At 36.7% G+C, this 288,358-nt stretch overlaps 13 protein-coding genes and 1 long non-coding RNA gene across 21 annotated transcripts in view; 3 read left to right on the top strand and 11 right to left on the bottom strand.

Annotated features, from left to right (window-relative positions):
* The first annotated feature begins 8,425 nt into the window (after positions 1-8,425).
* On the top strand, positions 8,426-20,739 carry oxtra (oxytocin receptor a). Its single transcript, XM_082137364.1, has 3 exons — positions 8,426-8,507; positions 8,802-9,904; positions 18,174-20,739. Exons 2-3 carry the CDS (start codon positions 8,998-9,000, stop codon positions 18,422-18,424), a joined length of 1,158 nt encoding a protein of 385 aa, XP_081993490.1. The 5' UTR covers positions 8,426-8,507; positions 8,802-8,997; the 3' UTR covers positions 18,425-20,739.
* A 126-nt stretch (positions 20,740-20,865) lies between these two features.
* On the bottom strand, positions 20,866-23,406 carry cav3 (caveolin 3). Its single transcript, XM_082137373.1, has 2 exons — positions 23,070-23,406; positions 20,866-21,582 (listed from the first exon to the last, which is right to left on the bottom strand). Exons 1-2 carry the CDS (start codon positions 23,178-23,180, stop codon positions 21,241-21,243), a joined length of 453 nt encoding a protein of 150 aa, XP_081993499.1. The 5' UTR covers positions 23,181-23,406; the 3' UTR covers positions 20,866-21,240.
* A 19,822-nt stretch (positions 23,407-43,228) lies between these two features.
* On the bottom strand, positions 43,229-47,835 carry gpr61l (G protein-coupled receptor 61-like). Its single transcript, XM_082137363.1, has 3 exons — positions 47,758-47,835; positions 47,474-47,681; positions 43,229-46,084 (listed from the first exon to the last, which is right to left on the bottom strand). Exon 3 carries the CDS (start codon positions 45,993-45,995, stop codon positions 44,709-44,711), a length of 1,287 nt encoding a protein of 428 aa, XP_081993489.1. The 5' UTR covers positions 45,996-46,084; positions 47,474-47,681; positions 47,758-47,835; the 3' UTR covers positions 43,229-44,708.
* Positions 47,836-50,026: 2,191 nt separating this feature from the next.
* On the bottom strand, positions 50,027-57,396 carry parp3 (poly (ADP-ribose) polymerase family, member 3). Of its 3 annotated transcripts, XM_082137356.1 has the most exons (12): positions 57,305-57,381; positions 56,788-56,830; positions 56,407-56,596; positions 56,136-56,261; positions 55,861-56,040; positions 55,585-55,729; positions 53,838-54,058; positions 53,444-53,599; positions 52,903-52,983; positions 52,444-52,621; positions 51,234-51,377; positions 50,027-51,110 (listed from the first exon to the last, which is right to left on the bottom strand). In XM_082137356.1, exons 3-12 carry the CDS (start codon positions 56,584-56,586, stop codon positions 50,932-50,934), a joined length of 1,590 nt encoding a protein of 529 aa, XP_081993482.1. In that variant the 5' UTR covers positions 56,587-56,596; positions 56,788-56,830; positions 57,305-57,381; the 3' UTR covers positions 50,027-50,931. The 3 variants fall into 3 exon arrangements, with proteins under 3 accessions (XP_081993482.1, XP_081993481.1, XP_081993480.1); XM_082137355.1 differs by lacking the exon at positions 56,788-56,830 and having other exon boundaries at positions 57,305-57,396; XM_082137354.1 differs by lacking the exons at positions 56,788-56,830; positions 57,305-57,381 and having other exon boundaries at positions 56,407-56,778.
* A 1,342-nt stretch (positions 57,397-58,738) lies between these two features.
* On the bottom strand, positions 58,739-110,413 carry grm2a (glutamate receptor, metabotropic 2a). The gene is made up of 6 exons (XM_082137353.1): positions 109,679-110,413; positions 91,980-92,664; positions 70,226-71,063; positions 67,508-68,571; positions 61,667-61,844; positions 58,739-59,146 (listed from the first exon to the last, which is right to left on the bottom strand). The coding sequence occupies exons 2-6, from the start codon at positions 92,487-92,489 to the stop codon at positions 59,073-59,075; spliced, it is 2,664 nt and encodes an 887-aa protein (XP_081993479.1). The 5' UTR covers positions 92,490-92,664; positions 109,679-110,413; the 3' UTR covers positions 58,739-59,072.
* A 5,077-nt stretch (positions 110,414-115,490) lies between these two features.
* Positions 115,491-176,365, bottom strand: tex264a (testis expressed 264, ER-phagy receptor a). The gene is made up of 4 exons (XM_082137365.1): positions 175,844-176,365; positions 161,893-162,114; positions 122,403-122,583; positions 115,491-116,350 (listed from the first exon to the last, which is right to left on the bottom strand). Exons 1-4 carry the CDS (start codon positions 176,099-176,101, stop codon positions 116,046-116,048), a joined length of 966 nt encoding a protein of 321 aa, XP_081993491.1. The 5' UTR covers positions 176,102-176,365; the 3' UTR covers positions 115,491-116,045.
* A 163-nt stretch (positions 176,366-176,528) lies between these two features.
* Positions 176,529-196,321, bottom strand: fancd2 (FA complementation group D2). Of its 5 annotated transcripts, none has more exons than XM_082137348.1 (44): positions 196,195-196,321; positions 195,847-195,962; positions 195,594-195,728; positions 195,427-195,494; positions 195,235-195,338; positions 195,056-195,113; positions 194,625-194,677; positions 194,455-194,533; positions 194,180-194,304; positions 193,903-193,990; positions 193,238-193,348; positions 193,036-193,136; positions 192,478-192,589; positions 192,347-192,382; positions 192,091-192,237; positions 191,854-191,988; positions 191,626-191,757; positions 190,612-190,719; positions 190,291-190,400; positions 190,143-190,197; positions 189,878-189,997; positions 189,684-189,757; positions 189,392-189,538; positions 188,422-188,522; positions 188,116-188,231; positions 187,687-187,795; positions 185,787-185,885; positions 185,607-185,698; positions 185,194-185,361; positions 184,991-185,107; positions 184,150-184,278; positions 183,934-184,052; positions 183,732-183,842; positions 183,510-183,643; positions 183,327-183,426; positions 182,928-183,050; positions 182,650-182,743; positions 180,175-180,246; positions 180,022-180,060; positions 179,858-179,932; positions 179,652-179,726; positions 179,363-179,509; positions 178,052-178,135; positions 176,529-177,000 (listed from the first exon to the last, which is right to left on the bottom strand). In XM_082137348.1, exons 2-44 carry the CDS (start codon positions 195,911-195,913, stop codon positions 176,935-176,937), a joined length of 4,335 nt encoding a protein of 1,444 aa, XP_081993474.1. In that variant the 5' UTR covers positions 195,914-195,962; positions 196,195-196,321; the 3' UTR covers positions 176,529-176,934. The 5 variants fall into 5 exon arrangements, with proteins under 5 accessions (XP_081993474.1, XP_081993473.1, XP_081993475.1 ...); XM_082137347.1 differs by having other exon boundaries at positions 196,160-196,315; XM_082137349.1 differs by having other exon boundaries at positions 195,847-195,931; positions 196,160-196,315.
* Positions 196,322-196,660: 339 nt separating this feature from the next.
* On the top strand, positions 196,661-198,492 carry gpx1b (glutathione peroxidase 1b). The gene is made up of 2 exons (XM_082137367.1): positions 196,661-196,944; positions 197,862-198,492. The coding sequence occupies exons 1-2, from the start codon at positions 196,723-196,725 to the stop codon at positions 198,210-198,212; spliced, it is 573 nt and encodes a 190-aa protein (XP_081993493.1). The 5' UTR covers positions 196,661-196,722; the 3' UTR covers positions 198,213-198,492.
* A 2,359-nt stretch (positions 198,493-200,851) lies between these two features.
* On the bottom strand, positions 200,852-216,221 carry usp4 (ubiquitin specific peptidase 4 (proto-oncogene)). Its single transcript, XM_082137352.1, has 22 exons — positions 216,042-216,221; positions 214,367-214,494; positions 212,035-212,165; positions 211,548-211,674; positions 211,196-211,341; positions 211,028-211,089; positions 210,717-210,860; positions 210,375-210,492; positions 209,998-210,171; positions 209,742-209,900; positions 209,087-209,311; positions 208,920-209,003; positions 208,429-208,523; positions 206,524-206,706; positions 206,214-206,434; positions 205,849-206,073; positions 205,624-205,694; positions 203,680-203,795; positions 203,432-203,581; positions 201,820-201,923; positions 201,380-201,468; positions 200,852-201,197 (listed from the first exon to the last, which is right to left on the bottom strand). The coding sequence occupies exons 1-22, from the start codon at positions 216,188-216,190 to the stop codon at positions 201,075-201,077; spliced, it is 3,024 nt and encodes a 1,007-aa protein (XP_081993478.1). The 5' UTR covers positions 216,191-216,221; the 3' UTR covers positions 200,852-201,074.
* A 1,285-nt stretch (positions 216,222-217,506) lies between these two features.
* On the bottom strand, positions 217,507-220,844 carry emc3 (ER membrane protein complex subunit 3). The gene is made up of 9 exons (XM_082137366.1): positions 220,736-220,844; positions 220,070-220,260; positions 219,911-219,968; positions 219,733-219,826; positions 219,526-219,630; positions 219,349-219,430; positions 219,177-219,256; positions 218,637-218,719; positions 217,507-218,496 (listed from the first exon to the last, which is right to left on the bottom strand). The coding sequence occupies exons 2-9, from the start codon at positions 220,222-220,224 to the stop codon at positions 218,368-218,370; spliced, it is 786 nt and encodes a 261-aa protein (XP_081993492.1). The 5' UTR covers positions 220,225-220,260; positions 220,736-220,844; the 3' UTR covers positions 217,507-218,367.
* A 587-nt stretch (positions 220,845-221,431) lies between these two features.
* sec61a1b (SEC61 translocon subunit alpha 1b) lies at positions 221,432-227,140 on the bottom strand. Its single transcript, XM_082137358.1, has 12 exons — positions 227,017-227,140; positions 226,215-226,282; positions 226,060-226,125; positions 225,831-225,909; positions 225,368-225,499; positions 224,910-225,019; positions 224,109-224,262; positions 223,861-224,021; positions 223,527-223,724; positions 222,909-223,100; positions 222,736-222,812; positions 221,432-222,649 (listed from the first exon to the last, which is right to left on the bottom strand). Exons 1-12 carry the CDS (start codon positions 227,021-227,023, stop codon positions 222,463-222,465), a joined length of 1,431 nt encoding a protein of 476 aa, XP_081993484.1. The 5' UTR covers positions 227,024-227,140; the 3' UTR covers positions 221,432-222,462.
* A 9,341-nt stretch (positions 227,141-236,481) lies between these two features.
* ip6k2a (inositol hexakisphosphate kinase 2a) lies at positions 236,482-245,534 on the bottom strand. The gene is made up of 5 exons (XM_082137359.1): positions 244,913-245,534; positions 242,524-242,737; positions 239,776-239,942; positions 237,905-238,080; positions 236,482-237,813 (listed from the first exon to the last, which is right to left on the bottom strand). The coding sequence occupies exons 1-5, from the start codon at positions 245,121-245,123 to the stop codon at positions 237,193-237,195; spliced, it is 1,389 nt and encodes a 462-aa protein (XP_081993485.1). The 5' UTR covers positions 245,124-245,534; the 3' UTR covers positions 236,482-237,192.
* On the bottom strand, positions 238,342-239,769 carry LOC309474762. The gene is made up of 2 exons (XR_014197415.1): positions 239,310-239,769; positions 238,342-239,007 (listed from the first exon to the last, which is right to left on the bottom strand). It is a non-coding gene; the product is annotated as an uncharacterized lncRNA (long non-coding RNA).
* Positions 245,535-277,689: 32,155 nt separating the features above from the next.
* The window catches only part of mst1ra (macrophage stimulating 1 receptor a), a 13,794-nt gene continuing 3,125 nt past the window's right edge, over positions 277,690-288,358 (top strand). Inside the window, exons 1-13 of one of the 2 annotated variants that reach the window (XM_082190061.1) lie at positions 277,690-278,079; positions 279,123-280,387; positions 283,450-283,623; positions 284,044-284,181; positions 284,344-284,508; positions 285,505-285,665; positions 286,191-286,326; positions 286,433-286,569; positions 286,701-286,871; positions 286,992-287,085; positions 287,167-287,370; positions 287,927-288,073; positions 288,168-288,321. In XM_082190061.1, coding sequence (XP_082046187.1) covers positions 279,197-280,387; positions 283,450-283,623; positions 284,044-284,181; positions 284,344-284,508; positions 285,505-285,665; positions 286,191-286,326; positions 286,433-286,569; positions 286,701-286,871; positions 286,992-287,085; positions 287,167-287,370; positions 287,927-288,073; positions 288,168-288,321 — 2,872 coding nt within the window. In that variant the 5' untranslated portion in view covers positions 277,690-278,079; positions 279,123-279,196. Of the gene's footprint in view, positions 278,080-279,122; positions 280,388-283,449; positions 283,624-284,043; positions 284,182-284,343; positions 284,509-285,504; positions 285,666-286,190; positions 286,327-286,432; positions 286,570-286,700; positions 286,872-286,991; positions 287,086-287,166; positions 287,371-287,926; positions 288,074-288,167; positions 288,322-288,358 lie in introns of those variants that run through there. The other variant, XM_082190062.1, reaches the window with a different exon arrangement.

The following is a 288,358-nucleotide window of genomic DNA, read 5'->3' as shown; positions in this document are numbered from 1 at the left end:
AAAGTTAGACCCCGGGCTTTCTCTGTATCAATATATTTCTTTGGTCTCTTAGCCTTTCTCTCTCTTTCTCTGAAAGGCTAATAAGGTAGTTTTGTTTACTAAGAAGATTAAATTTGTTTCAAGTAAATGAGGAGTTGTAGGCTGGGATTTGCTCTTCTTTGAATGTGGTTGGTACGTTAATTCCCACACATCCAACGTACACTTCATTACACATTCTGGACTTTTTAAGTATATTACCAATTCTGTGGGTGTATATCATCGCTAATCTCTTGTTTTTTCTTCATAATTGAATTATATTGTTGTTGAAACATCCCTTTTATATCACAAATTGAAGTCTATATGAATAATAGAATGTGTATGAAAATGTTGTATGCTCTATTTCCTTGGAATTTTTTTTCTTTCATTTTGTTTATAATGAAATCTGATGCAGAGGTATTTTACATCTCATACAAAATGTACAGATGTTTTCTTATACCTCATCTAGCGCTTGCGAGAAAATGCTCTGTATTGCAATTCCGAATTCAATGGCTTTGGCAATTTCCAAGTCCCGTTTCCAGAGAGTCCGGATTGATCTGAAGATCTCTCTGGATGAGACGTCTTCATTCACTTTATGCCTTTTCTTTTATAAATAATAAAATATGACCATATCCAATTTCATTTGAGAATAAGCCCTCACATCTTCTATTTATGAACCACCTCCGTGTTATTTTCATCTTATCTAGGTGCTGTCAGAACAAAAAGAAAAATAACCCTTGAGAGCAGTGAGATTCTGGAAAGTGATGCTATCTCACTCCATAAACAGCTATAGTGCTGCACGGTTTAGAAATACTTAGCGGAGCCTGAACTGTGCCGTGTTCATTTCATTTACTGGTGATTTAAAAGGAATCTCAACACTGGCCTCCAAATATTTCATTTTGATGTTTCAGGCCTGTCTTGGATTTATATCTAAACATCTGATCCAGTGATATCTTGTCATGCTTGTCTATGTTAATTCTCTGTCAGCCTTGAAGTGTAAAACACCGCTGCCAAAACCCCCAGAATGCATCACTTCACGCATGCCAAGATTTAGGTGTTCTTATCATGACTGTTTTCATTAGCATTTGCATGTACGCTATCGTTTAGCAAACATGCCCCACAGGATAAAAAAATATATTTTTCTTTTAACCCTCTGCACAACACTATTCAAGAGCCCTAATTATGTTTAATACATTATTTTAATCTGTAAACGTAACATAAAGGTACATAATGTAACTCAATACATCAGTCAATACATCATCATTCCTTCTTCCAAAATGAGTTTTTGTCTTGTTATCCCACCCTGATTTACTATGGTAAGCCTACGTACATATGCACACACACACTCGCCCGTGCGTGTTTTGTCATATCTGTAAATTGAGAAAAAAGTTGCTCCGGCTACTTTGACGTGTGTGTGGAAAAAGGTTGACATGGAGCACTAAATCTCCAACCTCCAGGGAATCACACATTTTTAAAAAACAGAAGAGAGTCTGCTGGCAAAAAGAGAACGTGACGGAGATCGTAATAAAATAAGAATAAACATTGGCTTAGCTTTTCGGAGATGGCGAGAACCGAGGGATTAGAAAAGTCGTAAAAGCGACACGGAAATGGCGTTTTTATTACTTTATAGGTGAGTAAGGTATTTTATTGAACAATTAAATTGCCATATGTAGCTCTCTATCTGAGGCCATTGTAAAGCATTATCTATTGTGAAGGGTTATATTTATCCGCACAGTCACACAGAGCCAAAGAACAACCAAAACTATCTTCTGCAAAATGCATGCAGTTTTGTTTTTTAACCGCTTGAAACGGCCAAAAGTTACCTATAAGAGCTTTAAGATCTGATAAGTCCTCAATGAATATCATTATTATTAGAAATATTATTTTATATATATATATATATATATATATATATATATATATCCCTTTCATTTTACATGACTATAATTACTGAACGTATATTGTGCATGTGTATATAATATTTGAGCACAAACAGTAAAAAAAAAAAAAATCCCATTCTGAACCTCATTGAAAAAAAAAAAGAAAATAAAAAGTGTTCTTTTTGGAAGTCTTGGAGATATTTTTTAGTGAGCTAGTCCTCATCAAAAAATCTTATCACAATTCCTAGAAAGGTTTTGCATTTTATAATGGGCAAGTTTGCCAAATCTGAATCACTGCATATTTTCACTTAGTTATCACCAATGATAGTATGTTTAATGCCTGGTTTGTTATTTTCTTTCTTCATTTTTTGTCAACACTACAGAATATCCTAGAACATATGTGAATCATTTACCATTCAAATATGGATCTGCACTGGTCAAATGTGTCTGCCAAGAAACCTTTCTGGCTAGTGGAAATGGAAACGTTTCCTCTATTGTTATGATTCTACAACCACATTGTTCATCTTCTTTTTCAAGCATACTGCCCATGCATGTGTTTTTGTGTGTGTTTAGCATTATTAATCCCACTCTGTAAGTCTAAATATAGAATCAACACAAAGACAATTTGAGGCACTTTTTTTCCATTAGAAAAATGGAAATCCCATCTATATCCTTAATCTACATTAGCTTTGACTTCAAGGAAACTGCTGCATTTCGATAGCGTGAGCAGCAACGTGTTCTCTCTTCCCTGTTTTGTGTCTTTGTCCTATCTCTCTTACTGTGTGTACACATCTGTCTGTGTGAAGGTAAATACAAAGTCAGACTACCCCTCAGTGACTTGATTTAATTTAATTCTCTGCATTCAGTTTATTATCAGATAAGCATAAAAGATTTACATAATCTATCAATGTACAATGTAACATCATAGACGTAAATACAATTATTCTCTTTTTTTTTCTTTTAACAGTGTAATGATACACTTAGTGGCCCTTGATACATGCTCTGTATATTATAATGATTATGTAGAACAGACACACTCACATGGCTATCGAATAGGTAGCAATGATCCATGAAAGGCCAACCACTCATCGGCAGTAACTTAGTTTCCTATGGCTGCAAGGTTGACTTTGGACCAACCTTATGTAAAACAATATTTACCTTTCTTTGACGTCTCTACATCTTTTAGTGTTGATTACCAAAACAGCATTAGTCCTTTAGGGGATTATTCTATATATATTAAACAGATGGATGGATGGATGGATGAATGGGTGTGTGGGTGGATGGATGGATGGATAGATGGATAGATATTGACATATTATATATGAGACATATATATAATGAGCACAAACTTTTGAACAGATGTGTTCACTCTTGAATTAACAGTGATTCTGACTAATTTTGTGCATAACTCTGAATCAACGCATAAGTCAAGTCAAGTCTATTTGTATAGCGCTTTTCACAATACAGATTGTATCAAAGCAGCTTCACAGTATTAAATTAAAATAATACAACAAAGTTTGTTTCAAGAGGAATTTATTGATTGATCAAATTAAATTAAATATCCCCAAAATATCCCCATAACTGACACATTTTCTGAATATTGTATTCATTATGATCACAACTTGTAATAATTGCTTTAATTAGCTCATTGTTTCTGCCTTAAAGGAATGCATAATTTTAGCTAACTGCATGATTTGTATTACCTTAGATCTGTACATTTCTGACACATGGACATTATTTTGTCACCTCTGATAACTCTAAATTGCATTTTCTGTAAAGCTGATTTGAAATGATACGTATTATGAAAAGCGCTTGTGGTAGATTTTCCCTAAAAGCTAACTATCTGGGGCATCTCCAAATCAACACCCAATTGATCTTATTACCTGGGGCGTCTCCAAATCCACACCCAACACCTTTATCTGGGGCGTCTACAATTCGACACCTAATACATTTATACTAGCTCTTGTGTCTTCAGTCGACAACTGGCCGAGTTTTATACTCTAACTTATTTGCTTCCCTAACTTACTTGCTTTCTTGCTGCGCTGCATAAATGCAGACAAACTCCAGCAAATGTCCTTTAAATGCTTTAATCACGGCCGGGAGATTTCTCGAGCAATCTCAGCCATATAGAATAATTCATCAGGTTTAATAGGATAAAGACATGACACATAAAAACCAAATCATCGTGCCTAACTCATGACTTTAATATTGCCACCTTCTATTAATATGAAGCATTATATTAATAATGCTTCATATTATTGCCCATTCATATTATCTTAAGAGTTCTGTTGATTACTCAATATGTCATGGGACAAGAGAGACAGTATATTTTTGATTTTGTTATGGTCAGCATAGACAATTTTCCATAACGCAAATAGACAAGAACAGAACGTTTTAGTACAATGTGATTCAAAATGTTAGGATCTTAGCCCTAAAAAGGGGAAGTGAAGTTTGTGTTATTACTGTTAGAATCATGGTTAGTTTTAAAGACAGTTTACTATTTTATTCATTAAAGGTATAGCGGAGGATCTTTCCAAATTTTAGATAAGACCCGCCCTTCTCCACTTTTTGAAAAGTTTGATTGATTCACCTGAATGATTGACAATTAGGAGGACCAATAGTATAGGTTACCCACCAGGAAGTAAAACATCCTCCGCTATACCTTTAATATTCCACCACACGCTACAAATAAATGTGAATTGAATTGAATTTCTATTTCTTCTATATTAGCCAAGCCCAAAATGGCCACATACAAGCTTTTAATTGTCTTAACCTCAAATTATTTGTCAGGAAATTGCAAAATGTAAGCAAATGCACTAGGTTACTTAAAAATCCATTGCTGTCTGACAGACATTCTTTTGGCAGAATATGGGAAGTTTGATTCTGAGTAGCTCAGGCAGAGCTGTGTGGAGTGATACATCACAGTGAAACATGAGTTGCATGGTGATGCCCCAGAATGGTCTCTTCAAAATTCTGATGATAAATATAATATTAAATGCATCTCTACCACAGTGAAGCATAGAGGATAAGGTGGCACTGTGTGGGGAGTCTTTTAGGCTGCTGGTATTGGTGAGCTACTTCCCTGGAAAAAGTCATTTAATGCTTTGGATTACAGGAGAATATTGCAGAATGGCTTTATTTCTGCTAATGAAAAGTTGTTATCTAAAGACAAATGGTCGGATGTAATTTGTCAACAAGAAAATGCTCCTGCTCAAATTGCATAGACAACCAAGAAGTGGCTTGAGAACAAGTCCATCAGGCTCATGTTATGGCCTGGTCAGAGTCCAGATTTAAACCTTATAGTGAATATTTGGTCTCACATAAAACTCAAACTAACTTGGAGACATTTTTCTAATACTTGTGAACTGTTTGAAGCCATTAACATTGAGTGGATGGAACAACATTGACTCTTCTTAATGTAAAAAGCTGTCTGCAAGTTAACACAGCTTTAACATTTAAAGAAAACAAAAGGAAAAGGCTATTCCTTGCCAAGTTACTTTATCTACAGTATTTGTGAAATTCTTGCTAATTTTCTGTTGGTTAAGACCATTAAAAGACCACTAAATATTGTGCCATTTTTGGCTTGGCTTTTTTTCTTCTTTTTCGTGTACATTACAGAATATCTCTTTCTCACTTCATTATTTCATCTGCTTTGTATTTTTTACAGCACAAACCACACATTTTACAAATAAATAAACCCTCTGGCCTGTCTATCTTCAATTATTTTTTAATTGTATTCATTTTCCCATGTATTTGTTTATTATGGGACGGCTGACCATTTCCAGATACTTTCTTAGCATCGTTTTTGTTTTAACCAATTATACCTGCCAAAGGGAATAAAATTTGAAAATTAAATTATGGTGGAGTTGTGCCAGGGATGATAATGAAAACCAGGCGCTGATAGAGGAGACACGCAGTAAAAAATAAGGATCTGGATCTTTAGGAAGGAAAACAGCTTTAAGAACATTTCGACAAGCAAAAAGTATGCTTTTTACCGACTCTTATGCAACCGATTGTTGTTTGAAAACCAAACGAGTTGTTTAAAATTTCTAGAAGAAGACCAGGCCTGTTCCCTTCCGCCACTGCAACCACTGAGAATAATGAGTGAGCTTTGCTGTAAATAAACAGTGCAGTCAGAAGAATACATCTCCTATAGGGTCAGCCAGGTCCCGCTATTTTCTGTTGAAGAAGCCAGACTGTTTTTGAAGCTCAAAACAGTGATTATCTAAGGTGACTGCAGTCATATTCTGAACCCCTCTTTGCTGGCCAAATGAGATTTTAGGATGCTGCTGTGGTAGTGATGGCGTTATTATCCCAATAATGAGTCTTACTGCGTGCTACATTTAGCTTTGATTCTCCACGAGTATCATATAGATTTGTTCGATACATTTTGTTAAGCTGGGCAAACTCTGCATGTCATTCCACACGAGCTGTTTGGGTAAATTTGTTTAAAATTGAAGTTGACATGCGAACTCCATTCAGGGACTTCTTCGCCACTGTATGAAGCGTTTTGAGATTTGACTAGAGATTCCACTGACAGGTGTAATTTACTGCTCTTTGTGGTCTCAGCAAGATTTCTCAGCAATGCGACAGGGATTCTTTGAACCTACTTGCTATATGAGGCAGCTGACTTATGCATATTATCATCAAAGGTCCTGGAGGCAGAAATTTTGTTTGGAACATAACATGCAAAGTGATTTAATGCAAATGAACTTGCCATGCAATAAAACACCATTCACTTTGCACAACATCCTTTCCTTTCAATGACTTATCTTTAGGTCTGGTGGCCATTGTTTAATAGGTAAGATGTTAGATTATCGGAGTCGAACAAACCATTTTCTTGCAATGGCCACATGGGATATTTGAGGTTCTGTGACGTCCAAACAAATGAGTGATGGTGAGATACCAGTGCAGCACCAGTGGGGGACGGAAAACATGAAGGTTGCTGTAGCATGGAGGGATTTATTCCTCTTGAAGCTGACCTGTTTGACACATTGAAGACATTCCACTGATGGGTGTTATGAGTGACAGCAAAGTGGGCGATTTAGCACAGTCGATTGATTGCACAGTGTCAGTCTATAATGATAATTTGGTCATCTTAACACACAGAATTTTTCTTTGTTATAGCAACCATTACTTAACTTTGAACTGTTACATTTCAATGACTTGACATATTCTAATCCTCTCCATATCACAGACAGACATATTTTGAGAGCAAAACACATGGTCTTTGTTTGTTCATAATAAAAAAACATACCTAAATTTAAAAGTATAACAAATTTTGCCAATGCATTACTTCAAATTCTACACTGTAAAAAAATTCTAGTGACTGATAACATCTACATTTTTCAATTAGTCTGACGTATTATTTCTCATTGAGCCAATGTTAACAGACTTTGCAAAAAGAATTGCACTTGGGCCAATTTAAAAATTTAGATGTGACCAGTCACTAGAAAATTTGGACTTGGAGAGGTTAGAAATGTTTTACAGTGTAAGTTATGAAAACATGTTATCGTCTGACATAAGTTATGTAATTTCCGTAACTGACTGTTGATGTCCTTCCTTGGTCAACACTATTTTATAAGCATGTTGACTTTCAGAAATCCTCCTGACCCTGGTATGCAGCGCGTCCACTGAGAGATGCTGACGCAGATCAGGACTCGGACATTCAATTGATGGAGTGTGATAAGGCCTGTTTGGGGCATACTAATAAGTCATCTTGAAGTAGATATTCAAAACATGAGCTGCAACCTCTCACATGCCACCAAAGATAAATGTTATTCAATGAGAACAGTTCTGGCTGATATTTTGTATGAATGAGTCTAATATTTTTTGTTAATATACTTGAGAAAGATGTCTTATTCATATTTATCTATAACCTCATTTAGTTTAAGGATATTTTGGTAACACTTTAGGTCTACAATAAGGTTCATTAGTTAATGTATAACTAACATGAACTAACAATGAGCAATACAGTAACAGTATTTATTAATCTTTGTTAATGTTAGTTAATACAAATACAGCTGTTCATGTTAGTTCACAGTGCATTAACTAATGTTAACAAATACAACCTTTGATTTTAATAACGTCTTAGTAAATGTTGAAATTAATATTAACTAAGATTAATAAATGATGAAAAAGTATTGTTCATTCTTAGTTCATGTTAACTAAGGTAGTTAACTAATGAACCTTATTGTATTATGTAGTGTTATCCAAAAAGGGAATTTCTCCTCCTGATTCTGCTCTATTCCCATCATAAATCATTTTATTTGTTTGCTCTAAAAATAGCTTAATTTTCATATAAAATAAAAGGAAAGATTATTAAGGCAGTAAACATGCAAACAAAAAGCACACTGAAAAATAAAATGTTGCCATTCATGCTTAGGACTGTTTCAGAGGAGCTTACTGATTTGCAATAGAGCACACGGACCCCTAGTGGAAGTCATGGGTATGTTTGGGTAAGGAGAACCATTGAGAAGATGTATAAGTGGTGATATCGTGACGCGCTCCATTCAGTGCGAGCCGAGTGAGAGCAAAGGAGGTTCTCCACATCTAGGACTCTGCTTTACACCAACTCTGCCAGCTGGAAAACTAATAAAATGGACAATAATTGTAAGTACTTGCACAATTAAAAATTATATTTACAATGTTAAAATATATTTTCAATGTTAAAATACTATTAAGTTATATTTTTATAATATTTAAGTGGAAAATTACTGGATAGATGCATCTATTTAATTTATAAATCATTAAAAACATGCTTATAAGGCTACTATTTGTACTATATATATATATATATATATATTTAAATAAAGGCTAAATGTGCTGGATTACAATATATGCATATATATATATATATATATATATATATATATATATATATATAAATGCTTATTGTGTGTATAGTTCACAGCAGTAAAGGTTGAGAACAACTGAGGGATCATCACCGAGCAGCAAAGGGCTTTCCCTGTTCCTGGAGATCCTCATAGTGCCACCAGTCCTGTAAAGCTAAAAGGCTGCCTATGTTCTGCCTGATTATGCGCAAGGAAAAATAATCAGTTCTCTGACATTTGTGGAGAAGCAGGTGTGCGCTTTTGGCACCATGGAGGACATCCTTTGGTCTTTCAATGAGTCAACTAGAAACTCCAGCGTCACCAATGAAACTTACGGCGTGAACCAGACGGTGAACCCCCTGAAACGGAATGAAGAGGTGGCAAAAGTGGAAGTTACTGTACTGTCCTTGGTGCTCTTCCTGGCACTCGCCGGTAACCTTTGCGTCCTTATTGCAATCCACACAGCCAAGCACAGTCAATCTCGCATGTATTACTTCATGAAGCACCTCAGCATCGCAGACCTGGTCGTGGCTGTCTTCCAGGTTCTTCCTCAACTCATCTGGGACATCACATTTCGCTTTTATGGACCAGACATACTGTGCAGGTTGGTGAAATATCTTCAGACCGTTGGGATGTTCGCCTCAACGTACATGCTGGTCTTGATGTCCATAGACAGATGTATGGCAATCTGTCAGCCACTCCGTTCTTTACACAAGCGAAAGGACCGTTGTTACGTGATTTGTTCGTGGGCACTAAGCTTACTTTTAAGCATCCCACAGGTTTATATATTCTCCTTACGGGAGGTGGGTTCAGGAGTGTTCGATTGCTGGGGAGATTTCGTTCAGCCTTGGGGAGCGAAAGCCTACATTACATGGATTAGTCTGACAATATACATCATACCAGTGACCATTCTGAGCGTCTGCTACGGACTTATAAGCTTTAAAATATGGCAAAACTTTAAAAGGAAGACGAATAAGGACCCGTGTATCACTCTCACAACCAAAGCATCGAAAAGCAGCGCGCTCACGCGGGTCAGCAGCGTCAAACTTATTTCCAAGGCCAAAATCACCACTGTTAAAATGACCTTTGTCATCGTACTGGCTTATATAGTGTGCTGGACTCCGTTTTTCTCCGTTCAGATGTGGTCAGCATGGGATCCTGAAGCACCAAGAGAAGGTAAGTTTCTTGAACAGTTTGATAAGCTTTTATCTGTTATGCCTATGCGAAACTGATTACATGGAGACGAGGGCTCATTGTTAACTGGGTTTATGGCATCGGTGAGGGAAGTTCGATTAACAATTTTATTGCTATTTTGGTGAAGTTACAAAAAGTTTTCCCACCCCAATTTTGCTTCTACATTTCTTGAACTTATACAGTAGGTCTATTACAAAAAATATATATATATATACTTTTTTTTATATATTTCTATCTATCTATCTATCTATCTATCTATCTATCTATCTATCTATCTATCTATCCATCAAAAATAAATAATCTTTTAGGTTATCTAAGTTAAACAACTGCTAACAAAACCAATAATCTGAATATTGGTGATATGTAGGCCTATTAGAGTTTTTTATTTTATAATATGCTACTTTTTAATGGTAAGAGCATTAATAATAATAATAATAATCACAAGTGGTTTTTTTTTCATAAACTTAATAGTTAATAGGCCTAAATCATGACAACATAAAATTAAATAAAAAAAAATTAGGTAGATATTTGCAAAATATCAGTGAACAAATTAAAAATAGATCAAATAAAGAAAACTTTAATATATGTTTTTAAAGTAGCCAGCAATCTCGATGGCAAAAAGTGACCCAATCAACCTGAATTCACCCTACCTCACTAATTAAACAAGGGATTCTAGCTTATACAGGACAGATTGCTCGGTCAGTTTGTTGGCCAATTAAGGCTGTTTGCTATTGGAAGTTCCCTCAATAAGCTCTGTAACTTTACTTAAAGAAACTTTCCCCATCTCACTTTCTTCTAGACTGATTTATTTTCATCTACCATACTTGAACATGCTAGGCCATTCTCACTTTCAAATGGTTTAAAGTTTAATATATACAATTATCAGTCTGGCACTCCACAGTTAAGATATAGCTGACCAAATTAAAATGGTAGCCTAATGCGTTCATGTGAGATGGTTCCCGACCATTACTATTTTGTTCTTTCAAGTGTTCTTTTCAAGGCACAAGAAAAAAAGCTGGTTTTAATGTATTGCAATTCATTGAATAAGATGAATAAGGTTCTATCAGTCCAGATCTAGCATTGCTTTGGTGGGCATCTTACTTTTAAATCACTACAGATGTACTCCGCTATAAACGCCAGAGCTATAAAGACCGGCCTCGGGGAAACATTAATATTCAGAAGAGCTTCACCGCTTAAATCATGACCGTCTGCAGTATGAGAAATCACCCACCCAAACAAATCCAGGGAGAACTGGTGATAAATAACAGTTGTTTTGAATAATAGAATGATGCAGCTATGGCATTAATGCTGTATTACATATGATGAAATCATGTGCTCGATCGATAAATTGTTTGCATATAGTCATTTTGTTTTTACATGCACACAAAAGTCCAAGTTTTCAGTACGAAGGAGACATTTAGGAACCCTAAAACTTTTGAGCTTAATAAACAATACATTATTTAAAAATACCTATTGATGGATTTTTAACTCATATTTTTGTAAGCTCAAAAGTTGGATTCATCAGAGTTACAAGAGCTTCACTTGTGTGTTTGAAATAAAATGTCAGTGAACAATGTTCTTGCCATGAGATTTACCATGTTTGTCCTGCAATAAAGAGAGGAAGGTCAGGTCACAAGTCGCACACTTCAGAGAGAAAAATGTAAGATTATCAGACTCAGAGGAAAGAGAGTGTGAGATACTGACTTGCATCATGACCTCCACCATACAAAATATATAACCATGATGATTATTCACACATCATCATGGCAAGTTCAGGACAACATTCACAAAGTATAAATATTAAGACAACTCTGAACAGATTTATACATAAACAGTGACTGACACAGCCATAGTGGAATGCAGTTACTAATGACATTTCCCCAAATGTGTGAAACAATATGCTTCTTTTGGCCAAGACCAATTGATTAGATTTACTGATGATCTGATGTGTTCAAACCTCAGCTGCGGCTATAATAAGATTAAATGAAAGCCGAAAACAGCCACTTCTTGTTGAACTTGCATATGTTTGCTTTATTTTGAGACCGTTTAGTTTGGCAATGTCATTACAGGTTTGGCCACTAGATTTGTTCTCATCTCCATGATTCTTACTTTAATTACAAGAGAAAAACAGCTTTCCACTAAGTCTTTCACCTTTTTTTTTAACAGTAAAACATTAGGACAAATTACATTCACTGGCCTGTATATAGGGCTTCTAAAATGAAGTTGCATGGACCTTTTATCTTCATTTTGTAAATATACACAACTGTTCAAATATTTGGGGTATGAAAGATTTTTTAATTATTATCCAGCAAGGACACTGATCAAATGTGAAAGTAAATACTTTTACTGCGTCACAAAAAAAAACAAACAAAAAAAACAATAAATGCTGTTCTTTTGAACTATTCATCTAATAATCCCTTCAAAAAATGTATTACAGGTTCGCAACATTGATAATAATAAGAAATGTTTCTTAAGCACCAAATCGGCATATTATTTCTGACAGATAATGTAAGACTGAGGACTGTAGTAATGGCTGCTGAAAATTCAGTTTTGCCATCACAGGAATAAATTATATTTTAAATATATAAAAACAAAACAAAAAAACCCCAGTGATGTTAAATAATAATATTTCACAATATTACTTTTTCACTGTATTTTTGATCAAATAAATGCAGCCTATAGATTCAACGTTCAAAATGACTTGCCGATCCCAAACTTTTAAACAGTAGTGTTTTAAAGATCAAGTACCTTAATACTAATAGTTTTTAGCCTGATGAAAAAAAAGTACTTAAGTAGATCATCTTCTAGCTTTGCATCCTGTTCAAATGTTCTGTAAATCTTACTTGAAGTGTGCAGAACAAAGCACTTTTGCAGGCTGGAAACTCTTTTTCATTGCTTTATATTAAAGGATTTCATTCTCTCTCTCTGTTCATTGATCTAACTGCCGATAGTCCAGAGATGTGCTTGCCCAGTTTTCTCTGACTCCTGTGAGCTCAGCACAAATAGGAGGTTGAAACTAGCAAACAGAAAAGCAATACTCATGACTGGAGCCCTATCTGGGTTTGTTGCTTACTCCTTATTTTCTAAATTCAATTCCCTTTACTCTGAGAGACTGAAGGATCAAACGGAGAAACTTTGTGTCTGGATGTTTGATGCGAATGACCACACAAGTGGACAAAAACGTACACTGAAAAACAAGTTCTTGTCAACCTTATTTAATCAGTGTGTACAGAAATTTTTTTCCCCACCGTAAATTGTTTATAATTGCCAAATTTTATTTTCTACTGGTTTGGTCTTCTTGAAAATCTGTGATGGTCATGGTTGTTTGTTGAATATTGGGAATTATGCTGCTTTTGCATGCTGATGGAAAATTCCTACTTCCCACTTCTGAAGTCGTGATTATGAGGTCTTCACATTAAGTGCTATGTTGTCGGAAAGAATAGGAATCATGGAGGACACCAAGTTTATTCTTGCCTATTTCTCGTGGAAATCTTATTGTAAGCCAGAATGTCCCATTCGTTGACAACCCTATAAAATACCAGCGCTATTGAATACATTCACAGCTATCTAGATCTAGAGTTTGTGTCAAATACATGCCATTTTCGCTGTGTACAGTATAAATCATAAAATGTGCTTCAAATGGTTATGTAAATAAGCACTACATTGATGACAAGACAAGGCGAGGAATCTGTTGTGGAAAAAACAAAAAAAGAATACCAGTCAACAGCAGCAATCGTTCTCTCCTCCACCATGTTTAAAGTTTTTATATAAAACTCGGTTATCAAAATTATCTCAAAGTTTTCCAGTAGTAAATACGACTTGACGGCATTTATGTCCAATTTTTAACTAGGAACCGCTTATTTACTGATAGCACGTGAAGGCAGCATTAGTTGTTCTCCGTTTCTCCATTTTCAGACCTTTTTTTTCACGTGAATGCACATAAATGTGTGGTTTCATAGTTTATACACTATGTTTTGAGATGTTCTCAGCTTCTCAGATTCCCTTTTGCTCTTCTGTAGAGTCTGTGGTGTACTGTCAAGACCGGCATAACTGATTTTCAAGATATTACTTCCTTTGGATGCTTTTCCCTTTATGTTTTTTTTCCCCCTACATAGCCTAACCAGTGCAACATCTTTGGTTGTTTCTCTATTCCTGACACAGACATGTCTTTTTAAAATGCACCACAGTATTTTCTGAAAGACTTTTTGGGAAAAGGGCTCATGTATCAGATTCTTCTTTTTTACCCTCATGCGTCATCCTTTTCTCAGGAGAATGTATTTCACAGCCCATGTACATAGACCTCAATAGGCATGTCACGTTTAATCGCAGTACACAGTCAGTCAGACTTTTGATTACTATCACCTGCTTCTCATTTCCTCTTTGCATACTAACAATAGTATTTGAGGACTACCCAAGTATGGCAAAGTCATATCAGTATTCTAATGGTGATTCAGACCACGTTAGTGGTCAGATTTTTGACCTGATTTTCTGCATATTATTTGCAGGTTTTGGATATTTTTTTTCCCTCAAGTAAAAATATCTGAACATTGATTGTCAAATTTTTGTCTTAAGATACGATCACATTGGCAAAATGAATGCAAAATCGTGCAGACTAAAAAGATTCATTGCCAACAGTGTGTAGATGTATGAAGCACGGCTCACACAGAAGTCGTTTTGAAACCAAGCAGCTTTCTTTTGGTCAACTCTTGACAAACTTGAACCCGTTGCAAAATTTCTATTTCTATGGACTGCACATTCTGTACTTCTATTTCCAGTGTTGGGTTCAATTTAAATTTATGGAAACAGTGATCCTTTTTTTTCTCTAAGATACTTTGATGAATAGAAAGTTCAGAAGAACAGCATTTATTTGAACGTTATAAATGGCTTTACTCTCTCTTTTGATAAATGTAAAGCTTCCTTGCTGAATAAAAGTATTAATTTCTTTAAAAAACATAATGACTCCAAACTTTTGAATAGTAGTGTATGTCATATTTTGCCATCGTTTTAAAGAAGCTATAAGTGACTACAAACCATGGTTTTCACTTCTACTCATGGCTGAGAACACCTCTTTCCCACGATGATAATACCCCAGTAATGAATGACCTTGACTGACTCATTGCTTTAATGTAAATAGGAGCAAAATGAGTTTACGTCAGTCAGTCATCTCCTGCTTTCTAGCTTAGCAGATCTTTCAGCATTGTTATGAGCTAGCAAACAATCTGTTGTTTATTCTGTCTATATTTGTCTGCTTGTATAAGATCTTTAGGACACCTCAGTGACAGATTGCATGATTAAACCACAGTCAACCAACATTGTTTTTTATTTTTTTTAAAGAAGTCATCTGACATCATACTTCTCACACCAAATATTTTTCAATGTCACATAGGTTATTCTTATCCCTACAAGATTGGAGATAGTGATAAAGCATGTCTAAGCTTGGGAAACTGTGCTGAATGACACTGAAGCTTTCCTTGTTTTCCTTTTTCCTTTCTGGACTTCTAAAGATAAACAGTACAGTGGCACAGGCCCTCATTAAGATACTTTAGCCAAAATAAATCGCTTCATTTGCAAATGGCTGTTGAATTAGTGTCTAATGTCTTCCCAGTGATTTGTTTTCATCTTCCCCAGATTGCTGTTGTTCATTTAGATTTGATCTGTGCTAATATTAGATCTGAGGTATTGCTCTGTATGAGGTTAAAAACAGGACACTATACCCTATATACTCTCAAATTGCTCTCAAATATCAGTTCGGCAGGAAATATCACTCTTATACTGAAAAAAATAACCCCAATAGTGTAGGATTTCCTTTGAAACAATTTTCACTCTGATTTTACAATTACCGATTAAAATTTTCTGAATTACAAAGAAACGGCAAGTAACATTGAATTAAACGGGAATTTTTGAAGTAGAAAGATTGAAATTGTATTTAATCTTTGTTTTATTTACAACTTTGAGATATCATTGGTAACACTTTACACTGTAAAAAATTATCGTGATTTTAACGGTCAAAGACTGTAAAAATGCTACAGTGAAAAACTGTTAAATGGTTAAGAGAAAGTGTCCTTACTTTATACGGTAAATAACTGTGATAGATCTAACGGTACATTTAATGTAATTTTACTGTAAAATACTGTTAAATTTACAGTTTTTGGAAGTGAAAAAGAACAAGTCATTGTATAATTTACAGTGAAAAAGCTTAAATTGACATTCCCACAATTCCCTGCGTGACACTTCACATTTGATGTATTTTTGTTGAAATAACTATGTTTCTTCATAGTTTTTTCTAATCAGTTATGTACATTAGGGTTTTATGTTACATTTAATGTTGTTAAATTAATGCTTATTGCATTTCTAAAATTTCAGGTGTGTTACCATGATGGTGTTTAGTGTTTGTATGAATGACACTGTGCAGCTTCTATAAATTATTATTAGCTTTCTAGTGGAAGCGCTGCTTGTGATGATCTTTAATTCATCATGTGACTTTCATCTCCACTGTGGTTGGTGGTTGTCAGTGTGTTACTATGGTACAAAACAGATATAAATACATCAATAGGTCAATAATTTAACATTATATCATATAATTAAATACGGTTTATTACTGTAAATTTAAGGTAAGTCTGTAAAATCTAAAATGTTGCTACCGTATTTTTAACGGTAAGTTCTGGCAACCGCAGCTGCCGGTATTTTACCGTAAATTTAACAGATTTATTTTTACAGTGTACTTACACACTTTAGTTTAGGTTCCAATTCTCACTATTAACTAACTATTAACTATGACCTTTGCCTCAATAAACTCCAAATACTGCTTATTAATAGTGAGGTAGATGTTAAGTTTAGGTATGGGGTACACTGTAAAAATAAATCTGTTAAATTTACGGTAAAATACCGGCAGCTGCGGTTGCCAGAACTTACCGTTAAAAATACGGTAGCAACATTTTAGATTTTACAGACTTACCTTAAATTTACGTAACATAAAACCCTAATGTACATAACTGATTAGAAAAAACTATGAAGAAACATAGTTATTTCAACAAAAATACATCAAATGTGAAGTGTCACGCAGGGAATTGTGGGAATGTCAATTTAAGCTTTTTCACTGTAAATTATACAATGACTTGTTCTTTTTCACTTCCAAAAACTGTAAATTTAACAGTATTTTACAGTAAAATTACATTAAATGTACCGTTAGATCTATCACAGTTATTTACCGTATAAAGTAAGGACACTTTCTCTTAACCATTTAACAGTTTTTCACTGTAGCATTTTTACAGTCTTTGACCGTTAAAATCACGATAATTTTTTACAGTGTAGGATTAAGGGATGTAGAATTTGGTCATGCAGAATAAAGCATTAATATGTGCTTTATAAGTAATAAACAGACAATATCCTAGTGATATGCATGCTAGCAACTAGTTAAAAGTGAGAATTGGACCTTAAACTAAAGTGTTACCAAGTATCTTTAATAAATTAATTATGCCTTGTAATTAACCTTATAATGCATTGTTAAACCACACTTACAATAATACTTATCTATTCATTGACCACACCTTTAGAAAGTATAATGCACCAAAACACATAACGAACAACCAATTTCAGATGTAACAAGGAGTCTGCATATATTATAATGCATTTTAACTTTGGTTACAATTATTTATGATATGAAATTGAGGTCATGTGCAATTATTGAACTTATTAATTTTCCCTCTGTGCTTATATCAAATTAAGAAAATAATTTTAACATCAATGATCCTTATTCATATAATTTTATGTTCTCACTGTATGTTTAATTAATATCCATACAAGGAGACAGCAGAGGCGTATGTAATGTGTAAGTGTGCAATTTCAACAAATAACTATCAGCATCTCCCAAAACATGGACATGGATTTTCGCAGTGATGCCATAGAAGAACCATTTTGGTTCCTCAAAGAACCTTTCAGTGCACAGTTTTTCTTAATGTGAAGAACATAAAAATAAAAAATAAATCTCAAAAACATGTTTCCACTATATATGTATACATTTTGTGGAATGGAAATGTGATGGATGTTAAAGGTTCTTTATGGAACCATCAATGCCAATAAAGAACCTTTATTTATAGTCAATATATAATAAAATACATTAGACACAATATTATGAAAGCACTGACAGCGCAGAATATTTATCCTAAGGTTAAAACAAGACCACACAGTTGGAATACAATGTGTGTTCTGCTCTTTACATTGTTTAGTTAAAGCTGTTTCTTTTCCTCTACAGCAATGCCCTTTATCATCTCCATGCTGCTGGCCAGTCTGAACAGCTGCTGTAACCCCTGGATCTACATGTTTTTTGCTGGCCATCTCTTCCATGACCTTAAGCAGAACCTGCTTTGCTGTTCCACTCTCTATCTGAAGTCCTCTCAATGCCGCTATGATCCGGAGCAAGATTCCCGTAAGAGCAACTCCTCCACCTACGTCATCAAAAGTACCAGCAGCCAGCGGAGTATCACCCAGACCTCCGTCACATAAACCAGATGCACCTCAAAACCTTTTGTTTGCTTCACAATTTGAAAGTCAGATGAAGGACAAGAAAGCTAAAATGTAAAGCCACACAAGACTGCAATGCAAGCTAAATGTCACGCTCGGTTTCTTTCGGCTGTGTTTTCGTTTGGGAATCATTCAGAATGTCATTTTAATTACTCCGCTTCTTTTCACTCGTATTCTTATCTCTGAGGACATTGAGCATGCAGCAGTCTTCTGTTCCTTACCTTCATGTATTGTGTTTCTAAACATTACAGAGGAATCATTGTTCGATTCTGACCATGTTTATGGTCTAGTCACCCGTCTTCATCGTTTGAATGGCTATCTAGTTTTGCATATACATTCTATTTGACCACATAAATGTGTCTTGGTGCTGGGCACCAAAATTTGCTGTGCTTGATGTAGCTCATGAAAGCAGGATGTGTGGGAATTAGCTCTGATGATAGTGGTACAAAACACAACAGCTGTTATGTGCCGCATAAAAGCTTCTTTCACTGACATAGATCTGTTTAGGAGGAGCAAAGTTTGCATATGGCCTGAACAGCTAGATGGATTTACACTTGGCCGATTTTCAAGCCACCAGATCGGATTTCTGTCGGTCTTAAATGTGTCTTAGAGTGTCCAAGTGTAAATACCCCCGATGTGATGTAAACATGCACAACCACTGAACCTTAAAGGAATAGTTCACCCAAAAATGAAAATTTTGTCATCCATTACTCAACCTTATGCTTATTCAGAAAAAAAAGGAAAGAAAAGCAGTGAAAAGTAATACAAATTTCACTACTTATTGTCAAAGATGAAGTTGACATACTTTGTACTGAAGACGACAGTTGGACTGTATCATTTCATGAGTTGTTTCACGACACCGTTTTCAACAAAATATTTCAAACTTTTTATGTGTTTTGGCCGGTCATTTACAACGGCGTTTTGGGGGCCTGAAAATGCAAACTTTTGAAAACGGGATTCAAAGTGCAAGTCTTTGAAAATGATACCGTTATCGTCTCCATGTAAACAACAAAAACGCTACTTTGTGAAAACGGTGACATCATGCGCATGCGTGTTACGTGTTCAGTCTGTAGGCGTTTACAAAGTGACATCGCCATCTACTGGCCTGGCATGAATAAGACAACGTTTTTAGTCGTTTTCGCGGATCCGTGTAATCGGGGATCATTTTGACATGTTGTTGCCTGTACACAAAAATGCAATGACATTTTTTTTTTTTTTTTATACATCGTTGTCGTGGAAACACCCCTTATGCATTAAAAGGAGGCAAATGTCACTCGCTACACTAAACAGCTTACAGTACATGCAGATTTGAATACAAGATGGGCTACTGAGAAATATGGCCAGTTGCTCATTTTTAATTATCTTGATTTGTCAAAATATATTTGTTTGTTTGTTTGTTTGTTTGTTTGTTTTAAGAACACAAGCACTTTTCATTCTTGGCACATACATGTTCTTATCACTGTTCTTCATTATTTTACATGTAAACTTTACTGTCCAGTTTAGAGGACCACATCTCTTTGCAAAATGTTTCTGCAATGCATCATGGTAATCAAATATGACAAACACCTGATTTTTTTTTTAAAAGTGAAGGACTGGTTGTTTACTCTTTTATGGTTGTTTGTCTTGTGTGAAAGAGTATTGTAATCAGTAAGATTAAAGTGTTTATTCCACTTACATATTTTGCTTAATATTGCTCTAAATACTTATGATTATGTTTGTTGCTTCATCTTTATAAAATAGTCTGAAGAAAACATGTTTAAGAGGACAAGGACATTTTACATAATTGGTTACGAGTGCTGCAAGATGAGAAGGAAAAGAGAAAATGATAAAGGCAGTATTATCAGCAAAATATATTTATTTTATTAGGTTTAAATACTCTATTCACTGAAACTATTGTTACTTTACCATTTAAAAAGCTACTGATTTTTCCTCCTGAAAAATATAATGCCTATTTACGTTTAATGTGTAGCTGTAGATTTTATTTATTGAAATAAATTGTATGTGTTGATGTCTAACTGTGAGTAAATGTGTTGACAAGTGGAATATAAAAAAAAAGCCATCTAAAGTGAAGAGTTGAAAGCAAATGTATCACACTGTATAATCATTATATATTTGTGACAGCTGTACACTTTCATATTTATTAGTGGAAAGGGAAAAGCGTCTTATAAAAATGTGAAATTACAAAAAGAATGAAACATTACATCATGAATTCATTGCATCAGTTTAAATGAATCATATCTAATGTCCTATTCGGTGACAACAATTATTTGTTGAATGAATTAGTTGTAGTGCGGTAAACTGTAAATTTGCTTTACACAAATTAAGCTAGATAAATGTTTTATTCTCATCCAAAAAAACAACAAAAAAACATACACTCATTAATTTTTTTTTTACCTAGTATATATAAAGCACAATTCAAACCATTATTGTTTAAAATGAAATGTTTAATTAGTAGTTGTACAGAATACACCTGACATTATCATGATAAAAATACCACACTCAGCAACATACCAATTTTAATGTCAAACTTAGAAACCCCATGATATCAGATAAGACTTATTCTCCATTGTCAGTCAGAGAGTCATCATACATACAGTGTGTCTCTCTGAACAAGCAGGTTGCCTAATTCTGAATTGCTCCCAAAGCCTCTTACATACACTGAGAACATAAAACAATGCATAGGGCAGCATATGCATTTCTTTCATTTTTAGGAAACTTTTACCCAAAATCAGCTATTTGTAAAATAAAACATTTTCCTCCAAGGACCGAACATGTAAACCTTGACTTGTGTAGGAAATCTAAACCTCTTTGCGTAATGCCACCCGCACACTGCTGAAAACTTTCCCCAGAGCTTCGAAAAAGGGGTCACAGAAGGTGTGGATGCAGAGAGAGTAGATTCGACTCAGGCACTGGGTCTCGATCAGATAGCTCTTAATGCAGGGCATAACTGCCCAAATGTGACAGAAGGAGATGCAGGCAAAACAGAAGCCCCAGAGCAGCGCCACTGGGATGCCAAAGATGGCGGACAGCACTCGGTAGCACCAGTACTTGGAGACGGTGAAGGTGGTGTAGCTGGCCTTCCACACTCCATCCATACTGTGGGTGCCATCGGGCTCGGCAATCACATCCTCAAAATCCACCTGGGATTTTTGGGAGGGGGAAAAGATATGGTAACATTACTGGCTAGCACATATTCTCAAGAACCAGAGATTTGCTGCCAAAGATTAGCCTGTTGAGCAAACAACAGTCAATGTGATTTGGCAGGCATGCGGCATGGGTTTGCTTCTGGTTGTGCTCCTAAAATGGGTGATGATTAATTCTCCAAACAGCGACATTTGATACCAAAATCCCCCCCATCAGTAGAAGGCAGCTTGTTTATTTTAGCTTCAATCTCGTAACAACTATAGAGAGTAGAGGAACTATTTCAGTATGGTATTTAAAATCTTTATGTAACCTCTATTTAAGAGCTGATATAGAAATATCTAATATGCAGTAAATATACTAAATGCAGTTTGGACTCTTTAACACGCAGTACTGACAACATTTGGAATTAAACTGAAATGAGAGGGAAATTATTGGAAATCTAAATCTAGAAAAAAGAAAGAGAAAAGAAAGAAATTTGTACTTTTATTCATCAAAGATACATTAAATTGATCAAAGGTTTCAGATAAATTGTGAAAATATACAAGAAAATGTATCAGTTTCCGAAACAATATATATAACATTTAGCAGCACAAAATTTCAATATTGATTATAATATCAAATGTTTTACCAAATCAGCATATTAGAATGAAGGATCTGAAGGATCATGTGACACTAAGATAGATAGATAGATAGATAGATAGATAGATAGATAGATAGATAGATAGATAGATAGATAGATAGATAGATAGATAGAACTATGAGGGTGAGATCACTATTGTCATTAACAACACTTTGTGTATTTCTCACTGTTAATAAACTGTTTATTACATATCTATATATAGTAAGAAGTACACAAAGTGTTGCTAATGACAACAGTGATCTTACACTCACAGTCAACAGTGAAAGAACACCATAGTGTAATTGTTACCACCCTGTATACATTTATATACACAGATCAATAAATAGCACAATTTCCCCAACTAATCTAGTGAATTATTTAAACACATGGGAGCTACTGAAGAAGTCATACAGTTTACTGTCTGACACACCCTTTTACCTCCTTCTATAAATACTGATAGTATGGCCTGTCCTGGCAGAAGTAGGTTTGGTGCTATTTTTGGGTCATGCCGTGTAGCTGCATCATAAAGTGTAGTGCAGCTCACACACAAGCAGTTCTGTCTCTACGGACCAGATCAATCCACTCATATCAATTCCACCATTTAGGAAGTTCGTGAATAGTTTGCATGCTTGATCAGTTTCTCAAAATGTATTTATAGCTATTTGTCAAATATATGCTTATAGCGCTATTTTGACTGATTTTTTTTTTTTTTTTTTTTTTGCAAGCTATTTATTTCTGCAAATACTTCCCAAAACCAACAAGTTTCTTTTCTTTTTATTTAAATGGCATTTCAAATGAAATAGCAAAGTTTGAGTGTCAAATTTGTTAACACAAAATATTCTGTCAAACCAAAAACACACATACCTTCACAACGTCTTCATTGATCTGCTTTGGGTCCCTGTTGATCAAGTCAATCTCCTTGGTGTGACTATCCCTCAGGATTTTCTCCTCGTTGGTATTATACTGGTCCGCCATATTGGGGGCCTCTGGCCCAACACTGATCAGAGCAGGATTTACGTATTGCAGAAGTGTCCAAAAGGAAGGAGAGTAAAGCAAACTAAGTTATCGTCTGAAGGAAAAGTGTCGGAATGGCCCCACAGTCCTCTAGTCCCAGTTAATTCTCCAATCTGTGGACTGACGACACGCCTGGAATGCGAGGGACAGCTGCACCGGCCCTGTCTCTCTCTCTTGCTCACGCTGACTGTCTCACTCAGTACGTTACCCTCCTCTACCCCCACCCATAACCTATTCTGCCCCACACAGCCCATACTGCCCAGTCCATAACTCATGGTAAAAGCACCTCTTGAAGGGGAAACCAGGGACCATGTCACATTTCACACACGGCTGCGGGGTCAGCCAGGCAGGAGTTGCACTGTGGCATGAATTTCCACTGTGAAGTGTTGCATCGAAAACTGACGCCCAAAGACTTTTTACAATACATATTGCCATTTTCAAAGCATTAATATGAGGTGTGTTAAACTATTTCAGTGTTATTTCAGTATTGTTGAGAATGAGATGCTGTTTGTATTATTATTTAAAATAAGCTTTTATTTTGGCATATTCCGTTTTCATTTTAAATTCAGTTGAAGTATTTTTTTATTTTTATTTTTTTTTATTTATGTGATTTAAAAAAAAGAAGTTAATTAAGTCTATATAGTTTTTATTCATTTTTAGTTTTAGATTTTTATCAAGAACTTTAGTCAAATAAATTCCAAAAAATTTGAAATGTTGTCTTGGCCACTAGCTGAAATAATTTCTTTATATATTTTCATTTTTTTCAGTATTTCTTTTAATTTCAATGAAATGTAATAACCATGTTCTGTTAAAATAATTTTTAACACATAATAACATGTAAAATAATATTAATGTTAAAATTTGAAAGCTTATATTCCCCCCCCAAAAAATAAAATAAAATAAATAAATAAATAAAATAAAACGAAGATGGTATTTTGTACTGCTAAAAGACAGAAAGATGTTTTATTACGTTCTGGGATTGAGATAAAAAGGTCTCTATAAGGTATTTGCATGTCTGTGCATCACTTTGCTTTACAAAATTAGCTGCTACCTTGTTTTTATTATTATTATTTAATAACCACTAATTATGTAACAGTTTCAGCTTTTGCGTAATCCTGCAGTTGCTGTACATCACTTTTCATTATTATGTCTATCTTTATAATGAGTTACACTACTAGAAGGTTAAAAAAAGGATTTTTGAACATTCTTTGCTCAGATGCACCAAAAATAGGAACAGGGATCTTTAAATGTGCCGGAGGTGTGTGTGGAATGTCTTTCTGCTAATTAGAGAAATATTATCAGTGTTCTGTGAGCTGGGATGGGGTTCAGGTCCTCAGGGAGAGAAGAACAAAAATACCCCACCCAGACATGCCTGTGTCTACCGTTTATATCTGTGGGACTGTTTATAACAGTGGGGAGTGAACCAACCTCGTCTTTACTTATAGCAAAGATCCACACACAGGCCGCTCTACTCTTTACTACATAAACAAGCAGAAGAATATTCAAATGTGCGAGTTAAAATTAGAAGCTGGCTGCATATGCAAACCTAATGTTTGAAGTTTTCGTTTTCAGCAGCCAAAGCTTAGTAATCAGTACTGTTTTTAAACAAGTGATTTTCTAAGCAGATGAAACGTAGTATGAGGAAGGAAGAGGATAAGATTATTCGCAAACTCTCCCATGAGCAGCTTTTGCCTCAAGACATGTATTGTTTTTATTTTATTCATTCTTAAATGCTTGAAAAATATATTGTTGATGCTCATCTATCAGCTCTTCCAGCAATTTTGGTGTCCCAAGTGTGAACCAGGGATTTGCATCAGGTCAGCTCATAAAATATCTTAAATGATGATGACTTCTATTAAAAACCTGTCAAAGAAAGATGTGATCAATGCAAGCATCATTGGTATGCTTTTAGTCATGTAACTGTCAATTCTCACATTCTCACACATTCTCACAATAACTTTCATCCCATTTTCACCCCATACAGCACTGTAAGAAAAATTTGATTATTTTAATGGTGTGTAAATGCTATGTAAATGCTATTGTAAAAGTGTTATGCTAAAACCTGTTCATTGGTTAACAGTAAGTTTAACCAATGTGTACGGTGAATAACTGTAATTGATTTAGCATTACATAAAATGAACATGAAATTAAATTGACAGTTTTTGGAAGTCAATTTTAAATATGCTGCAATTGCATGTCCAACATTATATGAAACTAAAGAGACATACATGTATGTCATGTATACTTTATGTATTTATGTCATTTTCAGGAAACCTTTGCATTTAAAAGCTGATCCTGCTGTGTTCTGTAATGCAATTCATATTTTTCCAAACTAATTCTGATGAATCCCCAGCACTTCCCAAAGCTTCTGAAGAAGGGGGAGATCGCAGTGTCCAGACCAGCACATTATGCCAGACCACCTTTATCCAGTGCAGGTTTATGACCAAGAGCTGCACACTGGGAACTATCAGCCTAAAAAGGAGAGAAGGCAGATAAGTCATTATTAGCTTTCTGGACTTCTTTCAGACTTCAGTCCAGATTTTTGACACAGCTGACTTCATTTTCTTGGCTGTACTTTGGAGTCAGATAAGCCTTTATGGCAAATAAATTGATTTACCTGACAAACCATGCAATTTTATGTGCACTTGGCTATTATTTTTTTCTGGAAAAAAATGGTATAATATGTGATGTTCCACAAAACTCTAATCCTGGACCCACATGTTTCAAATTTTCATTAACGGGGAATGCGTTGTCTATGTTAAAGGACAGATGGAGGAATAGCAGTCACCTCATATGATCTAAGCCTCTGTCACAGATGTAAGTGTGTTATTGGTCTTGAACTTGAGCAAAACAGTGATTCTATTGTAATTAGAACACATTTAAAGTAAAAAAAAGAATAATAATAATAATTAAAGCTGCAAGCAGCATTTAGCGGGGTTCAAGCATTTAGGGTCTTTAAGCACATAAGGCAGTTTAGTGAGTTGTCTGAGTTTTTGTTTAGGATTTACAGGCTTTTGAGTGTTTTTTGCCATACCCATTTTCTAAATGATCCTGTTATGGCTACCCAATGGGTAAAGTTAAAGTTTTTTATATAATTAATAATCTAGAGCTTCCAGAGAATTGTACTGCACTGGTATATTTCCGATCGGGCGAAAAACCTAGGACTAGTTCGCAAAAGTAGGTTTTTAACATAATCGCAAGTATTTAATGAACAAATTGATTGACAGCAGTAGTTCTTGAGGCAAAGTTGTTCTGTATGAGGAGATCTATCAAATGATATGCATCACGTGATTACATAGCCGTAAAACCTGTTAGCGTCAACTAGTGGCTGATTTTTCAAAATTCTTACAGACCTCTAGGGCCACGAGTCGAACATGCCCACCGAGTTTCGTTCTGATCGGCCTCCGTTAAGAGCAAACTAACAGCTTTGAATTAAAATGGTGAGGTATCCTGTTGTAAACATCAACCATGCCTGTTGACAGTTCTCTTTTGTGGGAAAGGAATGAAAAGTTCTCAAATCCGCAGCACAGCCTCAGACATAACATTTATATCCATGATCTGCCATTTTCACTATTGTCCTTGCTTGCTTCTTCACAATACCTGCAGATCTTCTGCTGATTCGGCTGTGCAGGTCCACATTAACACTGCCTGGCCTAGAACATGGACTGGAAAATGCAAATTTGGGGGGTATAAATACTAGCAATTATGTGAAGTGTCAGTGCAAATGAAGTGATAAACACTGACAAAATATGATTGTGTTATAATAGTTATTGTAATATAAGTGTGTTCCATGTTAACTCAATAATGCATGCTTACACACACACACACACACACACACACACATATACAAATATGTTTTCAATGTCTTTAGGATGTGTTATTGTGAAAAAAATATTTTAATGGTCTAACCATTTCATATATTTCATTGTGATCTATATTATCAGTCAAAAAAAAAAAATAGCTTTAACCATTTGTTTGTTGACCAAAGCTGAAAGCTGATAAAAAGATTAATACTATGTCTAATACTGCTGCTCCCTCTAGTTGACAACAGTGGAATTACAGCCTACATCTTACAGTTGAAGTGTTTGAATGAATGAATGGGAATTTGGTTTTTCACTTATATCTCGGGAACCAGAAGGCGAAAAATTCTGAAATTCAGAGCATAGATAGTTCTTGAGGAGCCCTGTTGAATGAGACCATCGCGGTGTTTTTGGGCGATTGGAGCCCGGAAATATGACCGTTCAAAGGCATATCTATTGGGGCTTTTATCTCTGGAATGCCCAGGGCAAATTACACCACATTTGAATCGAAGCTAGCCAAGAACTGGCCCTTTCCAACGAGCTCTCACACAAGGTTCGGGGTGGTCTGGGTCGGGAGTTTCGGCCGTTCAAAATCGGGGGTCCCACGAATTTGCGATTCGTGGGGGGCGCGCTCCCGAGGCCCGCGATGACACGTTTCGATCAAGAGCCCGGAGAGGACCTTACCATCAAAATTTGAGCGCGCAACGACTTTCCGTTTTCGAGTTATGAATGAATTTGTACTGGGGGGGCGTGGCCTAAATGCCGTTTTACTTTCGTTTTCAATTTCCATATCTCAGACAGACAGTGTGACACAATTGTCAATAATAATACTCCAATAGATGAGTTTTGACAAAATGTGATTGTAAATGTTAAAATAATGATTTTATAAAGTCTAAATATGAATGATATAACAATATTAGGAAGTAGTATGATGAAATGGCAGCAGGGGGCAGTAAAATACCACTTATTGGCTTAATATGCCAATGTTATTCATTTTCTTTTTTAACTGTTATTTTTTATACTTTTTCTGATAATTATTGATCTATAGAGTCCAGAGATTTGTACTGCACTGGTTTTTAACATTATTTTATAAACATTATATGATATATATATAGGTTATAGGAAATATATGGTTTTAAATCTTTTTGACAGTTATAGCGCCACCTATGGTCCGATCTCCATAAAAATTTCCATGCTTCTTTAGCTTGTTATGTCACATATGCTCATCAATTTTTGTGAAGTTCTGAGTTTTCATTTAGGATTTATAGGCTTTTTAGTGTATTCTGCCACGCCCATTTTCTAAATGACCCCATTACAGCCATCCAAATGCAAAATTTCAACTTTTTTTCGATAATTATTGATCTAGAGAGTCCAGGGAATTGTCCTAGACTGGTCTGGTTCTGATTGGGCGAAAAACCAGGGACTAGTTCGCAAAAGTAGGTTTTTAACATGTTTGCGAATATTTAATGAACGGTTTGATTGACAGTAGTGGTTCTTGAGGCAAAGTTGTTCAGCATGAGCAGATCTATCAAATGATAGGCATAATGTGACAATAAGTTTAACACCACGTGATTACAGAGCCATAAAACTCGTTAGCGCCAACTAGTGGCCGATTTCTTTCAAAATTCTTACAGACCTCTAGGGCCATGAGTTGAACATGCCCATCGAGTTTTGTTCCGATCGGCCTCCGTTAACCTTGTCTAATAGGTGCTCAACTTCATTGGCCGATGGCGGCCATGTTTTTTTAGATACGCCAATGTCCTCATAGATATACATGGCACCCTGGACCAAGAGACTGCATGCCAATTTTCAAGTCAATTGGACTAACGGTCAGGTGGTTATAGCCCTTTTCATGTATTTTTCATGTTATAACGCCACCTAGTGTCCAATCGTCGCAATTTTTTTACTGTGACCCCAGATTGAACTCATACACATGTGTTCCGAGTTTGGTGAAAATATCTAATTTCGTTCATGAATTATAACCATTTTAGTAAACTGGCTCCGCCTCCTGCGAACGTTTTGACGCCCCTTAGCAACCGTGGATCGAAATTTCAACTTTTTTTCGATAATTATTGATAATCAGACTCCAGAGAACATTTCTGCACTGGTTTGGTTCCGATTGGCCAAAAAAACCCTCTACTAGTTCGCAAAAGTAGGTTTTGGACAAAATTCAAAATGGCGGAAAAATTTGCATACCGGAAATGAAATTGAAGATATACATTTTGTCCGTCTTGAGACAAGGATTACAGTGATATAAGACACTTGAGTCTGTGACAAAGGGTTAAGGAGATTTAAGCAAAAACGTGATTTTTTTTTTGTTTTTTGCACTATAGCGCCACCTATGGGCCAATCGGGATCATACTCTCTGAACCTCTCCTCGATTTTTGTACTACCTTCTGGCAAAGTTTCAAGTCTCTAGCACTTACGGTTTGGGCTGCACGATGCGTTTTACGGCAGAAGAATAATAATAATAATTAAAGCTGCAAGCAGCATTTAGCGGGGTTCAAGCATTTAGGGTCTTTAAGCACATAAGGCAGTTTAGTGAGTTGTCTGAGTTTTTGTTTAGGATTTACAGGCTTTTGAGTGTTTTTTGCCATACACATTTTCTAAATGATCCTGTTATGGCTACCCAATGGGTAAAGTTAAAGTTTTTTATATAATTAATAATCTAGAGCTTCCAGAGAATTGTACTGCACTGGTATATTTCCGATCGGGCGAAAAACCTAGGACTAGTTCGCAAAAGTAGGTTTTTAACATAATCGCAAGTATTTAATGAACAAATTGATTGACAGCAGTAGTTCTTGAGGCAAAGTTGTTCAGTATGAGGAGATCTATCAAATGATATGCATCACGTGATTACATAGCCGTAAAACCTGTTAGCGTCAACTAGTGGCTGATTTTTCAAAATTCTTACAGACCTCTAGGGCCACGAGTCGAACATGCCCACCGAGTTTCGTTCTGATCGGCCTCCGTTAAGAGCAAACTAACAGCTTTGAATTAAAATGGTGAGGTATCCTGTTGTAAACATCAACCATGCCTGTTGACAGTTCTCTTTTGTGGGAAGGGAATGAAAAGTTCTCAAATCCGCAGCACAGCCTCAGACATAACATTTATATCCATGATCTGCCATTTTCACTATTGTCCTTGCTTGCTTCTTCACAATACCTGCAGATCTCCTGATGATTCGGCTGTGCAGGTCCACATTAATACTGCCTGGCCTAGAACATTGACTGGAAAATCCAAATTTGGGGGGTATAAATATTAATGATCCTGACTCCAACGTCACAGTCGGTGTTATGGTGGGATTCACTCATTTTTCAGCGGTCTTTTGCAAACAGAAGATTTACACATGAAGGAGGAAACAATGGTGTTTGAGGCTCACGGTATGTCAGTTCCATGTCCAGAACTCTTATCATTCAACTATGCCAAGATAAATACAGTTTTCAATTGTATGGCACCTTTAAAATAGATGATTAGTAATATAATGCTTACTTGGAGTCTGAAATGGCTTTAACAAAAGAAGAAAAATAGTCTTAGATTTCTGTTCATTCTAATCATGTACAAATAAAGTAGCACAGTAAGATTACATTTATTTGAATGCATTAGTGAGTGTGTGATTGTGCTGTGTGTGCAGCGTATCAATACTAAAAGTGAAGGTGTAGTTGATATCTTTGGTGATAATATCTGTAGTAATCATAAAAAAACAATTAAGAAATAAAGAATTAAAATTACAAATAATATTCTATTAAGATATGAGTTACAATAACATGATTTGCAATAGTAATAATATCAATAATATATGCACAATACACACAGATTAGACTATCAGGTCTGTGTTTTACAAAAACATTAGTATTGCAGCCAATGTGAGTCTGTGGGATTTATAAACAGACAAAATATGATTTGAAATGTTATTTTAATGATTTTATTAAGTTTAAACAATATTTCAAATGGAAAAAAAAATGAAAAATAATATTTTAGTGAGCAGAATGAACCAATGAGTGTTCTTCTGGTGGTTAAAATGTAAATGAAAACAATAATACTTAAACAATAATACTTAATACACTAACCATGCTTGAACACACACATGCACACACATTTTTTTTGTAGATGTAGATATTTAAAATAAAAGATAGGTAACAAAATGATAATTGCAAATCTCCTCTGTATAACACCATTTTCAGATTTCAAATTAATCACTGAGAGGCAGAATTGTTCAAACTGAGAGCTCAGTAAAAATGAAGTGATAAACTTTGACAAAACATGACTGTGTTATAATAGGTGATTTTCATGCAAGTAATTTTATATAGTCCAAAAACTAATGCAAAAGCACAGATGAAAATATTTTATTAAGTAGAATGTCCTGCAGAGGGCAGTAGAAGACCACTAATTGACTCACTTTCATTTGAAAGACTTTTTTATCCACCAGTAAAACAAAGCAGTTTCTCCATGTTCTTTCCATTAAGCATGCTTACACACACAGACACACACACAAACACAAACACATCCATCCACACACACACACACACACACACACACACACAAAGACAAATATGTTTTCAATGTTTTTATGATGTGATATTGTGAAAATATCTTCATCTCCTCATCTTGAACAACTTTGCCTCAAGAATCACTAATGTCAATCAAACCGTTCATAATCATAATAAAAAAATAAAATATATACAAATATCATAATAAAACAAAAAACATCGTAATAAAAAAGATTGCTTCTTAAAGCATTTGTTTATTTCCCAATACTGAAAGCGAATTAAAAGATCATGCGTAATCCTGCTGCTCCCTCTAGTGGACAACAGTGGTATTATAGCTTTTTTTACAGTTGAAGTGTTTGAATGAATGAATGGGAATTAGTTTTTTTACTTATATCTCAGGAACCAAAAGGCGAAAAATTCTGAAACTCAGAGCATAGATAGTGCTTGAGGAGCCCTGTTGAATGAGACCATCAAGGTGTTTTTGGGCGATTGGGGCTGGGAGTTATGACTGTTATAAGGCATATCTGTTCGGGCTATTATCTCTGGAATGCCCAGGGCAAATAACACCACATTTGAATCGAAGCTAGCCAAGGACGCGCCCTTTCCAACGAGCTCTCACACAAGGTTCGGGGTGGTTTGGGTCGGGAGTTGCGGTCGTTCAAAGTCGGGGGTCCGCGGGCTTGCGATGCGCGGGGGGGGGGCGCGCTCCCGAGGCCCGCGACGACACGTTTCGATCAAGAGCCCCGAGAGGTCCTCACCATCAAAATTTGAGCGCGCAACGACTTTCCGTTTTCGAGTTATGAATGAATTTGTATTTGGGGGCGTGGCTTAAATGCCGTTATACTTTCGTTTCATTTCATTCATTTACTTTCGTCCATTTCCATATCTCAGTGTAACACAATTGTCAATAGTAATACTCAATAGATGAGTTTTGACAAAATGTGATTGTAAATGTTAAAATAATGATTTTATAAAGTCTAAATATGAATTTTATAACAATATTAGGGAGTAGTATGATGAAATGACAGCAGGGGGCAGTAAAATACCACTTATTGGCTTAATATGTCATTATATTCATATAAAATCACCTTTTGAAGAAGTTAAACTTTTTTTCTGATAATTATTGATCTAGAGAGTTCAGAGAATTGTGCTGCACTGGTTTTGAACATTATGATATGAACATTATATGATAGAAGACACCATTTACAGCAAATACAGGCAATTTACCATAGGAAATATATGGTTTTAAAGCGTTTTAACAGTTATAGCGCCAACTATGGTCCGCTCTCCATAAAATTTTCCATGCTTCTTAAGCAGGTTATGACACATATGCTCATCAATTTTCGTGAAGTTCTGAGTTTTCGTTTAGGATTTATAGGCTTTTGAGTGCATTTTACCACGCCCATTTTCTAAATGACCCTGTTAGCCATGCGAAAAATGCAAAAGTTCAACTTTTTTTTGATAATTATTGACCTAGAGAGTCCATAGAATTGTCCTAGACTGGTTTGGTTCCGACCGGGCGAAAAACCTAGGACTAGTTCGCAAAAGTAGGTTTTTAACATAATTACGAATATTTAATGAACGGTTTGATTGACAGCAATGGTTCTTGAGGCAAAGTTGTTCAACAAGAGGAGATCTATCAAATGGTATGCATTTTGTGACAATAAGTGTAACACCACGTGATTACAGAGCCATAAAACTCGTTAGCGCCAACTAGTGGCCGATTTCTTTTAAAATTCTTACAGACCTCTAGGGCCATGAGTAGAACATGCCCACCGAGTTTCGTTCCGATCGGCCTCCGTTAACCTTGTCTAATAGGTGCTCAAACTTCATTGGCCGATGGCGGCCATGTTTTTTTAGATACGCCAATGTCCTCATACACATACATGACACCTTGGACCAAGACACTGCATACCAATTTTCAAGTCAATCGGACTAACGGTCAGGTGGTTAAAGCCTGTTTTATGTTTTTTTCATATTATAGCGCCACCATGTGGCCAATCGCCGCGATTTTTTTACTGTTACCTCATATTGAGCTCATACATATGTGTACCGAGTTTGGTGAAGATACCTCATTTACTTCTGGAGTTATAGCCATTTTAGTAAAATAGGCCCCTCCCACAACGTACGTTTTGGCGCCCCTTAGCGTCCGTGAATCGAAATTTCGACTTTTTTTCGATAATTATTGATCTTCAGTTTCTAGAGAACATTTCTGCACTGGTTTGGTTCCGATCGGGCGAAAAACCAGGGACTAGTTCGCAAAAGTAGGTTTTTGACAAAATTCAAAATGGCGGAAAATCTATCATGGCGGAAATGAAATCGGAGATATACGTTTTGTTCGTCAGGCATCCAGCTTTCCAATGATATAAGACACTTGAGTCTACGACATACGGTCTAGGAGTTATGAGCAGTTTCGCGCTTTTGGTCGCTATAGCGCCACCTATGGGCCATTCGAGGTCATAATTTGATAACCTCTCCTCGATTTTTGTACTACCATATGGCAAAGTTTCAAAGTTCCAGCTCTTACGGTTTGGGCTGCACGATGCGTTTTACGGCAGAAGAAAAATAATAATAAAAATCAGGACAATTACAATAGGGTTTCAGCACTTCGTGCTTGAACCCCTAATAAAAATCAGCACAATTACAATAGGGTTTCAGCATTTCATGCTTGAACCCCTAATAATAAAAATCAGTACAATTACAATAGGGTTTCAGCACTTCGTGCTTGAACCCCTAATAAAAATTGTCCGATCTTCACGAAACTTGGCATGCTTCTTCACCATGTTAGGACACATATGTCCATCGATTTTTGTGAAGTTTGGTGTTTTCCCTTAGGTTGTATAGGCTTTTGAGTGTTTTTTGTCCCTCCACTTTCCTAAATGACCCTGTTACAGCCAGGCAAATGCAAAAGTTCAACTTTTTTTCGATAATTATTTATCTAGAGAGTCCAGAGAATTGTCCTAGACTGGTCTGGTTCCGATTGGACCAAAAACCAGGGACTAGTTTGCCAAAGTAGGCTTTGGACAAAAGTGGCCATATAATTTTTTTTTCAAATTGACAGATCGAGATTTGGAGATAGCCAGGTTGTTCGTCTGGAGCCAGGGATCACAGTGATGCTAAATTTGAGCCTCTAGGACAAACTATGTAGGAGTTATGACCAATTTAGTAAATGTGGTCATTATAGCACCACCTATTGGCCAATCTGGGCCATATTTTGATAGGTTTTCCCCAAATTGAGCACTATCATTTGGCCAAGTTTCAAGGTTCCAGCTCTTATGGTTTGGGCTGCACGATGCGTTTTAGGGCGGAATAATAATAATAATAATAATAATAAAAATCAGTACAATTACAATAGGGTTTCAGCACTTCGTGCTTGAACCCCTAATAATAAAAATAAAATCACCACACACTATAAAAGCTGTTGACTGGCTTAAAAGGCAGGGGTGGACATGTTACTATAGTAACTATTGATTAAAACACTGTGTTTATCAGTTATATTCTGTGAACAGGCAACACTTTTAAGGTTCAACATTAACATTGGTTAATGCATTACAAGGTCATGATCTATAAAAAACTATATTTTTACTGTATTAATAAGTTAATAGTACAGTATCAGTAAGTTATTTTATTTTTTAATAAAAAATGTTGAATGTTAACACTTATTTTTAATAATAATAACAATACAACTAATATAGCCTATTTTAGTGTTAAAAATGTGTACATGGGGAAAATAAGGTTAATAAATGGTGTAAAAGTATTGTTGATTGCTCCATGTTAGTTCATCTGATTACAGTTCTGTTATCAAAACGTTGACATTAATTCATGTTATAATGTAATATAATAGTATAATTTTTATGTACCATATATTTATAACATATTGTCAGATCCTTTCATATATCAAGCTAATATATTAGCCCTTAATTATTATGTAGATAGATGATGTCACATTTTTGCTTAATGGGAATTTATTGTTCACTCACTCGTGACTCACCAAATACATATTTGGTGAGTCACGAGTGAGTGAACAATCAATAATAACAGAGGACAGCAAAGAGAAGACCTGCAGCCAAAGCAGCAGGGAAACGATGCGGTAAAACCCTCTGGTTCTAGACTCTTCTGGACACCTCAAACAGAGCATGAGCTTTTCAAAACTGCTCAGAGACAGGCTCTGCTATCACATCCTCAAAGCTCAACTGAGTGGACAGATACATCATGAGGGAAACTATTTTAGGCTTCCGTAACTTTAGATCTATAACTCGTCCCAAACATCTAACTGATTACTGATTACTATGAGTAAATTAGAATCCGTGTATGTGTATTTGGCTTTGAAAGTCCTGCAATACCAATGTCTAACATACGAGGGCAGTGTAGCATTACAAACGAAGTAGCGCCCACTATTGGTGTTGATGTAAGACAGCATTCAGGTAAGGGTCAGTATATAATTAAGATAGATTTTAATTGGAGGATGAAACTGTGTTTCTAGGACATTTATGAATAATACTAGAATATAGGCCCACAAGTTGTCCCATTTATGTTGACATCGAGCCTTTGTCTCAGTTATAAAATGTTTAGGATTTTAAAATGTTCTTCACTCACACACGCACGCACGCACACGCACACACTTTTTTCATTTTGTCAGTTCATCTGAATATCAACATTTGTGAGATGTAGTCAGTCTAAACAGTTTTGAGGTTGATTGATCTAATTTTGTGTCTCTGGAAAATAGTGATTTATGACAATGTAGGCCCTATTATGTTGACTATCAGAGGTTTTTTAAATATCAAAATTGCATGTTTTTAGAGTTGCAGAGTAAAAGTTGTAGTTTTTATTTTGAAGCAAAAGTGGCATGTTTTTACTAGTTTTGTTATTTTTTTATTTACTAATTGTAATTACTGGGGCTATTTAGTATTTCCATGAATTAGATGTAGGCTACATTTCAGACATCTTTGCTTTTATTAAAACCTATGTTAGTTGAAAGTAAAATCATTAAATTTGCATTCATAGTGTTGCTATTATCAAACATCTTTAATTAAAATATGGGCAATTGAATAAGTTAATATTCATATGCCTGTAAGTCTTTCACCTTTCAGATGAATCTGAAATCTTTTATTCTGCCTTGTCTGTCATCGGTTATTCAATTATTATCAACTAAATTGTCATAATAAAATTTTTAATATAATAGTTTATTTAGTATTTTACATTAATGACACTCTAGAAAATATATAAATATGAATACGATTATATATATATATATATCGGTATCGATTGTTTAAAAACAGCCGATGATCAGTGCCGATTATATCTTGTCAATCAAAAGGGTGCGGTGACTGCAACTCACACTGTGTGAAGAAAATCTCTCGTGACTCGTGTTGAGTTATTTAAAGGGTTAGTTTACCCCAAAATGAAAATTCTGTCAGTAATTATTCACCCTGATGTTGTTCCAACCCTGTAAGACTTTCGTTCATCTTCGAAACACAATTAAAATATTTTTGATGAAATCTGAGAGCTGGCTCGATTTATAGACTGCTATGTAGCATCTGCCGGCCCAGAAAAGTTAGTAAAGACATCGTTAAAATAGTCCAAGTGACTACAGTGGCTCAACCCTAAGTTTATCAAGCAATGAGAATACTTTTTCTTCCGTGTGGGCCTCTGAGGTGACGAAAGCGCCACGACGTTCAAGCAGCAGCGCGGAGCGCGAGTCTATTCTTCCACTTTAATACAAATTATCTAGAAAAACATGCATGAATATCAGAAGGTAAGTTGAAAGTTACAGCACAACTTACCGAAATCCGTATCATGTCTCATGTAATCACAGCTAGTGTTTCAACCGTGGAAAGATGTCAATAAAACTACCTTATATGTAACTGAGTTGTAGCCTACAACATTTCAGCTTTATTTGAGTGTAAATTGTAAAACAGTTTTATACTGTTGTGTTTTTAATTTTAACCTCTAATATGATAGTGTACCAAATGAGAGGGTTCTCTGTATAGTTTGCAGCATTATTTGGGAGAGATTTTTTATTCATACGATAAAACAAACTATCGGTATCAGCATTAGCTGATATTATTCTGAATGATTGGCAAACGGTATCTGCTGAGAAATTTCATATTGGTGCACCTCTAATATATATATACTTACTTTGTCTAAACAGATTTAAAAAAAGGTCTAAATGGGACTGTTGCCACCATTTATATACCATATATTTTGTATATATATAAATGTCTGTTAGCCTGATAAGACCAGCAGGCCATTAGTCTGCACTGTGTGGATTGTATGACTCACCTTAAGACACTTGTTGATTCCCTTTGGGTCCCTGTCCTTGATGAGAGCTATTGTGTTACTGTGAGCAGCCAATGAATCCTGTCCTTCTGTAACACCAGGAGCATCATTTGGATTAATTTCACGCTGATCCAAGAGTGAAGACACCACCTTCTCCTCCTCCTCCTCCTCCTCCTCCTCCTCAGTTATCTCTATGTCTATAGTGTTGTCCTTTAGAGATGCTCCCTGGTCCATTATGTGCAGTATGTGTGTGTGTTTGTGTGTGATTGTCTGAAAGGCTTCCTGTGGACATACTGAGAACAACAAGATCACAAAGTGTCTTCCCAATAAGAGATGGAGTCACTAGCACCAAGATGGGACATAGCGGAAATATTTGTGCAGTCTCATCACAAATAGCTTTCCTATAGAGGACAACTGACATAAAATAGAAAATGACTTATTTTGGCAGAGGTTATAGTTAATTGACATTGGATGAAATGCTGGAATGGGTTAGAAAGGAAAGTTGGATAGGTAAATATTTTTTAAGTTTGGACTTGGGGAAAGTATTTGGGAACTTAAATAACATGTCAAATAAATATGAATTTCATTGCATGCATGCATTGTATTTCTATAAATATGCAATACATTTATAATTAATAACGGTATATTATATAGTACATCTATTATATATCTCTACTAACTTAAACCCTAACAATTCTTTTTTTTTTGTTTTTTTTTTTGCTTGAAAAGTGATTGTAAGTAAATGCTGTCCAATTTGATATTTTTTTTTATCCCATGCAATGAAAGTGTTGATTAAGTGTCTAATTTTTTATTACATTTTTTCAGTCATGTGACTGGAGACAGACACATTGGAATTAACATTGACACCAAAAACAAATGAAGGGAGGTGCACTGAAGAAAAGTGTGAAGGACAGGGGAAGTGAAATGAGGAGTGTTGTAAAGGTCAGGCCACTGGAGGAGGCATGAAGGTCAGCAGTGGTCATGAACCTTGAGGAAAATATATCTATATCTGTATAATGATAGTTTTAAAGTGGAAGTAAAAAAAAGTTAATCACTTAAACACAGATTATTCTATATGTTCACTTTACTGTTATACTCACCCTTAAAACATCATTTTAAATAGCTATATAGCAATGATTTTTATTTAAATTATTATTTAAAAAAGACTCAACACCAGTGAAAATGTAATATATATAATATATATATATATATATATATATATATAATACTACATCCCAGAAAGGCCATGAGTGTCAAGGTAATGTATACTTGCCTGCAATTCTTTGAGATCTTCATTGAGAAAAAAAAAGTTTTAATAAAAACAAAAACTCATGCATATTTTACCTTTTGCCTATGAAATCACAAGGAGAATCCTTGTCCTTGTGGTGAAATAGCCACGCACATCTGCATTCTCCAACCTTTATAGCCATTAAGAGATCATCTTCCAGAGCCTCCTATTAATAACCACTGTCAGCCTTGACTGTCTGTGAGAGGACATGTTTTTCATCTGAGAGTTGGAACATTTTTAATCTCTCCTGACTGTCCTTCCAGAGACTCATATGCGCAAGGATAGAGGATGATGAATTTACTGCCAAAATATCCTGAATTATATGATACTTATCAATATTATGTCCATAAAGGTACCTTGTCTCAGAGATTCATTTTTCTGACAGAGAGAAACTTCAGTTTTCACCTTACTACAGAGAAACTCTTTGGATAATCACACTGATTGTGTAACATGACTAATTCCACACACGGCTCAACCTGAAAACATCTGGCTTCTGGATATGAAGGATTCAAGTCTATTCTGCCATAGGGTTGTGTATGATTCAGAATTTAATTTAGTATTCATTTCATGTGAGTGTATGTGATTCTTTAGAGGTTAAACTTTTTTTTTTTTAAACGTGTAACAAAAAAAAAACAGTGCACTTTTAAAAAGAACACTTAAAGGGATAGTTCATCCTAAAATAAAAATTAAGTGATCATTTACTCACCGTTGTGTTGTTCTAAGGTCGCATGCCCTTCTTTCTTTTATGGAAAACAAAAGTTGATTTTAAATATCCCACTCACTCTCGTCCATAGAATGGCAGCAAATAGCGACCAGCATTAAGCTTTTTAAAAATGATATCACTGAATGATCCCATGTGATCTGGTGGTACAGTATATACAATAGGGTTTAGTGAAAAAACAACAACATTTAATGTATTATTTAACAAAATTCTTGTTCTAGTTAAAATATTTTAAGATGCTTCTTTATGAAGCATATGAATTCACTATTTCAATTCATCTACTCTATCAGCAATTAAAGTTAAATTAAGTTTAGCACTATATGCACTCACAATTTTAATGTTATTTCCATTAAAACAATGAAAAACATAGTACATAACTGCAATCATGTGGATTCAATGCATTGATGTAAAAAAGGCAATCATGACCATGACACGAAAATCCTCTTGTGTCACTAAATTGACATAATAAACTCTAATCCAACTATCTTAAGTGGATTTCAGCAGCAGGATTCAGAGCGCTATGTTCCAACACTCACACCTGCCCCTCCATCTGTTACTGCAATTATGGATCATTCTATCCCAGATTTACCCCACCCAAAATCCTGGTTTGAACCAGCACATTCAAACAAATTTGTATCCGTACTGCTCAGTTGTTACGTGGCACATGCAAACCAACACATTTTAGACCTCTGTCCTCATTTCATAAACAAATTAATTAAATAAAAAAGAATAATTTTGACACCTATTAAGGGAATAAGGAGTTTGATTATTCCTAAACAACACTAACACAACTAATAATAAGTGTTAAATATGTAAAGTTCTGCTTAAACTTCTGCTTTGGCTTTGCGTAGCACCTGCCACCAGAGGTGGACAGTAACAAAGTAGCCTACATTTACTTGAGTACTGGGTAACACTTTATTTCGATATAGTCCACTTTAGACTCTAGATTCTACTTTTAGATTCTACTAACTAACTAAGTAGCAACTACATGAAAATAACACTTTATTTTGATGGTCCATAAACAGATATTCTACTGACTATAAATAACTTGGCAACTACAAGTCAACTTATTCTACTAACCCGAACCCTAACCTGACAGTCTACTACAGTCTACTAATACTCTAATGAGAGTTAGTTGACAACATGTAGTTGCAAAGTTGCTTATAGTAGAATGTCTAAAGTGGACTATCGAAATAAAGTGGAACCGATACCGTACTTAAGTACACTTTTTGAGTATCTGTACTTTACTTGAGTATTCTTTTTTCTGGAAACATTTTACTTTAACCTCACTACATTTGAAAGACAAATATCGTACTATTTACTCCACTACATTTCTGTCAAGGTCATTGAGTAGAAAGTAGTAACGTCAGTCGTCAGTCAGTGGATGATTTTCATTTTCAACGTTGGGTTTGGTCTTCTAAATGCGAATTTTGTCATTCTTTTGGAGCACACTAGCTTATAGATAACAGTAAGGCTAACATATTAAAGCCAAAAAACTTTTCATAGACACTTTAAATAGGGCAATATTTGAGGGAACAGCCAGTTGGGTGTCCGAAACCATTGTGGACGTTATTGAGTGCACTTATTCAATCTCCCATTCAATCCTACTACTGGAACTGTGTTCTAGAAATAAATTTGATATTGATATGAGGTTATAGGGGCGATTTCGGACACAACCAATATCTGATTAACGTTAATATTATTACTAGCCTTCTCGACTAGATAGCATCCTTCTTTTTTTTTTTTTCTTGTAGGATGTTACAACGGGGTCCCAGGCTGCCACTCTGCATATTCTTCCATATTATGATCCCAATGTTAAAAACAAAGCAACTGAAGTTTATTTAAACTTTTATTTTATTTGAGGTACCTGGATGTTTATATAATTGGCTATTTAATTATACGATTATATTAACAATAGAATAATGTTAATGATCATTCATTTGTGTCATTCAAACACCAATAATTTCAAAGATTTGATAGGGCATCAAAGCACTGTTGCTCAATTCATATGCTAATAAGGAAATCTTAAAGACATATGGTCCATTTAATTCTATTCTAACACTGTGTCTACACCGGACGCGAGCGACGTGACGAAAGCAAGCTTGAGGCTGTCTACACTGGACACGACAACAGAAGTATGTCAGAAATAGAACGGGGCATCAGTCAGGAATTTGTCATGATGCGTTTCGCATCCAGTGTAGACAGCATCACTGATTATAATGGGTTCTGTTTGCTTTTATCGCTTTCCCACGTCCTGTGTAGACACAGTGTAAGGGTCATAAAAAGTTTGGAATCAATAGTCATGAAAGACTAAAGCCCCTTTCACACAGAGATTCCGGAAAATATGCGGATAAAGTAACCCAGGATTTGACCCGGGTTCGTTTAATTTTGGTTCATTCACACTGCCAGTGTTTTTCCGGAATCAGAGTTCACACACAAGCCGTAAAAATCCCGTAAAGACGCGTGACATCGACGGTACATGTAATGTCTCAGCAGCCTCTTAAGTTTGCTTATGAGCTGCGATTTCTTTCTCGAGAAACCACGCATGTGCATTTTTTTCTCTGATTCGATCATAAACTAGAGCATTACGTACCATTTCACTAGCTGGCGAACGATCCCGGCTTCAGCGTCATCACTACGACACGGAATTTTTATATAATAAGAATAAAATAAATGATATTTTAATAATCATGATATGACACCTTCACATTTTTGTGCTTCAACTTACGTTTAACAACATATGGCCTATTGTCACCCACACAATGTTTAAGCAGTTCTTCATCACTTTATTATTGTCCATCGTGGAGGGGGGTGAGGTTCTCTAATGATCATCTGACCATGATTCCCCCCTCTTTAATCATTTTCCTTTAATCTTCACTTCAACATGTCTAAATCCTTTCAGGTTCTATTTTTGCCTGGCCTTGTTGTGATCATAACAGGGACACTCAAGTTTATGAATCCCTAATCACGCCACATGTACCTGCCTCTCACTCTCTCTCTCTCTCTCTCTCTCTCTCTCTCTCTCTCTCTCTCTCTCTCTCTCTCTCTCTCTCTCTCTCTCTCTCTATCTGCCCTCCCCCTCTGTTTCTGACTCTCTCGCTCCTCATGCATGGCTCGTGGTTTTATTGTTAGAAGTGACAGATCAGGTCACTCTCTATTGAATCACTGATGAGAAAGGCCTGTTTTGAAGCAGAGACTAATCCGCAGTAAGATGCTAGCTTCTGAGAATATGGTTCCATTCTGTCTTTTCCTTCACATACTGTAGTTAGTGCAGTGTTTATCTTCATAATGACTCCAAAAGGCATAGATCATAAATCTCATCTCATGCCTGAACCTTCCATGTTCATGTCATATTTCACCCTAAAATGACCACTGAGAATAAAGGGGATTACAAAAAAAAAACTCACAAGTAATTCATTCACAACAGTATTTCTTGTTTATTTAGGGGTGAAATGTGACCTGAAACACTTTTATTTGTACATGCAGTTCCTTCACACCACAGCTATTTACACGTGCAGCAAACGGACCTGCCATGTTTACTAACTAAAGAATGGAATATACTGTACAGCTCAAGTTACATAATTAAAACAAATTCAACACCTAAAGTGTGCAATATGAACCGGTAAAGAGGTCATTGTTGCTGTTTGCGGAGGACAAACAAGCTAGCTCCTGATTTTTGCCCTCTGTTTGTTAAAGTTGTACACTAAAAGGCAAAAGACCATAAAATTGCATGTTATCTCATTCTGTGGCATGGTAATGATTTCTTGTATTGCTCTCAAAGGTTACCTTAAAAGCCTACATCTCAAACTATAGGTCATTTCATCCTGCATAAAACGGTTATTATAGTGCAGCTTATAAAAAGAGCTAGCCTGAAACCCTTTATTTCAGCCAATCTGCTAGGATGATACTCAAAGGCGCCCTGTTGCTATGCAAGTCCCTGTCTCATCACATTTCCATGGTTACAGGGCAACAAAGAATTAGCAATGAACATCAGAGCTCCCTCAGATACACGTTTTTTCCTTGAATGAAAACTGAATTAGGCTTGGTGATGAAGTGAGAAACTTCTTAGTATACAATACAGTGGGCTTAGAGTGAGGCATTAAAGCACATTTCAAATGCTATGTAAGAAAAATGTTTTATTTGCACAGAGAGAAAAAAATATACATATTAATATTAATGACTATTTGTGTCATCAATATAGTGGCTGCACACACAATTAACAGCCAAAAATTAAATAATGGTAATTATTGAGTATGAGTGTTGATATTATGAAATGAATGAATAATGACTGAGAGTAATTCTCAATTAACTCAACATTTTAACAGATGGAAATAAATCAATATGTAACAAAAGGAATTTGATATTTAATCTTCTCATGAATACTTACTATTGCCACTTATCAATAGGAACCATAACAACAAATTATGGATAAATAGATCACACTAGTCCAAATATCATTTAGATCTGAATTTGCATGGATTTAAAGGGTTAGTTCACCCAAAAAAGAAAATTCTGTCATCATTAACTCACGTTCATGTATTTCCAAACCTGTAAAACTTTCACTCATCTTCAGAACACAATTGAAGATATTTTGAATAAAATCTGAGCAATTTCTGTCCCTCGTGTGTTACGCATCACATTTAAACTTCAGCAAGAACCAATGAGGTTCATTCTTGTGTGTTAAAGCTCTCAAATTTCATCAAAAAGATCTTCATTCTGAAGATGAATGAAAATCTTATGGGTTTGGAACAACAGTAATTGGTGAGTAATTAATGACAGATTTTTCATTTTTGGGTGAACTAACCCTTTAATACATAATTAGTCATGCACATATATAATGTTCTTCTTAATAAAAACAAAAATTCAAAAGTCATGACCTTTATTCAGACAAGTACTCACACATTTTCCAAGTCATTCCTCAGGGATCTGGCCAGGCAACCTGGCACCCTGATCCACAGTATTCCTCGGACTGGAATTGCCACAACTGGGTCTGGTGGTCTCAGCCGTGCTGCTGGTCCTTTGCAGAAACTGAAGAAAGTTTTCATGGATGGAACCTTCGTGACTGGAGGCTCGAAGTTCAACAGGTCTACTGGCGCAACATTTTCTCAGTTTTATCAGTTCCTCGCGGATCTGTCGGTTCAGAAGGCCGTAAAAGAACGGATTCACAGCAAACGAGGAATACGCTAGCCAAGTGACGGCTTCTTCGATGTCCCCTGGGCTCTGAAGCGGAGTGGTGATGGACATGTAAAGGTGGAAACTGAAGTACGGGAGCCAGCAGATGAGAAACTGGCCCACAATGACAACCAGGGTGATGGCAGCCTTTCCGCCACCAAAAACTCTCTCAGGAGACAATCTCTGGGGCAGGCTGCGGGTGGTGGTGATGATAGTGGTCTGGCTGTTGATGGAATCCGAGCGACGCTTAGCTTGGTTGGCCGTCCAGCTAGGCAGTGGTACGTGCTGACGGGCAGCTGATCGTGCGACTTTGTATACATTGCAATATACTGCAAAAATCACAACAGCGGGGACCAAGAAGCAAAGCACGCTGAAGAGAATAGCAAAAACCTTCCTGAGGCGACTGTGGCTCCAGTGTAAAGAGCAATGGGCCGCTGCGATGGAGCTCTGGTTCCCATACGCTGGCCAACCGAGAAGCGTGACCAAAGCCAGCAGGATGGATTTGACCCAAATGAAGACCATAACTCCAAGCGCAAGGTTTAGAGTCATCTTTACCTCGTATCGCATAGGATGAACAATATAGTAGTAGCGTTCAATACTGATCGCAGTCACGGTAAGAATAGAGGCACAGATGAGGAACACGTTTAAAAAGATGTACACCTGGCACTCCAGAACGGTAAACGCTACAGTGCTAAAGAACGGAGAACTAGACACTATCCCTAGAGGCATCAACAATATAGCACAAAGCAAGTCAACTGCACAAAGATGACAAACAAACACATATTTTTTCATGTGAGGAGCTCGGGCAATGGCCACCATGACTCCGCTGTTGCCCAATAGTGCTGCCAGGTTAAGGGTCACCATGCAAAACAGCCCAACAAGATCCTTAATCTGGGATTCCGAGTGGATGACCTCCTCCATGCTGGGAGGGGTAGGCTTGGTTGTGATCCGCTGGCCGGACGTGTCATTTGGACTTGTGTGATTGGTCAGGAGACCCAGCATCAGACCTGGCACAGCTTTCTCCATACTTCACCGGCTCGAGATAGAACCAGGCTTCTCCATGCGTAAATGTTGTTTTCTCTTCAGTTTGTCAAGCGTTTGTGTTGAAACCATCTCTGAGAAGAAACGAGCAGATCTATTAATACTGTATTTCATGTGATGTCATGTCACAGAGCAAAGTTTATAGATACTTATATAGAGATAGCTTTACATTTACATACATTTAACAGACATGTTTGTCAAAAATGTGACTTACAAATATGTGACCCTGGATCACAAAACCAGTCACAAGTCGCACGGGTAAATTTGTGGCAATAGCCAACAACACACTGTATGGGTCAAAATTTTCTTTTATGCCAAAAATCATTAGGATATTAAGCAAAGATCATGTTCCATAAAGATATTTAGTAAATTTCCTACCGTAAATATATATATGTTTTTTAATTGTGAGCAAATGCAATATTTTATATTTATATTTAATAAGTTATATTTTAATAAAAGCAATTGCTTTTATATTGATAAAAGCAATTGTTGTGGAAACAACTATTGTAAGCTGAAAAGTCAATATCAAAGTGACTCTATGGAGCTTTAAAAAAAATATATATCAAAAAACAGTTTTTTGAAACCCTAAAGTTGTAAAGAAAGTGATGCTGCATATTGCAAACCATATTCTTTAAGAGGATAACAGAATATTATGCCATGATTCAGTGCAAAGGGTCATTAAAAGGATTGGTGACTGTTTCATACCCATAATGATTAATTATGTTAATCTGTAACGCCTCCATCACTCATCATTCAGTGAGAGAGAACAAAATTCCCTTTCATGTCAAACTAAACATGCAATTATTATCAGAACACTAAAGCTGTTATTACATACACACACTAAACACTTGAGTCCAAATGGAAAGGAAATTCCCTCATACAAATCCTGAGTGCATATTGGTAATCATTTCTTCAAGAAAGTACAGATCATTCCCAAAATCACAGTGTCAATGTCCTTTTACTTCAGTCTTCATGGAAAATCTCATCTATTTTTTTTTTTCCAACCCACTCACCAGGTCTCTCTATATGCTAATGAGGGCAGAACAACATCCTGTCCTTTCTTGTTGGCAACTGACAGATTGCTTTCACCCAACGGGAGCATGTTTTTTTGTACAAATGGGTTGTTGACCGTCAGAGATCAATGAAGTTGGAGGAAAACATTACTGTTGTTATTGTTGTTTTTTGTCAGTGGGAGTCACACATGAGTCATACCTGATTGTGTGCCTTGACCTCCCCACAACACCCACCTATACGCGCTGACCCGTCCCCTCCCCCGACCCACAGACACCCAACGGCCCCAGGAGCTTTTACTCACTTTGCTAGAAATTCAAAAACACATTTTCCACTAAATTAAAATGAATGACCTACTGTCATGTCAGGTTGTGTTCCGCTGTTCTGACTTAACCCCATATGTTGCCCTGATACATAATATTAGAGAAAGAAGACAATGTGAGTTTTCTTACCTGTCAACGTCTGGGACTTTGATTTTTCTTTGATTCTCCAATCAGATCTGAACATCTGGACGTATTTTCACATCTGTAGAAACTTCAGCAGACACGTGCAGTGCAAGCCCACAGGAGGCCACTCGACATCTCAGGTGAGTTCAGTGGAGAGCAACCAGAGTGGATCATGATCCATCAAAAAGTATTATCATCCAGGAAAGCCCCGGCTCTAAGAAGCAAAGTTCAAATAGGTTTCCCTTTCCATCTAACAAAACCCAGGTGAAGCAGAAAGGATATGGTCCCACCTGCTCTTCCTGTTTCCAGTAGTGTTGATCAGTATTCACACCACTTAGGCCGGTGTCCGTCAGGATGCTCTTCCACAGTGTCCGGTGCTGTGGAGGGCTGTGACTGTCACACATTGTATCTCTGTGATTTTTTTTCTTCCTCTTTCAAACAGACACATACTCCTCTGTCCTCCAGTGTGGCAGTCATCCCCTGGGTCCTACTGCACACCATTAAACTAAAAGATACTTTAATGGTCCATTGTAGCACGACCAAGTCATTTTTGTATTATAATAAAATAACATTTATTATTATTATTTGTGAATTCTCAGAGACCCTACAGTGTGTATCTTACAGAAGATATCCTGGACCATTCAAAGATACCAGATGTTTGGAAGTTTAGCAATGAAAAGTTGTTTCCCTAGGTTTTTGAAAATGGATAACAACATCATTTATTATATTTTACAGAAAGATGAACATATTGTTTTGAAATTATCATTTGTATTTCAATTGGGTTTCTCATACATAAAGGTCTGAAAAATCTCAAAGCAGAATGATTTTCTTAATATTTCTTCTATTGGTAGCTGCTTGTTATTCCATATGTTGTGGAGACAAGTTGCCCAAAAAAACACATTAATATAAAAAAACGACTATTTAAAACCTCAACACTATGTGATTGGAGATGCATATATTTATAAAATATGAGGTAAACACAATGTAGACAAATTATTACATAAACTTAGTTTAGACAAAAGTTCATGTATGCTTAGAAATTGAGATTTATGTGTTAAAATGCTGAAGAGGCTATTAAATGCAGACATGTCTATAATAGTGTGCATACAAAAAAAAATCTGCATTTGTGTATTTTACAATACAATATAATTGTGTATTACATTTAATTAAAACATTGTTTGACGATGTTTGACAATGAACAGGGGTTGGACAATGAAACTGAAACACTGACCAATATAGTGAGGTTTCACGCCTATATGCGTGGCCTGGTGGCGAATCTTCACTGATTTTACATTCCATCAGTATAAGCAGAGTGTGAAGGTTGAATTAGCAGAGCAATAGCAGCTGTACATGAGATATTGCAATCCACACAACATAATGGGAGACATATCAGACTTCACAAGACTTCCGACAGGACAGGAGTAACTGCCGACGAAAGAGGAAGCTTTCTGAAAGGGATGTCCAGGTACTAACCCCGGGTTGTATCCAAAAAACATAAAACCACAGCTGCCCAACTGCAGAATTTAATGCAGCTCTCCTGTTTCCACCTAAACTGTTCGTCGGGAGATCCACAGAGTCAATATTCATGGTCAGGCTGCTATAGCCAAGCATTCGGTCACTTGTGCCAATGCCAAATTTCAATGGTGCTAACAGTGCAAATCTTGGGCTATGGACAATGCGAAACATGTTTCTTTGAGGAGTCCACCTTCACTGTCTTTCCCACATCCATGGGATTTTCAGTGTGGAGAATCCCCAAAAAAGCCTCAACAGTGATGGTTTGGGCTGCAATATCATGGCATTCACTACTGTGCTTGATGGGTGTCACTGCCAAGGACTACCAGACCATTCTGGAGGACCATGTGCACCTAATGGTTCAAGCATTGTACCCTGAAGTTGCACCAATACACACAAAATGACTTGTGACAGAATGGTTTGATGAATATAAAAGTGAAGTTGAAAATCTCCCATGGCCTAAACAGTCACCAGATCTGAATATTTTTGAGATGCATTAATGCTGTATTGGCCGAAAAAGGAGGCCCTACACCATACTAATATATCACTGTGGTCTAATGCAGGTGTTTCAGTTTTTATTGTCCAACACCTAGAGAGAGAGAGAGAGAGAGAGAGAGAGAGAGAGAGAGAGAGAGAGAGAGAGAGAGAGAGAGAGAGAGAGAGAGAGAGAGAGAGATGTTTTTGCCTTTTTTGCACATTTTGTCATTTATATTCTGTAACATGGGGTCAGATGAAATTACTGTAATATGAAATATTAACTCTGTTGTTAGGTTGTATTAAATATGCATGTATGGTTATTAAAGAATGTAGGCAAAGACTGTCATTGTACTGATGTCTTCACTTCAGCTCAGAACAATATATGTATTGATTATAAATGCACATATAATGTCTAGCAAATTATTCATTTCTATAATGAAAATCTAAATAAAACCTTTGTGAACAGTTTAACATACAGTGCTGTGGATCTAATGGGACATGTTTAATAAAACCTTTGCATTTTGAAAAGTGACATCTACTGGTTAAAAGGAGAACACAACAGTGCAAGTATATAATTATAATGATTTATTATATTCAGTTTTTTTTTTTTTTTTTTGTACTAAGCAGTTACATTAACATAAACTTTACTTCAAAGCTCACCACAACATAAAAAAAGAGAAAAATATATAACAATTGAATAATATCTATTAACTTTGTAGTGCAATATGATTATATAAAGAGCTTCAAACAAATGCTTGATAAAACAAACATCTGACCAAACAAATATAAAGGGCCGTATTAGCATTAGACTTCCTTCATAAAGCCGTGCTTGTCAGCCATGTATGAGCAGCTTGCATGCATATAATTGCATGAACATAAACTTAAAAGAAATTACAATTTTAGAAAAGAAAATATACTCTTAACAAAATTAATTAGGCTTCAATCATACTTTAGAAATATATTTTTTTTAAATACTCTTAGTCTGTGTAAAATAAGAGTATTTAATTCAACGGGAAAAATTCCAAACAAGCTTGAAAAAAGCAATTACAATATTTTATATTCTCTTCATTTTAGCCCTTTTTGAAAATGTTATGCTCTTTAAAATAAAAACGCACATTTATTCAACATTTTTCAAATGTTTAAAGGTGAACATACTAACTTGTTTTTATGACAGTACAGAAACCTGCAGTGACGTTTCTAATATGAATAACAATAAGTAATGATAGGAAGACATGCAAACCTCACTCAGAAAGAGAGAAGGGATTGTGACCAAACATACTGTAAGGCTACTCCAACCAAAGTTTACAGTACATGATAAAGATGTAATGTAATAATCAAATATTTCTTGGACATTCCGACTAATTAACTCAAACATTCAATGCTTTATACAGTATGTGAGCATGAAACCACATAGCAGAAGTGCCATTTATAAGAAGCTATATATGTAGATACAGTTCCATGTTTTCAAATTTGCTCTAATAATAATTGAACTTCAACTCCAGGAGGTATCGGATGCGACACTGGCTTTCCTTATAGATGAGATACTCACTATTGTAGAAGGAACTTCCTTCGTACTGTGACTGTTTTATGGCTTTTCCCTGAGGAACTGCCACCTTTTTACCATCAAACTCAATGAAGACATTTTTCGAGGGATCTGAAGAAGAAGAAGAAAAAAAAAGACTGAAATTGCTAAGAACTAATGTTATGCAGAATTTAACAAAATGTACAAGTCTATAAAGAGAAATGAGTAATGAGTTTTGAATATATTTGGAAAAACCTGGCTCTTGGCTTCCGCGTGCAATTACGCTGTCATAGCCAGCGGGGGCCTTCCTTAAGCTGCAATCATCCTGCGTGATGGTGTACTCTTTTCCCAAAGCAACTTCATTTAGAAACATGATGCCGATGTTGTTGGATGGATGCACTACAAACACAATAAAGAACTTAAGAAAAATTATTTTAGAGATAAAAAAATGCCTAATAATGTCTACGACATTACCAATGTTTCCTGGAAATGGAAGGAATGCAGGGCAATAATTACTACAAGCTAGGGCTGGGTGATATGACCTAAAAAAAAAAATCCCAGATTTTTTCACAAAAAATCTGATTTACGATTTAAATCGATTAGCAAAATACTCCTCTCTATAGCTTTTTTTTTAAGTCCAGCTAACGTGCTATGGTCATTAAATGGCTTTCCTGAGGTAAATGTAACGTTGCGTGACATATTGTTCTCCAGCTGTTTTATGGACCTCTTTCCGCGGTTGAAAAATACTGATCGATCGATTTTATTACATTTCGGTATGTTGAACTGTATCTGTCAAATTACCTATTGATCATTTGTGTTTATTTACTATTAACTAGTAGTAAAGAGTAACAGATGATCGGTTCACATGCCACTTGAACTGAGATCTGTCATGTCACATTTATAAGAGCCAAAACGGTGTTTATTGTTTGAATTTCGTAATTAAATTGACAGAATCTGAGAGCTGAGAATTTGTTTCACATCAAAAGTAACCTTCTCTGTCTTGTCTGTCGGTGTCAGTGTCCTCTTTGCTTCGCAATTTTTCTCTGCGTGAGAAAATGGATGTGTGTCGTGAGAGCGTGTAAAAAGTGACTGCGTGAGTCTCACGGTGAATTCGTGAGCGTTGGTAGCCCTGTGGATTCAGTTTGTAAATGTTTTTGGCGGGTGTGCTCGTGCTGCCACGGTCTTGTTCATTTGCCATGTTGTTTGTGTATCTCTATGGCAAACGCTGAGCCCGTTCGGAACTACGGGAGCCCAGAGGGGAGCGTCGGCGGATGTTAAAGAGAAAACAGATTTTCATTCAAACAAGTCGATGTAAACTAAACATTCGAGTTAATCGATAAAATCTATTTATCGCCCAGCCCTACTACAATCAATCCTTGCCATTGTGTTGCCATGTTGTTTCTAATCAAACTTTATATGTATTTATATTCTTTTATACTGATGCAAAGAAGGTCCTGTTTCTCACCATAGCCAGCAGATTTGATGTTTTCAGATGCAAAATAGATTCCCCTGCCCACACGTCCACCAGAATGGGGCATAATACGAAGTCCGCCCTTCAGAATGGCTGCAACCACAGCCACGCTTGTTCCATGCCAAAGCAGCTTCCGGTTCTCCAATGTATCATTTTCCCTGAAGCGCTCAGCCTACACAAGCAAATGCACACATGCACGCACACACACAGGATTTAATTAGGATAATAAGACTCAGTAATGAACAGAATTCAACACCCACTGAGGCCGAGTGCTCACTGCTGGTTTGAAATGAAATTAGGAATCTAATGGGAACCTAACAGGAGCTCTAATGGAAAAAATTACTGTGCATTTGCACTTTTTTGACATTTACTGTTACGAGTTTACTGTTTACTTTTATCGTTTACTGCTTACTATGCATAAACTTTAAACTTAAATTACGCAATACTATTCACCTCTGTATCTCTGTCAACTTCCCAGACGTCCACTAAAGTGAGTCCTTCGCGTCCAGTGGCATTCAAGTACTTCTCAATTATCTTAAATACAAAAAAGAGAGAGAAAAAGGAACTTCTGAGCATACTGCACTTATTTCAGCCCATTTCTATACATCAATTTATTTGATCAAGCTTGGTAAATGTCCATAATTGAACTCATAACTTAAAGACTTAAAAAAGCAAAGGTTAAATAATATAAAATCATTCATTATGTTTTTAATATATGTTCATGAAAATCTGGGAATTTTCATTTAAATCTGGAAATTCTGTATTTTAAATTTTTTTTTAAAAGTTGACAATCCGTTTCAATATTTACAATTTTGCTATTATAATATTTCTAGGTCATATTCTTAAGTAAGACATTCTGACAAAAAACGTCAGTGTTATGCTGATAATAAACACTGCATCATTTATTCTTTTAAAAGTTTGTTTACCAGATTTAAATTAGATTTTGAATTCCTGATTTCCAATGTGGACTATAAATGTTGCTGTGCATTGAAACCTTATATTCCTTCGATTTCTTATCCAGCAAACTTAGCTTGCATTTCAGAGACTGGTAATTCTGGTCAACTGGATGAGGCACCACGTCCTTCATTTCTTCTGTGGCTTTCTCAGATTCAGCTTTAAGACTCTGGGCAACCTCGATGTCTGCAAGAACCTACAAGACACAAGCAAAAGAAAGTTCGGATTTTGGTCATTCTTATCGAGATGGCAAAGCACTCTATATTGGCCATTAAAAACACACACAAGATCAATGTTTATTTTTGTAGCCAAACATTGAATGATTTAACAAATGAACCTATTCTGAAAAATATTCACATTAAAAAGGGTGACAACTAGGCCCGTATTTCATGAAACCGAAACCTTCTCAGTGCACAGTAACTGCTATATCTCACCAAAAGCATCTCCTTCTTGCCCTGAAGAACAGAATCATCAGAGATGATAGGGGGTCTGTTGCGGCCAAAGTTATGAGGAATAAAGGTGAAGAATTTGTTGGTGAGTTCTTCAAACCTGTTCCGTTCCCCCTTCTTTATTGCGGCTTCAATCTCCTCCAAAGCCTCAAAGCCTTTGGCTATCTGCTGCTTGCTGAGTTTCCCCAAAGGCATCTTCTTAATATCTGACAGAGAAATATGTGACACATGAAACTCCTTCACAAAAAATGGATCGTATACATCTCCATCTTACAGATGGAGCTCAGAAAAGTGGCAGATAGAGCTCAAATAGGCAGCAAAAAGTCCCATCTTCAGTTTACAATCACAATGCCAACCCCCCCTGTGGCTTTCTGAAACACATGTAAAATGGGATATGAATCCCTGAGTGATCTGAAGGCTATTTCATTGAGTTTTTAAAATATGACTTATTTTTCCCAGCTATCAAAAACAAGTTATAAAAGAACCACAGTAACATGGCTAGCTATTGAAAGAAACAGAAGAATTGGGACTTACTATTATGCTTTTTCAGATATGAACTTAAATGTAGTGTGTAATTCAGCTGTTTGTGAATGTAAAAGGTCTGCAAAGCTTCAAAGATTAAAAGTGCACGACAAATTGCGTTATTGTATCCCCCCAAAAAATCTGATTTTGAACTGCCTGAAATGAGTCCTCAGCAATTCCAATATTACTTCCTGCACAAACCTACGTAGTTTTGTATAAAATTTGCATAAAATTTAGAGAGGCCGAATCTTTGATCGAACCGTTTCAGACAGTGAGAAAAGAGTTGATGCTGCAATGAGAAAATTAAAGACCTTGGATGCATGTAAACCTATTGTTGGAGACCTAAAAAACAAAAAGGAACCTTTAAAATAGCATAATAGGGCACTTTCACATAATAGGGCACTTTAAGGTCATGTTCTGTTCAGCTGCACCGCGGCTTTGGAATCAGCTCCCGAGTGAGCTGAGAGAAGTACACAGCTTGGACACTTTCAAGGCAGAACTGAAGACCTTTTTATTTAGAAAGGCTTTTATGTGCTGATTGTTTTATTGTTTTTATGGTTTTTAGTATTCTGTAGTTATTATTGTTGTTCTTTTGTGTAGCACTTTGAGATTCTTCGGAATGAAAAGTGCGTTATAAATAAAATTGATTATTATTATTATTATTATTATGTGTCCACCAAAGCGCTTTTTCCTGCAGCTAGCGTATTTTTCCAATTGTTTTCAATGGGAGCGCCATGTTTTTAAAACGCCAGGAGCGTAGCGAGGCACTGAGCGTCTATTTCACGCTGAATCGCTCTGCATTTTTTACTGGATTGCGAGAGTTGAAGAATGTTCAACTTTGGGTATGCAGCGCTCATCACTGTCACTATTTACCCAGCCGTCCAATCACAGTGGAGGAGGGGCGGGACAAAAACAACACCGACCAATGTCAACAGATGACAACGACAAGCATAATAGAAAAAAAAAATTTAAAACAAGAGCCAAAGCAAATACTTTACATTGTATCAATATTTTTATATAGAAACAATATAGAAAAAAACTCACTGTAAAAATCTAATTCTATAAAATGAGATGTTTCATATCATAGCAGGCAAAGCGTCTAAATGGAAAAAAACACTCTCAAGCGCCCACAGCTAAGTTTTCAGCTGGCTAAAAACGCTTTGGTGGACACACGGCCTAATGATTCAAAGCTGTATCACAATATACTAACCCAGGTTCATGCTGGACATGGCTTCCTTGAACATGTCGTTGTCGAAGATGAATCGGATCAGCCTTTGAGTTTCCTCATCCAACCCACAAGGCAAAACGTGTTGTTCGCCTTTCACCTTCACATCTCCACCGTCTACAGTGTCCACCTGCAGGAAACACAAAACATTAGAAACTGTGTCTCTAGTCTTTGGACAATAACAAGGACCCGGCTTCAATTAAGGGTGTAATAAAGTAAATTCATTAAATGCTGCAAAAACTGATGAAAAAGCTAAATTACCTTCACTTCTGCATCCTGGTCCCCATCTACCTCTATCAGTGTGTACTTCCCAGAATGCGAGACAAAGTTTTCTCGATCGCTCCAGTTATTCTTGGTCTTCTCTTTGAATTTCTTTTCGAAACACTTAACGGCTGCATCAGCGGTAGATGGACCAGCTAAATTGTTCTGGCCTGACTCTCCCTAAAAACGGTGAAAGACAGGAAAAGTACGTCATCCATTAGAAGCTACAAGAGCATTTATGCACATTATGTGAAAAAAAAGAGAAAGCAACGTACCACTCTGCCCCATCTTGTCCAGCAATAGTACATCCCTCCAGACACTAAGACTTGGGTTACATAGAATTTGTTGTTGTTGTTTCCAATGTTAGTTTGGTTTAGCATGCAGTCGTAATCTTCATAAACCTGTTGGTTAGGATCACACAAGATTTTTTCTGTGATTCAGGGCAAGCAATAATTTGCACGAAAAATCACAATTCTCTCTGAACCAAAGACATCAATGGTAGTTTAAACATGATCAATTGTTGTTTAACCGCTTGTTCGGTCTCACCTCAGCATTTGATAGATGACAGAAGCTGTCAGGGTTCCTCGTGGCCCTCACTCGCGATCCTGTTGCCTTCAGGGCCTCTTTGGCAGAGGTGAACTTGTCCTTTGGTGGAGCTTCAGGCTCCTCCTTTACCTTCTTCCCTCCAGCTTTGGTGCTTGATGTTGCCCTTCTCTTAGGTGCCATCCTCTTTCCTCTTTGTTCATAATCATATGATGTTTTAAATATAGTATATAAACATTCAATAAACTGATCAGTTATGGAGTCAGTTAAGTAAGACATAGTGACATACTGCAGCATGCATTACTTAATACATTTAAAAATGATTTTAGTTTACTTTTATTGCAATATCACAATTAATTTAAAATATAGGTGAATTTATTTCACCTTTGAGAAATGTTTTGCCACGTGTAACTTCTAACACGGACACCTGAAAATGTATTAAGAAAATATACCAGATGTTTCTTTATTTATTGTTATATCTAATCAACATTTTTCAAACACACTGTTTGGAAATGATATGACATCAAATTTTTAAATATGGTAAACCATAAACCAACACAGTCCTGCTGAGACATGTCGGGACATGCTGGAGTTTACTGTAAGTGACGTAGATCTTCCTGGCAGCCTATCAGAGGCACTGAAAATGGGTTCATAGAAAGCACGGGGGTGCGTCTAGTCAACAATGAGAACATTTACTAAGTGACAAATGTGTGCAGAAATAAAGATATAATGTGAAATACGTGAAATCGCAGGTGTTCAGAAACGCGGCGAGCAATTATGGCGTGTTTGACGCACACTCCACCTGCAGCGCTATAACTGTAGCAACACATAGTCTACAGAGCAATATAACGGCTAAAAATTATTCGAGATTTTATTATTAGTCAGATAGAATGATACTTACCTGCTAGTGAGGGTGCTGAGAAAGTTTGCAGATTCACTCTCTCACTTCGGGACTGTCTGCAGTCTGACTTCCGTGTTTCTGACACTTTACGCCACACCCCCTTCCCTTACAAATCAATGATTTCAGATATATACATTTTATTTTGAATGACAGCTTATGCCACCAAAGTTGTTGATAATGTTTTAAAACAGACACATTTCACATTTCATAAAATATACCATTTGAGATGCGATGAAAATATTCATAAATGAATAAATAAATAAACTTAGTTCTCATTAGTACAATTGTTTTTAGTGTACTTCTCTGACACAAAGTTTCAGGTTCTTGTGTATCTTCCTGCAAAAACAAAATAGTTAAAATTATTTTTACTAGTATTTTATTCTTATTTTATTTATTTGTAAAAAATTTTGCATCACATGTTGCTTCAAACACTTTAATAGCCCCAATATAACATGAGGTTGCATAAATAATTTTAGTCCAACATCCAACCTTTGTACTTCTCACTTAATGTAAGCTATAATGCTGGCTTTGTGCGTGAATGGAAGCAGTTAAAAAATACTTGTATGTTGTAAAAGAAATGAAAATCCTATGAACTATGGACTATGGACACTAGTAGTCCTAATGTTTATAAATGCTAAAAATATTAAGGCAGAAAATGACTGCAGATATAACCATCACAAAAATAAAAAATCTATATCTTTTCATTTTTTCATTTCATCACCAGTGATTGAGTGTGCAATATATCAATTACCCTTTTTGTAACATGGGTTAGTGATAGCCTATGTGGACATTGTTATTATTAAGGATGAAGTATATAAATATGATGTTTTGTCTATGAGACATGATCCTTCGGTAGACTGATGAATGTGCATTACATTTGTAGTGCAGTAATAGCAGCATATACAGTCTTATTTTTAGGTTTATTTATCTTTTAACATGGTAGCTAATGAAATGACTTTATGCGCAATGAAATTAGGGACATCATTTATTGCACTTGCAAATCACCTGCATTTTAAAATGGTCACTATTTTATACAGCACAACAAATTAGAATTTAACATCTAAAAAACGAATTAATATTAAAGCCCAATTGCCCAACACTTGATCATTTTAGTTTAACCTCGCCCAATTTGATGTGATGAGCACCTACATCCTCTAGATGGAGACAATGTACAAGTTTCAGTATATCATGAACATTGCACATAAATATTAAATTATTTTAAAGCTGATGTGTGTAATTTTCTTAGTTGTACAAATGTATAATATAATATAATATAATATAATATAATATAATATAATATAATATAATATAATATAATATAATATAATATAATATAATATAATATAATATAATATAATATAATATAAAAATGACCAGGAGTGCTTGTATTAATATAAAACACATTTTATTTACATAAATTACAAGAAAGCACAAACCAGAATCACCATAAATCTACATTAAAAACATCTTGTATATAATACTTTAAACAGATTTACTATATCTTAACTCCATATCTCAAACAAGACTTTATTATGGTTTCCATAAAAAGAGTTTAAACTGGCATCCCACTGATATCATCTAACTAGTCAGAGAGAGAAAGAGAGAGAGAAACAAAATGGGATATTGTCACAGCACGTTGAGAACAACATTACAGGCATTCTTTATTCCGAATAGCCTCCTCAACACTAGCAAACACTTGATTTCATGACTAGTGAAGATAAGATTTATCTGTATACTGCATTTGGCAAACAAACAGGAATCCTGTTTCTCAGAGTGACGATGTTGTTGAGTCCACTACCTCTCTGCCATTACATACTGTAGGCACGACGTTGGAGGCCGAGGCTGTAAAGACATTTTCAATAATATAAAGATATCGTAAGTTGCAAATCACAGTGTATCGCCATTGCCATTCAATAGATGTTTTCAAGTATGTGGGTGAATCTCATTAAAACATATTTTTATTTTATATATTATTAAAACATTGCATAAATAGAAAAAAAAATTATAGATTTTTTATTTAATTTTTGTTTTGCATTTTGACATTATTTTCATCATAATTAACCACTTTTTCCACCCAATTGTATATATTTCTTGTTTATATTTTTGCTTTTTTTGTAATTTTCAGTGTTGATTCTCCTTATATTTTTATTACTGTAATACATATTATATATATTTTTGTAATGCAGCAGTATCACAAATACCACCATGATGTAAATTACATTTTTTACAATTTAAAATATATTTATTAATGTCACATAACATAACTGAGAATGAGTATTTGTGCATTACAGTAATGAGAGGAATTGTCTGTCAATATGCAAACAAATATTTACATCATAATGCTAAATATTATTTATTTGTCACTTGATTTTGAGGTGAAATACCCATTTTAAGGGATTCACATATGCACTCTATCCTAAGCTCAGGGATGTTTCAGTGCTACAGTAATATCAATGTAATCCAATAAAGCCAAATATCTGCACTCACAGGGCCAATGATACTTTATGTTCTGCTCCAATATTACTCCGCCATCATACAATACTGAATATTTTGATCAATATCTTTCATTTCTAACGGCAGTTCAGACATTGCCAATCCATATTTTCGAATATGGGTGACACAAATTGATGAATGTGCTTGTTTTAAAGCGTAACTCTCGCCAAAATGCAACCTAGGGTCTTTTTGTTAATCTACCCGAGGCAAACTTTCGTTTAAAAGCATAATTAGAATGAAAGATTGACCATATTTTCGTTTTCGGCCAAATTGCCTTTTGAATGGGAGTGCTAGGGGCACTACTATCATAGCATCAAAATCGCTATTTTTAAAACACTAAGAAGGCTCGACACAACATGAAACTTTGCTCGAAGTATCACCAGGGGCTCTACACATGAACTCAAGCATTGAGAACATTGTTTGTGTACACAGAGTTTACTAAAAAGAAAGATTTTGAACAACTTGCTGTTGTTGTTTCCGGCCGCCGGAATTTTGTCAGTCAAAAATAGTCGATCTCCGAATGCAACGTAACAGGGAGGAGAGTTATGCTGGGTACACACCAAAAGATAATCGGGCCGATTTTGGGCCGATTTCCCCCCTTTCGACAATCCTAACTATGTCCCGATTATCTTGATGGTTCTACAGATTATCTTATCAGATTTTCCCTTGGTGTGAGGTGTGTTAAGAGTGTCCGAACCTGATCGGAAGAACGTCGGAGCCGCCCTGATCGCGAATCGTAAATTTTCAACATGTATTTACGATCAGAAATCCTGATGTGTGGGGGGAACCCCGAGGACAAACGCGCGCACGCTCTGGAGATTATCACGTGAAACGAAACAATATCCAATCAGAAAGCGAGATGATGGAAGACGGAAGCATAACAAACGCAGTCATGGCGCAGGACACAGTGAAATTGATATGGACAGCAGAGATGGAGGATCAGCTTGTTGATTTGTGGCAACAGCACAAATGTGTATACAATGTGTTGTGTAAAACCTTTCCAAACACTATCATCGCAATTTCTTCCTGCATATCGTCCGCCATGCTTATTCTGAGGTCTCGCGAGATTTTGAGAGATTTCCTGTGTTCACAGTCGAGACTCTGGTTGAAAATCTGTTCGTGTGTGGTGTGCTGTCTTTGTCACATCATGGCACACCACACACTATAGGAGTAAAACGGTTAAATCTAGGATTTTTTTGTCCTCATGTTTGGGGTCTATCACATTTTGAAAATCTTATAAGATGTAAAAAATCTTTTGGTGTGTACCCAGCATAAAGATGGAAAGCTCCTAAAGCTTAGCCCCATATAAATTCACGGATAATTTGTTGTTTTGTCGTTAGTGAAAATCAATATTGACCTTGTATTTGAAAAGGATCCTCATATAAGAAACAATAAAAAAATTCAGAGTCAGTTCATTCGCATTCGGAGATCGACTATTTTTGACTGTCAAAATGCCGGCGGACACAGCAACAGTGAGTTGTTCAAAATCTTTCTTTTTAGTAAACTCTGTGTACACAAACAATGTTCTCAATGCTCGAGTTCATGTGTAGAGCCCCTGGTGATACTTCGAGCAAAGTTTCATGTTGTGTCGAGCCTTCTTAGTGTTTTAAAAATAGCGATTTTTAATGCTATCATAGTAGTGCCCCTAGCACTCCCATTCAAAAGGCAATTTGACCGAAAACGAAAATACGGTCAATCTTAAAAGTGGCATTTCCATCCTAATTATGCTTTTAAACTAAAGTTTGCCTCGGGTAGATTCACAAAAAGCCCCTAGGTTGCATTTTGGCGAGAATTACGCTTTGCTGTTGATTGATTATATTTACGATGATGCTAGTATATTAAAGACAGAGATCATAAATGATACTGTACCTTGAGAGAAGCTGGAGCCAGGGCCAGTGGTCACACTGAATCGAGTGGTGGCCACTCTGAGCGTGGTGACGTTCTTCTGGGGCTGGAAGAGGATGATGTGAATCTTGGGAGCGAAGAGGCAGCCCAGCACCACTGAACCACTCAGACTCACAGAGATGCACATGGTAGTGGTCTGTACCTGAGAGAGTAGACACAAAAAAAGCGATTACATTTACACCGTGATACCACCTGACTGGCGTATTCATATTCAACAGGGATGTTAACATGGGATTGAATTTATTTCTCCATTGAACTCAATTCCAAATGTGTTGCCAAAGCCTAGCGGCTAAAGATGTATCTTAAGAGGATGAATCCATGTGCAAAGCAGGTGTGTGTGCCGTGTATAAGCAATCTCATGCATACTAATACAGGTATTAAAGACATGCATCGCCAAATAACATTTTGATGAGAGAGGGGGTGAATAAACAGGAACCGTTTCTAAGATTTTCACTGTTTTGGCTGAGATGTTTGCTTTGTATCAGTGTACATTTCATTTGGCAGATACTTTTATCTAAATCGATGTGCATTCAAGCTATACATTTTTATCAGTATGTGCATTCCCTTGGTTTCAAATCCACGGTCATGCCATTGCTATCCTCTTTCAGTTGGGCAACAGATAAAAGCTGTGGTTAATAATCCTCTCAGGGTCAAGCATGTGAGAAACTTCAATATGACCTTTGTTAAATAATTACAAAACATGGTTCAGCTGCACTGAATTATATTTTTTTCCTCAATACCAAATTAACAAAGAGTAGCTCATTCTTTCTTCAGTACAATAGATTTAAAAGTGTTTATGTGAGTGCGGCAATGCGTCAGAATAAACCAAAATGCTTTAGGCCTTAAATAATGCATCGTTCAGAGAGCTGTGCTTGGAAAGGTCTTGTATGCTTTCCCAGCAAGCCTTGCTCTTGTCTCCATAAACATGCACTTTTTTATAAAGAATATAACACTGAGTGAGACATGTGTTGTAATCTGATTTTCCTCCATAATTGATCATCATTATTCTTTACGACTCAGCTACAGTAAGTACACAAACAAACACGCAGACGAGAACCCAACTGCAAATGGAAATCTGGTTTTCAAAGAGACTCAAAAAATATTACATGGCTCTAGAATAATTCATTTTGACCAATCACGGTATTCTGTTGTTTGTTGTATATAAACTACTGTTCAAAGGTTTAGGGTCAGTACGTTTTTGTAATGTTTTTGAAAGAAGTCTCATCTCTTCACCAAGGCTGCATTTATTTGACCAAACATAACAAACATAATTACGTGAAATATTATTACAATGTAAAATAGCTGTTCCCTAAATTAATATATTTAAAAATATAATTTATTCCTGTGTTGGCAAAGCTGAATGTTCAGCATCATTACTCCAGTCTTCAGTGTCATATGATCCTTCAGAAATATATATTTTTTTAAATATCATGGAAAAGTTTATTTATTTCCATAATTCCATTCAATTCCATAGATTATAGATTCAGGGCCCACAACTTAAACGATTTCAAGTATTTAGTTGTTTATTTGTACATAATTTGGGCTTCCAGCTCATAAAACCCACGAAAACAGGATTTCAAAAAATTTGAATATTACATGAAATCACACAGTAATTACACAGTAATACCATGGTCATTGAACCAGGTTTTGGTTCTTTTGGCAGTGTGGGCAGGTGCAAATCCTGCTGGAAAACGAAGGAAGCACGAAGTGCTCTGAAAATGTCCTGGTAGACGGCTGTGTTGACTCTGGATTTAATAAAGCACAGTGGACCAAAGTCCTCTTTTCTGATGAGAGCAAATTTTGCATCTCATTTGGAAACCAAGGTCCCAGAGTCTGGAGGAAGAATGGGGAGGCACACAATCCAAGATGCTTGAAGTCCAGTGTGAAGTTTCCACAGTCTGTGTTGGTTTGGGGAGCCATGTCATCGGCTGGTGTTGGTCCACTGTGCTGTCCACTCAACGCAGACGTCTACCAGGACATTTTCAGAGCACTTTGTGCTTCCTTCATTTTCCAGCAGGATTTGCACCTGCCCACACTGCCAAAAGAACCAAAACCTGGTTCAATTACCATGGTATTACTGTGTAATTACTGTGTGATTTCATGTAATATTCAAATTTTTTGAAAACCTGTTTTCGTGGGTTTTATGAGCTGGAAGCCCAAATTATGTACAAATAAACAACTAAATACATGAAATCGTTTAAGTTGTGGGCCCTGAATCTATAATCTATGGAAGTTTAACGTTTTGAATGGAATTATGGAAATAAATAAACTTTTCCATGATATTCAAATTTTTTGGAAAGGGTCTGTATATATACTGTATAGTATCAATGTTGATGCTTCATTTTTTTCCTGTGATACATTTAATTCAGGAATCTTTGATAAATAGAAAGAACAGCATTTATTTTTAATAAAAACCTTTTTCAACATTATAAATATGTATACTGTAACTTTTGATTTAATGCGTCCTTACTGAATAAAAATATGAATTTCTTCAAGAAAACTGAAAGCTTTGTTTATTTCCAGGATTTTGAATCCAAAATGACTTAGTATGGTCTCAGATTTTATAGCCGACTATATTTTATTTTGGTTCCGCATTTGTTATTTATGTCTGATTCTGAAGATCAAATATTTATCATATAAATCTTACAAGTAGCATGTGCTTTTTCTTCTGCACATCAATGCAGTTGGTGGGTGAGAAGCAGAAATGATACAACTAAAAATGATATCTGCAGGATGAATGAGGCTGTTGCATTTCCTGTGAGTCTCTGTGTGTGGGATTGTGGCGAGGTCTCGGCCTCTAAGGCACACCTTGCTTTCTCAGCAAAGGCCCCAGCTGGGAATCATTCTCCCATGCTCTAACACATCACCTCACACACACACACACACACACACACACAAACATATAAAACGCGGAAACCCTGAACAGAGAATGACATCCTGTCCAATCAGAACTCAAGGAGATTCCCTTCTCTCTCCTGAGGCCTTCTGACTTGTATCTTTCTGTATCCTTTCGTCTAGTCCTGATGGATGATGTAGAACTGACCCTTACAGAAGCCCCCTACAGCCATAACATCTCCGGATCATGTTTCTGTCCTATTTTTTTGCTCACTGGAGCATCCAAATGCCATGTACAATGGTCGTTTTAACCAGCAGTGCTGGCTATATGCACCAGTTAGACTATTCTGGATGCACATATATAAAAATGATATATGGCAAGTAAGTTTGTGTTGCACTGCAACTCATAGATTGAATTTTGACCTATCAAGGTGTAATGTTACTTCCAAACTATGTGTGAAAATAAATAACAAAACAAAATGTAAAATAAATAAATAAATAACTATTAATAATTAATATTAATAATAATTAAGATTAAGTTTGTGTTGCACTGTGACCATTTAATTCACAACAGTGGAATCAGGGTGTGATGTTACTTCCAAACCACCATGGGTGATTAAATAAATAAATAAATAAATAAATAAGCATTAAAACCTTTGGAAATTATTATATTATTGTTTTTGAAAATAAACATTAGGACTTTTTCTTTCAATTTAATAATGAATGCATCAAAGTGTTAAAACTGTGAGAAAATAAAAATAAATTGTTGTCAAATAAGTGTGTTTAATGGTGTCTGTCCAGAGGCACTTGACTGAAGGATACTCAGACCAGTTGAATAGCATGTTTTCATAGGCTAGTCATTTGCCAGGAAGAAAGATCCCCACTTTCTTTGTTCTACACTGAACAGCTTTTGAGCCACATGAAATGTGAGCTTCTCCTTTCATCAGTGCAAAAGACAGGTGATCAAAGAGATTTTTCTATCTGCCATCTGAATTGGCAGGTATGGTAACAAAAAAAATCAATCAGGCAAACTCTCAGTCTCGCGCTCTCAGGGAAATTGTATATATGCTAAAAATAAAGGATAAAGTCAGTGTCGGGAAGTGATTAAGGGTTATAAGAGAAACTCATTATCTAAATGATGAAAAATATTCCATGCTGTCATTGTGTGTGCAGTTTGATTTGAGACAGCCCCTCTGATATCTTTTCCCAGAGGAGAGCCGGTAATATCCCCCCCGGCACAAGATTTACTTCTCAAAGAATTCACATTGTTATACAGAACACTCAAGCACGGCATTCATTAACAATATGTCAGAAGATAGCATAGCCAAATCTCAACTATGTTGAGCATAAATGACATTTAAAGATATGTTCAGAGAAACTGTAAAATTATATTGTGGTCCTCACATGATAAAAAAACATGTATACCACTATATATGTACTACTCGCTCTTGCAATTAAAAAAGAAAAAATCTAAATGATTTCGCATAATTTAAGGTCAACTAAAAATCATTGATTAATTTGTTCATTCATTCATTCATTCATTCATTTTTGTTTTTGCTGCTGGTCCTGGTCTTATTGTGCACAATTCATCAGAGCACTTTACAAACATATGTACACATTCAAAAGATTGTTAAGATGTTCATATAGCTGTTGAAAATGCGGTTGTTCTGCTTAATTTTTTTTTTTTTTTTTTTTTGGAAACCATGATATTATTTTGATGAATACAATCTATAAAGTAATTCAGGGGAACTGTTACCACAAGTTAAATAAATCCATGTTTGCAAGTTAAAATTTCTTTTTAAGTTGCAAACATTATTGTGTTGAGTTCTGTTGACATAATAATGTTAATTTTTACATTAACTTAATATTTTGTGGAATTTCAACTCATATATTTTTTTATTTTTTTTATTAAGTTGTAGAGATTTAATAAAGTCTTGATGACTTGGGAATTTGGGTAGTGGATTTCTAGTTCCCACCATGCTTTAGGACTGGTATAGGAGAATGAATGTTGAAATTAAGTATTACGGTATTTATTTGTTTTTGTTTTTTCATTTTTAGTAAAGGGTAAGACCTTGTGATTAATGCTAATATATTTGACATTTAAAAGAGTTTCTGTTCCATTGAAGTTTATGTGGTTACAATTATGCTGAAGAGAAGACAACATGAAGGTAAACTACATATGCAAAGATTCCATATGCAAAGATTGTGCTAATGCAAGTGACAAGTAATATCTTACTTGTTTATTAAATTGGCATGTTAAATAACATTTACATTTAGCATGTGCTATGTGAGCTGTGGGTTGAACTGAAATAGATAAGATTAATCCAAGGCTACAAATCAAGTATTTGTATTCAACTTAAAAAATGTGTGTTTTTGTTACAAATTATTAAGTTCCTCTAACTCAATGTAGTTTGTTGGTTGAATATATGGTTAAATTGTCATAACTCAAAAAGATTGATGCAAACTGTTAAAGTACAAAAATAAATACAAATTGTTGAGCCAATACAATATTTTTTATAATGTAGCAAGTTCAACAGAACAGATTTTTTTCAAATAAAAATATTTTGTAACATTATAAATTACTTATAATATAATATAATAATTGGCTCTACCTCTGAAATGACTTTCTGTTTTGGCCTGACGCCACAAATCCATCTTAGTTTCAATGCTTCTCCTACAAACCACCTGGCTCCATTCTGTTCTACAAAACTTTTCACAATACAGTAACTGAATGAAATTCCTTCAACTTTTACACGTTTTCATCCTGCTGAATATCCTGTTGCACTCAGAGATACGTCACATTATGGAAGTAAAAAGGGTTGCAAAAGACATTTCAATTTGACTCGAACGTAAATCTTTTTAAGAGGCTATTATTTCCATAGAAACAAGCTGACAAGCTATTAAATGCCATTAGGGAGGTATTGCTATGTATTGTCACAATCATTCATTGTACAGCTCATATTTACTTACCCTATAGTCACTGGCAGTAACATAGAAGATTGGCTGGAAAGCCAGCCAGATTATGCACGTGGTGTACATGGTGAAGCCGATGAACTTGGCTTCATTGAAGTTCTCTGGGCACTTTCGAGTCTTAAAGGCGTAAAATGTACAGAGGATGATGAGGACACAGTTGTAGGTTAAAGACATCAGCATACTAGAATCCTTGCTGTTGCACTTCAATGTCACCACGTCTCTTCTTTCAGGACTGACCTCCTTTCTCACCCCTGGAGCCTCAACCAGAAGCCAGACCACAACCACCAGGAGCTGACAAGAAATCAGACCAGCACAGATGGCCACCTGTGAAGCTGGACTGATGAACCTCGGCCTTTGAGCTCCATCTTTAACGCCGTTGAAAATCCGAGCGATGCGATTGGTCTTGGTCAGCAACGCAGAGTAGCAAACGGCGAAGGAAGTGCCCAGGCCGAGCCGCCGTAACGTGCATACCACGGCAGAGGGTTTGCTGATGTAGATGAAGGTCATGCAATAGCAAAGGAGGACGCCTAGAAGAAGAATATAGGAAAGTTCACGTCCGCTAGCTTTCACCACCGGTGTCTCATTGTTCTTTATGAAGAGGCCGATGACAAAGAGTGTGCAGAGCATGCCAAGGCAAGAGATGGTGACCGGCCCAATAGCCCATGCGTCCTCCCAATGAATGTACTCTTCTGGTAAGTTGTAGCAGCCCGTGAGATTGTCCAGAGGCCATAGTCCAAAGCCACAATCCGCACAGGTGAATTCATCCAGGAGGTACTGGTAGGGCTGGCAGGGAATGCAAATCCAACAGCAAACGTCACCGGGCTGCATGCTCTTTATTTCGTTTTTCCTACATGGGTCGCTGCATTGGGATGTGGGCACCACTTGGCTTTCCCAAGGAATTAAGCTCGTGTTCAGACTTAAATCCCGAGCCCAATACCCCACTTTCTGATAGACATAGCCATCATTCTCTTTGTGATAATGGAAGATGTTGTAGCGGCCCAGACTGTCTCCATAAGCATCAAAGTGAACATTGTTCTCTGTATCTGCGGGGCGAAATGGAGCTGCGGACACAAAGGGAATATGATAAACATAATTTATTTCCATTCTTGGCAACAGATAAATAGATATTTTACAGCAACAAAGTGTTTTTCTTTGTAAGCAGAACATGTACAACCTAGAGAGACCTTCCTATGTAGGTCCACCCTACTTTCTTCAGCGCTCTACCCTGACCATTTCTCATTAGGATTTAGATGCAGTGGACTCAGGTGCAAATGGTACATTTACATAATGGAAGTCAGGAGGCTGATACATCGCCTGGTTTCTATGATGTACTTTGTCATTCTTGGAAGAACGTTATAATTATATTTAGAAATAGATGAAAAATAGCTATAGGAACCTGGCAGTCTGCCATCAATTCACTAATACAAGCAATTGACCACTCGGCACAGACATTTAATATACATCCCTTGTACTTGTTTAAATCATTTAGAAGTTAGCAAGGGGTTAATGAGGCTAATGCATGTAATAAAACACTTAGACTGTACACAGGTCATTTGTTGGATTCATGCATTAGTGTAATCTATTTTACAGCAGCAGTTTTCCCCTTGGGGAAACTTCCTAGATCCATTTATCTTTTAAATTGATTTCTTTGACTAAACAAAGAACAGACATACATTTATTAAGATATACTGACACAAAAAAAAAATGTGTGTGTGTGTGTGTGTGTGTTCAGATTTAAACTACAAGATGAGTGCAATTTTTTAACTTTATTCCTTGCATGCTATAGTGATAACATGATAATAAGCTAGCTGGAATCCCAGGATTCAAAATGATTGAAAACTGCATAAGGGAGTCATCCATAAATATAACAATAGCCAATCAACTAAAAAGGGTGTTGAAACTGTTGGACTTGTATATTGTTTTATTTTCTATTTACAGGTATTGGCTAATGAGTTTTTTTTTTTTTTTTTTTTTTTTTTTACACTATATATATATATATATATATAAGTTCAGATGCAAAAGCCTCTAAATGCAAAAGCCTCTAAGTGCCATCTGAAAATTTCTTCTAGAATGGTGATTTTTATCAAGCTCATATATTTAAGTTCAGTAATTTCACTTAAATAACAATTAATAGGCAATTTTCATTGCCATTTAAGTGGAATTACTGAACTTAAATATATGAGCTTGATAAAAATGATCATTCTAGAAGAACATTTCAGATGGCACTTAGAGGCTTTTGCATCTGAACTCTTCATATATATATAGTTATATATATACAGTAAATATTTACCAAAATGTTCAATTATAGAGCTTATGCCTTTATCTTAAATCTTTACTCACGCATCACATTCAATAATTGAAGATTTTGGTAAATATTTAGGGATTATATTTTAGTCTGTTCCTTGCACAAATCTTTAATATGATTTTAGATGACTTGAAATATATAGGATACATAGGACCAAGTCATATGAACAATCTTTATTATAGTTTTAGGTGCTGTTTAGTCTTTTCTGCTTTTGAAAACGAACAGTGTGAACATTTCTTGAACCATGGTTCTGCAGCATGAACCATCTTTTGTTTTCATAGAAGAAGAAAAAACCCTATTGAATTGAAATGACATGAAGGTGAGTTAATTACAGGATTTAATTTTTGGGCTCTGATTATAAAGTGAACATAAATTATATAATCTATCACTTAAAAAAACAAAAAACTCACAGTCAAAATTTATCTTCAGGATGTAGTCCTTGTACAGCTTTTTTCCATTCACTGGTTTCAGGGCACTGCAGAGTTTGGTGGTATTTGAGCACAGTGCTTGTCTCATGTTGTGAAGGGCATGGGCCATAGCGTAGACAGCATTGACCACAAACATGATCTTGGACTCCTGCTCGAATTTTCCGTCCCGGAGAGAATATTTCCCACAATTAATGTCGTGCAGGCTACACTGAAAGCGGTTTTCCCAGAACTCTCTGAACCAGGGGTTACGTGTGTTGTTGTAAGGATTGAGGTTTGTGAAGTACGCTGCGAATTCGGGGATCGGATAGGACGCCAGCTCAATGGTGAAAGCTCCATCCGCTACACTCTCGCTCCCTCTCACCACACTTTCCTGCGCCCCCCAGCCATCGCTGGCCACCCAGATGAAGGAGACGTTCATGCGCTTCGCTGCAACCAAGAGCTCTCTTGCGTCTTCACTTCTGGTGAAGAGGATTACTACTTTAGCGTTGGACTTCTGCAACAGAGATCTGATTACTCCATCGTAACTGAAGCGGTCCATGGAACGACTGACCTTGGCGGACGTAGCGATGCAGATTTGCAAGGCTCGGGCCTCTTGCTGAAAGGCGTCGATACCCGTCTCGCCGTAATCGCCCTCTGAGGCAACGGTGGAGACGTAAGTCCAGTTGAAATAGCGTAGGATCTCAGCAATGGCTTTAGCTTGGTAGAAGTCTGGGGGTACAGTCCGGGCAAAGTAATCATAACGGGATTTGTCACTCAGTTTCGCACTGGTGGAGGCATAACTGATCTGAGGAATCTGGAAAAGACGCAGGAGATTGGCCACCTGCAAAAGGACAAATGAAAAACTGTGATGAAAAACTACTGAAGTGTGTAAATGGCCACACTATTTCACTGTGATTCATGAGTGTTGGCTGTCAGTATAATTCTCATAAACGGCGTGATCAAAATGATGTTTACTTACACCCTGCAACCCTGTGGGGTTTTCGTGTTCAGCCCAGTACTCAGAGTTATAAAAGATTTATATTTCAAATAAATGCTGTTCTTTTGAACGTCATATTTATCAAAGGATCCTGAAAAAGTGTATCATGGTTTCAACAGAAATTTTAAGCCACACAACTGTTTTCAGCATAGATCATGAGAAATGTTTCTTGAGCAAAATATCAGCATATTAGAAAAATGTCTGAAGGATCATGTGACACTGACTGAAGACTGGAGTAATAGCTGCTAAAAATGTATCTTTGCCATCACAAGAATAAAATACATTTTAAAATACATTTGAATATAAAACAGTTATTTAAAATTGTATTAATATATCAATACTACAGTTTTTGTTGTGTTTTTGATCAGTATATGAGGCTTCTTTCAAAAACATAAAAAAAATTGTACTTCCCACAAACTTCAAACAATATTGGATACACACATTTATAATATAATACTTAATTGTTCTTATGACTAAAATTGTTCAAATAATGTTATTCAGAGATTAAAAAACATCTACACTCAAATTAAACAATATAAAATAAATACATGCAAATTTCTAACCCTGTGAAGCCATTTTTATCTTTCGGTGTTGTCGTAGTTACTGTTTTGCCATAGTGCATACATCAAAATAATAAATAGCCTACCATCATCTGCATTTACAGAAAATGTAAGGCAGTTAAAAAATATATATATAATAAAAATAAAAAAAACTCTGTAGTTAGGTCTGCCATTTAGGTCTAAGCATGAGAATGTAATTCCTCTGATAACACAAATTATGACCACACTTAGCATATGATTAGTTAGTCTCACCCTTCTCACTTGTCTCATCTCTGAGAACCCTAATGGCAACACTTCACATTTCCATTTTCACTATAAAATAATATCATCCCAAAGGATATCACCCCAGGAAACTTGCCTTCTTAACATCTTACATGGGTGCAGCATCGTCTGCAGCAATTCCTGCAAGAATATAGAGCAACTCTATTCTTGCAGTTATTAAACTTTAAAAAAGAATTAAAAAAAACTCTTTAACCCTTCCACAGTCATAACAGACATTTCTTTATGAAATACGCATGTACGCAAACTGTAGCTCTATGAGAGAGTCCATTCACTGGCTAGGTGTTGATGGACACTGAAGCACTAGATCTATATGATATGCAATAGAGCCTGACTGTCTTTGCCTCAGGCAGTTCCTTAGAAGCCAGAGGGAAAGTCAGCATGAAGACGGCAGCAGCGAATAAGAAAGCTCTTCAGGATTTCTCTGTATTGTGTGTCAACATTGCATAACATGTAATTGTCATCTGACTTACTGTACAGCTTAACTCAAGTATTCAAATGCATATGAATACACATCTCATACGCAAAAAAGAAAAGGGCTCATAAAAAGTGATTCCCAATTCACATGGGACATTTAACAAAAGTCATTTGTAGTTTTCATATGTAATGTAATTATTGTTGAAGCTCAACAAGTAATATCAAAGCAAATCATATCCACACAAATTGTTACATTTCCTTTGTAAAAATCTGACGAAAATAATTATATTCTTTACAATTAGGTATTGTATTAGGCCGTCTGACTAACATGTAAACCAACCAATCACAGTTCGTTTTGTTCCGCATTATGTTTAGGGGCGTCGATGTTCCTACAATAACAGACCGGCGTGTAAAACTCTTGGAAGTAATTTAGAGAGTCTAGGCCACGAACTTTACGTACTTCACATAATTTTGAAAATCCAGCATTTAGTTGATCCTGATAAGCACTCATTGTTGTAAACACAGCGGTTGTTTCCAGGCGGACCGTTTAAGAACGCGACACACACGTCTCCTGGAAATCCTGTAGAATTCAACCAATCAGAAGACGACTTAGAAACTCCTGAAGTGTTTCCAATTTGTGTGCCATATACGTACATCAGACGTTCAGCCAGCGGTCCATGGGAGTGACGTCTAGACTGGGACTAATTTATCCCAAACAAATCTCCTAATAAATATCTTTATAAGTGGAATCTCAAACTAAGTATGTGCACGGTAAAATAAAACAATTACTGACCACTGTTTTGTAAACAAAAATGGAATAAAGATAAATCACCAAGGCCACAACCTCCTCTTCACATCCTCCAGACTCAAGACTAGCTTTCTCCTTCAAACAAAAGGCAATAAATTATTAATGTAACTGCCTTTCCTCGTGTACTTTCACTTAAACGGCCACTTACTACCTAAGAACAAATACTACCTTCCTGCTATGATGTCAGTAAAATTTCTATTGCACACTGCCCTACTTACTGTAAGTGCTGTACCTCAAGAATGCATAAAAGAGCAATTTTCATGTCATTCTGAGGTTACTAATGCATGGCAGTCTGTTTTGCGTCAGTATTAATGTCACTTTTGACTATGTGGCACTGCTGGGGCCAAAACTAATACTATCTATTACAAAGCTCAGGCTGGTCATTAGCGCAATATAAACCACAACAGGGTGATCAAGTGCTTAAACTTAAACGAATGCTCGCCTAATAAATTAAAACGTGGTCATTAAATATTGATTTTAAAATGATTTTAAAATCTTTCATGGACTGTATATTGTAAGCTAGGACAAATATAGTCCATTACCAGCAAACAAAAAAATGTGCCACAAATTTTTTAGAACATTTTGCTAACATACCCATTAAGTTATGAAAACGTAATTTCGGAATGTTCTCTGACCATTAAAAATGTCTTTTAAAAAAAAGAAATCCTGGTTATGCAAACATTAAATTTGATCTTTTTGCAGATATTATGGGAACATTAATTAACTAAAACATTTCCGAAAAAGCACTCCATGAATAAAATATAACATTTTTGTTACAAAATAAATATAATAAATAAATATATATAATAAATATATAATAAAATATATAAATATATAATAAATATATAATAAAATATAACATTTTTGTGATAATTATTAAATTGAATTAACATTCATGACACCAGAATTATGTTATACAGATATTAGACATAACCTTCTATCATAAAACTCTCTCTCTCTCTGTAATGCATAGCATAATGACATATAGATTCAGGCATCTCATATATAGGAATTTTAGGGCATTTTCTTTTTTTTTACGATTCTCAGAGAGACGCAATATGAAAAGTTCAGCATACATTTTTCATATCTGTTGCTATAGAAACAAGTTTGGGTTGCATATGAAATTGTGCCTTTGAAAAGCAGAGGTTAATGTTGTTACCAGAGGTTTCCTACCTCACTTTGAGATCAGCCTCTCTTATGATTCAATGTCATATAACATTAACTTAAACTAAAGCCCTCCTTCTTTGTCAAATCCAGACTATCTGTGTTTAAACATATTAGAAGACAGCAGCCAGGTTTTCCTTCATATCCTCTAGATTGACACACCTTTACTTTGAGGCCAAATTGCAGGATTTCAGGAAAAAACACAAGCAAGGTGAAATCCACAACAGATTTATTTAATATTGTATTATTAATGGTTAAAATGAAGCAATATAACATGTATAAAAGTAAGATATATAACTTCATGGGTGTTGCAGAAATATAACTAGAGAATATCAGTAATTATCTAAATTATAGTCTATGCTCTAATCACCTCTTAATTATAGTTCATTTTCTAATTTGCTTCTAAATTAGATTTAATAGCAGTCTTATTTTAATTAGCTGGCTTTGTACAATAGCCGCCATCAGTCTGAAGTGCATGCAGGTGCTCATATATTTATTTATTACAGTTCTGGATTTTTTATTCAGATGCTTCTGCCTGATGACATTCTAAAAGCTGCCAAACACAATAAGATGATTTTCCCCAAGCCAGTGTTTTAGTATACAGTACAGCTTGATAAATAGCAAGGATCCAGCGTACAAACAAGTTACAAACAACTTATAATAAAGTACCATGTTTTTTTGGGATAGCACGGTGAATCATTCATGTCCGCAGCACAAATGATGTGGGACAAGTTAAACACTGTTTTATACTAAAAGGGTAACTTAAAGTATGATCAATAGTAGCAATATTGCTTGTGTTAGCAAGTACCGTTAATGAATGAATGAGATGAAATATGAAATAATGTGCTTTTTTGTCTTTTTTGTGTATCTTTGGATTATGTTGTGTTGTAAATAAATCCAAACAATCAAAAAGCCTTTTTTTTTTTTTTTATCTCCTCATTCTTTGTGCAAGGTTGCTCAGAATGATAGGGCCTGATAGCACCTAATAGGGCCATTATCGTGGATCTTTGTCTTTCTCAGGTGTGAAATCCATAAATATTAAAGGTCCCATTGCATGGATTATCTGATTCTTTTAGAATGTTTCCTGGGGTGCCCTTATAATGTTAGTATGTTTTTTAGATCAAAAGTTGTTATAATTTAGAAATAAAAGGCATATTTCCTAGCCTGATTTTAGCCTCTGATTTGAACGCTCTGTTTGAAGGGGCGTGTCTGCTGTGAGACTTCAGTGTAAACGCCCACTGCTGTGATTGGCTGACATGCTTGCATATGAAATATCTCGCATTACATGTGGAACTCTCTCGAAAACTTTTACTATTACAGCTATTATACGTTTTTACTATTACAGCTATCGGGATTAACGAAACGTGAGAAGTTTTTTTAAGTATTTAGATCTATTCCCATCACATAAAAGGTTGCAGTGAGAGCATTGAGCAGATGACAGCCTGTTGATCGCGTGAATAAAGATCTTATCATTGCAACGCAGTTTCTGTACTCTCACTAATGATTTCACCAATGCAAACATGAGGTAAGGACAGTAAGAGCTCCGTTGTGCAGTGTAACAGCGTCATTGATTTCATAACGAGTTTTGGCAAGTGTCCAGATAAACTCGCGCTGTGTGATTGACAGCTTGGGCGATTGGAAAGGGATTGTTCTTTGATCGCTTTCTGTATATATGAAGAGTTCAGATGCAAAAGCCTCTAAATGCCATCTGAAATTTTCTTATAGAATGATCATTTTTATCAAGCTCGTATATTTAAATTCAATAATTTCACTTAAATGGCAATGAAGATTACCTATTAATTGTCATTTAAGTGAAATTACTGAACTTAAATATACAAGCTTCATAAAAATGATCATTCTATAAGAAAATTTCAGATGGCACTAGAGGCTTTTGCATCTGAACTCTTCATATATTAATCACAGTTTAAGTACGATTATTTTCATCCTACTAAGAGAAACAACGTGTAGTTGATCGTTTAGTCACTGGCTTGATTTACTGATGCATAAACAATATTGAGCGACTTTGAGAGAAAGATTATCTGTCTGAACTTGAACAATTACACATCAGAAATTCACATAACCCACTGGTTCTTCAGAGGCTCGGATGAAGGAACTAAAAAAATACTTTTGTGTTAATTTGTACATCCAAACACTTTGCTTGTTTGCAAGCCATGAAAAACCAATATCGCGCTCGCGCAGCTCATTTTCTCATGGGCGGGCCAAATTCTTTTTGCGGGCAAAGAAGAGAAAGGGGAGGTAACCTTTCCCCTTATAACGACATAAGGGGAAGATTTCTAGATTTGCCTGTCTGAGCTTTCATTTTCTCAAAAATACCCAGGGCTTGGTTTACACCCATCAAAACGTCTAGCCACTGGGGGACCATAGGCAGGCTAGGGAAACTCAAATTAAGGTTAAAAAAAACTCATAAAGTGAAATTTTCATGAAATGGGACCTTTAATGATGTGTTCACGCCTCCTTGCATAAAGCTTTCTTACACAAAACATGTCTTACAAATTTAAAATCGATATATTGTTTTATCTGAATGAGTTGTCAGGATGATTTTCACATAGTTTTGCAAATTACTCCAATTACTCCAATTTTCAAAAGTCGTGTGAAAAAATAATCAGTATGGGTTTCATGGCCTTATTTCAGTGACAATTGTTTTAGTTTTTTTCACAAACCACGCATAAATGTCATTATCTCAAAACTACAAACTTTTACATACATGCTGCTGATATATTATTGTAGCAGAGTTTGTGCTGAATACAGTGTAATCAGACTTTAGCCAAAGAACAAATGTCAGCGCATGTCAGAACACCTCCAGGGCCCAGAAAACACCTCAGACCCCAGAGGGTTAAAAAACACATGGCAGTGCACAGACACTAAAAGATCATCAAAGGTTTCAAAATTCAAATTGGTCACAGTTACAGTACCAGCTTAATGTTCTCAACAGGAATTTCAATCATATTTTGAGGAGCATTTCAATCCAATTGATTAGCGCTGATTAGCCGTGGGTCGCTTTTCTATTATACCAAATGGCTTTGTGTGACTTAAACACATTAGATATGGAGCTAATGCCCTTTTTCATAATGTCATCATGATGCAGAGAGTCTGCCTTCGAGACACAGCCTCGGATTTAATTAAGAAAATCACCAGCCACATGGATTTGCAGATGGAAGAGTAAAATGGATTAATTATTCTAGAAGAGTATATGGCTTTGAACAGCGGGATTTGTGTTTGACGGAAGAAGTGGACATATTGTATGTTTGTTATTTAACACATCCAGTTGTTCACATTTCCATGTCTCCATATGTCTCAACATATTGGAAAAATATTGAATAAATTATTTAAGATGAAAATCACATTATTTAATTGTATCACAATATCTAAATTATTTTTTATTTTTTTTACTGTAAAATGGTGGACAGTATAAGTACATTTACTTGAGTATTTAAGTACACTTTTTGAGTATCTGTACTTTACTAAAGTATTATTTTTTCTTGAAACTTTAACTTTACTTTAACCACTACATTTGAAAGACAAATATCGTACTTTTTACTTTTTGTCAAGGTCCTTAAGTAGAAAGTAGTAACGTCAGTCAGATGAAGATTTTGGTTGCAGGGGTTGCATTTTGGTTGGAAATGAAAGTCGGGTTGGCGTCAGAACCCGACTGATGTTGGGTTCTGACGTCAACCCGTCTGTCCAGCGTTGGAGATTAACGTCAATATGACGTTGGATACTGACATCAACCTGATTTTCATTTTCAAAGTTGGGTTTGGTCTTCTAAATGCAAATTTTGTCATTGTTTTGGAGCACACTAGCTTATAGATAACAGTAAGGCTAACATATTCATACTAAAAGCCCAAAAACTTTAAATAGGGCAATATTTGAGGGAACAGCCAGTTGAGTGTCCGAAACCATTGTGGACGTTATTGAGTGCATTTATTCAATCTCTCATTCAATCCTACTACTGGAACTGTGTTCTAGAAATAAATTTGATATTGATATGAGGGTAGGTAGGCAGGCATATATTCAGAGGCATAAGGTACTGTAAGTATTACATACAACAATGCAACAATAATAAAACAATGCATTGACGCTTTCTTTTTACTTTTGATACTTAAGTTCTTTTAAAAACGAGTACTTCTGTACTTTTACTTAAGTAAAAATAGGTCTTTACAACTTTTACTTGTAACAGAGTAATATTTGACCAGTAGTATCAGTACTTTCACTCAAGTAAGGAAGTTGTCCACCTTTGCAATTAACTCATTAGTCCCTGTTCAGTTCATTGTCCTGTCTATGTTAATGTTAAAGTGTGTTTATCCCTTTCCCTGTGTTTTTCCTGCCTGTTCTGTGAGTTATATATATTAAAGACTGTTCCTGATCCCTTTGTCTTCGTGAGCTACTTGTAGACAATTATAGTGTTTTGAGTGGATGCTGTGATTTTTTACATGCTACCTGTAACTTCTAACATAAAAAACAGCAATTTATAAAGAAATGTAAAAAAAGAAAAAAATTTAAATGAATTGAAATTGAAATCCTGAAATTTAGGCTAAATGAAATAAATAAATAAATAAATAAATGTAATTCTTTTTAAATGTTTTGCCAAATATATATCTGGAAATCTATCAAACAAAACTTTTTTGAACATGTTCAAACATGTTTTCTTTGGAATATATTTGTTGTAGTTGGTTAATATTTTGCATATAGGTTTTTGTCTTTACCTTCATTAATCAGTTTGTCTCACTCACTTGAGAACATTATACAGGAATCATCAGGATATACATCTTGCATTTACTGATGAGCAAATAAAATCTTTCCCATAAAGACATGTTTCGGTCTGACAAAGCGCTCATGTCTTATTCATTTACACAGCTGCTTAACACTGGCCTGCTGTCAGCCACTCTATCAATATGCCCTCTGCACTGCCTTCATATTGACATTTTAGAAGAGGAACGATCCAGTGGCAAAAAATAGAAAAGAGTGACTGAAAGAGAGATAAAAGGGGGGAGAGATTACGTTGTAGCTACTGTATGGCAAGCATTAACCTTGTTTGCAAGGCTCTGGGAGCTCCTGCTCACACTAGATCCAAGCTGAGCTGGAGATAACATTGCACTATTTCCTTGGTCCAATGACTCACAGTCTCTACTGAAATCCATGTTTTGGGATTCCTTTATAATGCAAGAAACAGAAGCATCTGAGCAGAGAGAGACACACACCCTGCATTATATCTGGAAGGGTTTCAAAAACGAGAAGTAGAGCAAGAAGAGAAATTGAATGTGTATTACGGACATTTTTTCCATTCATATGGAGCCATCTGTTTACAGCTTAAGAATGAATTGATCCGACTGTCCATCTATTCATTTTTGCATAGACTATCCATATTCTCCAACTCACTTCTCACTCACTGATGCTCTTTTAACTCATGTAATGTCACACACAGTGTAGCTGTGTTAGCTTGTGTAGCTTGAAAGTAGCTTGTACTTTCACACATTCCTCTCTATAAAGCTAGTGAACGGCACAGCACTGACTCTGACAATTTGTTCCCAAGTACAGAAAGTGTTACTATGAAATATGTATAAACAGAGTAGAGGGAAAACATTTAAACACACTTTTGCAGAAACTCTTACGGCTCAGAGACAGCTGAGACAGATCGGGACAGATACAAATTCAGAAATGAAGATAACTCTGGGTTGTCTGCTGACAATTTTTTTTTTTTATAATAATAATAATTCTTAGGGCTGTAAAGTTACCGGTCAAATTGCTTTGGAACTACAGGGTGAATTCAGGGTCATTGGGACACTTTTTGCCATTGAGATGATTTGGAAAAAGTGTCCCAATCAACCTGAATTTCTATTTATTGTGAAAAATGCTATACAAATCAATTTGAATTGAATTGAATTTTTTTCCTCTTCAAGTTAATATATCTAAAATGACTCGAATAGGACTCGATCTCGTCTAACCATACAATGGTAAAGTTAAATAGCTTATAAACTTATGAAACTTCTCCTCAGCCAAACCGATTGGCCAGGGAACAAATTATAGATTTACAAGACCAAAAATCGCCCGTTAGATATACACAAGACAAATTATATCTCAGGTTTAAACCTCTTAAAACTACATTTCATGATACAGAAATAGTAGTATTATATGTCAACTGTATTAAAAAATGGCGCTTCTTATGTTGTCATTCTCCGTGGCGCTGCCTTGTCAGCTGTCAATCAAGCTGTCAATCAAAGTTAACCACGCCCTTATTGTCATACATTTTATATCTAAATACGATCTAAACTAACGAGTTAGAAAAAAATTCACAGCCCTCATGGTTGTCAGGCACTCGGAACCTATCGAAAAATACAATAAAAGTCCATGGGACCAACCTGTAAAAACATGAATTTATGCTGTGAAAATTGACATTTTAACATGGGGGCTATGGACATTTGCTCCCTTTTGGGACCTCGCCCTAGCGGATTTTCGATGTATTGCAGTTTTTCGCACTTCCGGGTAGGCTTCATTTTTCAGATCAGAATGTTGCCGCTTGGTCAAAATCAATCAAAACCCACAGCCAATCAGAACAGCGTGTGGGCGGGCTCTCGCGGCGAGTGCACAGCACCAGAGAGTTATCTTGACGGCAATCGCAAGAAAATGGGTAGCCTAGGTAGGCTACATAACCAAATTCACAGATATTACACCATTTAAACTTTAAAAATGCATAGGCTACTGAGTTACTAAAACAATCTTTGTCAAAGAATACACTTGTTTGTTCACAGTTTTAACGTTCTTGTTTCCATTTGTTTAATTTCAAGATCTGAGGTGAATCCATTGTTGCTTTTACAGCTACAAAGCTGGGAGCAATAAATGATATTCAAAGTCACATTACACGCTTTTAACATTAAATAAAGCACATAAACAGTACTTGAGATTATCATTGCCACACTTTGTGTTTGTTGTTCCAGCGCGACGTCGCAGAAAATAGAAACCGTTTCTAAAATAGAATCGTCGCTGGTTAGGATAAAAACTCTGATTAACATGGAAAATATACCTTTTATTGCGCGTCGCGGCGTCGTGTCGCGTGTAGTTAGAACACTGTGTTAGATAGATTGCAGTCACCAAGCACCTTTTACAATTCCTCCTGAACCAAAACAACGAGCTCATGCTGCATTCACAAACCATAATTTGGAAGAGATGGAAACCTGTGATGTTATTTTTTGGAGCGGTTCGTGACTCGAATTCACGGCTTTCAATTGCAACACTATCAACGCCGAAAGGAATCTGTAGCAGTCAGGTGGTACAGGTCAGTGCTCTTTAAGCTGTTTATGTTCATTATCAAATGCTTTATTACATGAGGTAGTTAAACTAGTCTCTCGTGATGCTTTTGTTTGCTCCCTGCTGTATGTGTTTAAAAGGAGGCGTGGCTTTGGAGATGCTCTGAAGGGAGGGTGGGATCTTATGCTTTCAAAGCTAGCTTGCTATTGCTAGCCTCTCAGAAAATTGCCTACCCTACTTTTAAGAGTTGTATTTAAAATCACTTCAAATGTGCCCCCTCAATTTGAATGGGCATGATTCTTCTGCTTTTATAAAGATGTCATGACTTTTTCAACATGAAAAACCCATCAGTTTGTCCCTAGAGATTGTCTCATCCTACTTTACCATGAAAACACATTCCCACTACACATCACAAAGACACGCACATTCAAACCCAAAACTGCATTCATGCTCAATAAATAAAAACACGTTGAAAACTAAAACAATTTATACATGCAGAGCTGCGTGTGAGGAATACAATATGAGGAGGATTATGATAAATATGGTGATAATGATGACAAAAAATTATATTTTTGATAATGCTGCTGACATCAGTGATAATGATAATGAAGAATGACAGCGTCGGCTCTAACAACGCGAATATTAGTGACACGGAGGATGATATGAATGATGAACTAACGCTGCAGTGACATCTTTTGTGCAGCTTTGTTTGCCTCTACATCAGAGGAGGTGGATTCCACATTCGGGATTTTGAAGAGTTCCGTTGCCAGGCAACAGCTGTGAATATGTTTGGTCAGGTGGAAGTGTGACCCGGTTAGAGAGGAGAGGATCGCTCTAATCTAACTCTGATCCTTCACCCCAGCCTGACAGAAGACTCTCTTGCTGCACGCTTGCTTTCTTTCTAACAGGGGTCTTTACTTTCATGTGCCCTTTAGGTGGCATCAAAGTCACTAGCCACCATCCTAGCGCTCAATCTCATAATCTCAACATCTCAACAATCCTTGAGTACATGAGCTACAGATTATTGATTATAATAGTCTAAATATGAACTGATTTAATGCAGCTTGTGAGACGAACAAGCGGTTAAAATCTCATTCTGATCTGTGGTTCACAGTGAGCTGCACATCAAGTGTAGTGTACATGCAAAAATATTTTGCCAAAGCTGAATTTTCAGCATCATTACTCCTCAGTGTCTCGTTATTATTCAGAAATCATTCTGATATGCTGATTTGCTGCTCAAGAAACATTTCACATTATTAAAATGTTAAAAACAGTTGTGCAGTTTTTTTTGTGTGCAAAGGTGATCTTTTTTTTCTGGATTCTTTGATTAATTGAAACTTCAAAAGAACAATTTCAGTCTTTATCTAAACTCAGAATTGTGTGAACAAAATCAGAATTGTGAAATATTAACATGCAATTTGTAGTAAAAAAAAAAAGTTTATATCCCGCAATTCTGACTTTTTTCTCAGAATTGTGTGATATAAACTCACAATTGAAAGTTATAAAGTCTGAACTATGCGATTTTGAGGAAATTAAAAAGTCACAATTACCTCACCATTACCTTACCATTTTTTTATTCAGTGGCACAAACAAGCTTCCATAGATCTCAAACTTTTCAACAGGAGTGTATATTTTTCTTTTTTTTTAAGCATTCACATACACAAAAAACATAATTATGTTTACTACAAGAAGAAAACATAATGGTGTAAAAATATACTTAAAAAAAGTTGTTCATTCAACCATTTTATATAGGGTCTTTTAAAAAACTAAATCACAGATTAATGCATACAATTTCCCAGACAGATGCGTAGAAGCATTTAAAGAGATAAACTGCTGCTCATTATGGTGTCAATAAACAATATCTGTCATGCAGACAGAGGCAATGGTACAGAGAGGGCCCTTACTGTAAATCTAATTGTCGCTAAGAATGGTGAACACAGTCAATTGACTTTCATCTTTCTTTGCCTATCTATACTTGTGAAATGCTCAATTACCCAAGCCATTTTTTTTCTTAATACTGTTGGTTTAAAAAAAAAACTACATTAGACTTTTATATTTCAGAGATTTCATTGCTGCTGAACTGCTTTGCTGATTTATCTGTTGTCAGTCTGTAAGCATTAGTGCAGGATACTGCTTCATTATTAGTCACAGAAAGCTAAGAACTCGACGAGCTGAATAGAGCTGTAGTTACCAGTATGAATTAATCACTAGCTATTCCTGAGGCTAAATGTTCCTCAGTACGATTACAGAACGCAGGCAATCAACAATTAACATGGAGCTCTGAGCATTTTCTCAGAGAGGAAGTCAACTTCTATAAGACTATCATTCAGAGCTTTGCAGGAACATTGACAATTGTTGTTAATTTGGGAGTTTTCCAAGTTAAGGTGGGAGTTTTTCAAGTTAAGCCTTCTGTCCGGCGGTATCAATCCCTGGTAGAAAAAAAGTAGCTAAATCACAGTAAGGTGGTGAGGTCAGCTGTATACATCACCAGAGGTGTTTTGTCCTACCAGCAGGGCTAAAGCCAGAACATTCATTAAGGATTCAAACAAGAGACTTTTCTCACCGCTGCTATCAGAGAAATGCTTTCACAGCCTTGAGATCAACACAAAGAGATTCAGGAAAACTACTCTATGTGGCTGGTTTGCTATGCAGTTGGTGTTCACAAAAAGTGTTTTTTTGTTGCTCTGGCCTTGCTAGGTGGTTTCTAGGGGTTTCTGGGTGGTTGGTAGGTATAGTGGGCCAAAATCAGTTGAGACCAAGTCTCTATGTATGATATTCTAAAAGATGTTTCTGCCTGTTATTTAATCTGCCAGATGAAAAGTCCCCTAATGTTGTTTTTTTAAAATCTTACTCATTGCTTCAGAACATTCAGAGAGTATTCCAAAGTAACATTCCCAAAGTTTGCAAAATGATCAAATCTTCCCTTAACGTTTGCATAACCATTTGCAATGTAAGGATCCACTGAAGGCAAGTATTAGAGAACCCTAGTGCAGTTTATTACAAACAAGATTAAATATGAAGCAAAAACATGGCGTGCCATGAAAAACTCAAAACATGGACATGGACATGGACGTGGACATGGACATGCAGAAAAGTTAGTTCATGCATTCATGACCTCGAGACTGGATTACTGTAATGCTTTATTAGCTGGTTGTCCTGCATCCTCAATAAACAAGCTACAGTTAGTCCAAAATGCCGCCGCTAGAGTTCTTACGAGATCAAGAAAATATGATCATATAACACCGATTTTATCATCACTGCATTGGTTACCTATAAAGTTCCGTATTAATTACAAGGTATTGCTACTGACTTATAAAGCCCTAAACGGCTTAGCTCCAGTCTATTTAACGGATCTTCTATCACCCTATAATCCATCGCGCTCTTTAAGATCACTAAATTCAAGGCTTTTGGTCATACCTAGGATATCCAGAACCACCAAAGGAGGGAGAGCATTTTCACATTTGGCTCCAAAACTCTGGAATAGTCTTCCTGATACTGTTCGTTGCTCAGACTCGCTCTCCCAGTTTAAAACTAGATTAAAGTCGCATCTCTTCAGCCAGGCATTCTTATAATCCTACAGTTCAAACTACAATCCGGCCTCTAGCTCATAAATGCCAGAGGAGAACTGGCCCCCGACTGAGCCTGGGTTCTCCCAAGGTTTTTTTTTTCTCCATTAGGTCACCTGATGGAGTTTTAGGACACCATTAGGTCACTTGATGGAGTTTTTCGGTTCCTTGCCACTGTTGCCTTTGGCTTGCTCAGTTGGGGATATTTTGGGGATATTTAATTTAATTTTATCAATCAATAAATTCCTCTTGAAAAAAACTTTGTTGTATTATTTTAATTTAATACTGTGAAGCTGCTTTGATACAATCTGTATTGTGAAAAGCGCTATACAAATAAACTTGACTTGACTTGACTTGACATGTGGACGTGGACATGGACATGGACATGGACATGGACACAGTAGACTACAGGAAACAATACTTGACAAAGACACACGGCAAACATTAGGGTTTAAATACACAGACTAATGACAAGACAAGGGACACCTGTGAACGATGAACAGACAATTAACCAATGACAAGACACATGGCAGGATCACATGACAAACAGGGAATCACATGACAATGACATGAAACATGACCAAAACAAGACCAAATCATGACACCATTAAAACATTTTTAAAAAACTGGATGCTTTGAACATTCAGAGAACATTCCAAAATAACTCAATGGAATGTTAGCAAAATATTCTAAAAACATGTTTTTGGTAGTTGGGCTAATTCTGTTAAAGTTTATATCAGTTATCTGAAACTGGCGGAAAAGCATTGGGTGAAGAAAAATGGTCTATGTTAAAATGAGTGCCAAGAATATTTCATGCAAACAATTAATAATTCAGTGCAAAGTTTGATGAAAGATACAAAAGATATCTGAGCAAGTTCAACAAGAGAAAGCTCAACAAACAAAGCCACGACTTATGATTCGACTACCACTAAAAGACGACTTCTTTCTTTCGCAAGTAGGAAGAACATGAGGTGGAACAAGACATGAAGGAAATTTGGATAAGTGAGGCATGGGAGAGTCTCATCTCATCATAATATTCACATTAATGAATTGAGTGCATGTTCATGGACCGTAATTAACAGGAGTTACTGCATATTTTTAGCAGCAGACGTCTCAGTTACATGCCATCTTCTGCTTTCTCTGTAGGAATGTAAATTTCAAGAGCGATATCTGTGGAACCACATATTACGTTGTAAACCAGTCGACATCCCTTCAGCTTTGATGTACTGTCAAGCGAATTATATATGTTTCAGATTTAAGGTGTTGGGGCTGTGCTTTGGAGCAGACACTTTAGAACAGCAACTCCATAAATAGCTGCCAGGCAAGGACATGCACTTTTTATGAGAAAGGCCCCAAATACCGACCTCAACCAAAATTACATCTCGTTCATCAGACTCTCTCTCTCTCTTGCTCGCTCTCATGCCCTAAAAGCTTCTTTAGCTTTGCATCTGTGCTGTCAAAGTCCGCCATTCTTATCGCTCCACAGGAGAGAACGCCAATAAAGAAGAGTGAAGTCTTAACATGAGAACCTCTAAAAGCTGTAAGCAACCCCCCGTCTGTTTCAGTCGACTCCACGCTGCTACCAGTGAGTTCACACTGCTGTCAAGCAAGTCTCACCTTAACAAGCCTGCTCTCATTTCACAGCCATAAATTACAGCTTAAAAATGCAGGAACAGATGCAAAGTTATCAGCTCATGGTGTGACATGAGAAAGCACTCAAGAGCATTTTGGGAATGTACAGTATAATGTATATTTATTCCCTCCCATCGTAACCCAAAGTCTAAAGGCAAAAACTCGCAAATGAGCAGAATGAGGGTAATACTGAATAAAAAGAAGGAAAATAGTTAACTAGCGTCGCACAGAATTGACTCCCTTTCAATTAATTTGACAGAGTTTTAATTGAATTGGAATGCACAGGAAATTTGAAATGTCAAGAAGAAGAATTCAATTCAAAGAAATTCAACACAGCATTCTGAAAGAAGTGTTCTTCCATCCTCTCAATCTGTCATTTATTAAACATAATATATATTATAAAATATATATTAACTAAATAGTTTGGGGTTGGTAAGACTTCTTTTGCTCTCCAAGGCTGCATTTATTTAATCAAAAATACAGTAAAACAGTAATATTAAGAAATATTTTAAATATTTCTAATATTTTAAAATGTAATTTATTGCAAAAGCTTCAGCAACATTACTCCAGTCTTCAGTGTCACATGATCCTTAAGAAATCATTCCGATAAGGTGATTTGCTGCTCAAGAAACATTTCTTATTATTATGAATGTTGACATTTTTTTTTTTTTTTTTTTTTTAAACCATGGTCTTTATTCAGGATTCTTTGATGAATAATAAGTTCAAAAGAACAGCATTTATTTGAAATAAATCTTTTGTAACATTATAAATGTCTTTACTATCACTTTTGATCAATTTAAGGCACCCTTGCTGAATAAATATATTCATTTATTTAAAAGAAAAAGAAAATATTACTCCGAAACTTTGAATGGTAGTGTACTTGTTGCTGAGTTTGAAAATGTGCATATTTTCCTCACAAAATTATATTGTATGGCATGAAAACCAATGGACTAAAGCACATCAAATACGGTATATGGCCAAGTGAAAAAAATCTACACCAAAATGCATTTGAAATACATTTATTTCATATAGTACAAAATCCATTAACATATTTACTGACATATCGCTTGAGACTTACTGATATAATTAAACTTTATTTGAAGTACTTCTTTATTTCACTATTAGTAGTAAGATCTCTGTATAATGTCAGTCTTTGAATGCAAGATAATTAAAGTGTACCTAAAATATTCTTGCAATAGTTCCATTTTAGCACAATCAAATATTCTTATTAGTATTTCCTTAGTTGAACCTCAGGACTACTTTCGGATAACTAAAGTGCAGTATGTATACAATTAGTTGTTCTAATTTAGCAGACTTTAAGTATGCCGATTTAGTATGCCAAAAGTACAGGTGCAGGATATTTTTATTAAGTACAAAAATGACTGTTGTGACCCTGGATCACAAAACCAGTCATAAGTCGTACTGGTATATGTGGCAATAGCCAACAAAACATTGTATGGGTCAAAATTATAGATTTTTCTTTTATGCCAAAATGCAGCACAATCGCGAACATAAATGTAGAACTTTAAAGGTGATTTTCTCAATGTTTTGATTTTTTTTTTTCACCCTCAGATTCCAGATTTTCTAGTAATAGTTGTATCTCGGCCAAATATCGTTCTATCCTAACAAACCATACATCAATGGAAAACTTGTTTATTATAATCATACATATGATTATATGAATAATCATATAATCATATTATGATGTAATCATAAAAAATACCCATGTGACTGGTTTTGTGGTCCGGGGTCACATATGTAAATGTATTTGTTGTATACTTAGAATTAAATAAATGTATTTCATGCAATATGCTTTGTTTTTCAGCTCAGAAATTCTGTGTCCCACAGCATAAAGAAAATGACAGAATTTTAATTTTGGGGGGAAATATTTCTTTAAAGGCAATGATGGTTCTAAGTGGTGGAAAATGGCAGAGGAACAGGGATTCCCCAGCGACATGCTTCAGAAGAGAGATGCTAGATGAGTCTCGCTCACACTAGCCCTCCAGAAAACATCTCCCACCACTGCCCAAAGTGTCCCTTTACAGCAGTGGAAAGAAACTGTGCATGTGTGTGTCTGTGTACATATGCGTGAGACACACAACAGATTCCTGACATGCAAAAAACAGGAAGATAAGAAAAATAAATATAAATAAAAAGAGGAAACAACAGTTCGAGAAGAAACGAGAGGGAGAAGATGGGGATTTCTGTACAGTGATCAAATAAAATTTCATACACTCAACTCTCTCTTCCTCCCTGTCTGTTTTTTCTGCATTATTAATGCATTCCATGTCCCTGTGCGGGCACTGCAGTAATTATGCTCGTGAAACCTTAAGAATGAACACATTTCTCTGTCTCTGTTTCCACCTCACAGAGTGACTCATATACGCCAACCGCAGCACGTATCTGACTGCCACTGATTTTAATGTGTTACTTAAAGCCTCCATTCATCAGCCAACATTCTTCTGTTGGGGGGATAAATAATTAACTTGTTATTTCAATTCAGTAAGGCTTAAATTGTCAAATGTACTATTGGTATTTGCAGCAGATAGATCTTAATAAGCACCTCATTACCTGTCACACCAAAAGCTATTTTTTTAAGAATGTTACAATAATAAAGCAAGATTCATTTTTAGAAGAAAATGTGACTTGTTCTTGCCCCTGCAAAAGTCACCTCCACAATACAAGGGTGTTATGGGTAGTTCTGGGTCAAAAGAGGTCACCCCAATATGATATTCTGCTACGTCCTTAAGTGTAACTCTATGCGTTTTTTCCCACCAATTTTTTTTTTTTTACTTAAAATTATTAGTACAATTACTAAGAAAAAGTAACAGAGAAACAATATCATTGAAATTACTTTCAGAATGATTTTATCCAGCTGATGATCTATAAAAACATTGACAAGCACGCGCTTAGAATAAGCAGAAAGATATCGTCTGCTGGTGTGGATGCTAATATAGTTATCATCATTATCTTTATAGTTATCGTTCTTAATGGTTTCAAATTTTATAACATGCAATTGTGAAACTAACAAAAATGTAACCACACTGAAAGGACAAAATGAAAATAGAAATAAAATGAAATTCAAAAGATACAATATCCCTGAGGGTAAGATGAGAGCATTCTGGCAGAAAGTTTGATGGATATGAATGTGTAAGACATATTTTGAGAGCATGTAAAGAGCCTGATTTCCAATAGCGCAGTATTCAGTTTTTTATTCCGTAAATTTCTAATAGCACAACTGCCTTTCTAGTCTGATTCATTCTCAATAGAGTGTAGCTGAACCTTCATCAGTGCAAGAACTTTCATAAAGCAGGAATGTTGATTAAGTCAATCAATTTGTATGCATATTAGACATTTTGTTCTAATTATCTTTCTAACTCTCGTTTTAATATATTTAAATCTTCAGACAGCAGATTTGTGGAGAGTGTAATCAAGCTGTCACTGTCTTGATTCCTTAAAGCTAACATCTGCAGCACGTCTGCTAGTGACATCCCAGGGAGTGTCAGGAAACGCCACATGGTTGGTGGCAAATCGGATGGGTTGAGCATATGGATGACAGGTAGCCAGACACCACCACTATTTTTTCCTCATTAAGAGACTGCTAATTTGTCTTGCTAAATGCAGCAGTATGAACCACAGACGTGAGATTGTTAAATATTGTGTTCACAATGAAAAAAAGATATAGATAAATACTGTCAGTCTGTTCATTAGAGCTAGGGATTTTTCAGTGACTCTTTCCGCAAGTTACATTGTTATGTCAGTAGGTGGCAGCAAGGTACTGTCTATATGAGCGAGTCAGTGAATCTTTCATTTAACTGATTCCTTCAAAACACTGATTCATTCAGGAAGGAAACAAGTGACTGGTTTTATCTGAAATCACATATTTTGAATAGGTACTTACTTTGTGGAATCTACAAAAGTATGTTCTATATAGTATAAATGTGTAGTATAAGTGTAATCTGGACTTACTACATTCACCATTACAGTATGCCATTATCATGTGACCTACCAGCGTCAATTGTGTCGTATCACTGCCATTCATATGCACACTTCAGAATCTTGGCAGAAGTAATTGGTCATCCAGGTACTTTTTGCCTGCTCTTTTATGAGTACTGTGAACTGCGACTTTTTTGTCACATACTGTTTTTGTCGCCTAGGGAAGTATGCCATTTCGGATCCAGCCCTTGTCTTTATGTGTAAATCATTGGATGATTAATTCAGACAATTCGCTCCATAATGCTGATTAATCTGGCAACAATACAACTGACTGTCTCTTTGAATGAGTCATTGAATCAACTAATCTGTTCAAAAATCCTGATTCGTTTAGAAATTATTTGTTCAAAACACTGAACAAGTCATAGGAATTAAACACCACAGTGTGTTGCTCAGAGATATACGCGATAGTTCTTTTTTTTTGGAAATATTTTCAGTGCCATTGCTAAAACTTGCAGACTTAAAATCTGAGTTACCCAATAATATATTTTTGCTTAACCCTGTAAAGATTGGCATAATGAATAACAACGTAAACAGTTTTTTGAGTATCATTATTATAAACGTTCCTCAAAAGCCTGTAATCCTATTTGATGCTTCACATTTTAACATAATATATGGACAATAAAGTAAACTTAAGTTGTTTCAGTGAAGTTCAGTCCTGTATTCATCTTGAAATATAACTAACAATATTACATTAATTCTTATGTTAATTTCATAAAAATCAGTAAAGATTTTACAGCAAAAAGACATATACCACAACCTAAAGGTGGACTTTTTTAGAATTATACTAAACGGCCTTTTACTTTCCAAAAAAGTATCTTAAGCAAAGTTTTGATCGTGTTGATATTCGAGTATGATTTATTTCAAATATGCTACAGTCGACTCTACAGGGTTAACTGAACTATACTGCGGGCTTGTGCATATGGCTGAATGACAGCCACAGTGTGATAAACACAATATACATGCAAATGAATCCTCATGCATATTTATGACATAATCTGATTATCAAGAAATATTTCTGGAAGGAAACACAAACAGATGAACAAACATTTTTAAAATAGGTGACGGGGATCAGTACCTGTATGGATACATCACTGTAGGAGCCTCCAATCACTCCAGAGATTGCGAGCGGAACATCATCATGGATGGCGTAGGATCCATCCGGGCATGTGTACTCACTATCGTCCACTTTCGTTAGCGAAGCGCGCACAAATTCAAGCGACTGCTCCAGTGCGTACGTGTCCTTAGAGCAAGTGTCTAAAATGTGGGCACCTAACGTTACCCCGGGCAAAATCTGATCATCTTTATTGATCTCGTCCAGGGCTAGCAGCATTGCCTCCAGTCTCTGAATCCCTCTCTGTGCATTGATACGGCCACAGTCCTGAGCCCCCTCCCCCTTTTGATGAACAGGAAACAGGCCTCCAATCACCAGATCCCCCTCGATTATGATCTCCTTCTTGGTGATGTCAGTGTTGTAACCTGGGATAGCCAAAGCCTGGGGTGTCCTGGCCAATAGAAGCAGCAGTAGAGTGAGATGAAGCGGCCAGGAGGGACCGTGACCTCCGAAATGAGTGGACCTCTGAGCCATGGTGCGAAAAGATCTGGGCGTTTTGCAGGTCAATCCCTGTTTCTTTGGTCCTCTTATGTGTTGGAAAGGGATGGTGCTCAAGCTGTGCTAAGGGAAGACTTCAGACACTTTAATGTGCATGTAAGCAATCGTTGGCAAACTCAAGCATCATCGCCATCTCCTGCTTGATCAGAATCTGTGGATCAAACAGAGAGAGAGAGAGAGAGAGAGAGAGAGAGAGAGAGAGAGAGAGAGAGAGAGAGAGAGCATTAGATTCTGCACTGTAATACACAACAACTGCTGTGATTTACCATTGCCCTTGGGGTTGTTTTTAACGAGAACAGTTTTCTTAGGGTGAAGAATAAGTGTAGGGGCATGTACATCCCACAATAAAAATCGAATTTGTCCTATGCACTTTTTCATCTGTCATGTTTTTCTTCCTAAAGAAATTGTCCACCCAAAAATGAGAAATATGTCATCATTTACTCACCCTCATGTCATTCCAAACTCATATGACTTTCTTTTTTTCTGCAAAACATTATAAAAATAATAATAATAGAATGGAAGTCAATGGGAACCAAAACTGTTTGGTTACCAACATTCTTATTTTATGTTCCAAAGAAAAAAAGACAGTCATATAGTTTTGGATGGACATGAGGGTGCGTAAATGATGACAGAATTCTCATTTTCAGTGGACTATCCCTTTAATTCAATTGAGCTATGGTAACACAATTCTTGAATATTTTGTCACAATCCAAGAAGTGGTTTACATAATCCATTTGTGTTGGAATCACATGAATAATTTCCATCTGCGTTAAGGCAGCATTGCTGAATCTGGACAGGGGATTTCTAATTTTCAGCGTGCATTGCATAGGACAGAATACGGAGAGTAAATGTTGAAAAAATTAAGTGTTACTTCATGTGTTTTTATGCAAGATGAAAAAAGCATAAACTTATTTGTATGTAATGTTCTGCTGTGTTGGCATTATGCAGCTTTTCTATCATGGTGGAGTTATTATTTAAGTGAAGGGTGAAGCTGGTGAAAATATTTAGCTTTTCGTAAAAATATATTTGCTGTTAAAATGCCAGTGCAGAGGCCAGTTTCCTTATGCTTGTGCTTTCCCACCAGCACCATATATCACATGTGGTTAAAACATTACACTTAACATGCTAGTGTGCACTATTTCTAGCTAGAGATTTAATTGAGCTAATAAGACATGTCTTGTTTTATTGCCATTTACTGAATTCAGTTACAAATAAAAGGCATTTGAGTAATGTTTACAATTAAGTAACTGCAAATCATGTCATGTTGATTTGTTTAAAAAAAAAAATAATCATTATCATCAAAAACATTTCCATAACATCAAGGTCAAGGCAGGGGAATTAGAAGATTATAACAATCATAAATACTGCTGTTTTATTGAATAGTTAAACTGAATTATTTCAAATTCTTTATATCATTAATAAGACTCCAGGACATTTATATCACATAATAGATCACACATACAAATCTGAACAGCTAATTTTAAACAATTCCATGAGCAGCAACAATAAAAAAATGACTAAAACTGAGGAGATATTAGTATATATAGGATATATAGTCGTGAGCCGCACAGATTTCCCCAAATAAGTGACTCCAGTGTTATTTATTGTGTACTTGAAATATCCTCATTTGGCTGCACTGATTTTCTTTGTAACTCTCAGAAATGAATTTCTCAGAATGTGTCTGTTATTCCATCAGGCGGCTGGATTTGTTAGCTTACAGCACTAGGTATGGCTTCCCTAAGGCCCCTTTCCCTTAGGATCCTGGCTAGTCCATTGAGCTTTGTTCACTTGTGTTTTGGTGTGGGTAAAAACTGTGTGTGTGTGTGTGTGTGTGTGTGTGTGTGTGTGTGTGTGTGTGTGTGTGTGTGTGTGTGTGTGTGTGTGTGTGTGTGTGTGTGTGTGTGTGTGTGTGTGTGTGTGTGTGTGGTCCTAGTAAAACTGTACATTATGGAGACAAAATGTCTTCACAAGGATGGCAATATCCGAAATCCTTGTCCTTGTGGGGACATTTTTGGGTCCCAATGGAGAAAACAGCTTATAAATGAAACCAAATTATGTTGTTGTTTTTTTTGTTTTGTTTTTTATGTAAAAATGCAGAAGGTTTTCTGTGAGGTTGTGTTTAAGGGGAAGGGTTAGGGGATGGAATATAGAGTCTGTAGAGAATAAAAATCGTTATGTCTATGGAAAGTCCCCATAAAACATAGAAAGTGTGTGTGTGTGTGTGTGTGTGTGTGTGTGTGTGTGTGTGTGTGTGTGTGTGTGTGTGTGTGTGTGTGTGTGTGTGTGTGTGTGTGTGTGTGTGTGTGTGTGTGTGTGTGTGTGTGTGTGTGTGTGTGTGTGTGTGTGTGTGTGTGTCAGGCTCTGTGCTCAGGGGACAGTGTGACCATTGTAGTGTAAAGCTAGCTCGTCTGAACTCATGTAGAGGATCACTATCAGACAGCTTGTAAGACAACAGCTGCTTCACACACTCACCCACTCACTCACACACACAAGTTGGGTTTTTATGTCTTATGGGGACATTCCACAGACATAAAGACTTTTATACTGTACAAACTTTTTTTTAAAAAGCTGCATTTTCACATTTTCCTCATTGGGACCAAAACATCTCCCCACAAAGACATAGTGTTTTTGGATATTGCCATCTTTCTGGGGACATTTTGTCCCCATGATGTAGGGTTTTACCAGGACCACACACATAAGTACATAAGCTTGCATATATTTGACCTTAAACAATGCAGTTACAGCATGCACATCAAAACAGAATGATTTTGTAAAATATTCCCTCTGTAGTAAGCAAATTGACCAAACAGGCCTATTTTTGTTTCTCTCCCTCTCCTTTTTTTTTTATTTCTCTCTCATACACAGGCATATCAATGGGGAGCATACATGCTAATTTCACACATGCTAAGAGGTGTTGAGTTTAGCTTTCAGATGCTGTGAATGATATAATTATGAGGTTTGCAGCCTCAACTCACAGAGTGTGTGAGAAGAGGGTATGTGCAGAGAGACTGCATGATAAGGTGCTTATTTACTTTTACATTACAATCACTGTACACCACTGGAATTTCAATGAGGGAAATAAAAAATAAACTACACTGATTTAACCCTCATGTTCGGTTAATATAAATACATACATACAACTGAAGTATGTGGTTGGAACTTCAATGGGAGAATTCACTAAGAATGAATTGCACCTGCTGATAGCATCATCTGCAGGTGTGTTCTGAATTGCTTCGGCACCTGATTCACCAAAGGAATTATGCAAAGGTAACCAACATCTTTGAGAAATTGTCCTGAATGTAGTTTGAACAGCACAATTCCCCAGTTTGAAGGTCAGTTGAGAGTGAGAAGTTGTGGAGGATGCTGAATCAGCAGTTTAAAATGTAAAAAGTGTGTACTATATATGTGCAACTGCGATATTTGCTCAGATATAACGCTCTTCTCAATCATTCGATCGTCAGATGAATACTGCTGTCATGATTAATAGAAAATATACTGAAAATAACTTTCTGAAAAGTCTTCGAGAAAAAAAAAAGAGGGTTAAAGCTTTGATCCTATCTGTCAAATACGTTTGGATTAGTTTAGAGGAACATATTAAAAGAATTTAGGAAAAGGAATTTAAGAGGTTCATTTTTTTTTATTACTTTTATTTTACTTTTAAATTATTATTATTATTATTATTTACACATTAATCATTAGAGACACCAGGACTCTTAAAATTAAGACAGTAAACTGAAGTTTGTGTTTTCTGATTTTCAGAAATGTGGTACAGAAAATTTTCATAAACAGCCCTTTTTTAATAAAATGTTATACTTTTTTTACAATATATATATATATATATATATATACTTTTTTTTTTAAACTGGTTTGTCTTAGTGAAACACCACGTTGGAGAAATAAAGTCTATAAATAACCTCAGGGGGGAAATACATTGTAAATTACACTATTTCTTTTCAACTGGACGTGTCATAAACATCAAATGAGAAATCAAGAATGAAGAGCCAAACAACAGTTCAGATATGACCAGCAGGAGCGGCAGTTCTTTGGAATTGTAGTGTGTGTGTATCCATATCTCAACAATATATGTGTTCATCTCAGTGAGACACACACCTACTAATTAGGGTCTTCTCCCTACCCTTTGTTTCCATGGAAACTTGCCAGACAAGAATGAAAGGAGGGGGAAGAGAGAGAGAGGGAGTGAGAGAAGTGAGGCTGAAAGGGCCAATCTAGTCTGCTAGGATGGGAGTGGAGTCCCTATGGGAATTCTTGTAAAGCTGGTGTAAATTGGCTATATCTTTTTACGACATACATTCCCTGAACCGCATCTTTTAAGGATTAATACTCGCATCCCTTCGGAAACATAAAGATAATTTGAGACTGCTGTTCTTCACAACAGAGTTTATTTATTGGATGATAAGCTTAAGTAATATCTGACACTATATAGGTAGAGAGAGGTATTGTGAAAGTGAGATGAGCTTCTATTGATGTCAAACTATAGGATTGGGGTGCGGTATAATGTTAAAGTGCTGAAATGCCCCATATTTGTGAACAGGAATCAGGTCTGGGGCAAATGGCAAAGCACAGTGGACGAAAACAAGGTTGGAGTCAGTATGCAAGCATGTGAGCACTTTTGTTGCTGGAAAGATGTTTGGGTTCACCCAAAAATGAAAATCCTGTCTTTATTTACTCACTTGCATGTCGCTCCAAACTTATCTCAACAACTTATCATTTTGACATTGTCTAAATAGATGCTGATAACATCAATAAAAATAATAGGTTTCCTCAATATTTTACTCATTTGTTTATCAAGATAGCAGTTACAAATGTTCAGTTAAAATATTGAAGAAACTGGCTTTTCTCGTGACCACCCCAGCTAACAGGGAATGTTCTCAGAACTTGCCTAACATTCTGGCAAGGTTCTCTCAAAGTTATGAAAAAAAAAAAACATTCTTCCAGTAACATTAATAGAATGTTTATTGAAAGTTATCTGGTCTTTTATAATGTTCTCACAACGTTAACAAAAAATTATTTTTTATATATTGTTCATGGAATGTGTTTTCTAAAACATTTTTGTTGATTATTCGTCAGAACGTTTCAGAGAACATTCAAAAGTAATGTTCCCATGATATTTGCAAAATGATAAAAATAGAATGTTCTGTTAACGTTTGCGTTACCAAAAATGGACGTTTTGAACGTTTCGAAAAATAATGTTTTCATAACTCAATGGGAACATTAGCAACTAACATTGTTAGCTGAGACAACATCTAAACGCTATAAGTCTTAGTGCAAATAAGTAATAGAATAAGTCAAGGCTTTTACGATTGCTTTCCACTAGGATGAGAGAACTATCTGACTTTGACACATTCTGTCAGACATTCAAGTCAGTTTCTGAACCCTTAAAATCAGGGTGTCAGAATTTACTGAACCTTAAAGGGGTGGTTGATTGTGATTTCACTTTTTTCATTTTAAATGGTGTGTAATGTTGCTGTTGGTGCATGAACAGTATCTGCAAAGTTGCTGCGCTGAAAGTTCAACGTAAGCAGAGATATCGTCTTTTAAAAATCAGGAAGTTTAATGCCTACAAAAACGACTCGAATGGGACTACAACGAGAAACTTCCCGGGTTTTATACGTAACTAACCCATGCAAAAAAGGGGGCATGGCCATATTTCTGCGGCTTTGTAGAAGAGGAAGAGTTATAGTGGAGAGCTGTAGCCATGCCGTCGAAAGTGTGTTATTTTCACCCAGCTGCCAGGTCTTCTGTGTTCGGGCTTCATACGGACGCTGTAGTTCGTCAACAATGGCTAAAATTTATGTTTGATTATGTTCCTGAAAATTTCAATCATAATAGCTCTCTGTGCTGCGCATTTTACGGAAGACAGCTTCCAGAATCTCCACGAATTCAATGCCGGATTCAACAAGAAACTGTTACTAAAACATGAAGCAGTTCCAACTTTAAAACCAGAGGCAGCAGTTGTTGGGCCACAACCTGTAAGTAAGACTTTATAATGTTTGCATGTATAATTTCAGACGTAATGTTTTAGTTTTATCAAGGACGTAAACAAATGCCGGCGCTGGCTTTAGTAGCCACTTACACGTACAAACGCGTACAAACAATTTGGACCTGAATTTGTAATTATGTACTAATTTTTTTTATGTATTTTCCATGTATATTTTATGACGTAATTTTTCGATTTGATCAAGAACGTAAACCAATGCCAACGCTGTTTGTTTATAGCCAGTAGTCGATGCTATTTTGTGTGTATAAGACAAACGTGTATAAAGTTCAAAAAAATTATATGTAATCGCAACAGCCAACTTCAGCTGCTGAAGTTAAAACAATAACTTTAAAAAACGGTATTACTCAGTCATTTATTCAGTTATATTAAATGTTTAATCAGGAGAAAACCGTATCTCAAAAGCTAACAAGCAGCAGTAGCATTTTCAAGTAACAGCGTATCGAAATTCTTATATAATAATAGTAGAATAGAATAGAATAATAATAATAAAAAATGTACCATTCAGAAACGTTTTGTAAGAGCCGTGTTTGCGGAGGTTGCTTGACTCTCTTCATTGCCGCTCTCTGGGTCTGATTCTGGCTCAAACTGATACGGCAGTATCACACCATTATTTACATTTGACCGGAGCACATGCAACTTTCGCCCGTAAAGGTAATGGGCGTGAAGTTTCCGGACAACATGCACTACGCAGTTTAGCCAATTACAACACACCGGCCCAACTAACCAATCTGAGCCCATTGCCTGTTTCTGAGGGAGTGGTTTCATAGAATCAGGAAGTCAACCGGTCGTTCAAATGACAGAGGAGAAAGCAGCTTACAATAAAGGTGAAATTTATGAAAAATAAGACTTAAAAAAAAAAAAAAAAACCGAAGACATGTTATATTGCACCCCATAAACACAATCATGCAAAGAAAAAAAGCAGTAAACCACCCCTTTAAAGGGATGAACTATCCCTTTAAGAAGGTAAATTAGATCGATTTTGATTTAATGTTGACTTTAAGCTGTTTAGTGTATCTCCACTTACTGAGATGTCTGCATATTTACACTAGAGATATGCCACTTCGTTGTAACCGCCGTGTAACTGTGCTGAAGTGGAATAGAACATTTACATTTATTCAAATTATGTAAATACTTGGCAATTAAAGACCCATAAATTTGCCTGAATATCCAGTCCAATTTTCCTCCCGTCCCGCTCTCTCTCTCTTCTCTCCACTCCTTCTCCACTATCGCTTGTATCTTCCGCTTCACCAGATGGCCTCTTCAATTTGATGCCACTGCTTTTGCCACTCTTCAAGACTTCTCCAGCCACGCAGTGTGAAGAAGCAGGGGAACTGAGAGATGCTGTCTGAGCGCGGAGGAAATAAGAGAGAGGAAGGAATGAGCAACTTTAAGGAGGAGGAGGAGGAGTTGTGCAAACCCTCACAAAGTGTTAATCCATTTCAGTATTTTCAATCTCATGCTGGCAAAAAGAGCAGCATGAATATGGTAATAGCACATCTAGGAGAGAGGTCATGTTTATGTAACCGCAGGGCAGACGGAGGAAAAGGTAAGAGAGGGATTCCATACAAGGGCTCTTCTGCATGGAATAGAATGAATTTTCAGATGACTAAAAAGGAAATTTCCAGGGTTTAAATCGATCCAAGAATCATGTTCTGATGCGACCAACCTGTTGCTTTATTTAAAGTAGCCCACATCACTCAACAGTTAAACCGCAATCACAGCAGTCGAATTCTGAACACTCAATTTTAAATTCCATTTTCCACAGTTAGCCATGCGATAAATGCACATTACACACTTGCAAGCAAATGACAGCTTCTCGGTCCCCGCTACATTTGGGCCGTGGCTGTGCCAAGTCCACCCTGGCAGTGATGAAGCTGAAAACAATAAACTGACAGAATTACAACTTCAATTTCTGCTAATCACTGGATTGCAGTACCTTTTTCGACAAGCTGACAAATGTCTTTTTAATTTGGAGCTCCAAACCACAAATCCAATTCGAACAACTCTGAGTGTGAGTAACGCCACAACCCAGCAGGCACGTTATTTGATAATCATCCAAAGAGTCGGTGGCTGCAGTCCAAATGAGGTTTTGAACACCTTACTCAGGGCCCTTTGAGCGGCCACATCATCAACCATTTGAAGGGTTATTGCAATCAAGTGTGTACAACAGCTTACTCCAAGGGGACAAAACGACTGTTAGAGAACACTTTCTGGAAATGAGACCAGGAAACAATCCAATGATTATCTTCACAGATTACTCGATTGCGAAATATGTCTACTTCAAAAGCCCTAAATGAAATCATTCATTTTTATTAAAGTCAGCATGAAACGGAAATTTGCGATAGTCTTTTCTTCTCAATTGTGAGTGACGGAAATCCAAGTGAAACTAGAACATGAAAATAAATGTAGGCCGGGACAATCATTGTTGTTCCAAAACTGTATGAGTTTCTTTGTTCTGCTGAACACAAAAGAAGATATTTTAAAGAATGTTAGTAATCAAACAGTTGACGGCACTCATTTAACTCCATAGTAGGAAAAATAAACACTAGGGAACTCAATGGCTACCATCAACTGTCTAGTTATCAGCATTTTTTTAACAGAAGAAATAAACTCATACAGGTTTGAAACAACTTGAGGGTGAGTAAGTGATTTTTCGGTAAACAGTAAACTAACCCTTTAAGTTCACAAAATGGCCTGAATCGGTCAAGCTGGAATCAATTGTTGGTAACAACTCATTTACCCAGTCCCTTAGTCGGATATTACTTTCAGAGTCCATGGCAACCAAAAGCCTATGAGTGAGGGATAGTTTTAATGGTAAACACTCATTGCGAGTATTTGTTGATAATTTGAGACAAAAAAAGAAGGCTACTTCAGTATTAGTAATAATAAAAGCCAAGCAAGTGCAAGTAGTAACAATTAAAAACACTAAACATATATTACTCTATTACTCTAGTAAATGTTTGTTTGTTTTTTAAGCTGAGTATAAGATGTTTGAAGGGACTGTTCACCCAAAAATTAAAATGGTGCAATTTGCTAGAAAAACTTTTACTCATCCTCATATGTTTCCAAACCTGCGACTTACTTTCTGCTGCTCAACAAAAAAGAAAAAGCACCTTTCTAAATGTCAGTGGAGTCCAACTGTTCAAAATATCTTCTTTTGTGTTCTGCAGAAAAAAAGAAGACTAAGGAACGACACGGGGGTGAGTAAATAATGACAGAACTTTCACTTTTGGGTGAACTATGCTTATAAACTTAACTTTACTGTTAGATTTGGCTGTTTGAATGAGAAGATGTTTTAAAGAAAAACATAGTTTAAAATACTTCCAAATAGGCCCTATATCAGCTTAACTTAATGCCACCGTGAAAAAGGACTTTACAGGGATGCATTGCAACTTGATCTGATTTATGGTATCAGACAATATAACAATAAAACAAAATACTCATTACAGTTCTCCTTTAAAGGTCCCATTGCATGGATTATTTTAATGTTTCCTGGGGTGCCTTTATAATGTTAGTATGTTTTTTTAGAAAGTTGTTATAATTAAGAAATAAAAGGCATATTTCCTAGCCTGATTTTAGCCTCTGATTTGAACGCTCTGTTTGAAGGGGCGTGTCTGCTGTGAGACTTCAGTGTAAACGCCCACTGCTGTGATTGGCTGACATGCTTGCATATGAAATATCTCGCATTACATGTGGAACTCTCTCGAAAACTTTTACTATTACAGCTATTATACGTTTTTACTATTACAGCTATCGGGATTAACAAACCGTGAGAAGTTTTTTTAAGTAATTAGATCTATTCCCATCACATAAAAGGTTGCAGTGAGAGCATTGAGCAGATGACAGCCTGTTGATCGCGTGAATAAAGATCTTATCATTGCAACGCAGTTTCTGTACTCTCACTAATGATTTCACCAATGCAAACATGAGGTAAGTACAGTAAGAGCTTCGTTGTGCAGCGTAACAGCGTCATTGATTTCATAACGAGTTTTGGCAAGTGTCCAGATAAACTCGCGCTGTGTGATTGACAGCTTGGGCGATTGGAAAGGCATTGTTCTTTGATCGCTTTCTGTATATATATTAACCCTTTCACGCATAGTGGTCACTACAGTGGACAGCTATTAAAAAAACATTTTCTTGAATTTGCACGGGTTTTTATGGCAAAGTTGCACATCAATCTCTTCATTGGACCCTGGTGCATCATCCTATAAATTGCAATCAAGTGGCAAGCCTTTGTGTTTCGATTTTTTCCCCCTCCAAACCAAGATGACCAAGGGTCAGTCAGACATGCCAAGTTGCTCCAGAATATCCACCCATTCCTTCTATCCTAGGAGACTCTTGTAGGTAAAAAAAATATTGCAGCATAAAGCAATATCTAATGAGTCATATCACAGTAAAATTTTCCAAGTTTTGATTTTAGATTGAGAGAAAACTCTGATTAATCACATGTCCACTGTAGTGGACGTCATGCATGCAATGGCTATATTTCAGATACAATTCATAATTATAATGTGAATATTGTTTTTGAAATTTAAAACTTAAAAACTTAATATGCATTGACTTTTTCTACTGTAAATAAATGTATTTGTATTATTAGAATGTAATTTTCATTGACATCGAAAAAAGTCATGTGATTACATAATGTATGACACTTGTAATGCATTACTTTACTTGTTAGATCAAAAAGTAATCTGATTTTATAATGCATGTTATTGTAATGCATTTTTTACTCATAACATCAAAAAGTAATCTGATTACATAATGCATGTTACTTGTAATGCGTTTCCTTTCTCATAACATCAAAAAGTAATCTGATTATGTAATGTGCGTTATTGTAATGTGTTTTTTTACTCATAACATCAAAAAGTAATCTGATTACGTAATGCATGTTACTTGTAATGCGTTTCTTTACTCGTTACATCAAAAAGTAATCTGATTAGGTAATGCATATTACTTGTAGTTAATTACTTGTTAGATCAAAAAGTAATCTGATTAGGTAATGCATGTTACTTGTAACACATTACTTTACTTGTAACATCAAAAAAGTAATCTGAATGCGTTATGTTACTTGTAATGCGTTACCCCCAACACTGATCATTTCAGATGAGATTGAAAAAACGTATCGCTAGGTTTTCTCAGAGGAGGGCTATGATAGAAATGTGCATGTCCATCTTGAACATAATCAGAATTATCAGCTAATAAGGGTAAATCTCCATACTCTGGTGCACTGGAGGGAGCATCTGAGTGGTTTCCACAGTTGTACTTTGACAGGCTGTAGAAAATTCTGATGGAATCACGTCCTCATGTTCTGATATCAAAGATACGCAAAGTGCAACTTGTATGAAGTTGTATGAAGCCATTGCAATATTTTGCATTTATATTTTTTGTATATATTTTATAGTTTTCACATTATTTGATATAATTGCATTGATTAGTTTGTTAAATTCACATACTTTATCTGTTTGATTATTGTCTTATATTTAATACAGTATATCTTCAGTTTAAACCAACCGCATGCTGTCCACTCAAGTGGACATCTGAAGATCTCTTTGAAAAATTTGTAAAAAAATAAAATAAAAATCAATTCTTGTTTTTCATGCCCTAAGAGCAATAAAAACACATAGGAAAAAAATCCTGACTGAGGGTATCATAATTCATGCATGAAAGGGTTAATCACAGTTTAAGTACGATTATTTTCATCCTACTAAGAGAAACGACGTGAAGTTGATCGTTTAGTCACTGGCTTGATTTACTGATGCATAAACAGTATTGAACGACTTTGAGAGAAAGATTATCTGTCTGAACTTGAACAATTACACATCAGAAATTCACATAACCCACTGGTTCTTCAGAGGCTCGGATGAAGGAACTAAAAAAATACTTTTGTGTTCATTTGTACATCCAAACACTTCGCTCGTTTGCAAGCCATGATGTCTCTCGAGGAAAAACCAATATCGCGCTCGCGCAGCTCATTTTCTCCTGGGCGGGCCAAATTCTTTTTGCGGGCAAAGAAGAGAAAGGGGAGGTAACCTTTCCCCTTATAACGACATAAGGGGAAGATTTCTAGATTCGCCCGTCTGAGCTTTCATTTTCTCAAAAATACCCAGGGCTTGGTTTACTCCCATCAAAACGTCTAGCCACTGGGGGACCACAGGCAGGCTAGGGAAACTCATATTAGGGTTAAAAAACCTCATAAAGTGAAATTTTCATGCAATGGGACATTTAAAGCTTAAGAAGGTGCATTTTAGATTATAAGAGAATGATCCTGACTTTTTCACATGGGGTACTTATTATCAGATCACAGTAAGAGACAAATAAAATTTAAATAATACCCATGCAGTACAGCATTAAGGAGACAGGAAACAGCAATTAAAATGCTGCCAATCAAATTCCCCACACACACACCGAACTACAGTGAATTCAACTGCAGAAAAGATGAAGAGATTTCTCGGTTGCAAAAAGGGATTTTCACTCAAATGTTCAGCTTGTATATGCAATATATGCTTCATTCTTCATCACTTTCTCTAATTATTGTCTGTAGTGTCTTTTACAAATGCAAGGAGGACTTAAGGAAATCTTCTCCTCTGCATTCTATATGGTCTCTCCTTTCCCTCTCTAAACGTGTACATTATTCATGTCCCAGTCACTGGAGACCTGTGAGATGCTGCATACAGGGTTTCCCTTTTGCCTTTAAATACTATAATGCAACCCTAATACATCACATTATGTATTTATCTGACACATACTCCCGGGAGTGTGAGTGAACTCGCATATGGTTCTTTCTCCCTCTTGGAAAAAGTACACAGCATAGACCCACTGTGATTAAAAACCAATCCATGTCTACATTTAGTTCTAAGCATTTGCATTTGTTTTAGTTTTCCTCCCTTTCTATTAGAAGCACACACAAATATACACACACGTTCCCTATTGCACGGATGCACAAAAGACACACAGATCCTCCTGTCTCTGTGCACGAGTCTCTCCTGGGATCTGCATGGTCACAGAGATTCTCTGGAAGTCTTTTACCAGATGCTTGACAAGAAACACACACCATCTGCTATCAAATGTGTCTGATGCATTCCAGAGGATCTTAGCATTACTTCAGACAGCCATAGTGAAAATTAAGACATTATTCACATTATAACTTATACCGCAAAGTGTTCAGTTGATGTTCACAAAGTGGTGACAAAAAGCTGCGACAGTATAATGCTCTATGGTGTAAATGCCATTGCACAGAGCAAATATCATTGATTCAACATTGAATCAGTGTTGAATCAATGATCTTTGCTATTTGTGGTAAGTTAAACACCATAAGAATGCACAATTTATCATACTGTGAAGAAGAAGTGGGTTATATTCATCATTCAGTTCTCACTTTGTCCATAAAGTTTAGCATAATAAAACCAAACTTTATTATGCTATTAAGAGATAAGAGTGAATTAATTTACCCCATTTCATTCAACAATCATTTAATCTGTTAATCATGTGGTAGATTAATAAAATAATGAGTGATTATCCAAGACATGATAAGATAGATATCTATTTAATGAAAACACTCGCTAAATTGATATGCCCATTGTCTTCTTGAGGAATCAGGACCAAGAGTGTCAATGCAAAATGTATTATCTATAGCTTTACTTAAAAGCAGGGTAGGGGATTTGTTATGCTGGATGAAAGTCTCTTCACATCCTGATAGCAATCACTAAGTTAAGTGGTCTAAATGTATTTATATGTATATATACCGTCTGTGGAACACGTAGGACCATAAAATGTTCGTCCAATCATTGCATTCGGTCTGAATGCAATCATTCGATGTCCTATCTGCCTGTCAACATATGTATTTCCATACCTCTGCGCACCTGCTCACACAGACATCACTCGTCATCAGTGTGTTTCATGCTGTGCAGAGTTAGACAGACGCCAGTCACCGAGCACCGCAAGCGAAACCCGTGGCGTTATACTCGAAGTGGTTTGTCACTCGAATTTATGTGTTTCAATGGCAACACTATCAATGCTGTAATGAATCTGCAGCAGTCAGGTTTAAGTTGTTTATGTTCATAATTATTGTAATGTTATGTGCTTTAAGATATTACCGCCGTCTCTCGTCGTGACGCTTTGCTTCCTGCTGTACGCGTTCATGTGTTTCGGAGGAGGCATGGTTTTGGAGACGCTCTGAATGGAGGGTGGGATCTTATGCTAGCTTTCAAATGTTGTTTATATATTTAAGGCAACTGAGGCATTAGTATACCATTATAGAATGTTTATTAATAAACATTTGAGTGATTCTAAGAACATAAAGTTGAGTTACTGAGTTCAAAAGAAAAAAAAGCTAATTGGCTCTAAACATCCATATACAAAATCTTTTTGCTCTTTGCATCACACTTTCTCTAATTACTATCTGTAGTGTCTTTTACAAACACAGGACATAAGGAAAGCGTATGCTCTGCATTCTAAATGGTCTCTCCCCATCCTCATGTTGTTTCAAATCACTAAAAAACATTACTCATCTTGATTTATGTTCCACAGACGAAAGAAAAGAGGTTCGGAACGACATAAGGAAGAGGGAGACCATACCAACTCCACGCAGAAAGGTCTCTCAACTCAGCTAGATCTCGAACCAGGAAGTTGGGGATATTTTGGGGATATTTAATTTAATTTTATCAATCAATAAATTCCTCTTGAAACAAACTTTGTTGTATTATTTAAATTTAATACTGTGAAGCTGCTTTGATACAATCTGTATTGTGAAAAGCGCTATACAAATAAACTTGACTTGACTTTCTTGGTGTGAGGTGACTGTACTCACACTTAGCCACTGTGACACCCTACTTTACACCTCCATTACTTTTACTATCTTTGTTGATGTAACCTATCAATCACTCCCACAGCAGATTAATCTCACAAGCGGTTAATCTATTTCCAGCCAAAGACACTTGTCAGCATCTGTGACTTATCCCACCACCGTAAATTCTTCTTGTCGTCCAGTCGAAAAAGCCATTATAGATGAACTCTGTGTTAGCAATTCTCACTTTTATTGTGGATCAATTTTCAGTGTGGTTGTGTTACTTGCAGATAAGGAGGCACTTACATGCATTTGTGGTGATAACGCAGCTTTGCCGTGCTCACAGAGGCATCTCCACTTTGCTGGATCACTGAGACCTGAAGAATTGACTTTTATTTATCTCTTTCTCACTCTCTTTTACACTTTGCTGGATCACTGAGACCTGAAGAATTTACCTTTATTTATCTCTTTCTGACTCTCTTTTACACTATTTCTCTTTTATATATATACACATATATACGTGCAGACACGTTAAATACTGTAGTACTGATTAGGCTATAATAACAATTAACATATGCACATAATCGACTGATTCCTAACGGTTATTGATTCACTAAATAGAACCGACTCAAAAGAGTCATTCGATCGAGAATCGGACTATCTCTACAGTACGTATTTCAGTTCACATCGACAAAACAATGCACGTTCGAGAACCGTTAACGAATCGAACGTCATGAAAATCATTCGATTTTGGTGTTAAAAAGGAACCCTTTTCATTCCAACCTTTCTGAGCAGAGACTTGCGTGCTGGCGAGATTCTTGACTCTCGCGCAAGTCTTCACAGCACAGGATAGGCTATAAGAGCATGCCCGGCACGAGCTTGAATTATTTAAACTAACCAGCCTAACGGTTGTTCGCCTCTGTTTCTGTTATTTTTAAACCACAGCTTGTTTTGGGATGCCCTTCCTGCTCGCCAAAAGCCAAACACATATGGTCGTCGTTACATGTATTCATTTCCATCTTGATTGTATTTAGTGCCTTATTTCTTAACACAAAAATGGGCGAAAACATGAATCGATGATCATGTCATTTTAGGAGACAGCAGACGTGGGCAAACCTGCACATTGTAATAGAAGGCTAGCCTATACAACCATGCATTATTTTGAAAGTTTCAGAGAGGCAACAATCAAATCCAAGGGCATGAACAAACACCATTATTACTGTGGTTCGAGAGCAAGGTTAAACTTGAATGGTTAAAAAACACCAGGGACATAGCCACTTTTCTAGCAGTTAGGCACTCACTCCTCACTTGGGTTAAAAACAACAATCACAACACTGTAAAAACTCTAAAGAAACAAAAAATGTTTTACAGTAAAAACCTTTTAATTGGTACCCATACAACAGCAAAACGATATAATATTAATCCGAATAGATATTTTACTTTAAAATGTTATGAAAACTGTTTTTAGAAGAAGTATGAATTAGCCTATATTTACGGACAAAATGTAAGGTAAAACGTATAGCCCATAGCATAGCCTTCTTATAGGCTATTTCTAAAATGATATATCATTTAAATAATAAGAAAATGTTTAAATTTTCAGTGTAAGTAGGCCTACACACTTGTATAGGCTACTTTATTGTGTTGGTCAATTTCTTAATTCTAAATCAAATGTAATTTAGGCTATTTTTATTTATATAAAGCAACATGTTAGACATGTCTAAATATGTAATAGGCCTACTTAATAATAAGTATCTCTACGTTTCAGGGTGGTGTGAATAATCGACAAGCATTGAAATTTAGTCTTTAATAAAATTTGTCACGCAAACAGCGTCAACAAACTTGTGATATGTTAATCTGAATCTATCCACTGTTTTTTTGTTTTTTTTTTTCACTTCGCGAAACTGTTGAACATACCGCAACAAACCACATTTTATACAAATAAAGTTAGAATGGTTACATGCTTTCCATACATCCACAGTCAGAGAAATGCGTTTAGAGACACACCCCGGAGCGGGAGTGTTTTGCTATTCAAAGCAATATGTGATGAGATGTTACCTGTGCGATTGTTTATCTGATCTGACGCTTGCTTTTATTGCCTTCTTGAAAACGTCTGAAACCGAAATCCTTGTGCAAATGCAAAGCCAATGCAACACATTTTAATTTAAAAGGACATTTATTTTTAATATTAGCCTATTATTGGTATTTCTTGATTGTGTCAGGTGTCAAAATGTAATGCATGTTTTTAACCAACTGTTAGCAACGCTAAGTTTATTCCTGTTTGCATTGGTCGTACTATCCGATTTCCTGAAATCACATAAAATACATTGATTTCAACAGATTAGATTCAGATGATAACAGTCTTACCTGACCTGTCCAGTTCAACTCTGATCGACAGATTCCAAGCGGATCTACTTGAAGACATCCGGTTATAAGTCCTTGTATTTTCTTCGTATCCTTGTTGACAGTTTCGTATTGCTCTAATGTTGCATTTAAAATATATGGCTGAATTCCAGCAGTGGAATCCAGATTTTATTCAGCGGGTGAAGTTTGCATTGAGCGCGCGCCTCGGAGACGCTGTGCGCGCGTGGAACTGTCCGTGGTACTGAAAAGGCGTCGCGCGCGTCATTGGATTCCTTGAGAATTTTTGCCCCCCTCGACTGAATTACCCCAAAACGCAAAAGAATACTCGTTTTACTATGCACAAACTCTTTTTAATACTAAATATTACTGAGGCTTAAAGAAATACATTTGAAGAGTCACAGCTTAACCTTTTCATGCGCAAGTTGACTCAGAGAGCGTGTGCTCTGATATAAGAATATATTTCCACTGATTTGATGTCTAACCCTGAAACTATGAATTGAAAATATCGACTGGATTTCTTCAACTGAAAAATATCATGAAGTGGGCATGTAGGCTATGCTACTGTAGATTGCCAGTTTCATTGGCAGAGAAACATCCACAACAGCATTTCTAACCGGTAACAGAAACGATCACTGACCGCATATGATAACAACTATGAAGACAACTATGCTGACAACAACTTCACTCAATCTGCTCTAACTGCTCCGTCCGCGAGACACGGAATATGTAAATGCCCCAAAACACGTCAGCTGGTGTCGATTGTGTTTAATTGGCCAAGCACCAGTCTGTGACGGCGATATATTAAGGTTGGCTTGCCAGAATCACACATCATGGGATCAATGTCCCGTTTCAGGTCGATGGACAAGTTTCAACATGACACGAGTGGGCGCGCGAGGGCACGAGCTCCCGTGAGGATGCTCTCAAACCGAACATTGCGTGTCCACCTCTTACCAATCGAGCCAGTCACATCCCATCCTTGCCAAATGTTTATAACGTGAGAGAGCATGCTTGTAAAATCAGTTGGTTGTTGACCGCCAGCAACGTCCAGAAAATTATATTTAAAAAATGACTTACAGATGGCATATTCCTCGGAGAATCCTAAAACACTGCATTGTAAGTGTTAGTGACAGAGTTAGTAAATAATAAATTGACAAACAAAAGAACATGCTGCGTGCATCCCCTCAGAGAGAAAAGTCAGAGCATTTTAAGAGCTTTTTCGCTTGTAAAAAGATAGTTCACCTAAAAATCTAAATTCAGTCGTGATGATTTACTCACCATCATGTCATTCCGACCACTATACATTACTTTCTTGTGTGGAACTCAAAAGGAGATGTCAGGCAGAAATGACTGACAGCCTCAGTCACCATTTACTTACATCTTTGTTCATACAATGAGAGTGAACAGTGACTGAAACTGTCAATTTACCTGACATAATATTCCATGGAAAACAGACAGGGACTCAGTGAACTTTTGAATTTAAAAACTAGCCAAAATCTCATTTAGCAATATCACACCAGTAACAGTGCTATTGTAATCCTATAAGCACAAATGTGATTCAGCCTCAGGTAATCACAGCTGGGTTATTATTCAGTACAGTAACACATATTGCAAGTGTGTTTCGGTTTATGACACAATATGGCCACCTATTGTTTCTTGTTGGTCCACCAATGAAAATAGTTCAAAAAGATCATAACTCAAATGTTCCTCCTTTTCTGTGCTTCACTAAGGTCACAGAAATCCACAAAGTGTTCGGGAAATGGAGAACTTGCCGGAGCTTTTGGATGCATCACTTGTATTGATCTGTATTGTCGATGGCAAATCCCTCACATCTCATCCAATCAGAAGTTCAAAGGAATTTGATGTATGACAAAAGAGAATACTTAGACAGAAGGGATTCCTGAGGCTTAAAATAGTTAATAAGACAGTATTCTCTTCAGCATGAGGAACACTATAGCAGTTTTAACACTACTTTTTTTTTTTTAAGAAATTGATTCAGCAAGGACACTTTTTTTTATTTTTTATGTGACAGTAAAGACATTTATAGTGTTATAAAAGATTTCTTTTTTAAATAAATGCAGTTCTTTTGAACTTTCTATTCATCAAAGAATATTGAATAAAATAGTCATGCTCGAAAGTTTACATAAACCTTGCAAACTGCAAAATGTTAATTATTTTAACAAAATAAAGAGGGATCATACCAAATGTATGTTATTTTTTATTAAGTACTGTCCTGAATAAGATATTTTACATAAAATATGTTTGTATGTAGTCCACAAGACAAAATAAAAGAGCGGAATTTATAAAAAAGTTTACATACCCTTGATTCTTAATACTGGGTCGTTACCTGGATGATCTACGACTGTTTTTTGTTCTTGAGTCCCTTGTTTGTTCTGAGCAGTTAAACTGCCCAATGTTCTTCAGGTCCTGCAAATTCTTCAGTTTTCCAGCATCTTTTGCACATTTGAACCCTTTCCAGCAGCGACTGCATGATTTTAAGATCAATCTTTTCACACTGAGGACAATTGAGGGACTCAATCACAACTAGTGAAAAAAGGTTGATAAACTATCAAACATTCACTGATGCTCCAGAAAGAAACACGGTGCAATGCATTAAGAGGTGGGGGGTGAAAACTTTTGAACAGGATGAGCAGAACAGAAAAAAAACCTTATCGACCCCAAACTTTTGAATGGTAGTGTGTATATTTCATATCTTTTTTTTTCTTTTTCCTTTTTCTTTACTAAAAAGGTTGCAATAGTTGTTAGAAAAATAAATAAAAAATCCACTTTAGATTACCGTATACTAACTATCTGTCAACTAATCCTCATTAATTTGCAACTACATGACAACTATCTCTCAGAGTATAAGTGGACGGTTAGTTTAGGGTCAGGGTTAGTATAATAAGTTGACATGTACTTGCAAAGTTACTTATAGTCAGTAGAATGTCTGTTGGGGGACCATCAAAATAGAGTGTTAGCAGATAAGCAGACAAGCAGACAGTCAACTAATACTCTGAGAGATAGTTGACATGGCTGGTCAATTCTTTTTTCTTTTCTTTTTTTGTCAGAAACAAAATGTATGACAGTAGTTATCAGATTTCATTGGTGATGTAACATGTTATCCACTGAAGGCGAGCAGAGTTGAACCCATGTGCAGTTTATTTAAATAAGTGTGAACAGATGAAAATAATAAGAACCAGACAGTGACTTGACTTCACATAAACCTGACCATAAACCATTAAAACAAAGACTCACCAACAGTGGGTTACATTTAACAAAGCTAGACAAGGCACATGACAGGTATCACATGAGGGGTACAGGGCTGTGACAAATATCAAAATAAAAGACAGGAAGGCATTAACATAACCAAAACACGTCATGGTGGCGGACTGGGAACCGTGAAGCAAAGGCGAATCTGGACCATGGATCAGAGGACGAGACTATGGATGATCAGGTAGACCTGGACCGTGGAGCAAAGGACCATGGAGCGAAGGACTACATCATGGAGGATCAGTTGGTCGTTCACGGGCAGTGGAGATGGAAACCACCAGAGAAGCGCTGGTGGATCAGAAACCTAGGCAGTCCTTCTGGCCGAGACATGGGACACAGCCAGTTCCTAAGCAGCATTTTGTGGCCGTCTCATGGGGCATAAAGAGCCTTCGTGGCCGTGACGTGAAAGGAAGAGAGTTCACAGGTGGACGTCACAGTCTCTGGAGGAGCTGTAGTAGTCGCCGTCTCGGAGGAAGTGTATGTGGCCCACACACACATGATGACGGTGGCCACTACCGGAAGCACTGCGGATAATGGGATGACTTCCGGGACCACCGGATTTGGACTTGGGACCACCAGACTTGACCTGCTCACCGCTTGCACAGACCTTAGTTGTGGATCCATAACACTGGCGGTTAGTCTCATCCGCCCTGAGATCCGTCATGACCCAAGCTCTGCATCTGCTGGACAAAAAAAAAAAATCTCCAGGGGTGACCTGAGCGACCATGATGTGAGGGGACTCTGGCGTGACGAGACTCTAGTGTGGTCCATGAAGTGACAATACTCTAGTGTGGTGTCCATGACGTGACGAGACTCTAGTGTGGTCCATGAAGTGACAATACTCTAGTGTGGTGTCCATGACGTGACGAGACTCTAGTGTGGTGTCCATGACGTGACGAGACTCTAGTGTGGTGTCCATGACGTGACGAGACTCTAGTGTGGTGTCCATGACGTGACACTACTCTAGTGTGGTGTCCGTGACGTAGTGTGGTGTTCATGAAATGATAAGACTCTAGTGTGGTGTCCATGACGTGACAATACTCTAGTGTGGTGTCCATGACGTGACAATACTCTAGTGTGGTGTCCATAACGTGACAATACTCTAGTGTGGTGTCCATGACGTGACAATACTCTAGTGTGGTGTCCATGACGTGACAATACTCTAGTGTGGTGTCCATAACGTGACGAGACTCTAGTGTGGTGTCCATGACGTGACGAGACTCTAGTGTGGTGTCCATGACGTGACGAGACTCTAGTGTGGTGTCCATGACGTGACGAGACTCTAGTGTGGTGTCCATGACGTGACACTACTCTAGTGTGGTGTCCATGACGTGACGAGACTCTAGTGTGGTGTCCATGACGTGACAATACTCTAGTGTGGTGTCCATATCGTGACGAGACTCTAGTGTGGTGTCCATGACGTGACAATACTCTAGTGTGGTGTCCATAACGTGACGAGACTCTAGTGTGGTGTCCATGACGTGACGAGACTCTAGTGTGGTGTCCATGACGTGACGAGACTCTAGTGTGGTGTCCATGATGTGACGAGACTCTAGTGTGGTGCCCATGATGTGACGAGACTCTAGTGTGGTGCCCATGACGTAACGAGACTCTAGTGTGGTGTCCATGATGTAATGAGACTCTAGTGTGGTGTCCATGACGTGACAATACTCTAGTGTGGTGTCCATGACGTAATGAGACTCTAGTGTGGTGTCCATAATGTAATGAGACTCTAGTGTGGTGTCCATGACGTGACAATACTCTAGTGTGGTGTCCATGACGTAGTGTGGTGTGCATGAAATGATAAGACTCTAGTGTGGTGTCCATGACGCGACTCTAGTGTGGTGTCCGAGACTCTAGTTGCGTGTCCATGACGCGACGCGACTCTAGTGTGGTGTCCGAGACTCTAGTGTGGTCTCCATGACGCGACGAGACTCTAGTGTGGCGTCCATGACGCGACGAGACTCTAGTGTGGCGTCCATGAACTGACAATACTCTAGTGTGGTGTCCATGACGCGACGAGACTCTAGTGTGGTGTCCATGACGCGACGAGACTCTAGTGTGGTGTCCATGACGAGACTCTAGTGTGGTGTCCATGACGAGACTCCAGTGTGGTGTCCATGACGAGACTCCAGTGTGGTGTCCATGACGTGAAATTTCAGGGTTCCTCGCGCACAATTCCAACAGTAAATAAGGAACCACACAGCAACAAGGCAAAGTCAATTTAGTCAGGGAGGGTCCCTGGAATGTCGCTTTCCGATCAGATAGTTAAAAAAGTCAAATTGAATAATGCTGTGCCCTTTAGCACAAAATTATAAAAATTCACCACATTACACCCGAGAGGTGTTTCAAAGATGGCCGCCGAGTGAAATGACTTGCCTGCAAGGGACTTTGATGTAGTTGCAAAGTTACTTTTATAGTTAGAAAGTCTAAAGTGGATTATACTTGCTATATTAATTGGTATGTGAAAATGAAAGGGGGAAAAAATGATATACTGTAGATCAACAGATCAATTACATGCATACCAGTCAAATTAAACACACTCCAATCACTAATAAAAACATGCACTTTATTATTCTCACTCTTTTTCAGTTTTTTCCTACAGCAACAGACAACATTTGGAATGAATTATTCATGTTTTGAAGCAAACGCTACTGAATACATCATCTGTAGAACATGTTAATGAAATAAAATGTCTGATTAAGCTTCATTTAGTTGCGTTAACAATGTCACCTCATTTTCAGAATGTGCCTCATTTACTTGCTGCCTGAATGTAGTTCATGATTACCGTGGGAAGACAATAGAGGAAGCAACATATACAATTTGTTTTCATAGAAATAAATACAAAGCCAAAGAATAATGTGCATTTCATTAAGTCATTAATAAAAGGTTCTGAAAGGGATAACTGCTTGTTTGCTGATAACAAAGAAGGAACTTTTCGGATATTTAAGGATGTTAATTTCAAAGACTTATGAAGAAAAGAAAAAAAAATAGCCTTTGATGATTTCAAAGACACTGACAAACTTTCTTCCTCTCACACATGCACCCACACTCACATATGCGCTCATCATTCACCCACATTCCATCTAATCCGCTTTATCCCTCACTCCTCCCTGTTCCCGATTGTTTCTCCCACCATCACAGGCTTCTGCTGTCCATTATGGTCTTCCTCCTCTGCTTCGTTTTTCTTCTCCTCTTCCATTTCCATGTCCAGCTCTTCAAAGGAAGAGCCACTGCCTACAGACTCGCTGGACCCCTTGGCCCCTTGGTCCCCATCCTCGCTGGGATCCTCTTCCTCACCCAGGCCAGGCTGAGAGCTCTCCAGCAATGGGGCAGAGGCCTCCACCACATCCCTGCTCTCTTCAACCACTTCCTGGAACACTGAGCTTGACTTCTGCTCCAGCTCACCTGGAACATAAAGTATATTTAACAGTTTAATCAATTAACATTAACAGTTAATCATTAACTGTTTTAAATATGTAATGGCTGTGGGCCCACCGGTGGGCCGGCGACACTTAAGAGTCACAAACTACCTTGTAACCAATCACGTCAACAAATCAGCATATCATTAACTATCCTCTGAAGCAGGGGAGTCTCAAGAGAAGCCAGGTTATCCCGGTATATTTTGCTGTTGATATGACAAAAATCGGGTACATTTAGCAATATAGCAGGTGAATTATGTATATTAAGATGTTATGATGAAATATATGCCTTTCTCCACTGACGTTCTATGATGTTCAAAGCGTTTCTAAGGATACTGATTTTTTGAAGGCAGACTGAGATGGCGAACGCGAATATGGTTTGTGTAACATTAGCAACACATTATTAGCTGTTTTATAATGTAGTCAAGCCAAAGGCTAATCATATTAATTACCGTTGTATGTCCGATGTTGTAGAAAGCGATACATAAAACGCATTACTATTCTGATACATCGTCCCTGTATAATTCACTCTTCCACTTCTTCTGAATCATTTTCTGGTTCAAACATATATGGCAGAATTTAACCAGTATTTCCACTTGTCATTGTGAAGCATTTACTACAGTAAAATTGAGCGAGTGGATCTCTGAGCTGGTATGTGTGAGTGGAGCCGGGGCTAATTTGCATATTCATGGCTCCCATATACTAAAGGGAGCAAGGGTGTAGAGTTACATTGAAGCTATATTAAGGCATGAAAAAAACGTTTAAATATGTCATTTTGGTGATCAAAGATGAGCTTTAAGGGATGCAAATATTTATTGACTACAGGGGGACTTTACCATTAGGAACTATTCTGAGTGAATATACTGTACATTATCATTAAAAATAAGCTAAGTTGAAGAACTTGAAAAAAAATGGTAGTTTAAAGTCCTGCTGTTATCACTGATAGCCTTTGGGGATCCTTTAATGGCATTTCAGCATTAGAGGGTTGCAGTCATTTACTAACAGCAGTATAATTGCAAGAAGCTGTGCTGCTATCGTGACACACACCAGGTGAGAGTTATAATTGCCAAAACGCTAAATATGAGCTAAAACAATCCCCAAAGGCTGTGTTTGTGCCAAATAAAAAAATAATACCTCCAAAGAGATTTCAAATATTTAACTCAGAATTAAAGGTTAGAAGTCGGTAAACAGCTGCGATTCTCTTGGCTAAAAAAAGGAATTCCTTAAAGAGGAAATGCAGCTTTATGAATCTAGTGGTTACTATACAAACATGCTAAACACAGCAAAGACTTTTTACTATGGCTGTATATTGATTAGATTAAAAAAATCTAATTAATTACACAAAATGCTAATTTATTGGATTAATCAATAGTTAATTGCTTACCCGCAATTAAGATAATTAAGATAATTCAAATACACTACATTATTGTGGCAGACAAGTAAAGCATTGAAAAGGCATTACAAAGCAGCTTTACAAGTCAATAGATTGATTATTTGCATATAATTTAACATAAGCCTAATCACAGATCGAGATCTTTTTGTAAATCGAGTAAGGGGCTTTTTGTTGAAAACGGGAAGAAGGGTAACTTGAAAAAATGGACAGAAGAATAATTAAATGGCATTGAGTCTGAAAAAAAAATAGTTTGGGCAAGAGGTCGTGATCTCTTTGTAAGGTGCAATTTAAGAGGGTCATGACTGGAATCCCTTGCTGAAACTAAATGCTTAAACTGAACAAATAAAGTGACTGAATAACAATGAGGATGGAGATGGATGAAAGAGAATCCACACTGAGAGTCTTATACCAGCTATTTGAATAAAAACTTCCCATTCTGCCTAATTTCTTTTAATACAGCATGTGAATTTAACCTCTCGTCCCTCCCTGCCAGCATTATTTTAGATGGATAGAAATGATCCCTCTATCATCTCCATCTCAACATATTAGATATGGCATCTCAATTAAGCACCAGCTCTCTGCTAATTGTGGAGATTCACACGGGCAGAAAAGAGGAGCAATGAGGGGAAGACCTTTTCAAACCTCATTAGGTGCCACAACACACCTTATATTTGCCCACCACAGAAACGTCTCCTCCCTAAGCTGCATGAATGGTCTTTTTATAACAGTAATAAACTCTTGGTCAAAGCAAGAGCCTACTCCGCTATGCACACCATTACCACAATATGAATCTATACTGTATGTTGGAACATGGAATATTTTATCTAGGATTATAAAAAATAAAAATAAAAATAAATTATATATATATATATATATATATATGTATACTGTATCATTTTAATTAAAATATAAATTAAATCTATAAATGGAGGAGAGGCTTCACTGCTTCATAACTGATTGGTTATCAAGGCACACGTGATCCAAGTTAGCTGTTACACTTTCTCCACTGGAAGAAAGAAAACCAGGCTTATTACATCAGAGATGGAGAGAGAACTGTGACACGCCGCCAGTTTCAGTGAAATATTCATTCCAGTGTCAGTTTAGCTTTAAAACACGAGCTCTGTCCCATTCTGTCATTGTTTCTGTGTGATACAGACTGAACGGAATGTCAAAACATGCCACCGCTGTACAGCAAGATGATATGCAAACAGTGTTTCTTGGCTGGATTAAAAAAATAAATAAAAATACAGTACTGTCATGACAACTCTCGGAGAGATTGGCATGGTAATGAATACAATGTACTGCCAATACACTCACAGACATGCTGCTGCTGCACATGTAGCATAAATGAATTAACAGTAGCAGATCTATACAGGTGGTGCTGGGGAAGGTGGAGGGTTTCTGCAGACTGCTAACAGCAACACTACCAGTATTTGAAAGTTGAGCCGCAGCTCACTGGCAGCTGATGTAACAGCAACCAATCAGCTATGTAGATAATGATGTGATCGCTACTAAATCGCTACCAGCCTGCGCCATCTAGAGCGTCATGCCAGAACTACGTCATTTTATGACAATCATCCTTCAATCTGATGGTTTACTTATCTGGATATAGCAAATGAAGACAAAATAAACACATTAAACAAGATAAATTAATTTACTGACATATATAAGCCCTAATATACAAGCAATATATAAGTATAAAACCAAATGATGCTTAATCGGGAACTGTTACCCAAACTGTTCATTTAAAACTGACTTGTTCTTGTCCAAATCACCACAGCTAATTATAACCTCTCAGTTGGAGTATGTGAGAAACCTTTTAACAACCCAAAAGGGCACTGCTAAGATTAGACTGGGCTTTCCGGCCCTGGTGAATGTGCCTGTACTTGTCCTTCAAATTGTGCACAGTGTACCCTTGGTGCTCTTGAGCACCGTGACACCGTGAATTAGCTCTGTTCACAGCTTGGATGACACCCTCATTGGCACATCGGAGAATGGTCGCTTGAGAGTACAATGTGATGATCAGAGGGTCCCTAATTCACCAGCTCTATCCATTTTTCCTAATCACTTTCCTGTCCATAATAACTCGCCTTATTGTCATTATCGGGTTCAGTTCTAGACAGATCTCGGCCTGCCTGAGTCGCAGAGTGTCAGACCACAGGAGATAGACACACGAGATTAAATATGGAAAACATATTTGATTTCATGTTTTTATGTATGTATTTAAAGTATTTTATATACTACACACACATAGAAATATAAAATAAAACATATCTTTATTAATTACTTATTCAATGTATATGAAGGGCCTCTCAAATTTCATTCCACCATTGTATATCACTGAAGAAAAGAGAAACAGTTTTGGCACTAACAGGTCAAATATTTGATATGTGAGAAAGACCTTCCAGTTGTAAAAATTGCTTCCAGACTCTCCAAACGGTTTGAAATCTCAACAAAGCTGAAGCATATCTTTCCCCGGAAAGCCTCTTAAATCGCATTTGCCTGAATTAGTTTCTAAATTGGGTCCAGTGGGATTGCTACCGGAGCTTCAGGATTTTTGTTCAGTAAAATGTTTTTAGACAAAAGGGATTTTGAAAGCGGAACGGACTACGTAATTATAGGTACAGCAAAAGAGAGTGTGAGTGAGAATGAGTATAATAAAACCATATACATTAGATTTAATTTACAATAATCAATATATGTGTGTGTGTGTGTGTGTGTGTGTGTGTGTGTGTGTGTGTGTGTGTGTGTGTGTGTGTGTGTGTGCAATTTAACCTACAATTTGAACCTGTTACAGTTACATTGCTGCATGCTTATATACTGCTTATGTGTGTGGTATAAACAAAGGTCACTGCACATTCACATTGAACTCCAATGAGTGTCCAATGGGCTTGATATACCTGCACTGAAATCCAAGCCCTGATGGAGGCATTTCTCAATGCGTAAATCTAAGGTTCAGTGGTTCAAGTTAAAGCAGCTAAGAAATGAAAGAGAGGGTAGAAAAGGAATGGATGGAAAGAAAGACAAAGGGTGAAAGAGAGATGTTCTGAACTGCCCTGAATCCCCCAAATGAAGGAGTTTGATTCACAACCTGCACTTGTCAGATCCAGCTGAGCAGCTGTGATTGAACGGCCTTTAATTAAGAGAGCTGCAGGCACACACACACACACACACACACACACACACACACACACACACACACACACACTGAGCTTAGCTGTTGTCCCGCTGGAGTAATGACTCTGTTTAGCTGTGCAGAGCAGAAAACAGCCCTTGGACTTTAACATCAATCTTCACAGCCATTTGTTTTACTGACCACAGATTGAACTGTGGACAACTACTGCTGTGACTGAGCTGCGCGCCTTCATTTTTCTCAGTTTCACAGAGCTCACAGCAGAGACATAATATGGCAGATAAGGTGCGACTACTGTGCAATTTCTCTGGAATAAATGCTCATGATGAATGAGTCCTTATGAACACATTCATGCAAGCGCTCACATGTCGTTTTAATGTTGCTGGCAGGTTCTGAGAGATTTATAACATCTGAAATGAGGGTAATGGTGTGGGATCCCAAGCAGGGGTAACATGGCAACATCATGACCCATATGTCTGTATCCATGCATGTAACTACATAAAGACACTGCTATTAATTAACTATTAAATGTACTATTTTTCTTTGCTAGATGTGATTTTACTGGACAAGGGATAAGAATCAAGAGACAAGAGTTTATTCATGGCACTTGTTTCCATTAATGGAATGTCTGCATTTTTTCACACTTGTGTGTAATATAGGTATATGCATCAGAGCCTCGATAATAATAATAATAATAAAAATAATATTAATAACAATAATAAGATAAATTAGTACTCTTAATTTATTTTAGTATTAAATCTAATATTTAAATAAATATTTAAACATTTAATATTTGAAATATTTCAATTTTGTATTATTTTGATGATGATGTAGATTTGTTTTATTGTTGTTATTAATCATCATCAACACTAAATATATAAAATACTAATAATCAATCAAGTTGCTCAAATTATGCATTTGGGTAGTTGTGATCCTTCCAAAAAGAGTTAAAAAACTCAATACTAGAAATTCATTCGCTGCGTATCCAAAAAAAAGGATTATACGCTGAGATTCTAGCAATCTTCTTTTTATTACAAGTGCAAAAAAGATATGCACATGATGAATGAGTCCTTATAAACACATTCAAGCAAGAACTCATAATCAATATAGTTACACAACTAAAATAGTTACTCAACTCAGCATGTAATCCTTTTTTGGATATGCAGCAAATTAATTTCAAGTATTGCGGTTTTTTTACTCTTTTTGGAAGGATCTTATTGTATCTTGAAATCATGTTAAATGTGGACTAAAAAAATTTGTAAGATCTTATTCTTTTTTTAATTTATTTAGATTTGTGGCCAAACAGGCAGTGCATTTTAGAATTTATTGTTATTGTTTTGTTCGAAATATAAATTTCATCTCATTTCACAACAAATGTGAATGTTGTTCATGCTTATTAAAAATAGCAGATGAGTAATGAAGGAACCGGATTTGTTAAGTGGAATTGGCTTTGGAGCCAGGACAGTTCAATTCTTTTCATTCTTTTTCAAGTTGATGAGTGTAGTAACATACCCGCCCCTGACTCTGTGACATCAGCGTCTTTATGCTCCACTGTTTCCTCCACGTCATCAGATGTATTCTTCTCAAGAAGTTCAGGCACGCAGAAGTCTGTCGGATTCTCTAGTGGACACATGTAATGGATCAGATCTCCTTTGCATATCTCCAGGAATGGGTACGCATTTAGACTCCTTTCCTACAGGGGAAAAAAAAAGTTGATTTAATAAAGCTGCATACTAACATATAACTCATGCATATATGATTCGGTCCTGTGCAGTGCTAAAACCACCAGGGAACACTGCTTCAAAACAATAATAAAAAGAATATCAATGTTCCATGCAAGAAAGAAAATCACATGGGTTTGAATGACAGGATGAGTGAATAACGAAAGAACTGTCAATTATGTGTGAACTATTCCTTTTAAAGTTCCTTTTAAATCTATTTGGAAAAAAAGGGGGTTCTACTAAACAATTGGGTAACATGTTTTGGCTAGTCTAATGTTTTTTGGCAAGATAATAGCTATAAACAACAAACCATGGGCCGAAAAATTAGTGGTGACACCAAGTTATTTGCTCTTTAATGCATTCAGTACTAATCATTTCTGTTCATTATAGTTAAGAAGGGAATGACACTCTTCTCTGCAAAAGACCTTCAATGATGTCCCACCTCATTAGAATCAAACTTAGGTCAGACCTTTACTGATCAAACATATGACAACTTTGCAGCTGGACTAGGCAGGAGTTTACACCAATTAGTCTGCTTTTAATGAAGCGGCCTAATTAAGGATAAGACCAAATGCCACTGTAATGATCTGAAAGAACAATGCAAAACAGCAAGCTGATCAGGCTGTTGCGCAAATAAAATCGCTAAGCGTGAAATTGTGAACTAACGTTAAGACATTCAGGACTATTATTTAGATATAACAGCTCTAGCATGTTTTAACAAAAGGTCAAAAGCATCTAGACGTAAATAAACCACTGTCACTTATCAAACCGAAGTTCTAAATCTCTATTTATTCATTTAATTCAAAGCAATTGCACAGTAAGCCATGCCTTAGTTTTATTTTTAGATATAATATATCATAAAGCTCACATGTAACCAACAACTAGAAGCTTATTGTTCCAGATTACATTCAAATAAGAACAGATTTAAAATGCATAAAGTAAGAATGTGAGAATATTGAATATGACATGTCATAAAACATCATTAGGGTTTCCCTATATAGAACCAGAATACATGTGCAGAAAATACTTTGCGATGAATGGTAATAAAAATGCAGATGCTAGCAACATCAGACAGGGGCTGCAATATCCTTTTGTACTGTGAATGATTTGATATATATTTATATATGTGGAGGATGTTATGTTCCACCAAGCCCTCAGGAAACAGAACTTCCATAATTGCACAGGCTCTTCATGATAAGAGCTTTGTTTTGATACAGTAACACTGTTTAGAATGGCCCATAGAAATGACAAGTGCCATAATAAAACAAGGTACAGGCCAGACACAAACAAATATATGTACAAATGTGCACAGGCAAACTTAACATACAGATGCCATTCATTACCATAATAACTTGATGGTCGCAATAAATAATTATTATAAAATCTCCACAAAGATATAAAGACAAATTAAGGATTAACTAGCAATTTTAAATTTTAAGGGACTGGAAGCTTGAAGGATCGTTTTGATCAAAAAACGAAATAATATAGATGTTTTTTGCATATCATTTTGCACAAAGAAAGTCAATTAAAGGTGCTGTATGCAATTTCTTTGACATAAAAATACCATAATATGTTTGCAGGGATTTAGGAAACGTGCCTGAAAAACAATGCTAATGCCAGTTATTTAATGTCCGTATCGGAATGCCTGTTTTTGTTTTGGTCTGTGTGATCACTGCCAATCTACTCAATAGTATTTCGGTACCCTGAATTGCCAATTGGCAGAAAACACAGAGTATTGTAGCCATGGAAGCCAGGAAACAAACTTGGTCAGAGATTGCAGATTCTACCCGACCTAAAAAGCTTTGGTAATAAAAACATTGCAATACATTAGCTAATCAACGTACAATGTAAGGCTCGTCGTTTTCCATTGTCGTTACTGTTGCGTGTCTTCAATCTGGCAACCCGCGTTAGCATCAAGTCTGAGGTGGAGGGGGCGGAGGAAACAGCTCTCTCCAATATTTTGAATTTGGACTGCAGTACCCATTTCAACCACTAGTTGTCAATATTACATACTGCACCTTTAAGAATTTGTGCATTGTGACATTTACTTTTATGACAATTAACTCTTTTAAAGTTGCCAGCCACCGCCAGCGTTTTTGACCATTTTCACAAAACTTCATGGCCCCCAGAATATTTTGTTGTATGAATATCTGATATGAAATATATCAAAAGAAAAAACAGACCCTCTGCAATTAAACAACAACAACAACAAAAAGTTTTATTCTAGCTTCATGTATTCTTTTATTATTAACATTTGAATGTGGGTAAGTTTCATAAAAAGTTTGAGCAAAAAGCTGAGAAAATCATGTTTTTGTCAAAGATCGGATTCAGAACGATGATCATCGTTGAACATAGATGGATCAGATTGAGTCCATCAACAAGCTTGCACAGACCTATAGCTCGTAGTATAATATTGCTTGTTTCTGCATCTTCTTCGCATGTGTTTTCATCAGGAGATTCAGTAATCTTTAAGAAGATGTATAATAGCGCCCCCTTTTCCGTATAACAGTGAAAACACGGAAAGCCGGAAAATTCCACAATAGCGGGGAAAGAGTTAAGTATATTTCCCCATTTCTCTGACCCAGGAAGACAGAGAAGTCGAGTTGAAGGTGTTTAGTAGTTTCACTGTTCTCTTTTTCTTGGCTAATTGATTGGTTGTATTCTAATCCTCGGCAAAAGAGTCCTGCTCTAAGCAGTATGAATCACCTGATACACATAAAGACTCCAGCCCTTGGGGGCCCACATGCAAATGAGAGCACATATCCTTGAACCAGGACTGATAATGAGTGAGAAAAAAAAAAAAAAGAAGACAATCCACTCCACACTTTCGCCCCCATGAAAACAATGTCAAAACACCAAAGCGAGAAACAGCAATTTAGGCAAATTGCAAAAATCTGTCTGTAATACTTTAGTTTGTTTACCGACAAGACTGAGCATTAATGTACTGTACATTTAGGTTATACGTTTCTAATCATGTCACTAGGGTCCTTTCAAAGCTTTCAGTCTCTTATAATAGTGTCATTTGAAGGCTGTTCATCAACTGCGTCAACTAGCATTAAAGTAATAACTATCTTCCAGACACCTCATTAGTGTAACAGCTTGTGCTCTCCATCACGGCTCTGAGCGACACTTTCAGTAAGACAACAAGCACTTAGCAGACTAATATAAAAAACAGGAATTCTAAACACCTTTTACACCTTTCATGCATGACATTTAATCTAATAATGAACCTAATTACCCACTATGAGATTTAATAATGATTAATAAAGCAAAGAGTACTGTATATGCCTTGCACTCTATGAAAGAGCCATGTGGTGCACCGAGCAGCAAAGTTTTTGCGAGTCTTTGTAAGTGTTACTGTAGGTGTCATGGGGATCACAGGTAATATTTGCACTTTAAAAGGTAATTAACCCAAGACCTCAATATCCTTTGTGACTGAAATGATCAGTAAATATACTAAATGATCAGTATAACCGTGAACTCTATTTATCTAATCACAGTAGTATTTAGTATTTATCACAGTTAATATCACTGTAGTATTGTAATATAACACAAAGACTCATGGACAACCCTGAAATGTTTACATAACACACACACACACACACACACACACACACACACACACACACACACACACACACACACACACACACATGCTTCTATGGTAAGGCACCTGTATCATTTTGAATGCACAGCTGAGAAATAGTTGAGAAAGCGACATCCGTATATAAATTACACCTGGCGGTTCCAGTGTCACCCATTTCTCAGAGCTACGAATATCTTCATTTACCGTCCATCATAAAAATAATTAAAGAACTAGCCACTAGATTAACCAGGCCTGATTTAATTGAAGGTACGCTTCCGGCATGAACATTTTTAATTATGCGGAGACGATGCTCCATTTTCCTTGTTGCCCTTTTGTATGCGAAACCACACCCTCAGTGGTGGCCGCGGGGCGAGCGTTACCCAGCCCAAAGAGTCGACATGACTCCACTTACCCTGAGCTAGACGGGGTGCAATCAGGAGATAATGAAAGTAAACGTCGCTTCACAGCAGGATGAAAAGTATCCATTTTTTTGTGAGCAAGCAATCATGAAAGCTCGACTGAGGGGCTTTTTCTCTCAAAAGTGAACAGAACAGCTGCACTGTTGTTAATACTCGCCAAGTTCCATAACAACAGCATATTTTAAGCAAGTCCTGCTTAAACCAGCTTAAAAGGTGATTTGTAGGTCTTTTAAGATGGTTTAGCTGGTTTAACTATATAGAGTTCCCACCAAAATAAGGATGCACTGATATAAAAAATTAGGGATGCACAATATATCGGCGGCCATATCGGTATTGGCCGATAAATGTTATTGGTCCGATAAGAAAATTAGGTTGATATATTAATGCTAAATATGTAATGTACCCAAAATGAGGTGATGTGAGCATTATGGAGCATAAAATACGCTCTCATGTAATGGCTATTTAATTAATACTGGAGATACCCTCGTGCAGACAGTCCACAAGTGAGACTAATAAAGTCACACATTTTATGACGTTTCAGGAAATCCCTTATATAGACAAAGACATCCAGATATCACTGTAGCTGAATAAAATGCACAACATAATATACAATATGAAAAATGGATAATTATTCTGAGATTTTCTAAAGATCACATTAAACTGTTATTAAATTATTATTATTTTTAAAGACTACATTCAAATCTACATGCAGAATTAAATATCCCATATAAACCTATACTATAATCTCCACTGAACAATACAGTACTGATGTATCATGCATCCCTAATAATCAAACCAGACCAGCCCAACCATCGTAGGCCAGAACCATTTCAGGCTGTACAGGTCTTAACAAGTTGTATTTTCATACACTAGGAAGCTTTGAGCTCTTTTTGAGACAGATATAGTGGAGACAGGACGATAAATTAGTGAAGAGGGCAGATTCACAACATGAGCACCACTTCTCCAATTTGTTATGTGCCAAGAGTTAAACACAAAGCGTTGGCTCAACTCTATCCATTAAGTTTAATGGAATATCATTAAGATATATCTATACATGCTGAAACAAGCTTCAAACTTTAAACAGGTCATGATGATTTGATACTTGTCCAAGGCCTCGCTGAACAGCCATCGAGATAAAAGAACTATCCATTCTCTCATCGACAAGTGAGATTTGTGCAGAGAAAGTCAATGTGTCCTGATAGATCCTGTATTCCAGCTATGATTCAGCTCAGTCCAGGCCAATTACTGCTTTATAGATCAAGCTGTTTAAAGTGTGTAGCACAGTAGAGCACATGTGATGTCTGAAACAGCTTTCATCTTTAAAGCACTCTCATTAAATCACTTCAGGACATGTTAAACTTGTGAATGACAAAAAAGAAAACACATATAGTGAACTTGTTCACTCAGGGCAATCACTGTCAGAACAGCACTAAGAATAGTTTTGAAACAATTGGAATAAACCTCTCAATGTTTGTGGTTAAACATTACTTTTGACTTGAGAGGTGTGGGTGTCTGGAACAGATGTGTCTCTGGATGAAGTAAACATAAATAATAATAGAATAAATCACACAGAAGACCCATGAATGAAAGAAAAAAACATTAGAATAAAATATAGCCTGCATATAAAAAAAGAAAAGGTCTAAAAGGACACTCATTTTCCCACCCTCCAACTAACCAACTGCCAACCACAAAAACCAAGGTAACAAGAGAGCTGTACAAGATGGAGCTGTCTGTCAATTCTCTTGTGAATATAAATAGCCTGTTTCATTTTTCATTTTCATTCTGCACAGGGGTTTTCAAACAAGGGTTCTAGGGGGCCCATGGAAATATATTATTATTGTTATTATTATACGTTTTTGGAGCTGTAAAAATGATAATGCTATTTATTGGAATGGTATGATATTTATTGGAAAAATCATCTAACATTACTCGTCTAGTGTTAAAAAAATTATATATATATTTTTCGGCTCATATTTTAATAACTTGTTGTGGCTTCTGTACAGTAATAATATAAAACCTTTAAAATATCATTTATGGTAGATGTTAGATCCAGAACAGAGATGTGTGAAATTCTGGATGGCTAGATATGGAAAAATTGGCATTTGCATTAATGCATGTAAATCTTTTGTTCTCAAAGTGTAAAAGCTACTGTCTGTTCATGATATCATGGTTTAAATGCTGATCAAGTGTTTTATTTTTGAAAGCATCCCTTCTTCAGCCACGTTCCCTCAAGACCCTCAAGCTAATGGCCTGTATTAAGACATCAGTGTTGAATCCCTTCCTGTTTGCTGTCAAAGAGTGTTGCGATTGTGAGGCTGGACACAGAGATGGAGAGGGGGGGAGCATGACAGGCTAGTCACGTGGAATGCCAGACGAAGAAACATTTGCACCAGTGGTGACGGATGAAACTCAGCAGGACGCGTAAAGGACTGCACAGCACAGTATAACATTAGAGTTTTACACAACAAGCCACAAAACCATCGATAAAGGCTTGATAAAACAAAGGATCTTTTGGCTCCAAGTCCATGTATGCAAAACCTGACAATAAATAATAAAAAATCAGAGGTAAAACAGAAAGATCAACACAATAACATGAGAGAAAGAGACAAGTGGAACGCTAAATTGATTACACATTTTCAATTTGGATGTGAGGGTGCCTAAAGCTAACTACAAACGTTTTCTTAAGAGTTAATTAATGTGGCTCCAAATGATAGAAAATGCATTAATATTTGTACCAATAGCTCATCTTGGAATATGCAGACAATAAAGTGGTTCTAAATGATAAAAATGCATTAATATTTGTACCAGCAGCAGCTCATTTTGCAACATGTGGATAATAAAGGACTAACATCTATTCATATGTAAAACTAGGAAGAACACACATTTAATTGTTCAGCATGCTCACTGAATCATCAAAAATATTCTAATTTCATTCTTAAGGAGCCTCAAATGAACTAGTTTCTATAAACACACTGTACAATGTAGATACAATATAGAGGAAGTCTGAGAGAGAGAATCCGAGGAAAAGAGTGACAGAAGGGAAATACTCCAGGGAAATGTCGTGACTTTGTTCTTTCAGGCAGCTGCTCCATGGATTTTTCTCCTCCCACAAACAGAATGTGAGCACTCACAGGTGAGCACATCCCCAATCTCCCTCATCTCCCTGGGCTCCCGCTGTTACATAATACACACCTTTCTCAGCGCAATCACAGGCCAGTCATAGAACTGAGAGTTGCTCCTACAGACAGTGTCCATGTGACACAACAAACCAAAAGGTTTCTATCAATTTCAGAGGGCAAATTTGATGCTTAGCTTTTATTAGTGTCGTCACAGTGTTGACTATACTACACGTGTAATTTACAAAACACTGTATGAAGTAAATGTATAGAATGTATAGAATTAAGTAAAAATCTACTTAACTAAGTTATGAGAATAAGTCAATTTAACTTGGTCAGTTAGAGTTCATTGAGTTATTTCTATTTGTTCATTTGAAGTTTACTTTGCAATACTCTGGTTCAAGTATATTTTACTCACTCTTTGTTTGTAAATTTGACTAAAACAATGTAGCAATGAATTAAGTCATTCTTTTAAAGTGTATTAGAAACATTTAAGTACACAAAACAGTAGATCTTCTTGTTCCACTTTCAACCAGCAGAATAATGTACCAATCTGAATATTGTATAATATAAGTCAACATATAGCAACAATAAAAGCAATGATAAAACAGTGTAAATACAACTGGAAAACAGCGCAACCTTATTATTCAAGCTGTAGTGGCACTGCATGATGGGAACACCACTATTTGAAAATTGAGTACTTAATTTTATAACGTTGATATTTACTTGAAGAATTCCAAGTAAAATGTACTTATAAGTTCAAGCTTTAATTGAATACTAATATAAAATGTACTTTTTTTAAATTCTTGCCTGAACTAACTGAATTAATGTAGAAATAATATTCATTACAGACATCATCATTATCAATTTCTCAACTCTCACAACCAAATTTGATAGCACAGCAATTAAATAAGTGTGCTCTCTATACACCCTGATTTCAAATACTATAAGGTATTTTTTACAATGCTTATATTTGCATCATTTATGTTCACTTTGAGGGTATTTCTGTTAGCCATGTAAGTCAGATAACCAGTTCAGGTCAAAGTGGATGTCCTCTAAACAACACCAACCTGCTAGTTTGAGAAGTATGTTGCATTAAAGGTGTTTTAACAGTCATTTTATGTTGTACAGTAATTTTACACAATTCTACCTAACTTTTATGGAGTAAAAAAACGAAACGATTAATCATAAAATTAAGTAAATTATAAATAAATAAAAAATATTAATATATAAAATATTAATAATACATATCAGGATTAGGCAATAATTCATCTTTAATTTATTTAAATTTATTTTAGTTTAATTAACGAATCTTGAACATCTGCATGCTTCGACTGAGGCAGACCGAAATACATTTTTTATTATAATATTAATATATATAAATATATATAAATATATATATTTAATTAATATATATATTAAAAAATATATATATTGTTATAACAGATTATTTGGAGTTTACACAAAATAATGTTAAAAAAAAAATCAGAAATGGAATCGTTAAGTAGATTTTCTTTTAATATTTTTTATTACTATTACATTTTTTTTTCTTAATCTGTATTTTGTCCTGTTTTCCAGTGAAAACTAAATATCTAAACATCCTTAAAAAATAGCTAATAAATATAGTTTTCTGTTAAACCTAAATCTAACAAAATGTTATGCTCCTTTATAGGGATGTTTAGATAAGTTTTTGTTTTATAAAAGTGAACACTTCTGAATAAAAAAGTAAGCAAAATCTGTAATCATGTCCTTCAAAATCATTCATTCATAAGGAAACTGGCTAAGTGCAGCAGGAGGAGATGAGCATCATGAACAGAGCGACTAGACATGCCCATCAAAAGTGAGTGAGAAAAAGGAGGCCTATCAGTCACCTGAGGGCATAATAAGACAAGAGGACAGCAGCTGACAGCACACGCATCTACTTGTGAGACAACAAATGAGGCCGACAGTCCACTGAATAATGAGGCAGAGGTCAGAGAGAGGAGGAGACAGATAGTTCAAGCAAGACGGAGAAAGAGAGAGAGAGGGGCCATTTAAGTCTCATATAAGTAGTGACAGGAAGTAGCTTCAAGAGCATCTCAACAGCATGCCCGCTTCCTTTGCCCACAAGCTTCAAACGCAAGGTCTGATCATCCTTGCTCGCAAACTCTCCAGCTAACGACAGATATCCCTGCCTATTCTTAGACCAGCGATTTCTTACAAGGATCCCTGGGCAACGCGCAGACGCTGGAATTAATACATCCACAAATCACAGTGACAATTGGCGACAGTCCCCGGAGCCCTTCCTCCCCTGCCTATTTACTTTCATACGCTGTCACACACTCATGGACACACGGATCTGTGAGAACAGAAGCAAACTCCATTTCACACCTCCGGTGCTGTTCAATTCCGACCATCCCTTGTGGTCGCACGCTTGAAGAGGGCTGTATTTTTATCTTACATGATAACACCTTTATTCTCCCCCCTCCATCTGCACGGGCATGTCCAAACCGGCGACAGAGTTATGAAAGTTTTCTCAAAATATAACAAATGAACACACTAGGGACGGCGTGTGCCTGTGCGAATGCGCGTCTTTGTGAAGTGTGTGTCTGGGTATGTGTGTACCCTGCCGATCGATGGATTTCCTGATGAACAGTAATTGTGGGGACTTAAGTCAACAGCTGTGCCCGAGTCGACACAGAAGTCCTAAATCGATTGGTTACATTCTCCCTCAGCACAGCCAATCAACACTAACCTAACAGTTACACTTCCTAATTGTTTTTACAATTGTAAATTACGATTCTGTTGTTTAAAAGGGTGGATCTCACAAAGAAATGTCCCAGTCATTTAAGCACAAAATCAAGAGAATCATTTATTGGTAGCTCAGTACTGGGTAATAATAATAATACGTATTATTATTATTAGTGAAAAGAGTTAAAATTGGTTTGTATTTAAATAAATGCTTAAGAGTCTAAGACTGGATCATTATTGTAGTGATTATGTTTCTAGCATGCTATATGTTAATTGCTGGAGTGTGTAGCTTTTCATTTCTTAAACAACCATGTAGCAAAACATATCATGACCATAATTCCAGGCTGACATTGTCAAGATTCATCAGGCTCAAATTGTGAATGAATGGTTGGAGAGAGCATGAAGAATCATTTTCACACATGAATTGGCACCTCTGAGTCCAGACCTTAAACTCATTGAAAGTCTTTGGGATGTGCTGGAGGAGACTTTACAGAGTGCTGGACTCTTGCATTCTCAATACAAGATCTTGACCAAAAATTGATGCACATCTTGATGGAAATAAATGTTGAGATGTTATTTCCATCAAGAGGTGCATCGATTTTTTATCAAGGTTTTGAATTGACAATGCAAACAGCGACCTTTTTTTGGCCGGGCAGTGTATAATACAATAAATAAATGCTCATTACATTACAACATTAAAAACATAACTTTCTATTATAGTGGGTTACTAGTTACTATGAACTGGAATGTTCTGATTTTTTTGATGTCACAATGGGAAAATCTAAATGGTACCAAAATGGGCTTCATTCCCTTTTTGCAAAATATAACTAATTTACTTTTTTTTTCTTTTGATTTTGGGGTGAATTCAGACATTTCTTGACAGTATTCATGAGATTAATCCCAAACCACAAATGATGAGTTTCAGAATCCCTTATTTATAAGGAAAACTTCAACACATGTTCTGTGTAAATGTTTAGTTTCATGGATCCATATTTAGTTCCTGGTGAGTCTGTCCTTATATAAAGATCTCTGCACCAACCTTTTCTTTCCTCTAAACACATACAATACAGCTCAGCATAAACAAATCTGTTTGGCAGAGGCCTATTCTCTCTGCTCCCTAACAGACATACACAATGGTATGTGGAAACAGCTAATTAAAAATCCATTTACGCTTGGCATTGGTAGGACACACACACACACACACACACACACACACACACACACACACACACACACACACACACACACACACACACACACACACACACACACACACACACACACACACACACACACACACACACACACACACACACACACACACACACACACACACACAGAATGAGCAGTATATAGTGAAAGGACAGTTTTATCTCATCTAGTCTCATCATGTCATCAGAAAATGTGCTACTGGTGGTGTCAGGGTCAGCTGTGCATATTGGACATATATCCTCATCCTACAAATCTGACAAGGATAGATAAGTGGACAAACAGGCACTTGACAGCCATGAACATGGACATGTAGATGGAAGCCTGCTTATATTCATGGCTGTCAATTTGATATTTTTCTTTATATCCCAGATGTTAAGGTCAACCACTGAGAGTGTTTGCCTTTACCTTCTTTTATTTATGTAAAAAAAACACATCAACTATATAATACAAAACACACATTATGAATGAATGAATGCACGAACGAACGTATGAAAAAACAAATAAACAATACAAATTTGCCTATATGCTTTAGTGAGTAGTAAAAGAATGCAAATTGACACCCAGCTACATCTGGTATTAAAACACTCGAGACATCAGGACTGATTTTTGTCTGAGCTCTAAGGGCCACATGGCAGTGTGATGATGTCAATGAGTCTGATTGTAGATAGTAATGGTGGTAAATTGCTGCATTTTTAAGCAAAAGATATCTAAGCAAAGAAAAAGGCATGGGGCTTTAAAGGTGCTTGCAGGATTCAGAAAAGAACGTTCAGATATTGCATTAGGAGATTTTATCCTCTTGGAAAGCTTGTGTCTTTAAATTCCCCTATAAAACACTGCTGCTACAGACACCTTCGGCCACTGCGTATCGTTTGTTTTTAAAGTCTCCTGTCTTGAATGTTGTATTTTTAAGATGCTGTCAAGTTGAAAAATACTTTAACTTGTGCATCTCATGACCTTGCATTCTAATGAGCACATCTGATATGAGACATTTGAACCCGAAACCATGTTTTCTTAGGCCCAATTACTTGACTTATCAATCAAGTAACACACAGACTAGTCCATATATATATATATATATATATATATATATATATATATATATACATACAGTGAGGAAAATAAGTATTTGAACACCCTGCTATTTTGCAAGTTCTCCCACTTGGAAATCATGGAGGGGTCTGAAATTGTCATCGTAGGTGCATGTCCACTGTGAGAGACATAATCTAAAAAAAAAAAAAACAGAAATCACAATATATGATTTTTTAACTATTTATTTGTTAGATACAGCTGCAAATAAGTATTTGAACACCTGTCTATCAGCTAGAATTCTGACCCTCAAATACCTGTTAGTCTGCCTTTAAAATGTCCACCTCCACTCCATTTATTATCCTAAATTAGATGCACCTGTTTGAGGTCGTTAGCTGCATAAAGACACCTGTCCACCCCATTCAATCAGTAAGAATCCCACTACTAACATGGCCAAGACCAAAGAGCTGTCCAAAGACGCTAGAGACAAAATTGTACACCTCCACAAGGCTGGAAAGGGCTACGGGGAAATTGCCAAGCAGCTTGGTGAAAAAAGGTCCACTGTTGGAGCAATCATTAGAAAATGGAAGAAGCTAAACATGACTGTCAATCTCCCTCGGACTGGGGCTCCATGCAAGATCTCACCTCATGGGGTCTCAATGATCCTAAGAAAGGTGAGAAATCAGCCCAGAACGACACGGGAGGAGCTGGTCAATGACCTGAAAAGAGCTGGGACCACCGTTTCCAAGGTTACTGTTGGTAATACACTAAGACGTCATGGTTTGAAATCATGCATGGCACGAAAGGTTCCCCTGCTTAAACCAGCACATGTCAAGGCCCGTCTTAAGTTTGCCAATGACCATTTGGATAATCCAGAGGAGTCATGGGAGAAAGTCATGAGGTCAGATGAGACCAAAATAGAACTTTTTGGTCATAATTCCACTAACCGTGTTTGGAGGAAGAAGAATGATGAGTACCATCCCAAGAACACCATCCCTACTGTGAAGCATGGGGGTGGTAGCATCATGCTTTGGGGGTGTTTTTCTGCACATGGGACAGGGCGACTGCACTGTATTAAGGAGAGGATGACCGGGGCCATGTATTGCAAGATTTTGGGGAACAACCTCTTTCCCTCAGTTAAAGCATTGGGTGTGTAAGGAGTGGCTCTGTAAGAAGCATATCAAGGTTCTGCCGTGGCCTAGCCAGTCTCCAGACCTAAACCCAATAGAGAATCTTTGGAGGGAGCTCAAAGTCCGTGTTTCTCAGCGACAGCCCAGAAACCTGACTGATCTAGAGAAGATCTGTGGAGGAGTGGGCCAAAATCCCTCCTGCAGTGTGGGCAAACCTGGTGAAAAACTACAGGAAACGTTTGACCTCTGTAATTGCAAACAAAGGCTACTGTACCAAATATTAACATTGATTTTCTCAGGTGTTCAAATACTTATTTGCAGCTGTATCATACAAATAAATAGTTAAAAAATCATACATTGTGATTTCTGGATTTTTTTTTTTAGATTATGTCTCTCACAGTGGACATGCACCTACGATGACAATTTCAGACCCCTCCATGATTTCTAAGTGGGAGAACTTGCAAAATAGCAGGGTGTTCAAATACTTATTTTCATCACTGTATATCTAGGCTCGGCTGGCATATCTCTAAAAGTCTCCAGCATGAGGATGCATGCCTCTGACCCATTCTGACCCCTGCACCTGGGCCCTCGTTCACCCCTGGCCAGGAACTATTAGTGCAGAAAGAGCACAGCACTAATAGCCTGTATTTACTGTCTTCACTGCTAAGAAGCCTCTTTTCCTGCACTAATGACTGTGATTTTAAGAGAGACAGACAGACAGACAGACAAGAGAGAGAGAGGGGGGGGGGGGGGGGGTCTCTGGAGTTTGTGAGAAATAGAAGACAGTTTTTTTTTTTTTTGTATATGTAAATGTAATAGTTGAGTGTCTCAAATGCCAATATTACAGTGAACAACTGTGGCAGCACTGACAGCAATGTTTTACCATGCAGTTTACCGTGAACTTCTTATATAAAAATGTGAGACTGCAGTTGAATGTGTGTTGAGAAGTACATGGGATTTCTGCAGAAAAAAATAAAGGAGATGAAACAGATGTTACCAGAACACTCGGCTTCCCCTGCTGTCCAAAATGAGCTACAGTACAACTTAGATAACTATAAAATCAGTAAATCAGTATTGAAGATGATGAAACCCCTAGGGCCTGTTCACACCAGTCGTAATTGTTATAGTTGTGGTGTTGACTTTTCTTATTCACATAAAATTAGAATGATTAATAAAACTGTATAGCTATTGTTATAGTTATTGTCTTTGGTGTGAACGGACCTTTAATCCTAGTAAAGTCGCATACAAAAAACACGCTTTATTGGGTTATTGCTTTTATAAAATGGAAGCCAACTGCAACATGATAAAAGAAACCTTGCAATGAGACGTTTTGAACATTTTTATATCATTGATTAATTTACATATTGTTACAATACAAAGCTGGGTTGAAAATCAGTGGTTACACTTTAACTTACTTTTTCCTATTAATAATAGTCTGCTTATTCAAACAAGGTCAACAGAAAATATACATGTAATCAAAACCGCATTGCTTCCCACAATCTGCAATCATGACCCTTCTTATGATGGAGACTCAAACAACAGGCTTGAATCTTTTTGCGTGGCCAACTCTGAGTACGTATTTTCTTCAAAATGGATTGATTTTCCATATCTGTATGCCTCATTTACATAGTCATCATCAACAGTTACAGCAACTCAATAACCTATTGAGTTAAGGGCCCTACCAACTCTCTTTTCGGTCTCTGAGAACATCCAAGTATCTGTGGTAGTCAGTGGGACACGCTCTTGCAGGTTTCTTCTTAGACTTTCAATTCGCACTGAAGAACTGATAAACTATTGTGCTTCTTCCTCTGCAAAAACAGAGCCAGCTGACATCGCTACAGGAAGATGCTGACTGTTATCTATGGTGATGTGTACCAAACATTTTACTAGAGCATGCCTAAACTTAAATGAAGAGCATCATTCACAGAGAAAGAGAAGTCAGTGTTTACTGAATATAAATTGTTTCTCACTAAAGCTGACAAGCGTTTGGTGAACACAAACATATACTGTCTAAGGCAAGCCCTGAAGCAACACATCACACATATTCACATGGCAAAGTCAGTCGAATTGATATTTAATGTCATCTACTCGTTTACTGAAGCAAAAACACTTGGAATTCATAATCATGCTGCTAAAGCAATTTATTAATAAAAAATATTAAATTAAATCAATACTTTTCTTGTTGTTTACATATATTTGCACTTTTCCCAGAAACATTATATAAATATTATGTATAAAATTGCGACAATTTAGATTTCAAAACAACTGAGAACAATATGCTATTAATAAAAATAATAATAATTGTATAAATATGCTTTCTGGTATAATTATGAATATATATTACTATTATTATTAGTAGTAGCTGTTGTGGTAGTAGAAGTAACACTTTTTAGTTATTACTGTATCGAAGCTTAAATACACAATTGCTAAAAAAAATTTTGCAAAAAATGCTTTTTGCTGCAGTGGTCTTGTAGATATCAAATATATCAGCTTATATATTTCATAACCTCATAACCTTAATCATAAATCTGACACATTGCGGAGACTCTGGAGACTCTGACCCTTGCATATTCTCTTATAGAAACTCTCATTGTCTGTGAATTTTCTGTTTGCATTATTATTCTAATAATTTTTTATGTATCTGTATAACTTATGCAGGTAGAGATGCATATTCATATAATTTAACATACATTTTTGTGCTTTTGGTTGGTTTGTACATTGTTGTTATTGTATAGGTTTGATAATTTAGAAAGTAATTAAAAACATAATACAAAATGATGTATCCTGTTATTGGACACACAAGTATACAAATCATTTGAATCGGTCACAAATATATTTATGACTGATTCGATTCAGCTATATTTTTTGGTCAATCACTAAAAATAACCCTGATGATTGTCAGCATGTCAGTTCTTGCCATGAGCTGTTCAGTTCCTCCAGATAACTTCACTTTCACGGATACCAACCGCATGACAGCCCTGCAGCATCTCTCTGGGCATCACTAAAGGTTATCCTCCTCGAGGTTGAGCTCGAAGCATTCTTCAAATTATTAAAAAACGTTCAGCAATTCTAAAACGCTAACACAACCATGAGACCATACGAACAGAAGGATGTTGCTGTATACATGCAGCTCCATTATTAGTCTCCGAAAACCGACAAAGGAAACAATACTATCCACACAGTCCTGTTATCAGACAGAAATAACGAGGGAAGACAAAAACAAACATCTGATAATGCAGTGCCAAATCTTTCACTAATGGAGCTAAAAAAAAAGAATTGGCACAATTATTTGTGTCTGCTGTACCTCTGTGCTTCCTGCTAATATCCACATCACAGTGCTGTGGAATGGGGCAGTTTTGTAATGTTAGTCTGGCCTGTTTTCTAGTTTGAAGTTCTGCACTTGCAAAAAAAAAAAAAAAAAAACTTGCTAATTGGTTTTGTAGTTCCCTGTTGGGATGTCAGAGAGCTTTGTCAGCACTAAAGGGGAGGGCAGAGGAATATATGGGTCAACAAAAAAAATAATAAGTCCAAGTCCCCATCCAGTTTCCCAGCGAGAGTTTGTGCTGTTGTGGCCAGAACCACATGGCCCGAGGCTGAGAGGGAAATAATACAGGTAAATGATGACAGAGAGAAATTTTAAAACCCAACGGGAAAGATGAGAGCTGAAATCCCTTTCAAACACAGGCTCGGTGCCATTCAGAGTGCATTAGCTGAATGTGAATAAAATGTGTAGAATGAGTAGATGGGGTGTGCTAATGTTTAGAGGATGATTATACGTTTATTGGTGTTTCGGTCAGGCAATTCTGGGAAACTGAAAGTGAAGACCTAAGACCTAGGAGGGACAACATTTTCTCCAAATCATCAAAACAGTCTTACATGACATCCATTCTGAGAGCCGGCAGGCACTAGCTAGAAGCTGTGCAGTAGATACTTGTTTAGCACACAATAACTGCATATGAAAGCTAACAAACGTTTCTCAACTTACTCTTTTAAGTCTCCTTTTGTGTGGATGTCCACAATAAAGAGATAAATAAGAAAATACCATTTATTAGGAAAGAGACAATCAATAAACAAGAAATTATTTGATCATGTGGGGAAGGGATGCTTTGAATCCGCCAATATTTTCATATTTATTATCAAATTGGTCTGATCGGCCATTTTTGGAAGCAGATAATATCAGGACTTAAAAAAAATTTTAGCCATTAAACTTTTTTCTATGTTAGTACTAAACTTATCCTCTTTTTAGAAATGTTTTAATTAGCCACTCACTCATTTTTATGCAAATTTAGAAACATTGCATAAAAAATGTTGAGGGAAACATTTTTTTTTTAATTTATATGCTTGCTTTAAGTGGCTACATTTTTAATTCAGTAAGAAGACGTACATTAACAATGATGGAAACACATTTACAATATAAATTTCTAGATGAGTACCAAAAAAGTCAGGTAAGAAAATATCTTCTTTATCTGCTTTATGTGAACATTGTTTTTATTATATTCCTTTTTTTTCATTAATTAAATTCACAACTTAGATGGAAACATTTTGTAACTACATGTAGCTTCATTGTGAACAATGATGATGTAAAATAAAAAAAACGTACATTTAAAGTATAAAATTGGCTATCACACTGGTTACAAACCATTAAATAAATAAATAAATATCCATGCATTCCCTGTATACTGTGACCTTTTTCAGACTCTCGACCAGACCAGCATCTTGTACTTGGTCTATATTTTTTTTAAAGGACATGTACTGGTGACTAATTTAGAGTTCCAAAGTGAAGTGTGTAATAAACTCTCCGTCTTGAGTTTTGTCAGTTTAGCTGTTTCCCCCTTCATCCAGAGGCCTGGCTTAAGTGAGCTTGTTGCCAGGGCAACTGTCTCCTCTGAGCATCACTTTTCCATGGAGACAGAATTCTTTGATAATCCAAGGGATTGAGAGAGAGGAGGTGGGTGAGAGGAGTAGAGTGCTTTGCTGTGTCCTCTGAGGCAGACAGACTCACTCACACACACAGACACACACACACGTATTGTGTATTAACTAAACGCAACAACTCAAATGCCACTGACTACATAAAACCTCACAGATGCACAGACTGTAAACTAGGAAGAGGTGTCACAGTGTAACACTAGACTTTTATATTTTTAGAAGAAAATGCTCGCACAAACAAAACGCACCACCGCCATGACATGGTGTTCAGGGAGGTTTTGTCTTTAAGAATCAATTTGAAACCTTAAGTGATTTTTTCCCCCCCAAAATATTCCTACTTTAAATCTTATAGGCCTGGTTTCACAGACAGGGTTTAGATTAAGCCAGGATTAGGCCTTAGTTCAATTAGGACATTTAAGTATCTTTTATAAACGTGCCATAGAAATAAACATTATTTGCATCTTGAGACAAAACAATGGCACTGACATATTTTAAGATATGTCAGTGCAAGTTGCTTTCAGTTAAAACAGCTCAAACATGCATTTTAGTCTGGGACTAGACTTAAGCCTTGTCTGTAAAAACGTTTTACGTTAATTTTTAAAGTTTTACGAATTAATTTGTAAAATTTTGACCTTATTTTCTAAATGTTACTAGTTTTATCTCATAACGCTACAACTTTATTCACATTATTTTGGCTTAATTTTCTAAATATTACTATTATGAAGTCAAGAATTAGAGAATGAAGCAATAAAAAGTAAGTAAAAAAAAAAAATCCTCCTCATTATGTCACATGATTGGAGGCATCACTCATGCATATGGTTTGTTCATATTACAAATTAATAAATAACAATATTAGCGATCAAGCACCACTGATTAACAATTTACCGTTTGTAAAACCTCAGCGAAAACATATAGAGAAAAACACAATGAGCACCAAAACCGTCACAATGCCATTTGGGAAAGAAATTCTTGCATTTTGAACACATGTAAGTAACATAAAAGAAAATCAGAAAAATTGAAATTGAGGATGAGGATTGGGAATTGTTCTGTGATGTGTGACTGCAGCAAATGGAAATGTTATCCCTCATCATTAGTGCACGACTAACAATCAGACCCAACACAGCCATTCGCCGCTACCTCATTAAAAAAGTGCATATTAGTGTGTGATTGTGCAATTGAGTGAGTGAGCAAGAGGGCACAAAAATGGACGGGGTGTAATATGGGTCAGATTATCATGTCTTGTGTCATGCTCATTTCTTCCTAACGCTATGAAAAACAGATCAACTCCCAAGGCGGTAGAGTGGTGTTGGTTGTAGATGGTTCTAGGGAAAGCTAATGGCGGGGAGTAGATGAGATTTCCACTGACACATATGCACATTTCTGCAGCCGCTAACTCCATGCATAGGCCAGAGACATGGACATGGTGTTTGCCATGCCTCACTGGTTTTTCTGCCCATTTCTCAAAGCCTGACCTACACTGAGTCCTGTCATGAAGAAGAATTTATTTAGTACTGAGTGACAGAATACCAAATGGGGCTAATAATAATAATACAGCTGTACCACAGGGAAAGGTTTTTTTTTCCCACATTTAATGTATTTTTAACATTAATTTCTCCATTGTTCTGGCAGAGGGTTTTGATCTGAGCTAATTCAAATTGTTGCTATGTTAAGCTACTATTCAAAAGTGCCCAAAAATAAATTATTATTTTTTCTGAGCCTTGTTTGTTTTACTAAACAGCCAATTCAACAGCATTAGCCTCGCTGTTGCCACTACCAGCTCTGGAGAACTCAATATTGCAGTGTTTATTATAAATGATTTATCCATGTTAGAGCTGCATAATTAATCGTTAAAAGAACGAAATCTCGATTCAAACACCAATGCGACCTTATTCCTAAATGACAATGATTCATATGTGTCAAAAATCAGATCAGAACATTCAGCTCTGCACTGCAGCTGACCCAGAGAGCAGTTTCAAATAACAATTGTATCAATTACATTGTTACGCCAGTAGGTGGCGACACGTGACTGTTAAAGAAAATGTAAGGACATGTCATTGAATCATTTCATTCAAGAGATTCGTTCAAAAACACTGATCCATCCAGTAAAAAAACAAGTATTTATGATTGAGTCATTGAATCATTCATTCGAACCAATTTTTTTTAATACATTAAAATTAATTAAACAATTTTAAATGTAGCAATTCATATTTTGTCAGAGCCTCTAGGAAATAACCTCTAGGATTCGCGATATCTCTTTGAAGCAAACATTGTGATTCTCAATTTATCCAGAATCGTACATCATTTTTTTATGTGCCCAAAAGCAATTTCATTCGGATATTTATTTATTTTTTTTTACAAAAAAAAAGTTCTCTTGTTTTCCAAAACCATGTAATTTATTTCTTCCTTAAAATTACTAAAAGAATTACTAAAAGAAAAGACCAGAAAACCAAAAAATGTAATCAAAATAGCTTTACTCAGGCAACCAATATGACTAGAATCATAATCATCCATGAGTGAACATCATTTGAATCATTTTTGTACTATTCTTAAAAGTACTATTCATTTGTCCTTGCACCTGCTCCATCTATCTCTGTCTTTTTCCTGACTTAACATGCGCTCATCCATTCATCCTCGCTTTGTTCCCACATGTCCCTTTTACCTCCGTCTCCTCTGTGGAAATCACTCACTGCCTATCGACACAACACAAGATGCATTTTAGCATAGCTCAACGCCCTCGACACGAGGTGCTACATTCCCCTGCCACAGTAACGCGACAAATTAAACAACCATCAAAAGCATCTGTCCATTAATGTGGTAACCCACACAACCATAACTTTTATTACCACTTCTCTAATCGAAAGGAGATGCGAATAGATCTTGGATGAGTTTCGCACCACACATTAACCACCAGGACGCCGCAGTCCCTCAGGAAGATGAAGGGACGGGTGGCTAGAGGTCTGTGGGTCGATGGCGGGAGGTTAATGCCCCCCCGCCCTCCTCCTTCTAAATTCACAAGGAATAACAGGAGTAGGAAGAAGTGCTTTCTGCTCATGGGCGCTAAGGCGGGAGCGGTCAGATGTGAGTTTTATTGCCCTTGCATTGCCTGTGTCAATCAATAGCCGCTGGTGGAATGAAGCTAGCTGTGTTAAAACAGCACTTCCACTCCTGTGAGCTGAGAAGTCTGGCGGCACTCAGGTGGATGAGACTGAACCCCAGCAGGCTGAGAGAGCACGAGCTGTCGGACTGAAGGGGTACAACAGAAAAAGCAGTTTTAGCATCTCTCTGACCTCTCCATTCAACTGACTGAAAGATATTACCTTCTTCTTTTTCGTTTCTCTCAATCTTTTTCTGTCATATGTCAGTCTGGTATTTAGCTTTGGCTTTCTACTAGGGCTGGGTTGAAAAAATTGATTTCTCGATTTGAATCAGTTCTCATTTTGATGAACTGATATCGATTCTTAAATCCCAATAATCAATCTTTCAATTTATGCTATGCTTTCAAAACTTTGTATTGAGCCTCCCATCCAACAAATCGCAAAAAGCTTTGTTGGGTTGTGTATTTGAAAGTCTCAGCTTTCAAAATCTGCCAATTTTATTACAAATTTCAAAGAATGAATACAGTTTTGGTGCTCTTTAAAGGGCAGTTCAGTCAGATCAGTACGAACATGTTGAGGCCTCAGACAATGAATACATTTGTGTCGTCTGTATCCATTTGGCAACTCAAAGTGTGGGTAAAATGTGGCCTATGCAGTCTCTGGGTCCACCACTATATGGTTAACAACATTCATTTTTCACCATTTTGGCTCTGATTGAGAATATTCACACATTGACATAAACTCACACACACACATTGACAGTTTTTTGTTAGACCTACAGTATGTTCTTTACACAGGCACACTGGAGTTGAGTTTCCATTGAACATTAATACCGTTAAGGAAGCTTGTTCTAGTAGACTAATTTACGCGCACACGCACACGCACACGCACACGCACACGCACACGCACACGCACACGCACACGCACACGCACACGCACACACACACACACACACACACACACACACACACACACACACACACACACACACACACACACACACACACCCTGTGTTACAGCCTGCTCCGGTAGTGGGGTAGATTGTAACAAAGGAACCATGTATTTGACATCAACTCTTAAGGGCTTGTGATATTCTTGCAGAGGTTTGTATCTGTGTCTTTTGTAGTAAACAAATGTGGGTACTTCATATAAACATTTGAGGAAAAAAGTGTCAAACGCCTGGTCTCCCCTCTAAATGCAGGTTTTTTAACTTTCGATTCATAGAAGAATTCTGAAAAAATAATATATATCAGTTTCCACAAAAATATTAGAAGCAAAACACTGGTAACATGCGCCAATAATAAATAATATATTATATAATAATAAATCACCAAATTTCACTGTTATGAAATCTGATAAGCATACTTAGAAGTTAGCTGTCTATGATGACCGTAACTGATAAGAAATGTTTCTTGAGCAGCAAATCAGCATATTAGAATGATTTCTGCAGCTGAAAATTCAGCGTTACCATCATCACAGTAATAAATAGTTGAAAAAAGTTATTTTAAATTGTAATAACATTTCACAATATTACTGGTTTTACTATATTTTGAATGCAACCTTGGTGAGCATAAGAGACTTCTGTCAAAAACGTTATATTGGAATTAACTGCAAGAACTAATCTAATCTGCAAGTCTCTTGTCAGAAGTTTTTTTAAATACTGTTTTGCATAACTTCCAGCACTGTTTACTTCTATTATGTCTATCTTCTATTGTTTTTAATTCTTCTAGTGCTTGAAACACATTTCTTTATAAAGGCAAACAATAATAAAAAAAAGAACAACTGAAAAATATAAAACAATGCTTAATTGAGAAAGATGGTACTTGAAGATTACAAACCATTGTTTTAATTTCATTTGTTAATATTTATATTTAACTTTTTAAATAAAGGAGCATGTTCATTTTTGCTGCAGCATAATAAATCACCAAATTTCCCTGTTAAGAAATCTGCTAGCTGTCTATGATGACCGTAAACAGTAAAGAAGCTAGATTTGATGACATTAATGATCTAGACGTTAATACACACTTTTTAAGACGGTCATCAAATGTTTATCCACTTAAAAGAGAACACAATGCTTTACAGATGATGCACTCTTGGACAAATGTAGAGATGTGTGTGTGCTTAGTTATGAATCTCCTATCCATTCATTTATCCATTAAGTCTGTCTGTCTCTATAGTTATGCACTACTGTCTATCAACCTTTCAAAGCATTTGCTTTTCATTGTGTTCATCTGTAAAGTCATGACAGACTTGAAAAAGACCCATGCGATGTGAATCCTGGAGGACGATGCTTTTTGCAGCAAATCACCCCTAAGTAAAAGAGCATATCTTTACTTTCTATTCTATTCTATTAGACTCACTAAGAAGTCAAGAGGGGCCTGCGGGGCCATCCTATTCGTCACAGGAACAAAAGACCGCTTTCCCACTGCACATTGTGCCACAATAGTTTCCAGCATCAAAAGCTTCAAACCGCCTCAATAGCGTTGAAAAGGTCGCCACTATAATAGCAAGACATCATAACGGATAGCATTTGAATGCTAAATTCACTTTCAGTAGACAGGTTTGATGTTTGGTCAAATTAAATACTATGAAATGTGGTGAAAAACCTGTTTAGACATGTGGAAGAAGAAAAGCCCTTTGAGGTATTTATCTTTATTTGAAGGGTATTTTTCTATACAATTTGACTAAATCCATTAAAGGCATCTCACATAACAAAACACAAAATGCCTCCCTTTCTGACAAACATGAAGAGGTGTCCTCAGAGACCACAGGGATACACAGACCGCGGAAAAGAGCAGAAGGTGAATAGAGATTGAATAGTACACGAAGGGGGTTTCGGAGCCCCAAAAGGGTGCGAGGAGAATAGAGATGCTCCTTCGGAGATGCTAATGTGGTATTTGAGAGTAGATCTGATATGTAGGAAATGGACAGGAAATTGCAGAGATGCTTTTGAACTTTTTTGAACCTTTAATAATGACCATGCGCTCTCTCAAAAAGGAAAAAAAATACATCTAACCTCTGAATCATTCTGTCTGGGTGTGTTAAAATTATACTTTATGCTTTTACGTGCAGTGTATTTTATACAGTTTTTATAAAACCACTCGAAGGCTGGCCAATTCAACATTCCAGCACAGTAACAATTACGAAACCCCTGTTCAGCTATTAGTTTACTTGTCAGAGACTTGAAGGATATGATTAAATAATTTGTGTAATAAAATACAGTTTTATTAAAATGTATGCTACTCCATTCAAAAGTTTAGTGTCAGAAAGATATGTATTTAAAGAAACTTTTTTTTAAAGTATTTAGTAGTTTAATGTTGTTACAAAAATGTATGATCCATGATGTATGAATAAAAAAAAATAAAAAAAATGTATGATCCATGTACATCTCCCCATGCACATCTGTTTTCAACATTTATAATAATAAGAAAAGTTTCTTCAGCACCAAAGGATCATGAGACACTCAAGACTGGAGTAATGGCTGCTGAAAATTCACAGAAATAAATTTATTTGTAAAATATATTGAAAATAATAAATATTTATTTTAAATTGTAATAATATTTAACTATGTAACTGTTTTTACATTCAAATAAATGAGCATGAGACACTTTCAAAAACATTAATAAAAAAAATTCCAACCCCGAACTTTTGAACTAGTGTATGTGCTTAATATTTTTACAATATACAAATATTATGTACTAAAAGCAATAATATTGTTAAAATAATGGAATTGGTATTGTTATATTGTGAAGGAAGTTTTCAAACTGGATTATATTTAATATTTTCTCTTACTGCTGAAGATGAAGTGTGTAGTTTCTGCACCACTAGTTTCATAATGACAGGTAAAATAATGGCAGGTTTCCTAAACCAGTTGCTCTGTTGGGCTATTTGGGATGCTAAAAAACAAAGCAATGTTTATGTAAAATTTGTCTCTGAATATTATCCTGTCGAAACATCGAAAAATTGACAAGACATCACCTCTAAATAAAGACTGGCGTTGTTTATGAAGAACAGGATTTCATTTCTTGTCTGATTTCAGACCTCAGACAAACTGACAAAGCCAAACAGGCAATTGCAGAGATAGTAATAGCAGGTTTGGTCTAACAGCATTCATACAGGATAGACAAACACTGGCAAAGTCTGAATGATGAATACTTCCTCCAGATGCTTAAGGTGTCAGGTAACAAAAGTCTCAGCTTTTTTACTGAACATCAGACAGACACAATCATCCCACGATATTCTATCCACTCTAGCGCTTCTATTAATCCCAATCACCGGTGATAGGTGTAACACTGATTACATTCGCCACAAAGAGATCGAATTAGGGCCTGGCATGTTCACCTGAGTGACAGAGACTGCAGCAAAAGCATAATCAATTGGTCTTCATTATTAAATCAAGTGTCTCTGTGAAACCGCAACTCGCATTGTCGGTTCCTTCCAAAAGGCAGAGGCTCTTAAGAAAACCAACGCACACAGAAACACTCAGACTTTATGTAACATACCAGCAGATGATCCACACACACTTAAAAAGAACAGGCAAGATGCAGGATGAAACACACAGTCCTTCACATGCAGAGCAATGAAAGTCCGCCTCCTCTCTCCACCAGCATAAAAGAGGAGAACAAAAGCATCTGATGGGAAGCCATAGGGTGGGACGGGCAATCGCCTGTCTTTTTAATGAACATACAATCAGTGCCTTCACATACACACAGGTATGAGGGTCTCCAATTGTGATTTCATATATCGCCTAAAAGCATAAACTCCCTGCTGATGTTTGATTCCAAGTAAACAAGTCAGGAACTTGCTGATTTCGGGGAAGGATGAGGAGAAAGGTCTCATGGATTTGAGCTAATCATAGACCGATTTATGGACAATATTTAGCAAACTGAATTAACAGAATTGCTACCTCCCCTATGTTCCCCTCACAAAATCTACAGTCTTGTCAATGTACAGTTTTGATTTCAATTTGTATTTTTTTGTATGTAAACAAACAAATAAATGAATTAATGTCATTCATAAAATTCTTGTTTATTGTAATATTTTGGCTAAATTGATCATTCCCTACAAGGTTTGAAACCAATTCAGAACTAACTAACAAACTAGCTAACTAACTAAGTAGCAATTTTCATGAATGACTCTCTTATGAAGCGGTTCTTTTTAGTGAATCAAAACCATGAATCATTTGGAGCAGATACTTAATTAATTAAGGGCTGAAATGATTAAATGATGCAACAAGAATTACATTTATATATTTCCTAATAAAAAAATAATTATGAATCTGATAAGGAACCAGAAGTGATTGGAATCAGAATTAAATAAGCTCAGCCTAATGTATTCTACCTTGATTAATTCTGTCCACCCATCTTCCATACTCACTTATCTTCTAGGGTTGCATGATTAATTCCATTCCAGATTTTTCCTCAAAACCAGCACACAAAAAAAAAAAAAAAAAAAAAGAAGCCATCGGCCACGGCCACCCTGCTTTTTATACCAGCAAATGAAAAAAAAAAAACTCTAACTTGAACTTTTAACATGCATTATATACAAATGCTTAATGAGAAAACATCAACCAGTGCTATTATGCATAAATATATTTTTCTGATGTGTGGCTTCATTCTAATTATTTCATAATATATAATTCATGTAGATCATTATCAGGCCTGGAGTGGTCATTAGGAGATACAAAACTTATATAAGCTTATAAAAACAAAACACTTTTAATATGATTACATATTAAAACAATTATTTCGGCATTTTCATTTTAAAGTCTGCGTCTAAATTAGGTGGAAAGCACACAGCCAAAATGAATTGTTTAATTACAACCTAAGAACCCTATGATTTCCGGCCATCTCCCTGTGTAACCTACGACCGTCTCTGCTGGACCAGTGCCCTAAAGATGTACCCCACAAAGTGTACAATTACAGCTAGAAATACCAGCGGCCCGGTCGCCAACATCTTGCACATCTCTCTCTCGATGAGAATAACCACTTCCTCACAGCACTGGGAGACCAGCATTGTGTTTTGGACTTTAATGACTGTGGTTAAGAAAAATGGGATGTGATTTATGCCTCTTTAAATATCTCTGATGACGGACAGCGCTGTGTGAAGGCTTATTAAGGATATTAAATGGGCGTTGTAGGCAACATTAAAGAAACGCTATTTTACAAAACTGCAAAGGTCAGTTTGAATCAGTCAAATTCTGACACCCATAACAGGCACTCGTACTCAACAGAACTGAACCAGCCAAAAAAAAAAAAAAGATGCTTAAAAAGGGGAGTGTGTATTTCTGCCTCATTAGCACCATAAAATTGAATTACATTAGACCTCTGTCTGCCATTGGCTGAATGAACAGACGGCCCCACGCCATTGGTTGAGGAAATGTTGCTGTGTTGGCTGGTCCTAGTGCCACAGTTCACAAATTTCAGGTGAATTAACCTGTGATTGGTTTATTTACAGTTATCTCGGCATTTTAAACTGATATGGCAGGTTAACATAGAAAAAAAGAACACATTTCACCCTAAAATAGGCTGAAACTTAACCTAAAAGCCAAGTAAATCCATTAAATTCTTACAAAAATGTCACCCTCATGTCACACCAAGCCTGTATGGATTTCTTTGTTCAGTGGAGCATAAAAGACGATATTATGAAGAAGGTTAAAAAACCAAACAGTCTTGGTATCCATTGACCAGGAATTAAATGTAAGGTCTTACGTAAACATTAAAAACTTCAATAGTGAACTTTGTATTTTTACTGCCTCTTCATATGAGCTTCACCAATTGAATTGCCAAGGTTTTAGGTTGGGTTATTGGGTTTAGGTTGCATTGTTGAGTCCTGTCAATGCTATAAAAGATGACTGGTCAGACCAGTGTCTCTCAAACTTTTTGACTCCAAGGCCCCCCTTTGTCCACAACAATATTTGAATTTTCCAGTTTGTCATGATTTACTGGATAAGCATTAAGGGTGAGGATTTTTAAGAATATTTTTTTAAGCACAATTTCTACCTGATAAAATATTTTAGAGCTTAGCATAACTAGAAAAATTTATATTCATTATAAACAATGCCAATTATGTTATAAGATTTGATTAATTTACATTTGAAATGTATACAACATCTGAAAGCTGAATAAATAAGCTTTCCATTTGATGTAACTATTAGAAAATCTGGAATCTGAGGGTGCAACAAAATCAAAACATTGAGAAAATCGCAAAATATAAAAGAAATATCTTGATTTTTTTGTTGTTTTGACCCATTGCCTATTTTTTTATCATTAAATCATTTTTTAAATCATTAACTTTTAAAACAAGTTAATTTGAGGTCCTAGTTTACTGGGTTCCAGCCCCCTAGTTGAGAACCACTGGGTTTATTTATTAGTCTTAAGGGTTATCGATCTCACTAAAACACAATCACACAAATCACACAAAAGAACTCAACCAAGAACCTGGGGTCAAGCTACATGGAGCAGAAAACAACATAAATGTAGACTTAGCTTATCTCTCTCAGACCAGCTGTGTCTCACATTGTCCATGAAAAACAAGCACATCTAATATTCCATGAGATAAATGCTGTCGGTTTCTCCGAGGTGGCATACATCATTTAAGGGAAGAGGAGGGAAACACAGCAGAAAAATCAATGTGGAACCATAAACTAGAAATATAACCTATAATATACTAATAAACTATACATATACACAACCGTTTTATGATTCTTGGTTTTGATAATGTTTTAAAATATTTTTTTAATCTTTTATGCTCACCAAGGCACAGTTATTTGATAAAAAAATACAGTAAAAACAGTAATATTGTGAAATATTATTACAATTAAAAAAAAAATGGTTTTCTATTTTAATATATTTTAAAAATGTAATTTATTCCTGTGATGGCAAAGCTGAATTTTCAGCATCATTACTCCAGTCTTCAGTGTCACATGATCCTTCAGAAATCATTCTAATATACTGATTTGGTGCTAAAGAAACATTTTTTTATTATTATTGTTATCAATGATGAAAACAGTTGTGCTGCTTACTATTTTTGTGGAAACCATGATACACATTTTTCTAAAGATTCTTTGTTGAATAGAAAGTTCAAAAGAACAGCATTTATTTGTAAAAAAATAAAATAAAACTGTTGTAACATGAAAAATTACAAAATTAAAAATGTATTTAATGTCACCTTTATACCATCAAAAAGTATGAATAAATACAAAATCTTACTGACCCCAAACTTTGGAACAGTATGTGTGTGTATAATATATAAATGTATACTTTAAAACAAATATTATATAAAAACACCACAGTATAACAATAGCTCCATGTCTAAAAAATAAAAAAACATTGTAAAACCAAGGTACTTTACAAATGAACACAGAAATTGAACATGGTACAATAATCTGATCATACAGCCAAAGTGCAGGAGAAAATCTGCTTTTTAAAATTCATGTCAAGCGAAAAATAGGTCTAGTCAATATTTTTAGTTATGAAATGAAAGAAAACACTGACTAGAATAAATATCAGGCAGAAAATCTTGAACTATAACCCGTTCCATTCAATAATTCCAGGAAAAATCTCTTAGAAGTAAATATACAAACATTTCATGTAATGTGTATATCAGTGTGTGTGTGTGTGTGTGTGTGTGTGTGTGTGTGTGTGTGTGTGTGTGTGTGTGTGTTTTCATGGATTTTGAGGTGCCAGAGACTGATTCATGCACTGTTAATGTGCAAGGGTGTTGGTCTGACCCCTCAACCATACTCCCCTTGGGTCTCACTTCCATCACCGCCAACTTATCACCTTAATGCAGAAGAAACTGGGAAACTGGCTTAACACAAATCCAACAGATCCATACAACCATCTCGAGTTTTGGTCTGTAGACTGACTTTATTTCTTCTGTGGATGGAACACAAACGAAGATATTTCGAAACAATGTTGGTAACTAAATGGGTTCGGGGTCCCATTGACTTCCACTTTATGGACAAAAATTCTAATGGAAGTCAATGGGAATCGAAATCAGCATTATTCAAAATATCTTCTTTTGTGTTCAGGAGAAGAAAGAAATGTGTACAGGTGTTTGGGTTTAAAATCCCTTTAAATGGTTAGTTCACCCAAAAATGAAAATTTGCAGCATTCTGTCACCCTCATGTCGTTCAAAACCTGAGACTTTTGTTCATCTTCAGAAGACAAATGAGATTTCTGTCCCTCCGTAATGACAGAATAAATTTTTTGGGATGAACTAACCCTGTAATGCCCCATTTTTAAATACAGTATATGAACAAGCCTTTTAATGACTGGTTTTAATAACTGGTTTTAAACCAGAATAACTTATTCATATACAATTCTGAGGTTTCAATGGACTTGCCCCCTCCAAACAACTTATTAAAGTTTGACATCCTCTGAATTAGAGGGTAGAAGAATGGATGACATGTAGACCAACATCTTTATTATCTGATGTTCACTCAGAACTTCTCTGATGATGCGTTTACTGGCGTGAGGGCGGGACAACCTGTCACTCACATGAGATCGTAGCAACAGCAAACCACAACCATCCAATAAATTACAGATGGACGCAATCAAGTGCCGTACTACATTTTTTTCTTGTTCAAGAAGCCATTTCACGCGGATATACGTCACAATAGGGAAGAAAAGATGATCGCAACTTGCGTTTCATGCCAACTTTAAATAGGGAGACATTCTAAAACTTTCTGGGAGGTGAGTTGAGAAACACTTCTTTAAATGTACTGTATACAAAATATGCATATTTTTGCTTTGGAAACAAATTCAAAACAGAAAAATGCTAAGCATGAATGAATTTCCTATTTATCGGTCCTGCAAATCACTCTCGCCTGGAGGGATTTTCTGTTGAACTTTCCTTAACCTCGAGAAGAAAGTGAATCCGTGAACATCCCGAGATCTTAAGCATTTACTACAAAGCCCACTGTGGTTCAGTGCTGTGATGGACACGTCTTTGCTCCTGGCTCATGCATCAGTTTTCCAAGATAACGTACAGACAGCACACATGCACACACACACACTGCTCCAGGAAGACCGTATCAATTATGAAGCAGCTATATCTGGCATGAGGCCATGCCCTCACAAGAATGCATACACACACAAACAAACACACTCACTGATTGGCTCTCTCACTGATTAAGTCATAGACTGTCTGTCTGACTGAACCGCTCAAGTGAGAACTCTCTCTCCTGTGTCTGTCCTCTTCTCACAGACGAAGACAAGACTAGTCTAATAGGTTGCACAAATAGTGTAGTTCTTGCAGAATGCTAGGCAATTACTGAGAGAGAGAGAGAGAGAGAGAGAGAGAGAGAGAGAGAGAGACCCTGCTATTAACATCCATCTGATAACAAGGGGTTAGCTTGCAGAGATATTGCTGTTTAAACCTTTTCCCTTCTTGTAGCAAAAATATTTAGTCAAAAGACACTGTTCATCATGGTTTTGACTTTTGTTCTAAATTTTTCTGTTTAACTGTGATACCACTCAAACGATATTCTCCTGATTTTTGTGCTCTGACTATAAAAAAATTAGGTTACATTTTATTTTAAGGAGTCTTTATTACACTGTAATTGTACATTTAAGTACTGAGTAACATTAAGTAACTACAAAATTAACTATATTAAGTACTTGCTGTAGGGTTAGGGTTTGGTTTGGTTTAGTTGCATGCATAATTTATAGTTAATACTAACTATATGTAACATATGTAACAATGACACTGTAAAGAAAGTTACCAAAATATAATTTATTATATTTATTAAATCCTGTGTCATCTGTAGTGCATGTATGCATTCTACATTTAACATCCCCCCCCCCCCCAAAAAAAAACAGGTGTTAAGAGAAGGTGTAAATATGCCCAAAGAAAGGCCAGGGGAAGGTAAAGAAAGCGAGTGAGATGGGGAGGGTTGATGGGGTCTCATTAAAGATGTAGGGCTACCTGTGAGGATCAAACAGCTCGAAACAGCCTGTCTGCCAGCCCACACACACACACTCCATCTAGAGGGGCACATACAGCACAAAAGGGGAGCTGTGGTCAGTTTCCATCCCTCCTTCTACCTCTCTCTACCTCTCTATAGATATAGACTGTGATATATACAACAAGCTCATATAGATACAAGATAATATACTGATAACATGAAATTACTAGTAGGGATGAAACCTTATTAAATATAAAATGCCTTATTAACTTCCAGATGGGGTCCTATCATTAGCAACAAGACATTCCCTAATTAGAAGATGATTAAGTGAGTGATTCCATAGGAATTATTATAATAGTATGTACACACATACACACACACATATATACATATATATAATGAAGTAGCCATTTACTAAAAGTCTCACTTATCACCATATTCTTGATTCCATTCATCTTTTTATCAGATAAATATTTTGCCCCTCAGATTCACTGTGCTTCTCTTCCAGCTGCCCACACAGTGGAAAGCTCATTAAATATGGATGCCGTATACAACCACAACCAATTTTCCATGTTTAATTTAACAAATAATAACATCAAAGAGGATAGGGAGGGACAGAGCTGCATTATTCATGAGCTGATTGGACCAGAGGGAAACAGAATCAGTGTGTTGTTCAGGTAACTGCCAAGGTGGGCGGAGTCAACTTGAGATAGATTTGCTTGCGATTAATGACGCGTAAATGATGTTGACGAAAATGCTATTACACAAGCAGAGAATATATCATACATGCTGATTATCTCAAAATCTTGGTGAAACAAGTGAAACAGCAAATGGTAAAGATGTTAAATAATCTGTATCAAAGTAAAAGGATAACTGCATGAATGTGTATAGAAATGTCCTGAAAACAAAAACAAAAAATGCATTAACAGTACTGCATTTATGATGGAAGTCAATGGGGCATGGCATTGCTTTGAAATAAATGATAAAGTTCACGCCGTTTCAATAGTGTAGCCATAAGACTTGATCATTGCACAAGTTAACATGAAACTTATTAACCTTGTCTTTGCAAAGTTATAACCAATATTTGACAATGTGAAGCCAGTAAGACCTGTTAGCTGATGTGATATAACAAACCGCAAAAGACTATTTATTTGGAGCAAAAGAGTAAGAGAGCACAGCAGTCGGGTTACAGAAGATTAATTTTCTCAATATAGAAGTCATTTTTTAACGTTATGGTATAAACTTTTCAAGACAGACCAACAATGAGCTTTTCCAAATTCCCTGGGAAGAACCTCACTACCCATAATCTTGAAGAGAGATTCGCCCAGCAGAGAAGTCACTGTTACCATGGAAACAAGAATTGCATCAAAAGACCTGTGAATGATCATATATATTTGTATATAATTGTATATTTTGCAATTAATGACTTGGTCAGTAGTTTTTACTTAGATTATATCATTTGAATCGAGTAGTTCACTGCCTCATAAAAGAACTGACAGTCTTTCTTTTTTTGAATGATTTTCAAGATCTTTTCGACTTCAAATCCATGTTTAGAGTATTGTGATTCATCTCAGAGTTGGTTGTTTTGGTTTACTACTTAAAAGTCTTGACTGAATCATTTTTCATAATGCCTATGGAGAAAATAAATGGGAAAATATATACTCTCTGAACCAAGGTCGCTGAAAAAGTGGGCAGTTGTGCTCTATTATATCTATGATGCATAACTAATAGTTCATCCACCAAAGCAGTTCTACAGCCTAAAGGATGTAGACAACTTTACAAATAACACATTTTTTTGTTCTAAACTAATGCATTCATGTCATATACGATTGGAAGAGCTTAGCATGTTTTTGAAGCTATAAAAACTGCAACAAAATATTTCAAATTTCAGGCAGCAAACGTTAATCAGTTTGACCAATAATTACATATAGGCTACTTTTTTAAACATGAAGTTGAGTGGATCCGTGGGTTGCTGTTAATTGGATTAAAACTTTGTATTTCGAGTTTGAACAAGACTCTAGAGCACTGAGACAAAAGTGCATTTTGGGAGAACTGTAGGGGTTCAGGCAAATCCCTCTAATGTAATCCATCTCGCCATTCCTTTATACTTCTTAAGAATCACCTCTTTTAATGGGCTTAGTCAATCCTCTGACAGCCAGCCGTCTGCTGGATCAACACACACTCGAACACACACTAACAGCTTGAAATCACTGTTACGGAGTAATGGGACTGCCCACATACTCTGTGTACGCTTTTTCTTAGGAGTGAACTCCTGTGTGGGAGCAGGAGATTCTGCCCTCCCGCTGTCTAACAGATGGTCCGTGTGTGTGTGTGTGTTTGTGTGTATTTATCATCATCAGCAAAGGCTCAGCCTCTCAGCAGATTGAGAAGAATGTGTCCGTGTCTGCTATCGATAGAGGGTGGACAAGTGATATATCTGCCCCATGAAGAACGATACAAAAAAAGACAACTGAGGGACAAATACAAAGATGGAGAGGTGTGGGAGAGGAGTAACAAGAAAGGATTGGTCAATGGTGAAGATAAAAGGGATATCTAAGGGTTGGCAGAGAGACAGTTCAGTGTTTAACCCGTGCCATAACAGACCACACAACCCCGTGCCAAATGCCACGTTCGGCAGAGAACCAACAGAAGCCATTCCCAACACATGTCCACTCCACAGGAACTGGGCTGGGTGATGCATTGAATACTCACAATGACCTCACGATATAAAATAAGAAACATTGAGAGTATTGCAGTGATTTGATACTGATATGTGTGCAAAATCTTGTGTGATGACTTGTAGGACTGCAGCCAAATATAGTTCTCGAAAAATAAAAGTTATATGTTTTTTAATGGTTTTAAGGTACATAATGTTATTTGTACAATTTGTAATCATAGTTTTAGTAACTTTTTTTTTTTTTAAAGCCAGAACAAGACAGAATCCAACCGGACCGGGACCGAAAAATCCCCATAGACCTTCTCCCGTGGGCTTTTGCAGGCATCAGCGGTATAAAATAATAACATATTTTTTTGAGAGAGTGGGACAGAATCTTGCAGGAGCCGTATTTAAAAAAAAAATCCAACCTGCACAGACCTCTAGTTTAGTTCATTTACATGAGCGAATCAGTACAAACTGAATCAGTTTTTTCTATTCTTAAATGCAAATCTAATTATTTATTTGTATCACCCAAAAATGTTCACGGGTGACCACAGTTTTAATGTACTAAAATGAATTAGTAAAAATAATTTGCAGGTATATTTAAGTGTTCATTTTGTCCCAAAATTACTGACAAAACCATTTAGAAGATGAGACACATGATAATTGAACTGTTAACCATTTTAATTAAAAATACTGTTGACAAAAAACTGATGAGAAAAAAAACAAAACAAGCCTGATAGTTTCAATGCATTAACAATGCTTTAAGTATAGATATAATATGTGGACATGATTAATAAAATAATCCAATCGCAATGTATTACAGATGAGCAAATGCTCTAGGACACATTTATCCGACTCCTTGGTGACTTGTAATATCTGGTTTGTAATTGAAGTGTGGTGCATGTGCTATGTGGTAGTGGTGGGTGTACAGAGGTCTTTACAGGAAGTCCTACTTGAGTTCCATAAGGAAGTGCCAGTCTGAACTTCTGCCAGACCCTATTCAATAAATCATTGTAAAGACATGTCCCTGCCTACATACACACTTGCATTTGTGAATGTCTCTCCATTATTCATCTGCTCAGTCCCGTCTTTGTACACGGTGCCACTCCACATACATCACATTACAAACTCATACACACAGTTCCATAATGCAACATACATATTGTGCTGACTCCTACACTGCACTGCTCATGTAACTATTGCACTACTCTTAATAAGCTGTCTGACAAGCCAAGTCTGAAAAGGTTTGGTGTGTGTGTGAGTTAAATAAGGAAGGTAAGCAAAAGAAAAAGTGTGAGAATGGAAGTTGCAGGTAAACAAGTGAAACTGGTTACATCATAGTTTTAGCCATTTTCAAGAAAATGGACTGAGACCTGTAGCGAAATTGTGTTTATAGTCAATCCCTTTTCAAAAATAGGTTTATGAGACCACAATCTGCATACTATATATGTAATTTATATTAAATACTTGATATTTTATTATATATTATATTATATAATAGTAAAACATTATTATAACAATAGCTGTGTTTACATGATTTACCCTAATAATTCAATTGTAATCGTACAGTCAGAATAAAAAAAGTCACGTGCAACTATGTCAATTGGAGACAAAACAATGGCACTATTTTAAGATATGTCAGTGCAAGTTGCTTTAAATTAAAATCGCTCAAACATGCATTTTAGTCTTGGACTAGACTTAAGCCTTGTCTGTGAAACCAGGGGGAAAATGTCATAAATGACTGACGTGTCATTTTAAAATGATCATAGAGTGGTGCAGGTTATGACATAAATTTGTAGGCCAAAAATGGTGTTTTGGTTAAATGGCTGAAATAAGGTCCGTGGTGAACACAAGCTCAAAATACTTTCACATTTTATTCTACAATATACATTTTTAAAAACTGTTACGTGTCTTGAAAAAGGCGGCTGCTAACAAATGGCTAAATGGGACTACAGAGGCAGTCGGAGAAATGAAATGCCATCATGCCGAACATGTAAGATCAGTCCGCTTTTACAGCCTTGTTATGCTTATAATTGTGCTCTTATAAACTATTCTAAAATGGTTTTTAGATAAAAACTGAAAGAGTTGTCGGAAGCTTAGTGGTGGTGATGCTGAAGTCCAGCGACCTTGGTGTAGTTCGTTTATAGCCTACCATTAGCTTTTTAATTCTGGCGACTGCATTTAGGCTTCAAAATTCAAAAAAAGTTGTGTTCATCTGTGAAAATTATTTTAATGGACAAAACATGTAAGTATCATAAACTTCTGTTGATCACAGATTTGTTTGTTTTTTGCGATAATCCAAAAGCCTATGGAAAAATCTTATTGGGTTTTTGTCGAGGGAACCAGTGTGATGCTAACTACCGGTTGGCCTACAAAGTGACGTCATACCTGCACCACTCTATTCCTCTTGTCGTCTGTGATGAACTACAGGAGAATGTCATCCCAGCAGTTTTCTTCGGACTCTCATCCACAGACTCCTTGTTTTAGCCATGGCAAGGGGCGTTTTTACTGCTTAATAAATATGAGCAGCACAGCACAAATCTTCTTTTGCTAATCGTCTCCTAATCAGGACCCAAAATGGATAAATATTAAGTCTGATTTTTAAAAGAAAAGAAGAGATGGCAGGATGATGGTTAGTATGCGCCAACAGCGGGCAAACTCTTTATTTGTAGTGTGTGTGTGTGTGTGTGTGTGTGTGTCAAAACTCAAAAGATCAAATCCGATTTGAAGCTTGCACATTAACCCGATCACTTTATTTAGTGTTCATGTAACACTATGTTCGGATACACCAATCAGAATGATTTCCTTCTGATTGAAACAAAAGGTGTCTATGTAAACGTAGCTAATATATACTATTATAAATAAATATTTTAATTAATAATAATTTAGTTTTAGTTTTTTAGAATACCGTTATTAATTAACTACAACAAAACTAATGTTTAAATTACTTGTCATATGAACAACCATTCAGTAAGCAGACTGAAGTAAGTCTCATGAAAACAGAAGTATATAATTTTGAATCATAAATGAAAAATTACTCATGAGATAGTCATTGTGAACTCAGTAATGGCTCTGGGTTCCGTTTACCAAAAGCATTGTAAGCCTAAGTATATGGTAAAACAATTGTCACCAATGATCTACATGATCTACCTTGACTTGCAGACGCAGAACTGAACGAGTCACTGACTGAATCGACTGACTGAATCCAGATGAGTTGTGATTCAAACTGCTAACTGACCAGCAACTTTGAGGCTGTTTCATTAATCTTTTCAACTGACTGTCTCATTAAAAAAACAACCGGTTAATAAGACCCACTCTAATAAATTATCCATTGAGTCGTGATGTTTGATTAACCATTTCTTTTTAATGAGTCAGTCAGTTGAAAAAATTCACAAAACAGCCTCAAAGTTGCTGGCCAGTTAGCAGTTTGAATCTGACGAAAGCGCATATCGACACACAGTTCTCCAAACAGCAACTACATTATAAATTATTGTTGCAAATATTTATTTGGTTTATTTTGAGTTTATTTTAGTCACAGTCTGGAGCCATGCTGATGCATTAACTACAGAAATTCCTCGTGTTCACGGATAGCTAGTAGACTAAATTCATTTTTATGTAGTGAAATAAGTGAGCATCTGGTACAGACTGCTTTGTAACTGTATGAGATTCCCCTGCGCCAGCACTTCAACTAGGACAGATTGTCACGACAATATTGCGAGCCACTAGGGTGCCAATTTTGGTTGTGCATTCCATGTTGGTTACTCAATATACACAGCCACCTCAATGCAAATGTCTAGTAGGTGGTTGCCAAGGCATTGCTATCTGGTTGCTAGTGTACATATAGAGCACAAGAAAAGCATTAGCACTAGAAAAGTGGCACCTACCTATACAATTAACACCTCAAGTTTCACACGTCATTATGGTTTACAAATGGTAAGTAGCGCATCATCCATCACATTATCTCACAGCACTGAACCGCACTGAACTCACGCTGTTAGACACCAACCAGCAAGCTCACACAAACTGACCTCATTAACAGCCTCTTTTCATCTCTCTATCCAGTTATCTGTCCATTCAGAAGTTACTAAGGCCGTTTCTTCCCATTTACACGCGTGTTCCTCGCTATACATTTCACATGCTGTCCTCCATTAGATGTGCCTGATATTGACCACCAGTGATGTGAGGCGTGTAAAGCACTATGGAAATTACAATGAATAAAGCAGAGCGCTGCACTCTGACCATTTGAAGTTCGGCATATTGTCATAAGCTGAAGGACGATAGATAGATAGATAGATAGATAGATAGATAGATAGATAGATAGATAGATAGATAGATAGATAGATAGATAGATAGATAGATAGATAGATAGTTAGATAGATAGATAGATAGATAGATAGATAGATAGATAGATAGATAGATAGATAGATAGATAGATAGATAGATAGATAGATAAAGCATGACTGATACCTTTATATACTGTTGTAGTTCAGGGTAGACTCTGTAAGCGCCGCAGACGGGGGACAGAGTGCATCTGTTCGGAAACGAGGAAGTTACGGCACAGGTGACTTCTGGGAAGGAGATGACTTTGTAGCCGTATTTCTCATACAGATGCTGAAGCTCTTCATCAGGTTTCTCTTCATTTTCACACAGTATACTGCCCACTACATACCGACACTGATCTGCTTGAGTCTGAAACACAAAGAGAGACAGACAGATTACATAAGATTGTGCTGAATACTGCACCTGCAAAGAAACAGTACTATTGTGAAATATTAATTCTATTTGAATATATTTTAAAATGTATTTTATTTTGTGTGCTGGCAAAGCGGAATTTTCAGCATCATTACACCAGTCTTCAGTGTCACATGATCCTTCAGAAATATATATATTACTAACCCTAAACTTTTGAACTGTGCTGTACATAGTAACGCTACATTAAACGTTTTCAGGAAAAAATTGTCACTGGTATTTCTGGACAGTATTTCTGGTCAGATTACAAAGTCTGCACACATTTCTGCAAAGTATTTCACTGTTTTCTGTACAGCATTTTCTGCCCCACAATATTGTTGTGGTTTCAACAAAGTCAGATAAAACTGCCTCAAAATGCATTATAAGCACAGCGGTCTGTGGTTGGTCAGATGGTGTCTTACTGTCTAAGTTCTTGCAATGTCTCACAGTGCTATCTACCACTAGCATCATTAAACAACCAAGAGGATGAAGTCTCATGGTAGGACTAACACCTCCTCACAATCACATGAGCATTGGAGCTAGCAATCCAATAAAACATTCATGACAAACCAATTAAGGCATTTATAAAGTTGTCACCTCTAATTACTTATCTAGCATGTTTGCCCACTACAGCGAATGATTCAATATGTAGTTAACATCCGTAATTTAGATTGAATGCTTCACGTCGACAATAAAGATGATCTTCTCAACAGGTTGACAGCAGCACCAGAAACCGATATCATGCTAAATGTATCTACATCCTTTTCTTAAGCCTATTTATTTCCCCTGTTTCCTGGTTTGTCTTTCTTTTCCACCTCCATTCTTTGACTCACTCATCTCTCTACCCTGCAGTACTTCTTTCCTCTGTGTGCATTTTGTCCCTGTTCCCAGCACGAAGATCTTATTTCTCCAGACGGGGACTAATGATGGTATTCAGAACTCTCTCCAATGCTGCTGTCCTACACAACTGTCAGCAAATAAAGTGGGAATTTCAGGCAGTTCTCCAGACAGCGCACCCAAGAGACAACAGGCAATTACTAGAAGCAAGAAGGCCTACACATACACTTCCCTTCACTTGTTGTTTGTCTGTTTATGTCAAATAAATCACCCAAACGATGTGGACGAACAAAAGGATGCAGTACCAAATCAAATAATACCCACAAGCCCTCTCAAACAAACCAACTAATCTTCACACTGCCAATCAAAGATAACCGAAAAGATCTGGTCTCCAGACATCCATGAAAAGGAAGCAAATTCACGATCAGTGTTCCTGGCAGTCGCCCCAGATTTGACTACGCACACTAATGGGCTCGATAAGGCCTTCTTTTACAGCGTAATTGGTTCTCGAGTTGTGGCGACCACATGGATGCAGAGAAGAACCAATATGCCATGTTATGCATCTTCGCATTCAGGGGTCACTGCGCTACACACTGAAATAGCCAGGCTAAAAATGGCACTGCAGACACATTTTATAAACCAATCTTTTTCATTAATCCCCTGAATGCATAGAATACTCATTATTGGAACGGAATGATTTAGGAAACGGTCTTTGAATGCACTCTTTGCCTTCAGGAATCCAAGATGACCACTAAAGCGCAGTACATTGTCATTTGCTCGGCTTCTTCTCGGTATTCCCTCCAGAGGCCTGCTGCAGGGAAAAGCAATTTTCAAAAGCAATTCTCTGCTCGGCTTTGCAAGGGCCATCGTTTTTTTGACAGATGAAGGCTCTGCAACAATAAAAAGGTGGTAATTTTTTATTAGCAGACATGTAACAAGGATTGACTCCTCTCATCTTTCCCAACCCTTATCCTCTCCCTCAGCTCCATCCTCCTGGGGCTAGGACTTCTGGGAATTCCCCCCCAGCCACGTTCGGCATTGCTCACGGCTAACACACGGTTTATGGAGCGTGCCGGTCGGGGAGAGTGTTGCTTTTTTTTTTTTATCAAGGGTTGGCGGAGAAATGGCAAAAGCTCTCTGAATACCCCAGGAGTCCCTAAGGTGATCAGATCTGCATAATTGTAGAGAGCGAGGCGCCTCAGCCTTGGCTCAAGAGGCGACTCATGAAAATTCAACAGGCATCTGCCTACTTCATACTGGAAGCTGCAAACCAGATGCAGAATCAACAAGATTTAGCAAAAATTAGCAGCACCAGATCATTTAGACATTGATAAATAATTCACAGACAGTGAATCATCAGACTACGCGCCAAAATTAACACACTTCACTACCAGCTCCACTCAAGCAACTCAGGCTGATATCTGGAGTTATGTGTAAACCACAATTGAAACATTTTTTAAACATCTAATAAAAATGTCTGCCAAACGCATGTGTGTCATAAATAGCCATATTTAAGTACTATTGTAAATACGCAAACACACATTGCTTTCAAGGTATTTCATACATTTTATTAGTTCATGCTAGCAACATGCTCTACTGTTTGAGATCCAAAGCCATATGAATGAAACAGATAGTGAATTCAGTGTAAATGTCATGGTTTTGTTTATTATACCCGAGGTTTGAGAACTAGGGTTTTCATGGTGCTACTCAGTATGGCACTCAATTTAACCTGATGGAGCTCTACACTTGCTACAAACCGCCTCTTCCTCATTATATTTAATCATATATGCAGCCTTGTTTCATACAAAAATCTAAACAATATAATCAAATATAACAAATCAGGTGGTGGACATATGACACAGGTACACTGAAATTCATTTAAGTCCTGAATAAGCATTGGGGAGACCTCTGCTGGCCACCAAGAAGAGCTGAAGGTATAGTATAAATCAGAACAAATAATAAAATGCATTTTATTTTTTACAAATTTTAGTTGGGCTTAAAATTATGTTTCAAGTTTCAAAGCATTAACTTAACTTACAGGAGGGAGCATTCTGTGATTCGACTGCAGATACACAGCCAAGCAAAAGGAGGCTGTAAGCAACACGACAAGTAAAAAAATACTATCCAGGTCAACAAGCAGCAACCAGCATATTTAACATTAGGTTAACAGCTAGCCCGCATACATTAAATAATAATAGCAATGACACACGTGTGGACAAGCCTTAAGCTACTGCTTTTTAAATAAGCTTGAATAATGGCCTCCCAGAAGGGCTTGCATTATACATGACATTTCTTAAACATGGATGGACATGAATTGCAAAAATGTGTTCGAGTTCTCGGTTAATTAGCTAAATTCAGTTATTTTCTGTGAACCAGACAATTTTTAATCAATGACTTGCTTCATGCAAGTCCCTAAATTATATTTTATATATTTTAATAAATTAAAAAATGTTATCAAAGTTTTATTTAAAAATGTCTGTGTTTGACTAGGTATTGGTGCATATAAATGGAATTTTGCGAAAGAGAGAGAGAACTTGCTAGTAAACTTTACTAGCATAGAACTATGAATATGCATAACCTGCCAGTTCCTCAAGATAATTAGCTGACCTGAATGTCCTCAAATGTTGTATAGGCTCCCATGCTGAATGAAATTGAAACTGATGGCGCATTTCTGGGGAAGCGTAGGTGCTATGTTTGGTAGGGGCTAATTTGGACAGAATTAATGGGGCAGAAAATAGAGTATGCAAAAAAAAAAAAAAAAAAAAAAGCCTAGGTCGGATAATATTTGAGTTGGCATTGAAAAGGGCCACAAGAGCAAATAATTGGTATTTGCATTTAGCAGACAACCCGAAACCCTGCGCTGTAAGTCAAAACCTTCACATGAAGCATTTAGGAAAACTAGATTTGATTCATTTGATTCTTAATAATGCATGCTTCAAATTAAGTTGATGGATAGCTCAGGCTATTATTTAAAGATGGTTAACATCAGCTTGAGACATAAATCAGAGAAATGTGAGGTCCACCTTGCATGCACTCGATTCCGGCTTCATTAGCTGACTGACACTGCTAAACTGAAGCGCCTGAGACTACAATGACTGTCCATCAGTCATCCACTGCTCTCGCAAAACCAGGCTATAACTAATCATAACTCCCAGCTCAAGGCAACATTCACGCCATCAGTCTAATTAAAAAAGGCAGAGGAGGGCGACTGGCATTCAAGAGTCAAGCATGTAGGACATTTTGCTAGTAGCTGGACAAAACACCCATGATTGGTTGATTTTCTTTTGTCATGATGTGAAAAGAAAGTTCAGCACATCAGATAATGAAAAGGAGAAGAAACCATTAATATGAAGGTTCAGCACTGCAAATGCCTATAAATGTGAAGTCAGTCTTCCTGTTAATCCTTAAACTTTTAACCACTGCCCTGAGACAACAAAGAGCCGTTCTGGAGAAAGCATTCATCCCTCCGTCCTTTCGTATTTTTTCTCATAAAAAAACTTTATTCCCCTGGTCTGTGTTAATGCATCTTCAGAAGGGATAATAATGTACAAAAAAAGCTGAACATGAGGGATCAGCTCAGCTCATAGCCCAACAAATGTTTCAGTAAACAGAAATGTATTAGCATGTTTCATAAGCGGATTGTGTATCCAAAACAACACGTCAGACTAGACGGCCTTAAGGAAACATTGTATAATTGGGCTGGTTTAAGGTCATGTCCACCAAACACCATTTATATTTCTTAGAGATATATGTATGCTCTACCGTTCTACCGGAATATTTAATACTTTTAGTCAGCCAAGTTTGCAATAAATTGTATGAAAGTGACAAAATGATTACATTATTACAAAAAATTATCTTTCAAATAAATGCTGTTCTTCTGAACCTTCTATTTATCAAATAATCTTAATTTTTTTTTTTTTTATATTATCAGAGTTTCCACAAATATATTAACTGTTTTCAACATTGATATTGATTTCTGAAGGATCATGTGAGACTGAAAACTGGAGTAATGATGCTTAAGAATTAAGCTTTGCCATCACAGGAATAAATTATATTTGGAGAACACAGTTATTTTAAATTGTAATAATATTTCACAATATAACTGTTTTTATTGTATTTTTGATTGCATAAACTTTGTACAACTGACCCCAAACTTTTTAAAGGTGTACATCAGTGAAGTAACTGACAGATATTCAATAAATAAACAGCCTAACTCTAACTCTTTATTCCACAAAACTATCATAGTCCTCAATTCCTACGGGTTAAGGATGAAAATGGGAACAATGCTCAAAGCAAGCGATTTGAAGTTTGAAAATAATTGTCTTGAAATTGAGTGAAAGCTGCGCTTTGATGGCTGAACCAGCAGTGCTTCAAAGGTGATGAACTGAAAGACGTTCAGAAGCGACACAACTGCTCAGAGAGGCTTGAAGAATCCGGCTGACAGTACTTACTACATCGTGTCCTAACCAGATGTCATAAAGCGATAAATAAAAGCTCTTTTATGTATATTTCTATTCATGAAACTGTATACGTCTTATACATAGAGTATGTTATTTTTTTAAATAACTACTGTAGATATATATAGTGGACTAGTTCAATGATTGACTGAAGAATTCTTTGACTTAAAAAACAAAACAGAATATATCACTGAGAACAATAAACCCTTGTCAGAGTGATTTCAGCTTAGAAGATGAAAGTGTAGAACAGAGTATAGGGACTTGATGTGCTGTAAAATAGCTATAAAGGTTTTTTATTCATTCGCTGATTTAATTTATTAACTTTGGACAAAGTAGGCCAGATTTAAATCGCAGCTCTTTGCTTCTACCATAAACTTCCATTATAGATTAAGTGTTTGTAGAGATTCTGTGGAGTGTTAATCAAGCCCAAGTTCCACACAAGTAACAACTGATTCGCTTTGACTGCCGTATAAAAACTGAAAGACGTCCTCTTCAGTCAGCCCTGAACGTAGACACCTGGGCTGAATGAACCACCCGAAGAGAATAAGCTCTTCCATTTATAAACGGTTATAAATAAGCTGGTTTCATGCTGGTACATCATAAGGCCAAATGGAATTAATGAAGGTGACTGAATATAAAAACCACTGAGAGTTCAAACGCAGCATAAAGGATTAAAGTCAAAGTTGTCTCACCTCTGAGGTTCCTCCCCGTCCCATAATACACTGCATGAGTCACACACTTGAGTCAGTATTTCTGATAAAGCACCAAAACGTTGCTATGACCAACAACTTCAACCACAGAAATGGACCAGAATATCAAATTAACAACACAGTTGTTGATTTAACAGTTTTTGTACTACTTCCCTTCCCTAAACTGACCGCTAATGCTTTCAAAACTATTGCCATTAGCCTTGTAAAATAAGACCATTCAACATGAAAACTGACCACATTTACTCTCTTAACAAATATGTGTGTGTTAACTAACTCCACCTCTGAACTGACTTTGCTTTTCCGCTTTCATCACCTGAAATTAATACTTTATTCAGTAAGGATGCATTAAATTGATCAAAAGTGACAGTAATGACTTTCACAGTGTTACAAAAAAAAAATCCCATTTCAAATAAATGCTGTTCATTTGAACATTCTATCAGTAAAAAAAAAAAATGTACCATGATTGAACCAAATCAGCATATAAGAATGATTTCTGAAGGATCATGAGATACTGAAGACTGGAGTAATGGCTGCTGAAAATTCACAGGAATAAAGTACACTATAAAATATATTAAAATAGAAGACAGTTATTTTAAATTAATAGCATTTCACAATATTACTGTTTTTATTGTAATTTTCATCAAATACATGATGCAGCCTTGGTCAGTTGAACCATATAGCTTTGCTACTGCCCATCATTGGAAATACTACTGTATTTTTACTATCACTGATACAGCTGTGCTCATGAGATAAAGGTGCTGTGTATGAACCACTAAGAAGATAATGCTGAAGATAACTCAGAGGTTTTGCCACTGACAAGCTTGGAACAGCCATTCTCAGCATGTTTCAAAAGAGTGAATTCCTCTGTTTTACCCTGTCAAGCTCAAACACTTTGAATCCGCTGGTAGCTGACCTTCTGAAACAGACCATATCAACCCCTGCCTCCCGCGAGAGAGCTGAGCATGCTAATAAGCACAGAGCATTATGCCAATTAAAATCGGACAGTGACCTCAGCGAGCGCTAACAACCTATCATAGTCAGATCTGAAGCTAATTGGCTTTAGGGGAGACAGTGGCTGGACACTAAAAGGTGAGAGTGCCAATCAAAAACCCCAACCCTGTCACCAAAGACAATAAACACAGCAAATCCCCTCGGATGCCAGACTACATTATACAGCTGGGAAAGCAGCCAAAATACTGTAGAGCAGCATTACAGACCTTTATCTGGATTTGAGGTGGAATGTAGCTAAGAACAAAATCACCAACTGCAACCAAGCATTTTACAATTTAAAAGGGTCATGAAATGCAGTTTTAGATTTTAATTTATGTTTCTCAAGGTTATGTTTCTAAAAGGTTAGTTGTAAAGTTTGCAAAAAAAAATTGCACCAAAAAAAGTTAAAAATTTGATTACTTTTCCACTCTCAGTGAAAAAAAAACACTCAATTTCAAGGGGCGTTATCTCTGGAATAAACGGAAGTCAATGCCCACTGCTGTGATTGAAGCCATCGCACTGTATTCGTGCCCTCTACAGAATGTTGTGTGTTTAGATAAGCGCTGTGATAGAGCTGTTTGAGCCCAAGTCAGATCCCGAGGCAGAAAACATTTAAACAACAGGGCATGTACTGATTTTTCTTGCAACCCTCAATGATACACTTGGTGTCTTAATAGCGTTAAATGCTGGTTTGACGTTTATCACAAACACACTGTAAAACCGGGTCTACACTGGATGTTCTGGCATGAAACTCTAGATGTGGCAGGCTGATAGGTCCACAACACAATTTGGTAGCGATCACATCATTATCTACATAGTGCAGCTGATTGGTTGCTGTTGCATCACGGCCAATGCGCTACAGCTCAACATTCAAATACGGTAGTGATTGCCATAGATATCCATATAAGGCTAGATGTCTTAAGGCGGAGTCTCGAACGGCATCACCGGCGGCCATCTTGTCACAGGGAAGCTTTCTGGCGAGCTCTGTGGTATCTGAAGTAAGGTGAGTGATCAGCACGCACAAAAATCCTCTTATCTCGCTGAAATCTTGACGGATTTACAAACGGTTTGGTTTCTTACAAACGTTATTAACGTGGCTATAATTCTTTCATATGGAAGTCCATTGTTATACTTATTCATATGTATGCAGTGTCATAACTACATCTCTGACGTTTATAACAAACCAAACCGTTTGAAAATTGGTAGAAAATTGAGCAAGTTATGGTTATTTAAAAGTACATGCACCATTAAAACACAATGTTACGAGTGAGTGAGCTCCCTGTGGCAAGATGGCCGCCGTGTGCGGACGTCGATCTCCATTGGCCAGCAGCGCGCATGAGACATCTAGCCTTTATTATATGATATCTATGGTGATTGCTGTTAGCATTGTGCAGCGCGCTTTCAGAAACCCTCCACCTTCCCCAGCTCCACCTGTATAGATCGGCTACACGAGTTATTTCATGTTTGTAACATGTGAAGCAGTAGCATGTCTTACTTGCTCACAGCAATGTTTGTGAATGTATTGGCAGTAGCAAGTCTCTGTACTTGCTCTGCAGCAGCAGCAGATCCATTCCACCAAGACTAAATACATTAACATTGCCATATCCATTACCATACTTATGTCTATTATCATGCCAATCTCATCGAGAGTCATGACAGAAATGTACTTACCTGCATTGCCTCCAAGGACAAAATGCTTGGCAGGCACTGTCAAATCTTTCAATAAAAGATGCTTTGAAAAAACATTTGGAGGCATGTTGAGAATAATTATTCTGTTGTGAAATATGAAGAACAAATGAAAACTTTATCTTTCAGTCGCACAGGCACATCATAAAAAAACTAAACTTCAGCCATGCATTTATAATGCTCAGATCTTTAGGAAGGTTATGCAAAGTTTTTGGAAGTACAGTTTCTTTACATCCACTGAGAGAACAACGTCTGAGTTTGACGGTCTTACTCGACATCTTTATCCAACGGTAAAGCTGCACGATTCTGGATAAATTGAGATTCACTTTATAGATATATTGTTTAAATTGAGATCATGATTCTCCTGCCATTCTGAATAACTAAACAAAATAACGCAATTTAATAGAGATTCTGACAAAATGTTAATTTCTGCAGTCTATTTAAAAATATGTATTTTTTATTTTATTCAAATTTATGTAATTTAACATAAATGTCAATTGTAAATAATTATTTAAAAATGATTTGAATGAATGATTTAATCACTCAGTCATAAAGACTTTATGCATTTTTAAATGAGTCTCTTGAATAATTCAATGACAAATACATTTTTGAACAGTCACTTGTCGCCAACTACTGCTGTAACGATGTAAATGATACAATCGTTATTTGAAGCGTCAAGCTATTTTGATCACTACCGTAGAAATTAGTGTTTATATCTTATACTATAAACTTTTATCCCAATACTTCTGTGATAATTTTAATTATTGTAACACAGAAATAATGATACTGTGTGGCTGAAAAGACCACAGCTTTGTGAAGCTGTTTCATACCTATACACGACAACTGCTCTCTATGGATCAGTGGCAGAAGCTGAATCACTGTCATTTAGGAATAAGAAAGATTGCATGGGTGTTTGAATTCGGATCCTGATCTTTTTTAACGATTAATCGTGCATCTCTATATCTATCGCTCTTGTGATTGATGGACAGACATGAGTTGTTTAGAACACACCCTCAGTACATAAAACGATTACGCATGTTAAAGGCACACTATGCAAGATTTGTACCTTAAAGGAACACTCCACCGTTTTTTGAAATAGGGCTTATTCACCTTCTTTCCTACATTTAGATAGGTGGGCAAATGCATTTTTGTCTCAGTGCATGCATTGTTTTAGTTTGACAGGGTCGGCGCTAGCTTAGCTTAGCATAATGAATGGAATCCTTTGTTGCCAGCTAGCATGTCCTGAGTAAAAGTGATATAACAATTTTTAAAAAACCACCTAATTACTTCTTGTGGCCTGCGTATTCACAACAAGTACAAATAGCGATGCAGATTAACACTAGACGATTTCCTATGCAGATATTGACTTGGGACTATATTAGGGGGAAGCACAGGTGAAGCACTGCTACTTGGGCGCAGAGATATCACGCCCAAGTAGCAGTGCTTCGCCTGTGCTTCCCCCTAATATAGTCCTTAATATATAAGTCAATATCTGCCTAGGAAATCGCCTAGTGTTAATCTGCATCACTATTTGTACTTGTTGTGAATACGCAGGCCACAAGAAGTAATTAGGTGGGTTTTTTAAATTTTTTATATCACTTTTACTCAGGACATGCTAGCTGGCAACAAAGGATTCCATTCATTGTGCTAAGCTAAGCTAGCGCCGACCCTGTCAAACTAAAACAATGCATGCACTGAGACAAAAATGCATTTGCCCACCTATCTAAATGTAGGAAAGAAAGTGAATAAGCCCTATTTCAAAAAACATTTTAATTCTCCATTTCACGACCCCTTTAAGCTGTAATTTAGAAAAAAGAAACCAGTAAATCCAACAGCCCTTTTCTGATAAATTAGTACTATATAGAAGGTATTAAAAAAAAAAAACCTAAGAAAAAATAATAATTAAAAAACATTATCTAAAACAATATCATACATTTTTATGTGGGTGTAAGTGTCCAGGTATGATGTGGCGTCACTGTACTCATGAAATGTATACTAAAAGTAATAGCCCTGCAAATTTTAGACTTCCATACATGTAGGCTTGATCTTGACCATTTTTGCTGCAAATTTACACTGTTCTTTACACTGTACCACCATCTAGTGGCTAGGGAAATACTGTACTGGTTTCCAGAAGGCATGACCAGCTTTGACAGTTTCCACTGAGACAAGCTTAAGTCGAGTAAGCTAACGTGGCAGTTTATGCAGCACTGAGGAAACACCCTTATGTTCTGCTGAGCTTTTATTTTGCATTTCCTTATTGGATTTAGCAGTGCAAACATCCAGATAGTATACATCATTATCTCACCCTCACATCTTTTGAAAGCCATAGGACTTTCTTTCTTCAGTGGAACACAAGGAGATGTCCAAGCTGCTCGATTCCATCTAGTGAATGGTGACTTTGGCTGTCAGGCAAGATTAAGGATCTGTTTTCCTCACACAAAGCTATCACTTCAGAAGACTAGGAATACAGAGCACAAGTTGCATGGACTACTTTTATAATGCTTTTTTTGTCCTTTTGTAGCTTGACATCCCCTGGTCCCCATTCACTTTGATTATTTGGAAGAGTGTAGCTCAGACATTCTGCTAAATTTCTCCTTTTGTGTTCCATGGAAGAAAGAAAATTATATGGTTAAGATTAGAACAACATAAGGGTGAGTAAATTATGACAAATGTTCATTTTGGGCGAAGCAACCCTTTAATCTAGCTCTCTGAAAATGAAACATATCATTTAATTTATCATTTTCATGTCATGTCTCATTTTCCCCTAACAAAAATACTATGGCAGTACCACAAAAGAGTGAAGTACCAGGTGGTAAAAGCATTGCACTTAATTATCATTTTTTGTTAATGTCACAAATCATCAGTATTTTTCTTGATACTGGTCATGGTTTAATATATTCCTAACTTACTTCAGCGAATATCATGGCCATTAATACGGTCTAACAACACCCTGCCAGCCTGGCATTCACGTCATAATTTGTGTCCCTTTTTACCCACATTAGTCACAGCCACATCACCACAGGTTTCAATTGGCCCTGTGTTTAATGCAGAAGCATAAGAAAATGTGATCATATTTTCCTTTTTCTATTCTAAGATGCATGATAGATATCCAAGTGTCTGTCCAATAAGGTCTAAACTGGATAGGCAACTCATACTTAAAGTCACCATGAAATAATTTTTTTAAAGGAATATTGCAGTATTTATTATAGAGGATTTATCCTTGCACATAATTATTTTATTTTTTAAATGAATGTGCCCTCGTAAACTTTAATCCAAATAACTTAATAGTGCATAATGAGATTGCTTTTTTATAAATGATCTTGGTTTGTTTAATTACTGGTATATGAGGGCAAAAAGTTTCAATGCATGCTCTTCAGTTGGCGTATGCATAAGAGTCCGTTTCTGCCTTTATAAATCCTAATTTGTTCCTCACTTTTGATGTGAGATAAAATCCATTGATTTCTGGATAAAATCTGATCTTTATAAATGAGGCCCGGGTTCATGCAGTTGGGTCAGGAAAGAGACAAATGCATCCAAAACAGAACATAATCGAGTGAATGCTAATGCTACTCCTACCAGCAAGTAACATTATGCAATAACTCCACCTTGTCCAAGTTATATATAAAAGAAGAACAAATAAGCAGAACATTGGTATAATTAAAAATATGGGACCAGTGGGACGTTCCCATTCATTCTTGCATGCCAGTGAGTCCATTTGGCAATGACTGTCATGCTGCACAAAATAAAACAGCGGTTACCTCAGCAGTCAACTTTAATTTCCAATGCCCAACCTTATAATACTGATGCACAATTACTGCATAAATGCTGCGATGACTGTGCAGCCTTAGATCAGTGCAGTAATATTAATGACACCCATTCAGGGAGTCTACTAGCATGACCTGTTCGGATATAAATACTAGATGCTGAGAGACATCTGACATATTCTACATGCTGTAGTTCTTCCACGTTCTGCTGAGAAGGCCAAATTCAATCCATTCTCTTTTCAGAGTATGAGGATGTGTATCAAGAGTGTCTCAAATCTCTTTATCCTCCAATTTGTTCCTCCATGAGGTCCATGTTCACCTTCAGAGCCATGCACAGCATGTTATAATTTATTCTCTAGATACACTGAAAACTAGGATATAATGACAGATTTAAGACACAGTATTAGGGAATGACCAGACATTTAGCCTAGTGTTAAAGCAGATTTTGCTTCGCATTGTGGCCATGAAGCCGACTGATGAAAACACCTCAGTGAGTCAGTCCTGAAAACATTAAGATGTTTACTGAAGTGAATCATTATTTAAAATATGAATAGAATAACATGCTTGAAGTTTTATTCTCATGAGCCTGTATGTCAAACCAAGTGAGGTAAATGTTTAGTAGGCTTTAAGTTTTGGACCAAAATCAGTCCATGTTAATAAAGACTTAATAAATAAAGAAACAAACCAAGCCAAACACATTTCTAAAACTGCTGTTTTGCAAAGTTAACTATAATACAATAATAATTAAATACACCATGGTTATATAGTAAGTTTTGAATAACCTTGGAGCATTATATTAATCATTCAGTATATCAGTTCACCATGGTTTTAATATTTTATAGGCTACCATTCCAATAATGTACAATGACAGGTGTTTTTTCTTCTTCTTTTTTTTTTTTTTTGTATTATTATTTATTATTAAACAGCATTAAAACAGGCACCAAAGTCAACAAAAAAAGAATTAAAAAAATGCCTTTTTACAGCCTTAAGTAACGTCATTAAAGGAGCAAGTTCGTTACAGAGAGGAGGAGTTTTGGATCTGATGACAGGTAGGGGTTGTAAGCGACAAAGTTACGTCATCGGTGGGGGGCAAATAAAAAATTATATTAAATGATTTATTTGTATTGAGAACATTCCATAAATCATCACATGTTCATTTTAAAGTGGAAATGTTGTTGTTTTAAAAACACACGGCAGATGAAGTTGCCTCAAGAATCAGTGAATCGGAGAGAAGTGAGCTACAGACCTGACTGGGGTCATCGTAAAACACACCGACAGAAGACAGCTTCGGTCCGATACTGCAGCTCTCAGTGAAAGCAGCTCCGCTGTCCTTGTACGATCCCTTTCTGAACTTGTATGCAATCGTGATGTTTTTCACCGGAGGAGATCCAGTCCGAATCACGACTTCCGAAAAAAGTCCGGTGTAAAAAACGAAGCCCACCAGAGTTGAGATGAGACAAATGACCAAAAAAAGAATCAGCAGTAAAATGACAAAGTCAGACATTTTTGCCCGGCTGTCAGAAAATCAAACACAGAAACGCTCAATGTGTACGAATAATTCTGTTACTGTGATGGCACTCGACAAAACAATCCTTCGGTTTTCCTGTTTGTTTGCATGCGTGCCGCTCTGCAGATGTTACAGTATCGATGCTTCACTGCGAAGTCTGTTTACACCCGTCTATTAGTTTTGTATTGACACAGCTGAGCGTTTGTTTATCCTCTGCACAGAAACATTGAACGCATTGCTTCCTGGTTGCATCATGTGACTGTGAGTCAGAGGGATGGCTTGGAACGAGCCAACCAAATAGTCCGAGTCAATCTCGCGAATCGGTTCTTTCGAACAAAGATCGATTTTTAAAAAGACTCAAGTGATTCTTTTAAGGGTATGACGTGGTCAGCTGACACATATTGTTTGTTCATAACATTTACGGTTTATTATTAAGGGTGTTTATTGAAATGTTATTAATTGGAATTGTCAATATTCCTCTCATACATTCAAATATCTTCATGTTGGACAAGAATTTACATAAAACACAAAAACCCTCTGTTAAGGTCAAAATTAAGGTAATTGACATGAATGTATTATTACATTTGTATTGAAATATGAAAAAGAAACAAATTAGCATCTTAAAACATGCAAAGCACTTAGAGAGCTGCTCAAGAAAACCACTTGATTAGTGTTAAGTGAACATTACACAACAGCTTAAATCAAAGTACTTTTTATTTATCTTTTCCATTTAATATAAGAGATAATCAATCCCCAAAATATTTTGAAGGAATAATAAAGCAACAATAGTGTACTGATGTACTGATCATGAGCAGCAATTCTTGCTTATTTCAGTCTGATTCATCTGATTCCTCCACTTCCTCTTGTCCATTGTTCCTCTCCTCAGAGTCACTCTCCTGTGACAAAACAGATTGAATTAAGCATCAAGAAATGAAAGTTTCATTTCATTTTGACATCACAAAATGTCTCATAAAAGATCTCACGAGGAAATTAAACTCCCAAATCAAGCGACGCAAAATTACAGGCTATTAAAGGCAATTATAGACCTCCAGGCGACATGTTGTACTGTATATTTGCTTTTGTAAATTACATGACAACACATGATAACACAATACTGCAGCTGGGCAGGTGATGACTATGTTATTTTGGTATAAGAAATGAGTTTAATTATAAAGAAATAACGACTATTTATCAAAATTGACTGAACTTATCTGTCATATCTGTATTTATTTGAACACAATTTGCTCTGAGAGGTCACAGTAACATGCATAGTAATAAGAAATCATAATATGTTATAATGACAAAAGTAAGATACTCAGATAACACACTATTTCTGGAGTATTTTTGAAGTGTCCATCCTCTCTGCATGCTTTTTCAGTTAATATTACCCAAAACCCCCTTTGCTACAGAGGTATTATCAATAACATTGATAATAAAAATAAATGTTTGTTGAACACCAAATCAGAATATTAGAATGATTTCAGAAGGATCATGTGACACTGAAGACTGGAGTAATGATGCTGAAAATTCAGCTTTGACATCACAGGAAATTGTAAATTTAAATTGTAATACAGTATTTCACAATATTACTGTTTTTACTGTATTTTCTTTTTAAAAATCCTTTAAAAAAACTAACTTTTGAATGGTAGTGTATGCCCCTAAAAAAGTTAAGTCAAGTTTTTAGCAATTTAGCTAGATGCCAACACTTGCATGTAAAGGCAAACAGAATATGAAAGGGGGTACACTGATGCAGTACACTGGCATCAAGTCGTATTACTGTAGTCAGCACTCAGCAGTGAAATACACGTTTTAGTGTGTACTACATTTTTTAAAATTGGGATGCAGCATATACTGTCAGAATAAATGGTTTATTTCCAAGGAGTACAGGTGATTAGACTACATTTCCATGCATTATACAGGATAATGCAAGTCAGCCAGTCATTATACCTCCACTTCACTCTGCAACTGAGAGGACTCTTCCTCCTCCTCTTCATCAGCTGCCTGTGACCTTTGTGAGAGAATCTCTTCACCCTGCAAAAAAACCCTGCATTATCTATACATGGTACACTGTGCCCTGTATAGACTTACATCATAGCTTCATAATTTAAAGCTATTATGCAAATTATAAACATTAATATAATGTTTATACAAGCTAATGTTTATACAAGCAAATATAATACAAGCTTGAAATGTATCTTGTAAATAAATCAGAATGTTTATTAATAATAGATTTTTTTTCAAACACTTCATTTGGAAATAGCTTAAAGGCTTTATTTTAACCATAAATCGAAAAACCCCACAGGAAAACCTCGAAGGAACCAGTGGCGAATTAGACTACCAGGTTGTGACGTCATATCTGCAGCACTCTATTAATCCTGAGTATTCATAAACTGTTGTTTGACACTGTACATTCCTAAACCCTTGGTTAACATCGTTATTTGCATATTTGCGGTGTCAGTGTCACTGATAGGACGAACGTCACACTCAACCTGTTTACATAAAGGCTCTAGCAGTGCGAGTCCTCATTTTACACATTGCTGACTGTACTATCAAGTTTTCTTTTCTGAATGGACTTTTCGGACTATAAAGGTAAAAATGAAACTGTCTCTGTACTCCAATTAACGCGTTGTCTATTCAAACTCTGAAATAACAGTAGGCCTATATATACACAATGCGCTGTGTTCCCGAAACTGTCCTAAGCATGTGAATATGAGGCATGCTATTGGCTGTCGGTTGCTAAGCATCTAGCCGTAACTTTCTAATACCACATCTTTTCACACTGGCTAAAAGCGGTGCTAACCCCGCTTCTAAATTACAAGTGTGAAACCCGGAGTTAAAAGCGGGGTTTAGAAACACAATAACCCAGGGTTAAGAACGGTGTAAAAAGCCCAAATGTCACCAGGGTAAGTAAAAACTAGTGTAGAAAAAAATCCTTATAGTTATAAGTCGGCATCACACGGATGTTGAGATACTTTTTTTGAAATTGATTAATGCGATCTCATGTGAGTTACAGGTTGTCCTCGTGCCAGTAAACATCATCAGAGAAGAGACGTCATTCCAAGAGGGAGGGAGAAGTTATTTTGTTTAAAGATTACGAGGGCACATGAATAAAAAAATAAAATAAAGATTTGCACTAATAAATCATTTATAATAAATACTGCAATATTCCATAAAAATATAAGAATTGTCCATTTTGATTTATGGTGACTTTAAGCCCTGATGTGCCTTTTCTCTTTTCACCTGAGTTTAAAATCTCACCTTTAAGTCTCTGTTCTTCAGGTTTCCTAGCCAGAAGGCTTCCTGGCAGTGGTTGAGAGTGAGCATGGCTTTCACGCGGTAAACAAACTGCTCCAGACATTTTTTCAAGGCTGGAACGTGATTGGTCAGACCCGTATCTTGCCTAATCTGAGAACAGTAAAGCAGTGATTATAATTACAGATGCTTTAATGCCTTCAAAATTAAATGTATTATACGATTTGTTTTGTTTTAATCTTTAATCCCAGTCCAGCTCCACAGACCACCATGCACAGAAGATGCAGCTGTTCACCTTTGAGTGGCCACACATGTGGTGGAGTTGTCTGGTACTGAGCTGGAAGGTCTTCAGTAGACTCTGGACATCCTCCTGAGAAGATCCATCAGGGCAATGATTAAAAATCTCACTTTATTAAACTGATTATTTTTGTGTTTGAAAGCTCTTGATTCTGAACAAGATGCAACATTATGCATAAGTTGAAATGAATGAGACAGAAATACCTTGTGTTTTTTAAAACTGTAGTCAAGCAGAGGCATTCCAAGCTTAAGGAATGACTCCAGAAAAAGACGACCGTACTGAAAGACAAAGTGAAAATAATGTGGTGATGAATGCCATACCTTCGTAACATCGTAAACATACCTTTGTGTGTGCAAATATTTCTCACCTTTAAACACACAGTGAGTACAGGTCTGCTGTCAAAGATCTGTTGCAAAAACAAAACGAAAAACATCCTATAGATCACCATCACACAGCTGTGTGGCTTTCACAGAGCCATAAATGTGAAGGGTGCACAAGAAAGATGTGAAAGTCTCTGTACCTTGACCAGGTTTAAGAGGATGTGGAAGTCACGCACAGCCAAATTCCATGTTAAGAGCTTCTCACTCTGCACCTGAATAGATTTAGGGCATTAGCTTGAGAGAGACACACTACACACTTGCTCTACATGTTATCTCAAAAATTATTAAAATACCACTATTATGCTATTTTAAAGGTTCCTAGTTTTGTTTTGGAGGTCTCCTACAATAGGTTTCTATGCATCAAACTTTTTCTCATAATATACACTGCAGCATCACCACTTTTCTCAGTGTCTGAAACAGTTTGATCAAAGATTCTGTCTTTCTAAACCCCTCCTTTCTGAGAGCCTACTCTACTCAGATGGTCCAGTCTGTTGTGATTGGTCTACTGCTTACAGCGCGTGTCGGAAACGAAACGTTTATTACCATGACTGAATTTCAGCTCCGGAGGCTTCCTCAGCACTTACATACAAAAAGTATTCTCGTCGCTTAATAAAATTAAGGTTGAACTACTGTAGTCACACGGACTATTTCAACGATGTCTTTGCTACTTTTCTGGGCCTTGAAAGTTGCAGTTATGTTGCAGTCTATTGGAGGAGTCAGAAAGCTCTCAGATTTCATCAGAAATATCTTAATTTGTGTTCCAAACATGAACGAAGGCCTTACGGGTTTGGAACGACATGAGGGTGAGTAATTAATGAGAGAATAAAAAATTTTGGGTCAACTAACTAGCCTGGAAATCCAGACCTAAATCTAAAAGATTAATGGTCTGGCGTCGACTAATGAAAATCGGCAAGCTCGAAGGGCGGCACCAAGCATACATTTGAAAATCTCACTGCACGCAATTGGATAACACTACGACCAATCACAACAAGTTATCACTTAGCTACCAGCGGAGCTAACTGGTAGATTAGACTCTTACCGTATCCGGTCGGCAAAAAAGCAAAAACGCCCTACTTGCAAAGGAACGATTCGAGCGCCGTCTTCTGTTCCTCTTTTAGAGAAAAAGTCTAAATCTTTCATTGTAGCGGCCAAAGCCATTTCAAACAAATGGTGTTCATCCATAGCCATCTTGCAATGTTTACTAATGACTTCGACGTTGCAGCGCTGTCGTCATCTCGGCTCTGGCCCGCCTATATCAGATAACCCGATGTGATTGGTGCAGCTCAGATCGAGGGGCATATTTAATGAGCATCATTACTCGACACCAGAGTAACTCGCTGAGCAAATTCAACTTGTGCTCTCGCGAGAACTCTGGATTACCAGGGTATCAACTAACCCTTTAAGGGAATAGATTTTTCACTAAAGATTTATATTACAACTGTGGCATGTTGTTAGCCTGGAAATCTAGACCCAAATCCGAAAGATTAAGGGTCTGGCATTGAGTAATGAAAATCGGCCAACTCGAGGGGCGGTACCAAGCATGCATTTGAAAATCTCACTGCACGCATTTGGATAACACTATGACCAATCACTGTCGTGATTGCGCTGTCGTCATCGGTTTAGCTCGCCTCTGGCCCGCCTATATCAGATACACCGATGTGTTTGGTGGAGCTCGGCTACAAGGGCATAGTTAATGAGCATCATTACTCAATGCCAGAGTAACTCGCTGAGCAAATTCAAATTGTGCTCTCGCGAGAACTCTGGATTTCCAGGGTAGCATGTTGTAGCTATAGTTTCTAAATGTGTTGCTATTTTTCATAGCAAATGCTATAGATAAAAGAAAAAAGTTGGCTTTTTTTGTGTTCCAATTACCATTGGCTTAAGCATGGCAATCAGGAGCCATCAATGGTCTTACCTGTAATTATATCCTTACTGTGACAAATGTTACTTTTTCATAAGGCCAAGTACAAGTTAGAATCAAGAGCTTTAAAGTATGGACCTTCTTGAATTATTGCCTAAACAAATGGTTTTCCCTATGTGTAAAAATGTGTTCTGCTAATGACAGATATTAGGATAAACCTGGCCTTCAGATATTCCATGAGATGACAGGAAAATATTTTTTTAGTAGGCCTATAAGACAATTTTTAAATATAAAAAATATAATTTTGATATTTTGTTCCCCTTTCTGAAGTACCCATAGTTTTGTTTCTGAGTACCAGATACACCCCTGGTTGAGATATTTTCTAAAATTAAGATAGTTCGACTTCCCATGGCACTTTGTGACTGTGATTGTGAAGTGATTGTTAACTAGGCTATTACTTTATTGCAGTTATGTTATCAACCAACTTTGCATGCGTGGATGATACCACAAAAGACCATTTCACAAAAATAAACAAAAACAAGTAAGTAAGTAAACCTCACAAGGGAGAATGCCCTGGGACCCCATTAAACGGTTCACACTTCATCCCCCCAATGTTCATACCAAAACTAAGCCCTTGCAACCGAGGGGGAACTACTTTGTCCCCACTTCAGGCACTGAATGGAAGGTAATATCCGAAAAAAGCATAATAGGGGCACTTTAAAATAATATCTACACCCACACAACAAACACACACCTCTTGATTATCTGTCTGTTTGCTGGGAGGAATCTTGCGCACAGCTTTCTCTAGCTCTGCCATCATGCTCTTGTAGTACACCAGGAACGTCAGCCTGCAGCATCACCAAACAAAGCATAGATTTGCATTTATTACACGTCTCTATGAAATACTCTATGATTATGATTGGTCTAACATTAAATGGTCATATACTATATTTGAATCAATCCTTTATATATTATGTTTTGTATTCATCCCTTACAATTACACAGCTACTTTTGTTTTTGAGGCTGCCGTACCTGTTGAGTGTTGGCCAACTGCGTGAGTTAGCGTCTTTAGCAGCATTCATCAGCTCTGGAACCCCCTCACCTGCTATTTCCTCCACCGCCTTCAAAACATCATCAGTGTGCTCCAGATAAATACTAGAGAGGGGGGAAAAAAAATTATAGAAACACGCTCAGAAATATTTTATAAATGTTATTAATATTTGACATTTCAATTAGTAAAAGAATATCTTATTATAATAATTACATTAGTAAGATTACATGAATATTTTATCTAATTAATTTTGCCTTCTTGTATAATGCAGGAATTAGACTATTTCTAAAATGAGGGGAGGATAAATGACTCATGAAGCATGTAAATAATTTTACTGACTCCTTCTCTCTCCCCTACCTATCTTAATACTCACAACGTACCTGAGGAGAGTTTGAAGAGCCTCGTTGTATTTGTTCCCTCGCTCTTTCTCTCCACTCGCTGTAATCCACTCCTGACAGAGAAAATGCCTTGACAGGGATGCTGGGGGGGAAATTGTATCAATCAAAATGAATGTACTACAGAGAGTAACCACTATTATACAGCATATAAAACCAGAAACATACTGATCTGTTCTCTGTAGTTCCTGTGGTTTGATCCTCCATACTGGGACAGCACAATGAGCAGCTGGGTCAGACATAGGGCTGTGTTCAGGCTGGGCACTGTGCTTCGGAAGTTCTGCAGGTACTCAAAAGCATGCCTGAGCATATAAAACACCACGTACAGATGGTTACATTGCAAATCCTTTACTAACAGCAAACAGGCAGTACGTGCACTGATGTTCCCACCTGCTGAGCTGATCTAAAGTCAAATCTGTCTCTTCTTCTTTTAGCCGGCTGGCCAGGACCCCCAGAGCACTCTTCAGCAGCGCGCGATGCTCCAGACCAGAAAAGCCGGCCCTGAATATGAACAGCGGGTGATTGAAGATGGTCAGAAAGGTTTGTAGTTGTCAGCATATTGAACTAACAGCTAACAGGGTCTGGGGCTCACCAGCTGAACGTGGTGTGTAGCACTTGCAGTAGCAGCTGATAGGCTGAACACATGAGCTGCTGTTCCTTCACGTCCACACCAGGAGCATCAACAACACCCTGATGCTCAGAGAGAATAGTCTGTGTGGACAAACACATTCAAACAGAGTAAAAAAATAATAATAATTCTTACATAAGGGACATGTTTACAAGGCTGTGAATGGAGACGTGTGTGTACCTGAAAATGATTGTGGCAGTTCTCCAGGTGTGTGCAGAGTGTGGGCAGCAGATCAATGCAGCAGGTGGCGATTTCTTTGGCATTTTTCTGTTGCAAGTGAGCAAAGCCCATTGCTCTGTCTATCTTACTCTAAAGAGACACCAAAGAAAATATTTGGGAGGCACAATATTTCATTACCATATTAATTATCAGCCAATATTGGAGATGTTTTTTTAACATAAGTCAATATTGAATATTTAATTGTTCTTTTTTATATTCAATTGTGTATTTTTATATTGCTCATTTGCCTGTTTTACATTTAGATTACTTTAAATGCATTAAACGCTCATTAAAGTAAATCTTAAAAAACACTAATAATTTCATTTAACAACACAAAAAATTCAAATCAACCAGTTTAAATAATACTGTTAAATGTCACGTTTAGCAGATCTCTAAATAATCATTTTATTCTGTTCATAATAAATGATGCCACAATTCACTTAATTTGGCCATCATTATAATGTACAGTATGAAAAATAAATATTTTAAGATTTGTTAAAGACTACATATAACAGTGTTATTAAATAAAAAATTTAATTGCATTATAATGATCCGAAAATTAAGTGAATTTTGGTATCATTATAATGTACAATATAAAAAACATATTCTGAGATTTGCTAAAGATTACATTTAACAGTGTTATTTAAAATTGCTGATTTTAGTTTTTAGTGTTTTTTATTATTATTAAGACAATATCTGAGACTGATAGGTTGATTAGAATGTTGTTTCAAAGTTGTGCATGAACATGTTCTACTATGTAAATCAAGTTAAATTGTTGTCAAGTTGATGTCTGTGTTCATACTTTGAGAAATGGAGCCTTTTTAGCTGGAGCAGAAGCCAAACTGAAGTCCAGTTTACGCCACATGTCCTCCAGTAGGAAAAGCAACTCAGCAGGGCCCAACTGCACCTCCTCCTTTAACTACACATAAAGCAACGATATCTTTTAATCTATAATTAAAGTATGTAATTGTACTGAGAATCACACAGCAAACAGACTTGTTTTACCTTACTATGTAGCTCAGTGTCCAGCAGTGTCCGGGACAGAAGGCCACACTGCAGCACGCTCAGAGCTTCAACATCCAACTCTCTGAAGAATGGCCAGTACGAAGACAGACTGACCCCTGATTTGGCATCCTTTTCTTTCTCCTTCTCGCTCTCTTTCTCTGGATGGTCCTGCCATATCAAAAAAATTGACAGGTTTGGTATGTAAAAAGAAATCAAAGCTTTAATATTTTTAAATTCAGGTGACATCGTAGTAAAATCTAAAAATAATCGATAAAAAATTAAATTAAATAAAAATCGAAAGAGTAACATATTCTCCATTTCCATCTCAAACATGATGGTTTTATGGTCTACTTTACCAGATGTTCATGCCAATGTCTATAAACCAAGGGACATAAAGTATATCTGGTCCTTACCTGCTGGGACTCCTCTGCCTCTGCGGCCCCCTCCAGCTGTGACTTATCGCCTGAGGAGTTCTTACTCGCCTTCCTCTTCCTCCCAGATGACTCTAAACACACACACAAACAGTGAAGGACTGACCCCAATAAACAAAACGTACAAAAAGTAAAGTTTGGTGATTTCTCCAGCAGCCTTGCCTTTCTTTCCTTTCTTCGGCGGAGCGATTAAAGAAGCGGGTATCATCCCCTCAGTCTCTCCATCAAAGTTAGCCTGAGGAGGAGTGTAGCCTGGTGTAGCTAACACAAAATACAATAAAACAATGTTAACCTTTACAGAGAAAATATAGTAAATAAATCATTTAATTAATTAATTAATTAATTAGAAGATATATATATATATATAGTAAAAAATATTATATTATATTATATTATAGTATACTATTAGATATATTTATTTTTTACTATGATGCCGGGTTCAGACTACACAATATTTTTGTCTGTTATGACATTCACTTTTGACTCCTAAATACTTTTTGTGTTGTGGACAAGAAACATTTCAGACTTCAAGTTGCTTCCTGACCAATCATCTCTTGTAGTCTTTAACGACGTTCGTGATGTCACCGAGAAGGCGAAACTAGAAATTGCCTTTCAGAAACAAGAGCGTAAACAAACAATGGCAACCAAAGCGCGTGTTTTGTACTGGCTGTCTTGATGTCAGACAAGCCCCAAAAAATTAAAGGTCCCGTTTTATGCCCCTTTTCACAAGATGTAAAATAAGTCTCTGATGTCCCCAGAGTGTGTATGTGAAGTTTGAGCTCAAAATACCCAACAGATCATTTTTTACAGCATGTTTAAATTGACATTTTTTGGGGCTCAGAAAAACGAGCTGTTTCAGTGTGTGCCCTTTAAATGCAAATGAGCTGCTGCTGGACGACACAGGGGGCGGAGCTTCATGAGCTCGCGCTCAGTCTGTCAGGAAAAATTCATCTCACGGAATGATGATAATATCAGAAACTCTCAGTAACGGCGTTCATTTCGAGTCGGACAATAATGCCTACAGAGTCAGAGTGCTGTATAGAGATGAAACAGGTATGGTTTAGTAGTTTAATTACGGTTATTATAACGTATTTGTCATCTGCTTGTAGGCTATGTATCCATTATTTATTAATAGCCTACAAGTCTGCTGTCTGAATGATGATCAAACATGTACTGATGAGTTTAATAAAGTTTATTGTACATCACACAAAAGATGAAGCGTCAGTTTTACTTCAGAAAATCACCGTAAGAGCTGAGTAAACACAGTAGCCTAAGTTATAAGAAGTGCTCAAGTAGCCAGTAGAGTTGAGGGAGCATTCCTGTGGGCGGAGGTTAGTCAAGAAACGGTTCTAGTGACATCATTAAAGAAGGAAGTAGAGGGATGTAGTCCAATCGAGCCGTTTTTTGTAGTCAACTTCTGTTAAATAAAATATCTCGCTTGGCATTGAACTTTGAGCTTTATAATTTTACAGATATTATTTATGCTCTAACAGCAACATTACACACTAACTAAAGTTTGAAACATGGGATCACGCAGAACGGGACCTTTAAGAAAACCCGACAGTTCCCCAATTGCATGAAGAGCACAGTACAAGCTGTCAATCCTCCAAAGAGAACTTGAGGTAATATATCCACGAACCTTTCCTCCATAGCATAATTCGCTTCTGTGCTCCTATTGGTCAACTTAACAGATGTGAAGGAAACCCGCCGTGAATGACCGTAAACAAAATTAAACATGCTAGTCTTTCTGTCGGGAATTCGTGAAGGATCACAGACGCAACATCGGTTGTTGTCCACTATAACAAACTATACCAGATAAAACAACCAATTCTTATTGTTGTTTACGAATCACCACGACACCCTACGTCAAATGGATTGTGCCAAAATCTGGTATTGTGTTGTCTGAACCTGGCATAAGACATACTGAGAAACCCACAAGTTAAACTGAAAGTGAAATATGAAGATTTGTTCATTTATATTTACTTTATCAAGGTACTTACAGACTACAGTATATCTAAGATAGTGACTTAAAGTAAAAAGAGATGATGTGTCTCTCTGGTACCTGCTAAGCACGTCTGTAGTAAACTCTGAAGGAAAGTGATATTCTGAATACGAGTTACAACCTTCATTTTCATCTCAGGATCGTTCTGCCTGCAAAACGCATTCACCACCTACGCTCATAAAGACATGCATAATATACATGTTAGAATCCATTCAGTAATATATAACATAAAAGTAGTTCCAAATTGTAATTCCAGAATATTCAAAGTGAATGGTTGCCATAAAATCAACAAAAGTAGTCTATACGATTTATGCACAATATTCCAAGTCTTCTGACGGTTTGTGTGAGGAAAAAAAAACTATTTAAGATATTTAGTCTCAAGACATCCATTGATTTTTGACGTTACTTACACTAGTATGAGAACTACACCGAAGGAAATCATTCAGTCAATTAATTCAGTACTATGTAGTACTGAAGAGGTGTACTAACCTCCCTGAGCCAGTTGATGGTGTGAAAGAGCAGAGAACAGAGGAACTCTCTCTCAGCCTTAGACAGACTCTCCACCTTCTCCACCACCTCCATATCAGTCAGGATCAGAGGACAGCCTACAACAGTACAAAACTCCCTTAGATGACCTGCTGAATCAAACTTAATATCTCTGACATTCCTTGAGAAGTTAACATAAATAATCATCATCATTATGATGAAAAGAAAAAGCGTCCAATAAATTCCTTCTGTGCAGTGATCACGACAAACCACAATCTAGAACAGAATGATGAAAATGTTATCACTGACCTAGAAGAGCATCGATCTCCTCCAGATCCCCCTGGTGCTGCACCTCTTCACACAACCTCAGCAGGCGGAAAAACGGGGACAGACACAGAGGAGACACGCGCCTAGAATGAGAGAGAGAGAGGCACTTAAATTGTAAAATTGTGTTGGAGCCAAAGCCCTGTGGGCAGCGCTCCGACATGTAGCGCAACAGAGCCTCGGGTGACACAAGAGCAAGTCCTGGCTCATTGTTGGTTCTTGTAATTGCTTCAACAGTCCAATTTATAATACATGCAAAAAACAATTACCAACAATAATGTTTTAACAGTGTCACTGATAAATAACATAAAAAGTTTGTGTCAAGCGGCAGCCAATAATAAGTCGATATACAGTATGGATTATTGGCATCAACTAATAATAATAATGCATTCTTGTAACTGAAGTCTGTGGAATTATGGAGTACATAATTTTCTTTTCAAACATTTTAAAATTAATTTTGTGTAAATATTACAAAACAAAATAATTTTTTCCGTTTCATTTAATTTCAGCAATTTTGCATACATATCATATGATAAACAACGTATGTATGTAGTAATGTAGATAGATATCAGCACTGGCAACTAAAAACTCATGCTGATCAAGCACTATTATCTATATCAAGGAATGTCAAACTTCTTTTCAGCGGAAAACCTTTTTACTTGAAGTACCCTATGGGAGTAATACTATTTCATTAATTTAACAACAAATTTGCATTATCACAGTTCTCTGATGTTGATTAAAGGTCGCATAAAATATAAAATATTGGTTAAAATAGTTTTTTTGTGTCATTTTTGTTGTTTTTAATTTAAAAAAATATTTATGTAATATCTTTAACAATTTTATGATTTATTTAATTATTTAATTTAATTATTAGATTTTTAATAATTTTACAGCCTACAGTAACAGAAGCGTCAATCTGTTCCACTTAATTCTGCATACAGTATTCAGTAGTGACCTCTCTCTCTTGACTCCAGCTGGTTGGGTTGTGTCTGTTTTGTGCTGCTGGTCTTGAGTCATAAGAGGCAGTAGATTGATGGCGATTCCTCCCTGACTCTCATCCTCGTCCAAATTATACATCACAGAGGCAGGGAACACGAACGGGCTGAGAGACATGCACAAACACACAAAGGGTCATAAGAAAATGATTTACTTAATCAAAAATAAATAAAACGGCTGATTGCTTTCATTTGATGATACAACAATAAAAAAATAAAGGTGTCTTTATGAGCCCTGAATGTGTCACTCACCCTGATATATCTGGTCCAAGGTCTACAATAAAGTCTTCCTGAAAATCCTCTAACACACTCTTCCCGATCCATGCCTGAGGGTGACAGCCAACACAGAGGGCTCAATGTAATAATGTACTATAAAGACCTTTTTGTAATGTAGAGATGCATATGTATTGTATTACTTAATTGAAGTATATAACCAACACACACACCAGCACTAGAGGGTCCAGTTTGCAGGTCTGTAGCAGGTTGGCCAGCTCATCGAAACAGAGAGCAGCAGCTTCAGGGGAACTCTCACTGCACGAGCGCACCAGCTCCAACAGAGCCATCACCTACACGCAACACAACACTCAAAACATTATGTGGTAAATGGGTCAGTAACAACTGACAGTAAAAGTAAGCAAAACATTTATAATGCAACAGCGCTTCTCAGAAATCGCTCACTGCACCGTTAAACCATCAGATCATCTCACTCACCTGTCTGTGCGTCTCATTGGGCAGTGTACCACCTTGAGAGCCATCAGGTTTGTTTCTACATAAACATCACAAGATGAAACAGAGTGGAGATCAAAGATTATAACTAAAGGATGTGTATAAGTGAAACATAGTAATGTAAAGAGTGTACCTGCAGGCCCCCATACTGCCCACCATCATCACTGCCCCAATAATACCAATGCGCTTGTACTTGGGCACCGTGCTAGACAGCTGCTTACGGATGACGATATGCATGTCATCCTGGTGGTGGTCACATAGATATTTGACAGAATTTACATTTTGGATAAACTATCTCTTAATTGAAAACATGACATACAAAACCTTGTTGTATTATTTTAATTTAATACTGTGAAGCTGCTTTGATACAATCTGTATTGTGGAAAGCGCTATACAAATATACTTGACTTGACTTGACTTAATTTTGTCCTTTAAGATGCAATGTGTTTCTCACCTGGATGTGTCCCCCGTGCTGCTCCTGTCCGAACGCCAGGCGGCTAAGCAGGTGGAAGAGTTGTCTGATCTGCTGTGAGGTCAGGTTGTCCATGTAGTCCAGAATACCCTGCCAGAATACCCACAATTCACACCAACAATAGGTTAAATATCATTACAAACTTGAAAACACCCAAACGATTTCCCCCAAAATATTTTGAGTAAAAAAAATGTAATAAATTACTACAATTTAATTAAATACTTTATATGAATAAAAAATAATAATAATAAAAAAAAATTATATATATATATATATATATATATATATATATATATATATATATATTACTATTATCATTTTTATTATATAAAATATAAATGTATATCAAAAAACAATTTCCTTCCAAAATAGACATACAGTATATAAATATATATATAGTTTTCTAGCCTTTATATTTCGTCTAAATAATTCTTGACAAAAATATTGGTCTTGTGCAGAGTAAAACTTGATTATATAATAAAAAAAAAAATAGTACTATATATTTTATTACTATTACTAATAATAATAGTAATAAAATAATAAATAATAAATAATAATAATATTATATATATATATATATATATATATATATATATATATATATAATTTATTTATTTATTTACTATATACAATATAAAATATATAATCAAAAAACAATTTGCTTCCAAAATAGACATTAAGTTTTAATATTTAATTATTATTTTTTGTCAAGTAAGTTTTATTGGAAGACAATAAAAAAAAAAAGATGAATTTACAATCTTACAGAAGTCTATATTTAATATTTTTAATAGTCTGTTAATATTTTGTAAAGAAATATTTAGACTAAATATAAAGGCTAGAAAACTGGTAAACATCTATAAAATTCCTATAAATATAAGACTTCTTCATACATGAAAAATACAAATAGTTCCATGGGTGGCATAACTGTGGTAATCCTGCAGTAAACTGACGAAAGAAAGGTCATATTAAGGTCATAAACCGGGCAGGCAATCGTACCTTCACAAAAACTGTGAACTGGCTCATCTCTGCAGGTCTCTGAGATACCAGCTCACAGAGCAGCTCAAGAGCCACATCCACCTCGCCACTAACACCACTGCATGCGTGTGTGACCAGAGAGCCCACCACCTCCTACACAACAAACACACATGTACTAGACATCAATGCACGTCTATGAATGAATGTTGGTGTCCTGCAGTGTATAAGGCGACGAGAGGTTTTTCTTACCTGCCGACAGTAGGAGTCAAAGGCAGTGAAGGATTGTTTGTACATGTGACCTCCGAAAGGCACCACACAGCAGTCTGAAGAACGCAAGAGTCCTTGAGCTAGAGCCAGAATGGATGGGAAATAACCCCGCATCACCTGTATGAAACAGTTACACCATACTTGATATGAGGAGCCAAAACTTCAGGGATCATATTTAGGGCTATTCCTTCAGTCATAATCGTATGAATGAAAGCAGACCTGAGCATGGCCCTTAAAGGTCTTCTGCAAGAGGCTTTCCGGAATCAGACCCTTGCGAACTTTGACCTTAAGCACTCTCTCTGCCCCACGTCGGCTGTGGTTTGCATTAGTGGAGTGAAGGATGAGTAGCACCAACAGATCAACCACCTGAGAGACACAACAAGTAGGGTTTATTCATAAATTTGTATGTTCAGGTGTGAAATGTGTCAATCTAATGGCAATCGCATCAAATTTTAACTTAAAATTTCAATCACACCTTATGGTCCTCTGACTCATCAACATTCTCTATGGCCTGAAAATCAAAAATATAAACAGTATTTAAATCACTTCAGTTGGATGGAAATATAGCACCTAGTGTCTGAAGACAGAATAGAACTCTCAGCTCACCTTTAGCCAAGCCTCTGAGATAGTTTTCTGAAAGCGGATAGCTGACTTTATGACCTCCAGAATCAAAGCCACACTGTCCTGACCACTGCTGCATGATGGGACACTGGAGGGCCTGAGAAGTGCCAATCAAGAACAAGTCAGAACACTGCCAGCAGAACTGGAGATATTCTTAATTGTCTTCCATGGAAGAAAGCAAGTCATTTGGGTTTGGGAAGGGAGTAAATGACGACAGAATTTTCATACAAGAGAAAGCAAACTGCTGAGACCATCACATCTTTTAAGAAGCATTTTAAGAGTTTAAGCTCTACAACAAGCACTTGACCACCCCTCACCCCAAACCAATGCACTTACACATGTACACACACACACAAAAAAAATTCTTTTCTGCATTTTTCCTCTTCCCTAGCTTGCTTCCTAATCTAGTTGTCACATAAACCTGGTATTATATATTACAAATGTTATTGGCTCCTTGACGAATTGCTTTTGATCCTCTTTTGTAAGTCACTTTGGATAAAAGTGTCTGTTAAAAGCATAAATGTAAGTGGGAAAATGTCTCACCTCGACGCGTTTTTGCTTTTCAAACGACTCTGGGAAGCCTGCAGAACTGCTGGCAAAACACACTGCTCCAACTCCAGCTTTTTACGCAGGTCACACACCACCTGAGGAGCATGAAAGGGACATGAAAGAAAAATTATTTAATTGTCAACCAGAGAAAAGAAATGTTCATGATCAGAAATGACAAAAAGGTTAGTTTAGAGACCTTAACCTCATTAGCATCAGAAGCAGAGATGGAGTGTAAGACGAACTTCACAACGACAGGAAGATCCTCTAACTGCACAGCAGAGAGAGTTCCCATTACTGCCTCACGCACCTAAGAGAGAGAAAGAGGATTTTGAATAGTATACACCACCGTTTAAAAGTCTAAATTAATGAATATTTTTATTCTGCATGGATGCATTCAATTGAAAAAGTGCTAAGATGTTTACATTGATACAAAAAATCTATTGATTTCAAATAAATGTTGTTCTTTTGAATGTTCTATTCATTAAAAAAATCCTGAAAAAAAAGGATCACGGATTCCACAAACATATTTAGCAGAAACTATTTCAACATTGATAATTAAGCATAATATATCAGAATGATATCTGAATGATCATGTGACGATGAAGAGTAATGGCTGCTGAAAATTCAGCTTTGCCATCACATGAATAAATAACAATTAAAACAGAAAGCTGTTATTTTAAATAGTAATATTTCCTTTTTCCTTTTTTTTTATTGTTTTAAATAAATGCAGCCTTATTACTTCTATTTTGCTAAAGTGTGCTTGTGTTGTCTTTCTTTAACAAAAAAAATCAAAGCTTTTTTTTTTTCATTTAAAGCAATGACACTGCATTTTAGGGAACATATTTGCATGTTTTAGATTACCTCTGACAATAACGTAGAGCTCAGATTCAAGCTGGATAAAGCATCCAGTATAGGCACAGTGAGCTGAGTGTCCTGCTGAAGTAAACCGCTGCACAAGGAAGTAGACACAAACACAGACTCACATAAACACAATATACACAATGATAATAAGCATCTACATAATAGTCATCATTACCATCACAGCCATAATTACTAAACCAAACAACACAACTGAGCGTGAATCAACTTTAACAGACACTTCTACCCCATCTCATGGATTGGGACACTGCTGACGTACTTCAGCTCTTTGGCCATGTCTCCATGCTGGGAATCCTCCAGGATTTCTGGCAGGCTGGTAATAATGTCCCGCTGGATCTCCACTGGAGCCACAGACACCATCTGCATCAGCTTACTGCTCAAATCCTACACACACACAGCAGTTATGGTAGTCAGACATCTGTCACACCAATGCCACAATTTGGCTATGACAAACATTTATGTCTGCTACAAAGGAATTGTTGGCAATTATGACGTTCACAGGAACATATTCATCACTGGGATAGGACTGTGTACCTTGCCGTCTACAATTCGGTCCAGCCACTTTAACTGGTTTATTATGAGACGGGGAACGTGAAGGCCATCCTCACTAACTCTGTAACAGAGCACATTACAATCACAGATAAGCGAATGATACAGGACTTTGTCTATAATTGAAGTAATGTGTACAAAAAGTGGAAATTTACCCCTCAAACATGAATTCTGGAAGCTTTTCAAACAAAGTGTTTATGACCAGGGTCTAAATGTAGGAAAATGAAAAATATATATATGACTTATATTCCTACCAAAATGTTTAGAACAAGATAAATGTAATAATTAACTATAACAGCAATTAATTCACTAAATCAATTATTAATAAATATTCAACAGAACAAGTAAAAAGACTATACGTTTTTACCAATTAATTTCCATGATCTTTCTAGTCATTTAAGATTTTATATTATATATATATATATATATATATATATATAAAAAAAATCAAAAATTATTTTATATTATAAAAATAATTTTAAATCTGACTGATGTGCCGAGTCAAATTGTAAGAAAAGGAAAATATATATTTATAAATATACTTAGTTTTCTCTTGCTTTGAGGTGAATTGAGCTGATTTGTTTACCTGTAGCATCTCTATTCCAAGCAACAAGCGTACCAGACTTTCCTGATAGGAGCCGGAACTGATATCAGAGGAAAAATTAACAAATAAGTGTATATAAGAGTAAAAAAAAAAAAAACTGCATTTAACATTTGAGTTAATTCTTGTAATGTTTTCAGATGGAAAAACAAGAAGTGCATTACGTGGCATCCTGCTGTGAAGATGACACACAAGGCAGAAGACAGTTTCTCAATCTCTCTGGGTCTTCAATGTACGTTTCCAGCGCAGATATAAACTCCTTAATTATCTACAAAACAGCCATTCAACAATGTAAACACCGTGTAAACTACTTCTGTAAAAAGAAAAAAGTGATATAATGATGATCTGTTTCTCACATTTGGGAATCTGGGACTCTTTCGTAGATGCTGCTGGAGTCGCTTTTGAAATATAACTTGGTCTACAGCTGTTATAATAAATAAAGGATTGTGAGACAGATGTCAATGAAATCTGTTGTTATGAACATGTATGTTTTTCTTGTGTGTTCACCTTTCTGTAATCTTACCAATTTCATTAGCCGTACTGCCAGGTGTTAAAATGACACCTGATTCCTTCAGGAACTGAACAAAGACTGAGTCCGGGTGGGAGTCCTGTATTGAAGGCTTTGTGGGTCGCCCACTGCTCTTAGTCTTTTTTGACTCTGCGCAAATGAAGACACATCAATACAGTCCAGCAATACATCTTTTTAATTACACCAAACGTACAAGGATTTGAGCTATTCCCGATTTATTTGAGATGTGACGTCATCAGGAACTTACTTGGAATGTCAAGTGTGGAATCTTCGTCCACTGTGATGGATGATGAGCGCTTCTTCTTACGCATCATCTTTAACTCAGATCGGGTCTGATGGAAATGTTAAAATAACAGATGTTACCTGTTAGGAGTAACACAAATAACCTTTTTCACATGGGCTAGTTAAATCTTAAGCACTCTGACAGTTTAATAATGACAGCCCTGGGTCAAACAATCCCAGAACCCATTTCGGAAAAATGTAAACAATCATTTCAAGACAGACTGAAATGGCAAGAGCTAAGTTAGTAATTACACAGTTGACAAACTCGACAAAATTACCGTATTTGAGTCGAAGTGTCGTCAGGAGTGTTTACCTTAAGGTTACTCTCCGCGATGCTGATCATAAACGTTTGTCGTTTAGATGTTATGTTAATAAATTGAGACTGTAGCACAAAAATGTATGTTTTCGTAACCAGGCTAATGGCACACTCACAAAGCGCGCCAGTGGTTTGTAAAATTTAGGGGTCGTGGTAAAATTCTCAATTCTGTATTGCTTGTTGTTTTTGAAGCGTTGTCTATTTTTCTCGTTGTGTTTTGTGTCTTGACTATGTCTATCTTTATAAGTCTAAAAATACAAACTACATCAAATGACACGTCATCAGCCCCACAGATAATAAGATAAACGTTTTCAACCTTGAAATAGTAAACTGAAAACTTTGGTGACACTCCCTTATATTCTATGGGCGTGTATTAAAAGTGGGCGTGGAGAGTCTTGCAATGATTGGTCACTGCATATCAGACCGCCCTCTCAGTTTACAGTTTATATCGTGTCATTTTCCTATACCTATACCTGTGTGAGTGTGTGTACCAGTTAGTTGCAAGACATCGGGGAAGGAATAAACATGGCTGGAATAAAATCGTTGTACGACATCACAGCAAAAACCCTCACAGGAGAGGAGTTCAAGTTTTCTTCTTTACAGGGTAAGGTGGTCCTGATCGAGAATGTCGCTTCTCTTTGAGGAACGACCACCAGGGATTACACCCAGATGAACGAGCTCCACGAGCGCTTCTCAGATAAAGGGCTTGTGATTCTGGGAGTCCCCTGCAATCAGTTCGGGTATCAGGTAAGAATAGATGGCAACACCATGTCTGATTCATTCAATAGCCCTTCACTGCAGTGAACCTGTGGCGCACTTGACCTGTCATGCCCTGCTGTCTATCTGTCTTACACCTCTTTTATGTACGCTGATTTATCTGGATAAACTAACGTCAATGGTAGTAACACTTATTTATTTGTAAATTATATAATGCTTAAAATACCATTAGTTACTTTACATTAAAATAGTTTGAAATATCAATAAATTTGGATTTACATATTTTCACATGTTTTTTTATTTATTTGGATGTTAACTACTGATCTGTGAAATATTATAAAACAATAGTCTTGGTCTTGGATGCAGATCCTGAAGCCATATTTTTAAATGAAAAATTAAAGAACAATAAACATACAGACAGCTGTCATACAAAGAGAAACAATAAGTTAGTTTAAGATATAATAATAATAACAACAAAAATAATATTGATAATATATTTTTATAAATATTATCTATTTATAATATTTTTTTTAGCAAATTAAATAATAGATTTTGATTTATTGTTCATATATTCTTAAAACAGTAAGAGACTCCATAACCAAAGAAAAACTCTATCAAATTGGCTAATTTTGCAATTTTGGCTAATATATTATTACAATGAAAAGTTGTATCTGTTAATGTTATTTAAAGCTCTTGCGATAATATAAACTCACAGTGAACAGTTGTATTATTATTTTTATTTCCTTGAGTTTAACAGGCATTTTACTTTAGATATTTTCTACTGTTTATTTGTATAATTTTTTACTCCTATCCTATTTTATGAATGCAATAATGAACCATGACTATACTTAACCGTTTACCCTTGATTATATTCTCACTATGTTGTTGTAAAATATTTCCAAAATAGCTTGTGATTCTTTTGCATATTCATTTTTATTTTATTTTAGGAAAACTGTCATAACGAAGAGATCCTTTTGTCCTTGAAGTATGTCCGTCCTGGCAATGGCTATGAACCTAAATTTCAGCTCTTGGAGAAAGTCGACGTGAACGGGAAAGGCGCTCACCCTCTCTTCGTCTTCCTCAAGGAGAAACTTCCATTCCCACACGATGACCCAATGACCTTCATGAACGACCCCAAATTCATCGTGTGGAGTCCCATATGCAGAAACGACATCGCTTGGAATTTCGAGAAGTTTCTTATCGGATCTGATGGAGTGCCATTCAAACGCTACAGCAGGAGATACCTGACCAGCAACATCGAGGGAGACATCAAGAAACTTCTCAGCATGGCCAATTAAAATATCTCTTAAGGTTTTGGGGGTCAAAATAAATCAATAATAATCCTGCTTCAATGCATACCTGAACCTATATGGGTCTCCAATAAGTTTTTAAGGTAGTTTGTGCTCTCATGTGCATGATGTTGCTGAGTTTGGACTTTTACTTCATGAAGATGCTCCTGTAAACATGCTAGTCTGTGAGGAGCAGCTGATGCCCTGCAAAAGTCCTAACTAAACAGTTTCATTTAGCTCTTGTATTGCACAATATGCATTTTGGACCAATAAACGTGTATGTTTTCTACTCATGTCTCAAGATTTCCTTCTTTCGATTCATCTTCAGTTAGCTTGGGAGAACTGGAAGACAGACTTTTAGGGTGCTGATCATCAGGTGCATTGAAGAGGTTCATTCTGTATTAATGAGCTCCAGTGGAAACATATCTCTAGTGTGGGTGTGAGAGCTGGGAGTAGAATTTCCCACTGCAGTTACTAGACCAAACATGTTTACATGCAGCTGCACTTGCAAAAATTCTTTTTTTTAATTCATTTATAAAAACTAAAATATAAGATTTGAGTACCAAATCAGTATATTAGAATGATCTCTGAAGGATCATGTGACACTGAAGACTGGAGTAATGATGCGGAAAACTCAGCTTTGCCATCAAAGGAATGTTACATTTTAAAATACATAGAAAACAGTTTTTTAAATAGTAATAATATTTCACAATATTACTGTTTTTAATGTATTTTTATCAAATAAATGCAGCCTTGGTGAACATAAGAGACTTCTTTCAAAAACATTTTAAAAATCTTAATTATTCCAAACTTAGTGTCAATAACGTCCTGACATTATTCAATAAATACCTAAATGTACACATTAAATAACCATTGCAAACATTCATATACACCCATTTCTATTTACATCAGCCAAAATCAATACCATTTTCCCAAAGTACTCTCAAAACTGTTGGCTCTAGATGCGTGAGTCTTTCCTGCCAATAATTTTGCAATTACATTTATGCATTATTCAATGTTTTATCCAAAGCAACTTGCATTGCATTCAAAGTTTACAAATTTCTAGCAGTTTTTGCATTCCATGGGAATCAAACCTTGGCATTGCTAGTGCAACACTACTGTTTGAGTTATAGGAATGCAAGTATTATTCAAAATAATGTAAAACAGAAATAATAAATAATAGGTAGGTGAGTGGAAACTTGCTGAGTGAGACTGATGCTGTAGATTAGGATTCATAATTAACCTGAAACAAACTGATTAGCTTAAACTAAACTTGTAAAAGAAAACAAAAACAAAGCCATTATCTATAATCAGGCTTCCACATTTTATTATATTTTCAATTCAAATAGGCTTAATCAAAATCTGGTGTTGCACATCTTGGCATGATAAATAGAACACAAAGCAGCTATGTACTGTGCCCCAGATTATGATAATGTACATCTATGCAAGAAAAGTCTATGAAATTACAAAACAAAAATGTTTCGATTAATGTTTTACTGATGTAGGAGCTGCAGGGGGATAGCTTGAGTCAATGATCAGTTCAAGTCCTAAATTTCATAGCTGTTTTTCCATAACAACAGTGGATTTACCAGTCAGTGAATGCTAATACCATAGACAGGTAAACACCAGGAACAACCATCTAGTTATCATTTTGCAGATTTCAAAATTTGCATGCTGTTTTGTCACACAGAAAAAAGAATATGCTTTGTGTATCATGTATGAAGCAGCATGAAGCACTTGTCTTGAGTCGTCATCCGACACACATGATGCCACAACACAGGGCTAATATCCCAATGTACACCTTCATGTAATAATGACAGCTGTATCTTTAAGGCTGTTCTTAATCAAAACAATGGCCATTCTTTGTGTTCCTCTTTGTTGTGTACATATACCTGTTCAAGTGTTACAAGAAGACTCCATATTTCTCTGGACTGAAGCCATTTAGAGAGAAACAGCCACCATAAAGAGAAAAAAAAGGGAGTATTATTAAAGCACAAACCATCAGATCAGAAATTAGAAGCTTTGGATCTGTTTTGGGGCACGACCGTGACTTACGTTCACTTGTTCCACTGATTCTTAAGCTTCCCTTTGCACAGTTTTTGGGGTGTGAAGGCTGTGTGTGAATATATTAGAGATCAGCCTCGCCCTAAATAAACATCATGATAATAAACCTAACAATGTGATATAGTTAAGCAGCTCTGAAATTGAAATATTTCAAGACAACACTCCCGCATGGCATATTTAACAAAACTTGTGGCTTGTGATAGGATAAAGGAAACCTGGAGACAATATTTAATATAAGAGCGCAAGCTTCTCTGAGAGAATCTCTGTGCTTGTCACCACACGCTTAAGTTATTAAACACAGAGAGTCTATTTTTCACAGGAGGCACATGTTACAAGATGCTGATAGCTAGAGTCCAACGTGAGTGGGTAGAGGCATAATTTAACATTTCAGAGAAGCGTAATGTTGCATACATAGTCTATTTTTAGGCAGTTCCCCTCTCCTGATCTATTTCACCTAACATTCATGTCGTCCAAAGAGAGGTTATATTGCCGTTTTACCCCTCATTCTCATTTCAGACTAAAAGAAACAAGCTTCTATAATCAGCAGGCATCAAGGTCCAAGAATAAAGTCTTTCATGTCACGCTTCAAACTAAAATTCTCTTTATTTATTATTAATATTCTTTTTTGGCTCTTGATAAAGACGCATGTGTGAAAGAAAATAAAATAAAATAAAGCTAAAAACAGAGGGCCTGTTTGTGAGCCTTTAATAGTCACTGAAGTAGCCAGGGATGTGCGTCGATGCATTGCTGATTTCATCTTTATGTAGTTTTTGTTTCAGTGCCAGTCCTTGAAAGACTAAAAGAAAATCAGTTGGTGTCCATGTGGTCGTCCGGGGTCTCTGAAGCTCCGCCTAGTGATGCGGAGGGGGTGGATTTGGACGGTGTGTCTGCGTCTCTACGTTGGTAAAAAAGCACGTAGGCTGCTTTAGTCTGTGGAGAACAAAAAGAGACAATTTTGAGTCAGTGTACAAACCGCAAATCGCCAATTCCTTTATGGGACGACAATGTCTCTTTGAGATTCATTAACCACAGGAATGCTTTATGAGTCTGGAAAGGATTGCAAAGTATATATTTTAATAAAAGAGAAAGAGTAGAAGTTTAAAGAGTCTCACCACAATCTGATCCTCGGTAGCAGCAGACACACTACTGTCGTCAAAGTAATACCATTTTCCATCCATCTTGTTCTTGCCGTATGCCGTGTCTGCAAGATGAATGAAACGTATTGCTCAACCGCTGAACTTGCGTAATCCAAAACAAACTAAATTATTGTTTCCAGGCAGCAATACAATGACAAAGACGTAAATGATCAACTCGGTGTTTAAGTTTCTGTAGAAATCTATCAAACATGAGATATCGGAGTTGAAAGGAAGAATAAGTGATAAAGGGCAAATAAAAGGCTGCTGACACAACCTGTGAGTTGGCCAGTTATGTATCGATATGATTGCAAAAGAAAGAATTAAAAGATTAAGGACAATAGATTGGATATGATTTCACTAAAAGAGAATTACAGGAGTTCTGAAATAATGGGAGACATGCAGTAAGAGTGACTTACAGTGGCCTCCACCCATTCCTCCATAATGGTTGGAAACAGCAATGAGGTCATAGACATATGGGTCAGCTTTGGGGTCGCAAACAAACTCTGACATGTTCAAGTCCCTGTGTAAGAAAGTTAACATTCATTTAAAAACATGAAAATATCACAATTCCAGAAGTTTAATAAAAAAAAATTAAAAAAGCTATTCTCAAAACACAAACTACCAAATGTGAAATCGCAAACAGAAAGAGTGTCTGTTGGAATTGATACCACATCAACCACATACATTTTTTGTTTTGTTTTTATCAATACATCCATGTACTAGACTACCAGTACTGTGTTAGTCTACATTTACCACACTGAACAATGGATGGGTTTGTCTGTCCGGGCAAGCATGACTCAGCTTCCCAGAAACTGACACCTGATGCAATGCACCTGATCCCTATTCACTCTTTCCTGCTTCCTGTTCAGTGAGATGACCTACAGCACCCAAATGGGATGAATGCCAAATGCTCAAGGCAAATATCATGGCAAGAAAAACATTGCCCATAAGTGTGGCATTGTTCGTATCTGAAGTGTCAATATTCTGTATGCAACGAATGAACGTTACATTATAACTAAAATTAACTTATAATGAAGAAGAAAAAAAAAAACACGATGTACTACCTAACACGAGGCTTTCCTGTAGCTCAAACAGTAGAGCGTTGGCGCTAGCAACGCCAAGGTCATGGGTTCGAATCCCAGAGAAAGCAAGAACTGACAAAAATGTAAAATGTGTACCTTGAATGCAATGTAAGTCGCTTTGGATAAAAGCGTCTGCCAAATGCATAAATGTAAATGTAAATGTACTAATACAAATGTACACCTGAAGTCAGATGACATCCCGAAAAGACAATGAAAACCTATTTCTGTGTTGGTGAAGAGAGAATTTAACACCATCTGGTGGGAAATTAACAGAAGCGCTTTACATGAAGAGGGCACACACTAATTTTAGAGACAAACCCCATGCTCTTTGGAGAATGATTACATGCTTTGAAGGTGCTGTCTGTAAGAATGACACCTAGTGGTTGAAATCGGGACTGCAGTCCAAATTCAAAATAACAGAAACCTTTGTTTCCCCGCCCCCTCCTCCGCAGTTGCCAGTTTGTCACACAACTGTAACTTAATGAGTTGATTTATCCACGTTTTAATACGCTCTCTTTCATAGAGATTTTTAGATGGATACTGAGGCTTTTTAGGTTGTGTGGAATCTGCAATCTCTGACCAGTTTGTTTACTAGTTTCCAAGGCTGCGATACACTGTTTCCTGCCAACTGGCATCCCAGGGTGTCGAAATACTATTGGGTGAACAAGCAGTGGGCGAGATCACACTGACCAAAACAAAACCCGACTGACAACACGGAACATGTAAAATAATAAGTAAAATAACTGGCTGTATAAGTATTTTTCTTCTATAGGTTTTAGAACCATTAAGAGTAGTTAAATAGCAATAATAACAATTATAATAATACATATTTATTTAAATTAAAGTATCTCTCTCTCCATCCATCACTTCATTGATCCATCCATCCATCCATGCTGATTGTCATTAAATTTGGTCATCTGCAGCTATCGTCTCACAACTGATTTACCTAATTGGAAAGTCCACGACCGTGTCGAGCTTGTCTCTCCAGCAGCGGTTGTAAGAGAAACGCTTCAGATGTACAACCAGAATGCGTGGGAGAGACCACAGGTCAAACTTCTTGGTGGCCTGCTGGTGTTTCTTACACGTGGGGCAGTACCTACAGAGGAGCACAGCAAACATACACATCATTACAACTGCACTAAATGTGGTTATACTTTGGTAAATATTTGACCTTGGAAAGCAGGGGCTCCTCACCAGGGGTCATGTTCTCCTAAGGTCTCCATTGTAGTAAAGAGCTCGATGCATTCTCGTAAAGCTACTGTGGTCTTCTTCTTCTGAGCATGTAGCATACTCTCATGTTTATCATAGGCCTGGGGAGAGACTTGACATTAATGTCCGAGGACACTTAGCACAGGTAGCTGAAAGGAAAGATGGTCGACTAGTCCATTTTTGTGAGGATTATGACAGACATCTTTGACCAGATGACCACTGTGTCACATCTCACTGGATGCCAATTACACAGGACTTGCTCAACATTGATTAATCAACTAGTCATTTAAACAACCCATCAACTAGTCGATTTTGAAAATATATATATAATGCTTTTTCACCTTTTTTGGACTTTCTTTAGTGTTATGTTACTGTTTGAGCATGAAAAAGGGTCTGCAAAGTTGCAAAGCACAAAGTCCATTCTAAAGGGAGTTATTCTCTATATCAGTAAGGACTGTTTCTGAACTCCCTGAAATGCCTCGATTATAGTCTTGAGTTTTCTTCCAGGAATGTACACGTCACAATATTCCTCATTTAAATAATTCCCACCCAATGCATTTGCAAAAATTATTAGTGTGTTGAAACCGTAGACTGTAAGACTGTAGACCCGTAGGTTTCTGAAGAGCATTTTTGAAGCCCAAAGTGGACGGAGCCGGCACCATCTTGGTAGCGTGTCACCGCGCATCACTCACGGATAAACGAAAATGGGCAAAAATGATGGCTAACAGACAGCAGACAAGTAGTGACAGCAGCGGCAATCCACCTGTCACTCAAGTGGCCATGCCCTTAATAATGCAGAACTTTCAGATTTAATATATTTTAAATCGATGAGTTATAAAACAATTCACCCCCCTCACAGTTGTCATGAAGGGCAACATTAGCTATATAAAACCACTTTTGCACCAGGCTGTTATTATTATTTTTTTGATAAGTTGGGCATTTTAACATGGGGGGGGGGGGGGGTTGACTCTCTTCTGGAGCCTGTCTCTAGCGGCCAGCCGATGAACTGCAGTTTAAATCACTTCGTGTTGGTTTCAAGAGAGAGACAGGAAGGTTGCCGCTTGGTTGAAACTCACGGCTATGGCCACGACTGTTTCCCGAAACTGTATTGTAGCAAACTGGTCGTTCAACCACATTGGTTAATGAAGACACACATGTGGTGGAGTAAAAACTAATTTTAATGAATCTGTTTGAGATCGAATTAATGGTAGTTGTTTTGCTATAAATTACAGACATGACATCTGAGGACTATTTCTAATTTTTCTGTTATTTTGCCTTATTTCCAGATTCAATCATAGGCTCGTTCTTAAGTACTAGAGCACATTCGCACTCATCAAAAATGACGTTTTAAATCTCTTGACAAACTAAAATACGCAATTACATTTGCATGTATTTGAAATAAAACATACAGATTGTACTGAATGTCAGCTTGCTTATTTGGCTCAAGATAAGGATTTATTGAGTCCACATGTCATGTAAACAAGAAACTATGCTTCTAACCACAGGTCGAGAGCTGTCGATCAAACCACACAACTTTGCGATGCTGTTTGCGAATGTTTGTTAGAACTATGGTTTCGGGAAACACAGACTCGTTGACCTATGCTGAGAACGACGGAAATTGCGACCATAGTTGGCTAACGATGCTTTTGGGAAACGCACCCCATAGCGTTACTGACAGACTGGGAAGAATAATGCGTTTTTTGAACATTCAAGCATGAAATCCTGTTCCAGCAGTCCCCAAAAACAAAATCAATTTATTGATTATTTAATAATCAATTTGGTTATTTAAATTGTAATATTTCACAATATTACCAATTATATTTTTGGTCAAATAAATGCAGCCTTGGTGAGCATAAAATAAATCTTACTGACGCCGAACATTTAAAAAGTTGTGTAGTTTTGAACAGTTAGCGGAATGGAGATCATTACCTCAGCTTCCTGGTCATCGTAGCATAGTTTCTTCGTGTCTGAGTCCCAATCAATGGCTACTGTTGAGTGAGCTGTAGAAAGGCATTTCAATCAGTTTTGACTTAAGAATATAATGCAAGTGATCCTAAAGAGCTCACATTAGACATAAACGTGTTTCACATTTAGTAATTCACCTGATTAATTTGATTAATTTTTTGCATGAAATGTAAAAAATGTGATAGTTACTTGTGAGCTTTAGGAGATTGCCATCAAACGGGAGAGAACTGATGTTGGCTGTGCCGTAGGAATTGACCATGCTGAAAGAAAAGAGTTTTGGCCGAGAAGTAAAAGATTTTCCACCGCTGCTATTGGGCCCATTCTCTGGTTCAGAATCCTCCTCTCCATCCACAGTGTCTGAGTGGCTGTTTTCTGGTTCTGGACTCTCCTGGTGGTCCATGGCTTCCTCATCACCTAAAACACATGCATACAACAAAATCAGACCTGTGTCAGATGTCTGGAGGGGATAAAAAAATAAAAATAAAAAAAAATTCTAAAATGGATGACTATGAATACAGCATTTGGGAGCTCTATAACAAGTTGGAGTGTCCTACCATCACAGACTCCATTGGGGCCATTGCTGGAGTGGTTGCTGCCGTTGGATCCAGCGCTGCAGGAAGCTCCATCTGAAACCGGGCTGCTGCAGCTACTCAGCCCTGTGCTGTGAGTGGACGCTGAAGCGAGGCATTCTGGTGATTGGCTGCTGCTAGACGATGTGGCTGAGGCAGATGCTCTGCTGTCTGTAATGGTTCCCTGTGAACGTTTAACGTAACGCCTAAAACAAAAGAGAAAAAAATGTCAACCAAGTGTGAAATGACAGAATCAGTGTAACATTAGAATAGACCAATAAAGCAGAATACCAACCCGATCCTCTCCAGCACGCGCTCATAGAGGGTATCCACGGTGAGGTTGTGGCGCGGGACGGTTATGAGGAGAGGCTGGCCAAAGAGCATTGTGCCTGAAGAGCCTCCACTGTGCTTAGCATGCCTCTCTCTGAAGTACACTGGCAGGTTCATCCTCTCACTATCTTCCTCTAACACCTCATAACTAAACCACAAAGACACAATCAGTAAAAGACCACTAAACAACACGCTCAGCTGAACTGGCAAAAACTACAGTATGTAATACAATTTAATGAACAAACATTAGCATTCAAAAGTTTAAGGTCAGTAAGATTGTTTTGATGAAAAAAAAATGCGTTTGAACTTATTGGCTTCTGAAAATTTAGCTTTGCCATCCCAGGAATTAATGCCATTTTAAAATGTACTCAATTATTTTAAAAAATACGTAAAACAAATACAATTTCAACAAACGGTTTTTACTTTATTTATGATCAAATAAATGCAGCCTTGATGAGCATAAGAGACTTATTTCAAAAACATAAAAAAAAATCTTACAGACCCCAAACTTTTGAATGGTATTGGTAATAGGGCTGTACTGTCCCAGTCGATTAGTCGATTAATTGGTCGATACGTTCTGGTTCGACCAAAAGTCTGATTGGTCGATTTTTTGCCGCGTTCATTTCATCAGTTTTGCTGTGTTTATTTCATCAGTTTTGCCGCGCTGAGGCGCGCTCATTTCATCAGGTGGAAAGCACTAACTGCTAATGGGGGTGTTTTCAGAGTACCATTGTTTCACTTTAACAGTCTGTCTTCAGAACACCCCCCTTGTTTTCACCTTTTTTGGATTAGCCCAACCCAAGAGAGAGCGATAACTATAGAAGGTTTGATGCTGAATATTATTTATTTAATTGTGAGAGCGTTTAATAGTCAGTCCTCTTCTAACATGTCAACAACAAAGAAATCGACAGTGTGGCAGCATTTTGTTAAAATTGATAACAGGAAAAAGGTCGAATGCAAAGTTTGCAAGCAACAGTTTTCCACAGCTCGACGATAAACATGACATATCATCTAAAGTGGTAAGCTCACTTGTCTGCGTTAGCTTGCACTGTCTGTTTTGAGTAGGCTATATAAACATATCAGAATTTGCATATTTCAATGTTTTAGTGTGATAACCTAACTTTTTTTTTTTTTTTTTTGGGAGCCTAATGCGCAATTGCGCTGTGCTGTTGGTTGTGTTAGTTTTGAGCCTAGGATGCTTTATTTTTCAGTTATGCACTTTATTTCGTTTCTGCTCTTGATCTGGTTTGTTTAATAAATATTCTTTTTTTATTAAAGTGGACGTGCCTTTTGTGTTTATTAAGAGTAAAAGCTTTAAGTTAATAGTCTATTCGTGTCTCAGCTGCGAAGCTGAGCTCATGTTCAGCCTCGCTCGGTGCGAGGACATGCACGGTGAAATGATAGTGTCTGACAGTTATAACTTATTATAACATATGACAAAAATCGTTGTCTAAATTATGTTGCATATTCCTCAACAGTTCTTGTGATGATATCACTAGTTGACAACATAGTAGGCTACTGTTTTCGGAAATCATAAGCTATGATATTGCGCAGGTGCACGTGATGCAACGCTGTCAGAGCCGACAGACTCGAGTGTCAGACTCATTTCAGTGCAAAATAATTAGGTCAAAAACGATTTAATATACTGCAAATAGCCTACTAGTTTTTTATGTTTATTTATAATTCATTTAGGCGGACAACAAGGCTACCAAGTACTGCGCACAGTGCGCATCTAATTAATTTAACTTTTTTTTTTCTACCGTCATTTTTAGTCGATTTTAAGTCGAAAATTTCAGGACTTCAGTCGACCAAGATTTTCTTTGGTTGAGTACAGCCCTAATTGGTAAGTAGAATTTAAGAGATGGCTTACACAAAAATGTCATCCTTCTCCATTATTTGATTGAGACCGTCATCCCGTTTGTAGATTTTGTGGAATCTGTGATTGTAAACATCTGCCACAACCATCTAGAAGAGTCAAAAGCAGGAATACTAAGTCTCAGACTGTCCACTATAACTTTAAACCAATGTTATGAAGACACAAGTAGAAATTTTTCATTCAAAAGTGAAAACAGCCATAATTTACTTAACCTCATTTTGTCTCAAATTTATGACTTTTTTTTTTTTTTTTTTACAAGATGAAATGTTCTTTTCCACTTAAATGTAAGAATACAGTGACCTAGCCCTCTCAAACTCCAAAAGAAAAAAACACACTAAAATGTACATGCTTTATTTCAAGAAAGCTATAGGGGTTTGGAACAGCAGGCCAATTTTTCTATTTTTGAGAGAAGTCTCTCTTTAAGAATCATAAATAATGGAAAGGTGATTGTTAGGTTGAAATGCTAGGAACAGAAAAAGTCTTACATTCTCTGAAGGAAGTCCAGATAGCTTGGCCAAAGCACTGCACAGGTCTGCTACAACACCCATTTTGGGAACCACTACACGGTACTGGAAGAGAACAAATGGATCTTTTAGCCAACATCTTAAAATTAAAACCTGTGCCTGAGTGTTATCAGGAAAACGGGTCTTACTTGCATGGGTCTGAACTGCGGGTCAGTGCGGACCAGGAACACCTCCATAGTGCGATCCTTTTTCATGGGCAGGGGCAGCGTGAGGTAGCAGAAGGGGTCAAAGGTAACGGAAACTTTGGAGCATTCTGGGCAGACCAGCGTAGATTTGAACAAGCCATGGAAGATGTCCACGATAATGGAATCATTCCGCAACCGGTGATTTGCCCATGCTTCCTTAGCTACAATCTACAGACAAATGAGATACCCACAAGTCAAGCAACATTCTTCAGTTTAAGGGAAACATTTTTCAGCTGTCAATCATTACATCCCGTTTATACAGCATCAAATTAAACCAAACTTATTGGAACAATGAACACTTGAACATACATTTGCGTGATTAGAGCTACAAAAAAATGACAAAAAATCTTTGCAAAAAAATTGTTTGAAGTTTTAATTGGCTTTTTTAGTTTGTCTCCTGTCACATTCGATTACATGGAGAGGGTGGGGTTTATGTCTTATACTGCAGCCAGCCACCAGGGGGCCATCAAAATGCTTTGGCTTCACTTTTCAGGACTTGTGCAGCATTATAACTTTATCCCGGTCGTTTTGACTACTTATGAATTTGGGTTTTACCTAAAATACATGTCTTTAGGTTTACAAACGAAGTGAGATTTACCTCATCAGGCCGTCCCTCAGCATCTCTCAGGGCCAGGTAAGGCTTCTTCTTAACACGGTTAAGATCCTCATGTAGGCCGTCCAACAGAAAGGCCAGTAGCTCCTGAGAGTCTTGTTGCTGGTACCCTGAGAACTGCGGGGCAAACCGACCCACCTGGGTCTGAACAGAGAGAGGAGAAACTTAACATTCATATTAAAGGTATGTTGGAAATGTAAATTGACTTCCAGAGTAACTTATCAAACACAGATTCACTCACTTTAAAAGTGCGTGGAGCCACGTAACTGCTCCGACTAAGCCACGTCTGTTTGACCAGATCTGCGTAGGCCTCTGCAATCTCCCCTCGCATCCCTAATGGATTTTCCCGGTTGATCTCGGCCTCATACCGGTCCTCCAGGAAATATTCCGTCAGAGGGGGAGTATTGCTCAGGCACTGGTATTAAAAGGAAAATTGTCTCAATCAAAGAATAAGGGTTTGGCTGGTTAGCATGATCTAGCTAACTGCTAGATGTCATAACACCATCTGGGCCCAAAAGCATCTTTTTCTATCGACGGTCATCAGTTGAACCAAGTGCCCATGAGCAAAGAAAGCAAATTTCAGATTTCAAAACATGCAATGCATATGCACTTGAGTACCTGGAGGGCAGAGTTCATGAAACAGGTGTTGCCCAGGTTGCTCAGACCGCAGAGGCCTGGTTGAGCGGCAGATTCTCTGTAACTGTAAGAGGAGCTGTAGGAGTTATAACTTCCCAATCTGCAACAGATATGGTGGGTTAGCAAAGACATTTACTATGAGTTAACAGCACAATTTAAGCCAATTCAGACCACTACAATCGGTCAACTAAATGCTGAATACAGAAAACCTGACCTTGAACTGAAACCTTGTTTCAGTTCCCTGTTTAAATTCTTTCAGTAAGGAACTAAACTAACTGTGGAGCAATTTGAGATAGTTTTATGTTATATAATGTTCAAGCTGACCTGTTGCCAGAAGTACTGTTGTTCAGCATGTAGCCAGAGTTGCTATTGCTATCCCCATTTGTTATTGTGGAGGATATGGTAGCAGATGAGTTCGAAGAAAGTTTTGGGGAGGTTGTATAATTCCGAGAGGTGGAAGTACTGGACCTAGGCATAAATCAAAGAATTCTGTTAGGGTTATTCAAAGCAATTTTAGAATAACGAGTGGCAAGACAAAGTAACTGATTTAAAACTACTCCAGTTCTGAAACTAGAGAGTTCTTTTTAACATTAAGCTTCTTAAGTGTGAGAACAACCTAAACTGCATGTACATACTTGGAATGGCAGGTCTGTCTGGGCCATGTGCCATCCTCATTCTTCTTCTCTATAACAAGCACCTGAGGAATGAAATGAGATTGATGATGTGAATTCATAAACCCTCTGAAAATGTCAATCAGCCTCAAACCAACCACAACTGGAATGAAATAAAGCGCAATGGTTTACCTGCCCCTGAAAAAGCCCTGCGTCCTGTACAGTGCTGTCAAGCTTGTTAAGTTGTTCATAAGTGTTACTCATATATTTATTCCAAAGACGAGTTTCCTTTTCAGATGGGATGTCGAATAAAGTCCTCATTTCCTTCTCAATAGTATCTAGAGGGAAAAAAACAAATAATTTTTTATAACAGCAATTTTGCGTTAGAACTGAAAGGAAAAACACTTGCAGAGCTACTGATAATAGCTGTAAACAATTAAAATGAATGAACAGTTTTAGTTTTCATTAAAGGTGATAATGGATGAAATCAGTGATGCAAATACTACTGAGGAGGAAAACTGATATTTTCTTATGAATCTCATACCTATAGTGTCTGCTTTGCTGAAATGGCGGGTGACAACTTTTTCCATGTTGTCATTTTCACACAAGTTCAGCTCAAGCAAATACACTTCCACTTTACAGTGCTTCACAAACATCCCATGTTCAACAACCTGGAAAACACGTTTCATAAACAATTAATTAACACTCAAAGACATAGCAAAAGAAAAGCATTCAAAGCATTTTAATCTGCATCTCAACTCAACATACCTTAGTTAAATCATTAACTGTGTAACTGTTTAAATGCAATTACCACATGAAAATAATTTAACCCTGCCTGTGTTAATCACTCATGTATATCAGACATGGGTAAATAAAGGTATCAAAAAGGAAAATAAACAAAGAAACTACCACAATCTGAAAAACATACAATTTTAAATAGCAAGCAAAAATTGTAAATAATGCTACATTATGAGCATCACAAATAAAGAAACACACAAAGCAACAGAGCAAAGCAAAGAAATAGGGCGAACCTTTCTGATGATGGGTTTCTGACCCTCCAGACAGCCATACCAGCTGACCAGCTTATTCCAGGCCTCTGTAGGCACTAAAACATAGTCTAACTCATCTATGAGATGCTCTTTCAACGTCTGGGACTCGTGATCTATGATAGAGAGAGAAAAGGGGAAATTAGAAAAACACATTAGAACCCTACACTACACTGTATAATCAAACAGAATAAGCCATGCTAGGCTCAGAAAATCGTGGTGAAAATATGAAAAATGTACTTCCTTCAATAAAACACAAAGGATAGATTTTGGAAAATGTACTTGTCGCTTTGGAAGGAGATTTCAAGCTTCAAAAAGAATGAAAAGCCCCAATAAAAATGCCTACACAACTATATTCCAAGTCTTCCAAAGTCACATGATTGCTTTGGGTGATAAACATAAATTTAAGTAATTAATCAATGACAAGCTTCCCCTCCAGTGTGCTGTTAACTCAAGAAATGCTGTGTCTGGATCACTGAGTCAGTGAACTAAACTCAAGAATAAGATCCGATTCATGAACGAATCATTTAGAAAAATAAATAAATGAAAAGATATGAATTATCTGGTTAATAGTGATTTATGGAAGAGAAAGGAAAAACATTTCCTTTAGTGTTCTACTGAAGAAATAAAGTTGAGTTTGGGATGACATGAGGGTGAAAAATTAAGAACTATCCCTTTAAGACTGAAATGTCAAAACTACATATTCGGTAAGCAGCGACGGACTGGCCAATTTGGCCAATTCAATTCGCCCCCCCAAAATTTCATATTTACATATTTCATAAAATGTCATATCATATTTTTAAAGATATTATTACATTTATGCAATTGTAAACAGTCTGTGTAAAAACATCTAAATGCCACTTCAGATGCAGCTTCCGTGCCACTTCTGCAGTGCAAAGATGGATTCTGTCTGATTTCATTTGATTGGTAACAACCCTATAAAGTCTTGTTATTCTAATTGCATTTATTTATTTATTGTTCATTTATTAATTTTAATAAGCACAAACATTTTTTTATTTCAGTAAAAAAAAAAAATAAAAAAAAAAAATAAAATAAAAAAATTATATTTCGTTATTGTTATATTTTTAAGTTAGTACAGGGCTCAACACTAAGGATTTTTTCTACTTGCGTGGTTGGGCCAGTGGTTCAAATTTTTACTTGCCCTGCCAAAGTTTTCACTGGCCCCACCACAAAAAAAAGTAATCAATAAATCAATAAAATAAAATAGTGAAACCAAAAACTACTAATTAACTCGTATACATTTTAAATACTGTAACAGTCAGTAATAAAATAAGAACAAATAGTCAACTTACGAGCAATAGCACAAATAAATACAACAGCACAAACAAACATAAAAAAAAAATTTAAACCGTTCTTTTCAGGTTTTTCATGTAGGTCTTAAGTAGATTTTCAGGTAGGGTACAGAAATAGTAATCAAATGTAAAATATCACTGCATAGTCTTCACTGTATAAACAGATTAACCCTTATTACAGTTATTCAGTCAAGAGCAGTGAGAGATTTTTTTTCTCTCTTATGTTTGATTAACATAAAAACAGACAGAAACAGGAATATTAGGCTGCTCTCACTTTAAGAGCAGCACGGATCCAATATACTGTTACATATGCATATTATCTCACACGTTAACATTTGATGTTTACGTTTAATGTTTAACTGGCTGTTTACGATGATACTCGACAAGACGGGCAATTTGCAAATATGTCCGTGCAAGCTCAGGAAGACGTGAAAGTATCCGTGCGCTGTGGGACGCGGTGTTCTGGCCGTGCGCTTTGGATGCGTGTTCCTGCGCACAAAACTTTTCATACAGCACGAGTACCAAACTGAGAGACGTGGGTACTTTCGGGTCTACGTGCGCTTGAATATTTAAATTGGCAAGGCTTAAAAATGTGCAAAAATGCCCCGGGCCATCGGGCAGTCCTTATTGTCGAGCCCTGTAGTAAGTGGTGTTAAAAATTGCTCTGCGGAAAATGAGCAGTTGTGTTATGTTTGGTGTGTTGCGGACCGGGTACCGTGGGCCGCTCTGTGCCAGAAATTCCAGAGCCACTTTTTAGTCCCAGTCCAGCACTGTCTGTAAGCACCTTAAAATTAAATTACCCACACAGCTTTGAATCAGATATTCACATACATAATGGAGTAAGCATTCATATTTTTAAAAAGCTGATAAAAATGTCTCCAGTATTATAATAACAAAACAAAAAAAGAACGTTTTACTGCTGGCAAAATAAACCCATTTTTCACAACACCCATCTATGAGAGTGTGGCAAAGCAAAGATAGGCACAACACTCAACATTCATTACCTGAAAAGAGTCCAGAGTTGTCAATGGGTCCCGGGTACAGATTGTGCTCTCCAACATTGTACAAATCCCAGCTGTCAAAGCCCACATATTTCTTCCACTGTTTGAACCACCGGCTGTCAATCAAATACCTAAACAGGTAGAACAATAGAATGAGATCAGTGAAAGTCACGGGAAAAGGACAATAAATGTGTGTGTCTCCTAAAATGTAAGGCCAATAATATCTATTGTGTTGTTACACATCTACCAATATAGAAAAGTCAATGAGGATATTCAGTAAGGTCAATAAGGTCTTTCTTAATCTCATCCAAAGTAGGAACTTGTTCCACTACATAAGCTTGTTAGCACTTGATTCCACTCCGCCAAGGGACAGACATTATAGTTTGATAAGAAACGTCAAAAGTCCAAATTAAAAGGGATGGGTCACCCAATAGTCAAAATTGTCATTGCTTACTAACATATGACTTTCTTCTGTGAAACAGAAAAGATGTTTATTGTCGCTGTAGTGTAAAATTAATAACCATTCATTTATTGTAACAGAAGCTGTCAGTCTCATAACTTTCCGTCTAACATCTTTTAAATTCAATGAAAAGACTGGGCATTAGATAAAAAAAAAAATGAGGCAAACTAGCCTTTGTTTATTTCAAAATGTTCATTAATTAATTAAACTATGAAGCTCTATCTAAAAATAGAGTAAAGCAACCTTAACTAACAACACAAGTTGTTACCTGCTTGATTAAATTAATTATTTTTATTAAAAGTCTATATACTGAAAGTACTTTTAATCCGACTGAAATTTAAATGTCCATTCGAGTGAGTCACTAGGCTTTTCTTACACAGTTTTCAAAATAAAAGTGGACAGGTTATCCAAATACTTTCATATACTAACGGGTTTACATGCTAAATATTGTATAAATGTGTTTGCCATTTAAGCTCCATTAATTCCAGATGTATTTTGTGTGTGTGTTTAATATCAGTGTCATAAACTCTTCTATTGGCAAACAACATTGTGAGTGACTGGGTGTTATCCAGAGGCCATGACAAAGCACTGCCTTACTGTAATACTCGTTTAGGTAGCTTAGTATTCCCCACAACTTCACAGGGCGAAGTTAGACAGTAATTTTAATCTAGTTTGACAGTTCCTCTAAAATATGGTTGACGTCTGACAGAAAATAACACTTAACTCGGCAATGAAACACAAACTAGCCTGGCTAACTAGCCTCGGCTAATGAAGTGCCTTACATGCCTGACGCTGTTATCAGAGAACTGATAACCGACAACGGGGTGGTTGCGTTTATTTACCAACCCTTCAGCTACTAAAGTGTCTGAAAACGTCTTATTATTACATAAAGGAGACATTTAAGCAGAAGAACCTTGACAGTTGAGGTAAAATAAGAGGCTACGGCTGGTTAATCTGTGCTAACTAGCTACAAACAGCTTCCTCGTTTTCTAACCGACAAAAATAGTGTTAAATCTTTATTATATTAAAACGCACGCTTGCTGTGTACACCGCCTTGATAATAACGGGAGCCTGTTAGTTTATGGGTGTTAGCGAAGCAGGTGGTTGTCCACAGCCCAGCTAGTGAAGGGATTTCCGGCAGCCGGTGTCTCCGTCAGTAGGCCTGAGCTGATGCCGACAAGCGTGCCTTGATTTCGGCATTATTTAAAAACCTCTTACCACTCGTCTCCCTTTCGAAGTGGCGTTTTCAGCAGTGTACCAATGCTCTGCTTTTGACTCTCGGTGGACGGTACTGGTGTCTGTGTAATCACCGGCTTCTCGTCAGGGTCCGAAGCGGTACCCGACTCGGGTCCGCCTCCCTCCGCCATCGTGCAGCGAGTGAACCCGCAGTAATCGCGAGCGCGCTGAAGTATACGGGGGACGCGCAGCGCTAGAGGGTGCGCGCGTACTATGCTGCCGAACTCGAATAGTAGTTACATGAAGGAGGTGCGGTGGATAATTAAAACAAATTGTACCGTCCTTCATTAAAAGTTAGGGCTCTGGGAAGAGAAACAGACTGGTGTCTGCATCCCTGACATCTTATTTATTCCTGTCAGTCGCTTTAACAAGTTTTGACCATGAGGACCTTTTTGTCACATTGTTCCTGAAATTATTTTCTATTATATTGAGCTTTAAATTGAATGGTCGGATCATTTCGATGCATCGGTTGAACCGGTTCACAAAACCAGTCTGAACGGGATAGTTAACCCAAAAATGAAACTTTAGTCATCACCATGCACTTACTCACCCTCAAGTTGTTCCAAACCTGTATGAGTTCCTTTCATCTTTTCAACACAAAAGAAGATATTTTAAAGAATGTTTTTAACCAGACAGTTGACGGACGGCACCCATTGACTTCCATAGTAGAAAAAAAAAGAAAGAAAAAAAACTATGCCATCAACTGTCTGGTTACAAACATTCTCTGAAATATCTTATTTTCTGTTCAATTGTATGATTCGCATGGAAGCTTGTTTCAGCCACTAAATAAAAAAAGGTCTTCTTTTAATTGCAAGTTTAACGTTACATCTTTAACTCACAATTGCGAGTAAAAAAAGGTAATTGCGACTTTTTAATGTCACAATTCGGACCATTTTTTTTTCTCACAATTCTGGAATTTTTTTTTACTCCGAATTTTGAGAAAAATAGTCCGAATTGTGACATTAAAAAGTCGCAATTACCTTTTTTGGGGCAGAAAACAAACTTTCATAGATTCATAAACCATATACTGAAAATATGCTCGAGACTTAATTGTATAACGGTTTTATTAACATGACAATGAAATGGAATTGGTTTTTAATAAATAGCATTTTATATATATATAAAAAAAAACGATAAGTAAACAAATGTTAGTATTTTTTTATGTAGGCTAGATGCAGATTATATTTAGGCTATTGTCTTGTTTTTTTTTAACTAAATCATAATTATATTATGAAGAGTGGCAGCAGTTACCCAGCAGTTGAATCTGAAGAATTGGAAAAAGAAAAAGAGTTTGGTAACATCCGCCCTAAGAGGCAAAGCAAATTGTAACTTTTCAATAAAAATAGTGAAGACAAGTAGCATTTCCTTTACTTTGGAACATCATGCTGTAAAGAAGTAGCACAATCAGACCAGAAACATCATTTTTAAAAAGTAAATGGGGTCAAAAAAGACTTTATCTCAACTTTAATGGTGGATCCACTTTTCTTCAGAAAAATAAATTAAATCATAAAATAAATACAGAATACAGAACAGTGCGTCATGGTTCAGTAAAACAGGCTGTATTAAGAATCTACACATCCAGTAAATGTAGTTAGGAACATTTATTTTATAAAAGCAAAGATGATGTTTAATAGAAGTCAAATAAATATATTAAACATGCCAATAAATTTTAATCTTCAATCTTAGTTTAATGGCAAAAAAAAGTATTTTCACTACATATTTAGTGCATGGTGTATTATTGGCACCATAAGAAACCATCTAAAATGCTAGCAATATACTATTCATGTAACTGAACCTAAGTTATGGACTGTTCCACTTTTATATCACATTACTTCCTAAAACTTCATGTTTGCCTTCTTGGTCCAAACAATCAAATGGTCCTAGTAAAACAAGAACAAGGGGCTCTTAAAACAACTAAAGTTAATGAAAAGTTAAAGCAAAAGTTAAAACAAAAATAAAGACAACAGCAATAATCATTAGGGAATGTTTTCAAGAAAACCAGGCCACATGCTACTCTATGGGGTGCACTGTAATGTTTCTGTTGCGTTGTATGAATGCAGTCGCAAGAGATAATTTAAAAAGCTTTAAGCTCAAAGCGTTGTCACACCATGACACTTAAGTCTGGTCAAAAATGAATGATGGAGGGAATGGTGCATGCAAATGACAAAATGTTTTATGTCTGCAATGAGCTTTATGACACTTTCTAGAAATCTGAATGGAAGCGTTTTGTCACTCCCACAACCAGTCCGACAATTCACTCTTGTAATTTCATGAGGTCCTCCAAAACCTCTCAGTAGTAGACAGGCACTCAGAAGATGCCCGTTGGCAAGTCTTTGCTGAACATCCCAGACATGTCCAAGTCCTTACTCATCAGATCCTCCTCAACATTCTCTAAGGCCCACTGGTGATCGGTCAACTCCAGTGCCTCCCATTCAGCCTAGGAAGAACAGAAAGTATAGAACATTTATACACATAAATAAAAAAATAGGGAGATTTAGTTTCCAGCTTCAAAATAATATATAAAATAAACAAAACATTTATAGAATAAATGTATTAACATTAGAGTTTAGCTGATACCTTGAATGCCTTGTTTGTGTCAGCAGGCATTGCCATTGCAGCACCACTCATCTGTTCCTGCATGATGCGAGACTGATCTGCACCTGTTGCAAATGTATGAAAATGAATTCATATACAGCAAAGACTTTGGATATATACAAAGACGGTGCACTCATAATATGCGACCCAAGTCCCACCTTGTAAATAAAAAAAGAGACAATCACCAATTGATAGACAATTGCCCATCTGAAATTGCAAATATGGCCACCAACTTGAAAGGGACTTTGATATATAGGACCTACCCTAAGTAAATGATACAAATCTCAAAAATATGCATATCATTAAAAAAATAATTAGACTTTTAGGGCAAAAATTTAAGGTAAAAGCTATTGCTACAGTGCAAATTTTATTAAATTGGCAAAATGCCCTTTATTTAGATTTTAAAACATTATTTCATTGCAGAAAACTGACAAATTTTAGATACATTTACAATATGGCATCACCGTTGGAGTAGGTCAAAATGATGGTGTATTGAAATGGCACATCAGTAAAGTTATTTACCATTGTCCTGTCCGAGAATAAGAGAATACATGCTCCTGAGACCAAAGACATTCAGGAAATACCAAGATGCTGAACTCACCCTGTGGAGGCATACAGCAAGAGGTTATTTAAAGATACAGCTTTGAATAAAAATAAGAACATGAAAAACACTCAAGGTTGTGAGAGCCCTAACCAGGAGGCATCTAGAGAGAGCAACTCAATTCCCTGCTGCAGCATCGGCTTGAAGCGGAGAGTGAGAGGGAACGGTACCTTTGCTTGGGAGAGAACAGAATTGTAAATGCGTTAAGATGAATTCTTTGAGAATGGACAACAAGAAACCATATTTGATAACAAAAACTGTATCTCTTACTTGTGACAAACCCAGAGAAGGTCCAGTTGATCCAACCACCAATAAGGATCATAGGCAGGACATTTGTCACATTGCCTTTCATCATGTCCGTCAACATACTGGGATCTAATTGAGTAAATATCATCACATTAACCTTGTCGCTCAATCCTGACTGTCATTTTATGATGTAATATATGCATAAAAGAATGTCAGTTTAGAACGACTCACCAGTCATTGGAGAGGGTGGGACTACCTTTCTTTTGGTTTTTTTGAAAAACCCATCTTCTTGATTATTGAAGTAGAATTTTCTCATCAAGAAAGACTGTTTTAGCAAGAGATAACATTTCAGTGTCAGTGCTCCGGTAACGCCTCAATCAAAAGACACAAAAAGATAAGAAGGGCTCACTTGTTTGGGGATGTATTTTCCATTTTCCCGTAAAACTCTGCTCCGGATGAGAACCTGGCTGTGTAGAGAAGAGAACATGAAGCACAAATCTTTAGTGTTCTGTAATGCGCGGTGCAAAACACATGAGGATGGATAATGAAACAGTCCAATGAAAGTTACCTGTCTGAGACCTGCTCTAACGTGAGCTTCTTGTCACTTTGTAACAGAATTGAGACATAATGGCGGATCACTCCAACCAGAAAAGTAATAAACACAATAGGCAGCACAACCCAAAGGCGAATGTTGGAGTCCAGGAGGAGTTCGGGCTCAGCCATGATTCTCTAAAGGGATGATGATGGGAAATGACCACCCTAAAACAGACAAACAATAAGTTTAAATCTAATCATCTCTTCGTCTTAAATTACTAATACTTAAGTAATAGTTAAAATAACTAGCAGATCATCCATGAATATTAAAGGACAGCACTAATTTAATCATACTAAGTTAGTATTCGATTCCCTCAAGTGCCTAAAAAATAAGTTACATCTGCTACTAAAATATGGCAGTCTTTTGAGGATGCAGTTCATCGTTTGACAATTTATTTATTCATATTCATGTCAAGCTCATACATGTGTAATGTAACAAAACACACAAGAGCTTCGGATTGCTATTATCCACCCATTGTAACGATGAGTCAAGGGCTAGCTTGTTGCTAACAACCTTCTTTCAGGCTTAGGGTGGCGAATCGATACACCATTTATTTGCATGTACACACCAGCACCGACCATACGCTATTTTTTCGACGCTACCTTTTGGGACATCTTTATCATAATGCATTTATTGTACCTGCTGTCGTATTCAAATGATGGTATATCTCAGCGAAGCCCGACAAAGACTCAAGACAGGATGCGACACCATCGAGGCGGCGCTGCTGCAAAGATGTGCACACACGAACAGCTTTTCAGAATAAAAGCCATTTTCATAATTCAATTTCAAAATCAAAGAAATATGGAATATAAATGTGATTCTAGTGGATAATTACAAAATAATGTTATTTTATTATAATTGTATAGTTACATTAATGTAATGTTAAATGTATTTATTACATGTTCAATTCAGCACTCTTTTTTTTAAATCTATTTTTGTGTTTTGGTATCGAAATATAAAAAATATTTTTGCAAAAACAATAATTTTGGTATATATATATATATATATATATATATACACACACACACACACACAATGCAGCTTTAACCCATTTATCTAAATTGACCCCACATTCTTATGGTAATAGGGTGATTGATTTAAAAAACATAATACATGAGTATAATTTACCTAATTCTTAGATTTCAGTGTATTGTTAAATACTACATTTCATTAAAAATTAAATCATTACATTTATTTCATTCTTTGTCAGTTCATATTCAACATTCTAAGTGGATTTGACATTGCATCTTACAGGACACTATAACATTTTTTATTTTATCATCAGGATGAGGCCAAGCAAAAGAAAGCATATGACAAACACACAAAAATGACACATTTTGAAGTTTTTTCTATTTATTTATGGAATGGGGTAGCCATGTGGATTCTGCACAGAAATAATTTGTTTCACTCTGAAGTAAGTCTTTTGCCATCAAATAACATCTTTGAGAATTGTACAAATTTGTGCTCAAAATGTAAAATTTAAAAATTAAAAGAACAAAACTCCAAAAGTATTCGCAACAAATTTTAATACTGTGGTCTGTATAAGAAAACAGCAAAAAAATGAAATACTATTACAAACCACATCCTCTCATATCAACACTGGAATATTCATAAACAGGCAGTTTCTGCAGCATTTGGTCCACTAAAAGAAACCAAAGCTAATTAGATCTAAAAGGGGGGCGATAACAGAAACATTAAGTAGTGATCCTGAAATGCACAGAACTATTTTACAATAGCTTGTAGATACAAGAAGAAAAACAACATAAATATAATGGAAAATCTGTTGGCAAAACCTCAACAAATCCAATGCAGTAATCTCAAAGAAAATGGCATTGATAAACCTGGGCAAATTTTAACAACCAATCCAACGTCTTCACACACTCAGCGGGCAAAAGTGCGCATACCAACCGTAAAAATCTATTTTTATTTACACCATATCAACTGTTGCCATATAACATTGCGCTTACCTCATCACACACATATAGAGACAACTGCAGGGCGTATCAAATGTGGATCAGGTTTGGACATGTTTCTTCTATTATGCATAATTGAATGGAATTACGTAGAATTCGAAACCTCTATAGATAGATACTGGCTTGGGAGATAAAAATAAAAAATAAACCAGAAAGAGTGGATGGTTACATTCCCATACTTATCAAGCTGCCATATTTTCCCCAAGAGAGCAAAACACAATTCAGTCTGCAACTCTGGTGCAAAGCGAGCCACTACAGGTCAGGATCAGATGCACAGTGGGAGCCCATCCTTGATGTAGAACATTGAATTTGTGCATTTGATAAAACAAAAATCATATAAAAGAACTTAACCTTATAAATTCAGACAGTCTCATGTGGTCACAGAGGGCCGTACTAAAAGAGGAGAGCACCCATGCTGCCCACTTCACTCTGTTCTTTTACAAAGATCTCAAAGTATTGGTAGATGATTGTGACGGCCAACAAAATTCCAGTTCCTGAACCGATGGCTCCCAGGAAGTCAGCCATGACTGACAGACCTCCTATGCACAGGCCTCCAAAAGCAGCAGCTGTGGGTATGTACCTAAATGAGGATTTAAAAAAATGTTTTAGTTATTCCATATTTGACTCATTGGGTCTAAGTAAATTTGAGTGCTCTGCATGTTTTACCTGTTCAGTTCATGGACCATAGAAGTTTCTCGGTGTCCTCTCATAACCATCTGCTGTTCTTTCAGCTGTTTGGCCACCTAAGTAATGCAAAATGAACATATAAAGCCCATTTAAGTCAACTATGCAGTGTAGCTCTGTGTGATCAGGAAGCAGGAATAGCCTAACGCTCTTACATCTTTAGCAGAGGATCCAGACACCTCAATCCAGGTCTTAGAGAAGAAGGCACAGGATCCCAGCATGAAGATGATGTAAATGATTGCATGAACTGGATCATCCAGAACTGTACCAAAAGACTCTGGGGGAGAGAGGTAGTAGCACAGACCTCCTACTGGGTAAGCACGAGCTGGCCCTCCACTTGAGCTATCCTGTTAACAGAAACAAACACACACATTATAGGAGCACCAAGTATTTTTTTAAACAATTTGTTATACAACCTAAAGAGTCTGATAAGCAAGCTAAAATTAGTAGAATTCATCTGGTCATGTGATTTCGAAATGGCAGCCTCCATGATGGTGGACCACACAGGTGCAGATTAAATAGTTTTCTAGGCCAGGTAAAGTTTGATCTTGTGTGAGTGTGTATAATTTAAAACAGTGGTTCCCAACCAGGGCCCACTAGAGGGGCTTCAGCAAATATATAAAAGTGGCCACAGAATGACTGAAAAGTACTTAAAATGATTCAATTAAATTATTATTACGATTAGCATATTCTAACTCTAATCTAAATCAAAATGCTAAATTAAAAACACTTAACAAGGATGTAAACAAAATAACTTATACATGGTCACTTACCGACCAAGTCCCCAGCAAGTTGACCAAGAAGTTCCCACTGAAGCGAGTGGAGAGCATTTGAGAGATGACGTAAAGGTTGGACACCAGTGCAGACTGCAGGATGATGGGAATGTTGGAGGTGTAAAAGAGTTTGATGGGATATGTGTTGTACTGGCCACGGTAACGTGCCGATTTGATAGGGAGGTCGACTCTGAAGCCCTGTGGAACAAGAAAAAAAATATATACATACTTAGCATCTAATACATGCTGTCAGCTAATTCGGGTTAGGATTGGAACAAGCCATAACAACAGTGAAACCTTAGCAAACACCTCTGTTAAACAATAATCCACTAACCTGGAAGTATATGACTACAGCAAAGACAAAGACTGTAGAGATGAGGTTCATGAGGTTGGGCAGGTTCTGTCTGTAGAAGGCCTCTCTCAGAGCTCGCACTTTATCAGTACGAGTGGCCAACAGGTGGAACAGAGCAATAATGGCTCCCTCAAACTCAGTACCTGAATGTACACAAACAAAATTCAGTCAACATTACTTATGACACGACAGAATGGTTCAAAACAAGACGCTTCATCCTGAACACAAACCTCTTCCTGTGTTGACTGTGGTTGGGCTGAACGCTTTCCACACGATTGTCTCACAGATGTTTGTGGCAATGAAGAGAGAGATACCAGAGCCCAAACCGTAACCCTTCTGAAGCAACTCATCCAGCAGCAACACGATCAGACCGGCCACAAACAGCTACAGAGAACAGATCATCAATATCATAAAGTGATCAACCATAACATAAACTCTATACAGAACATGCAGACCACCACTAAAGCAAGGTGTTTTCAACAGAAAGGATGATGCTCTTCACAAACTGAACCACAAGATAAGACTGACAAGATACAAGATGTTGATCAATCAGTTTTATATGCGCTCATTTGCATAGATAGGGTTAGATCTGAATGCAAACAGATGAGATTATTTGCACAATGGCTACAAAGGTCACTGCATTAGCCAGAGTGAAGTCTTGTGATTTTACAGACAATTTAACAACCAACAGTGCCATTTAATAACTTCGAGAGATAACAACAACAAAAAATCCACAATAAGGTAAAAATAGATCCAATGTTATTTTAAAGGTTGTTGTCAATGATAGTATCTAGAATGAGGAGTACTACAATTTAAATGCACACGATACACAATATGAATGACTGAAACAGAAAATGTGCATTATCCATTTACAATCCTATCAGGAGATTCAGTCAGAACCAAATGCTTCTGTAGAAAAGGTTATCAGCTGAAGAAGATACTTACCAATATATCAGTTTATCACTCCTAAAAGGTCTAATTATTTCAAGCACATGTAGATATAATAGAGAATAGAGAGAATGTGAATTAACCTGGATGATGATGAGGAGGCAGACTCCCGCACCCATCTCTGAAGGGTCTCCATACATGCCAGTCATAACATACACAATAGCCTGGCCAATGGTGATGATCATGCCAAAGACTGGTGGAAAGATCTCACAGTTAGATATCTTACAGAAACAAATGCCATGGTGACATTAAGATGGGTTTTCCACAAGCATTACTGCAATGGGAGCTGCATTAGACCTTTCTATTAGTTTCAAGCAGTGAAATAAATTAGCCAAGTATATCAAAGACCACAGGAAAGATGTGCAACTGGTAAACGATAATGCATTATTATAACTTGCATTATGAAACTTTCCCCGTCATTCAAATATAATAATAGAATTAAATGCAGAGTTCCACAAATGACCAATCGGAATCAAGAATTGCAGAGAGCCATGTAAATGGACAAGACTCATATAGTGTAAAAGAGAAAGGGTTGCCTCACGTTTCTGAGCTCCGTTGAAGAGCGCTCGGTCTTTAGGTGTGTCTCCAACTTCAATGATTTTAGCTCCAGCCAGCAGCTGCATGATTAGACCAGACGTCACAATAGGAGAGATACCCAACTCCATCAGAGTTCCTGAAAAACACATTTTAAAGCTTTAATTCAACTTTTACTAAACTAAATCTAATGGTTGGCCAATTTGAGATTTTGCGAACGTGGGTGACCAATATGAAAAATAACGAATAACAAATATTAGATAACATTTACTCCAAATTCACTATTTGGGATAATTTTGTATAATTCATTGACAACTAAACAAATCACAGTTATTGATGGACTTAAAATTAGCATGGGTGCTTAAAATCTGATTTTATAATTATGAGCAAATTAATCAGCCAATGAGATTTGATTAAATCATTCATCTGATTCAATCACTGTCTGACATTGCTGATTCAGGTATACGCACCTCTGTTGGATGCCAGAATCACTCTCATCCAGTAAAAGGGATCTGCTGAGTCTGAAGACATGATTCCAAAGAGGGGAATCTGGAGGACAGAGATCATAGGAGATCATTTAAACAAAAAACATCCAAAGATGGTAATGTTTGGTTTGAGAGGTTTATAAATGCACAATAATGATTTGTTGATCAACAGTTTACAGCACTAACAGCTTAGGAGTTGACAGAGTAAACATACCTGGCAGCACACCAGAAAGATGAACAGGGTAATTGCGGTCCATAACACTTTTTCTCTGAACTGAATCTGTGGTGAAGAGATTCAAAGAGTTAGTATCACTGAAGTGCCACAAGAACTATTAAAGCAAGATGTTGAGATGAGATCTAACTGCATACCCTCCTTTCTGGTTTCTGGATCTCAGGTAAAACCGCACAGAATGGCTTTATCACCTCCAGGAATTTAACTGAAAAAGAAAAGAACCGCACTTAGGGTTACAGTTATTTAACCTATCATGAGAAAACAAGACAACAACGATACTATCCCAGGAGCTCTTGGGATTTCAGGCGACGTGGCTTTAGAGTTTCTGGAGGTCAAACAAGTTGCTTGAATCTCTATCTTGCAACGTCATCATTCAATCCAAGAAGAAAACCCTGACCCAAATAACACGATCAAAACCATATGCACACCAAATGCATGCATAAAACGAATACAAATCACGCTACTATACACAACAATGATTAGTATCACAGTTGCCAGATTTTTATATGAAGTTGGCGTTATATTTTTACACACCATGGTTCTAACGAAATTACGTAAGTGCAATTACAGGTTTACAATACAATCAACTTCTAAGCAATCAAACAAACAACAAATGCATTTGTGAGAAGGCTAGTTTACGGAGCTAGTAGTACTAGCTGGCCATGGTCGCTTTTTAAAACCAGTGTAATTACAAATTAAACCATTAAAGTCACATTTTAAACGACAACATAAAGTTAAACAACGTCTTTCCGTGAACCTAATGATAAAGCAATGAACAACATTAGATTCTGACAGCAAAATGCAGTTGCTAATGTTTAATGAGCGAATAAACACTGTGGCTAACCAGTTATTGATAAAATACCAGTTGTTTATAGCTACAGAATGCATTGCACTAGTTGTTAATAGACTGGAAGTACAGTAAAAACGATGAAGACTCACTGGCCATGGTGTTCCTCTGATGATGGTCCCAATCTAGCGGTTAGCAATCACCGGTCAGTAGCTCTACGAGAGGAGCGTGTTCAGGACACGTCATCACCCAGAGCACAGAGATACACGTCAGTGTCTGAGCCACAGAAATAGTGGGTTGAATGGAAAATAATAAACTGGAAAGGGCGGGATTAGTGGCCCGGAAGTCGTCATTGATGTTGCGTAATAAATAAGTAGGTATGATATTATCGTTTTAAGCTATAGTTTGCCCTGTATATTTTCACGCAGTACATCAGTGGATATTTAGGTTTCTCAGTGTGTGATTTGTTTACACGTATTTTATTGCTCGAACAGGCTTGAGGGTAGTCACGTGATAAATGTGACTTTTCTTACAGTTATATAATCTTTGACATAATGACATAACATACTGATCTAAAGTAGCCTATAGATTGCTCTCTGGGTTAGATTTCTGTATGCACAGACATTTGGTAGACTTAATAGAATTGAATGTAGGCTACCTGAGATTTCAATTATTTTAAAAGGAGATTCGATTCGGCTTCGTGAGCCTCCATGCGCCCCCTGGCGGAAGAGTATCTCAAATCACTTGATTAGAATAGTTGAATTATGGCGTATTGCAATCAGATTGGGGGAAAGTTACTTTTAAAAGTAATGCGTTACAATATTGCGTTATTTCTTAAAAAGTAACTAATTGCATAACTTAGTTACTTTTTATGGGAAATAATGTGTTACGTTACTTTGGCGTTACTTGGGCTGGGCTCTCATCTTTGTTTTTTAATAACAAAAAAAAATAAAAGTTCTATTTTTGGCAATTGTATAGCCCCTTTCACACCAAAAGTGAAATAAATAATACTCAGGCTGAAGGAAGAGCAAAATTACATCTGTAGCTTACTGTACGGATAATAAAGTGAGATTAAATTAAGTAGGCTATATGTGTTATATTTTGTTATTACAGGTTTGTATAATATTCTGAGTTTGCATTTCACTGGTTTTATTCATTTTTAGGAATACTGAATCTGTTTTTGTGCAAGTGAGATAAGTAAATGCATGCTCACATTTAGTCTAGAATAACCATCATAAACAGCGCACACAACGCCTCTGTACCTCACAAACGATTTGGGGGACAGGAGAGCTCAGGTGTCAGTCAATAAATAGTATCTCAGATATGTTGTTGTAAATTTACAAGTAATGCATTACTTTACTAGTTACTTGAAAAAAGTAATCTGATTACCTAACTTGCGTTACTTGTAATGCGTTACCCCAACACTGATAGCAATAGTTGCATGTTTTGTTAGTTTCTTTTAGCCTTTTAATTGACTGTGCTGAGACTGACAAACGTTTTGATGCATTAGCCAAAGTTACTCAAAACTCAAACTACTTTCAAAGAGAACATCTAATTCCAACGTAATATAATTGGTAGGTGACATATAATGGCAACAATTAAGAAAGCACAAAATATTAATGCTTACATTTGTGGTGAATGGTTTGTGTCTGAGCAACTGAAGATAACCGCCAGGGGGCGTCCCTGCACTCTTGATTCATGAAAAACCTGTTGCCACAAGCACTTTACTGTTGAATCATATAGGTGAGAGTCCCTGAACAAATAGTATTATAAACTATAGTACTAAGATGTTTTTTGACAATCATACCACTTTTATAATGATGTTTATTTTGACATATAGGCCTACAATGATAATACCATTATTATTTTACATTATATAATATGACTAATTTTTCATCAACTAACCATACATTTTTAATATACATATTTCAAGTTATATTTTAGTAATTTATAAGATGGTGTAATTCACCACAGCAACATTAAAACTTGATAATTAAAAAAATATAACTGACGATTTGTCATTATTAAAAACCAATTCTAGTTCATCAAAATAGATTTGTTGAATGGTTATAACATGATAATGACAGCAGATTCTCCCAGTCTGCAGCTGATCCAGCCCAGTCTGATCTGACACACATTACCACTGAGCCGTACTAACATTCACACCAACCAGGGAAAGTACAAATGAGGGAGCAGATTGAACACATGGCCTTTTGCTCAGTACTTTATACACATTTATGCACACAACGGCTGATTCTCTGGTGCGCTTGTTGGTTAGAGATGAGCAGTTGTCTGCGCTTTAATAAAGAGATACTTGTTCAGACTGGTTATATAATGGTCAGTGAACTGTGAGATAACACAGAGGTGAGGCCAAGCAAATACCACACAAATCACACATTCTTTTCTCCCCCTACTGGTTTGTTTTCTTTTACATCTCAGTGTTGTGTCGTATAAGGGGGAAAAATGTCATTTAGCACTTGATTTAGCAATTTTTTTGTTTTGTGTATATACCTCTTGTATAGTATATTTATTATAAATGAATAATATTTTAGGAAGGATGTGGATGGAATCTGGACTGAGAAGAAAGCAGCGTGAGACATAAGCAAGACATTCGCCTTCCGCTTCATTTATATTTGTAGTGTTTGCATTTCTCAGTGAGATATGGTCAATTTGAGCTGCTATTTTCAGACGCTGTTGACATAACGCAGGATCTAAATTCTTCAGTTGCTAACTGTGCTGAAAGTTATTTGATTTATTTTATGGTTTATGTGACATTTCCGCTGGCTCATGCGACCCACTTAGGCTCCATCCGTTTATTTATGCCTTACATAATTTGGCGAAGTTCATCTATTTTAAGTGAACTGCCTCAATACTGTTCACATCAGTTCTTGAAAAGTGTTCTTAAAGGGGTGGTTGATTATGATTTCACTTTTCTAACTTTAGTTAGTGTGTAATGTTGTTGTTTGAGCATAAACAACATCTGCAAAGTAACAATGCTCAAAGTTCAAAGCAAAGGGAGATATATATATTTTTTAAATAGCTTTTTAAGGACTTCAACAAACAGCTGACATAGGGACTACACGACATTCCTCCCGGGTTAGTGACATCACTAACCCTAAAATTTACATAAACCCCGCCCCCGGAACACGATTTATAGATTATCAAGACAGAATCTGCCAATCAATGACTAGAAGATAACTACACATAAGCTACATAAATTCATCAACTAACCATTCAGAAATTTTCACCTCTTTTTGAGTCTCTCCATCTTCCTGACTTTGGTTTGAATATAAAAGGCTAAAAATTGTTGAAATTTTCAGTGCATGTCTGTGTGAGGTAAAAGGACACAAGCTGTTGTAGCTCCGCCCCCTGTGCTGGGAGCAGAAGCTCATTTGCATTTAAAGAGACAGACACAAAACGGTGCGTTTTTGCTCACCCTGAAAAAGTCACCATTTTAACATAGTTTAGAGCTAAAACTTCACATACACACTCTGGGGACATCAAAGACTTATTTTACATCTTGTGAAAAGGCCATTACCACCCCTTTAAAAGCACTCAGTGCAATAAGAAGCATATGTACACGTACATAGCTGGACATTATTACTTAAATCTTTCCTACTTTTCAATCTTAATGAGCTGACAAGCAAATTACAAAATGCCAATGAAATCTATTTCAGATATATCTGCCACAATTAGTCATTTGTCCTTTAGAACAGACTTTCATTAATTATACACATTATTTGATCTATCTATCTATCTATCTATCTATCTATCTATCTATCTATCTATCTATCTATCTATCTATCATCTATCTATCTATCTATCTATCTATCTATCTATCTATCTATCTATCTATCTATCTATCTATCTATCTATCTATCTATCATCTATCTATCTATCTATCTATCTATCTATCTATCTATCTATCTATCTATCTATCTATTGAGGAAGATTTTCCCCTACGCACCTGACTTGGGCGTCTCCAGGCCCAAGCAGTTGACATTTGCAAAATTATAAGGTGAACTGACCTCTGACCTCTGACCTCTGACCTAAAGAGTAACTATTCTGACTGCATAAAATGTCTAGAAATATAGTTACCTGACAGCAATATAACCCCGCCTAAGAGTCTCACACTGAGTCAAACGACATCTCATTCCTTTTTACACTAGTACTTTGGAATAACGTCTCTAGTGTTCCACTAACCTACTGCGCAGCATTACAGACTCCAGACAATGCCTTCCAATAAGCTTTAATCACGGCCGGAGGATCTCAGACCAATTTCAGAGAAAATCCCACCAGCAAAAAGAATACAACAGTTTTATAGAATAGGAGCATGGCAAAGTTGACATGATTCATAATTTTCTCCAGTTTTATTGGTTCTTCATATGCATACTTCCGCAAACCCTTCTGTTACTAGGTAGAAGCTCAAATTCATGAGTTTATAAAGTTAGATATCTGTCTAGTTTCATTTCCCCTTTTGATATGTTCGGAGATGATTTACACACACACTGACTGAGTGTTTGGGGACATTTCAGGCTTACAAAAGCATTTAATTGTTAATCCTACAAGAAAAATACATGTTTGTTATGATTAATAAAAAAAATCCATCACACTATCTATCTATCTATCTATCTATCTATCTATCTATCTATCTATCTATCTATCTGTCTGTCTGTCTGTCTGTCTGTCTGTCCGTCCGTCCGTCCGTCCGTCCGTCCGTCCGTCCGTCCGTCCGTCCGTCCGTCCGTCCGTCCGTCCGTCCGTCCGTCCGTCCATCCATTTATTTATTTATAATAATATAAAAATAAAAATATTAATTTAATTATTTAAAAAATGCTGTTTATTATTGAAGTGCAATTAAATGTGGAAACATAACAAGCACTGTCTGAAGTATTGTTTCTCTTTTCTCTGTTTATATTTAAACTTTGTGTAAACCCCCTGGCCTATAGAGCACAAGGTATTTTCCAACATGAATGAATGAATGAATGAGGCATTTATATGCAGAGACATTTACTTAACCCTTAAAGTGACACCATGAATTTCTTTGCCACGTCACAGATATGATCCCTAAGCCTTTGATGAGGCATGACAAATTTGTTTAGAAAGAGTAAACATACGGTAAGTTCCACATATGCTCAGACTCACACATAATCACTAAACACTCATTCTCTCTGTACTAAACTACTGTACTATAAATACTATCAGTGAGTTAGAGAGGCGTCTAGTGAGTCAGAATGTGACAATTCATGTGCAAACACATCAGGACAGGATGCTTCAGTAGACAGAGCACTTTACAACTCTAGGTTCTAGTCCTATTTTATTTCTTCTTAAAATGGAAGGACGCCCTGTGCACCGGCACCCAAACTATTTCCACTAAAGTATTATTCACAGCAGACTAATTGCATTCCTCTGAATACCTTGACGCAAGAACACTTTACAATTGCTTGAGACACTGTTACATCATCCGTGTTACATCAAGGCTACAGGATTCAGTGCTTCACTGCCATTTCACTAGGTTTTTAAAGGCATACTTCACATAAAATGAATAGTTCACATAAATTGAATTATTTACTATACTTGTGTCATTTCAAACCTATTATTTTATCAGTAGAACACAATAGGAAAACAATTTGTGCGCTTTTTTTTCAACACAACAACAATTTGTTGTAGCCATGTCTGTCATGCTCCAAAAAACACTTTTAAGAGGTCCAAATGTACTAAATTCACAGTCTTAAGGCATAATATAGCCTTGTGCGAAGAACAGGAGAAATTGAAGTTTATTGTATTTTCCCCTCGTATCAGATTTAATAAAAAAAAAAGTATTTAAATAAAAATTAAATAAGATAATATTATAGTTAATCTGAAAAGAAAATACATAAAAAAATTGATTTAACAGAAAAAGAAAACCTTTGTCTGAAAACATCTTCCTCATACCATCCCCTTTCCATTTTCTTCAACTTTTTAGGTGAAAAACAAAGAGCATCGGTTACGTAAAAACAACGCTTGGTCGACCCTGCCCTTTCTCTCTGTCTGCTGTTGCTGGACTGAGCTGCTTTGACAGAATATTCACATTACATACAATAGAGAAGAAGAATTAAATTGATTCATCAATAATTTGTTTCTTCATGGACTTCTCACTTAGTCTTTTTACCTAGCAAAGCAACAGAGTCTTTTTCTTGAATCACCTGAGAATCACCTCATTTGCCAATGAAATAATAAGCCAAGTCAATAGGCCTTAAGCTGATCAAGAATACGTTGGTGAATAGATGTAGTTGATCTTGTTAGTGTAATTGGCAGGCCTGATTAAACACATGTTGACAGCGCAGTCAGTGAGTGAAGTCAACACAGCAGCCTACAGCTAATGCTATGGGAGTGGCATTGACGTCATTGCGGTGCTTATGTAAGATTTGAATTCTTTCTTGGCCTGGATTTCTCTCACTCTCTCTGACTGTGGTCAAAACCAAGGGGCATTCATGACCTATACGGCTGGCCCTGTCAGGGTGTGTTTATGACTTAGTCTCCCTGAATTCTCTTTTTTTCCCACTATTGTTTTTCCTTTGTTAGTTGCTACAGTGTTAACCTGTATCATGTGATGTTGGCTATATGGATGAGCAGTGCTAGTGTCTTTTTTTCCACCTGTTTGAATGTATCATATGAAGAACCATGCCACACAAACACATGCTTTTGATGGGACTGGAATGGGATGAAATATTGATTTGCATCAAGGGTAAAGTCGATGAAGTGACCTCTATAAATGACCCTGCTATATGACATACAGGATCACTGATGCCCTTGAATTTGAATAAATGTTTATTCATTTCTTAGACTTTATATTTATTTATAAATCTATTATTTATTAGTTATTTATAAAATGTATTTTGCACATAAAAAAAAAAAATATATATATATATATAATGAAAATGATTCCATTTTAATAAAGTTTTGTTCATTATAAATTATGTTTTCAGCATAATAATTTGAGTGAATTAGAATTTTTTTATTTATAAACTTTTTATTTACTTATAGCTGTCTTATTTATAAAACGTATTTTATGAATTTTCCGAAATATTCTTTTTATAAAATGTTTATAATGAAAATGATTCTTATTTTAATACAATTTTGTTCATTGTAAATGATATTTTCAGCATAATAATTTGAGTGAATTTAAACTTTTATTTATTTATAAAATGTTTTATTTACTTACAAATGTCTTATTAATTAATTAATTAATTTATGAATTTTACCAAATATTTTTTATAACTGTATATAATGAAAATGCTTCTATTTTGAATTTTAAGCTTAATTAAAAATTATATTTCAAATATATTTCAAACTATGTGAGTTTGAATAAACTTTTATTTATTTTATTATTTATTTTATAAATGTCTTTTTTTTTATTTTTTATTTTTTTATTCAAGCTAGAGAATTGTCCCAGTTTTGTATTTATCAAAAGCATCTCACTCTGGCACTTGGGAAGTTAAATATAACAGGATGATGCCTGACAAATTAAATATTTACTTATATTTACGACCTCAAAAGGTATGACTCAGTCCGCAGAAAAAGACAAAAGAAACCGAGCAATGCTTTGCCCTCACAATGGTCTATTCTTAGGAACACAGAAAGAACAAAGAAAGAATAGAATGAATTGAACTAAAACAGAGCACAGCTGAGTATCTTTAATGAGTATGCAAAATTAAAACTCTTCAATTGACCCAGCTGCGTACTTGAAACCAGTAATTATGTAAGGCGAACGACATCCCCCATATGTTTAAGCTTGGGGATGGATTCATTTGATATTTGCCTGACATTTTAAAGGAGGTGTAATAAGCGTATGTAGGCCAACACATGATCCCCAGTGCAAAAGAAAAGAACAAAAAATATGCCACTGTTCTGTTGCCATAGCGATTTCAGTATTACCAAACAGGTCCGTTACCATGGCAACCACCACGCTGGATAAAGGGTGATGCTGAAATATTCATCAAACAAACATTCAGACAGAAAAACAATCCCAAATCATATACACGCACTGACTAATTAGCATTTACATTGGCACTGACACACTGCTGGATAAAGACACACTGGCCCTCATCCATGAGGTTACATCAAATCACTCCACTAAGACGGGGGATAAAGCAGATAAAACAACCATACAGAACAAATGATTAAACACCCACTGTCCTCAAAGCCTATAAAGCCCATAATTTGGCATCGGAAGCCCCCTGTGGAGTGGGTATGTTTTGGGCCAGCTGTTCATGGACCACAATTCATCAAATCTAGCACAATAATATGAGACATTCAGTATGAATGAAGTCCAGTTGAGTTTGAAATGTAATTCTTAAATGTGTGAAATATTACTATTCAATATACTAAATTATTCCTTTGATGGCAAAGCTGAATTTTCAGCATCATTACTCCAGTCTTCAGTGTCACATGATCCTTCAGAAATCATTCTAATATGATGATTTGGTGCTCAAGGAACATTTATTCCGTTATCAATGTTGAAAACAGTTGATTAATATTGCTGCTTAAAACCCTGATACACTACCATTCAAAAGTTTGGTGTAAGTTTTTTTTTTTTTGAAGAAATGTGTACTTTTATCTAACAAGAATGTGTTAAATTGTGTCATTAAGGACATTTCTAATGTTACAAAAATGTCTTAATTGAAATGAATAATTGAGCACCAAATCAACATAAGGATCATGTGACATGGAGTAATGATGCTGAATATTCAGCTTTTCCATCACAGGAATAAGCTGCATTTAAAAAAATATTAAACTAGAAGACACAATGTAGTTTAATATGTAATAATATTTCACAATATTCCTGTTTTACTGTATTTTTGATCAAATAAGTGCAGCCTTAGTTACCATAAGAGACTTCTTTCAAAAACATGCAAAAAAAAAAACGTAATTATTCCAAACTTTTGACCAGTAGTGTACGTATATGTACTCTTTAACTGGAGTAAAAAGTGTAACAACATACTCCTGTCTTGAAGAGTGTGGTTGATAATGCATGGCTGTTTTACATGTTCGGCATTGTGTAACGGTGATACACGCAACAAGTCTATTTGTAACTGAGACGAGCGTCTCAAACAGCCAGTAAAGAGGATCACGCCACTGGGTCAGGATACCTTGCTTTAAAAGTTTTACACAGGACAAAATTAAAGATGAAAATGAGCTTTTTAGCTAACCCTGGCGCATTTACATTTTGAGTGTAAACAAAAAATGTCAATTGATGTGCATTGTCCCTTTTAAATAAACAAATAAATTAAAATATTAGCATTCTTAAAACTTGTGATAGTGTAGTTATATTTTTCTGACAGCTATAAAACTACATGACTCAGTATCAATCAACAGATTACTATGGGTAAATCACAATAATGCTATAGTATAGAAGAACTGCCTTCAATTGATTTTAAGCTAGTTCAATTTTAATAACATCCTTAGTAAAGATCTTCAACATTTTACTTCTTTCTTTTTATTTCACTATTCTTGTTCAGCATATATAAATAAAGATGAAAACTGAGATGACTTACTATAACCTGATAGGATACAGCACACCTAGAGAAATTACTACTACTAATAATAAATAAATAAAAAACAGTACAAGACCAGAATTTAACACAAACAAGTTTTATTTTTCCTCCCACATACCGTGTACAACAGATATAAGATAGAGGTATCTGAACATGTCAAATAATAATATTTATTAATATCATTATTGTAACAATAACATGGAATGTAGTTTTGAATCTTCTTTTCTTTATCTTCTTTTTTGAATTTTCATTTTAGTTTATTTAGGAAATATGACAAATAAATAAAGCTTTATCATAGTCTCTGTATGTCAACTAACTATCTGAATATAGTTCTCTCTTCACAATGGGTAAAGGTGCAACGGGACGGTGCTGTAGAGCGACGGTTAACAGTCTTCCTTTTCGCCACCTACTGTTCCTTCATTCAATAAGGAGCGTTCGGAAGCTAATCAAAGTTCTGGAACCTTCTCAAGAAAAGAATACGGGAACAAAATCAGGTCCTTCTTTTGTAAATAACCATTTTATCTTCTCAATAAATAGAATGAAAAGGGGAACCAAAAAAAACACACTAGGGTAAGGGAGTAAAGCTACTGAACACAGAGGAAGCCGATCATGTGACGTTTCAATGTTAGTCTCTCGACCCTTTTTAATCCTCAACGCACACAAAAAGACACCAAAAACAACTGAACAGGTGGAGTTTTCGAAATTTTGAACTGAGCTGAACATCTCAAGGGACTGAAAGAATGAGGAATAGAAAGAGAAAGAAGCATTTCCCCATTCGAACGCCCTGCTGGTTTAATCTGTGCCGTGATCCTCCAGTTGGGAAATTATGGTGATGAGGTTCTCCAATCCGAAGATGTAACCGCTATCCTGGCCCTCGTGGACAACGCTATCCTCCCCGTAGTGCCTGCAAGTGGTGTGGGCAAAGTCAATCATGCGTACGTCTACGGCCGGGCCGCTGTCCGACCTGGCCACGCGTCGAACCCCTGCAGAGCCGCTGGTGCCGCTTCCACCGCCGCAAGCACCGCTGATGCTACCGCTGCTAGCCGCACCTGCTCCGTGAGGGAATCCAAAAGCACCTCCCTCCTCTTCTTCTTCCTCCTCCTCTTCTTCTTCCTCCTCGTCATCTTCCTCCTCCTCTTCCGACAGTCCATCCTCTGGGGAATGGCGGGATCTCGGAGGGTCTCCGTCGTAGATTATCAAGAGCGAGCTGGAGTAGAAGCGGTAGCTTTCGCAGGCCTCCAGGGCCGCCTGCATGTCTCGCAGCCTCCGAAGCACCGGCGACAGGAGCTCGCGCCTCAGCCGTCTCCCGTCGTGGAAGAACTGAAAGATGGACTCTTTGAAGCCAGGCAGGGTTAGCTTGCGGCCGTGGTACTTGTTCATGAACATGAGCTGCCCTGTGTCTGAATGGTACACCTGGAGGAAAGCAGAGGAGTGTGTAAATGACAATGAAATATCGCCTTTCTAATATTTTCCTCATCGAATCACGTTTGAGTGCTACGCTAACCTGCATGCCACAGAGGCGCACTCCGATGCTGGCGGATGTACTTTGCTGACACTTGCGAATCTGCATGGCCTTCTTCTCCTCAGAGGCGTCATCCCCGTGCTGCCTCGTGCCCATCTTCAGATCGAGCACGCATGGAACCGTGTAGCGCCACGTCAGGTTCTCCAACAGGATGAATTCTGATGGGAGGTGCCGGGTTAAGGGAAACACAGATTCTCCTTTCTTTTCTATAAATCGTGCTATACAATTAACCTTTGTTTTTGTTGCATGATAAAACGCTTTTGCTTTTATTTTCCTTACAATTGTCCTCACTAATTGTTTTCAGACAAAAGAAGCTGTATAATGAGCTTTTCCAGCTTTATAATGTGCTATGCTATTTGTTGTGCAGTGAATATCTATATGTTTTGTGATTTTGAAGTAAACATTGAGTAAAATAGGTGTTTAAACTATGAAATAATATTTAAAATATTATATCATATTTTTAGTGATTTTTAAGGAAAAACTGAAAACTAATAAAACTATTTAAAATAAGATGAAATTATTAATTTAAAGCCATTTTTGTATAATTATAATTCTTATTAGCCATCATTAATTAGTATTACACATTTTATTTTTTAAATTATTACCATCATTTATAATTATTTATTACCATCATTTACTTTTCAATGGCAATAAATAAACTAAAATATATAGTTTTTTATAGTCAAATATATTTTTTATAAACTCACACTACTGTTCAAAATATTTAATGTTTTTCGAAAGAAGGCTCACTAAGACTCGATTTATGTGGTCAAAAATACAGTAAAAACAGTAATATTGTGAAATAAATATTATTCGATTTTTTGTATTTAGATATATTTCAAAAAGTAATTTATTCCTGTGATGGTAAAGCTGAATTTTTAGCATCATTACTCCAGTCTTCAGTGTCACATGATCCTTCAGAAATCATTCTAATATGATTATTTAGTGATCAAGAAAAATTTCTTCTTATTATCAATGTCGACAGTTGTGCTGCTTAAAGGAACCGTATGTAAGATTGTGGCCAAAACTGGTACTGCAATCACTTTCAAATTACTGTAGAGCGGTGTATTCCCTCCCCCTCCCCCCTGACTCGAGGTTGCCAGATAGGCTGCAGGATCCAGCAGGAACGTCGGCTGCTACAAGGAGCTTCCAATGGCAAGTGACGAGTCCTACACAGTAAGTTTTATTTCGGACTTTGTCACGACGTATTTCGGATTCATAACGAGGTCTTTTAGGTTTCGTAACGCTAGACATTTTTATCCGACACGTTTGTAGCTGCAGCTGTGGTAACTAGAGCAGAGCTGGCAACCTGGATGCCGAAACACTACTGACTTCGTGATTGGTAGATAGGTGGAGGGTGGAAATTCAGGCCAAAACACAACATGACAACATCAACATCAGTTGAGGGCTGCAACTTCACTTTTAAAATGACAATATCCTGGCCGGACTACTGTTGTCAGTGATATAAGTATTAGAAATGAACATGATTTCTTAATGTCTAGTGACATATCAGGGCCATTTTATTATTCATTGAAATACATTTCTTACATACGGTTCCTTTAACATTTTTGTGGAAACCATGATATATATTTTTTTAGGATTCTTCCCAAAAGTTCAAAAGACCAGCATTAATTTGAAATAGAAATTTGTTGTAATATTATGAATGTCTTTACTGTCACTTTTGATCAATTTAATGTGTAAAAATAACTAATAAAAAGTATTCATTTCTTTCAAACACATCTAACTGGTCCCAAACTTTTGAACGGATATGTGTGTGTATATAATAATCTAACTAACATCAGTAAACTACACAAGACCAATCCACCATTGTTTGTGGCAGCACTTAAGGATACTGTATTGGTTGCGGTGTTTTGCGTTCTCCTTCATCCTCTGCAGATGTTGTTGGTGGCACTTGAGGCTCCAGGGGTTGTGCTTGAGCTGAGGGCCGGCAGCATTGCTCCCCTCCAGACTGTAGTAGAACACTTCGGCCTGCTTGAGCCACTCCTCCTCACGTTTCACACTGCAAGGGTGAAGACAGAGGTGGGTCAGCCAGAGAGACGGATTAGGGCTAACATGCTGGATCAGACTACTTGTTTGGATGAACTCAACATGTTTCTTAGAGAGCTGAACAAACACCCAAGGACCCAGAACACCCAAATAAGCTTGAAGCAATATGCAAAAAGCATTCAGGACAACTTAAAGGGTTAGTTCACCCAAAAATTCTGTCAGTAATTACTCACCCAACCCCGTTGTTCCAACCCCGTAAGACTTTCGTTCATCTTCGGAACACAAATTAAGATATTTTTGATGAAATCTGAGAGCTGGCTCACTCCTTCATAGGCTTCTACGTTATTGATATCTGCCAGCCCCCAAAAGTTAGCAAAGACATCGCTAAAAAAGTCCAAGTGACTACAGTGGCTCAACCTTAAGTTTATCAAGCGACGAGAATACTTTTTGTGCGCAAAAAACAAACAAAAATAACGACTTTATTCAACTATTCATTTTCTTCTGTGTGGGCCTGAGTGAGTTCACATAGTGTAACAGCGCAGCGCTTCTGGGTTGTACTTCAGAACGTAGGCTCACTATTGGCCAGCATCACACACGACCAGCGTCGGCCAATAGTGAGCTTCTATGTTCTGACGTACAACCCAGAAGCGCTGCTCTGTTACACTACGTCAACAGCTTAGGAGAATGACATGGAAGAGAAGAGATGGTTGAATAAAGTCGTTATTTTTGCGCACAAAAAGTATTCTCGTCGCTTGATAAACTTAAGGTTGAGCCACTGTAGTCACTTGGACTATTTTAACGATGTCTTTACTAACTTTTCTGGGCTGGCAGATATCAGTTACCTAGCAGCCTATGAAGGAGTGAGCCAGCTCTCAGATTTCATCAAAAATATCTTAATTTGTGTTCCGAAGATGAACGAAAGTCTTACGGGGTTGGAACAACATGAGGGTGAGTAATTACTGACAGAATTTTAATTTTTGGGTGAACTAACCCTTTAACAACCACATTGCAAAATCCTGGATTCATGGCGGCTTGGGCCAAGAGTTCATACGCTGCAAACATGTTTGACCTTGAATATTATGATGTTGTTATCTGATTATGTTATTATCTGAATAGGATTATGAAAATGCTTTAATGCTACTGCGACATGCACGTTTGCTACAGCTCCAATAAGTGCATTTCCTTCCGGTTTTACAGTAGAGTGCTGTATAGAGGGTTATTACTTATGATTCGTAAAATCCTGAATCCCGCACGGAGAACAAATGCCCCTTATGTGCTCTTTCACCCCTTCCCCAGTCACACAGAGGTCACTTCTAATAAGTCACAAAGCTACGCTGGTTACATAACCACTTGCTAAACTTTGGCTCAAAACGCACATTTGCACCAGTCCGGCTGCCAGGAGCTGAGAGTGCATCTGCTCTGCCCAGCTGGGTGTCCTGTGGGTCAGTGACGACAACGACATTACGATCGGTCACATTCTCACTGAGTCAGGCACGTACTGAGCAGGGCCATTATTACAGGAGAACACAGGCTAGTATTATTCCAGAGATGTGGGGTGGTGTGGTCTAGGAATTAAAACTTCTGCTAACTGTAAAGCTGCTGGTTCGATCCGCAAGGAACAGCACATGATCTGTCAGCATTGTGCCCTTGAGAAAGATTCTGAACCTCAGCGTCTGGTTAAAGCCTACTAATATCTCAGCAAGGGTTTAGCACACATCACATTGATTTATTTTAGGGGTTCAAAATTGAATAGCCACAAAAATACAAATCTATATAAAAGAAGAAAATAATCTAATGATGCAGTGATAATGCAAAACTGTGCTTCAATGTAGTAGGTGGTTGTCAGGTCAGTGCTATTCGGTTGATAAGGTGATATGAGTGGTTTTTAGCACGTTGTTAAACAGCTTTTAGGGTGTTCTGGGTAATTGCTAGAAGGGCTGAACAATTAATGGGGGGAAAAAAATCCAATTGTGATTTTTCTGATAAAAATAGGGATTTTGAATTAATGCACATTTTTAGGGCTAAACATTTTGGCCAAAAAAATATCAATATCAAATATATCAATATAACAAAAAAATTATAATAATTAAAATTATTATTTTGTTATAATGATTATTATTATTAAATAAAAATAAACAAAATAAGAAGTATAACTATTGTTATAATTTCACTGTAAAAAAAAAAAAAAAATCACACAATAAAAAAAAAAAGTACACTGTAAAATTACAATACTTATAAATACACAAGTAGTGTTCCCAAATGCACAACATATAAAAGACCCAAAAACCAGAGCAGATGTAGAGATGGATTTATTTTAGACAGAGTAGCATTTACTATGAACCAAGCCGCTATATTTAATTAAATTGCAGCCTTTGTGATTTGATAATAGCACTAAGCCATTTCGCATTTTCGATTTTATTTTGATTAATCATTCAGCCCTACTTGCCAGGTGGTTTAATGATATCTTTCGCTAGTGTGGACGTTAATATTGTTATACTTTTCAATCTTGGTGTGAATGGGCCTTAACTCGTCAATCCTATTTTCTATGCATCTATTATGCATATTAACAAGCCTATTGCGCAATCAGCAGTTACCTCTTGTCCTTATCCTTCCGAGTGTGTCTTGACCGGTCTTTGCTGTAGCCCTCATTGTCCAGCAGCTTCTTATTGACCCATTTTATTTTGTTATTGGGATCCAGGTCGGCCGAGGGGACCACATTCTCCAGGTCCCCAAGATCGCTGTGCAGAGGGTACGCAATAAGACACAAATTCCCTTCCTCGTCCTCCTCGAAACTCACTGACACCACACCTGCAGAGAGAGGGAGGAGAGAGAGATGGAATAGAAGACAGAGAGGGAGAGAGAGAAAAAAAGAACGAGATCAGAGGTGAAACCATAATAACTTCACTTCAGCAAAGAAGAAGTAGTCAGAGATCCGAGCTTAAAGTGAACTGTCTGGGAAATCTTTAACATCTCTTACCCACTTCTCTTTTTTGCTCTTAAAAGCTCCCGAGTCTTTAACAAAAGCTACTGAGCCGACAGCACGGGCTGGTCCTAACCTGATTGGAATCACACAATCCATAACATACAAACAAGACAGAAATACTTAGAACAGAAAGAAAGAAAGAGGAGAGAAAGAAAGAAAGAGGAGAGAGAGAGAGAGAGAGAGAGAGAGAGAGAGAGAGAGAGAGAGAGATGGTTTGGAAGAGAGAAGTCTAGGAAACAACAGCAGCCAATGAACAGGAGCTGTGACTTCACTGGATTGGTTCTCTCAATCTGTCATGGCAAACCATAAGAAACGTTTACGTTCAATCAGTTGCCACACAAGGATGAAACCAGCCCACAAACAAATGACAAGAGGCTTAAGATATGATGAAACCAACACTATTTATTGTCAATTATCAAATCATATCACGTCATGACTCAAATTCAAAACTGGTATCATCAGATAACACACAATGGACCAAAACCTGGGAAAATCACAGAAGAAAAACGTGGACATTACAAGAATGACAAGAATGTATTATGAACCGGAAAGGCAGTCCCAAAAGGTCTAAAATGTATTAAGAGACATAGGCTATGCATAGAAAAAGCAACAAATCAAATACATGATATTCCGAAAGAGAGAAATTACTACCAGGATGAATCTCATGAAAAAAATACAATTCTAATCTATTTTTGCATCGATTTTATGCCCATTATTTTCAATGATGATTCCCATTGGCCTCCTATTACTCTAGTATTTTAATGCATCAAAGTAAAAATATGCAATACTTTTAATTTAAGCTGATTTAAATAAAAAATAATTAAATTAAAGTCAGACAAAAAAAATCTACCATGTATACATTTTAATAATGTACTTTTCATCAGTTTTTTTTGCATTATAATAAAGAAATGTACAGTATTGTAATGACAATAATGCCACAATGCAAAAAAACACCCAAAGTCTCACCTAGATGTTTAATTCAGAACAATTAAACAAGAAACAATTCAGAGAAGAGTCAAATGCACTGATGCACTTTTTTTTTCTCCTACAGTTCAAAAAAAGAAATGCATTTCAACACACCCAAAACAACCACAAAGATGTGCAAGATGTATGTCCAAGATTCTGTTTTGACATCACACCCATCCCTCAACCTCAAAAAAAACAGATGCCCTGCACACTTATTATCACACTGGAAACCAGGGCATTTAAAGCGTACAGACACTGCAGTGTGCATCAAAACAAGGCAGTAAATATTTTTGAAAAAAGTAGGAGAGACCGATGGACAGAAGCGAACATCTAAGCTGGTTGAACTTGTCTTTCCAGGTTCTTCCTCAGGAATGACAGCAAATTCTTGATACCACAAGTGTGGGGGAGGCAGTCAATGATGTCATATCAGCAGTCTTTTGGTCCAGAAAGAAACATTTGCCATTGGTGCTTATTTTTCAAGTCTGTCAGGCTTGGATGCATTCCAAATTCAGGTATTTCATCCTCAAGCAAAACCCTGATAACTAGGTGTGTGCATTAAAAAGTACAGCCTTGCCCGCTTGTAATAACTTACCTTATAGGGGCCCTACCCGAAAGGGAGCTTTACAAGGATAATAATACACCCAAATATTTAGACACATTTAAACATCACATTCATTATAATAATAATAAAATACAATGAATGTGACTGAAAGGGCGTCTACTTTTCTGCCCCACGAAATAGAAAGTCATACGGGTAAGGAACAACATGAGGGTGAGTAAATGATGACAATTTTTTTATTTTTGAGTGACCTGTCCCTTTAAGAATTGATGCTATTACAACAGCGCCCTCGTGAGAAAACAGCGTTAAGACGGAAACACAGCAGAACTGCTGGCCTTCATTTAGCATGAAGATGTTTTTTTTACACTCTAACAAACCGAAAGATACTATATTGTACCCCAAAAACACTTGTGAAAGAGAAAGGAATAGCCTGTATAGACAGGACACCAGAATAATACGTCGCATTATTACTTACCTCTATATTGCGGTGTAAACTTCCGCATAGCCGCAGGGAGGCTCTTGTAAAACTGGTGCTCCCGGGGGATGAGGGGCTTGCATATCGTCTGCTCCCCGAAGCGAAGCACACACGAGTGTCCCCCCACCTGGTGCACAAAGGGCTCAAGGAGCACCCCTTTCCCCATATACCCCTGCGGCTCTGTCTGCATCCCCTCGATGGCTGGGCTCATCCTCCGGGGGCATTAGACTCTCACTCCTGGTCCAGTTGGACACCACCAGACGTTTAACGTTAGACGGTTAAAATTACGAGATGGTCTCTCTATATTTCTCTCTGCCTTTCGTTTTTTTCTCGATTCGCTCTATCGTTTACTCACGATCAGCGATGTAATGTCAACCGTGCAGTGGAACACTGCAGGACATAAACAAAAGAAGCCGGAATGAGGAAGAAAGACGACACGACAGAGAAAAGAGCTCTGTGTTTTGATTCAAATCCTTTCTTTTATGACACGAGTCATCTAGTTTGTATCTTTCTTATTTAGTAAAGTGCTATATATTTGTTCTAATGGTGAAATATAAGGGATTACACCGAGAGAGAGAGAGCAGTTTAATCGCCTACGTGTCAACCGCCTTCTCTCAAACTCGTCTTCTACTGACACCGTAATCTCTCACCGAACTGAGAAAATGTCAGAGCTGCATCACTAACCCCGCCTCTAATATCAAACTGGCCAATCAGAGCGCCGGAAACGGTGTTGGGTGGCAACCAGTGGAGAGGACAGAATGCGAACAAAGAGTGAGGAAGGGTGGGGGAGGGGAGGAAGTAGATGGAAAACAGTCTGGGGTGGAGGGGGTGAAGCTCAGACTCAGCAGCTGTGTTTTTCTCTCTGTGTGACATGGATGTCTAGGGAAGCTGGTAAGTGCATACGTTTAGGCACTCGCTGCAAGGTTCTCAACACGAAAATCCGTAAAATTCAGCTTTACGAGTAGGCCTACGGGGAAACGAAAGCTGAACTGAAAATGAACTATAATTAACTAGCAGATAACATTGACATGGCCACATATTCTACAATCATTTTAACAATATAAACAATAGTTTTTATGTGTATAGCGCTTTTCACTGTACACATGAGATTTGCAATAGGCTATATAGTGGGCTATCGCTTTACGTGAGTAGGCTAAATGTGGAAAAAGTTAGATAGACCTACTTATAGTTTAAATATTTGCAATTATCTAAAAAAAATCAAGCAGTTGAGATTCGCTATAGCCTATAGCTTGTAAGCTATGGCTAAACTTATGTGTTGATAAAGTTGGATAGATTATACAGCCTAATTAAATGCTATATCCAAGTTTATATACAAAGTTCTGTCATGAAACTCTAGATGGCGCATTTGTTAGCAATCACTTCGTTATATACAAAGTATTAACTTACTGATTGGTTGCTGTGGCATCAACAGCCAATGAGCTTGCAGCCCAACATTTCAAATAGCTGGCATTGTTGCTGTTAGCAGCCTGCAGCATGCTCTCAGAAACCCTCCACCTTCCCCAGCTCCACCTAAATAGATCTGCTACGGGTAGGGGTTGCCAACTTCAGAAAAGAAAAATGCGGGACAATCGTGGTTCTTTACAGGAAAATAAGGGACACTGAAAATATTTGTACTGTATCACACAGTATATGTCATTTCAGGTTCGTATGTGTTTAAAATTTTCTCAGATATAAAAACATTTGTTTTGCTTAACCTATTTATGTAGCCTACAATTTAATTCTAAAACAAATTTTAAGGTCACACAAAAAAGTCACATTACACACAAACCATAGTTCAAAATAATAGTGGCTGGATGTTGGACTCATGAACAATAATCACGTTGTTTGAATCCACCAAAACTGATCTGCCGAAATCAAAACCCGGCCGGACAGTGAAAGGGATTTGCCGTTAGCGCGAATCCGGAATCTCCGGATCGAACCGGAAGCGACAGCAGAGGATTCTGTTCACAAATCAAACAATAATTTGTCCCAAAACAATAATTCATTCTCAATTTAGAGTTTGTTATTCGTATGGTCTGATGCGCGTGAGTGTGGGCTGTGATTGGATGATGCGGTGTCGTGATCATTCTCAAGTGTCGTGTTGCTGTTGTATCAGTCAGTGGTTAGATCAGCGTAGCAGTCTATTTAATCGGGACAAGGGAGGTCCTGTACGGGACAAATAAATAAGACCCAAAATACGGGACGTCCCGGCTAATTCGGGACAGTTGGCAACCCTAGCTACGGGGGTAATTTCATATGTTATGTGCAGCAGCAGCATGTCTTACTTGCTCACAGCAGTGTCTGTGAATGTATTGGCAGTAGCAAACCTCTGTACTTGCTCTGCAGCAGCGTAGCAGATCTATTCAGCTAAGACCAAATACATCTACAATGCCACATCCATTACCATGCTAGTTTACATTTTGTAGTGATAAACATTCATGCGGTTGGAAATTGATAGCCATAATATATTGCTTTACGTGAGTGTAATGTATGAATGCGGGTAAAGTTAGATGTACTAGGTCTATATCAACATTAATATATTGCTGGGCGATAATAGGCCTATAGTTAAAATTTTGCAAAGGTATAAGCAATCAAGAAGTTGAGATTTGCAATATTATGCATGTAGGTGAATAAGGATGTACTTACAGATGTAATTGAAAGTCATGGCATAACACTTACATAACACATTGTACAGTAATATATTTAGTCCCCTATGTGTGAAAGCTAAAGGCAACTGCATGTGGCTTGCACATTAAAAATAATATTATTAAATATAGAACATACATATGAAATGCGATTATAGCCTAGCAATAGTATGATATCATCTGTGAAAACGTTTGGTAGAAATACAGGCAAATGAGAGGAAAAACAGGTGACATGATACCAATGGACCCCATGGGATTACTATTGTGTAATTTGGTGTCAATCGTTCAGCCGACAAAATGAAATAGGGTGTCAGTGAACAGATGTTTGTTTTCTGAGGAACTGAGACTGCTGAGTTTCAGGCAATGGCAATATCAGTGTTTTTTTATTGGTAATGTGTATAAAATGCTGTTATATGCAATTCAGTGCAAAAAAAAAATGGTTGGTGATGGGAGGAAATGGGCAATATAGTTCTGAAGACATCAGAAGAAGTTAATGGAATGTACTGGCCACATGATTTTCCTCAGAAAAAGAGAATCTTAGTTTGAAGGAGGATAGATGCGTGTATCATCAACAGTAGGAGATCTGCAGCAGTGTTGGACCACAGAGGGTTTGACTTTAATCCCTCTCTCTAATCCTGCCTGCTGGAACTCACGAGTGGAAAAATGGGCCATGGAAAAAGTGTGAGAGAAGAATGAAAAGCATGAATTACCACTACAGGGCAGGGAACCCCTTTTTTAAGTTACCAAAGGAGATGGATATTATTATTATTGAATATGACTAGTCAAAGACCATCTATTTAAGTTTATCATTGTCTAATACGGAAAATACACAAAGGATTTAAAGTCCAACTGCAGTCAATAATTAAAACTCATCTTTGATCACCAAAATGACATATTTAAAAGATTATTCCTGGGAATTTTTTTCTTCTTCATGCCTTAAAATAGCTTGAATGTAACTGTACACCATTTACATAATTCACCCGCTATATTGTTAAGTGTAGCCTACCGATTTTTCATATCAACAGGAAATATAAAATATACAGGTATAACCTGGTAATAACTCTTGAGACTCCCCTGCTTCGCAGCAGTTAATAATATGCTAAAGTTGACGTGATTGGTTAAAAGGTAGTTTGTGATGTAGGAAACACTGACGCGATTTTCATAATTCATAAATCGGCACCATTGCGGAGTATTTTCTCCTTAAAATTGCAATGAAAAAAGACAGTCTCAAAAACGCGGTTTGAAATTGCGTTTTTGAGACTGTCTTTTTTCACTGCAATTTTAAGGAGAAAATACTCCGCAATGGTGCCGATTTATGAATTTGCACATGGTTTGTCTTAAAGCATATTAAAAACACCACATAAACAACATTAAAAACTAGATTTTTCTTTAAATATAATTTACTCATCTGACTTGTTTTTCCCGAAAATGTTGTTTCTTAAATGGAACATATAAGCAAAATCATTTGCATAAACAAGATTGTAACTGGTGGCTGTCAAGCTAAAAGGGACAAAAAAGATAGGCTACCAAGTAGTCTGTAAATTAAATTCTGAAGCCAAACAATAGCTTAGAGTGAGAAAAAGACAAATTTAAGTTGTTATTCGCTGAAATCTTTTTTGCATTCGCTGCATTTTCTGTGATTCAGAGCTTTAAACATTAAAACATCATTACCGTGTTTCAGAGTGTAAGCATGGCAGGGTCAAAGGGGCACACAATTCATTTATTCATTAAAGGAAACAAATGCAACTTGAGGGGTGGTATATCAGTGGTTAAAGGCCAGTGATACAAAAGCCTGACACTTTGATCTCAGAGACCTGTGAACTTGAGAATCCCTGAGAGAACCATTGTGCCTTTAAATAGAGTACTCTTTGTGGAGGGCCGTCACTGATATTTTTATACCGTATGTTACGCTATGTAAACAGCATCTGCTAAATGACTAGTAACTGATTACAAAAATAACCAAATATACTTCTAAGAACTGTGCAGAGCAGACCAGTATGTCTTTAAAAATTTTTAAACAACACTGACCTCCAGTCAAGTAATGAAACGAGGAGAGGAGCCAATTCAAACTGCTGACAGAGTGAAACACCAGCCTAATTACTGATCTGAGACGGAACAGGGAGTTTTGGCAATTGCTCGCTGTTGCAATAGATTCTGAGATATGAAACATTCTGATCTTTGGCTGTGTAAATCTGAGACCTGAACGAGAATGAGAGAACCGAATAAATTAGTGATAGGTCAGCTGGTGCATTTTTTTTTTTTTTTTTGAGTTCTAACAAGGGCATTAAAACCTCGCCCAATGCCAGGGCAGTACTCAACTTCTCTTCATTCAATCCCAGACTTGGTACACTGTGATCCAGCCCAAACAAAGTCTGCAGGAGCATGTCAACCCTGTAACCCAATAAGAACTGGAGGTCAAAGCCAAGGCCAAGATTGGGCTTCATGAATGGAGACAGGTGAGAATGTGAGACAGTAATGCGATTAGGGAAATGCTAATCTCGTAATGTGGCTATCAATGGGTTAAAGACACTGAGATTGATGCACAGACTGGCATCATCAAACCTGGACAAAGTGTACTTGTTAGAATGTTATGTGCAAATATAAAAAACATAGCTGGGTATTTGGTCTTGTGAGATAGAGATTTCTCAATGTAAATAAAAATCAAAAGTGATCCTGTTTACTTTTTTAGCCTATTCTAATGTTTCTCTGATATATCTGTCAATTCTTATACCATCAATTCTTGTCTTTTCCATTGCATTGAATACTAGTAATAAGTATTTCAGAAATATGTCACATTATGAAAGATGTGAATTTGAAATGATTGTGAATGCTGTTTTTAAGTCTGTGCATATTTATGCATTAAGAATAATGCAATCTATAATAAGCTATTAAAATAGAAAATAAGGTTGGTTAGCTCTAAAAAGAAGGACATACATATTCACCATGACAATTTTAATATTCTTTTTCAGCATTCTTTATTTGTGGTTAGTGAAAATGATGGAGGTTTTCGTACTGAAATATCATAAATTAAAGTGATACAAATTTTAAATGAATTCACCTGTGTTTTCAATCAATTAGAGAGCGATGAAAGAATATTGAGTTTGTGTGTGTATGAGAGAGAAATTAAGAGAGGACAGCCAAAGATGACCTTGAGGGACCAAGGGAGGGCCAAATCTCCTGATTTTGCCCCACGATGACAGTGCACAAGCAGTAAGAATGGATTAGTATGGAGTAAATGAGAATGTGATGACTGACATACCTGAACCAATATAGAGGACAGCTTACAAGTCAGCAGGAAAGGAAAGCAATAGAAAAAATTGCAGCATATAAACACTATAATGTCATCATGGGAAACACGAGAAGGCCTTTTCAAATGAGTATTTTGACCTATACACAAATGTTTCTGCTCAGGAGTGAGATCAGACTCTAAGTATGAATCTAACTGACCAGCCAAAACTGACAACAATACAGGCCCATGGCCAAAGATCCCTAAACAGCCACGTCCTGCACTGGGTGGAAAATAGTTGGGCTCAAGGTAAGTCTATTTACCAGACAGCTCAGAGCAAATCCACACGGGTCACTGAATAATACCTAGAATAGAATAGAATGAGGCATTTATATAGCGCTTTCATATGTACTACTGTACCCTCAAAGCACTTTACAATCATATCAGGGGGTCTCTCCTCAACCACCTGCACTGTATTCGCACACAATGTCTAAGAATAGCACTGTTTCTCCGCAGTCTTATAGAGGTGGATATATAGATATACTTCTCCACTACTAATCTGCTCTATAGTGCACACATATTTAATTAATATAGTTAACTTAAATCTTTAGTTTATATTATTTACTAAAGCTTTCATTTTCTGTTATAAATACGATCCAATTTTAGAAAAATTGCCATAAAACTGTCCAAATGGACATGTAAATGAGATAATAAAACAATAATTTAAACAAATTACCTATAACATGCTCCAAAAGTGTGCAGTAGCATACAAATAGCTGAAGAATCAGGTAATATTATCTTAAAATACTCTCTGGATTTCTAATTTAAATAAACACATAAAACATGTTGAGCATTTCTTGAAGACCTCTTTAATGGCGTCTTTAAAACTTCTTAAATGATTGCTTGCATGCCAGAGTTGTCTGCAGCTTTGACTTTGTGCATCCACACTATGAAAACAATCCATCACGTGCAATAAACACATATGTGACTCTGAGATAATCCATCTTCAGTATCAACGCATTTAGAATATCCCTTACATCTCTCTATATGAAGCTCTCCCTGAGCTGGTGAGATCATGACACACATAACGATTGATTTAAAATAAGCCACATGCCGGATACAATGAGAGAGTGGACTGATGTCTTTATGAAGGGTCATCGTTGTCCTGAACACACACTTCCTCTCCAAGACAAAGCCTGTCTGAAACTTCCTGAGTGCTCTCCACCCTACCTTAGAGAATAGCATATCCTGCTGAGATGAACATGCTGTCCTAATGTGCATGGGTCAGGTTTTTCCCAGTGCTTACATTGTGGGAGCCAAATGCCCTGCTTAATAGCTTAACACACTAAATAATGAAAATCAGTATAAACAATAGAATTCACTCTAATTAATTGGTTCATTTTAAACTCCCATATGTAGCGCTGGAAAGTCTGATTCATTCTATTGAATCAGTTTATTTAAAAGTGTCATGTGTAGGAGTTGCAAGGTCTGATTCATTCTGAATGTAGCGTAGCCTAGCCTAGCCTAGCATTGGAAAGTTTGTTTGATTTTAATGAATCAGTTTATTTTAAACTAATCATATAGCATTGAAAAGAATGCTTCATTAGTTAATCGGTTCATTATAAACTAATTATAGAAAGGAAAGTCAGATACAGTCTAATAAATTAGTTAATTTTAAACTCTCGTGCTGGAAAGTCTGCTTCATTGAACAGGTTCATTCTAAACTAGTCATGTGAAGTGTTGGAAACAGTCAATCAGTTCTAAATGCTGTCATTTGTAGTGTTTGGAAAATCTGATTCATTGTAGTGAATGAACTTTTTCGGATGATCCATTTAAATGAACAAATTCTCAAAAATTCACATTTTGAGTCCCAGTACAGTTTTCGACTCTGTACTCTGTACGATGATGATGTTTTGATGATGTATTTAGTATAAATGTATTAGTTCAGATTTGATACAATGCTTGTAGACCATAGGTCATTGGTGCTGATTTTAGTCTAGAGTTACAGGAATTCAGAATATGGGAGAGAAGTGTGTTAAGTAACATTGTGGTTGCCACACAGGAGGACCTTGTTAATTTATCTTTCCTTCACTTAAGATAGCAAACTCACACACCTGTGCTCATAAAGAGCAGCTGAGCAACCGTTATGCTCTCACAAATGTGCATCATACTTCTGATACTGTGGACAGAGCTTGAAAGTGGATTCTTCAGACACTGGGAGTCATTTTTCTCTCCATAGTAACCCGTTGCTGTGTCACATTTGACAGTGTCTGAATAGATTTAGTATTATACAATAGCATGATGCTCCTGCAGCACATTTGAGAAACATGCCTGTATCTAAAGCAGAGTAAAATAACTAAATACAGATTTATATAAATAAAAAAAATGTGATGTCTGTGTTCTTATGTGTGTGCTGACTCAAAATCTGTGAATTTTTATGCACAAAGACAAGTTAAATAATATAAAATTAATTAAAACACAAAAACTTTACAAATTTTTTGGCTGTCATTGTGTCCTAAATCTATTAATGACAGCTCTAGTTTTTAACAGTATAATCAAAACATACGGTAAGTGTTACTCTTACCTTCTTTGTGGTGCACATACATTAAACAATAGTTTGTATTTTATATTGCATCTTGTGCAATATTTTCTGTACAGATGTTTTGAAAAAATATTAATTGTAAAAATTATTAAACAAATTATAAGTAAATATTTCCCATTTAATATTTCAAGTATTTGTTTTGGCTTAATGACAACATAAAACACCAATTATTAAAATTTATTAAAATTTTCCTCAGACTGGAAATATTTAAAAGGACTTCTAAAAATGTCTGCAACAGCTATATATTACCAGTACACTCTTACAAATAAAAGTTCCAAAAGGGGATTTTCACAGTGATGCCATTAAAGAATGTTATGGCCATTTTTGGTTACCCATTGAACCTTTCATGAAACAGTTCTTAAAAGAACCAATTTTTTTTAGTGTGAAGCACTTTTTAATAATCTGAAGAACCTTTAGGACCTTCTGTGCAATTGTACGGTTCCGTGGATGTTTAAAGTTCTTCATAAAACTAGATGCCAATAAAGAACCTTTATTTTTAAGAGTGTACTACCTAAACTTGTAGTACTTGGTTCAGTGTCTATGTGGATTGTGGCCTCCGTAACACTATCCAGAGAATGTCAATAAGGAGAGAGATTATAAGCAGGCACCTGGTGTCATTTCCTCAACTAGAATTTAGCACTCAAGGGTGAGAGATACACAGAGATAATCAGAGGGTCTAGAGTTGGATGGTTTCAGTTATATGGAGAAAAGTGGGTGAATTCCAGAGCCTTGACACCCGACTCTCACGTGAGGGATAACATGAGTAAACTTCACCATATGACCCACTCACCTTAACCTGTCCTATGCATGCTAAAAGAAAAGTGTGCCTTTCTTAGACTTTTCTGAGATGAGGTGTGCCTTTTCTTACAGACAGAGTTTCTTTACAAACTGTTACAGAAAGGTCAGAATACAGCTGACAATGAAAAGAAGCTGCACGTATTTCGTGGACACTCATCCAAAACAATCAGTTCACTCAAGATATACATTTGATCAGACTATATCTTCCCATAATGATGACCTTGGCATTGCTAATAGGCTCCTGCTATTTTATTGTCTATAATTTTATACAATATATAATTTTTTACATATATTTTTATATAAAATATATATTTTTTATTTCATGTTATTGTAATGTTCATTCTGACCTAAACCTCTTCAAGACATGTTTCTGTGTGCACTAGAAAATGTTTAATTGTAAAGGAAGACGTTTGAAGAACGTAAGTTTTCCTAAGATTAAGAAGTCATGAAGTATTAACCCAATACTTCAATGGCAAATCTTTGTGTTTTATGTTTTGAATCAGTTTTTATTTGCGCATTGGTTTTTGTTACGTCATATGGATATTTAACAACTCATTTGTACGTCAAGTTGGTTATATGTGTACTGCTTTTCACAATACTTCCTGTTTCGTAATCAGCTTTACAGAAAACTGTTACAAATCCCTCCAATAGCAAGTCATTAGCAACGTGGCATGGAAAAAAAAAAGTGTCAAGTAAAATGAGATCATTCATATTTAATCGGTAAATTAGCAGTCATCAACTTCCAGCGTCCGCCATTGCAGACGTGATGCTGTGCTGAAGGAAAACAAGAAGGAGGGGAAAAGGTGAAAGTGTGAAACCAGAGTGAGTCCAGAGTAAATTACAGTATAGTCTCACGTGCGGTTAGAAAGAGATATCTTTGCATGAGTTTAAGAGACAGACTGTAACCTAAGATAAGCTGTTAAATTTTTACATGGAAATCTGATCATATTAAAATGGCTACACCAATTATTCATGCTCCAAAAGCAACTGCATTGTCATCTTACAGTTAATATACTTTAATAGCCCTCATTACAGGTGCACACATACACACACACACCCTGCAGTGTGTTCTTTGTGTACTTTACAGCATGTTTGTTTGCTGCTGTGTTTTGGGTGTGATATAATGCTTAGTACCCAGTGTACCATCGGGTTTAATTGCATGTACAATTATTTGCATTTGGTAGACGCTTTTATCCAAAGCAATTTACATTGCATTTCAAGGTACATATTTACATTCTTATCAGTTATTGCTTTCGCTGGGAATCAAACCCATGACCTTAGCGTTGCAAGCACCAACACTCTACTGTTTGAGCCACAGGAAAGCTAATTTAGGGTGTGAAAACATCATGAGACCACATCTGTGTATTTCTTTGCTTTAAGGGAGCTTAGAAAGTGTGTTCGTGTGATTTTTAAGCATGTCTAGTGTGTCAGACAAAAAAAGAGAGAACAGCCTTTCTTTTCTATGCAGTACTCCTTCCTCCTCTATCGATTTGCATTGCTGTTGGGGCAATGAACAGTGTTGGGGAAGCCACTTTGAAACTGTACCTCAACAAACCGCATGCTCTTAATTTAACACAACAGTGAGGACCTTATTTCTAGGAAAGAAATATTCAGAATACATATGGGTCCCTGCATATATTCAGGTCAAGTGACCTGGTGTAAAAACTCTGGTATCAACTCACCACACTTAAAATGGCTGCATGCCGAGAGAAAGCTGTTGAGCCTGAGGTAAAGTTATAAATTATATATTTTATATGTTATTTTCATAGGAGATACAAACTGTAAAATTGAAAATAAAGGCAAGAAAAATGTGAAATTTTAGTCCTCTCTTTTGAGGATGACAAAAAAAATATTTTTAACTTCCCGCCCTTTTAAGGGTCAAGCCAACCTTCAGAAAAAGGAGTAATATACAAGCAGGCAATATCCTATCTTTCAAATTACATTGCTATAAAACATAAGGATAGTTAAGATAATTCCACTGATCTGATGATAAATAATAATAATGATTAGATTATGATTAAGTGAAAAAGAGCAGCACTGAGGCTGGATATCCGGGATATCAGAGGATATAGCATCAAACTTAATAGGCTATATAAAGACATAGCCTACATATAGAAAACATAGGCTATTAAAAATGACATTAAACTAATTCAATTAATCAAACCTTTATTTGCATAAATGAATTAAAAACATATGGTAAAACAGGGGTATTTAACTAAATATTGCTATTTTATCACAAAATAGAAGTCATACAATGCCATGCGTTGTGGTGAATCAACGGATTCAAATCAATCAACAAATTGTTGAATTTCGAACGAACGAACGAAAAAATCGTTTATTGCTGTTTATGTGTCAGTAAATCAAACCAGTGACTAAATGGTCAACTTCACATTGTTTCTCTTAGTAGGATGAAAATAATCTGTTATTTAAACTGTGATTAAATGATAAAGCAATCAAAGAACGCTCTTAATAGTTCTGGACTCTCACCAAAACTCCTGTTATAATAAACAAATCTCTTATTTACATTGTGTTTGCACTGTTAGTTATGATGAGAGCATTCGTTAGAGTGCTGAAATCGAGTTGATGACGAGAGCACTGCATTCATGCGCTCAACATGTTTATGATCGGCTACAATGCTCATCACTGCAACCTTTAATGCCACAATCTAAATATAATGCTTTATATCTAAATACACTTTTCACGATTAGTTAACCTTGAGAGCTGTAATAGTAAAAACGTGCTAAAAGTTTTTGAGAAAGTTCCATATGTAATACTTATTTAATATGCAAAGATGTTAGCCAATCACAGCAGTGGCTGTTTACACTGAAGTCTCACAGCAGACACTCCCCTTCAAACAGAGCATTACAATTAAAGGGCTAAAATCAGGTTAGGAAAAATGCTTTTATTTCTAAATTACGACAATTTTTGATGTAAAAATCATACTAACATTATAAGTGCACCCCAGGAATCATTATAAAATAATGCAGTTCATGACCCCTTTAAACCATAGTAACTCTCTTTCCCTTTGTGAAAGTGTGGATGTGTGAGAGAGGTATCAGTGATGCGATGGATATCAAGAAGGTGATATGAGGCCTCGTACAGCAGCGGCTGTTTGAGAGTGTGGATGTTCTGATTGGCTGTTGATTGTTTTGTGGAAGGGTGATGATGTTCTGATTGGCTGTTGAATGTTTTGAGGCAGGGTGCTAATGTTCTGATTGGCTGGGTCCCAGCAGGCACGGCACACCTGAGACCGAATGTTGAGTGTCTGTGGGCTGTTGCGGGCACAGTGGAAAAATACAGAATCCGACTCTGCCAACTGTGAATAGGTTCACTAGGAGATGTGCATAAACACGGGCACATACACACCAAAATTCGCACTGGGCATAGAACACAAAAATGTATTTAGAATCCAACCAACACCTTTGAAGTATAATATGTGTGTGTGCTTGAGAGCAATTAGAGCAGCAATGCATGCTATTTTGATCACACAGTGCCCCACTTTTTTTCTGTCATTTACATGCGCACGTCTGAAAAGAAATTATCATATGTATTAGCAAGTGAAATGCCCTGGGCCTGGTTAGACAAAAAGAGCCGCAATTTCAATACCAAAAACAAAACCCATAATTCTATTGCATGTAGTCACTGTTGTGCCCTTTCCTAGAATGGAAATACATCAAATTTGAAAAAACAATGATAAATTGATTACTGAGATTTATATGTTCAGCAGCACATTTGTCAATATGATACAGTAAATACAGACCTATGCAGCTTTAAAACACTATGTTTTTATTTATTTTTTACATTTTCTGAAGAAAATATGTTTGGTGTTTGCCCATGAAAAACTGTTAGGGCATTGTGGATGGTTGCCAGGGTGTTGCTATGCAGTAGTTAAGGTATTCTAATGTTATATTCAATGGTCTTTTGAGTTAGTTATTTTTATTTCATTGATATGCGATCGATAAGTGTTTTGGGTGGTTGCTATTGTGTTCTAAGTTTTATTTATTTTATATATATATATATTTTTTTAGCTAATTGCTGTGTGGTTGCCACGGTGTTGCTTAGCATTTGCTGTCTGGTCGCTAGGGTTTTCTGGTTGGTTTCTATGATATTATTTTTCCTAGATATACTCAGGCCCCTCTTTCAATGTCTATGTGTTTTTTTGTTTTTTTTTCATTTTATCATCCACTATGCAAAAATTGTTACTACTTCTAAAAGTAATTGTAAAACTCAGCTCAAAGGGCTGCACTATTTTAGGTCTGTTGCACAAACAATGCGTATTATGCACTAAAGTGTAGGGATAGTGGTTTAGAACAATCCCCTAACTCTAAGTAAGTAAGCTTGCATAACTCATCTTTATAACCAATCTGGTTGAAGAAGGAACCAGAGGTTATGAACCTTTGATTAGGTTATTGCATGCATAAAGATAGATGATGCAACATGTCAGCTATGAAAACAGAGAATTTGAAGAATTACCACTATGTGCTAAGAACTTGGTACATCTAGAACTTGGTAAACACCCATGCAATCTTTTTATATTTTTCATTCAAATCCTGTTCCATCCATCTCCTCACACAATCACAACACAAAACGTCTGGCACTTATAAGTCCGTCATCAATGTCTCATACAGCCAATATCAAATTACTTTGAATATGGCAACAGTGGCCCATTAAAACCTACTTTATGACTGTGTCTGATTCTAATAATAAAACATGACCTGTTCATCTGTCCTGTGCAGTTATGCAACAAACCTGATTGTCCCAATAAGAAATGACCCACCAAAAGAGACAAAAAAAGGGACCAAACTAGAAAGAAGGATGTGATATGAAAATGAATAATAGAGTGAAAGGTATGTAAGATGAATAGGTATGTGTGATAATACATTTAATCCAAGATGGATGGAGCCAGGCAAGGCCACCGAGGATGGTGGAGGCACAGCTGGGCAAAAGAAAGGCCGTATCAAAGTATATCAGAGAAAAGAAACTGTAGGAGAGAGATAAACTGGAGCGGAGAGGTCAGGGTGACATAACAGACGGACTGAATTCTGCAGGGAGTCAAGGTTTCACGGAAGGACAGAACAGAGAAGATCTCAAGCACAGAGAATAGACCTATCAGTTGTGTGTGTGAGATGGTCCAAACAGGTGATCCTCAGAGAACCATGGTGAGAGTGGCTGACCCTCTAGAGGCTGATTTGGCTGTGTTTTGTTGTACATGTTGCACATAGACACACATATGCATGCAGAATTTTGCTTATAGGTGCTTACATAACTACAACAAAAAGAGACGAACAAACAAAAAACAGCAACAACAGAATTTCATGATATCTGAATATATCATGCACAAAACTCACTTAAATTTACTGTGGCACATTCTCACACTATGTACTGCTTTGTACAATGAATTCAGCTTGTTCATATATTTGTTAAAGTGTTTCTGTTATGACTGAGGTGCCCTTGAGCATGGCACCTGTCCCCCGAATTTCTCCCCGGTCACCGTAGTGAATGGTTGCCCGCTGCTCTGGGTGTGTGTGTCTACGGTTTGCAGTGTGTGTGTGTGTGTGTGTGTGTGTGTGTGTGTGTGTGTGTGTGTGTGTGTGTGTGTGTGTGTGTGTGTGTGTGTGTGTGTGTGTGTGTGTGTGTGTGTGTGTGTGTGTGTGTGTGTGTGTGTTCACTACCCACTGCTCCTATTGTGCACTAACTTGTATGAGTTAAATGCAGAGGCCAAATTCTGAGTATGGGTTACCATACTTGGCCTTCACATCACTTCACTATTTTTTGCTCAAAAGCTCTAAATTTGTCTTTATAAAATAAAACATATTTTGTTATTCTTTTTGTGAAGAGAATAAAAAAAAAAAGAAAATAATGAAAATGTATAGCTAAAAAACTGTACATTTTCTTTTTATAAAGAAAAAAGTATTTTTGTAAAGAATACACTTTGTAAATATGCAAATACATTGCTAGAATTAAAAATGTTTTAGCTGGTTATAAGTTACTGATGCAATTCCCATGAGTGCATTTCTGTTTTACTTGCATGTATCATAGACTTGTTTTGTAAGTGAATTACAGTAAAGATGATTTTTGTTTTGTTTTTACGTCAAAATTATATTCTGTGGTAATGGATAGCATTGTCTTGCATTTTACTGTTAATCGTGTCCATAAATTATAGTGTTGGTTTAGATATAATTTATTTAACACTTAACATTAACATTTAGAAATTGCAAAAAAGACAAGAATAGAATAACAAATTTCCCCTTTTTCAATAATTATTCTCTCCCTCTGTGTTTCTGGAGGTTTGAAAGTGTGGTCTATTCTCAAATATTACCAATTGGGAACACAGTGTACTAGACAAGAGCTTCCCATGTGATTAATCAACACTGCGTATTTCTTCATTTCAAAATGGATAACAAAACCAGGCAAAACATTGCATTGCTCTCAGATTTCAAAACAGATAAGGGGGGACTGGTTTATTGAGTCGCCGACCAATGGAAAAGAGTTAGAGATAGACAAACAGAGAACATAACACACACAAGGGAAGACTGCCTACGCTCTGTGCCAGAGATGGCCTTTAGTGTGCCAGTCCGTGTTGTTTAAATATAAACATGGTGAACCCCCATGAAAGGGCACGCAAAAAACAGAGCAATTTAGCAGTGCTGCAGTCATGCTCACACAAAGGGAATAAACCCCGTGATTTATCCAACAGCCCACACAGACATCCAGCCTCCACATCCACACATCACTCACCCATAACCACCCACACATCAAACATCCAACACAAATGCCATCTACCCCTCTCGCCCCTCCAAGCACACCTGTCTGTTCTTCTCTGTTTTCCCTGACGGCCAGTGAAGTCGAGGCATTAGTTGCTCACTTAGTCACTCTTAAAATTATTATATATTTGTTTTAATTAGATTAAAAATATTCTGTGTTACTTTTAAAAGTAATGCATTACAATATTGTGTTGCTCCTTAAAAAAGTAACTTATTGCATTACTTAGTTACTTTTTATGGAAAGTTATGTGTTACGTGGGCTGGGCTCGCTTTTTTGTTGTTGTTGTTGTTGTTGTTGTTGTTGTTGTTGTTTTATTCTATTTTTGGCAGATGTAATGGCCCTTTCACACCAAAAGTGAAATAAAGAAGACTCAGGCTGAAGGAAGTGCAAATTTACATCTGTACGGTTAATAAAGTGAGATTAAATACATAAAGTATATGTGTTATATTTTATTATTACAGATTTGTGTTATATGAATTTGCATTTCACTGTTTTTATTAATTTTGTGGAATACTGAATCTGTTTTTATGCAAGTGAGATGAGTAAATGCATGCTCACATTTAGTCTAGAACTACAATAACCATCCTGATTAAACTGCATACACAATACCTCGATGCACGATTTGTGCACGATTTGTGCACGATTTGGGGGACAGAGGTGTCAGTCAATAAATGGTAAAACAAAGTAACTTGTGTTACTTATTTTAAAAAGTCTGAGAGATGTTGTTGTAAATGTAAAAGTAATGCATTATTTTAGTAGTTTAAAAAGTAATCTGATTACGTAACTTGCGTTACTTGTAATGCGTTACCCCCAACACTGCAAATGTTCAACTAAATGGTTCTGTATATCACCAACAAAAAAAGTTAGCTTGGTATTAAATGATAAAACAATAATTTTGCACTCATTTATACCATGCAAAATGAAACAAAAAAGCATTGGGCCCTTTCTGGCTGTCACACAGCCACTAAAATGATTAGTTGTTTAAAAGTCATGACAAAAATATTGTATTAAAATCTGTTTGCATTTGGTACATAGTTTGATATTTTGTTTTCTAATGCAGTGAAATGTATTATTTCCAAGTGTTGTTTAAATATTCAAATTCTTTTGTGGGCCAATGTATATTTAAAAAAATCATAGACAGAAGGACAGTGATCTCATTGCATTTTGGCAGAGCAGAGGCAGAGATGATTTCATGCATTGCTAGGATTCTTGAAGGAAAGCAATGACTGAGATGTGATTTCATGAACTGTCGTTCTGATATATCAGGTGTGTTTATCTTCCATGTAGAATGTGATAGGTTAGAGGAGATTATGTCTTGTTGTGAGTGAATAAACGAGGGAGATGTGTAAGAGGGAAGCAGAAATAGAAAGGGACATGGAAACAGTAAACCTCACTTCAGCTTAAGTGGGATACCCCCAAAGTTCCCTCCCTTTTCATTCAGCAGTCTTTCAGTCTCCCCTTTCATCGCCTCGTAGGTGCAGCGTGTATCTATGAAAAAAATATTGGTCTCTCTATTTGTGTGTGTGCAGGCTTATGAGAGTGTTTTATGGCTTATAAGAGTAAACAACAGTGATCCTCCTGATACGCCACATAAGGTTATTCAACAATTAGTAGCAATTTGTAACAATTTTATACTATTTTACAGTTTGGCAAATTGGTGGCTAATTCGTAAGAAATTTTGTGAAATCTGCTTACGCCACAGTGGTGGTTAGGTTTAGGGGAGGAGGACCTTCATGCTTTTTTAAAAATCGTACATTTTCATAGGAAATCGCCACCTCATAAAATATTTATGTTTTCCCGCGAGATTGGTTTTGGGTTATTCGTTTACAACATAGACAGCTCAACTACTACTCATTCAAGGTTACTGACTGTCATATTCTTATTGGTTGATCATCTTGATTGTTCACAGGTGTTTCTTGTTAGTCATTAGTCTTGGTGTATAAATAGCCCTTCATGTTCCCATTGTATCTTTTTGTCTGTGTAACCGCTGTTGGTGAGTCAATTTCAGTTTTTTTGTGCCAGTGTCCATGTCTGTGCTGGTGACTGTGCCGGCGTATGTGTCGGTGTCCGTGCCCGTGTGTCCATGCCGGTGCCCGTGCCGGTGTGTCCGTGCTGGGTGTCTGTGCCGGGGCCGGGTGTCTGTGCCGGTGTCCGTGCTGGTGCCCGTTCCAGTATGTCCGTGCCGGTGTCCATGCTGGTGCCGGGTGTCTGTGTCCATGCTGGTGTTCATGCCGGTGTCCGTGCCGGGTATCTGTGTCCATGCCAGTGCCGGTATCTGTGCCAGTGCCAGTGTCTGTGTCGGTGCTGGTGTGTCCGTGCTGGTGTCCATGCCAGTGTGTCCGTGCTGGTGCCGGTATCTGTGCCAGTGCCAGTGTCTGTGTCGATGCTGTTGTGTCCGTGCCGGTGTCTGTGCCAGTGTTCGTGCCGGTGTGTCCGTACCGGTGCCACTGTCTGTGTCGGTGCTGGTATGTCCGAGCCGGTGTCTGTGCCAGTGTCCGTGCCGGTGTGTCCGCACCTGTGCCCGTCCTGGTGTGTCCATGCCGGTGCCCGTGCCGGTGTGTCCGTGCTGGGTGTCTGTGCCGGGGCCGGGTGTCTGTGCCGGTGTCCGTGCTGGTGCCCGTTCCAGTATGTCCGTGCCGGTGTCCATGCCGGTGCCGGGTGTCTGTGTCCATGCTGGTGTTCGTGCCGGTGTCCGTGCCGGGTATCTGTGTCCGTGCCAGTGCCGATATCTGTGCCAGTGCCAGTGTCTGTGTCGGTGCTGGTGTGTCCATGCTGGTGTCCATGCCGGTGTGTCTGTGCCGGTATCTGTGCCGGTGCCAGTGTCTGTGACGGTGCTGTTGTGTCCGTGCCGGTGTCTGTGCCAGTGTCCGTGCCGGTGTGTCTGTGCCGGTGACACTGTCTGTGTTGGTGCTGGTGTGTCCGTGCCGGTGTCTGTGCCAGTGTCCGTGGCGGTGTGTCCGTACCGGTGCCCGTGCCAGTGTGTCCGTGCCTGTGTCCGTGCCAGTGTCTGTGCCGGTGCCAGTGTCTGTGTTGGTGCCGGCGTGTCCGTGCCGGTGTGTCCGTGTCAGTGCCAGTGTCTGTGTCATTATTTATGTGTTTCATTATTACTGTGTCTGTGTTTTATTTGTATTTGTTCATTTCATTTCTTTCTTGAATGTTTCTGTTAAATACACCTATGTAGCTGTTTATTTCATTTGTATATTATATGTTGTGTATATGTAATGTCTAATGTAATGTCTGTAATGTCAATTATAAGATAATGACAAAGATTTTTATCTTCGCCACTTTGGCCTAAATGTCTGCCATTCTTTTTTATTTTATATTTTGTTACTTTGTAAGGCTTTGTTTTTAAAATAGGGACATTCGTTTGGCTGTAATGCTCAGTCACTTGCAAAATAGTAAAACCAACATGAAAAAGAATGGTGATAAAATCGTGAATCCTGATTTTTCTGAAAAAAATCGTGATATGATATTTTTGCCATATCGCCCACCCCTAGGTTACAGTCAGTTGACGAGGGTACGTGAACTATATTCAGTGTCCTACCAATTATCGGACAATATTAGAGATATAGATATATTGGATATTTAATTGTGCATGCTCAATTTCCCTATTTTTCACGTTTGCATCATCTAATGCTAAAACTTTAAATACACTGATAATGTATTAACAGTTGAATGTAATTTTCTTTTTTTAGCAAATATGAAAAAAAAATATTTTCATACTGTAAAATATATCCTGAAATTTTTTTTTTTAAATAATAAAGATTATTCTTATTTCGAACACTAATAATAACTTACAATATTACTTTAATTGATTCCAAACCTTTGAGCATAACTGTACTTTCACTGGGTGTCTCTCTTTCTCGTTCACTCGCACACATCTCTACCATATTTCTTTTCATCTTGTTTATCCTATAGCTAAACACAGGACCTGTTTCCAATCCTCTTAACACTCTTGGCAGCTGCATGCAAGTTCCAGTGTATATACGTGTGTCTGTGTGCGCACGTGTGTTTGTGTAATCAGATCTCAAGCTTCAGAAAGATCCGACATTAACAGGAGATGAGTGAATCATATCGGTCAATGAGAACACAAGATCAGATAGATGCCAACACACAGATATGTGATAGATGTGTGTGTGTATCTTTGTGGGGACATTCAGTATCTTTGTGGGGACTCTACATAGACATAATTATTGTTATACTGTACAAACTGTATATTCTATCCCCCTACACTAACCCTCGCCCTAAAACTACCCATCACAGAAAACTTTCTGCAGTTTTACTTTTTCAAATAAGCATAATTTAGTATGTTTATTAATCCATTTTCCTCATGGGGACCACTGACTGGTCCCCACAATAGTTTACTATCCTTGTGGGGACATTTGGTCGCACACACGCACGCACGCACGAGCACACACACACACACACAAACACACACACTAGTAAAACCTCATTCTAGATGCCAGCATGGACACAGCAGATTATAATCTCACGCCAGAATATTTTTTTGCTAGAATTTATGGTCATTTTTGTTAAGTGAAAATATTACACAAATTTAGTTTTGAGTTTGATGGGTCTTAGTTGTTGATGCATTTTACACAGAGTTGTCTAATGAAAGTGCGGTTGTGAATTTTTATCTTTACTAGAGGTCTGTGAAGCATTTTGCTGCATGTCTGTTCTGATAACCTTAATTAAATTGAGGAAAACATTTTGTAAAGTTAAATTTGTTAAATAAAACATTATATTTATGCCGTGTTCTACTCTTGTTGTAAAAGTTATCTTCAGTTTAATTAAGTTTATTGAACATAATCTTTGTCAGACAACAGAGGGAAAAACAATGCTAAATGTGAATAATAAAATGCAACCATATAATTGAATTTATTTATTCATTCATTTAATTTTATTTGATATTTTATTTAAAAATCCTGATATGTTTTGTTTTTCACATTTACAAACTTCCATTTTAAAACTATTTATGTGAAAACCTTCCTTTGTGATATTATCCAGCTCCCTGGCCTCTGACGTTAACAGTCCTTGGTTTGATACCAACAGGTTTTAGGGGCCGATATGAGCACAGCTTTTTCTGAAGTGGAACATGCAGTTCTAGATTGGGTACAAGAAAAGTGTCTTGGGACCAACGATCAAAAAGTCAATCATAATGTTCCAATTAAATGTAGGTAACCTATATAAAATATATAAAATACTCTAAGCCTCTAATGATAATAAGTGACTTTCTTTTACAGAATACCAACTCTAATATAACTGCTATTCGAGCTATTCAGAAAAGGCAGCTAATTATATATAACATCCTCTTTCCATGAACTGTGCAAAGAAAGTCAGCTTTCAACACCTTCTCCATGATGGCTTCTTGAAGAGTAACGTCCCACATGAGAGCCAAAAACAGGGGGTGGCATGTTCCTTGAACTCCCTGGAAATCTGGATTGATGATAGGGGGATCTGTAGGAGGTTAGAGATCATGGTCCTTTTCAGTTCACTAATGTAAGAGGTTAATTGAGTGTGTATTTCTATGTCTGTGTCAGTCCGCCAGTTTTCTTGGCAATGATGTCTTCAGTTTAGGGTTACAGCTGATGAGCCATGCCGAAAATGAAACGTTTGACGAATCTATGCTCTTAGTTTACTCGCAGCATACACATATATGTCTGTATGTTAAAATGCCTCTGCTCCTAGGCCATATCTAAACTTGACATAACTCTCTAGGCTAGGGTATCGTTAATGACGTCATTATCAACCTCCCAAGTTTGGTGAAGTCATTCGAGTGCTCATTGGATTGTCTGGACGTCACAGCCAGAATTGAGGCCAGGGTTTAGATACCAGGAGACGGTGTGTGAAGGGAGATACCATCTGGGTTTTCCCCTTTAGAAGGGAAACCTCTCCTATTATGCAATGCAGAAGGAGTCTGTATTACTTTATCACAGTCATTTTATTTAAAATGTATTTAGACAAAAGTGTACAAAGTAAATATCTGCAATGTATTGATTATCGGGTATAACATGAAAATAATAACGAGCTTATCGATATTAGCCAGAATTATAATTTTTGTGCATCCCCAATGTTAATCTCATGTTTGGTTCAAATATCCTGAATGCACTTCTAATGAAGAAAAAATTATTTCAAAGAAATATAATTGAATTCAATACTTGAAAGTTTAAAGGGTTAGTTTACCCAAAAATAAAAAAATTGTCATTAATTACTCACTCTCATGTTCCAAAACCATAAGACCTTCGTTCATCTTCGGAACACAATTTTTGATGACCCCACAGTAGACTGCAAAGTATTCTCCACTTTCAAGGCCCAGAAAGATAGCAAAGACATCATTAAAACAGTCCATGTGACTCAACCTTAATTTTATGAGGCGACGAGAACACTTTTTGTATGCAAAAAAACATCAACAAAAATAACGACTTTATTCAACTATTTCTTCTCTTCCGTGTCAGTCTCTGATGCTGTTCACGTTGTAAACACAGTGCATCACTTCCGGGTTCTACGTCAGAACGCCGGCTCAGTATTGGCCGGCTCCTGCGTCAGCATCACACGCATGTGTTGTGGAAGAGAAGAAATTGGTAAATAAAGTTATTTTTGTTTTGTTTTTTGCACACAAAAAGTATTCTTGTCGCTTCATAAAATTAAGGTTAAACCACTGTAGTCTCATGGACTATTTCAAAGATATCTTTACTACCTTTCTGGACCTTGAAAGTGGTCACCCCTCCATTGATGTCTATGGAGGGGTCAGAAAGCTCTCGGATTTCATCAGAAATATCTTAATTTGTGTTCCGAACATGAACGAAGGTCTTACGGGTTTGGAACGGCATGAGGGTAAGTAATTAATGACAGAATTTTCATTTTTGTGTGAACTAACCCTTTAATACTTAAGGTTACGAGTTTGTTCAAATCCCTAAGCGTAAGTATGAGGACTAGTTAATAATGGCAATAAGATCACAACTGTAAAACACACTTACTAGAGCTTTCAAAGGTTAGTCAAAGTGGGTTGACCTGAAAATAACATCACTAATGACTTTGTCAACATACAACACTTTTAATCAATAGCAGTTTGGCTGTAGTGAGTATAGTGCATAAAACCTGGTTCAATAGCACCGGCCCGGTTAGCTCTGAATTATACATGTTAGGAGGCCAGAGACGAGGTCATTCTTTGAAAGTGGAACCCAGTAACACTAACCCGCCAACACAAGCAGGGAAAATGAGCACACACACTTACACATGCACTGACATGATTATACACACCCACAAAACCCATTTGTAGTGAAGAACTGTATACTAACTGATTACAGTTTTTCTCAGTCGCTTTGGTGCATTTCTCACATCACTATTTACATTTGCACAACAGTTAATGCAGTTCTCAAAACAATTAGTACAAACTGCAAAACCTAGTTGATAACCTGCAAAAGCGTGTCACTTGCTCAAAATGGATAGCTCATTCCTCAAAAGCAAGTATTCATGTCAATGAAAGTGTCATTGTCATCAAAATGAAAAGTCCTGACACCATTGTTTATGAACAAGATAGTCAAATGGCTTTGTCATGTTTTCATTATGACAGTTTACTCTGTAAATGTTTTCCAATGCAAAAAAGTCAGATCTTGGTGACACTACCTGAAAATGCTCAAGACAGCACTATATACTATTTGCACAGCCATTTGAAAAATACAGTAAAGTTACACATTACTGTATTTAGTGAGGTAACTGAGTACAAGACACTGAATATGTATGTTTCACATTTTTACTGCATATGCTCTTTGCAATTCTAATTTGTTCACAGCATTGGGCAAAAGAAAGAATACACCCTTATTTACAACAAACATAAACTCACTTTGGGTAGAGCTGTGCACAACTGTAAACAATATTGCAGTACATATAGGAACTGAATATACAACATACATAGTACTGTAATCATTCATGCACATCCAGACGTTCCTCTCTGTCTGGCCACATAATTTCATCTACATCACAGCGAATATCATCTCTTGCAATGCAGCGAGGAAAGTATCTCCTCGAGTGGCGATTAAAAAAGATTAAAAAAAAATTGTAAAATTTGCTTGACAGATTGACAACTAGTTCAACATTTTTGTATGTAATGACTCAAGCAATGAAATGAGGACTATTAGTTTTATATGGAATGACTATTCAGCATTCACAAGTATAGTTAATTTTGACTGACATGACATAAGCAAATGATAATGTTATAAAACAGCAGAGAGTTGTATGAAAGCAATTGATGCATGTCCAAAAGCATTTGCAATTTGTTGGAAGGAATGAGAAACTGCTACTATGATGTGCACAAATGACTAAATGTTGTGGAGGTTAAACTAACTGTTGTGCAAATGTAAATAATGATGTGAGAAATGCACCAAAGCGACTGAGAAAAACTGTAATCATTTTTCTACTGAAAGGAGAACTGAAATCCTTGGTTTTTCTGGAGACTTACTTAAAGCAGACTAAGCGATTCCTAATTAGGTATCAAGCACTGGGTTAGTCATTCCGAACACATGAAAGAGAAAAGATAAGATTAGGATTTTGGGGATGCTCAGTCTACAGAACTTTGCCGTACAACATGGACGAGAGAGCTGCTCACATTATGTACAAAACCTTCCATTGAAAAAGGAAATTAAAGGGTATAGTTTAACCAAAAATTAAAATTATGTAATCATTTACTCACACTCATGTTGGTCTAAACGTGTATTGAATTTTTTTTCTTGTATGGAACACAAAAGGAAAGGTTTACTAAAATGTGACACTATTTGTAAATGGCTGCAGTGCTCAAATCTCATTCAAATATGCACATATTCACACAAGTCTACATCAGAGGGGTACGTTTTTATTAAATAATGTCCTAAATTTGGTCTGTTTCTCACACAGACCTATCTTATGATATCAGAAGACTTGTAATAATGTGCACATGGATTACTTTTTTAAGGTACTTTGGTAATTTTTTGCAGCTTGGGTTTGTGGTCACCATTTACTTATCTTGTATGAAAAAAGCAACATGACCATTCAGCCTGACATCTTTTTTGTGTCTTGTTAAAAGAGAAAATAATACAGATTTTTTTAAACATACGAGAGAGTAATGATGACAGTTGTTTCATTTTTTAAATAAACCAATACCTTTAACCAGTTCAAACTAGAAGAAAACTGATCTTAAGCCCTTTTGAAAGAATAATAAGAGACATAAAGACAATCAACCAAACATGTGTAGTTTATTCTCAGCCCGACTTTGACAGTCGGAGCAAATTCTTTTTGAAACAACAGATAAAAGCCTGAGTGAAAGTGCTGCAATTTCCCTGATGCTAATTGTATTGAACTACCTACTATTCAGAAAAGAACAATAAGCGTATCAAAATCTGTCAAATTTAAATCTAGGCTGCATTGATGCAAATGGAGTGCATATCAAGACTCTACAATTAGCTTCATAATGGCCGCATTGAGCTTATCTGCCAAATTAATTACAGGTCTGATGATTTACCATCTCTGGGAGCCGTGAACATGAGTCGACCGCTTTGTTCCTGTCAGTTCACCTGCAGAAATCCATGAATCAGTGTGCATCACATGGAGATCTCTAAAGCAGCCACAGTAGCAGTTTCAGACATAGTATGAGGAGGAGGAGGAGTAGACTTACATAACGCTACTTTACAAACACACATTCACACTGCCGCACGTGTTCACAATGTTCCGGGTGAGACACATACCAGACAGAAAGACAAAACCAGATGTTCTGCGAGACACATCTGGATAATGGAAGGACATTGGGCATGAGTGGTTTCGTAGATCTGTTAAGTGAGAATGTTGAATGAAAGGCTTTTATTTCTTCAGCAAACTCTTTCTCCTGCAGCTGAAAGGTTGTTCATGTCTGGATCACACTCAAAACAAGGTCCTTCTGGTCACATTCCATAAGCATGCATTCTACCCATTCGGCTTATCTGTCGAAGAAATCTCTGAACAGCTTTTGTTTATGCATAGTAGTGTGTGTGAGATGGTAGCGGGTGCGTGTGAGTTTGTGTAAGTGGTTAGGGGGTGATGGCTATTAAGTATTGCTGATTCCAGGAACAGCAGACAGCACGGGGTCTATTGATGCCTGTGACCCTCCTAAAGGGTTGTAACTGTTCATCACACACGCTTCTCTGTAGCCTCACATTTTTAAAGGCACAGAGTATGCAAATAAACTATTATAGACCTAAATAATAATAAACATCATGTAGCAAAAACTTTTTGATTTTAAAATAACAAACTGCAGTCAATCATTTTATTCCTTAAAACTCATCTTTGATAATCAAAATGACATATTTAAAAACTACACTTTGAATAATACCATTGTACCAATACCTCAATCGGTTGAAATGTGAGGGAAATAATCTATTTGCAGCAAATGTAATATCATCACAAGATGATAACATCACAAGAATTAAGCAAAACTCAAACTCAGGAACAGAACAACTGTAATATCATGAGGAGAATTGACAAAGAACTGAAAGAAACACAAGGCTTAGATACACAGAACAAACTTACCAACGAAATAAACAACAGGTGTAACTTATAATCAAACAATGAATAATCAAGGTAACCAACTGAAAACACAGGAAACAGAACTATAGTGAAAACCCACCACAACATACAAAGAACACATATTATAGCCAACCATTCTTATCTTTTATTTAGCTTAACTGTCTTTCCTCAATCTTTTTTTCTTTTTTCTTGTGCTGTCAAGGGTGTTTCCCCTGTCTTCTGGCTGAGACGGTGGGATAGACTCCAGCATCCCCAGAGGTCAAGCAGTTTGGAGATTTGATTTGATTTTGATTAACCTTGCAGCAGTTGATTTGTTTAAATAAATGACTATTTCTTGTAGATAGCTTTGCATTTTAATATGGTAATGGTGGACTAAAGCCCCAAATGTCCATGCCTCTGCTTTAAGCACTTCTGTTTCAGTTTATAGGCATGACAAGTCTCCACAAATGCCTCAAGCTCCACCTGGGCTCCCATGCACATTTGAAATTAGGCTTATGAACACCCAGGTGAGCGTCACAGTGAATCACAGCAACCACTCCTATATAAATATCTCACCCAGTCAGTTTTGGGGATAGTGAAACAGAGCCAATAATTCAACATGACTATTATTTCCCAATTAAAATGCCAGTGAGTGAATGGATTTGACATTGAAATTTGAGTGACATGCCATTAGGGTTAAGTCAAAGTAAACACAGCATGTTGGGCATTAAATTGCCTGCTTAAGATAAACATCTGTGTTATGATCAGATAATGAGTTGCGTAAAAGTGGCTGACTCCTCAAACAGATGAACAGACGTGTGGAGCACGTGACCTATAGTACAAATCAAACTGTGATGTGCCCCTACAAGCAAGTTCCTTGGTGTTTTTTATAAAGAGCGATGACGCAGGCTAATGTAAAGTCATGCAACTAGAGCGTATCTCACAAGAATATCCAATAATTATGACGTTAAGCATTCCACAGAGTCTGTGTGTGTGTGGGTAGTTTATTTTTCACTCCGTCTCTCTCCAAGACAATGAGCCTTTTGCTCATCAAACAATAGAGGATCATTCACATTCTGTTCTCAAACTCTTGACTTGTCTTCCTACACATTTGGGTGAAAAACGCCCCCCAAAAAATGAATATGGAACTGGTCCGGTTTATACAGGGCATTTGACTATTGATCTTTTTGCTGTCTATTTGCTGTATGATGATGACAACCAGGTTTGGCTATTTAAAGGCGATTAGAATGACAAAGCGCCCAAATTCCCATTAATCTAAAGAAAAGGAAAACGAATTGCAAAGGAACAGAGGAAATCCGGCCTGATTGTCACACAGGAAAGTTGTCGCAAGGGCTATCATCTATTAGGTTTCAAAAGTACAAGGTTTCAAAAGAGTCAAAAGTAGTTACATAGTTACATACAACAGTTCTTTTGTATTAGTTTCAAACACCTAGTTCAAATTCTCTTAAATTATAATAATTATTTGGGAATTCTGTTCTCTACTGTTCTCTAAAAAGTCAAATTTACATGTCATGTTTCAATGTAAACATCATAATAAAACCACACTGTGAATAGGAGACTTTGTTGTCAGGACAATGTTATTTTTCTATGCATGTCAGGTTAGGGCAAGTTTGCTTTTCATATATATATATATACAGTATATATCACGTGAATGCATCATTATTATAGTTTAAACAGGTTTCAGGTATCAGACGTCTTTAAGAACTCACGGAAGTGAAAAAGGGAAATGGTGATGTTGGCCTGGTGGTTTACCTCATGTTGCTGCTTACCATCTTATGTGAAACAGCAGACACATGTCTCTGCAAATGTTTCAAGCCATACACATGGACAATTATTTTTCCTTGCTAACATCTCTCTAGGTATAATAATAGTCTGCAGATATAATTCCAATTACTGTAATTGCTGATATTATTTTAAGCATCATGCCTTGAAAAATCTATATAATACTATTTAAATTTGTCATATAATGAACTGAGGAGTAAGAAATGGAGAAGTATGGGTATTTTGGTTCATTAAAAAAAACAGCAAACTGTTAATGCGGTACATTTCACATTGAATTGCTTTGTGCACTTGGTCACGATGTATGGTTTTTCAAATAGGTTGTTAATGAAGGATGGGACAGTGCCAATTTCCAGTGGAATCAACAGCATACCTAAAATCTGTGAGCATAAGCTTTGTTTCTCATTTCTTATGCAATTAATACATTACATAGAATTATTAAATGTACTGCAAATTATAGCCTGTTTAAATGGTAATGTTATGATAGTAGGCCTAATTATTTACATTTATTGTTTCACCAATTTTTTTTTTAGAACTCCCATCATTTTCCTGCTGTTTGGCATTAGTCTGCCTTCCTTCCTCCCTTCCATGCATTTATTTCTTAGTAGTGACTGCCAGGCTCATGGACCCAGCCAAGTACATCGAGAGAGGGGGAGTAAGGAGAGAGAGAGAGAAAGAGAATGAAAAGCAAGTAAGACAGAAAAATGTGCTTATTTTTTGCAGGCATAACAAAATACTCAATGCATTTCAATGCATAAAATTCAAATATTCAATAAAATGAAATGTATATAATTCCAAATTTGTAAGTTTGCATAACAATCACATTCTTCTACCTATTAATTGCTGTGTGCTTTCAATTCTATTCTTCTTCTTTTTATCATTATTATTATTATTATTGTTATGTTATTATCATAATTTTTTTTATATTTTAATGTATTTTGCATTGTTTGCACCTAACCAGCAGATGCTTTGGCAATGCAATCGCAGCACTATTTGTCATGCAAAGAAATTGCACTAAATCTGATATTCAAAGAGTGAGAGAGGAACATTGTGTGTGTTTCTGCGACTGTTCCACAGTTATGCATGCCAGAAATAAAACGTCAAACTTGTCCTGCACACCAGTGGAGCACAGCGAAATAAATCACTGAATCAAAGCGACCAAAACGCGGATAGAGTACCATGCTTCACAGCTGATGAGTTAACACATTGAATTAGTGGCTTGTCTGTGGAACTGGAAATGCATCAGAAAGGCCTTTTATGAAGTTGACAATGTCAGAGAAAGTAATAAATGGTATGATGCATGCAAAGGCAAAAATAGGCTGCCCCCAGCTGGCTGTATTGATGGGGTGTCATTTTTTACCACAAACTTTTTTTTTGCAAAACTCTATGTACCTGCATGCAGGCCAACACAAATGAATAAGGCTGCAATTTGCTACATTTCTACAATAATACCATATTATTGAAAATATGCATATATTGAAATATTCTGAATCTAAAAAAATTTTTTTAAAGAATGTATCAAAACAATTAGATCGCTGAACAACTACACAGGTGTTAGTCTTTCAATTTCATTACCATCTATACAAAAGAGGAAACATAATTTTGCACCTGAACCATGTAACACTGCAGTGTCATTCATGTGTTGTAAAGAATTTTCACAAAAGAAAACATTGTTGTTAATGTTTTTTACATAATTGTTTTATGAGTGATACAGTGTGTTTGTTGCTGACAACCTTATGGAAAAATGACTTAAAGGGTTAGTTCACCCAAAAATGAAAATTCTGTCAGTAATTACTCACCCTCATGTTGTTCCAACCGTGTAAGACCTTCGTTCATCTTCGGAACACAAATTAAGATATTTTTGATGAAATCTGAGAGCTGATCACTTCTCCATAGGCTGCTAGGTGACCGAAACTTGCTGGCCCAGAAAAGTTATTAAAGAGATCGTTAATATAGTCCAAGTGACTACAGTGGCTCAATCTTAAGTATATCAAGCGACGAGAATACTTTTTGTGCGCAAAAACAAACAAAAATAACGACTTTATTCCACAATTAATTTCCTTCTCTCTGGGCCTCTAGTTGGTTCACGTAGTGTTTTAGCGCAGCGCGTCTGTGTTATACGTCACCACGTAGGCTCACTATTGGCCGACGCTGGTCATGTGTGTGATGCGTGATGATGTATAACACAGACGCGCTGCGCAAAAACACTACGTGAACCAACTAGAGGCCCAGAGAGAAGGAAATGAATTGTGGAATAAAGTCGTTGTTTTTGTTTGTTTTTGCGCACAAAAAGTATTCTCGTCGCTTGATATACTTAAGATTGAGCCACTGTAGTCACTTGGACTATATTAACGATCTCTTTAATAACTTTTCTGGGCCAGCAAGTTTCGGTCACCTAGCAGCCTATGGAGAAGTGATCCAGCACTCAGATTTCATCAAAAATATCTTAATTTGTGTCCCGAAGATGAACGAAGGTCTTACGGGGTTGGAACAACATGAGGGTGAGTAATTACTGACAGAATTTTCATTTTTGGGTGAACTAACCCTTTAATGTGAGTGCTTTGTTAGTTCTAGTTTTCAAGTTGAAAATTGGTTAGGGGAACTGTATGAAAAGTTTTGAAAAAGTTACATAAGTATTGAGAAATTGTAAAAAAAAATAAAAAAAATAAAAAAAAATAAACCCTGCAAATATAAACTGCATGTTGAATGGAGACAAGGGACAAAAAAGTACCCTTTTCTTATGGCTTTTATTACAATTTAAACCACAAAAGGTTCATATATTTAAAAATATACTAAATGCATTGAAATTACAAAATGTAGCATAAAATTGGATATAGAGAGACAACAATTGATGCTAAAATGACAAAAATAAATGTTTCTTAACTTTTTTTACTTGACTAAATGAACTCAATGGCATGAACTAAAAGCCACAAAACTCTAATTTTGATTTCACGGGCTCTTTAGCAACCTGTTTTTCTCTTTCTCGTGTTTTGGAAAGACTTTATGTATCACTCTCTTCCTCGGCAGAGGCCTGAGCGGCACCTTTGGACATTCAGAGACAGACAGAGAGAATAGCAATCACTCCAGTGTGAATAGCTATGACGCATGTAGTTTTCTGGGTACTCCGTTTAACAACAACTCTACTTCCACCCGTTCTGGCAAACAGACACACACTAAAGCGGTCTGAAAAGACCCCAAACAGAGTTTTAGTTGACAAAAGGAAGTCTGGATGACCTTTGTGTCTTAACTGGCTGTCCAAAATGGGCTGTTTAATAACAGGCTGAGCTGTTCTCAAATGCTGTAAAGAACAGCATTTCTCTTTAACATTATAAATTTCTCTTTCATTGCAATGTCCATGTAACTCATACCACGTGCAATTATAATAATTAACAGTAGCATCTACTTTTGCAGTGTGCACATATTGCAGTGCCAAAAAATGTGCATATTAGAGTAAACAATTTAGAGTGTGACTTTATCAATTTTTCATAGAATATTGGTTTAAGGCCTTCATTGTCAAACTGTAAGCAATGGTGTTCTAATAGATCTGGATATTTTACAAAGCATTCTGAATTTTTTAAACGTTGTTACAGTTTATATATACAGGTTGTTGGCGCCACCATGTGGATATACTTAGAAATTGAAATTAAATATAAAAAATATATTAATATACTGTATATATATAGGCTATATATACGAACATATAGCCGAACTAAGGACTTAAAAATATGAGGACTACAAGATGCGAATGTGAGAATATAATTTCAACACATTTTTGAATTTGGTCTCTGTATTCATATTGAATGCCATCATATGAAATCATGCCTGATTTTTATCATTGACTAGGCTACTAAAATAATGTGATAAATAAACAATAATAAGAAAATAATAATGATTTATAAATGATTTATTATTTACAAAATATTTGTATATTTAGACAAATAATGACAAATAAATTCGTATAATAAAGTAGGCCTAATTATTAAAATATTTTGTCATCTTATCTAGACAGCAGAATTAGCAAACAAGAACATAAAGAGTAAATAGAACATCTGTAGTTAATATAGGCTATGTGAAATCCATAATTACATCATCTGTTACGTCCGTCTACATGCTACTCATGTGACAACATCGGAAAATGATACACCCAAAACACAATTACTAATTTCTCCCACCCTCCCGAGCCCACACAACAGTTTAATAGTGTGGAACACCTGTATCATACATCACCACAACATCTACGCAAAGTGAACCACTGTATAGGCTATGTATGGTGTGATGTGTTTTGCTGGCTTACATTCATTTTAATGAAGCTGACGTACCAGTTTTCCCCCTCACACCAGAATAGCCTATAGCCTGCATGGGAACTAAATTCCCTGCATTCCTTCAAAAATGTTATTGCTCTGACTAGCCAAGGAAATCCAGATCTAATAGTCGTCATCTAGATGTTAAATGCGCTTAAATGCTGTTTAGACAAGGAAAGGGGTGTGCAAGCCTTAATTTTTATTTCAATCCCTAGGGAGATATTTAGGTTGAGGAGGAATTGTGCAACATCACTTCCTTATGAGGTGTTCAGGCGTGTTCAGTGGGACTGACCGTATTCTCTGTCTCATGCTAATACAAGAAGTCGAAACTGTCCCGTCGAAGAGCAGTTAATCTTGTGAGGGTTTTTTTTCTTCTTCTTCAGGTAGGTACAACTTATCAAGTACAATCACTGTTGTCATATTCTGTGGAGTTTTTGTTATGGAGTTTGACGTTTGAGAGCGCACGTTGACTCTTCATTGGACTTCAGAGAAAGAGGTAAAAGGCCACAGGTGAGCTTCAGGTAAATTCACACACTTTTTTACAATCAACAATAGGCTCCATTTGTATCATTTTTTGTCAGCGCTTAGACTTTTTGTAACATTCCCGCGCCACACGCCACATTTTAGTTAATATTCCTCAGTATATAGCCTAAATATTTAGACAACTCCGTGACTAAAAACGAAAATCAAAGCTGGTTACGCTTTGACATGTTTGTTTATCAACTGTTTAAAAGTGCGCGTAAAGTTGCATATTCATTATTTTTACTCGGCAAGAAATTAGGTTACAGGGAGTTTACGCACGTTCCATTAGCCTACTTTACAGAGAAAATCTTTCTCTTAAAGCTATATATTGCGTAATTATACAGCCATTTCCCGTCTACTTCATAGGCAAGTTCACTTGCAATATTAGCCTACCCATGGATAGTAACAGTTTCCGCCAAAATACCAAAATATGAGAACGCCTTCAAGCTGTATTATTTATTTATTGACAACGCTGGTTCCTTATACCACGTGACCACAATTTAACTATGAAAATATGGTGTGTAACTGATAAAATTTAAACCTTAAATGCTATAAGCATTTGGATTTTAGCTGCCAAATGCATACATGTAAATGTAAAAAAATAAATAAAAATAAAAACTGTTTTTATTTAATTGAATGAATTATGATTTCAAGTAGCCTAATTCATTCAAGGCACAGCATTAATTCATTTTAAAAGTAAAATGTGGTGTCAAATTCATCTCACTTTAATTTCAAGAACTCAAATCAAAGTTTATTTATTAAATGTACAATGAAATTGCATGATTAGTGTAATAAGCTCAAATACATACATGCATAACAGAGTAAGGGAGAACTTTGCAATAGGCTACAATACAATATAATCAAAATGCCGATCAACTGATTATGTTGATCAGTTTCGAGAGAGCTGCATTCAGCAGTCTTAAGTTACTGACAAAATAATGTAAATGGATGGAATAGATGTTGTTCTGACATAATGGAGAAAACATTTTACAGTGATTGTTAATCTCACTTCCATCTATTTTTGTCATTTTTCCATTCAAAGGTCCTGGTTATCTTCATCATGTGTTAGTAACAGCAGTGACATCCCTTCACCTCAGGCTACATAGGACTGTGGAGATGTTCATCAGCCCCAGGACCTTGTTAAAGTGTGTCTGGTTGCAGATACATTTGACCTGTGCCCTAAAAACATGTCCTGCGATCCCACAAATGAACACAAACTTCTCTGTTGCCTACCCTGTCTCTTTTTTCCAAACTACAAAATCCATACAGAACATAGTTGTTAAGGAATATTTTAATGAAGTTTATGTAGCCTCTCAAAATGTTGTTGAAGCCTTGGACAAAAATCTCACTAAACTATGGGAATTAAGAACTGGCCCAGTTGGCAGTCCAGACTGTCAGACCTGTCACTGTGATATTGAGAGTGAACCAGGAACTTCACTGGACACAGATAACCAAGTTCTTGTTTTAGAGCCTGAGGGCTATGTTGATATCCTGTACATCTGTGGGAGCACCCAGTATGGAGTCTGTAACAGCCTTGATCTTACTGAAGGCCAAAAACCTTCTAACCCTAAATGTCTTTTCGATGAAAAAGCCAACTCGCGCTTGGATTGTCATGACTGTGTTGCTAGTCCTCTGGGAACAAAGGTCAGTGCAGTCACAGATGGTGTTTCAACTTACTTCTTTACAGCAGCTACCATCAATACCACCATTGCCGGGACTTTCGGCAAGCGCTCTCTTTCCATTCGCCGCCCACTTAACTCAGAAACTGGTTTTGACAGCGAAGTGAAGAGTCTAACTGTTCTTCCCAAATTCCAGGATACATTTACCATTGACTACATCTATACGTTCTCCACGGAAGAATATGTTTATTTCTTATCTGTACAATGGGAGAGCCCAATGAAATCAAACGCCAAGTTGCAGACCCATCTTGGTCGGCTGCCAATCAGGGACAGCGAGGTTTGGATGTACAGGGAGATCATTCTGGAATGCCGCTTTGAGCCCAAACGCCGGAGAAGGAGCTTTAGGGATGTTGTGTACAACTCGGTTCAAGCTGCTCACTTCAGTACAGCAGGCAAGGAGCTAGCTGAAGACCTAGGGGTGAAGATGGAAAGCCCAATTCTGTATGGGGTGTTTGCTGTATCAGATCAAAAGGGGAATCCTATCAGCCGGTCTGCCTTATGTGCATTTCCAATAGACTACGTGAACAGAGCCATAGAAAACGGAGTAGAGTCCTGTTGTTCAAATGGGATGGAGCAACTCTCACGGGGATTGTGCCATTTACAGTCCTGTGAAATGTGCCCATATGAGGTGAGTTTGTATTCTCAGTGCAGCTTCTTGACAATTCACATTAAGCTACAAAAGAAGGTATTTTGAAGAATGTTGGTAACCAGACAGTTGACGGTAGCCATTGACTTCCATAGTATTTTTTTCCTACTATGGATGTCAATGGTGCTTGCAACTACCCAGAACTACTTAGCAGATGCCTTACAACACCCTAGCAATGCTCTAGCAACCACCCAGATCACCCTAGAAACTGCCCATCAATGCCCTTGCACCAACAACCCCCCACACTCCACACCATTTGCCTTGCAATGCTCAAGCAACCATCCTGCAATGGCCTAGCAACTCTCAGAACACCATATCAATGCCATAGCAACCACAAAGATTACCATAGCAGTGCCCTGGCAACCCCAAGTTGCTTCGATGCCCTAGAATTGCTTTGATGCCCTAGCAACCACTAGCAATTGCTTTACAATAATTTAGCAACACCCAAGCAACCACCCTGATCCCCACTTAGGTATGCCCTAGCAACCATACAGAAACACAATATCAACCACGCAAAACACCCTAACGATGCTACAAAAATCCCCCAGAACACCCTAACAACCACCTAGCAATGCAATAGCAACCACCCAGATTACCCTAACAACACCTAACAATGCTATAGCAACCACCCAGAACACCCTAGCAATGCTATAGCAACCACCCAGATTACCTTAGCAATGCCCTTGCAACCTCCCGAACACTCTAGTATTCGCCTGGCAAAGGCCAAAACATCATAGCAATTGCTTCGCAATGCCCTAGCAACCTTCATAACACCCTGGCAACCATCTAGTAATGCCTTAGCAACCGTTCGGATCACCATAGCATTAATTGTCAATAATTATGAATGTTTACTTCAAAAAGCTTTACCTGTAACTTGTCCCCATCTTGTGTTTAGTCAAAGGGTTTATGTAATTGGTCTAGTTTATATTACACAACCTGTACCTTAAAAGGAGAGGACCATAAAATATTTGATGGTTAGTAAAGCCACTTTCAGGAAATGACTCACACAAACATTTGATTGTAGTTTAAACTCAGATGTGGAGCTGCACTTGCTCAGGGATCTCAGTGACAATCAGACTTTATCAGACACTCATCGCGTGTGGATGAAAAGTCTGTTGAATCAATGAAGTCACTTTCTGTTTTGTAGATACCAGCCGCCACATGCTCATACATGAACTAATACGTCACTCAATACCTTACTAGTGGACTGAACTTTCTGTGGCAAATGTTTTGTGCTGAATTTCCCTCAGGATCTTAAACAAGGCGTTGAGCCAGAGCTGATAAATCAAAGAAAGTATGTAGTGGGCTGGTAGGATATTCAGTAGTGACGTCAACTGTTTGTTTTTAACCAATAGAAACACAGATAACAAGGGGATTGCCTGAAATAAAAAAATATTTATAATGCTGTCCTGTAGTTATAGTTTTTCTAAGATTGCGCATTTTGTGCGCATCCATTGTAAATCATTTCTGGATGTTCCATCCTGTACATCTCACATACATTGTTTTTGTTTTTCATTTCATGCAATTCCATTATATTTTACAGAATATTTTAATCCATTCATTAGTTATAGTGGATGTAACAAATGATTTATTAGATATGTTTATTACATAAAGTAAGTTATTATGAATTATGATAATGATCATTTATTTATACACCTTCTCAAAGAAAATCTCTCAGCTATCGTATTACTTCAGAAGAATTGTATATTACTTCAGACGAATTTTAATATCTTGCATGTGTTGAATGGACATCTTTAATGATACTAAGAAGTTTTTACATCATTTTTAAAGCATGGAAAATATTCCTCCTTTTATGTTCCATGGGAGCAAGAAAGTCTGTAAATATATATACAGTGCTGGTTAGATTACTTGCAAATTGTAGTTGCAAATTACATGATGAAAACTGTAGCTGAATTGTAGAATTGTGAGTTGATGAAAAGATAATAATTAACTAATCATAGAAAAATGTAAAAATTAAAATTAATACTTTTTTTAGAGAGGAAAATTTGAGAGTAAAAATAATTAGAGAGAATCAATGAATTCTGAATAGTTTACTACCATTATGTGAATATGTAATCGTGTAGCCTAATCCATAAAAAGTAACTGTAATATGATGATTATGAGTTTTAAAATGTAATATAATCTAATTACAAATACTACATTTATAAAATCGAATTACTTAATCCAGATTACATGTAGTTACTACCCAGCAATGTATAAATGACAACATCTGTTCCTAAATTCGTTCATTTCTTCAGTAATGCAAATCAAATCCTGACTGGACAGAGTGTTACTATTGACAGACTGCACATATTCCACAAAATCCTAATTTGGTACAAGGGTTCAAGCTTTATGGGCAGGAAATCATTTATTACTGCCAGATGGCGTCTAGAGCCTTCCGTTTACAAGTGCTTCTGCTTCCTTTTCACTGGTTGCTGTTGCTGTGGATGCATTTTTTGCTGTCACAATGCCCCCCTTTTTGAAGTCAGTAAAGCAAATCATAATAAAAATGGCACAGGAAATGGAAAATAAGTAAAAATGTTGATTTGATGGAAGTGTCAATGAAATTAAAATATAGCTGTTTATTCAAACAATACATTGAGCTTCACATATAGGCCTGGTTTCACAGACAGGGCTTAGATTAAGCCAGGATTTGGCCTTAGTTCAATTTGGACCTGTAAGTAGCTTTCATAAACATGCCTTAGAAAAAAAAACATTACACGTGTGCATCTTAAAACAAGATATCTCAAGCACAATGCAAGCACAATGAGATATTAAGATATCTCAGTGCACGTTGCTTTCAGTTAAAACAGCTCAAACATGCATTTTAGTCTGGGACTAGGCTTAAGCCTTCTCTTTGAACCCGGGGGATGGAGTGTATATTCTTGTAATTGTTGATTTTGCAGTTTTAATTTGGTTAAATTTACATTTTCTGTGTAGCCTACTCTCTGTTTTTTTTTACTGATTTTGCTAAGCAATGTTACATGAAAAAAAAAATTTGCAGTCACAAAACGTATTTATTCATTTTGTTCTATTTTGTCTAGAATATAGACGATTTGACTTGCAAAGCTCTCCCCACCATGGTGGCCAAGCCTTACTACAGAGTGGACTTCTTCAATGGAAAGATGAACGATGTTCTCTTCACTTCTATTCTGGTCACCACCATTGAGTCCAAGACTGTGGCACACATCGGCACGGATCATGGAAGGCTCTTGCAGGTTAATAGTGCATCACAAATCTTTTGGTAGAAACAGATTCCTTTTCGAATACTGTGAAAAATGTTTTGCATCTTACCGAAATGTACTTACATTTTAATATGGAGCTAACATATGTGTTTTAAAGCCTTTTTAGGTGGGTTTCAAACTCCAATCTTTCAGCTCAGCCACCATAAATATTTGCAACAAGCTGCCCCCCTCTGAATCCTCTCCTTAACAGTTGTTAAAAAGTTTAAGATTCATATCTAATCAGTGGCCAATCTGATCATAGGCCAGGCTTTTGTTGGCTCCATATATTGGATGGTTACTATGAATGAATTTTTTCCTTATATGGACAAATGTTATGCATGTTTCATATTTGTGTAGCTGTGACCTAAGTATCATTCTGTTAAATGTGTTCATATAAAAAACATAAAAAAATAGTTTACTTTTCAGGTCATTCTGAGCAAATCAGTCCCTGTAGTGTTTGCCAACTACTCTCTTGTGGAAGACATGCAGAGAGTTTCACGAATGGCTGCCATTCGTTCTTCCGAGTCTCTGCTCTTTGTTGTTGGAAACAAGGTATGCATGTTTATTCTGTACAGTTCAAAAGGCCGTCAGCAGAGAACCGAAGGTTTAATGTTTAAAATATACCAGTGCACTGAAAGTGACTCATAGTTTTCATCTGCATTTTTCTGTTTACATCCATCCAATGTCAAATATGTCTCTCTTCATCCTATACAGCTGATAGATGTGTCTCCCAGAGGTCCAGGCTGTGCCCATTTCCTCAACTGTTCGGTCTGTTTAGCGGCGCCCAAGTTTATGGGATGTAGCTGGTGTGGTGGAGTCTGTTCCCAAAAGTGTGAAGATCAGTGGAGTAGCATTTCCTGCCCTCCTGTTATCACCCAGGTAACGCATTGCCAGTGGAGTATGACAATAATTTGCCAGTAAATGTAAACTCACAATAAACTGTCTGTCTTTTAAGTTTGCATTTGTCATCATATAAGGTGAGTGTGCACTGATAATATCATTGTAGTCATATCAGGGCAGGGGTGTGTTAACAACCACAGTTCTTGTTGGACTCTCACCCTTGTCTCACACCTGATGGAATGTCAGCTTTAGCTGTGTAGTCATTTGAGTGAAAAGGAACCTTAGTTTTGTACTATATACAACATTTTAGAATAGTAAAGTCATCAAACCTGAAATAACACAAGTGGAAGTAGGAAAATTATACAGTGATGTCAAATGTAAAAAAAACACATTTACAGTAAGTTGCTTAGATGTATGCTGGGCATTTGTAGGCTGCTCCTTTGCTCTCCAAAGAATTGAAATGAAAACGAATACAAATTCTTTTTTTAACTGTTCTGTACTACAAGGTCGAAGTCAGTAAGATTTCATTTCTACTTTTGAATGTTCTATTCATCAAAGAATCCAAAAAAAAAAAAAAAAATCACAGGTTTCAGGCATCACAACCATTTACAACATTGACAAATCAGATTTCTGAAGGATCATTTGACATTGAAGACTGGGGTAATGACTGCTGAAAATTAAGCTTTGCCATCACAGGAATAAATTACATTTAAAAATATATTAAAGTAGAGTACATTATTTTAAATTGTTACAAAATTTCACAGTGTTACTGTTTTTACTGTATTTTTAATCAAATAAATGCTGCCTTGGTGAGAATAAATAAAGACAAATTCAGTCTGTGTCCAGACTCTTGACTGATATTGTTTTTTTATGATTATAAACTAAGCAGACATGTTGTACAGTCATGTTTTACATTAAGTTCGGTGCTGATCCAAATAACATATTTCAGTCCTTTTGTACTATTGTCAGATAGTGACTATAATGAGCTTTATGCACAACCCTAAAACTTGATTTTTGTGCACTGTTGCTTTTCAGTTTTTCCCCAGTACAGTGCCCATAAATGGTAAGAGTGACCTTACTCTCTGCGGCTGGAACTTCCAATCAGCTTCCCGACCTGCTATCACTCAATCCTCTCACCAGGTTAAAGTGGGAAATAACAACTGCACTGTTATACCAGAGAAAAGCAGTAGCTCCCAGTAAGTAACACACATATTTTAGTCTCCCCACAATAAGGTTTGACAAATACAGGTTTTTTTCTTTCTACTGAAACAAGAAGCTGTGGCAGGGGTGTATCAAAGCATATCCTTTTTTTTATATTTATTTTTTTATAGCCAATACTCAGGTCAAACTTACATGTGTATAACATTTAGGAACAGATAAAACATTTACTGCTCAACCGGGTTTTTGTGTGGGCACTGGGCAGGAGTACTTTTCAAGCAAAAGCTTTGAATGAGTGTCAATTACAACTTAGTATAGACCAGATACAGGTGAGCAAGAATGTGTCATATTTTTATTAGTTTGTTTTACAACATATTTATATTTATCTTTACTTTTATTTCAGTTTTAATTTTAGTACCTCAACTTAAACATTTTAATTCAGTTAGTAGGGTTTTTTTATTTTTATCTATTATTTATGTTATTTTATTTCAGCTTCATTTCAGATACTGAAATGTAATAGTTTACAATCTATTCATGAATGTTATTTTTCATTCATCTCTCAGGCTGGTGTGTAGGCTTGATGGTGAAGTGTCAGGCCTGGAGCAAAGTGTTGATATAACAATGGAAGTGAATGAAAAAAGAGTGGAAAGTGGATACTTCATCTTTGGGAAGGCTAGCATACAAGACTTCCGTTTTGTGGTAATGACCAAAACATAATTATTCCACTTGATTATGTTAAGTAATTATGTATGATTTTGCTGTTTTAGATTGATAAAACTCTGTCATACCTAATATCTTCCATCAGACCCCAGAAATCACAGATATTAATCCAAACTTTGGACCTAAGATTGGAGGAACCCTGGTCACCCTGTCAGGAAAACATCTGGATGCTGGTGGAAGCAGAACGGTCAGCCTTGGAGACAGAATTTGCCCTGTTGAAAGGTTATTGTGCCAGGTTATGAAATTCACTGTTTAACAGCTATAAGTCATGGTTTAGAAATATAATAGGGATGTGAGTACTACATTTTTAACTACTGCTTTCTGAGGATTTTCCTCCTGTTATTTCTCCACAGCATCTCCAGCAATGGAACGTCTATCATTTGCAGGTCTGAAAGTGTTGAGGAGACTTCAGAAGTAGATGTGAAGGTTGTAATTGATGAAACAACTATTTCAGCCTCAAAAACATTTAGCTACATGGAGAATCCTGTGGTGACGGGTGTGAAGCCCAACTGTGGTTTTAGAAGGTGAGTCAAAACATTCAGTTTTTCTTTTGTTAACCATTTAATGGGGTATTTAACAGTAAATGATGTGAAAGGCCATTCAATTGTTTGTTATGTATTTTTTGGGGTGTTGCTACAATGAAGAGGATCCAAAATAACCATCACTGGGCAGTATCTGGACTCTGTTTCCCAGGCCGTCATTAACTACAGAGTCAACAACACAAGACCAGTGCAAACTGTAGGACTCATTTGTAATTTTAAGAGCCATGTTTGATGATAGTAAATATGTTGCTACTTATTGGATAATGTATCTCCTTAGGTGTGTGTTGGTCAAAGGAATCCCACCCAGATGGAATGTACAATCCCAGAATGTGAGGAGTCATCAGGAATTCTCTCTCTAGATTTGGATGGAGCTAAGGAACTCCTGTCTCAGACTTTTACCTGCCATGCTAATGGGGAACCCATCCCGTTTGAAAAAGATGTGCTAAAGCTCATGCCAGGGCAGGACAAAGTCTCATTGCATGTGCGTCTAGATGGTTGCATGTATTAAATATGAGGTTATATAGTCTCACGTAGCCAGACCTTTGACTATAAAGTATAGGATCTGACCAGGCCAAGTTTTCATGTTTTTGTTAAATGTTGATATTAAAAATATATTTTTTATATTTAAATATAATGTAATTTATACACATTTTTAATTAATAATAAAACAATTTTTTTTTAGTTTTTGAACCAAATCTTCATTTATTTGTTCAGAAATACAGTAAAAACTGTAATATTGTGAAATATTATTCCCATTTAAAATAACTTTTCTATTTTTGTGTATTTTAAAATGTATTTTGTAATAATTATTTATAAAAAATTCTCTTCATATTTTTTGGGGGCCAAAATAACTAAAATTGACTGACATGACATGTAAATCAACACAATAAATGATTTATTAAATGAAAATTATAGCTGTATGATGTAAAAATGAATGCTGGTTTTAAGTCATAATTTGCATTTATAATATCAATTGAACTATTATTCTTCAAATTTTTATGTATTATAATCTAATCAAATGCTTGTTTTTATTCCAGCACAAAAAACTGACACTGGTGTCCGGTTGCATGGAAATCATCATGACAATTAATGGAGTGGATTGCAAGGCCACAGTTCTGGACAATGAGATTACCTGCAGGATCCCCAAAAATATTGAAATTCCTAGCCAGGGGGTGCCAGTCAAGGTCAGAGTCTGTGACTTATTGAATTCAGCTTTGATATGTTTAAGCTGGCTCTGTTTTTTATTCATGATGCTCTTCTCTTCCACTTTGTCCTCAGTTGTTTGTGAATGGAGAAGAACATTACATTGGTATGGTAGTTACTACAAAGAATAATTTTATTTTGGGCATGGTGCTGGGCATCATAGCTGCAGTTGGCGTGGGAGCAGCTCTGGCCTACGTAGTCATGGCACATAAACGCAAGAGAAAGAAAGGTAAGTGCCCTCAATAACTCAAGTACCAAGAACAGGA

Source organism: Leuciscus leuciscus (assembly GCF_965113295.1).
Source record: "Leuciscus leuciscus genome assembly, chromosome: 14".
Taxonomy (NCBI): Eukaryota; Metazoa; Chordata; class Actinopteri; order Cypriniformes; family Leuciscidae; genus Leuciscus; species Leuciscus leuciscus.
The sequence above is the reverse complement of the archived record's forward strand: the minus strand, read 5'-3'. Positions and strand labels throughout refer to the sequence as shown.

What these genes read in the sequence shown, in the direction of transcription:
- gpr61l (XM_082137363.1), bottom strand. Translation starts at nt 45,995, where the DNA reads ATGGAGAAAGCTGTGCCAGGTCTGATGCTGGGTCTCCTGACCAATCAC.
- usp4 (XM_082137352.1), bottom strand. Translation starts at nt 216,190, where the DNA reads ATGGCGGAGGGAGGCGGACCCGAGTCGGGTACCGCTTCGGACCCTGAC. An exon ending in AGACAGACCTGCCATTCCAA is followed by an intron (nt 210,861 to 211,027) that starts GTATGTACATGC and finishes ATTTATGCCTAG; the next exon opens with GTCCAGTACTTCCACCTCTC. An exon ending in TGGCTCCACGCACTTTTAAA is followed by an intron (nt 209,901 to 209,997) that starts GTGAGTGAATCT and finishes CTCTCTGTTCAG; the next exon opens with ACCCAGGTGGGTCGGTTTGC.
- fancd2 (XM_082137345.1), bottom strand. Translation starts at nt 196,224, where the DNA reads ATGATCAGCATCGCGGAGAGTAACCTTAAG. An exon ending in TTCCACACTTGACATTCCAA is followed by an intron (nt 195,729 to 195,846) that starts GTAAGTTCCTGA and finishes TCATTTGCGCAG; the next exon opens with AGTCAAAAAAGACTAAGAGC. An exon ending in ACTACAGACGTGCTTAGCAG is followed by an intron (nt 185,886 to 187,686) that starts GTACCAGAGAGA and finishes ATTTTGTGTTAG; the next exon opens with CTACACCAGGCTACACTCCT.
- tex264a (XM_082137365.1), bottom strand. Translation starts at nt 176,101, where the DNA reads ATGTCTGACTTTGTCATTTTACTGCTGATTCTTTTTTTGGTCATTTGT. An exon ending in TTTACGATGACCCCAGTCAG is followed by an intron (nt 162,115 to 175,843) that starts GTCTGTAGCTCA and finishes TTTGTGTTTCAG; the next exon opens with ACTCAAGCAGATCAGTGTCG. An exon ending in TGTCACAGAGTCAGGGGCGG is followed by an intron (nt 116,351 to 122,402) that starts GTATGTTACTAC and finishes TTTATGTTCCAG; the next exon opens with GTGAGCTGGAGCAGAAGTCA.
- emc3 (XM_082137366.1), bottom strand. Translation starts at nt 220,224, where the DNA reads ATGGCTGAGCCCGAACTCCTCCTGGACTCCAACATTCGCCTTTGGGTT. An exon ending in GAAAATACATCCCCAAACAA is followed by an intron (nt 219,827 to 219,910) that starts GTGAGCCCTTCT and finishes TTGCTAAAACAG; the next exon opens with TCTTTCTTGATGAGAAAATT. An exon ending in CTCTCTCTAGATGCCTCCTG is followed by an intron (nt 219,257 to 219,348) that starts GTTAGGGCTCTC and finishes ATGCCTCCACAG; the next exon opens with GGTGAGTTCAGCATCTTGGT.
- ip6k2a (XM_082137359.1), bottom strand. Translation starts at nt 245,123, where the DNA reads ATGAGCCCAGCCATCGAGGGGATGCAGACAGAGCCGCAGGGGTATATG. An exon ending in GTTTACACCGCAATATAGAG is followed by an intron (nt 242,738 to 244,912) that starts GTAAGTAATAAT and finishes CTCTCTCTGCAG; the next exon opens with GTGTGGTGTCAGTGAGTTTC. An exon ending in AAAACACCGCAACCAATACA is followed by an intron (nt 238,081 to 239,775) that starts GTATCCTTAAGT and finishes ACCTCCCATCAG; the next exon opens with AATTCATCCTGTTGGAGAAC.
- oxtra (XM_082137364.1), top strand. Translation starts at nt 8,998, where the DNA reads ATGGAGGACATCCTTTGGTCTTTCAATGAGTCAACTAGAAACTCCAGC. An exon ending in TCCTGAAGCACCAAGAGAAG is followed by an intron (nt 9,905 to 18,173) that starts GTAAGTTTCTTG and finishes TTTCCTCTACAG; the next exon opens with CAATGCCCTTTATCATCTCC.
- parp3 (XM_082137354.1), bottom strand. Translation starts at nt 56,700, where the DNA reads ATGCTGCAGTATGTCACTATGTCTTACTTAACTGACTCCATAACTGAT. An exon ending in ACCAGGATGCAGAAGTGAAG is followed by an intron (nt 55,730 to 55,860) that starts GTAATTTAGCTT and finishes TGTTTCCTGCAG; the next exon opens with GTGGACACTGTAGACGGTGG. An exon ending in ACGCGGAAGCCAAGAGCCAG is followed by an intron (nt 51,111 to 51,233) that starts GTTTTTCCAAAT and finishes CTTCTTCTTCAG; the next exon opens with ATCCCTCGAAAAATGTCTTC.
- sec61a1b (XM_082137358.1), bottom strand. An exon ending in GCCTCCTCATCATCATCCAG is followed by an intron (nt 224,263 to 224,909) that starts GTTAATTCACAT and finishes TGTTCTCTGTAG; the next exon opens with CTGTTTGTGGCCGGTCTGAT. An exon ending in ACTTGCTGGGGACTTGGTCG is followed by an intron (nt 223,101 to 223,526) that starts GTAAGTGACCAT and finishes TTCTGTTAACAG; the next exon opens with GATAGCTCAAGTGGAGGGCC.
- grm2a (XM_082137353.1), bottom strand. Translation starts at nt 92,489, where the DNA reads ATGGCTCAGAGGTCCACTCATTTCGGAGGTCACGGTCCCTCCTGGCCG. An exon ending in ACAGTGATGTATCCATACAG is followed by an intron (nt 71,064 to 91,979) that starts GTACTGATCCCC and finishes GTCCTTTTGCAG; the next exon opens with GTGGCCAATCTCCTGCGTCT. An exon ending in TGGCTCCAGCTTCTCTCAAG is followed by an intron (nt 59,147 to 61,666) that starts GTACAGTATCAT and finishes ATGTCTTTACAG; the next exon opens with CCTCGGCCTCCAACGTCGTG.
- cav3 (XM_082137373.1), bottom strand. Translation starts at nt 23,180, where the DNA reads ATGGCGGACCAGTATAATACCAACGAGGAGAAAATCCTGAGGGATAGT. An exon ending in TCAATGAAGACGTTGTGAAG is followed by an intron (nt 21,583 to 23,069) that starts GTATGTGTGTTT and finishes CAAAAATCCCAG; the next exon opens with GTGGATTTTGAGGATGTGAT.